The 243,368-nt window shown below is 40.9% G+C and overlaps 1 protein-coding gene across 13 annotated transcripts; it reads left to right on the top strand.

The window, feature by feature from the left end:
* The first annotated feature begins 25,856 nt into the window (after positions 1-25,856).
* MPPED2 (metallophosphoesterase domain containing 2) lies at positions 25,857-198,965 on the top strand. 13 transcript variants are annotated; one of them, XM_082476731.1, is made up of 7 exons: positions 25,868-26,557; positions 32,002-32,251; positions 44,709-44,731; positions 113,730-113,955; positions 191,378-191,493; positions 194,831-194,944; positions 197,559-198,965. In XM_082476731.1, the coding sequence occupies exons 2-7, from the start codon at positions 32,124-32,126 to the stop codon at positions 197,675-197,677; spliced, it is 726 nt and encodes a 241-aa protein (XP_082332857.1). In that variant the 5' UTR covers positions 25,868-26,557; positions 32,002-32,123; the 3' UTR covers positions 197,678-198,965. The 13 variants fall into 13 exon arrangements, with proteins under 13 accessions (XP_082332860.1, XP_082332861.1, XP_082332857.1 ...); XM_082476724.1 differs by lacking the exon at positions 44,709-44,731 and adding an exon at positions 74,201-74,382 and having other exon boundaries at positions 25,876-26,557; XM_082476736.1 differs by lacking the exons at positions 32,002-32,251; positions 44,709-44,731 and adding exons at positions 74,201-74,382; positions 105,016-105,113 and having other exon boundaries at positions 25,881-26,557.
* The last annotated feature ends 44,403 nt before the right edge of the window (positions 198,966-243,368 follow it).

Raw genomic sequence — 243,368 nt, 5'->3', positions numbered from 1 at the left:
GAACATCTACCACCTCTGCTAGAGAGACAAGTGAGGGGGCTCAGAAACTGAGCCCAGGAGCTGAAGTCTCCTTGGAAGTTGGATCCGTGAAGGGTTATCCTGTGGGAGCTGGAACCACCAGGGAGATGCAGCTGCTTCTGGAGGTGCCACCCGGACAGAGAGGGAGGGGGAGAAACTCCCAAGCTTTGCCCCTCCTCCCACCACCCATCTCCACCCAGTGGCTCCCATGAGCCAAAGCCAGCTGACAAGGGAACCTGGGAAACTCAGGCTGCAGGGGATCTAAGAATCCTAAGATCTAAGAATGGGATTACCCCCAGAATGAAGTAGATAATAAAGGGAAAAAAATAAAACCATGCTTTGGCGCAAAGCCCGTGCTTCAGCCTCTATCAACTTACTGAACTGGTCTTCAGTTTCATGCTTGATATTGTAGTAAGCACAGATGTTTAATGTCTAAATGATTGCTTATAGAGCTTCCCATCTTCCTCACTCCAATCAGAGGAGGATTTACAATGGAGCTAATGATTCTTAAACCTCAGGGCCCTACCCTTGCTCCAACCTCTTCTAGAGCTCTGAGAAAGATCTTAACTATTTTTTAAAATTTATGATTGTATATGCTTTCTGAAAACAGAGGATCCAAAAGGTTAAAGCATCTTGTCCCTTGTATAAAATCTGCCTCTTTCCTACCTCCTCTCTCCCCCTCCCCTTAATATCTAAGTTAGCTTCCTTTCTCAAATTTTCATCTTTAACTCTTAGTTCAACAAATGAAACCAGGACCTTGGATCAGGTGAGCTGGAGAAATTCTAATTCCACTCAACAAGGTAAAAAAAAATTATTCTGCTTATGGAAACTTTCTTTACAATACGAATCACAAACTCAAATTCTTCCAGGGATCCAAGCAAATGACAAATGAATGAAAAAGGATCAGTGAGGGCTAGAATGGCTCATGCCCAGGTTGAAATGAGCAACTGTTACCCAGCTCCATCCAACGGTTGCATGAAATTGAGCTCACTGGATCCAGACAGTCTTCTCTTTTCTTTTAAAGAGAAACCGAAAATATAATTTCTTTTTTCCGAGTCAAACTGTGAACTCTTTTGAGTTTTAAATGTACACTGAAAAAACTTTAATACAGTGCCGAGCAAAACAAATCACATTCAAGTGCTATATTGAACCCCTGGGCTGCCAGTTTACAACATTTGTTTTTTAGGAGATATGCATAACTTGAGAAACTTAGAACCAATCTTTGCAAGAAATCTGATTCTTTCTTTTCCCAAAGTCAAAATCAAGAGAAAGAAAAGGATAAAGCTACCCCAAGAAGTCTGTCTGAGCTCTAGAACAGGTTGATTATTATTTACTGTAGTAAAAAAATAGATTCAACAAAATCATTTTAGTGTCAAGCATATTGCTGATGCTGGTATATATAAGTGAGAGAGATGGGGCCAAAAAATCGGGAGGCCAACAGATGTACAGCTAAATAGAATACTTATGATAAAATAACTAGAGATATTGAGGACTTACTATGTGCCAGCCACTGTGCTCAGTGTTTTGTCAATCAGACTGTCAGTCAACAAACATATGTTCAACCAGGCACTGTTCTATGTGCTGGGATAAAGCAATGACGAGACAGAGGAGCCTGCCTTCCAGAACCTTAGAGTCCAGAAGAGGAAGAGAGTAAATAAATGTGTAAACAAAGAGATATGTGCAAGATGATTGCAAGTGTTCTGTGATATAATAAAGAAAATGGGGTAATGGTATAGAGATTGACTGCAGTAGGGGAGATAAGAGTTTTCAAAACTGGTCCAGGAAAGCCTTTCCGAGGGGCTGACTTTGGATAAAGACATGACTTAGGAGAAGAAGGCAGTCATAAAGCAAAATTTATGAAGTTTGTTCCAAGTAGAAAGAAGAGCAAATGCTAAAGATCCTGCAGTGGCTGCAAGTTTGGCATAATTGAGGGATGGAAATCAAGCCAGTGTGAGTAGAGCAGATGAGCTCAGAGGGTGGGCAGGACCATGTCGCACTGTAGACCATGATCAGGAGGTTGGATATTCATCTATGATGTGCAAGGAAGCCACTGAGACTTTTCAGCAGTGCCCTAGTATGGTTTGTTTGTTTATTTATTTATTTATTGGTGGCGCGGCATGTGGCATCTTAGTACCCAAACCAGGGACCACGCCCCCTGCATTGATAGCGCAGAGTCTTAACCACTAGACTGCCAGGGAAGTCCGCCCTAGTACGTTTTCATTTAAGCATTAAGGTCACTCTGACTGGTCCATGGAGGTGATGTATTGATGTGAAAGCTGAGGTGATGGAGGGCTAGAATGGATTGTAGCAGCGCCGAGAGTGAAATAGTGGTAGATTTTAAAATCTATTTACTTATTTTTAATGGACTGGATGTGTGGTCTGAAGGCAAGACCTAAAACAAGAATGATGTCTTGGTTTGGAGCTGACAGGAGCTGCACAGGCCACCACCGCTGGCATCACCTCCACCACCTTCACCCCCTAGCAGTCACCATCGACCACCTACCTTCCTGCCAGCATTGCTCCTAAGCCCCATTACTCTCTGTCACAGCTGACCCTGCACTAGATCGTTAGCGCTTTATAGAATCAGTAGATTATTCCTCTTTACAGGCGGTATGGAAGTATTTTAATATTCTAAAAACGGATACAGCCATGCCAGGTGATACCAGCTGAATATCAATCTGAGACTAAAAAGTCTGAAGTTTATCCTGTTGGATGTAGAACATCAGTGGCAGTTTTGGCCAGGGGAATGACATGATCAAAGTAGAGTTTCCAGAAGGTTGAACTGGCAGCTGTGTGCAGTGGAGGGGGAAGCTGGAGGCAAAGATCAGTTAGCAGGTTATTGCAGAAGACGCACAAGATCAGGAGAGGAGAATACATCAACTCCCCGAATGATTGTGCTGTGAAAGTTAGACCTTGCCTTGATAGGAGGAAGGTAATATACTCCCTTCTCCCCTTTAAATTGATTTGTTGGAGCTTTGTTTTGTTGCTGAAGGTACCAAGTGAATATATCTTTGTCATCTACATGCCTTGTGGGTAAATGATAGAATTACCATCCCAGCTTCCTCTTTCCTGAAGGAATGAACTTTAGAACTCTATGGTATGAAGTGGGCTGGATTAGGAGCGAATTCCTGAAGTAACTTGGTACTTTCCAGAGACAGAATCTCTCTATGAATCTTTAACACATTGGTTAAACTGGGGAAAGGGAGAGATTCACATCTCACATGAAGAACGTTAAAAAAATCCTTGAAAATAACCCTAAAATATATCTTTGCTTATTTATGACTGTCAGAATAGATAGAAAAATTGAGGGAGAGAGAAAAAAAGAGAGAGGGAGAGAGAACAAAATCATAACATTTGAGCAATTGGTGAACCTAGGTGAGTATATGGCGAATCACTGTATTGTTTTGCAAATTTTCTGTAGGTTTAACATATTTCAAAATAAACAATGGGGGAAAATATTTCGCTAGTTTGCTACTTGTTCTTTCTGGGAATTAGCTGACCTTTGATTTTTAGTAATGATGATTTTAATGACTCACTTTATTTTCACTCTTGGAGAGGTCTCTCTATATGTCTAAGTCAAGGGATTAAGGTCTTAAATATTTCCTAATGTACAGTGGTCTTTTTCTTCTTGTTTTAATTTCCCTAATCATTACTATGATATAAGCAAGGGACCCTTAACAGATTTTCCTAGGAGGAAAAGCTGTCTGTGTTTCTCTTTGCCATTTAATTGCTATTCAGGTTGACACAGAAAGCACTCAACCCAATAACTAGATGTTGTGCCTTATCTATTTATAATGTTTGTTTGAGTCTCTGATAATTTTGAAAGTGTCTGCTGTGTTGAAAAAATCTGATATAGTATTTAAGAATGTGAGAGGACACTAAATTTTACAGTTAGACCTCTGTATCTGCAGGTTCCAAATCTGCAGATATGTAGGGCCAATTGTACTCTGCCATCTAATGTAAAGGACTTGAATATCCATGGATTTTGGTGTCCACAGGGGTCCTGGAAACAATCCACCATGGATACCAAGGGACGACTGTATTTATTTTTCAGTCCATCACATCAAAAATACAATCATGAAGTAAAAATGTTCAAATCTCCATAGCTTCTGTAAAGTGGAACAAATTCCAGTGTAACTCCAGCTATTGTTGGAATCCAAAAAATAATATCTTTGCCTGTGGTTTATTCACATCTTAAAATATTAGGTTGTACCATATAAAATTGACATTTCATAGATCAAAAACAGTCAAATACTGGCAATTTCATATGGTTAATCCTATTAAAATCAACACATTTTCTGTAATGGTGACATCAGGTAAAAATATGATTCATATTGCCTATTATATATTATTTCCTCCCTGATGAAAGCTCACAGCTTAACAGAAACATGGAGACTTACAGTTCATAGAACCTCAGAACATGTGCCCAACGCAAGCGCTAGAATAAATATAAATTCACACATAAACTTACAAACGGTAGAGTTCCGTGTCATCCAACTTATTGTGTTCCAGCATCTCTAGGCTGGCAGCAATGGAAGAAAGAAATTTTTGATTAAGGTTAGCTGGGTTTTTTGCATATTTTGCACATATTCTGTACAAATTCTAAAAGTTATTTGAATGCCTTTGGATTCCCAAGATTGTCATCATCAAAATGTGTCACTTTTTTGGCTATCGAACCCCACTACGGAGGTTGAAATTTCACTAAGTAGTATTAATCTATTGCACAACCTACATCTTTTCCTTTCATTTTTTTCCCCCTGAATTGCAGCTTCCGGTAACCTCTGACAGGTGAAAAACCACTCATAAAATTCTCTTACTCTTTCTTTTTAACAAGTGGATATTTTCAATTAAGCATGTATCATTCTTAAATACCAAATCCTGAACGTACCACAATGATGTAATAGAGCATAGATTATCCTAACTGCTCTGGTAAGTGCTATACAAAAATAGTCTGTGAAAAATTCTCATAATTTGGCTCACAACACAGGAATATCTTTTCTTTGACATAGAAAATGTATTTTTCCCCTCAAATGATGAGGGTTTCCCTTGGATATTCCTCATTAATATCCTTTAATACTGTAGTCCTGAGAACTGCAGTTTTTCTACAAGCAGAAAGTTACATAGACTTTTTTAACCAAACTCTCTTAACAGAAAATAAAATATCAGAGCTTCTGTACAACATAGCTTCTCTTTCAATTACCACTTGAAAATTATACTAGCAAAATGAAGAAAGAACTGAGATTTGGGCTTCTTTACTTAATGAATTCACGTAACAGTTTTCTATTCCAGTTGCTTCAAAAGTTCACTATTCCAGTCAATAGAGGTTTTTTTTTTTTTTCTTTTTTGGCAGAAAACCCACATACTTCCTAATGCTACATAAAGTATCCCGATAATAAAATAAGCAGAGGAAAAAAGGAATTGGAGTCTAGAAGGACAAAAAGTCAACTGGAGAAAGAGAGGCATGAAGAAGAAAAGTATTATGGAAGGAGGTAGCAAAAAGACTCATGTTATGATAAGAAAGCTGCTAGAGAAATCCTTGTGTCCAGAACTGACCGATGCTCAGGCCTCACAGCAGTACTACCAGCCTGAATGCAGGTGTCACATTATCTGGGTCTAACTCCTAGTTGAATTTGGGTGATCTTAGATAAATTGTTTGCCCTCTGTGCCCCAGTTTACTTGTCAACGAAATGGATGTAAGAATGGCTTATATAGGATTGGATTAAAAGGATTGAGTGTGATATTCCAAGTAAAGCACTTAGATCCTTAGATTTTGATTCTGATTAATTGCCAACAAACATTAAGTATGAAAGCTGTAGCTATAGCTTAGTAATTTCTTTTCTAGCTTTCACAGCAGAACCCTTCAAAGCATAAAACAAAATCATAATCCTTGGCAACAGTTTTGGGAAAGGAGTCTGAATAATTATATAGATTCAGCTGAAACCAAACTGTAAGGTAATGGGATCATATAATGATTGGGCAGCTATTAAAACTTCATTAGATGTGCCTTCAGAAATGCATTGTGCTATAGTGGAAAGACAGCAAGCTTTAGAACCAGGTAGGGGTGGATTCTACTTTTAGGTGTGTGACCTTGGACAACTCATTTGACCTTCCCAAGGCTCAGTTTCCTGACCTTTACAATAGGAATAACAGCATCTCCGCTGTAAGGTTGTTGTGAAATAAGCAATAATAACTAGGCAGGTGCTAGGCATGCCATATGCTCTTCATAAATGGCAACTCTTGTTATTCTCAAGGGAGGGAGGCTATTTGATACAATCAGACCAGAATATCAGAAACTTAAACATATGACAGACTCAATTCAGCAAACGTTCACACTTGCTTTGAGATCCAACTTAGAATGCTTTTGTCATGAAGTAATATTTTTTAATGTACTCACAGTTTCTTTTGGTCACCCTGCAATTTTTTATTGTCTTAAACATTTCAACTTTCACAGCTCCAAGAAATTTGAAACTGAGGTCAAGAAAGATTAAAGAAATCCACCCCAGCAACAAAAAATCTCTCCTATTCTCCTAGTTATTGAGCCCTTACTATACATCCTATACTTGGGTCTGGTGGCAGACCAGAACTGGATACATTTGTACTCAGAGGATCTTAGACACCATTACATTAAAATTCAAAAGCAACTACTGAGTTTCAGAGACTTGAAACAAATTACTAAAGCTAGTTAAATATATTTCTAATATTATTAAGCTCTTTTTCTGTACCAGTACTAAACTAAGTACTTTATGTGCATTATCTCATTTAATTCTCAAACTACGCTCTGAGGCAGATAGTATCATGATCCTTATTTTACAGATGAGAAAACTGAGCCTTGGAGCTGCACAGACTAAGTCACCACTAGCTACATATAGCTATTCAAATTAAATTAATTTAAACAAAATTTAAAATTCTGTTCCCCAGATGTTCCTCGGGCCAAATTTCAAATGCTCAATAGTGGCTACTGTACCCTTCACCTCAGATTATACAGACATAGAAAATCATCACTGAAATTTCTATTAGACAGGGTTGCCTTAAAGTCTAAGTAATCATCTAAGTTAATACAGCTAATACATGGTAGAACCAGGACTCAAATCTATGTGACCTGACTTCTGAACTTGTCCTTTTAAGCCCTCATTGCCAAAGTCAGAACCAGGATTTCCCAATATCCACACGAACTTTCTTCCTATTGTCCACTATTTCTTGTTAAGAATATCATTACCTCAGTGAATTATATGGTGACATAGCACTGATGATGACATAGCACTTCATGGTGACATAGCACTGATATTCATAAAACCAGAGTTTTCCAAACCTCAGGCATTCATGTATCACTTCATGATTTTTGGTACATGTACACACAGACTGTACTAGTATTACTTACTTTTTAAAATTTACTCACATTTTTATTTAAAGCTATTTATTTAAAGAATTTATATTACTATAGTAAATGATTTACTTCTATTACTTGCCTATATTTATGTTTATAAAAATAAATACAAAGAAAGCAAAATATTTTGTTATGTTCTGTCCAGATACTAAGAGATTTTCATTTCTATGTAAGAAGGAGTGTGTGTTATATAGGTATTAAATGTAGACTAGTACAAAACAGATACTGTTACTTGTCCTAATCCCAATTATTGAAAAAGAGTCAAAGAAGGAATACATTTCTCACAATGTGATATGATGCTATTCATGGCTACATCTGTAAAACCACCTAAAACCTCCTGTATGCCCACCAGGAGTTTGTGTCGCACATTTTAGGAACTCTGCACCAAACATTTAGGGAAACAGCAAAGCGGTATATAATAAAGAACAACTACAACCATGTGCAAAAACTATCACACGGACAATGGGAAATTCAGAAAGGAAGTGACTTTCAAGGAATAGCTTCATGGAAGGATGTGGAAATGGGCTTTAAAAGTGGAATAAAATGAGTAAGACTATTTTGGCCAGATGTCCACTAGAGTGGGGAGGCAAGAGAAGTTTTGGGGACAGTAAGACTATCAGCATGACTAGCACTACAGGAACACTTCGAAGAACTTTAGGAAATAATAGTTAAGTAAGTTTGAAGAGGCTCAATTTGGAGAGTTCTGACGCTAGATTAATACAAACTGAGAGGAAATCAGTTCAGAGTAGTGGCTTCAACTTGTGCACAGAAGGCTCAGGATGGGAGTGGCTGTGTTAATATCATCATGGAAATGAAGAGCAACGATGAGCTGGATAACTTCATAGAACCAGAATATTCTAGCCTTTATCAGCTGTGAGTCGAAATTCAGTCCCCTTTGCATGGATATCCCAGCATCCCTCCATAAGCCAAATCCCCTTCACTTGACTTAACAAAGTCCAGGCTTCTAAAGAAACTCATTCTCCCATATAGTTCTAATCCTCAGAGGTCTTATATGTCAACTTCTACCCCACTAGCCCCAAGTCTGGATGCCTGGCTCTGGGTTAGTTGTGAGAGCGATTCACAGCCACTGCTAACTGAAGGCTGGATGTGTGGATCCAGCCACAGCCTTTCCATTTTCATAATCGGTGCCCAGTGCAGTGGAGAAGAGAATGCGCCTCCCACTGTGGTACACCCTGACACAGGCGTGGTTTTCAGAACCAAGTTAGCTGAGAGGGCTCTGGAGCCACGCTGCTTGAGTTCAAATCCCAGTGTAACCATTCAATTGTATTCCTTTCTCTTGTTTAAAATAGATGAATAATAATACATATCTCATAATTGCTGTTAATATTAACCAAAAGTATTCATAAAGCTCCTGATTGAATTCATACCAGATGTCTCCCTATTATTAACCCCAGATTATTATAGCTCTAAGTCACTCATACAGGCAAGTAAGCAAGTGCATACACACACACAGTCATAGACCCCAGAAGGCTCACATCCCAGCGGGGTGACTGTTTTGGCATGTTTCCCAGTATTAGCCATATTAGTTACCCAAATATATCTTCAACCATCACCACCGTCTGATACCTGAGCCTTGGTGCCATCTTGCTGAGGCAGATTGCTTCACCTAATTGCCTTCTCACTCCCAGACACACACCCTACATAGACTATCCTTTGCCACCAGTGTGCCAAGCTCTTTCTTATCTCAGGACCTTTGTACCTGCTAAAACTTCTTTCTTCAGTGGTACCCTCCCTTCTCTGCCTAATTTTTAGTCAACTTGCAGGTCGCTGAGAAGCCTTCCCCAAACTTCCATCTAAATGGACCACTTATTTATCCATTTATATGTATGTATGTATATCCTTCCTTTGTGAAGTACAACTTAAGAAATTCATAGACATTTGTATACACAAAGTTTTGCCCTGGAACAAAGCCAAGTTAATTCTGTTTACCAACGACTTAAGACAGACGTGGTCATGTACAGTCATTTTAATCTTAGTCATCTTGTTTTCGTTTTTTCTTGGTTCTCTAGAGCTTGCTATGTTTGTGTGTCATTTTGAGGTATTTTATGAGCATTATTAATCTCATTATGCCCAATGAATGTACAAGCAGTGAGAATGATGAAAACTACTAATTAGTGGCATAAGATTATGATGAAAAGAAAATGAAACCTAACATTAATTGATATGCATATTTTCATCACTTTTATGGCATCATTTTGGACTTAGGAACAAATAGACTTATGAATAGTCTTTGGAAATTGAACTCATTTGTACCCAGAGGAGGTTGTATGTTTGGTTTTCTGGTTATATTTTTATCTCTCTCTGCCTCTCTCTACTCTAAACTCCATGAGGCTAGGAATCAACGTTTTGCTCACCATGGTATTGCAGAGTGCCTCAGGGTGACTGTAATGACGTCAACTACCTAGAGTTAAGCCAAACTTCACAGATTAAGGGCAGAGTCCTCCACAAGACTGCCCTCACTTCAGACACCAGTCACAGGAGTCCCCAGGCCATACTCACTTCTGACCAGCTGGCTGCAAGTTCAAAATTTCCCACTACCCTCTCAGATTTGATAATTCATTAGAATAACTCCAGGAACTCAGGAAGGCACTATACTTAATCATTATAGTTTAATTATAGCAAAAGGATACAAATCAGAACCAGCCAAAAGGAGAGGCACATAAGATGATGTCTAAGAAGGTCCCAAATGTGAAGCTTCCTTGTCCTCAGGGTGCACGTTACCTCTGGGTACACCAATGTGTGCCAGTACACAGAGTGTTTGCCAACCAAGGAGGCTCACCTGAACTTCAGTTTCCAGAGTTTTTATCAGGGTTTCATTACACAGGCAGGGTTGTTTGAATCATTGCCCATGTGACTCAATCTCCAGCCCCATCCCTCTCCTCAGAAGTCAGGCTTACATTACTTTTGGAGCTCAAAGCCCCAAAGTCTAATTGTGTGGTTGGTCTTTCTAGCATGGCCAGCTCCTCTCCTGACTCATCTCATTAATATAAACTATCTAGGAGTCCACCATGAGTCTCCTCATTAGCATAAACTTTCAAATGTGGCCTGAGGGGTGCATAATGAATAACAAAGATACACCTGTCACTTGGGAAATTCCAACTGTTTAGAGGTTACTTCCAGGAACCCGAGAGAAAGGCCAGTAAAATTGTTTATTACACAGTAATACATAGTAGATGTAATAAATACTTGGTAAATAAATGACACACCTGAGAGTTAGGTCAGATGAAACTGGATAATGTGATGACTATATCAAGAAGAAAGATAAGAGAAAATGATAGAATCTAGCAGTGAGGTGATTGTATTCAAAGCAGTTTCAGATGTTAATTGATTAAAGAATAAATGGAAGTTGAAGTTTTATAGATTACTCTATTAAGATGTTCGCTGGTGACTAGAAGGTGGAAGATATAGGCTATACAGACATGAACATGTAGAAGATGATGTGAAGGAGCCAGTGGACTAAAAGAGATTAAGGAGAGAAGAACTGATAGGGCAAGTTTGAGGTGGCCTTATGGGTAACTGACTTACCAAACACTGCTGGTGGCCAAATACAGGTCTTAGGGATGAAGTAGAGATCATTTACTCAAGCAGATGGCTTCCAATGTCCCTTCTCAACCTAAAAGCCCATGATTCAGCTCTGTGGAAATACCATTGTTCAAAGATGTTTATTCCTTTAGACAAGTGGTTCTTAATCAGGGGTGATTTTGCCCCTCAGGGGACATTCAGCAATGTCTGGAGATATTTGATCCAGCAATTCTACTTCTGTCTATGTATTCAAAAGAACTGAAAGTAGAAACTAGAGCAAATATTTGTATACCCATGTTCACAGCAATATTATTCATAATAGCCAGAAGGTGAAACCAACCCAAGTTCCATTCAGAGCTGAACGAATAAACAAAATGTGGTATATCCATACAGTAGAATATTATTCAACCTGAAAAAGGAAGGAAATGCTGACATGCTACAACATGGATAAACCTTGAAGACATTACAATAGTGAAATAAGCTAGTCACAAAAGACAAATATTGTGTGACTCCACTTATATGAGGTACCTTGAGAAGTCAAATCCACGGAGAAAGAAAGTAGAATGGAGGTTAGCAGGGGTTGTGGGGAGGTGGGAAAGGCAAGCTGTTGTTCAATAGGTATGAAGTTTCAGTCTGGGAAGATGAAAAAGTTCTGGAGATGGATGCTGGCAATAGTTGCACAGCAAGGGGAATGTACGTAATGCCGCTGAACTGCACACTTAAAAATGATTGGTAAATTTTATGCACATATATTTTACCACAACTTAAAAAAAGACTGAAGTGCTACAAGCATCAGGTGGGTAGAAGCCAGGCATGCTGCTAAACATCCTAAAATGTACAGGTCAGCTACTTCAACAAAGAACTTTCCAACCTGAATGTTGATAGTGCTGAGGTTGAGATATCTCACTTCCACAAATAAGTGAAAGAACAGCAGTAAGAGACTGTACAGTGATACTGGTCTTTTCACTTTTACACTGCTTTTCCACACTCAAGCCACTTTCCTTATTTCGCTAGATTTCACTGCCCAAATCAAGCTAAAAAAAAAAGCAGAAGTATTAAAAAAAAAAGGAGAAAAACAATCACTTAAACCTCAAAACAGAATTTTGGAATTCTCAATTTCTGAGATACATATTTCTCTCTCTCTCTCTCTCAAATAATTTCACCAATAAAGTTTGAAACTATGTAAAAGACTCCCAAGCTTGGCTTGAACTCTTCATATTTTGTTGTATTCCCAAGTCTATTCTATGCATGGTCAAGAAAAAGACAATAAACTATTTTAGCAATGATGTATACTTTCAGTATATATTGTGTGTAAATATATGTAATCTGATTTCAATTCTTATGAAAAATCATGAGTCTTCTACAGATGTCTTTTCTACAGCAAAGAAGGCATCCTGGTTTAAAGGATGTCTTTATTTCTCATGTTTAAAGGCTTAGAGAAATCTCAGTGACAAAGGATCATTTTTTCTCACTGCGTGTATTATCATTTAAAAGGGAACAATGTCTCCTGTTAAATAACTAGAACAAATTAAAACTTGAATGAACCATGACAGTAAGGGAAAATTATCCTTTACATTTTCTATCATGGGGCCACTGGATCAATGGCCTTTCAATTCAGTCAAATAAACCACTGATCCAGTCGAACAATCAGTGAGTCTTACTATTTTCAAGAAATTGAGCAGCTTATTTGATTGAAAATGATTGAGGCAATTGTGTGTGTGTGTGTGAGTGCATGTGTCATGCATGCATATGTTGAGCCCCACATTTGACACAGATGAAATACAAGTGGAAAAGGACCATAGTTTGAGAAACAATGGTGTTCAAAATTTTTTTAGTATTTTATTAATTTAGTATTTGTTTATTTCTCCATTTTGTTCCAAAAAAGTTTTAGGGTAGCTCTGAGTGTTTTTATATATAATCTGCAGGCTCTTGTCTTATGTTTGTGACTATTTTGTAGACTGAGTGCTAAATACTAAATTATTAAAGATTATGAAAGAAAGAAAGAGAGAGAGAAAGGGAGCAAGGAAGGGAGGGAGGGAGGGTGGGAGGAAGGAAGTAAGGAAGGAGGAAAGAAAGAAAGGAAGAATGGAAGGAGGGAGGGAAGGAAGGAAGCTAATATATAACACCCAATGAACTACTTTATCTTGAAGACTATTTCAATGACTTCAGTCAATAAAACCACTAGCAGACAAGACATTCTTGCTATTAATTTGTATTCAAGGATACTATAACTATAGAAAGTTGTTTATTTAAGTAGAATGAAATGTGACCTGAGTGTACTCATTGTCTTTTTACTTTCTGTCTCCAATTACCCTTCTGAAAGACATCCAAATTCTTTTTGGAGAATTTCTTTCCCCTCGAGCCATAGTCTTGGTGGGGATGATGAATCCAGGTGCCTGCCTTCCTACTATGGAGTCACACCAGCTGCTGGGGACTCTTTGTGTCAAATCTTTCCTGAATCACTCAGATATAGGCAGGAGGTGGACTTAACAGTTTCAGCTTGGTCCATGGATGTACTCCCTAGGACTTTGACTCTTGAACAAGTGATGCAGGATTGAAGAGACATTTGGAGTTGAGTCATTCTGGTGGCAGTACCGCAACCACACTATTCATGCTACAGTATATTTCTCTAGTTCCTCATTCCCAGCCCTTTCCATATTCTCTTCTTGATTCCTGCTTCCTGATCAAGTGTTACAATCCATCCCTAATTTAGTGGTTTAAAACAACAAAAACAATAACGTCATTTTGCTCAAGACTCTGCATTCTGGGCAGAACTCAGCAGGGACAGCTTATTTCTCCTCTACTCATTTTTATTTGGTAGGATTTTAAAGGTAGGACTTGAAGGCGTGCTCACATATCCGGTACCTGCTCAGAGAAGGCTGAAACAGATGGGGACCAGAATAATTGGGTCTCCTTGCGCATGTTTTGAAACCTTTATATGGTCTTTCCATATACGATGACTTTAGGGTGGCCAGACTTCTTACGTAGCAGCTCAAGGAACAAAGATGCACGGAGAAGCCCTATCTCTTGTGCTGACCTAGCCTCCAAAGTCACGCCGTAGCACTTCTGCTGCACTCTTGATTGAAGCAATGTGAAAGTCCACCCACATTCAAGGGGAAAGAACTTAAACCCTCTCACCTCTCAACAGAGTACCGTCAACATCACATTGGAAGAAGAACACGTGGGATAGAATATATACTAGTGAAATCATTTTCAGAAAATTTAATCCACCACCCTGAGCCTTCGGATTGATGTAATCCTGTTAACGTTTCAATAAACTCCCTGTTGCTGATCTTAGCCAGGGTCAGATTCTATTACTTATAACTAAAGAATCCCAATCTAATAGAGTAAGGATCTGTTTATTAATCCCTTGGCAATTAAATGCCACCTTAAGGTTGGATATTTAATTAATATCACCATCCAAAGGTTGGTACTTATTCATTAATTAATTAATAGACACACCTGCGTGACTCAGAAGCCAGCTTTGCTTCACTGATGAACGATTCCAACTATTTTATCAAGCTTCACTCCATCGCTGCAAAACAGACAAGGTTATAAGAAAATAGCTGAGGCAGAGAAAGGTTATTTGGTTTATCACAGATGGCAATGGGGAGTGCAGTGCTTCCAGAAACAGACCCAGAAGTTTTCATTCCCTTGGCCAGGCTGGAACTATTAAATCACATAGAAATACCAGGAAAAGATAAGCTGCATGAACCAGTGATTGTTGGCACTAAACACTCCAGTGAGTTCAAAGAGCCCTTAGGGCCTGCTGTTTATTTGGAAAACCAGGAAAAAAAAAAAAAGTGGCAAGAGAATGGCAGGATAGAAGCCTAGCTACATATTAGCTTATGATTTTATCTTAAACAGGCTTGTTTGAAGAATTTACATATTAGGGGTGCATGAGTTTATATATATATGGGTTTAGAGCACTTTAATCCTTTTTTTAAAAAAGCTTCGGGGCATGCATACACATATTAAATAAAAATGTATGTTCCATTAAATATTATCAGTCGGTCATCAAAATATCACCCTGAAAAGAATTTTAACATAAGAGCACATAAATGTCAAAAAACAAGTTAGAAAAATAGCTAATGATATAATTAATATATAGACTATGGTGCTGCTTTACTAAAGGTGAAGATGTTAAAATAAAAAATGAAGTAAGAGAATAAGTATGTTGTTTCTAGGAATATTCCATCCCTCCTTCTGGAACTTATTAGTCAATTTCCCTAAGATGCCAGAAGGTTCTAGAAGATTTTTTAAATGTAATTGTGTGATTAACCACCTATACTTACTCTTTTATTAATGAAGTCCTTGGAGATAGAAGAGAAAAATATATGCCTGTGGTTTCAGCCACTGATGTTTTTCAGGGTTCAAATATTATATTTTAGTGTTCAAATATTATAGTGTTCAAATATTATATTTTCATCTTCTCTTTCTCTCTCTCTCTCTCACACACACACACACACACACACACACACACACACACTCCATTTCCACCTCTTTTCCTCTTTGGTTCTCTTCCAGAGGCTGCTCTTTCAGTGACAGACATCTCCATGGGCTGTTCTTTGTGACCACCGGCTGCGCTGTGAGAACTGTTTTGGTCTGGCTTTTCTTCATGCCTGTCAAAGGCCACAGAGTGTTGGAGTCTGAAAACACAGCCCGAATCAGCATGGTCCCCAGAGACTCCCAATACATCTCAATAAAACTTTCAATGATCTCCATTTTACACATAGCATTTCTGTTGTGGATGACACACCTCATCTGAACAAATTATATTGAATAGTACCGTAAGTGAAAAGGTTCGTTCGAATAGGGATGATACAGAGAATTACCTCTAATACCTTGTTTTTTTAATTTCCCATTATGAATAAAACCACTACTAAAACCCAAGAAAAATCATATACATTCTTTTCAAAAGCACAAAGGTCCTAAAACCTTTGATTTGAAGACCCCTTGTGGCCCCAGCATTTTAAGCCATCTTGCAGAATGTTTTATGTGTAAATACACTTGTTAGGACTATTTTTCCAAAGAAATGATTATTAAGGTCCATTACTGAAACACCTTTCTATTGATGAATTTTGGAGGTATTGCTTTACTTTTTATTTGTTGTGTCTGTTTATCTAGTTTTATTAGCAACTTGTTGCTGGATTCTTATGTATTAATTCAGTGCGACAGTAAGGATTTTTTTGTGTTACGTTAGTATGAGGCTACTTTTAAAATTTTATATTTTTACCTCTGTGTAAGTACAGTACTGAGGAACTAAAGGACATACATAACTCTCAATCTATCATCTGCATTCCCTTTGCATTAAGTGTAGCACTGGCATGAAAATCAGAGCCCCAGCTGCAATTTTTCCAGCTGTCTCTGTCACCCTGTGATTTTTCGGTACAAATTTTCTAGCCTGTTTGAAAAGGCAGGCTTCTACCCCCTTCTTTGATTGTGCTTAGGCATTTGTCCAGCCTGAGACACGGATTAATATGAACAGAATCACAGACTCTTCTGAACATAAGTCATTTACGTGTGTTTAGTGGCAAATACCGAGCAAGAAAAAGGCAGACCGCAGTTGCCTTTGTACAGAGTCTGGGTAGGTTTTGATTTCACTCAGAGTCAAGAACAAAGCAACCTCTGACTTTTCCTCAAACTCAGCCCGTATGGAATGACTTCTAATGACTTCACGAACTGCTAGCCTTCAGATGACTGCAGCGTTTTCCGCTTTTTAAGTTTTCCTCCTTCTATGACATTTTATGATTATACCTTATGGTGCAGCTCTATTTTTGTTCTTCGTGATTTTCTGAGTGCTTAAAGTTTAGACGGAATTTTTAAAAATCATTTGGCCACCATCAAACGTGCTCTTCAGTTTGGGGATGACGTGGAGTGAGACTTTAAGTACCGTGCCAACACCAAACATGGCATTCCCTATTGAATGAGCCAAATCCATCCCCTGAGTCTGAATAATTTAGAGGAGACGTGATGTCATTGTCTACTTAGAGATAAATGGAAAGGAGTCTGGGTGTAGACTTTTGGAGTGGCCTTTGTAATAACAGTAATTAAAAAGAGCATTACCTCATATATTTAAACTTTTTGTACATACCATGTGCTTTTCTCATTTTTACCCAATATTACTCAAAAAGGGCTAGTAGTCCTGTTTCATTATTTTTGAAGCACTGTTCGATGACACTGGTTTTAACAGTTTCTCACAGTTCACTGCTTCAGTTTTCATCAAATTATATTTCTAGTTACACTAGACACTTTCATCGTCAATTTCCACATGCCTCAAAGATATGCGAGGACCAGTTAGCTAACTGTGAATTCGGATACCAGATAATAGCTGCTGTAGAACATGTTTTTCTCTTAGTACAACCTTTTCTAAAATGAAAACCTTAGACTCCACTAGGCAAACTCCTTGACACCCAAACACATCCATATTTCTTTAACTAAATTAGCTTGTGCGTATGGGGAAGGTTGAAGATCACCACAGACTATTTAATTTTGATGTGCAAATCTTGTAATAAGATAAACACTAGCCATATACACTTCCATATACTTCATATCCCAGCTGGTGGAAACGCAGCACTCATACAATTTGCCAAAGAACTGCCAAGTTCCAAAGAATTCTTAAATCCTCCCTCCCTTAAGTTCTACAACTTTCCCGTGTTATTGCCATCACGTTTTGAACCTCCTGTTGTCATATGAACACTACAGATTAGGGCCCATTATATATTCCAGACAAGTCTGAAGTATGCAAATAAGTGTTATATCAACAATTGGTAGTAAAGTTTAAATATCAATGAGTCATCATTCTCAACAAACTATCAGCTTATTTGTTTTGCTTATGAATTTAAACAACATAACCAAAAACTGACTGCAGCTAGCAAAACATAAAATCCCTAATTTGCTGTTTAGAATATTGCTTTTGCCTCAAAAGTTGTTTTTTATTAATAATATGACAATAAGACCATATCTCTCGGTCTTTCAAAGATCAATTCAATCATTCCCATAAAGGTGAATATCAGAGAGATTTTCTTAATATGTTTTAGGACTATCGAATCCTTAAGGGAGCATCTTTTAAAGTAATCTCTATGGTTATAATATGTGTGCAGTGTCCTGAAATGGAATATGGACTGTTAGGTATTCTAAACTTATAACATGCATAGCACTTCTTTTCATGAAAGTTCTATAGAGCCATAGAAGGATGTTTAATGACATGGAAAGATGTTCACAGTATCTATTCAGTTGAAAGAACAGGTTATATAGGTAATGGGATATGAGGAAGAAAGAGGGGAACTTTTACTTCCTAATGTACTTCAGTATTTAATTTATTTACAATGGCAGTATATTAATTTTGTATTAAAAAGATTTAGAAATGGATTACAAAACTGTATAATAATTACTTGATATGTATCATGTATTATTCTAAGGTCTTAAAAAATACTAACTCATTTAATCCTTGTAACAACTCTACAAAGTAGGTACTTTTAATATCTCCTTTTTACAAACGAGGAAACCAAGGCACAGAGGGTTTAAGTGATTTACCCAAGGTCACGCAGGTAGTAAGAGGCAGAGGTGGGATTCCAATCCTGCTTTGCTCTCAACTACTACAATATACACTTAACTGTGTTCCCAATTTTCTTCCATTTTTGTAAAATTCATTTGACTGAAAAACTATATAACCAAGTGTTAACAGTAGATATTTCTGAATGATGAAATTCCAGCTATTTTAAATTTTTTTCTTTTTGCTTATTTGTATTTTCCAATTTACACAAAACAATGAATAGAAAAAGAAATAATATTGAAAAGGAAAAAAAATTAATCTTTTTACAGTTCCTTCTGTACTGAGCATGAAATAGGGATTTTGATATATCACTGTAATTTTTTTAAAACTACCCTCCTGTAAACCTTCCTTTTATTTTAGAATCTAGTAAAACCATGTCCCATAGACCTTGGTTATTCATCTCTTTTCTTGTGTGCAGATTTTGCTTTGTTTATAGATGGTCACCATGGGGAATCATGAGGACAGAAGAAGAAACTGATGGAACTTTCAAAACATAGAAATTCCAAGAAAGGGGTAAATTTCGAAAACATGGTTGCCATTATAAATGTCCTTAAAAGTTTATATATATTTCCATTGCATCTTTTCTTGGCAGCCTGACTTGCTAAGAGGGGCCATAGTGACTTAGTTTCCACCAATCAGGAACCCAATAATCAGAACGCCTTCACAGTGGGTTTGTGGGTTTGTGATTGGGTCCACATGGAATAATCCTGCACCAAAAGAACAATATTCTTACTTGTAATCAGTGTCTATGTATTTCCTCTGAGAGCATATCTGTTTCTTTGAATGCTTCACTTAAAAAACAACCATTTTTTAAGAATCACTTAGAATATTGTTTGGAATATTAAATAGAAGTGAACCAGCTCCAATAAAGACAGAATGTGGAATTGACGTAGCATCTAAAAACTTTAAAGGAAAACAGAAATACACTTACTTCTTGCATTTATATTTCATACAAAATAAGACAAGTCCATATGTGGACCAAAAATAGGTGTGGGACATTGAACGAGGGATAACTTTCTAGAATCTGTATGTTTGAAAAAAGTTAATGACATTTTATGCCATTACTGTATTTCATACTGCAGTTCTTCATGACAAGATGGGATTCCAAAAGGTGTGTATAGAATAGAATGAAGTTGGCTTGGAGACATGGGAAGGGTGTTCTATGAGTAGAATGAGGGGTTTATAAAAGGAAGTCGTTGGGTAAGTATAGCTCTCAGCCTCTCTGGCTGGGTACTACCACACCTTCAGACAGTATTTCAAGACTCTGGTAATCTTAGTTTTTATTATGTAAAATGTATTCAAATCTCTTAAATCCATTCACATCTCTCCATGTCTCATCTCCTCCAAACTGTTCTGATGGAGGCTACCATCACCTCCAACCCAAAGACTGCAATAGCTTCCGAATGGCCTCCCAAAGTTCACTCTAGCCCCAAAATCCATTCTCCACGCTGGGGCAAGAGTGACCTTTGCAAAACATAAATCTAATCATGTCAGCCTTTCTACTTAAGATCCTTAAACAGCTTCCGGTTGCCCTCAGAATAAAGTCAACATCTTCAACAAGACCTCAGTTGTGACCTTCAAATGTTTTTAACTTGGCCCTTCAGTTCTGGCCTCTGCCTACAGATCCGGATCCAGACCCCTTTGGTACTCAGCAACCCGCCACACTGCTTTTCTTTTTCCTATAACATCCTTGTATCCCTTTCCTCCATCAGGGAGTCTTCACTCAGAGGAGGAAAAGTACCCCTATTTTACGTTTTCTTTGTACCAGTTGCCGCTCCTTTTCTTAGATACAATTTTTATTTATTTATGTGATTATTTAAAGTCAGTCTCTCCCCAGGCTCATTAGATTGCCTACTTCATATGTGGGAGAAAACTCTTGCTTTTTGCTTCATTAGACCATCAGCATGGTTTGAGTACTCTGCCTGTCACAGAGCAGAGCTTAAAAAATATTTTTTGAATAACTGAACATTATTAATACTGAGAGAAATGGGGTTTAGACTCTGTTGGTCTCTCAAAGTCAATTTTTAAAAAAATGTATTCATTCATTTATTTATTTTTGCTGAGAGGGAAAATTACATTATACATTGCTTAATCAAAATATTGATATATCTTATACTAGCTTGTCAAACTGAATTATTAAACTTGAAAAACCCCACATATGTTTTCTTTAATCTGGTTATTATGGGTTTTCCACACTGCCCATCTTTCAAAAGAGATTACTTTGGCTTTTACTTCAGTGGGATTGCTCATCTTCCACCACGACAAGCCTATCCCAAGTACCACTAAATTCTATCCCACTTTTCCAGAATTGGGACCATGATATGATACAGGGAAGGACTCAGCAAACACTAATTGATAACAGAGATCATGCAAGTCTGTTAGGCTAGAAAGCACACTAGCACATGCTCAGTATCTTGTTAAGATTTTTTTTGAAACTGATTATTAAAATTATTACATAAATAATACTCGTCTCTTTTGTTGATACATGCTAAACGTTAGCTAGTAAGTATGGTAAGAATTAGTGAGTGTTTCGTAAAATTTTAAGATTTCCACTCTCTCCATGTTTATTATTTAAGCTGCTGGCAAAGCTGGATCAAATTTAGTCTTTCTAAGATAATGCCTATAAAATTTATTTTATGAAATAAAATTTCATGTGTTCTAGTGTTTCTTGAATCTTTCTTAGTCATACACATTTTTATTGGTTAACCAAAAGGAAATTTTAAATAAGAAGGGCAAAAACCATAATTTATATATTTATTTTGAGCACTTCAAAAAGGATCTATCAAAGAATCACGTTAATCACATAATTTTCTTTTGAGACTATATTTTGATATATTATATCTGTAAATTTTAAGATACAAATTCTTTTTTTTTCTTCTGCATCCTGCTGTGTTTAAAAAGAAGGCTGCCTTTAAATGGATGGGATACATAAAAATCTTCAGCTTCTCTATGAGAAAATCAACTTATGAAGCAGTCTTATGTACTATTTCATGCTTTTGAAGACAGTAACAAACCCCTTTAATTGTACTATTTGAACTCCGTAGGAAATCCTTAGCTCTTATCCTCCACGCTGGTCTCATGATATCACTTCCGTTCCTGCATATCTGGTATGGATTTTCCTTCATTGTGTAGTAGCCTCAATCACTCATGCATTCTCTTACTCTTTTTCTCATTTATTGACTCATAAGATTGTTGAACAAATATTTCCAAGTTTCTACCAAGTGCATACATAGCACATAAGAATGAAAACCACAAAGGAATAGAGGGCATAGTTCTTCAGCTTGAGGGGGTTACAATGAAAACATTTAAAACAAACTAAAAAAAAAGTAAAAACTGTAGGAATTTAGAATAAAGTAAAGGTATTGGTTGGCTCAGATATTTTCCTAATTGTGTCATAATAGTTCTATTAACAGGCTCTGATTTCTGATAATATATATCTTAAGTTTTGCTGGAAGATGATTAAAATGCAACCAATTTAAAGAAAAAAAGAGGTAAAATAGTTGAATTTTTTTCTGAAGAAGAGCTGCAGGGTCGAACCAAGCTTTTAGTTATACACAAGTATCCCTGAAGTATTGGGAAACTATTCTCATAGGGAGAATGAAAGCCAACTCCAAATAAAGTACTGAGCTTTCAAGGGAAGTAGCATTCACTTCCCAAGCTTCCACCTAAGGTTCTCCCACGCTCCTATCTCTCATTTTCTTCCCTAAATGCATTCTGAAATGATATTTTAAAAGATATTGCAGCAGGATATCAGGAAGTATATTTGCCAGTTCCTTCGATGAAATCACTGGAGAAAGGGTCCAGGTTTACATTCCATTAAAGGAAAAAATTTGTAATATTTGCATAGAGGCAAGCATAAACTTGGCATTGGATTTTTATCCTTCTTTTGTTTTCCATTAGAAGCAATAAAAATTGAATTTAACAACAAGAAAAGAAATGGAGCTTACAGGCTCACTTATCTTAAAAAAAAAAAACACCACCAAAACTCCCAGAATATAACATTTAAAATTTGGTATAATGAGGCTTGATGTTTCAAAGCTAATGTCAGGGGACAGACATGGTTCACATCCAATCATTTTAAAACAAGCTTTTAGTGTAGGTAGCTATGCTTGTAGAGAATATGATTTGACAAAATGCAATATGTTCAAAACCATGGGATGAGAATTATTTGAAAAGTGAGTTCCTTTTTTTCCTAATTTAATATTTAAATTCACTTATACTTCTCCAGCTTCTTTATTTTGGTAGTCAAATGGAAATAAAAATTCATAACCCTAATACAGGTTGGTCACTAACTCTCAGTGGATAACTGATTAGCAGGGACACAGTAGAGGTTGGCTTCTTCCTACACTACAAGTTACGATTTTAACCTTTTTTTGCCTCAATTTTTCCCCACTCAATAAAATGATAAACAATTTTTCATCAACTTTGTAAAGGATCACTCACTTGATTTTTTTTATAGCATTAAGTATCCTATAAAATGTGCCACTAAAGTAGAACAGGTTATTATTTGTTTTTTGTGTGCACATTATTTAGATCCAGGATCATGCACAAACTAGTTTTGCTTTTTTGATTGACTATCAGGTTGTTTTTTTTTTCTAAAGGAAGAAAACCACAGAAATAATTTGGCTGGTGCAGATATATTCTTGACTGATTAAATCAGTCAAAATCAGTCGAAAAATTTTAACCATTTAGATAAGAGGTGTACTGCTAACTCATAGAAGAAAGAAAACAAAACCAAGCATTTCTTCAAAAACATGATTCCAGTCAGTGTTTGCTGCTGGGCTGGAAATCAGAAACAAAATATAAAGGAGCCCCTCCCCATCTTTGGCATTCTTTAACACCAATGCTACTTGCTGTGGTTTATGCTGGGCAAGGAAAGTGACTGTCCTCTTGCTCCCAGCATATTTGACAAGTACGGACACTCTGGACATACTGTACAACAAAATAAATACATTAGCAAGCCCTTCATTTCTACTCAGGCATAAGACATACCTTACTTCAAATTCAAGTGCCAGCAAAAATAAACTCAAAATGGATTAAAGACCTAAATGTAAGGCCAGACACTATAAAACTCTTAGAGGAAAACATAGGCAGAACACTGTGTGACATAAATCACAGCAAGATCCTTTTTGACCCACCTCCTAAAGAAATGGAAATAAAAACAAAAATAAACAAATGGGACCTGATGAAATTTAAAAGCTTTTGCACAGCAGAGGAAACCCACGAAAAGACAACCCTGAGAATGGGAGAAAATGTTTGCAAACGAAGCAACTGACAAAGGATTAATCTGCAAAATTTACAATCAGCTCATGCAGCTCACTATCAAAAAAACAAACAACCCAATCCAAAAATGGGCAGAAGACCTAAAGAGACATTTTTCCAAAGTAGATATACAGATTGCCAACAAACACATGAAAGGATGCTCGACATCACTAATCATTAGAGAAATGCAAATCAAAACTACAACGAGGTATCACCTCACACCGTTCAGAATGGCCATCATCAAAAAATCTACACACAATAAATGCTGGAGAGGGTGTGGAGAAAAGGGAACTCTCTTGCACTGTTGGTGGGAATGTAAATTGATACAGCCACTATGGAGAACAGTATGGAGGTTCCTTAAAAAACTAAAAATAGAACTACCATACGACCCAGCAATCCCACTACTGGGCATCTACCTTGAGAAAACCGTAATTCAAAAAGAGTCATGTACCACAATGTTCATTGCAGCTCTGTTTTCAATAGCCAGGACATGGAAGCAACCTAAGTGTCCATTGACAGATGAATGGATAACGAAGATGTGGCACATATATACAATGGAATATTACTCAGCCATAAAAAGAAACAAAATTGAGTTATTTGTGATGAGGTGGATGGACCTAGGGTCTGTCACACAGAGTGAAGTAAGTCAGAAAGAGAAAAACAAATACTGTATGCTAACACACACATATATATATATATATATATATATATATATATATATATATATATATATATATATATATATAGAATCTCAAAAAAAATGGTTCTGAAGAACCTAGGGGCAGGACAGGAATAAAGATGCAGACGTAGAGAATGGACTTGAGGACACAGGGAGAGGGAAGGGTAAGCTGGGACGAAGTGAGAGAGTAGCATGGACATATATACACTACCAAATGTAAAATAGATAGCTAGTGGGAAGCAGCCGCATAGCACAGGGAGATCAGCTGGGTGCTTTGTGACCACCTAGAGGGGTGGGATAGGGAGGGTGGGAGGGAGACGCAAGAGGGAGGAGATATGGGGTTATATGTATATGTATAGCTGAGGGTGGGAGGGAGACGCAAGAGGGAGGGAATATGGGGATACATGTATATGTATAGCTGATTCACTTTGTTATACAGTAGAAACTAACACACCATTGTAAAGCAATTATACTCCAATAAAGATGTTAAAAAAAAAAATTCAAGTGCCAGGAAAGCCCATTGTAAAAGGGACATATTTTCAAGTGAATTCTGTTTGATCTTTTTTTATAGGGGCTCCAACCAGCCTCTCTCCCTTCCTCCCCAGACCCTGGAAACCAATTAGTCTCAGCACAGAGGCCACAGACCAGGCTGAAACGGTTCCTTTTTATTTTTAGGGGATATAATTTCAGCTAGGATGTCTAGTCAGTTGTCACATAGTACACCTAGCACACTTCTCCCTCTCACACACATCCATTGGATTTCCCTTTGGAGAATGCCTAGATTTTTGAGTCTGCCTCCTGGAAAGGAATTAGAGCTGGTTGGCGTCCAAATCCTTCAGCTCTGACAATGGCATAACATCACAGGGCCACCTCATCTTTCACAGTCAACACCACCAACCAAGTTTTCTAAAAGCCTTCTCTTCCTTGTCCTCTGTCTTCTAGCATTTCAGCGGCTTTTCTTTTCCTTACGTGTTTGCCTACAATTCCGAAAACCTTTTCTTCCATAATCCAAAGTAGCAGAGAAAAAAGGACAAACTTTGATTTTTACGTTTTTGAATTGCTTATCCTTTGGGAGAAATGTGCCCCAAACACAAAAATGGAAACAATTAGTCTTTGCCTCTCCTTGCCTCCATATGCTGAACCTGCCTTAATTCATGGAGGTGAAAGAAATTATCAGCTGGATTGGCCTAGGAACAACATCGCAGAAAGAAAGGTGTGTGTGTGTGTGCCTGGCGAGTTGAAAGGCTTGAGAAAAGGGAGCATAGCTCTCCCCCAGTAAAGTCTAAGCTCAGCAGACGGGGAGGGGGACCCAGGGTCGCCTTCCCTGGTTTCAGCGCAGGGCCCGAGCCGCTCCCCTTGCCCCCGAGGCAAGCTCTGCGCCCTGGAGCTGTGCCAGGACTGCAGACAGCGCCCGGCAGGTCGGTGGGTGGGGGGCCTGGGGCCTGGGTGTTCCCTTTGCAGAAGACGCCCATTTGGAGGGAAAACTCCCTTTATTTTCCTGGGGCTCCGTAGCCCCCCTCCCCGGTCCCCCTATCATTTTTACGCTGATCGCACTCCTGATGATGAACTTGCAGCTCAGCTTCCTGCCGCCTGGTTGACCCGGGAGCACCAGCAGGCTGCCGGCCTCGCCCTCAGCTCCCTCCTCCTCTTGCAACCCCGGGGCCTCAGGGCGCCAGTGGGGGTTCGAGCGGGCCGGGGCTGCAGGAGGGGCGCGCGGGGGCGCGGGGTCCCGCCGGGGAGCGCGCACGGAGCGGCGCCTCGGCCGCCCTGCTTCCTGGAGCTGTGCTCCTTTGACCCCAGTGGCAGTCCCTGTCACTGCACCGCTCTCGCTCCCTCCGGCTCGCCGCGCCCTCGCTCCCTCTCCTCGCCCCCTCGCTCGCTCTCTCCCCAGATCGAGGCTGCTCCCGTCCTTTCTCCCCCGCGCCTCCCTCTCGCGCCGCGCCCCCCGGCCCCCAGCCCCAGCCCGCGGCGGGACCTCTGGGGTCGAAGGTTCTGGCCCGCCCGCGCCCCTCGCCGCCCCCGCGCGCCTCCCGCCGGCTCCTGCTGCTCCGCGATGGATCGCCTGCTCGCCGGGCGCTGAAGGCATCCCCGGGACCCGGAGCGCAGCCCGGGAAAGGTAATCCGCCCCGGGAAGGGAGGCGGAGGGCGGGGGAGGGGGAGGAGGCGGCCGGGCGCCCGGTGCCGCGCGCGAGAGGAAGGGAAAAAAATGCACACACAAAGCGGAGCCCGGGTGCGAGGTGCCTTGTCAGAGGCGCGTGCGAGGGGCTCGGAGGCTGCGGACCGCGGCTGCCCCGGTGCCCCTGACATTCTCACAAGCCGGCGCTTCCCGGGCAATTCGGAACCCGAGGAGGGCTTATTTTCAACCCCCGAGCGAAAGCGAATTCTTTTTTAGGAGCTGTCTCCCTCCCACTCCCCATCTTGCCCCTCTGCCCTTCTCCCCTCCCCCCCACCCCAGTCCTCGGCCCCCGACCTCCCGGGGTCCTCACCTCGCGGCTCCCTCCTCCGCCGGGATTTCTTAGGAGGGAAGGAGGGGGTGTCGGCGAGGGGCGGCGGCGAAAGCCCGGCAGCGGGGATGGGGGTGGGGACGAGGGCACGGCGAGCTGTTTACTAGAAAGTCCCGAGGTTATGTGTTCGAGCCGCCCCGGCCTAGGCCCGGGTGCATTGTGTTGGCCCGAGCCCCGGGCGCCCGCGGCGGCCCGAGCGAGGTGCGGTGGCCGGGAAGGCGCCGCGCAGCTTTGTGCTCGGGCTGCGCTCCGCGGCCGCCCCCGGGCCGCCCGCGTGCGCGCCGCTCTCGCGCGGGGCTGTTTCTCACTCTCTCCCGGCGCCCCAACCTCGCTCTCCCCCGCCGCCTCCGGTCTCCACGATTGCAGCCTGCCGAGCGAGCAGGCGACCCGGGCTGGGCGGCGGGGGACGAGCGGCGAGAAAAAGTAACCGTTGCCGCCCGATTTCTTCCCTCGAGAGGCAGGAGTTTCTTTGCTATTTACATGTAACAGGGTTATCTTTGTAAAGCCTTTGAATTCCGAGGTTTGCGGCCTAGGAGGTAGAGGGGGCATTTTCCTGGAGATTGGGGAGGGAATTAGAATCCAGCAGCAAGGAAAGAAATTAAGGATGCTCCAGTGGGGTAGATTTATTACCACATCCCCCCCCCCCAAATTAAGTGCAAATGCGGGTCATGAAAAATGTGTAATTGATTTGAGATGCTGCAAACAAACACAAACAGGTCATGGTGGAAAAAACAAACAAAACTTTCAGTGCAAGAAAAGATTTCCAAAGAGGGGGGGAAATCCGTGGCCTCCACACCCCCTTCCAACGCTCGCTGGCTCCCTCCCTTTCTTTCTCCGCCGCTCCAGGGAAGCAGCCCGCAGCTCCGGGGCAGAGAGCAGGGAGGCGGTGGCGGCTCCGGGCGCGGGCTCCGCTCTGAGGGTTCGGGGATGCCAACGCGCCCTGGAGGCTGACGTCGGGGGCGTGGGGCTGTGATGCTCGAGCGAGGATGGCGCGGTGTCAGAGCCATTGGCCGCCGGTGGTCATCAATCAATTCGGGGCTGGGGGAAAGGTAGAGAAAGAAAGACAGGCGCCCAGCGGAGCCTGGGGCCGCGAGCGCCAGCGCCAACAGTGCCAGCAGCGGCGGCCTCAGCGGAGGCGACGGCGGTGGCAACGGGGGACTGAGCGAGTAAGGCGAGCTGGTGCTCCAGGAAGGAAGGGGGAGCTGTAGTCCGGACGAGCCGGCCGTGAGCCGGGAGGGCAGGGCGCGCGCGAGTGTGTGTGTGTGTGTGTGTGTGTGTGTGTGTAGTTGCTGACCACCCCCAACTGCCCACCCTAGATTTAAAACAAACACACCAATCCAAAGTAGAGAATTCCGCGCCCCCCGCCCCACCATATATAGACTCCACGCGTTGCCAGAGGCACGGGAGAAAAGTCCTGCCCTTTCTTTCCGAAAGAATGTGCCAGCCGGGTGTCCGCAGTGCTGGAGACAAGTTCAGGTGTAAGTGCGTCGGGAGGGAGGGCGCTCTGTGGACAGAGGCACGTGGAACTTTGTGCATCCGTCTAAAAACCTTGCTGGAGAAGCCGCCCGGAAGGCTTCTGGGCATCGCTCCGGAATACAGGGATGAGTAACTGGAGATGGGCATGAAAGAGTAAGGGCGTGAGTTGAGAAAGCACTCGATCAGTGCTGCAGAGGGAGGAGAAAGCGAAATTTGGCGGAGTCGGAGCAGGCGAGTCCCAAAGTCCGGCCAGGCGGTCGGGCGGTCTTCTTAGGGCTAGTGAATAAAATGAGCATCCTTGTTTAAACGAGGAAATCACGGGCTCCTTTCTCATAGGCTGTGCCGTGCGGTGCTCGGGCAGAGAGGTCATGAGTTGTTGCTTTGAAAACTTTTGGTAAATTGGACTTCTGGTGTCTAGGAGGTGGAGACAGTTATTTAATTCCTCAGCTTTTAATCCTTTCATTGCCAGCAGAGTTTAAAAGCGTTTCCCACTAGATTCCTGAAAAAGAACATTCCAAGTTGCACAGCTTAAGGCACAGGATAAGTGATTGCTGTCTAGGAAATGCAAAATGTGCTCACATGATTTTTTTTTTTAAAGAGAAAATCAAAGTAGCACCAGCATGAATGTTTGGCAGTGTCAATCCCTTTTACATTTTTCTTTAGGATTCCTGGCATTTAGTACTGGGTTCCTTTGTTTTGTAGAGCAAATGTATTGAAGTATAAAAATGGAAATTTTAAAAAAGAATACTGGTCTCTTTAAATATTATACATAAAGTAATGTAAATGTGATGAGGATGAGATGCTCCAAAATCTGATTATTTGGAAGGTTTTACTGACTAAATATGTGAAGCAAGGTGACGCAGGTTCTTGGTAGTTTTAGGTGGTGTATCATTCTGTTTTGTTTCAAGCTTTTTCTAGATTTCTCAGGTTAGAGGAGGGAGTTTACCAAAAAACAAATAAAAAAGCCTTTCCCATGTATTGGTGTTTCCTATTCTTGGGATATGATCATCTTGTGATGTGAGTGGGGGTGAACATAGCATTTTTAAAAAATAAGCTTTTTCTTGATTTGTCTGTAAAGGTTCCTGTGAAAGTTTTGAAGCTCTCTGCCTCAGTCTGACATTTTCTTCAAAGGACTCCAGATTAAAGAAGATAGACACTGCAGGTGCACTGTTTCGATAAAACATTTGAAAGAGAACATGGTAAAGATGAATTCAAATGAGGTGCCAGCCACCCATTTAGCCTTTCCGAGTTACAGGGGCCTGTGCTTGCTGAAGAGGCACAGATCTCACTTGATAGAAAAGGCAAAATCCCATGTTGACTTTAGGGTACAGTGGACCATATAGGAATGCAAACTGATCACCTTCTAAGTTCCATCTTTTCTGGGCTTCAAACGGGAGGGTCTGATGCTAGCTACTGTAAGTCATTGCCTAGATATTTACATAATAGGAATGTATCTTTCATTTGTAGGCCATTTTGCTTAGTTTAATTAGCGAGTTTACTCCAGAAACATTTAAAGTGTTTCTGGCACCGGGTGCAGAGATTGTTACTGAGAGGTCACAATGGTCTAGACATGAATTTTGCTTCCCTTGCTTCTTGATGTTCTGTATTTCACACAATAGACATTGATGGCAGGAACATAAGAATTGCCATGTAATTTTTACACCACTCTCTAATTTATGCAAACACTAAGTTCTTGCAGTCTGAAAATGTGTATTTTTTTCCCCTCTGTGCTTTGATGGCTAACATTCTTTTTAATGACAGTCATTTCTATAACAGGAAGATGTTTTCATTTGTTTTTACTTTTCAGCGTGGTGCAATTATGCAGTTTTGCGCTTCAGTCGTGTCTCTCGGTACTTTGTGTCTCAAAAGAGAATTACAGTACTTAGAACAGGACTGCAATTTGAAGCAGGTGTTGTGTTTTACTGTTATGCAAAATAACAGTAAAATATAATTGTGGGGGAAATTAAGGAAACAGCTGCAAACTTGGTATGAGAACTGCTACATTATGATTTGTAAGCAGTTCTTATAGATATCTTACATCAGAGGAGTGGGGGAAGATTTTAATTTGTTAATCCTACTGGCCTGGTTGTCTGTCAACTGGTGCTTAGAGGACTTATACCTCCCATGAAGTCAGGAAGAAGAAAGAGAACCCAAAGTGACACTTTGTTTAAAATGCCAGAGCACGAGGGATTCATTTCTTGGCGGTGCTGTTGTGCATTAGGAATGCAGGCAAGGTGGGTGTTATTTAGCTTGCTTTGCTAATATGAAGAAGACAATGATTTGAGTAGAACGCTGCGGAATTTCTTAGCCCAGCTAGCATATGGAGGACTACACAAGCCCTGGGTTGTAAAATAATAAAATAAATGGCCTATGGCAGGCCATCTGCCTTTTTGCTTGGTATTTGAGGTGTTTCATGCCAAATTTAAATCTAATCCTATTATTCTAAATATTTTTATTTGAGATAGCAGCTAAGATTCCCAGAGCTTAATGGTGCACATGGTGAAAGTATTCTAATGGGGAGCACTTAAAGTAAGAATGTGGGTTACCTAAGGGTTTGTCCAGGGAGTGTGCTGCCCGCTTCTTTAAAACTTCACTGATCAATTGCAACAGCAGCGAAGCAGGGATGTGCTCTGCTCGGTCTTTGCACACTTGGTATAAAAATAAGCATCCTCATTTCCGAACCCAGGGCAGCAAATAATATATTGACATTTATACAAAGAATCAAAAAGAACAGAAACATTTTTTAAAGTATGAAACCAGCTACTGAGAATTATGCAGCACCAAGCAGGAGTGAAGTGGTAGATCCAATGGCCACCCTCCTTTACCTCTCCTTCTGGGCTCCAAGAGGGGCGGTCATGAGTGCATCCAAAATGGTGGTCCAAGCCTGGATGTATTTGACTTTCCCCTGAGTAACTGGAGGGTTTAAAGAAATTATATTACATTTAGCAAGAAGGATTTGCCTTCCATAAAGTTCTTGGCCAGAGTGGAATCCATATACACACCAAGCTTTGAGTACCTACGTGTGCTGGGAGCCACTGTGAAAGAAAAAATTATATGTGATGTGTGCATATATTATGCGTGTATTATAGTTACACACAGGTATCTGTTATGAGCACAGCATTTAAAATTTACACTTGGCATTGTGTTTTATGGCTGTGCTAAGCACCGAGATTTCAAATTATTCTGTGATACCAACTTTGTACAGACCAGACATTCCAATTAGCAGGGAAGGTTTAGAAGATTCTCCACTTCGAGCACAAACCATTTATAGTTAGACACCATGGCAACTGTGGATGTACCCCTTCCGTAATTCACGTTAAGTGCCATAATTATAATTAAAGAGGAAATCTTAGTTTGAACACCATTGAAATGATTTGCTAGCAGCCAGCCGTATCATTTGGAGTGTCATGTCCATTCTGAAGTACATGCTGGGTGGAGAGTTGGGAAAGGTTTTATCCATGAGGCAACCACACAGATTAAGATTTTTCCTGGACCAATTTCATGTCTAGGTGTCCCATCTGACATCGCTTAGAACATCCTCTTTTTCTTTGTTCTCATTTTTTTCATTTGTTTTTTTCAGAAACACACAGCAGTATTGATGAGTAGACCCTTGGGTTCAGAGATTGGGCTGAAACGCACCATGCCTGCTTCCATCCTTTGCTCCGGAAAGTTGTGAATTGCTCATGCCTATAGGGAGGAAGGATGGCACATGGGATTCCTTCTCAAGGCAAGGTTACCATAACGGTGGATGAGTACAGCTCCAACCCCACCCAGGCATTCACGCACTACAACATCAACCAGAGCAGATTCCAGCCGCCACATGTACATATGTAAGTATCACTCATGACCTTAAAAAAATTAGCCATCAGGAAACTAGAAATAAAATACGAAATTCACTAATGACTTCTGCCCGGGAGAATAAAAGGTGTATGATTCCCCAAACAGATGGGTATCTATGGTTCCACGTACAACTCAGAGGAATCCTCCACGTCGGTGTAACGCTGAACAATTCCAGAGTATGTCCTTTCAACTACAATTTGGCATTAGATCTTCAGAGCCTCTGAGGGTTGCCCGCATTTTGTGTATAACAACAGAGAGGTTAAGGTATTTGCCTAATGTCGCACAGTGAATTTTGGCAGAGTCTCCTGACCCCTAATTCAGTTTGCTTTATGTTATACTGCTTGCCTCCATGATGAAATATCTTTAAAATTTCTGTAGTTTCCCCCCCAAACACACCTCACCCTGCCACCCCTTTACATTCAGCTGGGAAACAGGCCTAATTGGGACTAATTGTCCAGCCACTGCTAAATCCATCGTCTTGCCTGTTGCTCGTAGAACGTGTGCTGCATGCTGCGGGACTCAAACAATATGGGGAACAAAGGATTAAGGGACAGTGGAACAGTTGGTTCCAGGAATTGTACTTTCCCCTCACTCCCTAATACTATTTAAGTCATGTCTCAGTTTAAACTGTTTCAGGAGCAAAGTGTGGGAGAAATCCAGAGGCAAAGATTTTGCAGCACCTGGATGCACACCAGCTTTTTTTCTGTTCCTTTGCTGCAGGATGTGCCGGGCTTTCAGCAGAAGGGGCAAAAGGTCACCATCTCCCTTGTTTATTCAAGGCCTGGTGCTCGTTCTCTATTAGACTCTTCCAATGTCTAACATGAGTCTTTCATAGTAGGACTAAACCCCTTTGCAAACCATTATATAGTCAAGAGAGAAAAGAGGTTAGGGCTCTGTTGACTGTTTTTGCCATTGCTGGCAAAACTGAACTCGGGGCATGTCCAAGTCACAAGCTCTTTTTTAAGTAATTGTTTTATTTGGGCATTTAAAAAAAAACAGTAGGTCTCCCCCCCCAACCAACACGCACACACATACACACACACGCACACATACACACACACACACACTCTCAACCTCCCCCACCAAATTTAGAAACACTAACCAAACAAAAAGATCCTTCTCTTGACTGCCTGGGTAGTATAGTAAATACTGGGATGTTACTTCGCAAGTATGCATATTCTGTAGAGCTACTCAATTATCTATGATGGGAATTCTGCAAAAAAAGGAGAAGAAGAAAAAGAGAAAGAAATCCTTGCAAATGGTTAATGCTAAACTATTTCTAAGATTTTTCTACTTTCTTTAAATCAGAATATATTCATGATAATGAAGGATTCCTAACATGGTTTTAAGGAGAGGTTTTTAAGGGGAATAAGATTTTTCTTTGTTAAAATGGCTTTTCTGAACAATAATTGTGTTCATTTCAAATATTCCTTTTATTCTTCTGCTTCTGATAATTTCTTTTTCTTCAAATATGTTATAGAATGTGTGCAAGCTGGACTTAGGATTCCTTTAGCTCTGCTTTGCTGGTGTGACGTTTTGTATTAAGGAATCACAAAGCACTTTATGGATTCTGTTTCCTCCCAGGCAAAAGAAATATGTTTTGCCCCAGATTCCTTGGAAAATGACTGATAGGGAATCTCAGCTTATTCTTCGCTTGTTTGTAGCCCTAAGATTCCACTGGTGAACTGTGAATGCACAGAGATATTTGAAAAATCATGTAACTTTAGGACTGATGTGCTTAGATCTAGCCATGAAAAATTCGAAGGATCAAATTATACCTTTTATGAAAACAAGGCTTGAAAAATGGAGTTTGCAGAGGCAGCCTAGACAGCTGTGTAGCCCTTTTACCAGACTTCCTTCCTAGAAGTAGAGGATTCTTCCACGGTCAACTCCAGCTGGACTTTTCACCTTCATCACCCACTAAGGGCTTCCCACCTGAACCCTTTGTTCCAGCCACGCATGTTGGCTCTGCCACCTGAGCACCCCGTGAGCCTTTCCATCTCGATGCTTTTACTGTTTCTCACAGCTGAGACACTCACATTTACGCTCTGCTGAGAGCCAGTTCAGGCCCCTCTGTGTCTAGGAAACCTCTTCTATCTCACCCAATCCAAAATGACTGTGCCTATCTACCCCCCCTACCAACACGATGTCCCTCGTTATTTGGTGTTTACTTCAAACCAGACCACCTCCATTATAATTTCCCTCTCTATCTCTCCCCTCTCCCACCTGCCCTCTCTCTCAACGATATCATTCATTTCTTAAAGGCAGGGATTGAGCAGGTAACAGGTGCTTAGAAATACTAATTGATTGATTGCTTGATTGATCCATTGATTTGATTGTGCATTGAGATGAGAAATTGTGATTGAGATTTGGAAATTTTCATTGGGATCCTTCTGTCCTGTCTTAATATTTTGAGTGTTTGTATGAACATGTGTGCATATGGCCGACCTTTTCCTTGGCCTTTCTTTTCCGTGCTTGGTGCCCTGGCACAGTGACTGGCCCATGCTGGGCATTCAGCTATCTTGGTTAAATGGGATCATGTTATATTTTAAAAGATTGCCCTGAGTCTAAATAGAAACTTAAATTGGCTGGAAAATACCTATAAAATGTTTAGTCTAAAATGTCTTAAGTTTTTCTAAAATTTTTAACATGTTATGGTAGAGCTTTACTCCTCTCCACAAAGATATTGTCCTTTCCACTTGAATAGTTGCTCATTTATTTTGCGTGGGTTTCTTAAAATATTTGCTTTCCTTTGGCACTTAACAACTGAGGTCTATGAAGACCCATGACAGATCACCTGGATTGGAGTTACAATGCTGGGCCCTTAAATGATCTGTTATTTTCTTTCATGAAACTAGTTGAGGTTTTCTTACCTTAGTTAAGGAATAGCTCACTTCCCATTTAATTTAGTTTGTCTCACCCTCAGCTTTGTGACCCATCTTGGGCAATTTACTTCTTTTTCTCCCGGCCTCAGTAAATGTAAACATTTGTACCAAATGATAGTTATGGATCTTTTTAGCTCTGACATATTAAGATTAAGATTGCAATTAAGACGTTTATTTGCAAGGTGTTGCTGTGGAGGGAACACAGATGCATAAGACCCGGTTCCCAACTTTAGAAGCTCATCCCTGATTTCAGAGTTGTTGTTTCCACCGGCTTTAAGGGTTTACTCCATGGTCTTGGTTTGGTTTCACCTGTGAGTTCTGACCAGGTTGCCACCAAGCTTTCTAAGAGTTACTAGCCTATATACATCTCTGCCCGTGACGTAGGGAGGATTTTTTTTTTAAAAGAAAGCAATCCGATATGACCTTGGAAAAGAAAATTAAAGCGCAGTTGGAGTTGACAGGGCAGACTTGAACCCAGAATTCATGAGCCCCTCTTATCCAGACTCTTGAACATACTGATAGATGTGATAGTTGAAAACCAACAATTAACAGGGCTTCATTTTTCTACAACCCTGTCATCTTCCCCAGCAGAATGTTATTTAGTATTTTTAATGATGAAAATTATTTAGTATTTTTAATGATAGTGGGAGGAGGTGCTCAAGGAGCCAGTGTAGGTCTGAAAACACCATCAAGATTTGGTATGTTTTAGATTATCTGAGGCCTAATGAAATGCTGTAAAACATCTTTAGTAGGGTACCCAACCATCTCCGTTTTTGCATGGCAAGTCCCACATTCCGGGAGACCCCTCAGTCCCCTGCAAACCAGGATGGTTGGCTACCCTACTGAGGTTAATTCCTCACCTTTTTCTTTAAGGTTTGGTTGCTAGGAAGCTCAAATCAAATTTTATTTTCAGTTTTAGCTACGTCCTTGTCTACGGCTTTAGTTGTCAACACCCCTGGAACCTTACGTAGCTCTTGTTCTTTTATACTTATTTTGAGGAGGCAGTGTACTGTCGTGGTCGGAGTCTCCAGTGGAATCAGGTTGTTGGATTTAAAACCTGGTTGCACCACTTACTAGCTGTGTAACCAACCGTGGACAAAGGTATTAACTTCTCCGGGTTTTTTTTCCCCCATCTCTAAAGTGTGGATGATAAAAGTAGTGCCTATCTCCAAAGGTTGCTGTGAAGGTTAAAAACATTATGACTTGTAAAGTTTTTAGAGGAGTGCTTAGTACATACTCTGTACTCAGTAAATGTTAGCTCTTCGCATTAATGACTGTTTTATTGATTCTGCACCTTTTTATTCTAAGCTGTCTCAGTCCATTTTGAAAATCACTGGAGTATAAATAAATGAATAAATAAGAAAATCACTAGTAAGTTTGTCCTGTCTTCCTCCAGGACTCATTACTAACAAACTTGGCTGGGTGGGAGTTTTGGCTGTCAGGGTTGGAAGGTGCCCTGACTTCTTTTTTTAAAATTTTTTGTTTTTAAATTTTTTATTGAAGTATAGTTGACTTACAAAATTGTATTAGTTTCAGGTGTACAAAATAGTAATTCTGTATTTTTATAGGTATACTCCATATACAGTGATTATAAAATATTGGCTATATTCCCAGTGTTGTACATGACATTCTTGTAGCTTATCTATTTTATACCTAGTAGTTCGTACCTCTTAATCACCCTCACTTATTTTGCCCCCGCTCCGCCTCTTACCAATCTAGAACCACCAGTCTGTTCTCTGTGCCTGTGAGTCTGTTTCTGTTTTGTTATATTTTTTCATTTGTTTTATTTTTTAGATGCCACATATAAGTGAACACATACAGTATTTGTCTTTCTCTGTCTGTGCCTTGACTTCTAATTGCCTGTCAAGGAGTGTCTCACCTGCCTTCAGTTACTCCATGGGATTGACAGTCCCAAGGGGGCAAGGAATCCCCAGAGCTGAGTGTCACCTGCTTGTTCTCTGCAGAATCACAGTGGCCTTCATTCGCTTGTGCTCGTTTCAGGCCCTTGTACCCCCATCAGTGTCTTAGGCTCTCTACCTATGGCTGTGGTTACAACAGAAGCATCAAGAGTAAACCATAATTAACTAGGACTGAGTACAAAGGGCACAGCTTGAGCTGGGGAATGAGGACGTTATTCACATGGCAGCTGAGAACGTGGTCTGAAATCAGAGATCTGTATACACATGCTGATCCCACCAGTTACTGGCTTGGCTAGGTGATGATGGACAGGATTACTGAACTTCAGTCTTCTCATCTGTAAAATGGGTTTGATGAGTCTCTAAGACGGTTGTAAACAATATATGAGATGATGTATATGACATAGTGCCCAGAAGATAGCACTTGATAAATAGATGCTGTGATAATATTTATGGTCTTGTGCATTAGCTGGTGAGCATGAAATAAGTGTTAACATCTTTTTGTTTGAACTGCTTGCATAAAACTTGACAGTCCAACTTGTTCTTGTTGCTTTGTTGTGTTTTACAGCATCTGTCAATGTTTGCTTGGGCATTGCTTATCTGAAATGATCTGAAGCTTTTAGGGTATCTGGGTGATCATTCCATGCCAAATTCTTATAGGATTTTGTTTGTCTGATCTGAAGTTTCATTCTTACATGGTAGGAAGTAAATGTTTATTTCAGGTCTGAATTAGGTATCCTTAGATGCAGGAAGAAAGTTACAGAAGAGTGTTACAGAATGATGCCATTTGGTTAAACAAAAATCTCAAAATGTGTAGAAAGATAAATACCAACATTACTGGTGATCATGTAGGGAATAAATTTGCAAACAAATCTGGGGGAGGGAGTGATGGGTAAAGATCTTACACTTTTTATTTTATATACTTTTGTATAATTTAAATTATTTTTATAAGAACTATGTAATACTTTTATGATAATAAAAACATTTTTTTAAAGAATGATAAAAATGTGATTTGTCTACAATCTCTTCTGCTTTGTTAGCAAGATTTGCATTAAAGGCTCACTCTAATGTAAATCTTCTACTTTCTTTGAGCACCGCTTCCTTGGGAGGTACCTTCTTCTGTTTCATGTTATAATCATGGTATAGACCAAAGGCTGTTCATTGGTTCAGTATAATTCAGCTTGGTCATGTGTGGGAAGATGTGAGGCCAAGGATGCTGACTACTTCTTAGTCCTATAACTGGAGGGAAATTTCTTTAAGAAGTACCTTCCAATTCATTTTTGAAAGCCAGCAGAGTATATAGTATCAGTAAACAGCTTGCTATAGTGGATGACTTGACAGTGTTTCAGGGAACCTGGATTCTGGTCCTGTCTTGGTCACTAATTAGGTTTGTGATCCCGAGCAAGTTGAGCCTCTTTGAATTTCAAGTTCCTCACCAGCCATTGGACTCGATGCCCTTTAGCATCGTTCCTTCCTACTCTGGCAGTCTAGGGTTTCTCCTTTTCTTCTCTTTTCTTTAGTCCGTTTGAAATTAAGAACACAAATCCCTCATCATTAGTGATATTCTGTAGGGAAAGACTATAATAGTGAGATATCATGGGGACGCTTTGGAGGGGGGAAGACCAATGACCTCTTCCTCACACAGAGGAAGAGTATCAATGAATGAGCGAACGTCTGGGGCTCTGTAAAATTGCACATTACTAACAAGGTAGAAATTCATCCTTTGTTGCAGAGCTGGGCTGCATTCGCTGTGCAAAAAAAAAAAAAAAAAATTTCTAAACATTTTTCTCTTGGTAAGCTGCTTTCTCCTTCTCATTACAAATTTATCAGCGGCCTGAACATTAGCATGGCCATAATTTCTGTTAATGTTTTCAATCTGAAATTTGTCTTGGAGATGGCTGAATGGCCCTTTTGGTTTGTGCTCATATATAAACATGGGGTATTTTTCTTTTCCTCTCTCATTTCTTTTTAAAAATAAGTTCTTTTTCCTATATGCTCCCTGAGGGCACTGGTCTTGTGGTCCGTGGCAGTTAGACTTCATTTTAGAACTGACTTATTTCCTATTCCGTCGATTTCTTTGTTTGAATTCTGGCTTTAAAAAGGCAACCTAAAATTAAATAATTTTTTTTGTCCATATGGATTTGTTCTTAGAAACTTAGCTGTATGTTGCAAAACTGGGTAGTTTTGTTTGTTAGTTTGTTTTTGGTTACTTGACTCTCTGGGAGGGTAAAGAACTTTGACAAATAAAGTGGATTCTTTCTACTGTGGTATGCCTGGATTTCAAATCCTGAAGCAGTTATCTACATTTACAGAGAGAAAGATTCGTACGGAAAGTGTGGCCAGTTCCTATCCTGAAACTAGGAACTCGCTGCTCACCTCTCCTTATGGATTAAATTTATCTCCTGCTCTAAGTACAGTTTTTTAAAAAATTTCTTTTAGGGAGACATTTTGATAAAAATAGACAAAATGACAAGACTAGCTAAACAGGAAGTATTATAATAGGGAGTCTGTATTTGAAACATGCTTAATTTTAATTCTGAGATTTAGAGCCAATGAAGATGTAGATTTTAAGACATAAAAACAAAGCTAATGCCACTAAATCTGCCACATTTTGTATAACAAACTCTAGGTAGTTCTGAACTATTTCCAAAAAGGAGAAAAAGCTCACCGAGTCTGGGAAGATCTATCCACCATCAGCTTGTTTTTCTTCTTTTTCAGTATTTCCTTAGCTCTCTCCTTCCCATGTCTCTTCCCCTTTTAGACTTTCCTAGCATCCTGGAAACAGGATGTTTCAGTAGCTATCCTGGCATGATTAGGCTATTATTTCAATATTAGTACAGACAAAACTACCACACTTTTCCAGACCGCCGTGTTAGTCTGCCTCTTTTTTTTAATGTAAAGAGTACACTTAGAGGCTTTGTCTGTGTAGAAACACTAACTCTGCAAAGAGGAAACTCTGTTGAATTTATTGGCCTTTGCAGTATTTGGGTCTGCATATTTTTCTTCTATTTTGCTTTGAAGATATTTTTTCTTCAGTTTCTGTCCCTTTAGAAGGATAAAATATATGCAAATAAGAAAATGCGTTGTTGCAGGCTTTTCATTTTTTTTCCTTTACCACAAATCAAGAATATAAGCCCCTCTAGTTGGTTTAAATTTTTGTATGGTTTTATATTAAATAGCAAAGCTCTTGACACTAGTTGAGAAAAAAAACAGGAAAAGAAACACTAGTACCATTTAATAAAGCAAACAAGTAAATTTTCAGTACTTGATACTATTGCGCCTTAAAATTCCAGATGAGAATTAAACCCTTCTTGAAGTTCATTTGTTGGTAGTGGCTTCGTTAAAAGATTACAGGGCACTACACCATAACATGAACTCTACTCAAATCCATTTATTTCTTTGGATAGACAGTCTCTGAAACCTTCCAGCTCAAAGATTTGACAATGCTTGGATTGGAAAAATATCTTTTCCCATCTTTTGGTGGGCTATTTTGGCATTGCTGCTGATTGGCTAAGAAAAGTGGCTTACTTGTAGTATTTAGTTTTAGGTATTTGGGCCACAGACCAAGTTTCAAACCGTTTACATATTGTACACTTAGTTTAAAATGTGTTTTGCACAGAGACTTAAAACTGAAATCAAGAAAAAAAAGTGAAATCTCCCATCAGCTAAGCAACCTCAGCATGTTTCTCTAATTTCCTGAGTTAGCCTTTTGCTATGACATAGACATTCTACCAGCTCTATTTTGGTCCTGAGTTTTGGAAAATTTTTCCCCCTTTTGTTTCATTTTGCTTTGCCTTAAGACTTCAGAGATAACCACAGAAGCCTGTCAGACTGCATTAGGCATTTTTAAAAAAAATCACAAGTATCATACCCATTGCTCTTGGTTTTGCCTTATATTTAATATATTCCATTTTTCTTAAAAGTACCAACTTTTGCATGTTGGTCCTGCTTGGGTGGGCAGCAAATATAATGTGGAGATACATGTTCTATGGAGAAGAGGGAAGATAGTGGTATATGTGAAGGAGAGAGAAAAGAGGAGAGGGAGGGCCTAGCAGATATATTCTGTTAGTTCATAACTCTTTCTTGCAATTATGATGTCCCTGGCCTTGGGCTTGACTTTAACACCAGGAGTGTGTCAGCATCCCTAAACATCCGTCAGCAGGAAGATAGGACAGATTTCACCTTGGCTTTGTGGGGTATGCATGCCAACTCTACATACCAATGAATCCAGCATTTGAAAGGATCAGAATAACAATTTTTGATCCCTGAGAAGGAGCAATTTGGTAGGCCTTTTTAGGTAACTCAGAAGTTGAGGTTTGCATTTCAATATATAAAAAAAAAAAAAAAATCCATTTGAGAAATAGTGAACTATGAACTGGCTTTTGAGAAATGTAAAAGTATCTGAAACTTCAATTGCCCAAGGTCTGCCATCTGTTAGTATCTAGGAGACTTACCATGTGTTGTGCTCAAATTCTGACTTTTACAGGTTAACTTGTTTTCACTTTGTTCCTGACCTTCACATTTTGGGCACAGCTGGATGCACTGAAACCTATTTTGACTCCACCAACTTAGAGAAAGGAAGAATGAGGAGGGGGGAGTCTTTGGGAAGAATAGACAGACTAGGAAGGAGGTATTAACTCCTAAAGGATATTAATTCTGAATTCTGCCATAATGCAGTTCAAAGAAGGATCTGTTTTCCCCCATGTGAAATATAAAGGCATTGGTAGGTGTTCTTTTCCTTACAGAAGAGTGAGTCCACTACCACCCCCTTGCCCACTGACACTCTTGAGAATTCAGAAGGGAAATAATAACCCCGCGGGAGGTGGTTGGCCCCATGTCGTGCCCCTTGGTGGCGGATGGCTGGCCTGTTTTGCATCTCTCCATCTCGACCCCTCCACCACGTTAACGGCAGCCGGCACGCTCCACTGTTTATCTTGGAATTGGATACCATCATCTTGGCAACCAAACTGGGACCTTTCCTGCTCAGATTGTTTGTCATTTGTTGTTAATTATCTGTTACCATAAATTCTGCACTTTGAGAAAAAAGGGAATGTTTTGAAATATTTCCTCCAACATGTAAGTGGAGCTTCATTTTCTGTGGACAGAAGAGGGGAAAAAAAGATCAGCCCTTTTGGGAATGGGTTTCAGGGAAATCAAATGCTCTGGTTTTTCAGACCGGATGGGTTAGATCCTGCTAATGCAGCCAGGATTTGCAGCAGAAGAACCTTTGCAATTCAGGAATGGTCTATATTTGTGAGAGGTACCCCCTTTTGAGGGGAAAAAAAAAAATTTACCTTTACATAAGGAGTTGTGCTTTTATCGCAGTCTCTTTGTGCCATAATTGTGTGTTGTGTGTGTATGCTCGAGAGGCTGTTCCCTGCAGTCAGTTTCTCACTTTCAAAGGTTATTAAGACAAAGCAGTCCAAAGTGAAAAGTAGCTTCTGCTTACCTGCCTTTATGAGGCGTTTATTTTGTCAAGTGTAGAATTAAAATGAGCTTTCTGGCCATTAGTGGATTTTAGTCATGCCCCCGCGCTCTGCAGGGAAGGTTGCGTCACCTTATAAACAAACAGCACTGTTTTGTGAGGTGCTGTATCCTGAGCCGAGGGAGCCACCGCTGGACTTACTGTCTTAACAAAGCGGTCAACAGAAGAACAGGAGACAGGAAGAATGCATGCATTTTGGAGGGGCGAGTTTGGGAGCGAAGTGGTTATTGCTAAGCAGAAATCTAGGCACATTTAAAGACATAAAAACTGAAATCGTTTGAAAAGTTCCAAAAGAAAGTATATCCAGAATCCAGGCTGTCTCTCCACCCCGGGACCCCTTACATGTGTTCGCTTACAGTCTCTGTGGCTAGTATCTCATCTTTACCATGGGGATCATAACAGTATATGCTTCCATAGGTAATGGTGAAGGTTATATTAGATGATGCTTAGCACTGAGTAAAGCACTTAGCACAGTATCCCAACGCTCAATGCATGGTGGCTACTGTTACTAATATTATATTGTTTACCCACAACATCAATGCTTGAACTTCAGCAGAGTTTTAATGGCGGCACATGGACCACCATCGCCATAACTTTTTTTGGTTGTCATTCAGTTTGGTGTGTCTGTTTTCTTCTCGTTGAGGAGCTTTTGTTTTTGTTTTCCTCTCACTGTTAAAGTTTTTAGGGTTGTGCTGTCTCCCAAGGGATTCCCCACACTGGGAGGGAGGGATTGAGTCTCTGTTAACCTGCTGATAGTCAGGGCACAGACTTAATAAACACCGATCGCAGCCCCTGCCTGCTGCTTGGGACAGTGTAGCTCTCAGAGATGTGCCTTTTCCTGGAGTTGAGGAATTTGCTTGGGTCTGCTGCCTTTGGTTTCTGCAGAGCCAGAAAATGTTCTTCCCAGGCTTAGAAGGAAGGAATCCTGACAATGGTGTTGCCCCTGAAATAAAACATCCTTTCTACGTATTCCACTTCCGTTATCCTTTTATTTCCTCTCTCAGTGTTTTTTAAAGGGAGTACGGTAGGTGTATGTGCATTATTTTAGAGCACAGATGACAATCAGATTTTAGGATTAAGAAACGAGTGTTAACCTAGTGTCTCAGATTTAGGAACAGTTTGCGTATGAGAACGAGAGACTGGATGGAGGAGAATGGAGGTTGAAAAACGCACCCTCAGACTGCTCTGGGGGAGGCTGGGAGAAGGATTTAACACTTTGGATTCTTTAGAGGCCATTAAAACTCTGATGGGATCGGATTACCTGACTGCACATCTGAAACATGAAACTCTTGCCCAAACCGTGCAATCGAGTTAAGCTCAAAATTCAAGGCCTTCCCCTAAGACTGGCCTCTGGGTAAGCCTCACTGCGGATGGCAAAATGATTTCCTTTGAGAGAAGCAAGACTGCAGTGCGGTTTTTATGGCCAATTGAGCCTGTATTTTGGTGCCAGCCAGACAGTTGGCAGCACTTAGTGCCAAGTTCGGTGATCTGTCCACCAGTTTTTCCCAAGGTCTTCAATTCCGTCTGGATTCAGGGCTGACATTGAAGAGAAGTACATTGTAAATCCAACTTCCTAGGCATGCCTCCTGAATTTTTTATTTTTCCAAGTGGAGAGGTACTGAGAGGTGCCGGGAAAGCAAGAGGCTGCTCCCCTGCCGTCAACTTTGAGGCTTGGAATGATGTCCTCCTCCCTAAATACACTTCCTTTCCTCTCTCCACCTGCATCACTGCTTCAGGGGAGCCCCTACCCCTTTCTCTGGATTACGTGAACCCTTTGTGTGTTTGGACTCAGAGCACCTACAAGGAATGCTTTCCCTTGGTCGCACTTTTTATAAATGTGTTTTCTGAGTGTTTGTGAAATGTCTGTCTTCCACTAGGCTTTAAGCTCTCTGAAGGCAGCAACTCTTTTTATTTTGTGTTGCCCATCTGTATCCACAGCACGTATCACAGCGCTATCACATTCTAGATACTCTCCAAATACTTGTTGAATGAATGAATGACAGTTGAGTTTTCAGGGATTCCATGTTCTCTTACTACGTGCTTCCCCACGAAGTGTGTGCTCCCTTGGAATCATTCATTCAATTTGAGAGCATGTATTTAGACTTGATGGTATACTTGGCTTTAAAAAGGGTAACTTATGAGTCTCCCGTGTTTTTTTCAGGATGGAGCTGGACGAAGCTCAGAGTGAGTATTTCTGATACTCCTACACTAATGCTATAACCTATCCTGCCTTCGGTTGACTCTTACTTTGACAGTAGTAGACTCTCATTTCTAACACAGGAAAAATATCAAAGTTTCACTTTCATCTTGACCCTAAAGATTTGGGTTTCCTATCTTGTTCTCTACCTTAAAAACTGAGGTATTAGAAAGTATGTTGTCTTAACTCCTTGTAAAGTGCTTATTTATTTATCCTATTTGGCATCAACTATTATTGGCTAGAAGCTTGAAATTAATTAGGATATATTTCAGCCCGAGTACCAGGAGCCTGTCAGCTGTCCCTAATATGTGGAGTTTACCTGAAATGAAGACCATGCAAACGGGTCATCTCTTATCATGGGAATCACACATTTTGCATAAAGTGAACCAATTTTATTCTGTATCCTTATGTTTTTAACAACTTTACTTTTTTTTTTCGTAGTAAACTCTTCTAGTTCTTATCATACGACTATTTTCACAGAAACTTGTGATTTGGGTTTACTACAGATAACACCATTATAACAGCATTGGTGTTATATAGTGATTGAAAGCCTTCTGAAATTTTTGTTTTAAAGGTGAAACAAATGAAATTTAAAGGAAGTATGTAATGGATTTCTAATTACTGGTGACTAAGCTATAAACTTCTTGAAAAGTAAATGACAAAAAAATGCTGCTGAAGAGTGCCAAGCTTAAGGAAGAATTTTACAAGGGGCAGAGCATAAAAGAGGGGAGAGAATAAGAGAGATTTGCATGGCAAACACTTTGGGGCAGGAAGTTGTTAATTTCGGTGATGGGCTTGAGGTTTTCTCCCTGACTGTCCCCTTACTGTGTCTACTAAGAAAGGTGTTGTATAATTAGGCTTTCTGGAGATCCCCTTTGGCTGAGGACCTAATTGAGTTTCAGGACTAGAGAGCTGAGCTGGATGGAGTTGGGGGAGCTTTTGGCCTTGCTGGTCGAAACCCTTTGATGGACCTGCCTCTTTGATAAGTACCTGTAGTGACTGGCAGTGACATTGTTTGGGGAAAGTATGGTTTAGTAATTGAGTAGTCAGTGCTCCTTAGTATATGAAAATCTCTCTTTAACATAGGGAAGACACCACAATCCACATGTGCAATTTAAATGAGCTTGTATTCTGCATTATAAATATGCACCGGATGCCAAGTAGAAAACCGGAACACTCTCTCAGGATGCTGTTAGGGCCAAGCGGAATCTCATTAGGGACGGCTTCAAAGATCAGTTCCTCGTGTCCATAAAAACAAGTGTAAATTATCTGGTGCGCGCCTGCTGTTAGCAGTTGCGGTGTTGCATTATGCATGATGCCAGACTGCACAGAGGAGCCGCAAACCGCTCGGAGCTCCGAAATAGATGTGGGGATTCCTCCACCCATACGTAGATATTTTTTTTGGTGCTGAGTCCTACATTTTGGAAATTTATTGGTGTGTTTCAGTTAATGGAGGGTGCCACATACAACCTGCTCGTACATTTTTGATGAATTGGAGTCAGTTCGGAGAGGCGTGATAAGGCTCTGAATTGTTTATATGAACGACCAATCTACTCAGATTTATGTATTTTGTCCACATCTGGAGTCAGATGAGGGGCATAGCACAGTGCCTGGTACAATAAATAGTTAGTGATGAAGAAGTGAATAAATGGATGTCTTCTTCTTGGGTCTAGCATTCAGAATAATGTAGAAATGCAAACCACCCAGCCCTTGTCTAGTAGGGATGTTTTGCTTATTTAGGGAGACAGTCAAATGTGGCTGAATTAAATACCACTTGATAAAATAACCGTGTGTGCATTGTTAGTAATAGAAGGATCAAGGTGTATTTTTGCATACCTGTGTGCTGTGCTCACTGTGAGGGAAACATGTAAAGACTTTTACATATGGACAGTTGGCACCCCAGAGAGTTTAAATGACCAGAGCAAGGTCACACAGGATGCCTGACTTACAGTACATTGTGTATCTCTTTATGACCCTTAGTGGGCAGAAGGGGCTTAAGCAACTTACAGTTTGGGGCAGACAATAAATCCTAACCGATGTCTGCTGAAAAAAAATGCATAACGTGAACGTTGTGAGTTAAGTTTTATTTGGGGCAAATGAGGACCATAGCCTGGGAGACAGCTTCTCAGATAGCTCTGAGGAAATGCTCCAAAGAGGTAGCGGGGAAGGTCAGTATATTATATATACCTGATTTTAGTGAAGCACCAGTTCTGGCAGAGGCTGGCTGCTAGACTCGAGGAGCAAATGTCTCCGTTAATGATTTTAGTACTTTTCTAGATATGAGGAGATGCGAGAATTTGCGCTCATAAAAAATCTTCTCCTGAAAATATCTAACTATCTGAAGTCCCGTTCTGTCAGTTTTCCCCAGATCACAGAGGTGCCTCATTCCTGGTCTCCATCCTGAACTCCTTTCAGGGAGTGTTGAAGGTCAGTGGCTGTGGTGGATAGTGACTTAATCCTTGTAGAGGCAGATGGCAAGTGCCAGTTTTTAGTTGGCAGTGAGTAGGAGAAGCGGGGGAGAATTTCTTTAAGAACACATCTGAAATAAGCCTTTTACGAGTAATCTGACTTCATTCTATTAAATTGCTTTCCAATTTTATTTCCTGATTTTCCACTGTAGACATAACCCAGGTTAGTCAAAGGGTCTTCATGTCTAATTCTTTTCCCAAACATGAAAGAAGGAAAGCTCCCTGTAGGAGTCACCCCGTTATGGAAAACTGTTTAAATAAAACAGAAGCAGCTATTTTCTGCCATGGAGGATCACACTTTGCTTTCATTTCATAATATCTCCTCCTTTTCTTACCACCCATGTGTCCCTTGGTTCCTCTAAAACCTGGCAGCGTTTTTCTGTACCTCAGAGTCCAGAAACCACGGACATTTCCTACTCGGAGACGACGCATATTGGACGGCACTTGCATCTTTGCTGGGATGTGGGAACTGAGAAGTGTGGCGCCATATGCCGTGGACTTGGACGGTCGCTCACATTCCAGACAAGTGAAATGGTTTCTGGCCCACTGCTTGTGCTGTGTGGGAATGAGCAAACCTATACGCTTCTAGGTCTTTTGGAGACATGAAGATGGAAGGTTAGATGCTTCAACACAGTACATTTTACGAAGTTCAATTTGAGTACAGTTTTGAGACCTGACCGTGGTTGTATATCAAGGGTTACTTCAAAGTCACCTGCATTTTTGAGAATTTCTCAAAGGTTGCTATTTGGAAATAATCTCTCTGACCAAAAAAAAATGGTGTTACCGCATAGAAAATTGCTTCCGCGAGCCGTAATCGGTGTTGGCATCACTTGGGAGACCATCGAAGTGTGTCTTCTTCACTAAGATTGAGAAACACCATAGCCACGAGTCACTCTGCAAGGAGCATTTCCAGCCACGTGCAGTTTTCCTCTTGGAAAAAAGCTCTGTGGTAGGTGTGAGGTATCCTATTAAACTTCTTTATGTTAAAACTGCAGCTGGGCCCAAGTTGGCTTTGGCAATGGTCCTCTCTGCCTAGGGTGCTGCAGATCTAGCTATCAGCCAGACTCTCACCAAATGCCTCGGATGCTGGTGCAGTGGCCTGCAGCTGGGCCTTGGCTCAGTTGCTGGTGGTGAGCCAGAAGTACCTGTTAGATCTTTAAAAACAGAGCAGCACAGACAAGTAGAAGAATTCTTCCAGCTCTGTTGCTTTTCTGGGAAGTTCAGAGAGGGCATTTGGCAGCAACTTTTGCATTCAGTTCTAACTATTGAACTTCGTAATAGGAAAATTATCTAATAAAAGCTCTAGTTTTGGGTGGTGATTAAAATGAGTAGTTCTGGAATGCTCAAGACCTCCACTTAACTGCACAGAGAAGCTCATAAAATATGCATGGTGAGGAGTGCAGCTAGTGAATATATTAGTTGTAGCAGTCTATACCTCCCTGTAGAAATTATACATCTCCATTGTTTATATACAAATGTGTGTGTATGTATCTGCACACGTACCCACAGATAAATGAAGGTTTAAAATTAAACATAGATGAAAGTGTTTTCTGAACACTGCTTATGGCTATCTAAAAAACAAATAAAACCTTGGACATTGTTTGCATGTGGGCTGAACACCTCAGCTAACGATTACTAACACGGTTGACCTTGTTTTCTATTGAGGGCACCGAGAAGCTACATTATTAAGCATATTGGGTCAACCCGGAGTTCACAGTTAACATCATTTTTCTTTCTGTGGAGATGAAAAGGTCTTCAGCCAGATTGTTTTCTTTTGGTTCCACACCAGGTGGGGGGTAGCATGAGTTTTGCATGACTATGGCTCTGCTCTATAAATAAGCAGATTCAGTCTTTTGTTTTAAATGTAATCAGCAAGATTGCATTTGCATTGCTTGTAAGTGAATCGCATAAGTGAAATTACATTGCCTGCATCTCATTTGGTATCATAAAATGTTACGGGATGCAGGCTGTTTTTCTCCAACTAAAGTGTCTTCAGTTGGTATTAGGGTGCTTGCTTTCATTTTCCTTTGTGATCAAATTTGTTGCATTCTACAGAGCTAGGGCTCATATTTTCACTTAGGTTAGTTGCTGGAGAAATACTCACTCATGTTCCCTAGAATGAGCTAAGATATTGGTTCAGTAGCGGGTAAATGGGAGTTTTAAGACTATCTCATGTCGTGTAGTAAGCGATTGGTAATCACTTTCTGTAGTTTGAGACAAAATTCTGCTTACTAAGAGTAAATAAATGCCAGTCACTGTTGGTTGGAAGTATAATGCAACCTAAAGCTTTTCAGGCAGTTATGTAAACCACAAAATGGTTTACATAAAACAAAAACCAAAAACTTCAGTTAGTCACTTTTTTTTAATGACCAGTATAAAATACATATCTTAATTGGCTCTTAGGATATTCTTAAGGCGGATGACTTAAAAGTCATTTTGAGATTCCCCCGCTTATTTCCTTGAAAATAAATAATTTAACACAACAGTAATAATCACTGACTTCAAAAGTCAGTAATTTCAGTGACAAATGAGAATGCCCTATTTCATAGATCCCTCCCCCTTCCATTGAGGTTTTCTTAATTCATGAATTTTTCAGCTGGAAGTTGAGGGAAGGGTATGAGTTCTTAGATAACCTAGAACATGGTGTGGTTATCCACAAAACCGCTGTTTGTTAACTACATTACTGATAAAACCCCACAAGGCAGCGGGCAGCTGTAGTGCTGATTAGGCCCTTTGGTAAATGTGAAAACTGCTTTCAAAAAGAAAAAGTTGCCAGTTATACTGATATACCAACAAAATCGAAGTGCTGAATAACGAATGATGATCTTTAGTTATTTGGATAGTTATTAGTAGAAAAAAAATGGGAAGAATTAAATGTGATGAATAGGAAATGTAAATATCAGAGGGTGCGTTTTTTGCCTATCAAAAGAGAAGACTTGAGAGTACTAAATCCAAAAGCAAAACTAACATTCTAAAATAGCTTACAGGTTTTTTTCAGTAAGACCTTGAAGGAGAAGTGCAGTTTTGTATTCTCATTATCTTAAAAAAAAAAAAAAATGTGTCTAGAAAAACGTTTCATATGGAAGGAGAGGATTGAGTATAACTTCTTTTTAATTAGTAAATTTTTAATTGAAGCATGAGACATAGAAGTGTGCAAATTAACTGTATTTGACTAAATGAATTCTCACAAAGGGAACATGCTTATGTGATCAGTATCGGATGTAGTTTTAAGGATCATTTGTTTTAGTCTGCAAAACAATATTCTAAAGTCATAAGATTGTGAATATCATAGTCTCTGATAAACTTGTATTAATAAAAATTGTAGAGACCTTTGTTACTAGCACTGTGTGATTTACAAAGGAGATAATTGTACATGTTGGGATCCCAGGGGTCTCCCTAGGATTCCTCTGTAGTTGGAAGTTGCAGGGCTGAGCATATATGTGACTACTGTGACTTTTATTTAAACTGGTCTCTAAGGCATACTTTCCATTTGTAGTCACTTAAGATTTCCTGAAGGCTCCTCTCTGTGATTTGATAATTCTCTGGATAATATTTCCAAACTGATGACCTTCTTGAGTTAAAATAATTTTTTTTAGTCTAGCTTTAAAGACATCTTTATTTTCTATTCCATTCATCACCATTTTCTCATTGAAAAAATTAACCATGCCTATCCCACTTCAAATGAGCAGCTGCACTTTGAAACTAGATCCTTCTTTTGGCTGTAATTGTCCAAATGAGGAGGACTAGTTTGGCTAACTATTTTGAAAGGAATTGGTTGTGACTGTAAAGCATTTTTATGCTTTCAGTTTTTTTCTGTTCAAATTTTGGTGTGTTCCCAGCTAGAAAAAAAAAAAAAAAAAAAAAGGGAAGAAGAAAGTTAACAAGGATGGAGGGAGGGAAGAAAGAAGGACAGAAACAAAAGAAAGAGGAAAAGGAGGGGAGGCAGTTCACAAAATACTTATAAGCAAGACAGCTCTTACATGAGAATAGCTTAACTCCAGCTTTGGAAGAAAGGGAAAGAATGACTCCAAAATCTAGTCTGAGAAAGACTTCGGGGCTTGAAGTATGACTGTAAACTACTGACACAGAGTTTTCTTTTCTTTTTCATAAATTCCCCCGAATAAATAAAATAGTAATAAAATACATACATACATACATACATATGTGTGTGTGTGTGTGTGTGTGTGTGTGTGTGTGTGTTTATTCTGTTTGGTGTCATTTTCATCTATTCCTGCTATACCTACCTTGCTCAGTATGATTCTGAAACTATTTCGTTAGCGGTTGTCTTTGGAGCCAATTCATGGATATATAAGGAAAGAGTTCTGTTTTCCAGTTACAGATATCATCTTCATACATATTCATTCATACCTTCCTGGTGAAGTCCTTAAGGTGCCCAAGGAATAAAATTCATCAGTGAGTTTTTAATTTTGACTTTCTCACTCTGGCCACAGGGCACTTTAGAGTTACCAGGCTAAATGTCTTTGGTTGCCCCAAAGAGTTTTTATATAAATAATACTACGGCAACCTTATACTTGTCTACAGAGGTACTAGACTGTCTACTGGAAAGCTGATCCAAATGATCCTATGTAAATGGGAAATATGGTCTATCAGCTTACAGACTGAAATAATTGCACATTCTGTTTAGGTGACCAAGATGGCTGATTAGAGATGTTTACTGATTGGTTACTTAACAAGTAGCCATTTTTTTCAAAGGAAACTAACAATCGTAATAGATTAGCTGGCTATGTATGTATGTTAAATCTCATAATAACTAGGGAAGAACACTTCCAAATGAACATGAATTATAGCTCTGTTTATTATACAATTGTGAAAGCTAATAATTTGTCTTGACATAATAGCTGCCTTGAGCTATCAAGAGTCACGAATAAGTGAAAATACATATAAAATTCCAAAAATATATTTGAATTCTTATATTTTGATTATACAAAATTATACATTGTCTCCAACAAAAAGTTCATACTGATACCTCTAGTCAAGACAGAAATATTCTAAAACTCACTTAACCTTATAAAGAGAATGGCGAATACAACAGTCTCAGAGTTTTAATATGTACTTGCTTATTTGGCATGGTCATTCTTTTATTCATTCACTAATTCAAGTATTTATTGAATTCATGCTATGTCCCAGGCAAGCAAACTGCTTGAGTCTGGGACTGTTTAACAAATTGAAATGATAATCTCATAAATTTATTATGGGGGAAAATAATTCAATGTAATGCACACTAATGATCTGTATCGGCCTTGAATCAAAATTTGTCATAGCCTAGAGTATAAAACTAACCCTCATTATTTTGATTATCTTCCATTTGATGGCTTTTTCTTCATTTTGTTGTCTTATTTTGCTTGGTTAAACACTCTTTTTAGGGAACCCTTTTCCCCTCTCCTTCAGGGCATCTTAGATCTTCTGGGCTTCAGGGAAGACAGTCTACGTTAGACCAAGGAAACCAGTCAAAATGAGCAAACCAGACAGAACAAGACAAAATCCACAGAGATTATAATAATAATAATAAAAAATAATGGCTACCTTCTTTTGAGTGCGTATTGTCTACCCAGTAAGTGCTAACTGCCTTAATACATTATTTTATTTAATTCTTACCATAACCCTTGGAAGTAGGTGGTGTTATTCTCATTTTGCAGATAAGAAAACCAAGGCTAAAAGAAGCCGCCCAGGGCGACCAGGGTTTCACAGTTGGTCAGTGAAACATGTTTACCTGAGTCTATGCATCATGCTGGTCTGTCAAGGAGGCAGCGATAGACCCACAGATTAAAGACTTGGATTTTGACTGTTTTCTTCTTCATGAAGAAGCATGAAATAAATACAGTCAAGATCCACAAACATATTTTTGGAATAGTTCCACTGATTGAGGCTCTGTAGAGAAGCATGACCTAGGATGACTTTTTCTCTCAGATAGAAACACAAGTATGGAGGAATTCATTATTAGGAGGCTGGGGGAATCCGTGGAGAAAATCATATTGGATTGAGACTCAAGTGGTGTAGGCTTCAGTGCCCTCATCTGTAAAATGGAACTAATACTGGTTAGAGCAGATGGTCTTCAAGGATCCTTGCATCTCAAGCGTTCTAAGATTTTAGTCTGAAGTTAACTCAGAATTCCTTGTATTCCTGGACTTTCCACTCAAATGCTATGTGGATTGGAAGATAATACAAAGAGAGGTACAAATGGAAACATTACAGTCACAAGTCATGTAATTCCAGAAGGAATGCTCAAGACTATTAACCCATTCAGCTAAACACCCAAAACTGAGTATAAGCATTTAAGAAGAAAAAGATTTTCTCTACCTCTAAGTACATTTGGGGGCCTTTTGAAGACAGAGATTTCCTCAAAGAACACATTGATATGGAAGTATGAAATAAAGATGTGGAGACTGGGCCTTTTACTGACTGAAATGAAGAATTTGAGATTCCAGAGAAGTGTGTCAAGGATTTATTTCTTTCACTGGTTCTTAGACACACTCATCTAAGAATATATCAGTGGCCTGAGCAAGCCACTAGTTTCAGAATGGCTGCTGACTCACGCTTTGATATTGGACAAGTCTCTCCAGCCTTGTTTTCTTATCTGTAAGATGTAGTATAGGTCCCCCAAACTGCCAAAACATCTGTAAATCAAGTATATCTTTAGATGTCACACAAGCCAGAGAGTGACAATATCGAGATGGTGTTTGGAGTGATGGGGCTCCCAAGTGACTTGAGTTATGGCCGAATGACCAAGTCAGAGGACCTGGACTCAATGTCACTCCTACGGAGAGGAATAAGAAAATTCCAAAGTGAAAAAAAGAAATATGCAGTTCAGTGAGAATGGTCTGTCCTCTGGAATGAGTTAAATAGGTGATGATAATTCTGCTGTCGTACACAATGGCATCGAGGAGGATGGTGGAGGAGGCCAGATCGTTCAGTCCAGCATTGCTGTGGAGTCCTGGAGACTCTGTGTTGGGGTTGGTGTGAGCTGCAGGTCTAGAAGGGACGAGAGGGCCTGTGGCTGTGAGGAGCGTATACTAGTGCACTAATGTAAGGGAGACCAGGCTTAAGGGAAGGCAGAAGTGGGGGATCTTCCCGCCCAAAGGTGTGGCAGCAGGTGGCAAATCTCTAGTGGGTATTCTTGAGTTTGGGAGAAGAAATTTTAAAATAGGAACCCAGCCTTAAAGGAACAGAGTGAGGGCAAATGGATTGCATTCCCTGGAATTGTAGGTTATAAAGGCTTATGGCAGGAAGGAGGAGAAGCCCATTTCCTAGAACTGAAGTGGAAAGCAAAGCAGAGGGAGATGCCAAAGTGGCTTGTCCCTGAGTTGCTTGAGGAATGGATTAGGATTTTCTGGATGCCATCTATGGTCAGGGTTGGTCAGGGTCAGCCCAGAAGCCTGGCCTGGGACTGAGCTGAGTGGTGGGCATGCAGCTGCCATAGCTCTGGGGAGAGAACTGGCCTGGGGACAGGGAACCTTGCTGTGCATTTGTTGGGAAATTCACAAAATGCCTGGAGGACCCTATGTTAGTTAAGGTGCCCCAAGACAAGCCAAGAAGTTTGAGAAGGGTGTGCTTTTTCTCTCTAGTTCTTAGTTTGCCTCATAAGGTTAAAAAAAAGGAGCAGTAGTCCTCAATTTCTTAATCTCTAGGTCTTTGGCTTATGTTTCTGATTATTTATGGTCATAAAATGGTCAGTGTAATCTACCTGACAGCTTCCTCCTTGCTGTATAGGCTTTTCTTGTCAGTAATACTGAAATCCTTACAATGTAAGACAGACCTGTGCCAGAGATGGTCCTTGGAGTTGTAGATACCATATTTAACACTCAAAGAACCCTTTAAAGTGGCTACGGATCCTTCCTTCATGAGGCTTGAATCAGGATTGAAACCCAGCTCTTCTTATTACAAAGCCCATTCTTTTTCACGAGACCACCCTGACTCTCAACTTGAAGTACTTTCTTTCCTGTGTCTCGATCTTGTTTTTAACAGGAACAATGAAGATTTTCAAAATTCCAGCTGCAGTGCCTAGAAATCTACAGAAAGAAATGCTGTCTTCTCTTTGCTTAACCTTTAAATGCTTCAGACAAAAATATGTGTTGGTTTGTTTTTTAACTGTAGGAAATGCAAATGTAACTCACAAGTTGTCTCTTGAGACCACTCCATCCTTCCCAAATTTGAAAGGCACGGCACTGAATTTTGGATCTTAAGATGATGGTCGTGGGCGAGCATGGAGGTAGTGAGTGAGCCCTGATGTTTGTGTTTTCTGACTTCAGTGTTACATTATGTGACTCTAAGCAAGATCTACATTGTTTTTTTACTACATAAGCCTTGGCTTTCTGCGTCTCTCTTTTTTTTTTTTTCTGAAAGACAGTATAAGGAACGTGGTAGTTTACTTTATAAAGTAGGTTTGATGGTGCAGTTGGTGGCAAATGGTGTTGAGTGGTGATGGAACAGTGATTTTTGGAAATAAACTGTGTAGGGGAAGAAGAGGAAAGGAGATGCATATGTGCCCTGTGTTTGCATTGGAGCAGGCAACGCACAGGTGGGCGGTGTTTGTGCTTGTCCCTGGGCTCGCCGTGGGTGGCCAGGACTGTCCAGAACATGATTTTATGTATCTTAGAGGAGTTGCTGTCATTTTTTTCCCGGAACTATTGGCATTTGGGGTTCACACATCACTGAACTCCTGGTCTGTTGGCATTTGAAGAGTAGGACTCATGGTGTTTCTCACTTATGGCGAGAAGTTATATAGCTAGTGCCCCAAATGGCCCAGTTCATGAGCACAGGCAGCCCCAGTGTTAGGGCTGTGTGTCTAGAAATCTTGTCTGGGCTTGACAGCTTAAAAGCCTTTAGGGGGAGTTCAGCAACGGGAAACGGCTAAGAAAATTATGACAAAACTAACCCATGAAATATCCTGCAGCCAGTGAAAACGTTTATAAAGAGTCTGCAGTAACACTGAAAATGCTGATGTTATAATGATTTAAGTGGAACCCAGAAATCCCCGAATATAACATCTTGAATGCAGAATGATCCCAATTATGTTTTAAAAATGCATAGTAAAAAGATGAAATGGAAAGAGGCCAAAATGTTACCAGTAGCAATTCTTAGGTAGATGAAGCTGGGTTCATCTTTCTTTGCTTTGTATACACATATTCTTAATTTTGTTGATGTTAGTTATTTGTGACTTTAGTAAGCATATATTTTCCAGTTAGGAGGATAAAGGCTTTTATAACAGCAGAATAATAATTTCTCATATTTGGGGGAAACTTGCCTTTCTGGATCAGGGAAATTTGCTTGTCCTTTGTGATTCTGGTTTCTCAGGTGACTCTTATTTGACTGAATTAACACATCACTTTGTGTAAAATAACACCTATTTGACACAAGTATTGAGATGACCTAGAAGACTTGGCAATTTTAATAGTATTAGGTGAATAATAATTTTAAGAGATAGGGTTGAATTATGAGTCACAAAATGGTGTGTTCTTTCGCAGTTAGGGTGCAGGCTGCTTTATTATCCATATAGAAGAGAAAGTTGGAATAATTCATTAAGCAGACTATTGGGTTTTGTCATCCTAGTGAAATTAGGGCTATCCTGAGAAATTTCTGTAGAGACAGAAATAATGACAAAACAATACTAATTATGATCATTATTGGTCCTTCACACCGTACTCAGTGCGTTCTCATTATTTCCTCACAACAGCTCTATGAGGTATTTTTACCCCTAATGTAAATGTGGGAAAACTGAAGTATGAGATTCAATAACTTGCCCACGTTCCAGAGATTGTCCGTTTTTATATTTGGGATTTGGATCCATGCTGTTTGTCTCGAGAACTTATTATACTCATAAAGTATTATGAGGGATTCTAGTAAATTTCATGCAGGAATTTATATTCAACTACCTGTTTTTCTTTTTAAATGAACTAAGAGATGGATGTGAATGATATTACAGAACAGAACACCTGATGACAGACAGCACTTTATGGTTTTCAGGGTATTTTCTGTTGGACAATACCAAGTGGACAAAACTCGAATTTCAGAAGCTTATTAGGTGTTGAAAAGTTATACCTAATATTTGAAATCTTCAGATCTAGAGAAAACTTGTATTTCTTCAATTTAACATTGGATTTGTATAGAAAAAAAGTACTGGACTGGGAGGCAGTGTAATAGTGAATAAGCCAGGAGTTGGACAGACACCTCTTGTAATTGAGGCTTCACCATTTATGGCATCTCTGACCTTGGGGAGGTCATTTAACCTCTTTAACCCAGTATTTCTTATTTGTAAAATGGGATTAATAATACCCACCTTATAGGGTTCTTGCAAGGAATAGAGGAAGTAATATTCATAAAATTCAGGCCCAGTGCCCAGTGCCTGGCACTCACTGATGGGAACCATTTATTTTGTTACTGGGAGTTGGGAAGCATGGAACCTGGAGCCAGTTCTGCTGCTAACGTTGGTCGTGAGCAAGTCACTCAACCCGTCTGGATCTTAGGCCCCAGTGGCAATAATAACACTGTCTGTTTTACCTACAAGGTGAGGATGAAATCAGATTATACATGAAGCAGCTTTTTGAAAAAGTGTGAAGGGTTGTACCAACATACAAGTTAAAGATGAAGGGAACAGTAAGCAGATCAGAAGGGGCAAAGTAGTTGACTTGAGTTTAGGTTGCAACTGGAACTTCCCACAGGAGTTCAGTTTGCAGAGAACGAGTGAGTTATACTCAGTCTCCTGTGAAAAAAAGCTTTAATCCAGAAACCCAGCAGCATTATTCACAGATTCGCCTGCCTTGTGACCTCTTATCAAGAAAAAGCCAGCCCCGAACTGGACATTGTGCGAAGCCTTATTGCATATTTTCCCCAGTGAGGGTTGTGCCTTTGGTTATTAGGGAACTCCCTGACAGACCTGGCCAAGGTTTACTCTTTCACTTGAGAGTGAGAAAAAGAACAAAACAGCCCATTTCTTCACCCTGGCAAGCTGTGGAAGCATCCAGTGTAGATATGTGCAAGCTGGTCCATACCCCCTCAGACCAATTTATAAAAATTATCTGTGTGCTAAATTGCCAGCCACACTCAGAGAAGTTTTGCTTTGGCAAACTCACATCAAAATTCCTGGCTATTCTCAAATCCCTGCCCGGCCGCAGGTCCTGTAGCAAACATTTTAATTACTCTTTGTTTGTCCTGACTCTTAAATGTTGGCTACAGGACAAAGAGAAATTATATTTCCTGTCCCGCTGCCCTTATTGAGATGGGTTCATGATTCTTACCGTGTTTCCCAGTATGGTGACATGCTACAACATGGGTGGGAAAGACACAGTAATTTCTTTGGAATCAGAAACTGCTTTGTAGTTGGGGGTTATAAATGCTCTCAGTGACTTTCTCAGGCTACCACTCACCCTAGATTCCAACAGGAATCACGTCTGTACAGAACAGTGCCAGCTCCAACCTTAATCAAGTTTAATCTGTCAGCCAAGACTGCTTTCCTACAACGGGCATTTGGAGGCATTGCCTATTAAAATATCAAGTCTTTAGCACTGCCTGGAAAGCAAATCTGAAGGCTTGATTGCGACTACCATCTTTTAATTATTATTATTGTTATTGTTGTTATTTTCAAGAGCAATTGATATGGGAGTGAGAAGGGGACTGGTTGGAACTTAGCATGCCCCCTTGGCCACCCCTCCCTAAAAGATGATTTAAAAACAGGCAGTGAGCCAGAGAATTTGCAAGGCTAACTTTCTCACGTGGAAGAGAAAAATTATTGCAATGCCCTTTAGCTAAGTACACTCACTTCAGCCTTTATGGACGGCAGTGATCACATGGTAACCTCTTCATGAGGAAGAGAGCTTGAAACAATCACACAGCAGAACCTCCAGAGATTGGGGGTGGGATGGTATCTCATAGGGCACAGGCAGTACCTGTAAGGTTTTTTTTTCCTTCTTTTTTTTAAAAGCCGAAGGCTTTTTGAGGAAGTTATCTTCTTTCCAGAAAACTAAAGTGGCCTAACTTCCTTTTCATCTTATCCATCATTGCTGTAGCAGAAAGAGATAGCTGACATGCCTGAGTCTTAGCAGACCGGTAGGGCACTACAATAGGCAGTTTTGCGGAATGCACACCTCAGATAACCGCCCTCTACAGCTTAGCATTTGAATGGGTATATGCAGGCGTGAAAAGGAGCAGACAGTATTACGCAAACAAGGTGAAGGAAGACTTTCTCGTAAACTTTTGCAAATGTTGACACAGACCTGAGAATTAGCTGAAGTTTATTCCCTATCCAAAGTATCCAGGAAAGTCAGTGATTTGAAATAGAACAGGGTAATTTTATATGTGAACTATCATGAGACCAATAAAAGAATGTAGAAATGACATATAACCAGGCACTGGAAGAAATTGGATCTGGCCAGGATAAGGACTAGGGTGTAATTGGATTTGTGTGTTATCTCCTTGGGTGTTTAGGAGATCTTTGTGTGTGTGTGTGTGTGTGTTTGCACTGAATGTAAGCTAACTGTTAAAAGTACATTGTATAAAGTTTGGCCTCTATAAAATGTGGCCTGTACTTTGGGCTCAGTCAGTCTTGGCTAGTACCTTTTGTTGTTTTTATAAAGTTTGGAATAAAATAATTACTTGTTCCCGATGGGTACCTGGACTGGGGGAGTAGTCATAACTGTAGTCATGATGATGCGTTGTCCAGATTTTGTGAAAATTGGAAACTGGATAATGCATTCCGACTTGACTTAGCAATCCTTACACCACTGTGAAGTAGAGAGGTACAAGCTTTAACAATTTTAGGAAAGTTGAGGTCACCTTAGAAATGCAGTGTCTACCGGGGAATTACCTTCCTGTAAATTCGGCCCTCTGACTCACTTCCTCACCTTCTTACCTCTCTCTCTCTCTTTTTTAATATAGTGTTCCTTTTATGTTGAATGACATTACCGTAGCTCTCTGCTTGGTGAGCTCCTACTGCCCCTTCAAGACGCAGATAAAATATACCCACTTCGTGAAGCCCTCCCCATCCCCAAATAGAACTAATTCCTTCCATCAATCCTTTTCTTGGAACACTCTCAATAATGATGGCTAACGCTTAATGAGCACTTAATATGCACCAGTCCCTTTATAAGCAACTGTCATTTAATCTTCGTGTCAACTTTATGAGGCAACTACTGTTATTATCCCCAGCTTACAGATGAGACACCTGAGGCTTTGAGAAATTTAGTAACTTGTCCAGGGTCTCAAAGCTAGGCAGAGACAGAGCCATGGCCTAAACCCATGCCTTGTTGATTCTCTAAGTGACATAAATGACTCCCGGACCTACATAGATATATGTGCTTTATGGTCACATCAATTACAGTTTGGTATGTATGCCCTCCCAAGCAAAAATGTGAGGTTCAAGATGGTAAAAATGACAACCCTTGTAAAAGAATAATTCTTAAAAATTCTGACTCTCACACAGATATAAAATGAATACTTGTTAAAAAATTTATATACCTCATTAATAAACAAGGGAACCAAGAAATTTGTTATAACAGATTTATAGGAGGACCACAAATTTATATGGAATAAAAGAATGTTGAAACAAATTCACAAATGGATGCAAAACTGGAGAGGGAGTCAATTGAACCTCCACTGGACAGAATTTATTTGCATCTGTAGATAAGAATTATTTGCATTGCCTTCACTTATCTACAAGTTACAAAGTTGTATAATAGCCCACAGACTAAGGCCTATATCCCTGTGGGATCATATAATGCCTAGAGACTTTATCATTCCATGAAAAGGATGCTCACTCCAGTCTTAAATTTTTCCCTATACCTTTGAGAAACAGTATTACATAGCAAAGGGCAGAAGCTCATGGTTTAGATAAGCTCTGAATCCAAAGTACCAAGCTTACTTGTGTGACCTTGAATAAAATTTGGAAGGAATACAAAAAAGTTCACATGCTTGGCAGGTGTGTGCATGCACACACACATGCATCGTGCAGAGAAAGATCTCGAGGGGATTAAATGTAACAATACAGGAAAAGCCCCTGGCACATAGTAGATACTACTAAATTTCAGGTATTATTATTAGTAATAAAGTGTCATGTAGTTGTTGCTTAATAAATGTTGAGTGACAAAATCAGGAGTGGACAGACTTTCCTGTTAAGGTCCAGATAGTAAATATTTTAGGCTTTGCAGGCCATATGGCATCTGTCACAACTGTGAAACTCTGCTGTTGTAGCTCAAAAGCAGCCATAATAATATTTAAACAAATAATATAATTGTGTTCCAGTAAAACTTTCTTTCTAAAAACATGCACTGGGCTGGATTTTGCCTTTGGGCTACAGCTTGCTGACCCTGGACTAAATGATTAAAATGGCTAATTCAGAAGCTTGGGGTGAAGGACTAATTGCTAGTCATACCTATTGGTAGACCTTGCCAATGTCACTCAACAGGGAAACCTGGGCAGAGGTTGGCCAGTGCTAATCTGAAGTTGTAACATGGGAGAGGGCATTTCCCTTTGTTATTATTCAAAGTAAATCGACTACTGGATATGCAGTCAGACCTAGATTTTAATGTTTTCTCTACCACGTACTAGCTGGGTGATCATGGGCAAGTTACCCACCAGGTCTGTACCTTGGATACACCAACCCTGAGATAACCATGGGGAAATGTTAACTGTGAAATACTCTACCAAGGTAGTAAGTACTCACTGCCAGAGAGGGAAGTAGTCCTCTATTGATTCTACCATTGTGTGGGAACTATGTAATTTCTATGGTTGAATAGTAGACTAGCTATTTCAGCAGAAGATAAAGATGTAAGGTAAAAACATTCTCTCATTGTCACGAATCAGTCTCCAGAGTAACATATATTGAGTCTGAAAATGATTGTATTGGATTAGTTTTGAAAGGTCTTTAGATGTTGGCATCATGTTAAGTTGCCTTACAAATAAGCAGTTGTCTTGAAATAGACTTACATGATGTCCCATATGTAGCTAAAAATGGTCTTTCTGCCTTAGGGACAACTGATATTTTGAAAGTAAGTCAATAAACTCAACCCAAAGTTGGAAAAAACATTAAGGACCATTAAAACCCAACATCTGGCTACACACTTTAAAGAAGGCCCATTAGCCATGCAAATATGAAGTTACCTGCACTTCTGATAAGTGCAATTAACTAAATAATGAATTCCATTAACAGCTACTTGTGAGACATTAAGACTTGGAAAACTTGGCTTTGATGAGGTGGAAAGTAGAAGAAGACAATAGAATTTGGTTTCCTTTGGCAGAGTTTTAATACAAGAAAAACCCCCTTTTTATCAGTTAGATCCAACATCTTCTCATGAATATCCCCCCAACATTTAAAAAGTGAATGGTTGTGTTTTTTTATGTCTCTTAACATTCTTTCTACTGGACTGAGCCAGTTGAAGACATGTTTTCAGGTGGATCCAGTGTTCAAAAATGACCCATATTTTGTTCTTGAGGTTGTAATTGTAATGATTAATTATTAATTAAAAAAACTGTGTGCCCCATTTTAGGACAGAACCTGCTCTTTTATCTCTGTGTGTTGTGTTGTGTAAGAGGAGGTTGTAAAGCTGGCGGATGACAGAGCAGACACTGAGCCGTCAGCTTGGGGCAGAGCCACCTGCTGGCCTTGTGCCTTTGCTTAATCTGAGTCTCAGGTTCCTCGTTTGTAAAATGGGAGAAAGACAGGGCCTACCTGCTGTAGGGATTAAATGAACACTGTCCAGATGAAGGGCATCATCACATAGTACCTGGCTTTGAAGTGAAAACTGTAGCTGTTGCTCCTCATCATTACCATCGTTATTTTCAGCCAAAAAATTCTGTGTCAGTATCCAGATGTCTTAGTCAGCTGGTATCACAAATACTATAGACTGGGTGGCTTAAACAACAAACATTTATTTCTTATGATTCCAGAGGCTGGGAAGCCCACGATCAAGGTGCCAGCCAATTTAGTTCCTGGTGAGAGCCCCCTTCCTGGCTTGTAGATGGCTGCCTTCTTGCTCTGTCAAGGTCATCTTTCTTGTGTCTCTTTTTATAAGGCCACTAATTCCATTCATGAGGGTTCCACCCTCTTGACCTAGTTACCTCCCAAAGGCTCCACCTCCAAATACTATTGTATTAGGGCTTCAACATATGAACTTTAGGGCAGGACACAGACACTCAGTCTGTAGCATCAGATTAGTGATAAAAAATGGAGACAGGATGAAGCTACAGGAGCTGTAATCATGTAGGATGTTGTAGTTCATTTTTGACTACTTCTCCAGTCCTCGTTTACAGTATACTCATGGTAGTTTCTGTTTGTAATATCATCAGGTTTCTATTGCCTTTCCTTCATATCCTCTCCTTTCTGTTTTCACTGGGCTTGGCTTTATCATCATATGCGTAGATTTTTACAGTTAATTTCAATTCAGCCTCCTTTCCTTTAATGCCCCCCTCCACCCCCATCCCCATCACCCTCACATCCTGCAGGGGCCACATCAGTTTTCCTAAAGCCAGCTTTCTTTGTGGCCCCTTGCACCTTTCAATGAGTGAAGGAGGAGGAAGTTTTCCACAGCCTCCAGGACTGGTTCAGGTCCCACAGTCTGGCTCTCTGTGGTGTGATCCCCAATGCCACCAGCCTTTCAAACCTCCCACTGCTCATTGACACAGCGACTCTGCTCTGGCCATGCCTCTTTACTCACAGGTCCCTGAGTAAGCTCAGTGTTTCCACGCAGTGCCCACTGTTCCTTGGACAGCCCTTCTTTTCTGCCTGACTTTCCAAGTCCTGTGCTTGTTTAAATCCCAATTCAAATTCCAGTTTTAGGCCACTCTCATGCCTCTTCTTTCTGAGCCTAAGGTCCTTTGTCCCAGGCATTTGAAATTGACACTCTACCTTGTATTCCATGCCCACTGTAATGTCCCCTGTCCTTCCTAGCCCTCAAGCAATGCCAGGCATTTTCTCCTTTACCCCGCAGTACCATGCACATCCTTGATTATAGTACTTTGCAAATTGTTTCATAAATCACCTGTTTACATATCGCAGAGACCATCTGGGACTTGGCTTTAGCTGTCTCCCCAGCACTTAGCACAATCTGTGGTTCAGAGAAGGCGCTTAACAAATGCCTGTGAAATAACTAAATGACTGAGCAGGAATCAGGCAGGCCAATAAACATTTGTTGAAGACAGGCATACCTACCTAGTTTTATTGTGCTTCACTTCATTGCGCTTTGCAGATACTGTGTTTTTTACAAATTGGTGGTTTGTGGCAACCCTGCGTTGAGCAAGTCTATCGGCACCAATTTTCCAGCAGCATTTGGTGACTTTGTGTCTCTGTGTCAGATTTTGGTAATTCTTACAATGTTTCAAACTTTTTCATTATTATTATACTTGTCGTGGTGATCTGTGATCAGCGATCTTTGTTGTAACTATTGTAATTGTTATGGCGCGCCACAAACCATGCCCCGTATAAGACGAGGAACTTAATCGATAAATGTTTTGTGTATCCTGACTGCTCCACCAACCAGCCATTCCCCCTTTCTCTCCTCCTCTGGTCTCCTTATTCCCTGAGACACAACAGTATTGAAATTACAACACTTAGTAACCCTGCAATGGCCTCTGAGTGTTCAAGTGAAAGGAAGAGTCGCACGTCTCTCACTTCAAATAAAAAGCTAGGAGTGATTAAGTTTAGTGAGGAAGGCATGTCGAAAATCAAGATAGGCTGAAAGCTAGGCCTCTTGCACCAAACACTTAGCCAAGTTGTGAATGCAAAGGAAAAGTTCTTGAAAGAATTTAAAAGTGCTATTCCACTGAATACATGAATGATAAGAAAGTGTAACAGCCTTATTGCTGAGTGGTCTGGATAGAAGATCCAACCAGCCACAACATTCCTTTAAGCGAAAGCCTAATCCAGAACAAGGCCCTAACCCTCTTTAATTCTGTGATGGCTGAGAGAGGTAAGGAAGTCACAGAAGAAAAGTTTGGAGCTAGCAGAGGTTGGTTCGTGAAGCCTAAGGAAAGATGTCTCTATAACACAAAGGTGCAAGGTGAAGCAGCAAGTGCTGATGCGAAACTGCCACAAGTTATCCAGAAGATCTAGCTGAGATAATTAATGAAGGTGGCTGCACTAAACAACAGAGTTTCAATGTAGGTGAAACAGCCTTATATTGGAAGAAACGCCATCTAGGGTTTCCATAGCTAGAGAGGAGAAGTCAATGCCTGACTTCAACCTTCAGAGGACAGGCTGACTCTCTTGGTGGGGGCTAATGCAAGTGGTGACTTTGAGTTGTAGCCAGTGTTCCTTTAGCATTCCCAAAATCCTAGGGCCCTTAAGAATTATACTAAATCTACTCTCCCTGTGCTCTATAAATAGAACAACAAAGCTTGGATGACAGCACCTATGTTTATAACATGGTTTACTGAATATTTTAAGCCCAGTGTTGAGCCCTACTGCTCAGAAACAAAACAAAACAAAACATTCTTTTCAGAATATGACTGCTCATTGACAATGCACCTGGTCAGCCAAGAGCTCTGATGGAAATGCCCGACGAGATTCATGTTGTTTTCATGCCTGCTAACACAGCATCCATTCAAGTTTGTGGATCAAGGAGTCATTGTAAGAAATACATTTTGTATGGCTGTAGCTGCCACAGATAGTGATTCCTGTCATGGATTTGGGCAAAGTAAATTGAAAACCTTCTGGAAAGGATTCACTGTTCTAGATGCCATTAAGAACACTTGTGTTTCACGAGAAGAGGTAAAAATATTAACAGTAACAAGAGTTTAGAAGAAGTTGATTCCAGCCTTCATGGATGACTTTGAGAGGTTCAAGACTTCAGTGGAGGAAGTAACTGCATATGAGGAAATACCAAGAGAACTAGAATTAGAAGTGGATCCTGAAGATGTGACTGAATTGCTGCAATTTCATGATATAACTTTAATGGATGAAGAGTTGCTTCTTATGGATGAGCAAAGAAAATGGTTTATTGAGATGGAATCTACTCGTGGTGAACATGCTGTAAAGGCTGTTGAAATGACAACAGAGGATTTAGAATATTATATAAACTTAGCTGATGAAAACAGTGGCAGTGTTTGAGAGGACTGACTCCAGTTTTGAAAGAAGTTTTACTGTGGATAAAATGCTATCAAACAGCATTGCATACTACAGAGAAATTATTTGTGAAAGGAAGAATCAGTAGATGCGACAAACTTCATTGTTGTCTTATTTTAAGAAATTGCCACAGCCACCCCAGCCTTCAGCAGCCACTCTCCTGATCAGTCAACAGCCATCAGCATCAAGGCAAGACCCTCCACCAAGCAAAAAGATTACAACTCACTGAAGCTCAGATGATAGCATTTTTTAGCAATACAAATTTTTTTAAATTAAAGCATGTACATTGTTGGGTTTTTTAAAATAGATATAATGCTATTGCACACTTTATAGACTAAAGTATAGTGTAAACATAACTTGTATATGCACGGGGAAACCAAAAAAATTCTTGTGATATTCGCTTTATTGTGGTGGTCTGGAATCGAACCCACAATCTCTCTGAGGTGTGCCTGTCATGAACTGACAGATCAACTGCAGAATCCTTAAAGGAAACACCCTTGTTGCTTCTTTGTCTTCCTAGAACTTGCCATGGCACCTGGCACGTAGGTAGATGCTTAAGAAATCGTTCCTGACTGACTACCTTACTGACTGACTGTGTAGAGTGACAGACCTTCAGTACAGTGTCACGTGCCTTTTCTTTTTCAAATGCAAAGCCAGTATCCAGAAGTGTAAGCTGATTAACCTGGTTGTTAGGTTAAAAGAATAGGAAACATTTAACCCCAGACAACACATTTCCAGTGGGATACTTATGACCCAACCATATGCCATCTGAGAGACTTCAGTGGCTCCTACAGTAGCTGGCCTGACGGGCACCAAAAGCCCTCCAGTGGGACCAACAGAAGGACCAGGAATTCCTATCGCGTGCAGTGCGCGAAGAATTAAATTGTTACCACTTAATATTCATTGAATGTCAGCGCTGTACTTTTGTACTAGGAAAAAATAGACGAGACACGAGACACACTCCGTGCAGTGGGCTTTGTTAGCTCTAATTAGTTGGTAGCAGAACAGTGCTGATACAGCAGTTCAGCAGTTAAAGGAAAGCAGTGCCCTCGGCACGAATGTGAGTATATTTATGCATCTGGTTCTGTTATGCTTCCTTACTGTGTTTCAGCACCGTTACTGTTCTGGGGCATGATGGCTAAACTGGGAGAGTTTTACCAGCTCAGAGTTGTAGAAAAACAAGAACAGCCCCATTTCTGAAGGAACTATTTAAATCCCACATCCTTTAATTTTTGTTTTATTGTGGTAACTGGGATTCTGGCTTCTCTGTTCTCTTTTACACTGGAAATACTTGGGAGCTCCATCTATGGTCCTAAATTGCAGTTTCACTTCTCTTTATATGTAAAGTCTGGCTAATACTGATTATATTTGGATGGGTCCCGACTGCGTTCACCTTTGCATTGTCTGGAGACCAGAAAGTAAAATTGCAAAGAGAAAGAACATGTTTTAAGCTGCTTGCAAGACTGACTTGTTTCTGAGGTCTTGCACAGGTTCCTAGTGGTGTAGGAACGAAGCAGCTAGTCATCTGGACATCATTTGGTCCTGCCCCTCTTTTCATACTTGAAGAACAGAGGCTATAGGAGGGAAAGTGACTTGCCCAGGGTCACATAGCTAATTGACGACCAATGTAGTTGGGGTGCAGGAAGGCCCTGGACACCACAACCAGAGCTCTTTTTAATGAGGCTTGTCTCTCGACTAAAGTAGCCCCTCTAACGACACCTGTATTTGGAAACATTCACAATCAGTCTGACCTGACATCTCTGAGCATGAGGAACACTCTTTATCTTTACCAATATTCTAAAAATCAAATTTTATATTGCTTATTTTCCCTATGAACCCTAACGTGCAGTTTTTGAAGTTTTAAGAGACTCCATTCAACTGGATAATGTACGTAAAAATTGAGGGTGTCAGTGTATGGAGCCCTAAAACTTGGATAGTTTCGACAATGAATTCAAATACTTTTGAGCAGTCTCTCTAGATATTAATGGCTACAAGAGTTTAGGTGGTTGATTTGCTGTCATTTTATAATTTTTATCATCTTTTTCTCCAAGTGCAGATACATTTTTCGGTTCCAAAATTAAGTTGGTAGAAAGAGAAGTGAATTGGAAGTTAGAAAACTTGAGTTCTAGTTCTTTAGAGTGGACAAACCTGAAAAAATGTTAATACTTACGTATTTCTTTTAATGTGTCATTGAAAAATACAACGTGTATCCACGTCATGACTTCATAGATGATACTGTTTAGGGCAAAACTAAAAAAAAATTGTGTAAAAGCTGTTAGACGCTTAACAAAAATTAAGTAATAGTATACACAGAAAGGCAAAAACTGTGAAGAGGATATTCAAAGAAGAGAAACACAGGATTAGATCATCTCTGAAGCCCTTCCAAACTAAAAATTCTGTCACTGTACTAACTTAAGCCTGGTATTTATTTATTCATTGTTTTGCTGGCAGGTTTTGCATATCTTTATCAAACAGTCAAGTGGAGAAGGGACTGAATTCTTATGTCTAGGGCGGATGGTGTAACATCACAAACCTAATTTTAACTCTCACACCATCTGAACTTTCAGGGTGAAAATGAAAGCTTTAATGTCACATTCGAAACCTTTTTAAAGTCAGTGGAATGCATAAGCACAACATTGGGGTTTTCAAGTGGAATGGGGGATGATAAATGCATAGAAATCCTGTTAAAATATTTTGTAAGGGTTATGGTCTATCCGGACGCTGAATTATAAGCTAATTGTGTACATAAGGCTTTTACTGCACTCTTGGCCTAAAGAAGAAATCCATGTCATAACCAACCACATGATTACAGCTTTTCTGAAGATCTGTCAATAGGACTTGCAACACTGTGTACATTTGTTATTGGAAAAAATATCAAATATGGCCAGAAGAGGATTCCATAGTGGAAGCAATAATATTATCATATTAGTTTTTTGTGGGTAAAAAACTCTAATGGGTCAAGATGGAATAAATGAGAATGTTTTATTTGTTTGAATAGGCCATGGGATATATAAACATTTGACAATCAAGCTTTAAGAACAAGATTTGAGGCTTGGCACAAAACCTGGAGACTTAATTGGAAAACCATTTAAGATGTTAACTCAGGCCTCCCCTAGGAAAGTCCTTCAGGGCGTCCAGCTCTGTTGGTTCTCCATCGCCTGTACTAGCATTTGTCTCGGATAAACAGCTCACTGGCCCAGGAATCCACGTGGCCCATGAATTCTGACACTATAGATGGAGGGGTTCTGACCAATCGGATTGTATTCAGGAGATCACTAGGATTCTGGGGGTGCTTGACATCCTATCACGCAAGGAAAACTTGAAGAAAATGTGGCCGCTCAACTAGGTTAGGGAAGATTTCAGGGGATTGTAATACATGTCCTTAAATATTTGAAGAACTGTCAAACGGAAAAGGGACTGAATTCTTCTTTGCTATTTCAGAGTGCAGAACTAGGATTAAGAAGGAAGTGACAGGAAGGAAATGAATGTTTTTATTGACTGTGGATTATGTGCCCAGTGCTGTGCTGGCTGTTGTTTGTGTGATCGCCTTTAATTTCACCAAGTTGTGTGGTAGCTGTTATTATCTCCTTGTAACAGAAGGAGAGATGGAGGTCAGAGAAACTAACTACTACTACTAATAGTAGTAAAAATATTACCACTGAATTAAAAAAAACAAAACAAAAACCCTAGCATTTATTGTCTGCTGTGTGTCAGGCACTAAGTACATTATTCTTGAGTACACTATTTGTACATTATTCTTTTTCATCCTCATGGCAGTCCTATGAGTACCTCATGGCAGGTACTATTTGTATACTCATTTTATTGGTAAGGAAACCAAGGCACAGGAATTAAGCACATTGCTTGGTATCACACTGTTAATGAATGTGGAGTGGGATTCTGAGCCAGATTGTCTGGCTTTATAGCCAAACATGCCCCACCCTTACGTCATTCTGCATCTTTACTTTCAGAGCATGTGCTGTGTGCCAATCTAGTGCCTGACAATTTATATCCTTATAGTAATATAATAGACTAGGCGTTATTATTCCCATTTTACAGATGAGGAGAAAATTGAGGCTAAAAGAATGAAATAACTTGCCTGAAACAAATAACTCGGCCAAATTGTTACTCAGTCTTCAGGCTCCAGGCCAAGTCACTTTGGACCATGCTCAGCTTTCTCAGAGTTTCTGGATCGGAAACTTTCTAGCAAGTAGAGCTATCAGTAACCAGAATGGGCTGCCCTGGGGGAGGAGAGGGGACTCAGGAGCTCCCCTTCTCAGGAAACGCTGGAGAGAAAATTTATGTCAGCTAGGCAGGGAAGGGATAGAGGAGATTCAAGCTTCATATGCAGAATTGAACCCGATGCTCCCTAAGGTTTTGTCCAGCTCTGGGATTTTATGATGCTGTGTTTTCTTCTCATCTTCCCATGTCATCTTGTTTTCCCCTGGGTGTACTCAGATGTACGTGCAAATCTCAGTCTGCTATTTGAATCTAGCTCTGGGGGTTAGATTGCCTTGGTAAGAGACTCACTTGCTAGGATATTTGACATGATTCCCTAGGGGAAATGTTAGGTCATGTGAGAAGTCAGCAGCATAAGCAGTACGCGGTGAGGTTGTTAACTAAGAAGGAAAATGCAGCGGAGGGTCTTACCACAATGTGAACAGGTAGAGATCTTCCCATAGCAGTCAGGGTCTCCCTTAAACTTGCTTTCACAGGAAAATGTTAGGCTGTCTTGCCTTTTTCAAGGCATTTACCTAATGCCCAATTTGGAAATAGTCGTTTCCCTAGGGTTGTCTCAACTTTCATTATATCCATGGCAACTTGCCTACTCTACTAGATATCTTATTTTCAGCTCCGAATGTCTTTGGGTGGAAATGCCTTCCTTCCTATGACCCCCCGGGTGATATTTGTCATGTTATTCAGTGTGGCTCTGACAGGCTGCACCATCTTGTCTTCCTGGACTTAGTCCTGTGCGTAACAAAGAACATCAGTGTCTCTGGGTCAGGGGATGTCTGTAAATTCTGCATTTGCATCTTTATATCCCCCAGTTCCCCAATCTTGTACCTTGAGTCAACCGTCCATATCTCTCCCCGACATCTACTAATTGTTTCTCTTTGATGACATCAGGTTGGTGGTGTTTATGCGTGGGCCCTCTCAGCCCTCCTGTGTCCCTCTGACTCATTGTTTTATTTCAGCTGAAAGCTGACAAGACACATTTTTCTTCCTTCTTCCTCTCCCCTCTTTTTTTTTTTTTTTTAATCCCTTGGCCTTTATTTCACTGTTAATGATGTTGGACATTTGAGTGTTTCTCTGGAGGAGGCAGGAAGGTGGGGAAGGATGTTGAAGCCACTCAAAAATTGACTGGTGTTTCAGTAGTCATAGAAAGTGATCGCCCAGCAGAGAGCTAAAAAACATATCATGTACCACATGATGATTCACTTCTCTAAACTGAAGAGGTTCATAGCATATATCTGTGCTCCTTTCTGCTTTATAAATTCAAAATGATGACTCTGATGTCCCTCTGATAAATTCAGATGGACTCCTAAAGGATTTTTATGCAGTCGTTGTGCCCATAGCTTAGCTGAGTTGTGGAAGGAAAGAAACAGGGTTGTCTATACTTTACCATCAGGATGAGAACTGAACTGGAAAATAAAGATATATAAATATTGAATTTATTCATATAAAGTCCAGTGGTTGATGAATTTTCATTCAGATGTTGGTAGTTTCAGTATAAATGTGCACAGTCCCATTCTAGCGAGTATCTTAACTTTAGGTATAAGAATAGACTATTACGTATCACTTTCAGAGGGTGACACAGTCTGCTGTGGCAGGGAACAGTCCTTCATTCTCTGGGAAAACTACTTTTAGAAGATAGGCAACATCAACTGATACAATTAGCATCACAGAGACCGAGTATAATAGAGTCTCAGTAATGGAAAGGCAGACAAACATTTTTATACATATTTTATTTTTAATATTTATTTAGTTTTATTTATTTATTTGGCTGTGCCGGGTCTTAGTTGCGGTACGCGGGATCTTCATTGCCGCATGTGGGATCTTTAGTTGAGGCATGCGGGTCTTTTAGTTGTGGCATGTGAACTCTTAGTTGCGGCACGTGGGATCTAGTTCCCTGACCAGGGTTCGAACCTGGGCCCCCTGCATTGGGAGTGTGGACTCTTAGCCACTGGACCACCAGGGAAGTCCTTATATATATTTTAAAAAATCAACATTGGATATAATCAGGAGGGTTTCCAGGTTACTCATGAGATCTCAGTGGATTAGTGAATTTTCTCCATGATAACAGCATTGTTAATTTCTAACCTTTACAGGAAAAATCCTTTTTTTTTTTTTTTTTTTTGCAGAAGTTAAACTTTCTTTTTGGGTTCCCAGTGAGACTCACTGCATTCACCGGTTCACAGTCCTCCGTCCTTTCTGTCTTCTTCCAGCTCTCCTTTCTTCTTCCTTACTTTCCTTCTTCTCTGACAAAGATAAAATAAAATTAAAAGGTTAACCATTAAAGAAATGCAGGACTATCCAGGTTGCATACTGATGTCTTTATTTCCTTCACAAAAATTGCCATTGTTAAAACAGATTGTTTCTTTTTTAAAAAGTGGAAAAAGGAACAAAAAATTAAACAAAGCCTTTAGAGGCAACATGTACAGGGAGTCTTGTGTTGAGCTTTCCCTGTGTTCTCTGCTGCATTTTAATGACCCAGGGTGGGGCGGTGATATGAAATATTGTTCCTTATTTAACGTTTTACACTCTCATCTCCACATTGTGTATTTGCTTCTCTTGTGACCTTTTCGTTGCATTGGTAACTACTTCTTTTCACCCATAATCCAAAGTAAGTGTACCTTCCTGCAGAGAAATTACAGGAAGCTGTCAGTGTAGAGTTAATATAGTTAAAGCACCCTTAACTCTGCTATAAACCCCTTAAATAATTAAAACTGTATGCTTGAAGAGTCAGATTTGCATTTCTTTACCAAGTTTATTTAGCACACTTTGTTACACTCAATTAAATGAGAATGTTCTGTTTCACTTTCTTTGCTTCGGGTGGATCATTTTGCCTTTTGATTCTTGTGCCCTAGTGGTAATTTCACAGTGCTTAGGTCTCTAAAACTGTACATGTATTAATGCATATGTAGATCTATACACACCCATTAAAAGGTTTGCTATTTGTACTGAATAGAATCTTTGCCCAAGGCATTTGAGCATTCCAAGTAACCTAAGGTGTAACTGGGACCGCAGATAATTCATGGTGGTAAAGAAGGAGCTAGACAGAGTTGTTGGAACATCCAGTGTTTTATTTAAAAAGCCCTGTTACTTCGGCATCACCTTCCGTCCCCACAATTTGATTTGTGAATCTCCCTGCGAAAACAAGAAGATAAAAGGGGTTGAATGGTTCTAGAAAGGAAATTAAATATAAGTACTATGTCTCTTCACATCTCAGTTGGCAAAGCATGTGCAGAATGTTCTTCATAAATTAGTTCATTGCTTAAGTTATGCATGTTTAAGGAAGAATAAATTAGTTATCCATTTCCTAATGAGTAGTGGGATCAATTGGAGCATGATGAGAGAGAAAGGAGCGTCATTTTACTTCCCCAGTTGGGTTCAATATCCCTAAACTTCACCATTAATCACTCTCTCAGTTTCCTGAGTTATTTCTGACTCTACATGTAAGATAGTCTGGCCTTTTAATTTTCCTACCAGGTAAGTAAGACTTTTTGAATTTGCCCAGTGGGTTTGTAGACGGGAGATGCTGTCTCCTTTGCACCCAGAAGTGTTCCTTGTTACAATGGGCCCTTCTGTCTTTGCATCGGTTTGTCTGGGTGTGTTCACGGATAACAGTCAATATGTATGTGCGATGACAATTACGAGGGTTCTAATATGTTTAACTGTTATGGGATCTGTTATGTCTACTTTAGGGTCGACCCCATCCCATATGACACTCCAAAACCAGCGGGCCACACGCGGTTTGTCTGCATCTCAGACACACACTCCAGAACAGATGGTATCCAGATGCCTTATGGGGACATCCTTCTCCACACAGGCGATTTCACCGAGCTGGGACTGCCCTCAGAGGTTAAGAAGTTTAATGACTGGTTAGGTAAGGAATGATTGCGTTCTGGCGCCCCCAATTAACCTTTCCCGTCCGAGTGTCACTCACTGCGTCCTAATTGAATTAGAGCACTTGGAAGCCAGCTCAGCCATTTCTCGTATGAAATGCGGTGGTGTCTAGCTTTAATCCAATTCTGTTAATTAAAGATGAATTTTTAGATATTTAATTTTACTGTGCATCCTTTCAGTGCCTGGCCTTGGTGGCTCTGGGGCAAAGGGATGGAAAGCTTTGAAACCAATCTCATCTCACTCATTCTGCTTTAATGAGGGCATTCACTGGCACACATGAGACGCAGAATCATATTTTTAACTCATTGGCTCTGCAATCTTTCCCAGATATTATGAGTGAAGACCTACTAGTAAGAGACCATTTCTAAGGAATGAAGGAGGATGTAAAAGCCCTTATATAAAGGGAGGGTCCTAGCACAGGGCTGCTTGGGGGCAGCTTTCCCAAGTGAACCAGAAGGGTGTCCTAAGACCCCTGAAAAGATAAGATGTCCTGCTGTAAAGCTCCAAAAATTTGGAATACGAAACCACCCTCCACTCTGTGGAAAGGGTAATAGCAACTTTGTGGTTTCTGTAGAGGCACCCATGGGTCGGGGTTATGGGAAAAATGTTGACTCCTGGGTCAGGCAGTTGCCAAATATTAGCATTACAAGGCAGTCATGGGGTTATTCATAGCGAGATTAGATGACAGATTTTTTAGGAATCCTCTTAGACGAGGGAAAGGAGTGTAAGGGTTCTGAGATTTTAGAATCTCCGAAGACAGTGAAGAATTACAGACTAAAGAGTAAAAATCACTCCTCAAGAATAATGTCATGAATGATGTGTCAGCCAACAAAAATTACTCGGGAGATTTAAGCAGAAACTTGAAAATTCATTTTTCCATAAAACTAAAGCAGGGTTTGAGACATTTTTAAATAATTAAGTGATAAAATATATGTTAATGGAAAACAATATTCATTAAAAACAGTTAAAATATTTTAAAAACAATGAGCCTAACTATAACATAACTATTTTGAGTTTTCCTGTGACCTTGCACATCTATCCACCTTTTATAAAGTTGACATCAGAGTACATATCTGCTCTTTTACTTTTGTCTGTTTTCATTTGATAGTATTGGTAAGATTTTAATTGATTTTGCATAACTTCCATATTTATCCTTTTTGATAGCAGTATGACATTTCTATTGTTCTGTATTTTTATTTAATAAGACATCCCTCTAAAAAATGAACATTTAAATTGATAACAATTTTTCCTCCGAAGCTAGCACTGAAATGTGCGTTTTCATTTGTATACGTCTTTTTTGCTTCTATTGACTTATTTCTTAGGGTCAAATACTGTATGAGTTAAATTACTAAGTCAAAGGATATGAAATTGTTTATGATTCTTGCTGTACATTGGCATCTTGCTTTCCAAGGGGATTGTAGCTGTGTACTGAATACACCAATTTTACCACGATCTTGGCAACATTGGATATTGGAGATTTATATTTTGTGCTGTTTCAGTAGGTATTCAGTCATCTCACTTAAAACAGCAAGATATCTTAAATATCATTCGGCATAATCTCATTTTTACAAATGACTCAGATACAGAGAAATTAAATGACTTTCTCAGAGTCTCCTTGTGGTAGAGCTGGGCCTATAATCTAGATCTTCTCACTCCTCTTTTGCATCTGTCAAATTTGCTTTCAAGTACTATTATCTCTTCATTTTAGCAACTTGTATTTATGAACTATTAGCAGACAAAATTATTTGGGGTTGAATTTTGACAGTTTTAAACTGTTCTGTGACAACTGAATCTCAACGCAGAAATGATCTCGCTGCACTGACAATGTTGATTTGTAAAGGAGTAACCCTGTGGGAAGCGTTTACAGAAATAAAAGACAGGATAGATCCTGGTTATAATCTTGTTTAGCCACTGACCTTGGGCGACTGAGTTAACCTCGCTTTTCCCCTTGGTTTCCCTCTGTAGAGCGAAGGATTAATACCACCTGTCTTTCTGGTTTGTTGTGCAGATTAATCAGTAAATGATTGCAGCTAGGAAGTTTTTGTGGGCCATTAATAACTGAATGGGGAATGTGGAGAACGAAGCATCAACAGGTATTTAAAGGGTAAAAACAAGAGGAGGTCGGAGGAACTATGTAGTAGAATGGAAGTAAACACAGGGAGATTTTATAAGGGAATGTACTCCATAGATGGAAAAGTGCCATAACTAAGGAAATAAAAAGGTAAAGAAATAAAATGCTGAGGTCCAATTGCAAGGTCAGTTCCTTCTCGTCCCATTTCCCCTCTGATCTCCTGAGGCAGGAGGAAGAGCTCTCTGCAAGGGAGGCAGAATGTGAGGCTGAAGGGAGCCCACAGCGGGGTAAGGATAGAGAAGTTTGGAATCCCATAGGGAAAGCCCAGAGTAGCTCAGTTACCCCAGCAACCTCAGCGTGCTCCAAGGGTGAGAGATGGTGTGTGATGACACTCTACCACCTGGCTCAGTTGGGAACCTCTCAACTGAAAAGAGTGCTTCCAGCAACAGCTGCCAGGTGGCCTAGGAGAGTGGAGTCAGGGGTCAGATCAGTCTAGGGCTTTTGCCATAACAGGGCATTCAACTCTCACCAGAATGGTTCCTCACAGATTTGGCAGGCACTGAGATCCAGTGAACCTCTAACTGATTTCCATCTCTCCCGTCTAGGCCACCCTGATTCTTGGTAACAGCTCGACCATCCCGCAGGCTCCCTTACTTTCCCAAAAGGCTAATCTATTTCGGCTATAGGCTAGGCACTCCTTCTATCCCTAGAATATCCTTTGAAGATTGCTAATGTTGTTATCCGCATTTTACAGATGAGGAACCTGGAGCTCAGCTGGGCTATCTTACCTGAGATCATTTAGCAGAAAAGAAACTCAGAGAGGCTAAGAAATCCATCCAGATTCACTCAGTGAGTAAACTTGGGGTTGTCTGACCCCCAAGTTATTAGCCCTTTCCCATTCCGTAGTGTTATGAGTGGGTTTATGGCAGCTAGGAAGCTTGCAGATTTTAGGCTTGAATTAAATGTGGTAGCTTCCAGCAGCTTCATGTGGAAGTTGAGTAGCTATTTGACCACGTGCTGTTATTTTAAAGATGTAGTTAAGCTCTGCCCATCTTGACTCTCACGCTGACCTACCAGCTGCAGGGGCTGAGAATCCCATCACGAGTTCTGTGTTGGTTCAGACATGATGAGTCCCTGGTTAATTTGTACATACACCACCTGGCAGGAGGAACACACGAAGTTATTAATACAAAGTAGTTTATGAGATAAGCAGGCGGCACAGGGTCATAAGATGATAGGACCCAAACTAGGTACAGCCAAAGGTTGGAAAGGTAATACAGCCTGTAATGATTACGAGCATCTGGGAAGAGGCTGTGTTGAATTCCCTGCCTTTGATAAGTTGCTTAAACTCCTGAGCCTTGATTTTCTCATTTGTAAAATGGGCGTAATAATAATAATATACCCCATGGTTGCTGTGGGAATATACTCTGTGATAAAGCTTGTACCATTCTTAACACACCCCTTGGCCTCTGGACTTTCAACAGATAGTGTAGAGGGAGACAACAGAGCCAGCGGCATAGAATGCAAAAGGCAGAGACTAGAAAGGACTGGCGCCATAGATTTAAGAGGAATTTAGAGTGTAAGAGGGAGCCCAAAGAGGCATAAGAGTAGAGGCTGAAGACAGGTCTCCCTCTTAACAATTAACACTAGTGGGACAGAACATTGGGACTGTAAGAAGACTTGGAGGTCCCACCTCCTCATTTGATGGAAGGGGAAACTGAGGCCAGAGAGATTATATGAATTACTCAAGGTCACTCAGGTAATTAATGGTCTTGTTGGGACTGAGACTTGTATTATCTGTGGGTGGCAGGGGCTAGACGCCGTACCTCTTCCCCCACCCCTCCGTTACATGTATCATTTAATGCAGTCCTCAAAATAACTTGTGAAGTAGCTTCTATGACTTATGAGTAAGCTATTAGCTTCTTGATTACTTAGGAGGAAAACTGAGCCTTGGTGAAGTGAACTTACCTAAGATCACATGACTAGGAGGTGACCTGAGGATTTGATCTTAGGTCTATCAGACTCTACTTCCCACGTGTGTTCTCCTATCTTTCTCTATTCCCAGTCTGGGGCTTGGGATCCCTGCTGGAGGGACTATATCCTGAGTAAAATGGTGGTTTTTTAATAACTACCTTTCTAAACATGCACACTAACACATATATAGGCTCAGAGCCTAAGGTGGGTCTATGTCATTTCTCATATGTCAGAGTTGTGGGAAAGAGATACAGATAGGTCTTTGCTAAAGAAATACTTTTTTAAAAATAATTAATTTATTTATTTATTTTTGGCTGTGTTGGGTCTTTGTTTCTGTGCGAGGGCTTTCTCTAGTTGTGGCAAGCGGGGGCCACTCTTCATCGCGGTGCGCGGGCCTCTCACTGTCGCGGCCTCTCTTGTTGCGGAGCACAGGCTCCAGACGCGCAGGCTCAGTAGTTGTGGCTCACGGGCCTAGTTGCTCCGCAGCATGTGGGATCCTCCCAGACCAGGGCTCGAACCCGTGTCCCCTGCATTGGCAGGCAGATTCTCAACCACTGCACCACCAGGGAAACCCAAGAAATACTTTTTAAGGTGATAGTTAAATGCTATAGTCCCATTCATGTGTTAGTTCAGATATGCTCCAGGGGTGTCATGAATGAATAGGCTTTGGTGAGATGAACTGGGATCCTAGGTACTCAACCATTATGGCATTTTCTTTTTTATCTTGGCAAAAAAGTATCTCAGTCACAGACTAGGCTTAAAAATAAACTTGCCAACTATAGATTAATTGCCAGTTAAAATGTAATTGTTTTTATTGCTAGTAAATTCTAAACCACTGAAATGCCTGAAGGCACCTTTTGTGAGGCAGTGGGTCGTGTGTGGTCTTCCTTCGCTTTGCCCCTATGGTCTTCCTGTGTCTCTTTGATGTTCTTTACTGATCACTTGATTTCATGGCTCCTGTCCTCTCATCTTTAGAATATTTGTGGTAACCTTCTTCTTGAATATGCATATATGCCCATGAATGCTGCACAAATGGAGATCTTATCATCTGATTGCACACCCACCTTCATATTTCCAACTTTCAGTTACACTCACACCAACTTTCTTCCCATCCCCCGAATGCACATGCCCTTCCACACCGCTTTCCTGTTGCAAACCCTGTTCCCACTTCCTGGAATGACCTTCTCCTCCAGGAGAACTCCTTCATCCTTTATGACTGGTTCTTTTTCCCTTAACACATTGGTCAGGCATCTGTGCAGCCCTTCCCGTGGTTGTTATGCCATTGTTTCCTTGTCTGTCCCCTGCCTAACGAGTGCTCCTCGTACACCCAAGTTCTGAGTAGGGCCTGGAACATAGTCAGTGCACACAAAGGATTGTTCAATCACTGAGTGAATGAATGAACATAAAGGATACGACTTTTCTTCTGCCTGCACTTTTGGCCATAACTTTAAAATTATGTTGTACTGCATATAAAATGTCTTGCCCTGCCCTTCCTTTTCCTTTTTGTCCTCAAAGTATGTATCCAGTTAGCTATTGTTAGTGATTCCTATATACTGTGCAGAAATGCTTGAAAAGGGTTTGTGGTGGTTGTTTTGTTTCCTGTATTATAATTAGAAAGACAGCTTTCTTGGGTGGCCTGTTCTTTTAGCCGAAAGTTGATGTTCAACAATCTCGTCACTCAAAATCCCTTTTAACACAGCACCAATGCCATGAAATTAAAATTATGGCTTTTCTTGGGTCTCAGTTGTCATTTAATAGCTCTGAGTTTCAGTTTCTCCAGGTCTAAAAGAAAGAATGAAAACGCTTCCTTGGAAAATCTCAAGAAAAGGGTTCTTTGTATTTGTAGGAGCACTGTATTAGGCACAGTTATAACAGAGTGTGACTGTAGCAAACATCCCAGATCATAGACACACAAACTGATTTTGCCCCTTTCAGAATAATCATACCGGGAGAATGTGTTCCTCTTCCAGTGATCTTGCTATTGGCCCAAAGCTTTGGAGCTGGTCTTTGGGAAAAGCTGTCACAGCCTGGGCTATTTATTTTATTCTTATAATGCATGTAATGTTCGTTCCTGATAACTTAGAAAATAGAGATAAGTGAAAGAAGGTAACAAAAGTACCCATGGTCAGAGATACCACTGTTAACATTTTTAAAGAATGCTTTCTGTTGAATAGAATAGGGTGATTCTATACAGAATGTTTTCTATTGATACACACGTACACATACATATACGTGAGTGCTTTTTACCAAAATAGAGATCTTACAGTAATACTGTTTTGTAGTCTGTTTTTCATCTTAACAATATATCAAGAACAACTTTCCACATCAATAAATATGGCTAAAATACTTTTTCCCATAAAAGCACACTTTCGATATAAATAGGATACACGTTATAGAAATTCAAGTTTTTGACATGTGCAAAGTAGAAAATATACATTCCTCTGTATAATCCTGTCTCCAGAGTAATTACTATTCGATGTGTAGCATTTGAGAAATAGTTCTACTTTCTATTTTGAATATCCTCAATAACAGCAAGTCTTTACCCTTTAAGTGTTTTTGTTTAAGGAATTTTTTTTTTCCTTTTCACAATTTGTTGATTTTATTTTGACCATCCTCATCCATGTTCTCTGCTGCTATAATAGTCAGTCTCTACACAGATGACCATTTCTCAGCAGCCCATTTCTCAAGGTACACAGCAGATGGTTCTGAGGACTCTGGCCCTTGCTCTGTAGTTACTGGCTACACTGGTAATTACTTGAAGTGGTGAAGTTTTCTAGGGTTCGTGGTCCTGGGAGGACTGTTTTCATTCAGTTTCTTATTCATCCTGTGAGAATGGCTGAGCACTATTGTCCTTCTTGTTCCTTTAGGGTTTCATGAAACGATGGTAGTTATTGGAGAGGCTTTTTTTCCCCCTGAACTCCCTTGAAGGACCCTGTTCCATTTCATGTTGTCTTAGCCTAGAAGGGCAACAGAGTGAAACCAGAAAGACATTGTTTTAGGGGAAGAGGTTAGGGACAGGACGGAAACGCAGGCTTTGCAAGAAGGAGTACAAGATGAGAATGGTGTTTGTACCACCAAGGGCAAGCAGGAACCTTGGAGGGAAGGGAACCCACGGGGAAGAAGAAGAGAAGCATGGGTAGGGTCATTTGGCCTTGCCACCATCTCTGTTTAAGGAGTATTTTTACAAGTTAATAGAGCTATGCATATTGTCCTGTAACTTTAAAAAAAAAAAAAATTACAGCGCAGCATTCTGCTGAATGGGTGCACGCTGGCTTATTTAGCCAGATCTTTACTACTGGACGCCTATGGTGTTTTCATTTTTCTCTATTATTATCTGCACTGGTGTGATGAGCATCCTTCTTGCTCTCTCTCTGCAAACATCCTTAATTTATAGGATATCTTCCTATAGGTAGAATTGTTGCTTCAAATGATATGTACTTTTAAAAAAGGGTTTAATATGTATTGTCAAATTTCCCTATATAAAGATTGTAATTTCTTTCTAATACTCTCAGTAGTATTTGGGAGTTGGTGTCACATATGTTTGAATATCCTCAGTGGCAGAAAATCTTCACCCTTTAAGGGCTTTTTATTTTTTATTTATTTATGTTTTTACCCCAATAGAGAAGGTTACCTTCCTCCATTAAGGGCTTTTTAAAAATGACTACAGACTCTTTTTTTAATTGTGAAAGCTTACGTACTCATTGTGAAAAAATGCAAATAACTGTACAGAAAAAAACCAAGATAACTACTCTTCACAGCGGGAGTGTATCCTGTCGTGTGGTGTATGAATGCATGTGTGTGTGTATTGATGTATGAAAAGACAGTATGGTGTCAGGTTAAGAGCGTGAGTACCAGATTTAGTCTGCGTGTGTTTAAATCCTGGCTTCAACATTGTTAATTTTGTGATCTTCAATTTATTCGTCTGTAAAAGGAAAGTTATTAATGCTTAGTGTATCTAACCTACAAGGATTGTGGTGAGGTTAAATATGATAATGGGTACCCAATGTGTACAAGTAGTGAATGGTCATTAAATATTACCTACTACCCAAGCTGCCATGACTCCCCCTTTCTGTCCTTCTGGTGAATTTCTCTTATTCCCCAGGATGCCAGAACTTCAGGGAAGGTAGCCCTACATTCTCTTGTGCCACAGTGACCTCTGGCCGGTGGCCCACTCTGCCTGTGGAGCATAGAAAAGGATGAGCACCGTGGCCTGCCTGGCCCCCAGAAACCTGGCCCTGTCTCCTTTCCCACACACAACACACAAAGACGTCTCCTTGGATTCTAATTAACCTGTGAACCACACCCCTGAGGAGGCCAGGCTTCAGTCTCCCGTCATCTCCCTTGTCTCCCTCCTTGAATCTGGCCCACTGACTCGCCACCCCTACACATGCACACAGTGTCACCGTCTCTCCTGAAAACCATTCCTGCCCAGTAGTTCCTGTCTTACAAACTCCAGCACACCAGGCTTTAGCCAGGTTATCGATGGCAGATTTCAATTTATTTTTTAAACTCTTAACGCATAATGCTTTCTAGGTGTGGTTTGCACATTTAAGGTTGGAGCTTGCGAAGTGGGCAAGTTGAGATATACCATTTTGAATAAAAAACAATGATGTGACATAATGGCAACAAAATAAATAAGTCATGGGTCTGTAAAGTACAGCACGGTGACTATAGTTAATAATACTATATGCTATAGTATAGTGTAGTAGTATATACTATAGTATAGTTATACACATAAGTATTGCATATTTGAAAGTTGCTAAAAGAGCAGATCTTAAAAGTTCTCATCACCTGAAAAAAATTTGGTAACTATGTGTAGTTACAGATATTAACTAGATTTACTGAGGTGATCATTTTGCAATATATGCAAATATTGAATCATTATGTTGTACACCTGAAACTGATATATTATGCCAATTATGCCTCGATAAAAATAAGTAAAAACAGAACAAAACAATAATGTGACATAATGACAACTGCTTTCTAGTAAAGTGCCTAGCAGTTCCCAAAGAAAAGTTTCAGAAATGATTTGAGCAGGGGAGCCTCATTGGAATGTTTACAGCGATATAACTTTATGACCACTTAATAGTCATATCTAATAACGAGGTAAAGGTAAGAGGCTTTAAGAAGGGCAAAGAAGATGACTTTTCCCATGATTTATAGAGGAGAATGTGTGAGACAGTTTCTCAGAGCCTAGAATTCCCTGGTTCTTATTGTTTACAGTTTTAATATCAAAGAAGTTTCTTAATCTTCAGTTTGCTCACAAAAACAGTATCTGACATGCTGTACTCTTCAGCTTTTGACTCATAATGTGTTTTTCTCAGTTATCACCCTAGAGTTATAGTTTATTTAATGGCTTCTCTTTCTGTTTAAATTTATTTATAGCTTCTCTTTCTAAGCAATTTCCCTAGGTTTATTTTTTCCTTAGTATGACATTCTAGAATAAAATTGTCTATGAGCTGTCTATATATTCTATCAGGTGGATGCAGAGATCCTGTTTTCCTGTCTGTAACAATATAGGATGAGTATCTGTGTAATCCAAATAACAGTTGATTCATGCTACTATTTACTTGTCCTTCTTTATACTGAAGAATCTTTTATCCTAAAGTGAATTACTTCATGAGTCAATTCATATATAAATACATTTTCCCAATAAGGATAATATTAACTTTAAAGTATAGGTCATTTTATTAAGTACAGTACTTAAAAAAAAAAACCCAAACACAGAATAGTTGAATATGCTCAAATAAGTAAGATTGGGTTTTGTTCCAATGGAAAGGATCATCAGTGACCTGAGGACACAAAGGCTAGGTTGTTTCGTGACCCATGTGAACCTAATCCTCTCTGTTATGGCCAGCCATTTTCTTAAATTACATTAATTATACTGCTTCTAATTTATATGACATCTTTCCTCCAAAGGACTCAAAGTACCTTTGAGTATATTAGATCATTAATGCTTATAATGGTCCAGGGAAGTTGATATGGGCAGACAGTATTACACCTGTCTTGCTGATCAATGGCTGGAGATCCAGAAAGGTAGAAGGACAGACTGGGGTCATACCGTGAGCCAATCCAGGAGCTGAGACGAGAGCTTTGAACCACTCTTTGAACCTTCACTTCTAAAGCTTCCTGCTTCCTCCTTTGCTGAAATATCCCCATCTCCTAAAGAGAAATAGACATGGCCAAGACACATATAACCATTACTTCATCAGCTTCACAGAAAAAAACCACATAAACACTGTCCTGAAATGGGTGAATCTTTCCTCACTTTACTGTTTGAAAATTGTATCACTATTAAAAATAAATAAATAAAATTGAAAAAGGAGCTCTTTGGAAATAAAAAAGTCCCCAACTTTTCCAAACCGTCTGGCTAAGAGGCAATATTGAAGCCCCAAACTGTATAATCCTAAATCTGGACCAGGATCCTTGTATCCCAGAAAGTGAAGGGACTTCATCCTCAAAGGATTATTTGCATGTGATCTCCTCTGGACCAGGTCCTGCTTTGTGGGAGGCGCTGAGAATGGAGAAGGGAACAAGAGAGCAGTGTCACTGCCTTTAGCCCAGCCCCTGACGGTCAGTATTATTTCCCTGATTTTATAAATTAGGCAGCTAGAACTCAGGGAGTTTAAACATCTTACCCAATTTTGCACAGGACTAGGGGCTTTATCTTCTGCCTGGGTGTGATGCCATTTCTCATCCTGCACTGTATCTACATATCAAAACCTGGGAGATTATTTTCATTCTTTGAGGTTTTATTTGTGGCATGGAGTCCTGATTTTATCTTAATCTGTTTCTCTTTCCAGATACTTGCATTTAACTGGAGACTAGATATTTTGCCACAGATGGTAGAAGGTACACAGATACCTCAAAGACGATGTATCTCAAACCGAATTAGTATCTCCTCCAAATACTGCTCATTCTCCTGAATTCCCATTTCTGATTCACATGACCATTAACCCAGGCTCCTAAACCTCCTGTATCTAAATATGACTATGTTTTGTCAATTTTCCTTCTTGAGTGTCTGTTGTACCTAAAGAAACTGCCAAGGCTCAGCCTAACATTCATTTTCCTGGAACTGTTTGATAACTAATGCTTACTGAGTACTCACCATTGCCTGACCCTTTACAAGAATTAACTCATTTAATCTTCGCAACATTCAGGTGGGTTGATACTGTTATCACCATTTTTACAGATGCAGTAGAGGCACAGGACCCTTTTCCCATAGATTATGCCGTCAGACTCATGTTTTCTGGAATGCATTTTAGGAACCATTTACTGATGGAATAAAGTCTGTTATGCCATTCAAGGCTCTTCATGAGCTGGTCCAATCTATCTGCCCAGCTTCCCTCCCCAACATACTTCTGTCCACCCTCTCTTTAGCTCTTTGGGCTTATGTCATATCTTTCCTCTCTTGCTAGTCCTCCGGCCACAGACACATGCTGGTCCAAAGTCGTTCCCACCTTATCCATTTCCTGGGTCTGTTGGTCTCTGCTCAAACCTCCTTGGTGAGATCTTATTTTTCCTACTTCTGTGTCTTCTTATTTATTATCAGTCCTCCTCCACTGGATGCAAGCTCTGTGAGGGTCTGGACTTGTCCCATTTACCACTGTCATATCCTCTATACCTACAAGAGTATACCTCTGTGCAGGAGCTGCTCAACACATGTGCGCTGATTGGTTGGGTAGAGGAAGGAAAGCAAGCTCTGTGAGAGCAGGGGTGTGTCTCTCTGCTCCTTGTCATTGATGAGGTCGCCAGCATGGTGCCATGTGCATGGTAAGTGCTCAACAGATTTTTGCTGAATAACTGAATATTTACTCCTGTGGGTCCCACTGCCTGCCCGCCAACCTTGTTCCCTTTCTTCTGTGAATTTTGTTCATTCTTTAAGACCCAATTCAAAGCTTACCTCCGTTACGAAACTGGCCCTGCCTTCCCAATTGGTCGTCATCTTTTCCTCCCCTCCGTATGCTGTTTAGACCGTTAGCACACATTACTCAAGGGCTTCTCATCTCCTCTTTTGATGATGAGTCTCCTAAGAGCGTTTTTCCAGCGGAGTCTTTAGCAAATAAAGACTCTTTGATAAATGTTTGGTTTCTTCGCTTCCTAGTTGTATTTCCATGAACAAAATGCATTGCTTCCCTGATAGTCAGCCACCTCTTTTCTCCAACAAGGAGAAATAGAGTTGTGAGGGTAACGTTGAAGGACATCCTCAGAAGATGTCAAGTGCCATGTAAATGTTAGAGATGATCATTTTATTTTAACATCACATCATGTTCTTACATCAGAAACCTTCGAATGGATTTCCAGACCCCACCACAGGTTTCTGGATAAAGACAGTCATCCTTGTACCCAAGTGACCCCGGGTTTGGCTTTGAACTTGCTGATACTGCGTAGGTCATTTCCATTTCAGCTCTCCCACCTCCTCCCAGCCCGCCTGCATATTGTCTCCTGTAATCTTTTTTTTCCAGCTGTCCCCTGGGTTTTTAACCGTCATTTTCCTGGCCCTGAAGCTGCATGGAGAGTCAGTTCTGCTTTTAGTCTATCACTCGACTCGCTAATTCTTGACGTCCTCCCTCTCCCCCTTTGACTGATAAATTTTTATTATTGGTTTTGCGTGCGAGTCTTCAGGGTTTCACTCTGCCTGACCCCTGTGGTCACTTAGTGATTACATGCACCAGCTGAGGTAATTTATTCACTTTGTTTTGGTGTGAACACGTCCCATGGGTCTTGTAACTGCTGTAATCACTTGACCCTACTGACTGTTAAATGCCTTAAACACAGTTATTTTAAATTTATAATTGTTTTCATTAAAAATCCCTTATAGTAACTTAGCTGACCTTGCTGTCAACTTGGCATAAAGTGCAAGGGGGGGGAGAAAGGAAAATATTATGATGCAAATAATATAGTACTCATCAGAGATAACACGGCAAATCATTAGCTCACCCCACGCATGCTCACTTGGAGTCATGCAAGGAAGATGAATGAGAAGAGGACATAATTGTAGCACTGTCCACGTAATTCAGTTCAGCCATTCCTGCACACGGGGCAGGCCACTGGCCTAGGGAGTGGAAAGTGGAGTGGAGTCCAAGGTAAAGTACCAGAAGGGCCATTAAGGTGTAGACAGCACTTCTCACACCAGTGGGTGGCCCCAGTTGATTAATCAATTTTCAATGAACATTTTTATACTTCTTATTTTGAATCTAATTTCAACTTTCAGAAAAGTTGCAAGAATAATACAATGAATTCCAATATACCCTACACCCAGATTCCCCAACTGTTAGTTTTGCCTCATTTGCTTTATCATTCTTTCTTTCTCCATCTCCCTTCCTCCCTCCCTCCCTCCCTTCCTCCCTTCCTTCCTTCCTTTCTTTCTTTTCTTCTGAAGCATTTGAGTGTGTGCTACAGATATCGGGCCCTTTACTCTAAATTTTTCAATGACTCTTTCTTGAGAACGTGGCTATTCATTTATATTAACCCACTACAGTTTTCAAAATCAAACATAAATTGATACAATTCTATTATTTAATCTCAGACTTTTTTTTTCAGATTTTGCCAATTGTCCTAGTAATGTCCTTTATAGCATTTTTTTTTTCTATTCTAGGATCCAATCCAGAATCATGCCTTGCAATTAGTTTTAAAAACCAAACCAAATCAGACTAAATCAAAATACTGTTCCTCACTTTCTTACCCTTAAAGAGTGAGGAGGTTATAAAGGAAACTTGACCCTATAAAATTAGCCTATTTATACCTACATTTCTAAGTAATATTTTAAGAAGAGTTGTATATTAACTGACAAGATGCCACGCTATGTGGGTGTTTTGTAAACACGTTTGTTATCTCATTCAGTCCTCCGAGCAAACATACAAAGAAGTTATTCTTGATCTGAAGCTACAGATGCTACATCTACCATAACATAGATCCCCAAATTCTAAAAGGCAGCATCTGTGTTGAGTCCTGCCTTCTTCCACGCATTCGGGGAGGGTGGGCCTCCAGGATCCTAGAAATTCATGGCAGTGGGGACTCTAGTCATGTTATCTTTCTTTCATTTCTAGTTTTTACACTATACTGTCAAAGACCAGAAAATATGTTTACCGTAGAGAGTTATCTAACATGTTTTTTTGCTCCGAGATATACTGCCTGGTATCTCAATTAATTTTAAAAATTGGTGAAATTCTTAATGAATGTCAAATAAATTAGGTTTGTTTGATGGAAGGCTCTTAGACTGCTGGCCAGAATGTGCCAGAGTGAGATCATAAGAGCTTGGATAGCCTGGCTGATGGTACTGGAAACTTGCACACTCAGATTTTCTGTGTGTTTCTGACGTGACTCAGTTAGTCCTGGTGGAAACTTGAAGGCACAATCCAGAGCTATCGATGGAAGGGTTCCTACAAAGACAGCTGGTTAGTAGCATTCATAATTTAGCCTAAAAGGGGGGGAATTCATTTTGAAACTCAGATCCTTACACTTGGTTTTGTTTTTGTTTATTCTTGTTGTTTTTCTATTTTATTACTTGGGGAAGGAAATGGGAGTAGTTTTGCATTTTCACTTAAATTTTTTTCCAGTCTTTCCTATATGTTGTTCCTGATCAGGACTGCTGCTTGTCCATAAAGTGCTTTCGTACGAAGTGTGAAGCGGTATCTTCTGAACCTGGTGGGTACATGCTTGTTGAAAAGCACACAGCTCCCACTCCCCCGCTTGGCTGTTGCTCTTTTGCAGTCAACAGCCTTTGCAACCGTATACAGCAACCTTCAATTAGTCTTCTATTTTGATTTGCCCCCCCAAATGAACGTTCTCTTTGTTTGCTTTTTTTCACTTTTTATTACCTATCTTTGGATAATGTTTTTAGACTCACATTTACTTGTTTGTCACCTTGTAACCTTTTGATAATGTAATATATGCCATTTTTATGTACTGTATTTTGAAATGGGGGATTTAAGGCATTTGATTTTAGCATTTGTAATAGTCCATAAAACATACATAATTGTAAAAAATATATATAAAGTTCTTAATCAAAATATCTCTTTCTAATTTTGAAAACTAGAGGAGACTTTTATGATCTTCCAGATAAGAATTACATTGGGGAAAAACTTTTCTTTTTGATTACACTACCTGTACTTCCTAGTTCTTTTCACATTTGGAGTTTGTTTTAAAACCTATTTGGTTACATTCAAAATGAATAATTAAGCAGCTAACTATAACATGCATTATTGATCTATCAGATTTAGATGTTATCACAGAAGGTTTTGTGTGCATTATGAAACTGAAATAAACCTTTTTTCCTGGTATTTCTTAAATTTTCCTGGTGCTTCCTGAAATTTCAGGAGCAGGAAAGAAAGAGCACATTTTTTTCTTCTAATTTCAGGGTAAAGTTGTACATTAAACTGTGTTGTCTCCCTTCTTTCTGCCAGTGATATGAATCTCACTTATTCTCTACTTTGTATTTTTCTCCTTTGTGTGAAAATAAGGTTGGGAGGTAAACTTTCCTATTTTGAGGAGACTAGACATGCCTGTGAGGACAGACATCTGATATAAAACATACAACTTCCAAGCTTTGAGTTCTCTGTAAAATACTGAGAATGAGATTGTTAGTTCTTTACCTATAGACTCTGAATTATTTCACATTACACAGTCTTTTGTGATTCAGTGCCTGCCGTATATCAAAGACCTATGCATTTATTTCCCTTTATCACCTGCATTTGGAATTGATAGTCAAACAAAAGCCTGTAGTAATAGTCTTAGTGGTGGTAGTCCTAGTGATCGGACTAGTGTTACTAGTAGGAACGCTGGATGGGTTAGCTGTACTTTGTGAGGTCCTTGGGGGTTTAAGAAACAAAACTGATAGTTGCATAGTTTTATATTCTTCATTTTATGAATCCTTCCTTCACAGAAAGCCTGGATTTAGAAAGCAGTGTAACACAAAGCCTAAAAATGACTTATATCGAGTTGACAAATGAATCTCTAAACTTGAATATGTAGCATTGTGGAAGTGAGGAAACTTACCATTCTTCTATAAAAATAGGTAGAAACCAAAAATACATGTATGTGTTTTGTAGTGCAGATATAGGTTTTGAGTCTGGATGTTTTGTTCTTTGAAAAGGCCGCGTGAGGGTTAGGGGTGGGGAAGGGTGTGATTTCCACCTTCACAGCTGTTTGCGTGTGCAATTCCTACTCCAGCTAAAGCCCTCTTGTCCAGCGTGACGGGGACTGGAAAGTGTGCAATTAATCAAAAAGTCAGCTAAAGCGGGAAACTATAACTGTGATAAGCATGTAGCTAAATATTTTTATTTTAACTTGAAATATACAGATGTTCATGTTTTGGCCAGTCTTCTGATCTATAGCTGCCGTGTCTGAAGGCTTTTCTTTGAATATAGGCATTGTGATTCGGAATCTGCACTATCATTCTTAGGTAAATCGCACATATAGTTTATCACCTTTATCTAAAACGTATCATATTTATCACATTTCCACTTTATTTATTGGCGAGTAAGAACGAAAACTTGCTTGCAAAACAATCTGAGTGCAGAATAGTTCTAGATTATTATGATTCTTTTCCCCTCACTTTTTAAAGTGGTGTCATATACCCTCATGCAACAGTGAATTTATACAGTCTTTTAATGTTCATATCTAGTCATTTTAAGTCTCCTGGAAGTATTTTATACATGGTTTTAATAAGGTCAGTTTGGAAACTCGTTTCTCATGACAGGAAGAAGAAGGAAAGAAACTTGTTAAGGTGGTTCCTGCCATCCTCTTAGATGATTAGATGATTAGATGATTAGATGATTATGGTAAAAAAGTACAGCCGGCATAAACTAGTTTGGGGATAAAGGCACGTAACTCTGGGGTGCCGTATGTTGGAGCAGAAGTGCACAGGGGTCACCAGGGATAATTGTGACTGTTCTTAGTGCACTGAGGGCAGCAGCCAGTGTGTGTCTCGGAGGCACTAGAGAGTGTCAGTTAAAAGAGTCTAGGATTTCTGGAAAGATCTAAAACAGAAACTATGTGCGGTTTCTGTTAGTTGTTTTGTAGCTCATGACTTGCCATATGCTCTTTCAGTAGTCCTCAGATGTAAGTGTTTATTCTTATGGATGGTCTCTTTGCCTGCCTTACAAATGTTAAAAAAAAAAAAGGTCATTGGGAATTCCCTGGTTGTCCAGTGGTTAGGACTCCACGCTCTCACTGCCGAGGGCTTGGGTTCAATCCCTGGTCGGGGAACTAAGATCCCGCAAGGCACGTGGCACGGCCAAACAAAAAAGGTCATAGATACAGCTTAGTGATACAGAGCATGCATGTGTTCACAAGTCAGTGTATCTGGGTGTGTCTTTCATTTTTATTATACATAAGCCAAAATGCATTACAGAGTAAGATTCCATAGTCTGAGGTGTCTGGAAAGAACTCGAGTTTTAAGAAGGGTCCAGTCTCCTGGAAGTATTTTATACGTGGTTTTTATTTTTATTTATTTATTTATTTATTTTATTAATTTATTTTTGGCTGCGTTGGGTCTTCGTTGCTGTGCGTGGGCTTTCTTTTTAGTTGCGGTGAGCGGGGGCTACTCTTCATTGCCGCGCGCGAGCCTCTCGTTGTGGTGGCCTCTCTCGTCTTGGAGCACCGGCTCTAGGTGCGCGGGCTCTAGAGCGCAGGCTCAGTAGTTGTGGCGCACGGGCCTAGCTGCTCTGCAGCATGTGGGATCTTCCTGAACCAGGGCTCGAACCCGTGTCCCCTGCATTAGCAGGCGGATTCCTAACCACTGCGCCACCAGGGAAGCCCCTATACATGGTTTTAATAAGGTCAGTTTGGAAACTCGTCTCTTATGACAGGAAGAAGAAGGGTCAAGAAACTTGTTAAAGTGATTCCTGCCATCCTCTCTTAGTTTTCTCTGTCGGGATTAGAGCAGGTGAAGTCTGAAGTTGGCCATGCTTATAGAACACGCACTTTCCCCTTGCATTGGCACCCTGCTCCGTCACCTCAAGAGTGAGAGAAACACACCGAATGAGCAAGAACTCCGCCCACACAGGTGGACTCATCCTTCAGAAGAGTTTGTACTACTTCTGGACTGGGATAGTTCAGAGCTTCTGAAGTGTGCTTGCTTCATCAGATATGCAGTATGCAGGATTCTGCACATCCTTTTTAAAAATTTAACAAAGCTCCAATAGTGTCGGTTTTAAAAATCTCTCCTACCATATGTGTATGTTTGAATCCATCCTTTTTTAAAATGTGTGCTTGTGGTATTAAGAAAATAGGCCCGGTGTTCATAATACTGTGTGTGTATATTCTGGTGTCAAATATAGATGCCCATCAACTAGCAATAGCTGTAAAAATGAAATCTTGCACAAGCTGTGCCCTGCCTTCGCAGTCAGCAGGAGCAATGCTTTTGGGGTTGAAGAGAGGCTTTATCACCCAGGATGTGTGTGTAGGAGTCTGTTAGCTCAAGAAGTGGGGAGGGGGAGGTGCTACAAATTTTAGTATAATGCATAACGTAGAAAGAAATTTTATCCCATCATAAAGATTAGCAGGCTGTGTAATTCAATTTAAAATTGGTCGGCGTGTCCTGACCATTATAATAGCCTTTCTTTTTTTTTTGTTTTATCGCCATTCCATTATTTTAGGTCGTACACCAATGTAGAATGGAGCATACAGCTGAACCATAGAAAGTCTCCTTCTGTGGTTCTACCCATTGGAGAAATTGTTGGTGAATGCAAGAGATTATCTTAAAATGAGTTAAGAAAATGCTTGCTCAATTGAATGCCTCCTTGTTTTCTTTCTTACTTTTTTTTTTTTAACATAAAATGAATTTCTTCTGGGCAAGCAACCATTGAGAGTGAAATTCTTTTAAAAGCATTTGCTGGACACAGGGCTTGGTTCTCAAAACTCCAGCGTTAGCACTTATCTGCAGTATCATAGGCATTACTGTGCCATTGAAAACCAAGATGCAGTAGCTTATGTTAATGCAAGGCTGACAGACCCACATCTGATGGCAATTACCCATACTGGGGGGTTAATAAATGTTCTTAGAATTACTGTCTTTATTTTCTTTATTACAAGAAAAATGGGCAGCTTCCTAAGCCGTACCTCCTGCTTCTTGCTCCAGTCTTGGTGACTTGCTAATTAACTGTTTTGGTTCTAGTGCTTCATGGGCTCTGCTGAGTTTAATATTCATGTTAGGGAAATGCTAAATCCTTTGGCCAAAGTAGTAGGAAAAAACTAAATTACATTCAGCAAACATTTATCCAAGTGCTCTTTATGAACAAGAAACAAGGAGCCATAATAATAATGAGACTTGGATGCACCAGAAGAGTGTAAGGGAGATGAATGCATAATATTTTCACATCTTTTTTTTCTTCTAGTTGTAAAAGATCTTAATTTTTATCCATGTTCTTAGGGAATTTCAGCCCTGAAGCACTTTGTTAAGAAGGATCTTCAAGCCACATCCAGACTCAATGGGAAAGACATTGTGATTAGTTAGCGATGTTTGCCATGCTGTAGGATGGGGAGATGGTTACACACATACCATGTGTTTACAGGTCCTGGTTTAGTGTCATTCATCTCTTATCAAACTCATGCTCTCTGACCGTGATAGACAGAAAATTGCCATAGTGAAAATGTATACCTGCTTTATTTTAACTCTCTGGCCAATCCAGACTTTCAAGTATCTCTACTAGAAAGTTCCTGAAATGACTGTGACCTTGGCTTGGTGGGATTTTTAACTTTCTTTCACATTGTAGGCAGTTTCATGTCTGTTGCTAGAGGTTCTTGGTGTATCGTGGGGCAAGTTGGGGCCATTATGTGAATCAGGCAGTCAAGAAGACAAGAAAACACAAAACTGTTTGTGTTCTATGGGATTTAGGAAGCAGATTAATTTTGGTTTATGATCCTAATCTATAAAGAATCAAGGTTATCTAATCACTCTGATAGGAGTTAACTTTTGAGCTTTTTGCATACTTACTTAAAAGGGAGTTAATAGACCAACTCAGTTTATTATGTCCCCCAAATCTTGGGCAGCTCACTTTTCTCCAGTTCCCTATCTCCTAAAACTGACTGCTTATCCCAGGTAGGTGGTTAAAAATTCAGATTCTTGGAATCTAGCTCAGACATACTGAATCAGATTCTCTACTGGTGAGTCTGAATAATTGGAGTTGTAATGAACTCCTCTGTGGCTTTCCTGCCAGTCCAGTGCCACCATTCTCACTTATGACAGTGTCCCATGGTCAAGTTCAGGGATACGTTCTGCAAACTCTCATCACCCTTAACAATAGGCCATTCTTTTCCATTGTGATCTCTGTTTAATTCAGTTACCTCATCTGTAAAAGGGGATAATAGTTCTCACTCCATAAGGTTGTTCTAAGGATTAAGTAGGTTAATGTATAAAGTTTTTTAGGGCAGAGCCCAACAGAGGGTGAGTGTTTTGTGTGTTAGTTCTAAGCCTCATAATGGTCATCATCATTTGATTTTGTTTACAGTTATCAGGATCCCTTACTAGGCTGTTGTAAGGAGGAATAGAAGGTATACAAACAGTATTGTTTGGGAGGAAGATTATTAATTAAACATGTGGACATATAAACATAGTGAGTTGCATCGGTTAGGAGGCTTTTGGCTGCAAGAAACAAAATAGCTTAAACAACAAGGGGCTTGTTATCTCATACAACAAGAAGGTTGGGAGTAAAGCATTTTTCGGGATCTGGTAGTTCAGGGATTCTTTCAGTCTTCCTTTCTCCGCTTCTCATATGCTATTAGTCTTGCTACTAAGGTTGGAAAGTAACTGTTGAAGTTCCAGGCATAGAATGAAGGCATGACAATGTTCAGAGGAAGAAGAGGGCCATTTCCTCTTTGTATTGTCTCTTTGTACAGGTGGTGACCCTTTCTCAGAAGCCCGTCAGCCGATTGGCCTTCATGTCTCATTGGCTAGGACTGGGTGACATGCACCTTTTTAAACCAATCACTGGCAAGGGAAATAGAACTGCTGATTAATCAAGATCCACTTGCCTGGGTCTTCTAAGAATAGGCCCTTCTTTCTTGAGCACATGGCTTTGGGGGGTGGGAGGGGGGCAAGAGGGATGAATATATGAACAAAATTGGAGGCTCTGCTATCTTGGAAAGCTGGGGTGAGAATTTGAATAGACCATCAACATTGTCTGCTTCATGAGTCAAATAATGAAGGATCTTTGGATGGCACCTTGGAGAGAGTCACCTACTATTTTCCTAGAATAGAGTTCATTTAGTATGACTTACTGTAATTCAGGAGACAGCTGTTGTGGCATGGCAAGCTGGTGACTGAGACAGCCTTGTGTAACACTTAAAATGTCATGCTTATCACCTGTTTCCTATTTTCATCTTGAAATTTTTTACTTTTCTCTTTTCCTTTTCCTTTGATTATTCTTCTCTTTTCTTTCTTCTGTTTCATCTCTTGCCCTTTGCATGGAACAACTACCAGGTCCCATATATTAAACAGGATGATTGGCTTCTAGTCACCTATGTCTCTTTCCAGTAGAAATGATGTCCAGAGAGAAAATTCCTGTTATGCAGTCAGATTCCAAAACTTTGAGAGGCTCAACCCATAATCGTGTATTATGTTTGATGGCTGGCTGTTCAGAGTAGTTTAATCTTCTTTCTTTCTTACCCATCTAAACTTGACATGTCAAGATTCTTAACGATAGCACAGGGAGTATCCTTTTAATAATCCAGATGAATTAGTTGTCACCATCAGTTGGTCATCAAGAGATGGAAAGACCCTTGGTTGGAATCTGAACCCACTGATATAGGGTAGCAAGGATGCCTGTTAAACCCTCAGTAAAAGAGACATGCATAGCAGTCAAAGCCTGGCAAAAGCAAAAGTAAAAGTAAGAACAAACAGAAATGAATGATATCATTGTTCAGTTCTAGTGGTTTTGAGCTCATTTTCCTTTATAGGTGAATTAGCCTGAACCATGGATTGACTGAGGACTCCCTCTGCCTCTGGACAAGAACGAAAGTAGGACAAGAGGCCTCCAATACCCCTCTTGCTAGGGTCATGTTGGCCACTGAGATCTTACCTAATTGCTAGAAGATGCAAAGAAAAAGTGGAAGTGAGAAAAGAGAATATTTTTCCTTAAGATCATGGCCCACTCAGACCTAGAGAATCAGAGTCTCCCAGGAGGGAGCCTGGAATCTGATTTTTTTTTTTAACTCCCTACCTAATTCAGGACATCAGACAGGTTTGGAAACCACTGGCCTAGAGTAACTATCTCAGACCTTATACTGATTAAATGGTTTGCACAATCTGACTTCTAGGGCAGTGATTTTTCAGCCGTGCTGCAAGGGGCTAGCAATGGGGGCCAAGGGGGCAGAACTTTACCTCTCGCCCCTCACCTTCAGGCTCTCTTCAACCACAGCAGACGCATTTTGAGTCTTGTTCTTTAATTCAAGCTTCTTTATAAACTTTTCTTTGAACAAAGTTTTCCCTTCGCTCCACTTGCTCCACCACACAACAAACAAAAACGATCTGCTTCTGGACCAAGACACAGGCTGGTACGACTTCCTGTAAAGCCTTGTCCACGGCATCTTTGGAGAGCTGAGAGAAATCCTATTAAGGCCTTGAAGGTCTGAGGTTGCATGAATAGAACATGGAAAGTCAGTGGTGGCCAAGTAGCATGACCATGGCGGGGGTGGAGCAGAGCCCCTGTCAGGAGTCAGCCCTAGTCATCCCCTCCCCCAGGTCTCCTGCGGCTCAACGCCACTCAGCACAGTCTTCGCGAGACAGTCTTACCTCCTGTTTGACATCCCTTCAGTTAAGCCATCATGCTATAGTAAACCTCAACTACCCAGAGCCCAGTTCCCTATAATAATGAGGATTTTTAAGATGACAAAGGTAAAGCCTAAGAAAATAAGCAAATACATCAGCTTTGTTGAACTGCTCCCAACCACCCCCAGACCGCAGCAATAACTAACTTGCAGGACATGCGCACATCTAGCCCAATCTTGTACCTTTTTACCTCCTGCATGGCTGCTTCACCATCAGGTCCTGAGTATGCTTGTCTTCCTGGGGCAGGAAGTTGAATAAACACGTTTTAGAAATATTTTCGATCACAAGAGTAAGTTTAAAAAAATATTCTCAAGTTAATTTTCCGCTAATTGACAATAGAAGATGGGTGTTCTCATGAAAATTGAGATCTTAAAGGAACCATGTGGTTGATATACTCTTCTAAACATTGCGTGCACGCGCGCGCGTGCGTGTGTGCATGTAAGCATGCATGAATGTGCTTCCTGCCTCCTTACATTATGTTACACATGATCAGGGAAGTCTATTTCTTATGTATCTTAACTTATTATTGATAAAGGGCTGGGCAGACTGAAAATGTCCACTGATCTCCCTCAAAGACACCATCCTTGATTGCCATATCTCAGTAGATTTCCTCTGTTTTTCTCTGTCATAGCACCTGCTAATTCCCTTCCTAGCACTTACCATAATCTGAGTTACGTTAGTGGATATTTACGGCTTTATTGTCTCTTACTCCCAGCTGAGTTTAAGCTCCATAACAGCGGAGACCTTTTCTGTTTTGTGCATCATTACGTCAAGCACACTGCCTGTCATACACTAGGACCCCAGGGAATAGTTGTTGACTGTTGTAGGGAGACTGATCATTCCATGGGCATTCGGGACCCTATTTCATTATCAGATCTCATCCTAACTTTGAGAGGGTCAGGGATCTAATGAGATTTAATGGGATCTAATAGGACTTCTTTCCCCCAGGGCTGCTGGATTAGGAAATCAGGTTGTGACCCGACTTTGCAAGAGCTTTGAAATGAGCCCAAAGGGAAAGGAAACCACAAAGTGGGTGAATCTAAGAATGTGGCATTTAAAGTGAAATGCCACACTACAGAGTTAAAAAGTGAGAAGAGACGAACCCAAATAATTGAAATCTGGCCAGACCTTCCTAGTAAGGAATCAACTTTACAGTCTTTGGATGGGTTTGAATAGCAATAGTTGTAGTTCTCTGTTGTGGGGAATTGTTAGACCCTGCAAAAATATCTTCTTTTCCTACTACTGTATCTAATCTCCAGTTTCTGGCCAAAACACTCCAAAAGAATTCATTTTAAGAAAGTAGTCTTTTTCAAAAAAATTTGACTGCCATTTTCAGCATTTAAGAATCAATGATACTGCTTTTACCTCCCACTCTGAAGAGAATAATCCTAGTGAAAAATGGTAGTATTTCAGAGACAGGCAGACATGAAATACCATGGTTGAGATGAGCCTATGTGTTATAAAAATATCAATCTAGAAAATCTTTTGCTCAGAGCCTTGAGAAATCATCTTGGTATTTTATATGAAAAAGGGGTGCTGAATTGGCTGAGAGTCAACAAATATAGCTCCTTAGCTACTGAAGGAAAAAAATAAGTAAAAATGGCGATGTTGCTCTCATGGAAGATCTTTACTGTTGGGTTTCATTAAAGATGCTTCAGCAATAGTGTCCGAAACAGAAGAAAAGTTTAGAAGGATAGCAGCTGGATTCAGAGCAGTCATTTCTTTTCTTTTTCTTTTTTTGTTTAAGATTTTTTGATGTGGACCATTTTTAAAGTCTTTATTGAATTTGTTACAATGTTGCTTCTGTTTGATGTTTTGGTTTTTTGACCCTGAAGCATGTAGGATCTTAGCTCCCCAACCAGGGATCGAACCCACACCCCCTGCATTGGAAGGCGAAGTCTTAACCACTGGACCGCCAGGGAAGTCCCAGAGCAGTCATTTCTATTAAGTTACTCTCTGATTTAAGCTCACAGTTAAGGTGGCTAAACAGATGCCCTTATGGATCAAATGAAAGAAAATAATCTTAAACTATAAGAGTAGAAATTTAAAAAAGAACAGGAAAGAGTATCCCAACAATAAACTCTGTGCAGTCCTGAGTGTCCATGAGATACGAAGAAATTAGTGGCCATATGCCTGGGGGTTATTGGTTGGTCCTTGCAGGTAGTGGCAGATTGATTTTAGTCAGGATTCATGATTGTAGGCACCGTCTTCAGAAAACTCTCTTGGTTTTTCAGAACCTGAGTTCCCTAATCTTTAAAGCAGATCATTTAAATGATCTCCAACTCAAAAACTCTGACCCTGCCATTGTATGATGTGGTAGAAGAGGAGAGGATTGGTCTGCGAAATAAGGAGTTTCACCTTGCACAAACTCACTGGGTGACCTGAGTCATTTAACCTTGCTGGTTCTTAGTTTCTTGTTCCATGGAAGGAATGATTCTGATCTCAGAGGACTTGCCTAGGTTGGAATCTCAGCGAGCCTGGAATTAGAGGATAAGAGGTCAGGAGCACCCTGCTGCCTCTTGATCTTCTGTTGGAAGCAAAAGGAAAAAGCTGGCCCTACAAGTATGTTAGCCTGGATTCTTTCATCTGACCCAGTGACTTGGGGGCCTGAGAAGATGCACACACATGTCCTGTTTGGCTTGGTCAGTAGACTCATTCGTGAAGAGTGGCCTCTGCAAAGCCAGCTGTCAAAACATCAGTGATTTGCCTGAGAGGCCTAGGAGTGAAAACGTTCAGATGAAGGGATACAATGAAGAAGAAATACAGGCACCTTCCTCAAGTAATGAATGGCTGTTGCATTAACTTCACTATTGATTATCTCCTCTGAGCTCCCAATACAATGAAGAAGAAATACAGGCACCTTCCTCAAATAATGAATGGCTGTTGCATTAACTCCACTATTGATTATCTCCTCTGAGCTCCCTAATCCTGGGAACAAAGGCTGGAAAAATCTTTAAACGAATAGTATTAATCACGCAACAATAGTAATTCCCTTCTCTTTTGAAATTGAAGCATTATTTGCCTGATGTGTATAGCTTATTCATTCATTTATTTGTCCATTTATTTGTTCACCCATTCAACAAATTTGACTCCTTACTATGTGCAGACCAGTCTCTTTGCTTCCATCTGCCTTCCCCAACAAAAAGTCCCCTTATAACTGATTTTTAAAATCAGATTTGGTTTCTCAATGACAAATGAATAGAATATCTTGTGATGGATATAACTGGTGCCATCTTAGGATAAAATAAAAATAGGATTTGTCACACTTTAAGGCCATCTGGAATCCAAAACTGAGATACTAGCTACTCATATTCACATTATCCTTAACCAGGATAAAATTATTTCTTCATTCATTCATTTGATAAATAATTATTGAAGCCTGCTGGGAATGCAAAGAGGAATAGAATAGAGTCTGACCCTCCTGAAGTCTGTAGTCAAGTGGGAAAGAGAGCCCTGTAGACAGATTCTTCGTTCTATGAACTGCAAGCACTTGGCAAGCTCAGAGCCCAAAATACGAGTGGAGGGGTGACTAATGGGGGCCAGGTCACAAAGAGTTGTACACATCACACAAGGAGTTTGGCTTTTTGTCTATAGGCAATAATAGGGAGTCTAGGAGGATTTTAACGTGCGTGATTGTGTAAGTGAACGGAGGAATATATGCGATCAGTTTTCTATTCTGATAAGATCACCTTAGCATTAGTGAGTAGGATGGATTAAGCCTTATAAGAAGGTATATTAGTTTGCTAGGGCTGTCAACAAGATACCACCGACTGGGTGGCTAAACAACAGAAATTTATTTTCTCACGGTCTGGAGGCTAGAAGTTTGAGATCAAGGTGTCTGTAGGTTTACATTCCCCTGAAACCTCTCTCCTTGGCTTTCAGATGGCTGCCTTCTTGCTGTGTCCTGACATGGTTCTCCTCTGTGCGTACACATTCCTGGTGTCTCTCTGTGTGCCCGTATTTTTTTTTTTTTTTTTCTTATAAGGACATCAGTCAGATTGGATTAGGGCCCATCCTATGGCCTCGTTTTAACTTAATTACCTCTTTAAAGACCCTATCTTCAAATACAGTCACATACTTGAAGTACTGGGGGAGAGGGCTTCAACATAAGAATTTTAGGGGGACACAATTCAGCCCATAAAAGGAGCAAACCAAAAGGTAGGGAAATCCACACCTTGTCAGAAGGCATGGATGTGTGCGATAAGGGACAGAAATGGACATGTATTTTAATGACCACTTTAAGGCTAAAGCACTATGTATTCACTTGACTTCAAATGTTCAAGAATAGGGACCCTCATAGAACAAGACCACCTGTGCTCTTTTTTTTTTTTTTTTCATTTTACTGTCTTGTTGCAAACAGTGTTCCACAGACATGGTATGTTCTCCAGCTGTGGCCTGATTATCTGGATTCCTTAAAATATTTAATTGAATCATTTAAATGAGAGCTTTAAAAAACACCTTATGCTTTAAGCATACTACTTATGAGAAAACAGATTTAAGAAGACACAATGCAAATTTGTCTCTTGAACTGTAGCTTTAAGATGCTGGGGGCTAGATCTCAAGAAACTAGTAAACTGTAATGTCTCAGTCCATTCAGGCTGCTATAACAAAATACCACAGACTGGGTGGCTTATACGCAACAGAAATTTATTTCTCACAGTTCAGGAGGCTGGGAAGTACAGAATCAAACATGGTTGAGTTCTGGTGAGGGCCCTCTTTGTGGTTCATATATGGTGTCCTCTTTCTGTGTCTTCACATGGTGGAAGGAGCAAGGGAGTTCTGTGGCTTCTCTTTTATGAGGGCGCTAATCCCATTCATGGGGCGTCCACCCCCACCCACATGACCTAATCACTTCCCAAAGGCTGCACCTCCAAATACCATCACATTGGGAATTTCAATATATGAATTTTGGGGGGACACAAATCTTCAGACCGTAACATGTGGGTAAAGAAGAAAAATATAGAAAGTGAAATAGACCTCCAACTCTACTTCCTGGAACCTTGGGCCCCAAGGGCCATGATGGACTTTCCAGAAATCCTTTCTTCCTGAGAAATTATACTACGTATTTTGTACTGCTTCATCCCAAAGGGGAGGCTTGGGGCATTAGGCCACAAAGCTCTTCCCAAGAGAAGAGGTCAGAGACTGTTGGAACTAGTGTTTCAATGAAACCAAAACCTTATCAGCAGGAGACTTCATGATTTCATACTACCCAGCAAGTCTTCTTTGTAGCTTCCGATTATCTGGAGTTCTTAGTAGAAAATTTTGCCAGCTGAGGGGTGGGGGAGAAGCAAAAATGGAAGAGGAAATGAATGCGATCTCCGTTCTCTCCATCTCATCACTGTCACTATTGATCAAAATAACCTTCCCTGAGAGATTTCTTTTAAATTTTTACCCTTGGAAGGCTTCATTAAAATTTTGAAATATAAAATGGGAAAAGTCGATTTTATTGGATCCTAAATTTTGCTCTATGTGGCTTCCTGTCCAGAGTGCAAATTATTAAAATTGACATAGGATGTGTGTGCAAGGTAATATCATTTTTTGTAGACTCTTTTCTAAATTTCAAGATATCCATAGAGTGGATTAGATTATATAGCGAGTGGGTACTCTGAAAAGAAAATAGAATTGTGTATTGATGCCTTCAGAAATATTATTTGATGGCAATAAAATATTCTCTGAGATTCCCTTCAGAGGGGAGAAAATGGAGTTTGTTTGCAGTAATTGCATTTTCTAGCATTTGCTCTCACACTTTCCAATATAAGCCGATTGGAGCCTGTGATTTGGTTTTGCTTATTGGCAAAAGTACCATGTAAATTCATCTGTGATGCATTTAAAGAAGATGCTTTTGAAAGTTTGGAAATTGAGATGGCTTTTTCTTATTAGATTTCAAAAGTATTAGGGTTCATTTCTATATTTTAGTCTAATGTAATATCAGCCAAATATGTTCTTTTTCAATTTAGTTTTAATCAAGTTCTAGAAGACCATTTTCATCTAGCCCCAGTGGCGCTGTTAAGGCAGAGATTTTATTTCCATTGTCAACCCTCTGTTCTGGCTTCTGTGGACCAGCCCCTTGGAATCACTGCACACTGAAATCCTGCATTCATCTGCCCAAACATTGTTTCAGCATGCAAAAATCATAGTAGTTATTACAAAAAGATTTTTTTTATTATTACTTGTGGGGGTAAAGTGGGGAGGGAATCTAAAAAGCCTCTAAAATTGTTATTATTTTTTAAAGCAGATGGCCTTTATGCCAGAGTTATTTTTATTTGATTTTTTTACCATACTTAATGGTTTAAAATGCACACACATAGGATTTGTATTTGTTCCTCTAATTATTCAGTAGAGTAATTGCCACTTGTTTTGTAATTATTGCTGGAAGGAACACCTTTTTCTTAGTTGCTTTTTTAAAGGCTTTGTGGGGAAAAAAATCCCAACATATTGTTTTTCAGCTCACCATAGACTTTGTCAGTCAACACTACTAGTTTGTTAAAGATACTCATTGAACACTCTTTTAAGATGGTAAGAAGTAGGAGATGAACCCCTTATCTCGAATGAAGTTACAATGCAGAACAAAGACAGGATAAAAATAATGATAATAATAATCGTCCTTTATGTGTCAGTTTTATATGAAGTTCTTTATCAATCTCACTCAGTCTGCATGGCCACTCTGTAATATGGGTTGTGCAATTATCCTTATTTTTTCTGATGAGTAATATGAAGGTTAAATAGCATGTTTTGAGTTTCAGTTTCTCAGGTAGTAAGTGACAGAATCAGAAACTTGGTCCCGAATCTGTCTGACTCCAAAGCCCATGATCTCTCCATTATGCTATTATTTCTACATTCTGTTATGCTCCAGTGATATAAACATGTACATGGCTGGTTGAGATGAGACTTGACAATGTTGTTACCAATTCTTCCTGTGACTATCCAGTGAAATCCTGATTTGGATCCAGTTTTCTGAAACTTGAGGAAATCGACTGAAGGGTCTTTAGGAGATAGTCTGATTGTTTCAGATCAGATTTGTTGTATGGCGTATCAATCTTTCTCAACAAGCCAAGGCTCTCATTTGTAAGGAAGAGGTTGGACAAAATAAACAGTGAAGAGACTACCCATGGTTCCAGTTACATAGGCAGATGGTAATACTCAAGTATAATTGGAGCCATGCTTCCTTGGACAGTTACCATCACGGCTTTACATATAGAACATGCCATGTTGGTCTGGGTAGCAACTTAGAGGTACTCAGTTGGGAAACAAGGAGGAGATTGTCATTCATCTTTAATACCTTGTGGTAGTAAAGTGTATGAATGTGTGTGTGTGTTTGTGTGCGTGTGTGTGTTTAAGTCACAGAAAGCTGTGTTGGAATAAGGTTATGGTTGAGACGAGAATGCATGCAAACAAGTTGCTGCTGAGCAGCAATCAAATCTCTGAGATGTTTTCAGGTCCATAATAATTATGGGTACTAATGGCCTTGTGGTTTACACTTCTTAGTCACGTTACCTGTCATCAGTGCCATATACTGGTGACTACTCGGGTCCAGAGGGAGGTCTGCTTTCCTGGGTGAGGGATGGACTTTTGTCTCCTTTGTGGATTAAGGCTTATAACATCTCCTGATGCCTTGTGATTCTTTTTATGGCGGAGGCTGAAGAGGAGGAGGGAGCATTTCAGCTGTGGCTTCTTAACACTAGCCCTAATTCCTGCAGCAGACCACTGGGCGTTCACTCAGCATTCCTTACTTGCTCCTGGGTTTCCGGCTCAGCCTTGACATTATTGTAATATAGTTTTCTGTGTTTAATATTTCTTAGACTTGGTTTCCCATTGCAAGCATGGAAGAAACCCTAATGCATGAGTTTCAGAGGAGAAGGTAGCAGTCTGAACCTGCTGTGTGGCTCCATCAGCAAGTGTGAGTATTAACGTTAGAGCTGTCAGGACTTGTGAAAATTAATGGAGCCTGACGGGGGACAGACTGAGGTCAGAGACGGAGCTTGCCCTGATTGAATGTTTCTGGTGGCTTTGCAGCCGAGGCAAGTGAGTGCAAACCGTGGAGCCGAGAGGGAGTGCAGGAGGTCCATTCATTCATTTAACATGTAGGCGGTGGGCACCAAATATGTGTCAAGCACTTTTCTAGGTGCTGGGAGCACAGCAGGGAAAGGTGGGCTCTACCTGCTTCTAGCTTCAGAGCCCTCTCCCTGCCTCCAGGCTGGACTCAGCCTTTCTCTGCTATTGACCCCCAGCAGTCATCAAGGAAGGAATTTATTAATTTATTTTAATTTTTATTGCAGTATAGTTGATTTACAATGTTGTGTTAATTTCTGCTGTACAGAAAAGTGATTCAGTTATACGTATATATATTCTTTTTCATATTCTGTTCCATTATGGTTCATCACAGGATATTGAATGTAATTCCCTGTGCTATAGAGTAGGACGACCTTGTTGTTTTATCCATCCTGTATATAATAGTTTGTATCTGCTAATCCCAAATCCCAATCAAGGAAGGAATTTAACTGACACGTCTCCTTAGTCCATCCCAGAGCCTCATAGTTCTTCCATCCTCATAGCCATTGGTTTTTTTTTTTTTCCTTCCATCCTCCTGCAAAATTTTCTGCTTGGCCAATTTTCAAGCCCAAGTTATTCTTATTTAGTCCTCAGTGGAATAGAGAACCTTCAAGAGTTTAAACATTTCCCTCTCTGCTGGAGTCATGATATTAAAATATAATAATAATTTTAAACAGAAAAAAATGCCTTCTATTATCCACCTTGGGGCTATAACAAGGTCCCTTTATAACATTGGCATTAGGGAACATCTACAGTGCCCCACACAGACCAAAGATTTCAGAAATGTGATTGAATTGCAATATATCTCTTTTGTGTATAACAGTCCATGATAATAGGTCTGAGTATATATCTGTTTTATTCTTTTTAATCTCAGAAAGTTCATTTTTTCTAGCACATTGGCAAGGGAAGGTGAGCCTGAAGGTTGTGCCCTGTGAGTTGTATTTTCCTGGGCATCTGGGAGCCATTGCAGGTTCTTCTGACTTGTTATCTCTGTGTTGTTTTCTTCTTGCTACATAGTGAGCTTTATTTTATGTGAGTGATATGCCAGAAACATTTTTGGTTTCCTCATATATTTTCAAAGTCTGGAATTTAGTAGTATGGAGGGGAGTGTGCATAGAGATTGGAGATATTTAAATCAATTTGTCACCTTCGTATAAGTAGGTTTTCCTTTACCCAGGAAACCCAGCAAGCCATGTTAGCTTTGGGATGATCTCCTTCACAAAGAACTACTATTGTACTCTGGGTTTTTTCCCCCTGGGTTTATAGCAGAAATAAATAGGAGATAGCAGTCAGTTAACCTTGCCTGTCAGATCCCTGATAAAAATTGGGCATGGTGAAGGTGGTATTTGTCATAAGTCACAACCTGATGGCCATTTTGGTTGCCCCTATTTCCCATACTCCCCGTTCATGACGAATAAAGAATATGGGGCAGGAGCCAACTCCTGGTAGGTGGCAGGCAGATTCCCAGGAAAAGAAAGTATTCTGGAATGACCTTGGATTCTGATCTGACATGAACTTGAGTTTTCGAGAGGAATACATTCTATAATGATTTTAAAAAATAGGTTGCAGTTGTGTGATAATTTTGAGGAACATTAACTTTTATTGGTGGGTGTGGGGCAAGCTAGCAAGGAATCGTGTTTGGCCAGAGGAGTGCTTATATATGTTTATTGTAAAATGCTGATACACACATGCCCCGGTCCTCACCACTCTCTCTTACTTCTACCTAGCTCAGTTCACATTTTTGTCTTATTTCTCTGGTCCCTGTAGACATTTTAGTTTATTACCTTGGACTTCTATTCTACCGTCAAAGCCTCATCTTATTTCTCATAATACAGTCAACAAGTTTTTAAATTCTGGGACTCTGCATGACAATGGACAAAGGAGCTTTTTTTCCTTCTTCTCAAGTCTATGACCTTCCCTTCCTTGGGTAGGCTCCCAAATTCTTCTGGGAGCTAGTGGGTAAGAAATTACACCCACAGCTGCAGTAACATTTGGGGAATGCCTAAATTGAGCCAGCATGTGTGGTATGAGGAGGACTCACGTAAGAGATAGGTCTTAAGCCAAAGTCCATGAGGCTGTTACAAATTTGGGCTCACCTCCACTTAGAGGGGTGGGATAGGGAGGGTGGGAGGGAGACGCAAGAGGGAGGAGACATGGGGATATATGTATATGTATAGCTGATTCACTTTGTTATACAGCAGAAATTAACACACCATTGTAAAGCACTTATACTCCAATAAAGATGTTAAAAATAAATAAATAAATAAATCATGTGTCAAAAAAAAAGATTTGGGCTCACCTGACAGAATACTAGCAGGGGAGGCAAAGAGCTTTTCTTGTCCCACTTTTGCCACCAGCTTGACTTGTGACTTTGCTTAGCAAGTGACAGCACCTCTCTGGCACTCACTCTCTTCATTAGTAAAATTGAATTGGATACATCACTGATTTTTCTTTTTAATATTTTTAAGCCAGGGCTAACTTTCTTCGAATCAAATCTTTCCCCAAGTCGTAAAATAAAGGAAAGCAGTGCTGCCATGGTGAACATGGGAGCAGGGCCCTCCCCTCCGCCCTTGTCTCTTTCCTCACATCGCCCTGCTCCAGCCCCGGGGAGGGTTACAGAGCACAGCTTTCAAATCGCTCAGGGTGTGAAACATGGGAGCCGCTTTAAGTGACACATTAAATGTCCGGAGTTTGGGAAGGAAGGGAGGCTGACCTTGACACAATCTGCTGTGTGTCTGCTTTAAAGTTGTCACGGCTTTATCAGACATGTGCATAGCCGAAGATCTTAGTTTTTCTTTTTCTGTTCCTCTCTGTATACTCATCGAAGAGTACCTTCATCTGATTCTATGAAGATATTAGGGGTATTCCAAATGAGTAGTCACTCTTGAGAGAAATAGAATCTGGGTGTTACTTATCACAGGTTATACTATTCGTTTGTGAATGAGGGACTGATCCTGGCCCATTTTTTGGCAATCAGTAAATGTTAGAAGAGATGGGTAACTGGATGTTAGAAGGAGGAAAGAAGTGATGTGTTGAGGGCACACACTTTCAAGGTTAGAAGCATCTCGACAGAGGCAGCTAGGTTTGCACTGTGTATAGGTTGAAGACCTCATAGGTCCACTCACCATCACCTCAGATCCAGATATCTTAATGACCCTAGTAACGTTTTTGTTAATTTGAAGGATACATTGGACCATGCCAGTTTCTGCCTTTGGAAAATCGAAGTTTTCTTTTTCATCTCCAGATGCTTTTCTTTGAAGGCAATGACATTGTGCAATGTGACCAGGGAGTGATCCAATTTGTGGATAAACTAATATTTTCTTGGTTGGCAACTGGGAAGGGCAATCATTATAATAATTATTATAACACAGCTAATATATACTGAGTGATGATAAAGTGTGAGAAACTGTGCAAATCTTTACATGCAGTATATTGTTTAATGTGCATCAAACTTTAGGGGTAGTATTATTATTTCCCCCCCATTTATATTTGAAGAAACTGCAGTTTAAAAACAGTGTATTGGAGAATATTTGGCTAGACTGGGTTGGAGATGCTTCCTCATTTCACTACTGAAGTTCTGGAAAGAGAATTCCAGAAGCTTGCAGCTGGTAGGCCAAATTAGATGTATTAGAATTGGCTCCCAACTGTGTTTGTTTGTTTTTAATTGAACTAGCAATTCAGGAGGGCTTAAACTTGGAGGACAACCCAGTACTGGTTTAAACCTTGTCATATAGCTCAAGATGACAAGCCCATTCCTGGAATTCTTTGTAGGAAGTTCCTGATAAGTCTTGCAGAGGTTCATTCATTCCTTCAACAGATACTTATTGTGTGCCTGCCATTTGGGGAGGTATTGAACTGGGTACTTTGGGTCAAACAAGGAACCACAAGCCACAATCCATGCCTTCAAGGACCTCACAGTCTAGGAGGAGACAAGTCACATGCAAAGGGTAAAACTAAAAAAATGGAGTAAAATAATAAAGTGCACTGATTATTTACTCCATACCACACATGTGCTTTAGAAGCTTTATGTCATTTTATCTTGAACACAACCTATGAGGTGGATGCAGTTATTATTGGAGTGTTGCTAACGCACCATAGAGAACATAAGGGCTCTGTCCAAGGTCATACAGCTAACATGTCGTGAAGCCTGCAGAGGCCCCACTCTTACCCTCTTGCTGCCTCCACAGTTTAATTTGTAATAAAATTTAAAAATTTGAAAATTAAATCGCAGAGAATAGAAGTGTGACACATGCAGTAAGAAAATATTAAATAATATTCATAGAAGTAAAGATGAAGAGGGAGAGTGTCATGGGTCAGCTGAGAATGAGGTGGGACGCAAAGGGAGTTGAGGAAGAAGAGAGGAAAGGAAATACCGCAGAGGGAGGGGGAGAAGGCAGAGTCCAGCATCACTAATCCAGGAAGAGATACTTTGTCACACAGGGATGTCACTGCGGAGATATCCATGGAGATGAGGATGGAGAAAAAGCCTTGGCTTTGGTTTTTAGGAGGTTTTTATTGACATTCAGGGAAGCTTTTGGAAGAGTACAGAAACAGAGGCAGATTGCATTGGGTAAATTCTGAGTAGCCATTTATGTCTAAGTTGCTAATTCTAATAGTAGGGTGCCCCATCAGGCAACACAATCGTGATTAAGTGGGCCAAGGTGTGAGAAGGAACAGGGAATGAGGAGGTCTGCAGCAGACTGAGGTCAGTATTGCCTGATTTTTTATCTTCCAAAAGAAGCCAGAAACCCTGAATTTTTCGAGTGATATTTCCTGATTTCTAAATGTTAGTTCAACTAAGAAAATAAAATAAAACACAGTTGAGGGCCCACTATAATACATCTGTGGGCTGAATTTGGCATACCAGCTGCAAGCTTCTAGAATCCTCCTTCCAGATGTTTAGAAGTAAAATGAGGAAGCATCTCAAAGAAGAAGTAAGGTTAGGGATGGTTTAGGATTGCATTTGAGGAGTGTGTGTGTGTGTGTGTGTGTGTGTGTGTGTGTGTGTGTGTGTGTATGTGAGTGAGTGAAGAGCTGCTTGTTTTTATTTTCTTGGGGTGGGTAAACATAAACTCACTAAGAAGGAGAAATAAAGAGACCCAGAATATTATAGAGAGATGTCTGAAAAATTAAAGTGCCAGTGGCAGGAAATGGATTAAAAGGCCAATTATTAGAAAGATGAGAAGATGTAAACAGTGATTGGAAAGTGAAGAGAAGGAAATGAAGAGAGTCTATCTTGAGGTGAGGACGTATTGTATGCTAAGTGCAGAGTCAAAAGGAGCCTGGAACCTAAAGAGGAACTTGGAAAAGTTTTGTGATAGCGGCTTAAGGAATAGGCAGTGGCAAGAGTATAGGATGATTAGAATTGTAGAATAACAGTGAGGACCCAGCTGACTTCCATTATCCATTAGTTTTAAGTGAGCATCTATTTATGTGATACAGTGAGGTGATACAGATACAATAGGAAATACAGATTTGAATAAGACTTAATTGCTGCCTCCAAGAGCTTATCGTCTTACTTATGATCAGTAGCTCTAAACTGAACTGATTGATGGGCTAGTTTCCCAAATTTCATTCATTCACTTGCTAGCCATCACTTTGCCATATCTGTGAATTATCTGTATTATTATTTGCGCAATAGTTTTCTTTGAATCATCTCTTAATTTATATACAAAAATAGAAAAATGTAAATAGAAATGAAAAATGAAGCCATATATCATTACTTGCATTGTTGTGTTTTTCCAAATATGCATTTTTAGAACATACAAAACTACTTGCCATTTTGTCAGAAATTCATCTCTATTCCACCTAAAATAATCTTGTATCTTACCAATAGAACATATACCGTGTCTTAGGAAAGATAGAACTGGTTAGTTGGTAGAATTCTTTAGGTCATTCAAAGCAAGAATTTTTCCACATTAGAATAACTGCACTATGGCCTTGGTTTTTCATTCAGGCAGGTCAGCTTCGATGGCCTGATCTGAATAAAATGGATAAAGGCAGGCACCTCTTTGTCTGACAATTTTAAAATAATGCTATTTGAATAACAAGAAGTTAGAGCTTGACTGCAGAGCCTTCCAAATTAATCTAGTCTGGAAAAAAACAAAAATGCCATCAAGTAACAGGAGATTTGTCAGCTGCCCTGCTTACAATTTTCATATAAAACACAAAGGTTGGCAGATTATAGATGAAAGGTCATTTCAGCAAAAAAAATATGTCAGACAATCTCATAACATAGGTAACAGAGGATGGAAGTTGGAAACTACTATTGGATTCTCAGAAAGAGATGAGTTTGTTGGCAAAGCGTAAATATCATCACGATTTTCTGTGACTGTTCATTTTGGTGGCTACTTCTTTATGCTGAGTCTCCAAAATTTGATTTAAAAGACACTGAAGAGGCTGTCTTCCTGAGAAAGATTTACTTTGCAGCAGTTTTACTTTTTTTTTTTTTTTCTTAACTGATCTGAAGGGGAGAAATGTACTTCCTTCACCTTGTTTCCCAGTCTCACCCATTCCATCCCTGAACCAAAGCTCTGAAATGGAAAAAACAAGAAGCCAAGGCCTCTTGCAAGAGCAGTGGTACATAAAGACAGGGTTGACAGCGAGTCCATCATCATGAATGATTAAAGGAGGACCAGCAGCTAAAGCATGACTTGTACAAATAGAGTTGCTCAAAGGTTCACGCAGGTAGGACCTGCCTTGGAGCAGATTACTGTCCAGGAAAGCATTTCAGCCCGTTCCAGCCTTGGGAGCACAGGTGAGTCTGGGGATGCAGTATCAGGCCAGTGTGTTCACAGAGCCATGATGTTGAAATTTTGGGGCATCTCAAAAATTTCCAGCGTGTGCAGTGCTGGGAATTTGCAGGCTTCTTAATACATCTTTCATCCGTATTTTAAGTGCAGGGAATTGTGCAAAATATCATCATTCTATCCAAGTAGCTTGCAACATACATCACAGTCTTATTGCCTTATGCTAGTGCAGATTATAAGCTCTGCATGCATTTAAGAGAGGCTTCCTATTTTCTATGAGCTCTTCACTGTAGCCTTGCAAATAACTGAGGCCAAAGGCATTTCACACAGCATTGTGGGCTAATAATCAAGGATATCTATTGATGCTTGGTCACAATGTTTTCGGTTTCGTCTTTCTGCAGTGTTATTTTCTGACTGCTTTCACCTCTCTCCTAAGTCTCGCCCTTAACCCACATGCTATATATACAGTTTTAATACTATTTACAATTTGCATTGCTGAAATCCAAGTGGGCCAATGACAAAACTTGCCTTCCCTTCCAAACAATATAATTCTCTCCCCCACTATAAGCTTCATTAATTGAATCATTGATTCTGGCTTGCTGGTAAGGACCAATTCTTACAACAAATGTATCCAATTTCCTGCTAGTGGTAACTTTCATTCTTCCTGGAATAGCAGGAAACATTAATTTTGCATTGGACCTAGGAGTCTCAGGAAGCTGGAATTATAGGCACCGTCGTCCCGCCCTTTTCCTCCTCAAAATAAAATGAAATAAAATAAAACGAGCAGCTGCCCAGTGGTGAGGCTTGAGGGATGGATAATGACAAAGAAGAGAAAAAGGCATTAATTTCAGGATGGGGGCAGCTGCCCGGCACCATCTCCCTTTGGATTTTGGTTCTTATAGCATCACGGTGAGTTATTAATATGTATGGTCCGTACTTTATTCAAACATTATAAATCTATGCAGAAGTCTGGTGTTTGGGTTTTCCTTTATAGCTTTCATTCTTCTTCCCAGAATTATCTCATTTTGATCGGGAAACTTCTGCATAAAAAACACACATGGAGAACTCACATTTCCATACCATAAATATTAAAAGGGGGTTAAGCTTTACAGTTTCTTCTCCGATCCCAACGGGAGGAAATTTAGCCTTCTGATCAGGGGGCCATTCTTAATGTTCTTTTTATTCGCAAGCCAAAAGGTAAACTTTAACTTGCCATATGAAATTGTACTGTGTAGTTCCTTTCATTTATGTAAATTATGAAATGCTTGGCTATGCCATGTCTTTTGTATGAAGCTTATACTAAAACATCTAGCAGTTATCTGAGTTAAGAATAGTTGGTCGGCTTATTTTTTAAGGGTCAAAACCAAGTCCAGACCTTTTTAAGGCTCGTGATTAAAGTACTTTTAGCTGGATAATTATAAAGTGTGGATTCATCACAGTGAATCTGTAGCAGACACAAAAGGGAAATGGAACTAGCAAACTTAATGTCTCCTTAGTAGCTTTTTAGCCTCTGAGCAGCTTCCTATCTCCCGTTTATTGTCATTTTTGTTAGCATAAAAAAGTAGTCATAAATTTTGGTTCCCATGGAAATATAAAGGAATGCGTGAGCTATTTCATTTGGGGATACTGTCTGCTAATCACACAGCCTCTGCTGTTGTACTTCGTGATGGGAAATGAACGTGCTAATTGGTGCTTTTTTTTTTTTCTTATTTCAGGAAACCTGCCATATGAATATAAAATAGTGATTGCTGGGAATCATGAACTGACATTTGATAAGGAATTCATGGCAGACCTTGTTAAGCAGGACTACTACCGTTTCCCCTCTGTGTCCAAATTGAAACCAGAGGACTTTGACAACGTTCAGTCCCTCCTGACAAACAGTATTTACTTACAAGACTCGGAGGTTACAGTGAAGGGATTCAGGATATACGGTGCACCTTGGTAAGTGTTCATTCCAACAGTCTTCCCCTCTGTTTTTTTAGCTCACCACTCAGAAAGCATGGTTCCGGCTTAGGTGCCTTAAACCAAAAGGATAAAGATGAAGAGAAACCTTTTGGCTGTATTTAGAACATAACACATATTTTGGCACTGCTGCAAAATACGATGCTTGTTGTTTTCATTGTGATGCAGATTTCTTTAGGCAAGATCAATGGGAGCATGGCTTTGGTAGATATGTATCTGTTTGTGTGACCGGGGCTGCATGTGTATCTGTGGGACACAGAAGGATTTGGTGGAAGGTCACCGTGTTACCCTTCACGCAGATTCAGCCACTCTGAACATCCCATCAGCCTACGTGACTCGTTTCCTTCTCGTTTTACATTGGAAGCACTCATAAAATATCTTGCTTAGATTAGAGTTTCTCAAATCTTGCTACACATCAGAATCACCTGACCAACTCTGAAGAAATACAGATTTTGAAGCCATATCCCCCTGAGACTCTGATTTTCCTTCCTGAGGTGGAGCCCAGTGACCTGTATTTTTAAAGCTCCCCAGACAAGACTGAAGCACAGACAGTTTGGAAGTTACTCAGAGAGCTCAGTTCTAGAATTCTCAGTACTGAAATTCTCAGCTCTAGAAAACTTGAAGCAGGCGTGTATTCCTTGGGACCAGACAAGAAAACATTTTGACCTTGGTTCTATCAGTTGCCAGTTGTCTGGTTTTGAAGAAGTTAATTCATAGAGAAGGAACCTCAGTTTCTCTACGACAGTGAAAGTAATACCTACTTTTAGAGGGTTATTATGCGGATTAAATTAGGTGATGTTTGCAGTGGATTGAGAAGAGCGCCTGGTGATTTGCTTAGAATAACAATTACCATTTTTCAGGCCTTAGCTCTGCCACGAGATATTTATGTGAACTTGAGCAAGTCACTTAGCCTCTAGAGCCAGCTTTTTCATCTCTAAAATGGGAGTGTTTGTTAGATCAGAAGATCAGTAGCAGAGGAGTCTTGGATTTTTATTTATTTGCTTTCTTACTTTTTGAGAGCTCTATGTGTATACAGAGCAGAAAAACTAACCTTTACTCACTTAACCTGGAAAAGTATCCCAGTCCTGCCTTAGAAGTTGCGGATAAGGCTGGAAAAGGACAGAGGGAATTCAGATTGGCCACCCCACTCAACAGTTTGGATTGTCTTCTGTAAAATAGAAAGTTGAGATATTTCCTGTAATTTGGTTTTCTAGCTTTACTAGTTGGTATCCAGAAGGACTGATGAGTGGATACAGGAAGTATATTTCCGTTTATTATCAACCTGACCGTGATTCTGAACTCTTAATTGAGTACTTACCAAATGTCAGGCGCTAAAAGTCCTTTATACCTATTATCTCATTTTCTTCAAACTACCTTTAAAGAGACAGGCACTATTGTGATTCTCATTTGGCAGATGAGAAAACTCGGGCGCAGAAAGGTTAAGTAACTGCTCAAGAATCACACGGATTCTAAGTGGTAGCATCCTAATTTGAGTCTGGCTGCAGGGTACATGGTATGCCTGAGGTGGTGGTGGTAGTGCTGTGGTAATTGGTGGTTATAATCTGCAGTGTTTATATCCAGCTTTATGAATGCACGTCAATTAGTTCTTTTTATATGTGACAAGGTGGTAAAGGGCAAGAGAACAAACAGCAGAAATTAGTCCTATCAAACAATAAGCTGAAAGCTGATCTTGGGGTAATGTAGGATGCCGATATCAGCATTTCTGGGTAAAGGGCAGGAGAGAGAGAGCTTTTTCAGCTTCACAGCTCACTTCTTTTTTTTCTTTTTTTTTTTTTAAGTATTTGTTTTTTTTTTTTTTTTAATTTTTGGCTGTGTAGGGTCTTCGTTTCTGTGCAAGGGCTTTCTCTAGTTGCGGCAAGCGGGGGCTACTCTTCATTGCGGTGCGCGGGCCTCTCACTATCGCGGCCTCTCTTGTTGCGGAGCGCAGGCTCAGTAATTGTGGCTCATGGGCCCAGGTGCTCCACAGCATGTGGGATCTTCCCAGACCAGGGTTCGAACCCGTGTCCCCTGCATTGGCAGGCAGATTCTCAACCACTGCACCACCAGGGAAGCCCCACAGCTCACTTCTTAATGATTATGCAGTAGTTGAGGAATGACCTCTAATTGGCAGAGAAGCTCTACATGGAGTTGAGATGATTTTTTCAATAATTTAAGATGATTTTTGAAAAATCTTCAGAGCCCAGAGCATTTAAGCCCATTCCTGAACAAACAGGATTTTCAGAGATTCCCTGGATTGATGGTTGTTGGTGTGATGACAGCAAGCTTCCTCCATTATCTGAGCAGGTCCAGATCTGTTTAGGATAGGGTTTAGCTCAACCAGATTATGGCCGTGTGATGCATGAGGGAGTGATTTTGGATTCTGAGGCAGATCGTGTAGCATCTCAAGAAATAACAAAACATAGTAGTTCAAATATGTGAAGTGATGGGGCATAATTTGGTTTTGGTGGTGGTACAAACTTTGGACAAAGTTTATGTCTGAACTGGATTGATCTCATTCAAAATTGTTTATTTTAATATTGGAGAAACTGGTTAAGTCAAGAAAACACGCAGCATTAGTCTTCTAAAATGTTACCCTGAAGTTGTTTTTACACACAGTTTATTGGGATTTCTAGAAAGTTTGAACTATTTCCTTTCTTTTTACAATGAGGGAGATCTTTAAATGGAATTTGTCTCACCCATAGGAATTGTTGATACTTTGTCTTTTGACCAAGAATACAGGGGTTGATGAAAAGGAAATTGCAATTTCATCATATTTTTATGATGAAAATTAGTATTGATATTAAAAAAATAATAATTAAAATAGTTAAAAAATTAATATTCCCAGAACTGCTGTAATCTGAACATTGATTTAGGAATGCCTATGTTAGCATTTCTATGCAAGGAGGACAGATTTTCCCATTTCTACTACTTATTTATTCAGCCTTGGGACCTTGGGCATTTTTCTGAATGTTTCCATGCCTCCGTTTTCTCATCTCTAAAGTGAGAAATAGCAATATTACTTCTCTCTCATGGTTGTTACAAGTGAGTTAATGCATCCACAGCATGCAGAAGACTTCCTGGCATGGAGTAAGTACTGGATAAGTGTTAGCTTTACTGATGTAGTAGGGTTGGTGTTTCCAATGTACTTTATACCTTTGTCTACCTTCACATGGAGACAATTGCACTAGAGTCAGATGGGCTGGCTTCTAGCCTTAGTTCAGTCTCTGCTGACTGTACAGCAAATCCCTTCTCTATTTTGTAAAACAGGGGTAGTGAGGTCTGCCCCACTTTCTCTCTGATGTCACTCACTTCAATAGTCACCAAAATTAGAATCTTTAAAGAGCATACATATTTGCAGGCATGCTTGATTATTGTAATATCTTGTACAATTTTTAGCTTCTTTCACTATTAAGAATTTGACTGGAAGCAAATCTGGGTGTGGTGGGTGATTTATACTAGAGCTGCTACTCTTCTCCTATGAGAAATAAGGATTTTCCATCCTAAGATTCACACATAGGTGGACATCTGCTTAGTAACCCATTAGATCCTCCAACTCCAATATAATGTGAACGGTTTTAACTTTGATTTCCATGCTTTTCCTATAACTTTTCTGGAGGGAATATTTAGTTCTGATTTACTGATATTGCTAGTGGTTTTCATTTAAAAACAGAAATCAAAATAAGAACCTTGATACTAAGGATTTCCATCCTGTCACAGGTTTCTCAAAAGTAATTGCCATCTCTGTGATAAACCATAGTGGAAAAGAATATAAAAGAATAACGTCTATATGTGTATCACTGAGTCACCTTGCTGTACAGCAGAGATTGCCACAACTTTGTAAATCAACTAGACTTCAATCAAAAAAAAATTTTTTTAAAGTAATTGCCGTCTGACCAGGGAGAGAGCTTATTAACTCATGTATTTACAAAATGTGGATTGTGACTCAGTTTCACTCTAAACAAGGTATATTAGCTCATATTCATTACATGTTTGTAACTTGTAGCACCGCTGAAAGCTTCCTAAAGACCAGAGAGAATTAACGCAGTGTCTCCTAACTTACAATTTAGGAGGAACTTGTATGTGGAAAATAACTTACAATAATCCTGAGCCACTCATGTGTGTTTGCAGTTGGAGCATACTGTCGTGCTTATTAGATCTGCAAAGAAGAGGGTTTGGATGTGGTTTGATGGGTCTGGGAAAATCCAACGGCCTACACTGAAGAAGTTGTGCATGGGGTGCCTTGTCCTGGAAGAAAGGTGCTCCCTTGGAAGGAAGGCAAGAGCTGACCAGTTCTCAAGGGGCAGCCCGGCCTCAGGAGGCCTTCCGCCAGGTTCTGTGGCTTCTGTATGTATTCCTTCGCCACCTCATTCTTCCAAGAATCGTGAAGAAAGGAGTCAGGCGTGATGTATTGTCATGGGACTAACAGTTCAGTCACAGCTTTTCTTAACTTCTCCTATTACATTTTTCTCTCCCACTCTGGGGGACAGAAGAGGGTCTTGTGTGGCCTAGCAGTTAGATCTGCCCAGGACTTGGCTCTCATAACAGCACAGCTCGTGGATTTCTTGTATCCCTTGTGTTGATTTTTTGCCACCGAGGTGGTTCCTGATCTCCTTTTGTGATCACTTTCAGCTTTTGATCCCAAAAATGTCTTTTCCAAAGGTTGATTGTGGTCAGAAAGAGGAGACAAAATTATAATCTGTCAAATATCAGCCACTGATATTTGTGCTAATTCACTGCTTGTCTGGTCAGGGTGGAGGGGAGGTGGCATTTTGAAATCATCTTTGTATTTTTGGTTACTGGATCTGTAGCCAGCGTTTTAGTGCAAGTAGATTTCCATAAACTCACTCGTGGGACTGGGCATTTAAAAATCGACTAGCCCCTTCTTTTTTCTGATTTCAGTTGCTCTTTGGCTACTAAGATGCTTATGTAGAAAAAACAATCCAGGTGCAAACGGATCAGTAGCCAAGCCACAAAAAGTAAAAAGTCCGTCTTGCTCTGACCTGAGTGTGGCAGTTGTATTGTTCAGCAATGCACCTTGTTCCCCTCCTGAACAGAAACGCAGAGCTAGTCTCCTGTGGCTTTTAATGAATATGAGCAGGGCTTTCCAATGTCCAGGAATTTGATCTCTACTCTGACCAAGGGGTCAGGAACGAAGAGCACACTTTCTCATGTTAGAGTAGACCCAGGTGTAATTTGTCAGATTTAGTAATTGTAGAGGAAGTGCCTTAACTTCTGCAGCAGGAAAATTAGATCGAGCCTAGGCAGCGTAATTCTAAAATGGCTGAAATAGCAAGAGAAAGTCCATTGAGCTGCATTTTCAAAGGAAGTGTGTGCAGGATAATTTTTTTTTTCCTTCCTCTCTCCCCCTCATTTTGGATCATCAACATGTTGAGTTTGTCTGTTCGTTCAGATGTAATTTTCTCAGCGTTTTTCAAAGTGGGAGTTAAGCGTTGTTTCCACTCTCTGCAGCCTTTATCATTGTGTTTGCATCCAAACAGCTACAAGGTTGCTCACGTTTTCTTGTTCTGATCAGCACAATGGTACTGTAAGTTTACCCTGTCAGAAAGCTTCAGATGTTTTTATTTCCAATTATAAGGTTTGTAATGCATCATGTATTTCGCTGACAGTCTTCAAGTTCTTGCAGCAGCGAAAAAATTAACAGCAGATATTGAGTGAGAGGATGAGAAAACCAATTGACCACTCATGATAGAATTCAGATCTGGGGATGGGTGGAATGGGCTCATTTATTTTATTTTCAAGTCATACTTTGTAATTAACTTGGGCCAAAAAAAAAAAAAAGGGAAGAAGAAGAAAAGAAAGAAACATCTCCACGTTCAGCAGGAGAGTCCTTTCACACTAAAGAACAGGACTGTACGAACAAGACTGATATTGTGCCACGATTTCAGGGATTCCAGCTTTTATTCAGGAGGGCTCAGGAAGGTATTGGCACAGAAACAGGTCTGTGTGTGTGTGTTAAACAAATACGCACTCTCCTTCTACATGATTCTGTTCCAGGGCCCAGGCTAACGTTTCATTTTTCTTGGCGTGAGGCCCACGGACTCTCCCATTCTGAAACCTGTGGCGGGTCTGTCCTGCTCTAGAATTACAGGCTCTGTTTACATTTTCGCCTGCTTCAGAATGCAGCTGACTGCTCTGAAAGCTGCACGGGATCAGCTTCATTTCTGGTTTAACAACCGCGCTGTTTATTTGGAAAAGGAGAAAGCAAACCCTGTCCACTTGCTTCCTACCTCACATTGCTAGCCATACCAGTACATACCTTGGCAAAAGCTGGTTTATGTGGAGTTTAGGACGTTGGATGCAACTCATACCTTTCCGCCTGCTTGTCGTGTGCCTTTAGCTGATGTGTTGTTGGTGGTGGTCGTATAGATGAATGTGGAGGGGGGTATAGAAGTGTTCCTGGGCATTCAGTTATGCTTAATATCAGCCATTGGCATAATTTAAATTTTTGCCTGCACATTCTGAGAGACCAACTCAATTAGCAAACGAAGATAATAAACTTCTATTTGGATGATATATTTCACTTAGAGAACTTTCACATGTGTTATCTCCTTTGGGCTTCACAACAGTTCTAAATAGTTAAAATTTAAAACCAATTCTAAACAATTAAAAGGCAAAGGGCACGTATTCATAATAATTATTAATAATAGCCAGCATTTACAAGTGCTTGTATGTCGTGACAGTGCTGCCCGGTGTTGCCTCCTATTGACAGAGGAAACCAAGATCGAGCTTTTGGCGGAAAAGGCGACTTGCCCAAAGTTAGTTTGGGGAGAAATAGGACTAGAATCCAGCCTTCCTTTGCTGAGCTCTTGAGGCTGAGCCGGGATATCCTAGTAACCGCACATGTCACTCTACTCCTTGACCTGAGGCAACTCAGGAAGTGGCCACTTAGAAGCCTTGGCTGTTCCCATCTAGTTGCAAAAAGAACACACAGAAATCCAGGCCAGTCCTCTCAGGAGCTCTCAGGCTTCAATGATGGGGTGCTTGAAGGCGGGGAGGACAATGGGAATGTTGGGGGGACAGAACAAAAGAATCATCCTGATCTTCTGCATGGTGTGCCCCAGAGCCTAGGGTTCAAAAAATGAGGATCTATACCTGTGCGTTATAAGGCACGGATCAGCTGCTCTGGTGTTTCTGCTCCATGGCGACAACTTCCGTTTCCTTTGCACACACGTCAGAGGGGCAAGTATCGGGTGCACGTGGCTATTTCCCTCTGAAGCACCAAGGAGCAGCTGAGAGAGACGGCAGCCCCGGGCACACACACCGAGAAGGAAGTGCTGACCGTGTTTCCCCACGGAAGTCGGGCTGGTGTGGGACCCACACACCGTGCTCCAGGCACACCTGGACTTCACGATGAGACCCTGCTGGCTCGCTGCTGGGGGTTCTTTCATTTTCTCATGTTACACTGACAGGTTCTTTTTTTTTTTTTTTTTTTTTAATTATTTATTTATTTTTGGCTGTGTTGGGTCTTCGTTTCTGTGCGAGGACTTTCTCCAGTTGTGGCAAGCGGGGGCCACTCTTCATCGCGGTGCGCGGGCCTCTCACTATCTCGGCCTCTCTTGCTGCGGAGCACAGGCTCCAGACGCGCAGGCTCAGTAATTGTGGCTCACAGGCCTAGTTGCTCCGTGGCATGTGGGATCTTCCCAGACCAGGGCTCGAACCGGTGTCCCCTGCATTGGCAGGCAGATTCTCAACCACTGCACCACCAGGGAAGCCCCAGGTTCCTTTTTAACCCAGAGTTGCTGCTGGTGGAGGGAAGGAGATGATACAGTGGCTCTAAGCTCCACAAGGGCGGGGACCCTGCCAGCTTTGTTCTCCGTGCATACCCTAGGCCAGCCCAGGGCCTGGCACACAGGGGGTGTTCGGTCCGTTTCTGCTGAATGAATGAATGAATGAATGAGGGTGGTAGTGGTAAAGATGTGTCTATGGCTGCCTGACTGAAGGTCCACACCTATGAGACACCCAGTTGCAAAAGAAAAAATATTTCCAAGACAAGATCGAGCACAGCCATGAATCTGCAAGGACAGCTAGAGATGGTAGAACAAAGTGGAACCAAACAAAGCACTAACCTATGTCCATGAGTGCTTCATGAACATGTCTAGATCCTTCCCGAACATTCGGAAAGACAGAGTGCACGGCATCTCTCCAGGTGAGCATGGTCTAGTAAAGGTGAGGAGAGGGGGCAGTGGGACAGACCTACCTAGAAGGCAGTGAGAATTTTCAAAGAAAGGCTCCAACAGTATTTTTAGACTCTTCATTGTCATTTCTGTACCTCATTTGCCTTATCCCCATGCTCTGAGTAGCTACAGAAATTTCTATTAGATTTGGAGACTACGTCTTCCAGCTACAGTAAAAGCAGCCAGTGTAAAGTGTGAGTTTGGTTGGAAGCTAAACCAAGTGGGCCCTCAGAATGTCCTTTGGACGTTAGAAACCAGTTATTAAACATGTAGTATTCTCTTTTCTCAATGGTTGAGTTCTCAATGGTTGAATTCTTTGAGTTGAATTACAGCCATACAGATTCTGTACCATTTATTTTCAAGCTATTTGGCAAACACGTATTTCTTATTTAATCCTTTGATTGTAAGTGTAATGTGAATTTCTGCGGACATTACCAGGTGGTGAGCCCACTGGCATCCCTTTGACAATTGTGACCCGTATTTGCCGGGTTCCAGGCACTGCTGCTGCTCTGCCTTCCTGCATACATTTACCCTATAGCTCAGGTGTGCTCACAAGGAAGTCCAGGTAACTACACAGGTAGCTTCCTTCAGTCCCCCTGATGATCCGTAGGGAGGGTGAATGGGCTTCGGAGCCCACAGCTTGGAGGTTGCCACTTCTACCTAGCGCTCCGTTTTTGCCGGGCACCTCACCTGCATGGCCTCGGGTCACCCCTTTACCCCTTTGGGTGAGTCTGCCTGCTGCCAGAGTTGTTTCACAACAGAGTCACGGTGATCAAAGCCATGCTGTGTTCTGCGCTCGACAGGGGAGAGGCCCTGTGCCCTTCTAGGCTGCTCTGTAAGAGGACCATCAAAGGATGTCACTCAGCCTCCCAGAGAGTCACCTGTATGCCCGTGGGAGGCTTGTTGGGAGACAGGACAAAACATGCTGTGCTCAGGGACATCCCTCTGACAGTGAAGGGTTTGTTGAAACTGGCTGAGCTCTTCTTGCTGATTCCCTCTTTCCTTAAAACATCAGTTCCTCAGGTTAACAAACTTCTGGCTGGACCTCCCCAGCAGGGAGACACCCCCTGAAAGGTCTTATCCCCAGGCTGGACGTAACTTAAACAGCTGCAGCCCTGTTCTACCCACTGTCGGGGGAAGCAGTGTGTGTATAGAGGCCGCAGGCTTTAGCCTTTAGAAGCAGCTGTCCCCAGCGAGCTTGTGTCTCAGTTTTATCATTTAGAACTCACTTACCTTCTTAAGCAAGTTGTTTCATCTCTAAGCCACAGTTTCATCTGTGAAATGGGTATGCAAAGAACAACAACTACGATTCCTTGAGCATCACCCACGTACAGGTATTTTACGTAAAATAGTTTTTAAGCCTCACAGCCACCCTGTAAAGAAAGTAATATTTCCCCCACTTGGGAGATGATAAAATTGAAGTTTTATGATGAAAATAGAGAAGTTAAATAACTACACAAGGACACTCATTTCCTAAGTAGCAGAACTGGAAGTCTAACCTCAAAGCCTTAATTTTTTCACTGCTCTGTGTATTTTTCGTGGGATTAAAATGCGATCGTGTATATTAAGTTCCTGGCACTCAGTAAATGTTCAATAAATATTATTTTCTTCCCTGGCAAGTAATAGTTGTGTAGCTTTGTGATGGCTATTTTTGTTTGTTTGTCTGTCTGTGTTCTTGTCTTTTTTTATGATGGTATATCAGGGTGGAAGGGGAGAAGCAAAAAGGGACAGAAAGGAGGTGAATAAAAAACTTAGTCTAGGAAAATAGTTACCCCTATGTGTGTGTGTATGTGAGGGAGGTGGGGAGAGAAAAGAATTTTTAAAAGCAAACATTGTATGGTTTCATTGCACGGCAAGTTGCTAATGATCTGGATAAGTGGAAACCATTTAGGAAAGGAACCCCATATATCGGCAGCTTGTGGTCAAAGGACGTGGAAGAGTGAATAGATGTCTGTTAAATGAAGACATATGGGACATTTTAAGGTCACTTACATGGAGCATCATTTTAAATGTATGAGTAACGCTCGGTACTGCGTTTTCACCCAGGAAAAAAATAAAGGTAATCTTGGATGGGAACTATAAATTGAAAGTGGAATGTTCCGTGAGGGCTGCTCAAACAGGAAGTTAGTGGCAAATCGGAAAGCTTTTGGATTAGCAGAATGTGTCTGCATTCTGTAAAGAGCAGAAAAAATGAGTTTGAAAATCTGCTTTAATTCAGGAGAGGATATAGGAAGATTGTTTTGCACAAATATTAGAAAAGATCAGCTAGGTTAAAGTGTAAATACAATTACTGTGACTAATAATGTCCAAGTACGAAATTTGCAGCAAAAAATGAAAAATAAATGAAGAGAAGCACCTGGTATATAAAACCTAATGTCTGGCATGGTGGGTTTAGGATGGATCACATTTTTTTTAAAAAGCAGTGCTAACAGATCAGCTCGGTGCTTTGTGACCACCTAGAGGGGTGGGATAGGGAGGGTGGGAGGGAGACACAAGAGGGAGGGGATATGGAGATATATGTATATGTACAGCTGATTCACTTTGTTGTACAGCAGAAACTAACACACCATTATAAAGCAATTATACTCCAATAAAGATGTTTCAAAAAAATAAAAATTTAATTTAATTTAATTTAATTAAAAAATAAACAGTGCTAAAATTTCATAGAACCTACAGTAAATCAACATTGAAGACTAAGTAAAACCAATGCTATGTGTGTAAAGGAAAAAAAAGAGGTCAGAGCTGACACACTGATTTTCCATCTTCTCCTAAAATTTGTTACGAACTTCTTTTACATACGATGTACAAAATAATGGCACATAAAACTAAGTGCCTCTGATGCCTGCCTGGCTTTTTAACTGGAGATGACTGTTTCTCTCACTACATTTCAAGCTACTTTATGCATTGAAATGATGGGACATATCAATTTTAATTCTAAATCCAGTAAGGTATGCTGACTTTCCGTGCCACACAAGGCTCCATAAACAATGGGAAGTAGCTTAAAGCATCATAATTCCAGAAATAGGATTATCAAAAACAGAAACTAGGGGAAAAAAAAGTTTTTATTGTCTTATTGATTTAAAAGTCCAACCCCTCAAATCACTAGGCCATAATTGGGGCCTCTATTTTCATTTTGAATCAAGAATTAATAGAAAAAACCTTCTTGCTTTGATCTTTTCAGAACAAAATAAAAGCTGCTAGACTAAAACCTAATCAGAAATGGTTGATGGAAAAACTAGTTGGAAATAGGCTGTTGGGCTATTATTAGCCACCTCCCCGCTTTTTTTTTTTTCTTTCCTTGGGTGTTATGACTTAAGGGGAGAAATTGTGGAAAGGACATTTGTTTAAGAAATTCAACTCAAATTCGTGAGTTTTGCTTTTATATTTAAATATATTAATACATAGGAAGCACTTGAGAATGAGGGGTTTAGGCTGTGTTTATGATGCCTTTGTTACTAAACATTTTTTAATGCTTCCCGATTTTTCAGATGAAACAGCAAAGACTACTTATTTTTCTTACCCAAATTCAGCTTCTCCCTTAAAAACATGTAGTAATTCTGTACAGGGAAGTACTTACCTGTAGGTCCCGCAGAATGAATATGAAAAACGGGAGACCAAAGTGTGTGCATATAATGCTGGCCCTGACCTTTGTGCTTTTAAATAGCTCTTACCAGAGGTGAATTCTGTGTGGTTCGCTGGCTTACAGAGCAGCTTCAGAGGCAGGCCCAGGAGAGGTGAGGGAATTTTCAGGGTATTGAAGTGCCTGCCTACATTCAAACACACCATATATGCCATTCAGTACTACTCTTAAAGGGAAAATCTGATATTAAGGACGGTATTGGTTTTTAAGGTTATTTGTTATAGAAATTGCCTCTGTAGAGTTTGAACTCTGTTCTGAAAAGCCTGAGAGAAACAGGATCACTTCTTTGGAAATTTTGAAGTTTGGCTGGCCTGTAAACCACAGGCTTAACCATACGCTAAAGTCAGTTCTGAGGTTTTGTAACTGTTGATACTTATGATTTTCATTATAAATGTGTTTTTACTTTGTTGATTGTTGCAATAAACAGAATCATTGGATTACTGATAGAGCAGAATACAAATATGCCAGAGAAAATCCATTTTCTTTGTGCATTGACTCAAATAACTCTTCTTGTGAATGAGACCAAAAAAACTTGTCTTTCTGGGTTTTCTACAAGTAAGAACAGAACAAAAAAAAAAAGGTGAAAGGAAAATAGCTATTACAGAATATCAAGGGTAGAAATCATGCAAAAAGTAGACATCTCAATTCCTAAAGGTTATGTTTTCCAAGCTGTGTAAATCCTCTTCAGTTAATCGGACACTCACATGAATAAAAGCTTTACAATTCCAGTGAATATTCATCCATTCACCTGGTTTTGGTCATTCAAGAATTAGCATCAGACATCAGAGAGCAATGGTATGTTTTTCTTCTTACATTTAGCAGTAAGCTTTTCACAAGCTATATTCCCACCAAAAATATACAGAGGTATCAATAGCATCACAAAAAAATGTATATACATATATAGAGAAAATGAAAACCGAAAGGTAATACACCACAAGTATAACAACAGTTTTCTCTTATGAATTGTTCTTTCTTTCTTTCATTCTACTTGTCTGGGACTTTTATGTGTTCTTGCAGTGGGTAAGTTTTATTTTTACAGTCAGAAGAAAAGGCCACATTCTCTAGCTGTAAGATGTATGCTAGGGGTAATTTGGACGTTGACTCTCTCATTTTTTCTAACTTTGTGCCGTCGTTGTGTATCTAGTTCTTGCAGAGTTGTGGGCCTGGACATATGCACACACTTCAGGGATTACCTGTGTCACAGGCCATTGCCAAAGATTTGGGGGGTGGGGGTGGACGTCTGTCCTCATCAACAAGTTCTGTGTGTGCCCTGCTGAAATGGAAAGATTCCCGGAAAGCACCAGAGCTGTGCTTCATTCTGCTGAAAATTTTTGTTTCCTCTTTTAAATCAGTCTCTCCCAAAAAAGGTGGAACCCAGATGGCTCATTTGGTGATGGGGTGACTGATGGAACCCAGCCCTCTTTGGTGCTGCATTTTTGATTCACCCCCCTGTGTGACTTGGGTCTGTAGGTCTGGCTTTACAGGATGCGACTTCAGTCAAGGAAAGCCTGGTGCCTACCTTTGCTTATTTGTATTCCAGTGCTGTACCCTCCCCTCCTCTCGTGTGTCTTTGTTCTATTAATCTGCAAAACAGGGCTCGACTTGTGATTAGTCCTTGGAGCTTGTTTCTATTAATCAGCCCGCAAAACAGGTCGACTTGGATGCTTTTGTTCCAGAGCTTAATGTGTTCTCCTTGTCAGGCTGTGGTTCAGGCTGCTCAGTTTGCCTTAAATGGGACCAGAGAGTGAAATTTGATTTTTATATGCTGATTGCATTGTAAAGAGAGAAAATACCATTTGAAAAGACAACAGGAAAATGCTAATGTAGGATTGTAGAGATGTGTTTTAGGAAGAGGAAAAGTTTACAGAAAATGTAACTTGTGTAGCCTTGTTGTGCTGTAGGATACACTGCACAGTGCAGTTGACTGGAACAGAAAATAAAGCATCATTTATATTCTATAGTCGAGAAGTATGGTGTGCAGCAAAGGCTGCCTATTAATAATAATATTATGTGTGTTTATATGTAATTTTCTTTTGATAACTTAAAGTGGGAACAGCATCCTGTTAGCCCCAATATTGAGGAATTATAAGAAGACCCAATACGATTTTGTGAGTTTCCTTGCTCTTTTCTTCCCACCCTCCCTTGTGCTGAAGGACCTTGGCACAGTTTAAAATTATTCTACCTGTTAGGTAGGGGGAAACTCTGTATCTCAATTTTGTTATCTTCATTATCAAGGGACAAGCATTGACCTAACTGTGTGAGATAGAGTGTGGGTGAGCTGAGTGATGATTATAAATTGCTTTGTAAAATGCTCGTTATCACCATTTTAAAAATTCTGCGAACTCTAATGTGCAAAGGATAAGATTGCTGGAAAAGAATTTTAATGTATAACTTTTCCCAGTGACAGCGATGCTATTGGAGAAAAACAGTTTTCTATTGGAAGTCATCTTTTACATCTCTAAAAATTTCTAGTGAATTTCAGCCTTCATTACTTGTGAAATAATGCCCCCTCTAAAAAAAACAATAATAAAAAAATCTGTTGAAGTATATGCAAGGAGCAAACTGTCAGAGTCCCAAATTAAATTTGTCATCAGTGATAAATTTAGTGCTGTAAGATACTTTAATAAGTGCTTCAGCTTGATTTATTGGTTTTGTGAGTTACCAAGAGTATATTATGTCTTGTACAGAACTTAGCAGAAGCAATTTCTGACTAGACCTTCCTTGATTAAAAAAAATGAAGTCTCATTTTAGTCGCAGTGGTAATTATTTTAGTGCCAAATTGGAAGGTAAGCACACTGCAGTTCTGTCATTAATATAAAAAAAGAAAGAAAAGAAAAAGAAAAAAATGTCAAAATGCAAAAGGGAAAACATTTGAAAGGTTCTGGTTCTTTATTTTTGCACATACTTTATTTCCTTCGTGTATACTGGGTGTCTAGGCTGTTTTACTGGTTGGGACTTAAGTTGCAGCCATCACACATATAATCACTAATGAGTGTCAGGATTCAGCTGCTAATTTGAAAGGCTTTGTGGCTCTTTCACCCCAGACACTAGCAGCTTCATTAGGCTCTGCTTTGTCCAGCCTGACCTTTGCTGGCCTCTAGATCACAGCTAAATACCAACATTACACCAACACTCTCCCATTGAAACAGTCCAGACCTGATTCCTTTGGTGCATATCTTATCAGAATCTGCTCCTGACAGAAACTTGGGTGCCTCATGCCGCATAATTAGGATTACATTCCCCCAAAGAGGCCCTACTTCCTCACACCCATGGGAGTGTTCAGTTTGATTGGAGATTTGAATTTTAGAGCAATTAGCAAATTTCTGTCTTTTTTTTTTAATGTTCTTTTAAAAGGCATAACTTTTTTAATGTGTTTTTATGTGAAAAGCAACAAAAAAATTTTTTTCCCTTGGGGAAGGAAAACCCATACAATTTAGTATTAATGGCATCAAATAAGAAAAAAGAAAAGGAAATCTAACGGTGTTTTAATTTTTCTTTAGAGGTTTGTCTTTGGGAGTGCACTCTCCTTAAAAATCAAACCAGTTAGCAAGCAGGTGGAGGAGAGCTTTCTATCTGTTGTGCTCTTTTAAACATCCTGAGAAATAAAACGTGGGCATGATTTGTCAAGCTTTAGGGTGTCGGGAAGGAAAGCCTTTATTTCTCAGTGACGTAGTTTGTAGATTCTCCGCCTGCTGTTCCCAATTCCCAGAGAAATTATTCTGCATTAGTTTAAAACTTTACCCTATATTTGCTATAAAGCAGTAGTCAGGTGGTGGTGTCTTTTGGCATGGTCTGTGACTATCAACTAGGAAAATAAATCCTTATAAACTTCTTTCTCATCAGATCCAGTCTTCCAAGCCAGGTCTCCAGTGATCTTATTTTGAAGTGGTTTGAATTCTCCTTCCTTTTTACGGAGAGTCATAAAATTAGAGATGGGCAGGAGCTCTCTGATTGCATCACTTTTTCCACCCCTTTGGCCAGTGGCTCCCCTCCCTCCAGCATATTCCCTGGTGTTCCATTCAGCCTCGGTTAGGATACTAAGACCAGAGAGGCTTCTTGTTCAGTCCCCTCTGGGAAAATGTCCCACGGTCCTTGACATGTGGGTGTGCTTTCAGGCATGCGAGCTGAGGTTTTCTCTGCTTTAAGAATCCTCTTCATTCTTACCTTCAGTCTCTCTTCTTATTCCTCGACCCTCAGGAACTTTTCCTGTCTCGGTCAAACAGCCTGTATGTATTGTGAACAAAGAAACAATCCACACATGCATGGTTTTGTCTTTTTATCCTCCTCATTCAAAATGACAGCATTATTTAGGGGATTTTCTCATTATTAACCATGTGTCTAAGATGTGCCTAAATTTGAATAGTCCATAAATTTTACCTATAAATGAATCTCATAAATCCTAAGCCATTTCATAGACCCTGTGACCAGAGCTTCTCAGAGTCTTGTTGGTATTGAGACTTTTCAGGAATCTAGGATCAAGATGAGGACTCTGTAAAGTTTGTTTTTAGATGGACAAAATTAAATTTATCCAAGTCCTTGGTCACTGTTATCATGGGCCTGTGCATATCCCTTATTATTATCGTGTTATTTATCCATTTATGAATAATGTAGTGAACATCCATTGACCCACACTACACAGCCAGAGAACTAGACTACTGACAATAATTTGTGTTTGTGTTTGTGCTTTCCCCTCTCTTACTGTTACGCCTTCCTTCTCCAGGTATACATTAATTTGAAGTTTGTCTTTTCAAATAGATACAGGAAAAGCATTTGACTAATTTCAACACTCATTCATAAAAACTCTCAGCAACTAGGAGTAGAAAGGAACTTCATCATCTGATACAGGGTCACAACCTACTGTTAGCATCAGAGTTCATGGTAAATATTGAATGCTTTCAAACTAAGATCAGGAAAATGTAAGGGTTCTTGGACTCACACTTCTAGTCACCAATTTTTGGAGGCCCTAAACAGTATAATAAAGCACAAAAAAGAAATAAAAGGAATGAAGATTGTAAAGGAAAAAGTAAAATTGTCTCTTTTTTGCATGTGACACGGTTGTTAATTAAGAAAATTCTAAGGAATCTCCAAAACAACAGAATTCTAAGGAATTTCTAAGAATCAAGAAGTAATAAGTAAATTTAGCAAGGTTACAGGATAAAGGGCTAGTATATAAATAAGCAACTGCTTATTTATATACTAGCAACATAAAATTGAAAATGAATTTTTTTTCAATGTTAATTACAATAGTACCAAAACCATAAAATGGCAAGGGTAAATATAACAGAAGATCTGGAGTATCTTTTCACTGAAAATTAAGCAATATTGCTGAAAGGATTAAAGAAGACTTAAACAAGTGAAGATGTACTGTGTTTGTAGACTGTTCAGTCCTCCCCCAATTAATCTATAGGTGCAACTTAGTCTACCGGCTGAGTCAAAATCTCAGCAGACTTTTGATTTTTGGAAATAAACAAGTTGATTCTAATATTTTTTTGAAAATGAAAAAAGAAGATCTAGAATAGCCAAAAGTAATTAAAAAATAAAAGTTGGTGGACTTATATTATCTGATATCCAGACTTACTATAAATCTTTTAATAATCAAAACACTGTGATAATGGTGAAAGATAGACATATAGATCAATGGAAGAGAAAAAGGAGTCCGGAAACAGACTCACACATATATGGTCAAACGAATTTTGACACAGTGCCAAGGCAATTTAAAGGGGAAACAGTAGTCTTCAATCAACTTGGACAAATAAATGTCATATGGAAAACCTGGACTCATACGTCACACCATATACAAAAATAAATACAAAATAGATATTATACTGAAATAGAAAAAGTAACTCTATAAAACTTCTAGAAGAAAACTTAAAAGAAAATATTGGGATAGGCAAAGATTTCTTGGGCATATAAAAAGCATGAATCTTAAAGAAAAAAAATGACAAATTGAACTTTATCAAAATTAAAAACTTTTCCTGTTCAGAAAACACCATTACAAAAATAAAAAGGCAGTCCACAATCTGGGAGAACTTATTCTTAATACATAAAGCTCACAATTATGTAAATCTCTATCCAGAATATCTGAAGCACTCCTACAACTCAATAATAAGAAGACAAATAACCCAATAAATGGTCAAAAGTTTTAATTGTCTCTTCATAAAGAGATATATACAAATGGTCATTAAGCATACAGGAAGATATTCACCATGATTAATCATGGTGGACATGCAAACTAAAACCACAGTGAGATACCACAATGCACTGTGTAGAGTGACTAAAATTTCTAACAATACCAAGAGTTACAAGTATGGAGCAACAAATAGAACTCTTACACACAGCAGGTGTGAACATAAAATGGTACAACATCTTTGGAAAACTTTTGGCTGTTACTTAAAAAGTTAACCCACACCTACCATACAACCTGGCCATTCTGTTCCTAGATGTTTACCAAAACAAATGAAAATATATGTCCAAGTAAAGATTTGTACACAAGCATTCATAGAAACTTTATCCATAATAACGAAACCCAGGAAATAGCCCATATGTCCATCAACAGGTGAATGGATAAACAAGTATGATATAACCATACATTGGAATACTACTCAGCTGTGAAAAAGGAGTGAACTACTGAATCATGCAATAATATGGATGAAGCTCAAAATGTTATACTGAATGAAAGAAGCCAGACACAAAATAGTATGTAAAGTATGATTCCATTTGTGTGAAATTCTAGAAAACACAAACTAATCTAATTTGACAAAAAGATCATCAGTGGTTGCTTACAACCACTGTTGGGTGTAGAGGGAAGGGCATACTGCAAAGGGTACAAGGAATATTGGGGGCGGGTGATGGAGATGTTTGGTGTCTTGATTGTGGTCATGTTTCATCATCACAGATGTGTATACATATCAAAAATTCCATCAAATTGTATACTTTAAATGGATACAGCTCATTGTATGTAAATTTTATCCAAATAAAGTTGATTTTAAAAAGGATATTAGGCTGCATGTAGTCTTCTGGGGCTTTCTTATTTCATTCAACACTTATTGGTATGTTTAATCAAATATTTGAGGAAAGGAGGGAGGAAGGAAGGAAGGAGCTAATGAGATATATTTATGCCAGTTATTTCTTTCATAGGAGAAAACATAGGAGAAAGATGGGAAGAAGTTCATCTTCTTAAACAAAACAACCCAAATTCTAGATTCCATTATCTGTGCGTCTTAGATATAAGAGAATGGCCTTTCTAGAACCAAGTTTACCATAACTTATAGCCCAAGGCTATTGCTGTTTTAATAATCAGGAAAAGTTCAATTTGTATCAGCAACATTCTTTGTCAAGTTACACAGCTTTGTGTGTGTGTGTGTGTGTGTGTGTGTGTGTGTGTGTGTGTGTGTTGGAGCAGCAAAGCAGGATGAGGGTATTCGTTAAAACTCTTGGTTACAAGTAACAAATCTATTCAAAATAACTCAAGCAAAAATGCGAAATTATTGTCTCATGTAACTTACAAGTCTATGGAGATAATGGCATCAGGCATGGCTTGACCCAGATACCCAGGCATTATTATAGGAATCCAGCTCTATTTCTTGGCTAGGTCTTTAGGTGTTGACTTCATCTGTAGACAGACTCTCCCTTGTGATGGCTGCTGACACGTTCAGCTTTATATTCAATCAAGAGAGTCTAACCATCTCAGCTTGACTTACATGTCCTTCCTAAAACCAGTCAGTGTGGGAAGAAAGATGGAACGCTCTGATTGGCTAGACCTAGTCATGCGCTCCTTCCTCAGGCAGGCAGGGGTGAGGTGGGCCCCACCTGTACCACTTGAATTAACAATGGAATAGAGTTGAGTTTTCCAAGGAAAATTGATGTGCCGTTACCAGAAGAAGGCGGACTGAATGTTCCACAGACAAAAATAATAGTCTGATCATCCAAACGCACACACAAAAGATACCTGATGTGGGTAAGAAGAGGAATATCTTGCCAGTGGTAAAGTTTTTAAAGTTTCTGGTCCCACTTTTCTTGCAGCCTATTTTTTCATGAACCATGGTCATTTTTTCATCCCAGTATCTTTGCTTCTGGCACTGGAAGCTAGAAACACTCTCAACAGTGGGTGGTGGCGATGATGAATTGAAAATTCTGGAGTGGCACATGCCTTTATTTATAATGGGCCCAGCAATCTGAGATTCTGACGTAGCTGTACTGGTTACCTATAGCTATGTTAAAAAAAAAAAAAAAAAAAAAAATCACAACATTTAGTTGCTTAAATAACAGACATTTTTTATCTTACAGTTTCTATAGGTGAGGATCAAGGCAGAGCTTAGCTGGGTCCTCTGGCTAAGGGTTTATAGACCATATAGTCAAGGTGTTGTCCAGAGCTATAGTCTCATTTCAAGGCTAGACTTGGGTAGAATTCACTTCGAAGATCACTTCAGTGGTTGTTGATAGGATTCAGTTCCTTTCAAGTTGTTGGACTGAGAGCCTCAGTTTCTTGCAGTTTCTTGTTGACTTGTGGCCAGCGACCTTCCTCAGTTCTTTGCCATGTGGGCCTTGCCATAGGGTAGCACACAACTTGGCAATTGGTTTGAATGAGAGAGAGAGCAAAAGAGGACCAGCAAGATGGAAGCCAGGGTCTTTTGGTAATCTAATCTCAGAAGTAACATCCTATCATCCTACCATATGATTTTCATTAGAAGTACATCACTAGGCCCAGCCTGTACCCTTAGCCGAGGTGGAAAGGATTACACATGGGCATGAATAGCAGGAAGTAGGATCATTGGGAGCATCTTAGAAGCTGCACATGACAGTGACAGTGGCAATGGCGGTAGAGGAAGGAATTTGCCCATCTCCCTTGCCGTTGAAAAGTTTTCTTTTGGGAACTTCGAATGGTGGCCTGGGTGCATGAAGTGGACTAAGGAAATTCCCTCAGTAGGATGAGGGCTTTGGCAGGAGGGGGTTTTATGTTTATGGTTAGAAGTTGGATTGTGGGGTACAGAAAATTATTACAGAAACAAACTGAAGAAATAATTGCATAACAGGAGGTGAAATAGAGATGCATACAAAGAGTTATGTTTAAAAATGTAAACTTTTTTTTTTGACATTTGATTTTTTAATTTCCACATGCAATGTAATGTTTAGGCACGCTGCTTGGGATGCTATTTCTAAAAAAATCGTTGACCATTTTTCAGAATATGCTTTTGGTTTTAAATACTGGTCAGGAAAAACAAATGATGTAAAAATATGTGAATAATTTTCTATTACAGAAATGAAAAACTGATTTGCACCTAAAAGTGCAGGAGGTGAAGTAGTTTAACCCTTTCACCAGACAGTATGGCAATATACAATATATTGCTTCAGCTGTTTGAGAAGGCTGTGATGTATTTTTATACTGACATAGAAAATTATAAATTACATTGAATTAGTATCCATAATCACTGTATATGTACACAAACCAGTTCTAAAAAACAATACACTGGTTTAGAATTTACAAGTGGAAACCTCACAAGGTATAGTAAAACAATTAACATGCTTAGGTGCCAGATTTTGATTTCTAGTTTAAAAATACTAGCCTGTAAAATGAACGCACTCTAATTCCATTAGCAGCACGAGCATTTTTCCACTGACTTGCCTGATATGATTTACGTATGTTAAATATGCAGATTTCTCTGAAACTTTCATTGGTGTTGCTTGTCAAGAAGGTAAATTTTGGTGAATGAGTTAAAAGGCAGATGCACAACCAAAACAAAACCAAAAACAAAAAAAACCCAAACAACAAGCCACGTACACTCCAAATATTCTAGTGTTTCACCTGTAGGGATAATCAGTTCTAGCAAACAAGACTTTAACAGAACATATGGCTTTACAGTGACATCAATTTATCGACTAAGTTGTAGCAATAAACACTTAATCTCTACCAATAGACTTACATTTTTTGATCCCCTTTAAACAGTACAGAAAACAGTTACCAATCAAAAACTGGTTATAAAAAGAACACCAAGTATTTCTTATTCAAAATCACTTTTGTAAGTTAGAACAACCAAAATAACACTTAGAATTAGCAAAAAAAAAAAAAAAAAGAAAAAGAAGAAGGGAGTGAGGGAAGGAGGGAGGGAGGGAGGAAGGAAGGAAATAAATGAATTGAATGTCTAAAAGCAAGAGACTGATTTAAAAATTGCAGTATATTTATGTGATAGAATGTCATGTAGTGATTAAAAATAATTTTTGGAACAGTGGTTTTAAACTTTTTTGACCACAACTCGCAATAAAAAATCTGTTTTACATCAAAAATAAATATACACAAACTTTTACTTGAAATTAAAATTTCATCTTATCCTTTGTATATAAGATGTACTTTTATATTCTTTATTCTATTTCATATTTTAAATTGTGGTAAAATATACATAACATACAATTTACCATTTTAACCATTTTTAATTGTACAGTTCAGCGGCATTAAGTACATTCATATTGTTGTACAGTCATCACTACTATTCATCTTTGGAACATTTTCATCTTCCCCAAATGAAACTCTGTACCTAAGAAACATTAACTCCCATTTCCCCTTCTCCCAGCTCTGGCAACCACCATTCTACATTCTGTCTCTATGAATTTGACCATTCTAGGTACCTTGTACAAGTGGGATAATAAATATAAGTGAAATATACCTATATATTTACATGCAATACTTATCCTTTTGTGACTGGCTTCTTTCTATTTATGTATTTATTTATTTATTTTGGCTGCGTCGGGTCTTCGTTGCTGCACATGGGCTTTCTGTAGTTGCAGCGAGTGGGGCTACTCTTCGTTGCAGTGTGCGGGCTTCTCATTGCAGTGGCTTCTCTTGTTGTAGAGCACGGGCTCTAGGCGCGCAGGCTTCAGTAGTTGTGGCTCGTGGGCTCAGAGCTGTGGCCTGCGGGCTCTGGAGCGCAGGCTCAGTAGCTGTGGCGCACGGGCCTAGTTGCTCTGCAGCATGTGGGATCTTCCGGGACCAGGGCTCGAACCTGTGTCCCCTGCATTGGCAGGCGGATTCTTAACCATTGTGCCACCAGGGAAGCCCTGGCTTATTTCAGTTAGCATAATGCCTTCAAAGTTTATCTATGTTGTAGCATGTATCAAAATTTTCTTTCTTTTTAAGGCTGAATAATATTCCATTGTACGTATATTCATCCGTCAAAGGACATTTGGGTTGATTTCACCTTTTGGTTATTCTGAATAATGCTGTTATGAACATGGGTGTATAAATACCTCTTCAAGTCCCTGCTATCATTTCTTTGGGGGTATATAGCCAGAAATGGAATTGCTGGATTATGCTATATTTAATTTTTTGAGGAATTGCCTTACCACTTCCACGGTGGCTACACCATTTTACATTCCCATCAGCCATGCACAAGGATTCCAGTTTCTCCATATTCTTGCCAACACTTGTTTTTTTTGATGATAGCCATCCAAATGGGTGTGAAGTAGTATCTCATTACGTATTTCATTTTTTAAATGCGGGTCCCTAAAATCTTTTCACGACCTGCTAATGGGACATAATCCTCAGTTGGAAAAAAAATTCTTCTCTGAGATTGTTGGATGAAAAAAGTCAAATTATGGTCCCAACTTAGTGGCGGGGCCAAAAAGCTTTGTGCAGAATATGAAGACTGCCTCCAGCTAGTGGTGGTGTCAGTGATTTTTAAATTTTCTTTGTGCTCTTCCAAAATCTTTGGAAGTGAAAATATGTTTATTTTCTTTAAAAAAAAAAAAAAAAAAAAGAGGTTGTTTGTGTCTATGTGTGATGGGTTTTTGTAAAGGGACTGTAAGAATTAGAAAACTTAGAATAATGTACAGGAACATGTATATTCCCAAAGAAATGAGCCCCAGTGGGTCAGTGAACAAGTATTTAGTGCGTCAAACTCTGAGACTGTAGTAATGAGTAAGAGTGTGTGGTCCTTCCTCTCTGGAGCTTACATTCTAAGGCACAAAAAAAGATGCATTCAAAGCAGATTGAATATGATTTGCATAGGCTGTTAGATACTGGGAAGGGTGTCCTTGGTGTGCTGAGAAGGAGATTCGGAGGCTCTCTGTGAATGTACTTGGAGCAAATGTCTGAAGCCTCCCCATGAGTATCAGGTTGAAAATCGCTGTTGTCTCACAGTATCCTGAACTGCACCCAGGGTTCTTTCCTCCCTTGGCTTTCATGCTTCACCTGAGGAGCGTAAACATAGTCTGTATAAGTACCCAGAAACAGTCCACAAATGGTGGGCATTGTATATAGGATTAACAAGAATCACACCTGACCTTACCAACCCTGAAAAGAAAAATGCTTTTTGTCAATTGATTGCATGAGGTTTATAGAGATTATTCTGGATCTGTGTTTTAAACTGATTCATTGTCCTTCAGAGATTCTTGGATTCTGGGTCCATGAGAAAAATGAAGCAAATTAGGGAAGATGGACATTCTCAGGGGATCCTTCTAGAGCCCCTTCTCAGTGGTAAAACTTATTTTTATCCTATCTTGGATTTCATTTGTTCATTAGTTTAGTGAACATTTGTTGAGTTGCCTGCTCAGTGCACAGTGCTAGATGCTGGCAATATGAGAATGAACAAAACAAAATACTGACCCTGGAAGACCTCATAGGTCTCTTACTAAAGAGAGGACAAGTCGCTCATTTAACAGATTGTCACAAATGCTACAGCTAATTTTGTAAGATTCCTTTGGAGACAGACATGATGAGTACCCGATTCAACTTTGGGTGGGTAAGGAAATCCTTCAGGAAGACTGAGAAGAATCTGTAAGAGGATATTTCAGGCGGAAAGAGCCACACATACAATGAAAAGAAGCAATTCAGAATTTAGGATCTGCAAGTAATTCCATTTTCCTAAAATGCTGGGTATGGTAGGGTAAGAAGGCCATAAAGGGCCTGATGAGCCAGGTGAAAGAATTTGGACTTTATCTTCCGGTTCTGGTGAGGCCATGGAAAGGTCTGAAGTGGGAGAATTATTTGGCTCTATTTATCTTTTGGAAAGAACTCTAGCAGACGAAAATGAAGGGAGCGAGAAGGAATTGAGACTGGGAACAATAATCACAAATGTTGTAATTGTTCAGGAACAATTTGATGTTGAGGATCCGCCTTAAAACATTCTCAGGAGGGATGAAAAGGACAGCAAGACTCCAGGAATGTTGAGAAGATAGAATTGAAAGAGTTAGGACCAATGGGCTGAGGGTAAGAGAAAAATTTAGATTTCTGGCTTGCCAACGAATTAAATAATTCCAGTAACCTGATAATGGACATTAACATTAACGGAGTCTTTTTCCAAGGAGTCCTATTTTGAGAGATGTTTGATTATTTGTCTTGGATATAGCTGGGCACCTTCCTATGTGGCACATCCTACAAACTTCCTTCTTTCATTGTCCTGGGAGGCATATTCATGTAGAGTCTTAGAGGTCGGAAGCCTACTTGATGACTACAGGATGACTTGAGGTGGATGAGGTGGGGGAAGAAGCAAAGAGAGAAGCCTCCATTGAAACCAGACACTGGGTGCCAAGTGTTGGGCCAAAGTAGTAGCAAGGTGAGTGTGCAAGGAATAAGCTCCCAGGTCCTCAGCTGGGAGGGGTGGGAGAGTTTTGGAACTTAGATACAAGTAGCTCAGAGCACGGATGATTTAAATAAGACTGTGAATGATACGAAGATGTTGGCACTCTACTTTTAATTGGTGCCTGCTGCCGATCATGTGGGGTTGTTGGCTTGAATGTCTATGCTGGATGGATAGGGTAGGAGATAAATGAAGGGAGAATGTTTTCTAAAACTTCTTGTGTTTGAATCAGGAACTCTTGTGTTTAAATCACTAACTGTCTATCCACTGACCACTCCATGATGGACCATCCTACTTACATCCAAAAAGGAAAACGTTAAATGAAATTAAATAATAAAGTTACATAAAGAAACATGCTAAAATAAAAGTGAATAGAGTGATTCAAATGGATAGCTGAAAGAATTCAATCACCAAGCACAAGTATAACCACTCATAGGCAAGAGAGGCTCTTTGAGTTGAAGTGACTGCCAACCATACTTTGAATGCTGCTGGTTAAGGGATGTGGTTCTAGTTGGGCTCAAGGCACTCCCCGTGGAGTTCTCTGGGTACCTTCCAGGACATCATGACAACGAGCCTGAGCTCATTTCCTTGGAGAGATCCTAGGGGTTAGGCCATGTTCCTTGCGTTTAAATTTACTTGTTTAATATCATTAGATTCAGAGAGAGAGAGAGAGAGAGAGAGAAAGCATTAACTTCCTGATCAGTGGAGGATATGGAAGAAGGAATGATGGTGATGAGGACAAGGATACATTGCTTTTGAGGCTTACTCTGTGGCCAGCACTCTCTGAAGGACTTTACACACCTCTCCTTCAGTCCTCATAGCAACCTGCATCTTAGATAGCTCTCACTACAGAGGAGGCTGGGAAGAAGCGATGTTAGGGAACTCTCATGCTAATGTACTTATTTGGAGAAGCAGGGCTAGACTTGGATCTCTCTGCTATGCTATTGCTACATCTCTCATTCAGAGTTTCCTCATCTATAAAAAGGGAATAAGAGTAACCATGCATCCCTATTAGGTTATTTGTTGTGCCCATTGGATGAGTTGGTACATGTAAACTTCCTAGAACCATGCCTGTCATCTAGTAAGTGCTCAATAAATATTAGCCATTATTTTATATTATTATCATTATTATTCTACATGACTTTTTAATATTTAAAAAAAGAGGGGCCATATTTTAAGAAAAAAGTACATGGTAAGGGAACAGAAATGTACACACATACAGCCAGTGAAAACTGCACTCCTTTTCTGCTTCCATCAAAGGCTATTAAAATTGTAGGGCCTGCTATTGTATATTTATTCAGACATCAGTCTTAATCAGCCCCTTTGCTACTTTGGCAGTAAGGGCATTGTAATTCTATTTTTATCGGTTCCTTCCTGTGCACCAGACATTCAAAATAGCATGAGTAAGGATCAAAAATATCTTAATGGATTTGGTTCCCAGAGATATCAGTGACCAGAGGAAGAGTTTTGCAGAAATTTCTTCCTGAGCTGATAAGGAAGGTAAGCAGGGAAGGGTGGAGGGAGGGCTGGCCGAGCAGCTAGCTGTGAGTCTCTGTGGACGGAAGAGGCCAAGATCAAGTGGCAGCGGGAGCGACAAGGGAAGAATCTGGAGGATTAGCGTATAAATGCATCCTATTTCCAGGTTTGTGCTTGGGACCAGCATTGTATAATTGTTCAGGATAACACTGCCCCTTCATGAGGTAACGTGTTTTTGATAAACAGACTTCCTGGAGTGATCGCGTTGTTTACGCACACATACACAAATATAGAGGTTCCTAGGCTATTCATATTTTTGTTTGGATCTCTTGCCTGGGCATCTTTTCTTTCTCTTTCTTCTCCTTTTTTCTTTCTGCTTCTCTCCTCTTCCTCCTCTTTCTGTTCTCCTCTCCTCCTCCTCCTCCTTTCTTTTTCTCTCTCTGTGTACCATTTTATAGTCAGACCATTCATCATCAGGAAGTTGTCAAAGTCTGGAAACTGGGATCGAAGGGTAGAGAAAATGCGATCAGAATATCCAGAACAACTGTATTTCTTACAGAAATGCGTGTGATGCAGTTTCCCAAACAGTGCTAAGTTATGCCGCTTAATGAAGCATGACATAATCTCAGGCAGTGCACAGATGAACATTTGTCCTTTAGTAATTTTGTATTTATGGCATGCGTATTGAAAAGTGAGAGTGTATGTGTGTGTACATGTAGCACACCAAACTTGTGATTTCATGGATATTATTGTTTAGGGTGAGGATACATTTATTTAAGTAAGTACTAAAAATGAGGCCATGTGTAGAGAAATATTTAGTAAATATTAATACAGGTGGTACACAGATGTGGCAAGTGAATCATGACTCTGGTACACGAGGACTGAAGCTTGGAAAACACTGTTGTAAGATACGTCATCTTTTGCTTGTACCCGGGGCCTCTGGGGAGCTCTGGTGCCTTCTCTGTAGAGATTGTGGGATTGGCCATCCCTAAGTTACTCTAAGAGACACCCCTGCCATCTTACCGTGGTTCTGTCATACCATCAGCAAGTCTATCTCTGAGGTCAGGATTCTGAATATAACCAGCCCATTCCCACTCCCAGCGATTCCACAGCTGCATCTACTGACGAAAGCCCAAGACATGAGCGGTAACTCTGTGCCAGCAACTTCAGTTTTTAAGGTGTGAATGTTATTCCACTAGGATACACAGATGCAAGAAATTTCACATCGACTTATTTGTTTGTTTGCTTTTAGAGTTGAAATAAATTTAAATCTGAGTCCTTACCCCGTAGCGCAGGAAGAAATTAGATCTCGCTCATGACTGAGGCTCCCAACCCCGGGCCTTGGAGAGAAGAACCTGGACATTTGGAGAGGGCCCTCTGGACTTGGGTCCACTGCCAAAGGGCCCTTTGGTGGCGTTTCAAGGCCCTTTAGTCCCTTGAAAGCAGGTGATGTCTCTGTTTTCCCTGGGTCAGGCTGGGGAATCTCTGCCCAAGCTGGGGGTGAGGGCATGATTTGGCCTCCTGAGGGACATCACACAGCTGTTCCTGCTGAGGGCTTGTCACTCCCCCGCCCCCCCTGCCCCCTTGCCAGGAATTCCAGCTGAGTCCTCACGACTCCAGACAGACCTCCCATCTCACTGTTGAGGAGCTTCCACTCCTGCTTATCCTGGCTCTGTTGGTCATCCTTCACCCCGACCCCTGTCCCCAAGGGCACTCACCTGGCTCACCTCCCAGGGTGCTGACCTAGCTTCATGCCCTCAGTGAGAACAAAAGCCAGGAAGGGTGGGGGTAGGGAGTGTCTCTGGCAACTTCCACTTAAACCATGATCTACAAACACCCCTGAGGCAAAGGGACACAAAGGCCTTCTTGGAATAAGGGAGAGAAAAACAGAGGAAAACCAAACAGAGATTAATATTTCTGTTAACTATTCTGTCATGTGTGAAGGTAAAAATTTGAAATATGTGTATATGCTGAAAGTATTTGTTATAATATTACACACACAAACTCTCTCTCTCTGTCTTTCACCTTAGAGACTCAGAAGTGTGTTCAAATATGTACAGTACTGAACATGGTTTCCCATTCTTACTAAATAGAGTTGGCCCAAAAGTAGAGTCAGAAAGACATGGTCACATAGGCCTTAACAGTTCAATAATAGGCCTCTTTCAAATGCATTTTATCCAAAAATTCAGTAGGTTCTGGGGGCCAATAAGTACTATTTCAGTTGAATTTGCAAAAACCTTTAAAGTGGGGGAAGATAACAGAGAACCAGCTCAGTCCCTGGCATATGATTAGATCCAAGCACGTCATTGCCCCTTTGGTATTAATGTTTTAAAACTCACAGGCCACGCTGATCCTTTGTTCTTTGCATTCAGATCCATTCTCTGCCCTTGCCCTGCTCCTGTCTACATCACAGAGCAGACTGACTGCTGCCAGCTAGGATTCCAGGCTCCTTTGCCAGCTGGCCTCCAGTGGGGCTCTGGAGTCCAGCTTCCCCCGGAGAGCCCTGTCCTCAGGGGTCACAGCTTCTGCTGGGTGGGCCGTTGTGGCCCCGGTTGTCGGGTGGTCCAGGCCGCCAGCAACGGCATCTTCTCTCTGTCATTCCAGCCCCATGGGAGGGCAGTGGCATCCTACAGTTGCTAAATCCAAGTTCCTCTTCAACACCTTTGAAACTAACTCTTCATATTAACATGAATCCTTTTATTAAATTACCTGTTTACCATACATGGATGTCCTAGCTGGGTCCTCATTCAAAGCGGAAGATAAATCTGTTAAATTTCAGAAACTGAAATTCCTAATCTGAAAGTAATGATACTGTGTAGAAACCCACAAGACCAAATCATAATAACTTTCCTTTAGTCATTCAACAATTACTTGTGGAACACCTTCTTTTGCCGGGCTTAGGAGCAAGGTCTGTGCTCTCGTGGAATTTTCATTCTAGCCAGAGATCAGCAGACCCAAAATAAAAATAATATAAAAGAAGAATGTCGAAGACCGATAAGTGTGGTGCACAGGAATAAAATAGACTGATGTGTTAGCAAGTGGCTACTTTAGGGAAGGCATTATAATTACTACAAATTTGGGTGTAGCTTTCTAAGATATTCCATTCACTGAAACATTCTCCTTTCCACTATCTTTTTCAGATTCTACCTGCCAAAGACCCTAAACTAGGAATTAGGGCTACATTTGGACCCCAAACGTGTTGTTTTCCATGTATGGTATTTTGTTTAAGCGAATAAATAGATAAGTTTAAGGTCTTCTGAGGTCCACGGACCCCATCACTTTTTCCAATTGCTTTCATATTCTAGCTTCACCTACTTACCATACCTACATGAACTCTAAACGCAATCCCAGCCCGAAACACTTGAGATCCTTTTAATTTGCTTAGTATTGCTCTTTCTGTTTGATTGAGAACTTACCATGTGCCAGAGACGGTGCTGAACATTTTATTTCATCTTCACAACCTAGTGGGAAAGACATATTACTCGTCCCTGTGCCGACCCCAGAGCCAAGACTCGCAGGTGACTTGCCTAAAATCGTAGAGTTACTGAGTAGCAGAAATAGTAATCACTCAGTCTGCTTAATAGCAAAGCTGAGTGCTTAGCTGAGTGGGATGGTCCCAGAGAGCTTGCGAGGTACCCAGATGTTCCTGCTGGCTTCCTGACCAGATAACTTCCTTGAGCACTTAACCTAAATCCTTGCACCCTCACGATAGAAACTCAAACATAAAATAAATTATAAGATTGTAATTTTATAAAATTATAAATCATAAGAGTAAACTGATTGAAGATGAGCAATAGGAAACAACTTTGAATATTCATGCGTTTTTCTCTGAACTTGATCAGAGACTCTCCTGATAGGCAAAATCGTCTCAAATTAACAGGTTTCTGCCCAGTGCAACAGAAGAGACTCATGAAATGCTGTGTATTTCATTATCTGCTGGATACAGACAGTTGAGAAAGAGCCAGTCTGAATTAGTGAAAAGGCTAAGTTTCAAAATGGTTTATTATAGTTATGTATATCGAGGAACTGAAGTAAACTTTCATGGTGTTATTATGACAGTGAGAAAGACAAACAGTGTGTGTGTGTGTCATGTTTCATTGTATGGAATCAACTTTTCTTGGGAAGGGGTATTCTTTATTCTGAAATTATGTTAATCCTACATTTGGGGCTTTAATTTTATTTTTTAGTGAAACGTAGTAGATGATAGTCAAGTGTGGTGTGTTTGTGAGTGCATGTGTGCATGCTTGTGTTTTAGTATCCTTTCATGCTAGAATAAAAATTAACAATTTATTATTAGTACCTTAAACATTCCTTGAAATTTTACAAGTCCGTGAGATCCAAAAGTTTGGTTACCTCTGGCTTCTTATGATAAAGATCAAATCAAAGAGGCTGATATGTGTTTATTTCCTTTCACTTACTTGTAATGAGTATTTGCATAGTTGTTAAGATAGCCTAAAAATGATCACTATAACTAATCAAATTTTTATTGAATGCTTACTATATACCAGCTTATAGTCTACTAGTTTAAATGTTCTCTTTTAATCTTGTCTCTTTAGACACTGCATGGGTAAATTTCAACTTAGCCTTTCCCTGACTTAATTTTTTAAAAATTCACTAATATGGGTTCCATATGATTGATGTTTTAATATATTAAAATATGTATTGTAACAGTTTAGGCATAGCTCTATATCAGTGAGGATTTTTATGCTGCAAGTGACAGAAAACCCAAACTGGCTTGAACAAATGTACTGGCACACGTATTTTGAAAGGTATATATGGCTTTAGAGGAGGTTTTAACGTGGCCTTAGCCATGTGACTGTGGCACTGTCTCTCTTTCCATTTCTTAGGTTGGCTCTATTCTCAGGCATACCGTCTCCTCATGCTTTCAAAACAGCTGCCTGTGGCTTTGGGGAACTGAGGGGAAAAGAGACAGCATATAGGGGGAAGATAAACTCAGTAAAATCCTGAAGCTAATCCTGCTGGCTGACTTGGGTCATAAGCCCAATCGCCAGGGCCAGAGTGATGGAAACTGACAGCCTTAGCCTAAGCTGCAAGCTCTGTCTTGCTGGGCCTGAAGTGCAGTCAGCTTACCATGGATGCTCAGTGGATTCTGGGGCAGTGGGGAAGAGAAATGGAGGAATGAACATGGGAAAGGAACCAACAAATGTCCACTCTGAGCTGTTTACTGGGGGCGGGAAGCGGACCGCTCCCCCTTTGAAGCTCCTTTCCTTTACATAATTACAATTATTTGGTGTTTATTTCTTTCAATAGTTCTCAGTGGTTTATTGGAACTGATATTTCAAAATCGGCCTGAATAGATAGCAAAGAAACCTTTCTTAGTGACATAAATCTGTACAAAGAAAAGATGTTCGGGATTTTTTTTTTACCTCTTCTCTCTCTTTTAAAAGTGTACCATTTGAATAAAAATGGACAAATTAAATTCCAAAGTCACTCAACTATTCTTAACTACTGTATTTCCTTTTTTTTCTAAACCACAGATTCTTGAGGAAATTCCTTCTTTCTTTCCTCCAACAGTTAAAACTCTTTTCTCCAACCAGTTCCCTTCTGTAGGATTCTTTTCTTTCCAGATTTAAAATCTCTTCATATATGCCTTTTTAGATTTCTTATTAAACTTCCCATCCATCAAAGAAATACCAGATGATAGGAACTGTGCCCTTTTCCATACTTTTTGCCATGTGGGTAATAAATACATCTATTTATTTCAGTTTCCATCAGTTAAACACACTACAGTGGCTTTTTATTTAATCAGTTATATGGACGTTAGAGTGGATGGGAATGGGATATTACTGGATTCCCTGTTTGCAAGTACTTGGACGTTAGTAAACTTCTCTTGGAGATCCAGTCCAAGAAAATAGATTGAGGGCCAGAAATAGAAATAGGATTTTTTTTCCCCTTAAATGAAGGAAGTCATTGTTTAAAATATACTTAAAAGAAACTAACTTACCCCCCACTTCCTTTTTAAAAAAGTTTCTGAACATACTTTTAAAAGATTCTTGGTATCTTTACATTATTTTAAATAATTTGGATTATTTATGCAGCAATTTTTATGCAGAGCATACACTGAAGTCTTGTTATTCCTTCATGCCCAAGTTGAATCTGTAGGCTGAGTGATTTTTTCTCTCTTTCCAGATGGGTCAAAGAATAATATAAGTGAGTTCATGCTGGTGGTTGGTACTTATAGTTGGTTTTGTTTGCATTCTGCTTTTTGCTGTCTTTGGTTTCTTGTTAAGTTAACGGAATGTTTATATCTTTGATTATTCCCTGGTACAGGGGTATCTTTACCCTGGAAAGGGAGGTAATGAAGAACAGGTGTTGCCTGTGAACTTTGAGTTTTAGGTCCTCAAAATGTGCCCAGAACCAGGGCGGAGCTTTCCAAGTTCTTTAGTGTGGATCACTGTGTTGGTACCTGCAGTATTTCCCGCAGCATCCCCCAACGCCCCACTTCCCAGCCCTCTGGGTCTGGCAACACCTGAAGGGGGCATACACACTTGTTGAATTACAGTTGATAAGTTCACCAGATGAGCTTACGCATGACAGTGAGTGCCCGGCAACTCTGCCTGAATGTTTACACAGGACCATCTCCTGAAACATAGCAGAGTTTCCATTTGTTATAGGAAATGTCTGATGCTTACCTTCAGAATCTGAAATAAGAGTGGGAAAAAAATTCTAGAGATTAAGATGTCAAGGTGATTTTTCACTTATATATGTGAGGGCCAGAAGAACGTTTGCTCCTCATAAAGATGTAGCCATTGTAGTCAGCTTTCAAGGACTATTCTCTCGTTTTTAAGGTCTTTTTTATCACACGCCTGCCTCATGGTGCCAGACTTTGTGCTGTCGGGTCATGTGTAGCCATTTCTTTATCCCGTAGCAGCCCTGACAGCCTTTGGGGTTTCTTCACGTGATACCGATGTTGGAGTGTGACTTACAGAAGGTAGAGCCTCCTTTCCCCTCCAGCAGGGGTAGACAGGTTGGCGCTGGACTTTGCTGTGGCTCAAATGAAGCGCTAACCGAGTCCCATTCAGTGGTATCTGTGGTGCAACATCTCCTTTTTCCTATCAGAGTGTTTTACGTTTTTTTATTATGTTAACATACATAACATAAAATTTACCATTTTAACCATTTTTAATGTACAGTTCAGTGGCATTAAGTACATTCATATTGTTGTGTAACTATCACCACCACCATCTCCAGAACATTTTTATTATTCCAAACGGAAACTGTATACCCATTAAATAATAACTCCCATTTCTCCCTCCCCCCCAACCCCTGGCAACCATTCTACTTTCTGTCTCCATCAACTTGACTACTGTAGGTACCACATGTAAGTGGAATCATAGAGTATGTGCCCTTTGGTGTCTGCCTTATTTGACTTAGCATACTGTGTTCAGGGTTCATCCATGTTGTAACCTGTGTCAGAATTTCCTTCCTTGTTAAGGATGAATAATATTTCATTGTAGGTATATACTTCATTTTGTTTATTCATCCACTGCTGGACACTTGGGTTGCTTCTGCCTATTGACTATTGTGAATAATGCTGCTATGAGCGTGGGTGTACCGATTTCTGTTTGAGTCCCTGCTTTCACTCCTTTGGGGTATACGGCCAGAAGTGGAATTTCTGGACTCTGTGGTAATTTTATGTTTAATTTTTTGAGGGGAAAAAAAAATCATTTCCATGGTGGCTGCACTATTTTACATTCTGACCAGCAATTTATCAGGTTCTTTTTGGCACACCCAATTCCCAACCACCCTACACCCCAAAATATGGTACTTGGAGATGACTAATTCTCATCAGTAAAGGTTTTCTCCACTTGAGGGGAGAGGTGGGTGAGAGTGAGAATTGGACTCCACATTTATATTATGACCAAGGGAAGCAGAAATGTATAAAAAAAAGAGGAAAACAATAAAATGTTAAAACTATGGCGTAATAAATGCAGAGAAGCAAAGCGAGCTTTCACAAAGAATACAGGATCCTCTAGATTTAGACAGAAAATGCTGTAAACAGGGTGTGAAACTCTCAGCTGTCCAGCACGCTTTCATTTCAGGGCGCACCTGGTCTTTTGTGTGCCAAGTACAGGACGCCCTACGTGCCTCCGTGTGACCGAGCCCGCGGTGTTTTCTCTTCTACACCAGTGTCCGTGTGGACTGCAAAGTGGAACAGATGCCGGTCTGACTCCCTTGCTGCCATTTGCCTCCAGATAGTTCAAACCGTGTCCTCTCCTTTCTGGAAGAAGACAATGTCTGTTTGGCTTTCTGAAAACAGTTGCCACCCTTGGGCAAAACTAATTGTCACAATACACATGTTCTGCTCAGGATTTCCAGAAAGAAAGACATGTTTGATGCCGGTATAGACAACCCAACCTAAGCAACCACACGTCTGGCAGGTTTTGGGTTGGGGACGGGGGCTGAGGCAACGGGCAGGAGAACATTGCTTCCAGTTTCATGTAACTCTGTTAGCTTGAAATACCTCTTGGAATAATATGACCCAGAGAAAGAGCTTCTATGTGAAACTTTGTGGATTTGAAAACTGCTCTACTGAATATTTTATGATCTTCTTGTCAAGGCCTCGCCTTATAACAGTGACCTACAGGTGCTACAATGGCTTCTTTCTTATGAAGACTTGAACATTTCCAATTGCAGAAAAGCCTCAAGAGATGCAGCATTTCAAAAGCCATAGTTGAGGTTCTATTTTCTCTGCTGGGATGTTTGTGGATTTTCTTATTATAAAATTAGAGTTGTCATAGTGACTTTGTCTGTTTCAAACCAGATAGTCCATGGTCCCATAAAAGCCCCACTTTAGGAAATTGGGTTTATTTATGAATACGCTGACGTTGGGCACAGAAAGTAACACTTCCCTGATAAACAGGCATCTTTGATAGATCGACTGGTTGGATAAATTTAAATTTCTGAGGATTAAACAAACAACTCTTTTATTTCAATGCCTTTTGGAAATTGCCCTAGGGATTTTAAGTCAGGGTCATCTGGGGTCTCCAGGTGACCATAATTAACAAAATTTTATTGGTCCCACTCATCTAGGTTCAGAACACGTGGTTCGTGAATACAGGTCTCAGCCTTGACCTCCGTTCTTGTTAATCCAGTGGCTGGGCCTTGCCTAGACTTGAATCAGAACCTTTGACGGTGGGACGGAAATCTGCACTTTAGCACCCAGGGTGATTTTTATGCCCCCTAAAATGTGAGAACAACTGGCTTTGAAGTTACAGTTGTTTGAGTTGGCAGTGTATTTATTCCTCGAATTTCTCCTTGTAAACTAACTCCTGATTGGGATATATTTTTGCCTCTTTCCTGTAAAGTGGAGGGCAAAATAATTTAAAATCCAGTTAATTCAGGACTCTGGGTTTATTGAGGTATGGATAATTGTGACTTTTATTGATTTTTAAAATATTTTCCCCTTAGTTATATGTTTCATTTCAAGCTCGTTCTGCTCTGTGTTACAGCAGAAGGGTTGCTGCTACAACTCAGGGAACCCAGTTATACACATGGTTCACTTTGTAGTCGTGTAATTTTGGGTGTCACCTTGTCCCTTTAGCCCTCACTCTCTTCATGTATAAAATGAAAATATTGATTGATTTCTAACTGACCTCCGAGTTTCTTTCCCTCACTAACATTTCATGGTTCCTTATTTTATTTTTTCACTTTTTCTCTCCCAACCGCATAACATTTTCTCATGCATGGAACAGGAAAGGACCTTTGAGATCATCTAATCTTAATCGCTCATTTAGCACAAGAGAAAACAGACTGAGAAGCAGATGGGACGTGCTGCTTTGGAGGAGCAAGAACGAGAGCCCAGGGCTCCTTCCACTGTGACATAAATTGTGTGTTACAGGAAGGGCTCCATTTCTTACGTTCCAGGAACACCCCATGTGCATTAGGTGCTGTAGCATCAGAGGTTGCCCTGGACATTTGGATATTAGGAATTGAATGCAGATTGGTTCATTAGTGTCATTTTTTAAATTGAGGTATATTTGATGTATAATATTATATAAATTACAGGTGTACAACACAGTGATTCACAATTTTTAAAGGTTATACTCTATCTGGAGTTATTATAAAATATTGGCTATATTCCCTGTGTTGTACAATATATCCTTGTAGCTTATTTATTCTATACATAATAGTTTGTATCTCTTAATCCCCTACCCCTATCGTGCCCTTCACTCCACCTCTCTCCCCACTGGTAAGCACTTGTTTGTCCTCTATATCTGTGAGTCTGTTTCTTATTTATGTTTACTAGTTTGTTTTATTTTTTAGATTGCACATGTAAGTGATATCATACAGTATTTGTCTTTCTCTGGCTTATCTCATTTAGCATAATACCATCCATGGTGTTGCAAATGGCAAAATTTCATTCTTTTTATGGCTAGGTAGTATTACCGTGTGTGTGTGTATGTGTGTGTGTACATCACATCTCCGTTATTCATTCATCTATTGATGGACACTTAGGTTGCTTCCATATCTTAGCAATTGTAAACAATGCTGCTATGAGCTATGAACATTGGGGTGCATGTATCATCAAACCATATCTTCACTCTGAGAACCTAGATTCTGGGGAGACCCAAATGTGAATGAAGACCCAAATTAGGAATATGGCAGTCCACAAGTAAACCCCAGATGACGCTTGTTACTAGGTCTAGAATGCCAAAACAGCGTAGACTGCAAACTTTATTGGAGCCTCTGGTGCATTGGAAAGAACATGGCTTTTGGACTGAGAACTGTGTCTGAACCCTGGTTCAGTTACTTACTAACTGTGAGATCCTGAGCAAGTTACTTTACCTCTCTGAGCCTCACCAGCATAAAGGTTGTGAAATAGCTGATTTGCAGATTAAATGCAACCACCTATGTAAAGATTCCTGGAATTTAATGGGCACTGAATAAATGTTGGCTTTCTTCCATGGACTTTTATTTACTTTTTGGTATCATTAGGGTCTGAAACTTTACAAATTTGGGGCACACATCAGCAATTTGAAAATGACAAGGGGTCATTTTAAGCTTCTCAGGTGACTTAAGGAAGATATCAGTTTCCAGCCTTTGGAAAAGAAAGGACCATTTTGAAAACTTAGAAGGTTGAAATGCCAAATCAGTATATGAGTGAGAAACTTCTTTTGAGCTGTCTTATTATGGGTTTATGTCATCATTAAGCATCCAGCCCCTGAAAGAACCCTGTCCCAGACCAGGGCAGAAAACCTTGCTCTCCTTCCGTCCCCACCTTTTCTGGTTCTCAGCATCCCTTTAGAACGTGCTCAGGGAGCAGAGCTGGGTGAGCCTTCTCAGAGCCTGGTGGTTTACTCCATAGATGCTGATGAGCCTTTTTCACAGAAAGACTAAAACCTTCTGAGCGAACTCCCTCGTCTCAAAGGATGGAGAGTAAAATGTATCAAACAAAGACTAAGAAGACTGATCCCCACCAGGAATTTTTTTCTACAACTGATTCCTCTTGCAGAGGTATTAATTTTTAACAGGGGTATGGCTCACTAGTTTTCCAGGTGTGAATTAATTCCTACTGCCATGTATTTATCGGTCTAAACGGTTTTTGTTCATACTGCTAGCTGTGTGGTTGAATGAATAATTAGTGCTCACATAGTGTTTTAAGAGCCTAACCTTCCTGGAAAGACAGTGCTGGTGTAAAAGGTCTTAAATATGAGGCTGTTACAACACTGTTTAAGAAATTGGAAAGGCCCCAAATAAATATACTTGGTCCTATGAAAAAAATGTGAGTTGAAGAAATAGGAGGCTAGGCCATTTCTTTTCATTCCTGTTTTCATTTGATTTTTAGGATGACAGAATCTCTGGATTGCAACATTCCTTAAAGCTTAGGTAGCCATCCATTGCCTCTACAACAGTCCTTAACACAGGAGAGAAAGAGAGAGAGAGAGAGAGGTATTAAGAATGAGAGAGAATGAGAATGAATGAATTCATCCACTCTCAGCTTAATCACCTGAGTAGTATAAAGGATGTGGCCAGGCCACCTGTTACCACGTGTATGGTCAGGATTGATTTTGCTGGTTGGGTGCTGGTTCTCCTTCCACTTGCACTGCAACGCTTTTGTTTCTCTCAGCTAAGGGCCATTCATCAGGCAAGGCTGTATGTTCTCCTTTGATTGAACCTATATCCAGCTATGCCTCAGTCCACATGTCAGACAGCTTCTCAGATATTCAAAGAGAATTGGGTGTTTTCCTTAGCTGTTGTCTCGTTTCCAGGTGAATTTTCCCCCAGATTCTTTATTTGCACCTCATTATTGGGGATGACAAGCAAAACTAAAGGAACTGCCACAAGGTTTCCTCTGTTACTCATCCTAGTGCAGGTTTTCTATAGAGAAACAATATTTATTAAGAACAACTCAAGTCATGCCTCGAGAGAGTTTTCAATTTTTTAGAAATTATGCTCTACTTCAAAAGTAAGAGGCTTTGAAAAAGTAGAGGCTTTGAATTCAGGATGAAACATTATCCAGGCCAGTGTCCTGTCTATGTTAGATTGGGGAAACTGAGGCACGGAACCTCGTGGTTAGAGCATCAGTGTGTCAGTCTCGAAGCGCAGAATGGATGGCAGATTAATGAATTCTGGATATGCCCAAAGGCTGTTCTGATCTGGGCAGGACTGTCCAGGTGAGGGATCTTTACCTTTGTGAGTGGGAAGCTCCCATATCTCATCATGTTAAGCCAGGCTGATCTGCAAAGGGATGGCTTCCTGTGGGGAATAGCGATGCTTAATTGCTTTACACTGTTGATGAAGCACACAGCCATGCCTTCTGATCACCTCCCATCCCATATGGAGAGGAAGGCGTAGGTTGTAGAAGCTGCCTTTTGGTATTAAAAAGAAGAAAAAGACCAGACACTCGAGTAACCTAAGGATATACACTTAGCTTTTTAATTTTTTTAACACTATGAAAACTAGTTTTATGGAAAACTGGTTTTCTGTTTTAAATGTATATTCTAATAATAAAATTAGAGTTATTGCCAAAACTCACTCCAAAGGGCAGCCTTTTATTTTTAAAGCATGAAGAGGGAGAGAGAGATCATGTCCTTTATTTTCAGTAATAATTGTCCACAGTCTCTCCTAATTAGCCTTTTGAGAGGGTCACTGGCAAAGCTTTGGAGCCCCTTTGGCAGAGCTGCTTGGTGGGACAGAACATTCCCAGCGCCTCCGAGGGGAGTGGGGCGGAGGATCTTAGGCTGGTTCCCAGGCCTGTTTGCTCTGAGCACCAGCCAAGCCAGGTTTGGCTTTTGCTCACCTGTCATTCCAGCAATACGTAGTGACATTTCAAACTGCTAGAGTGGAAACGAGGTAAAAACTTCTTGGGGCATCTGGGAAATTTCATTTAGACAGAATGTCAGACCTTAGTCTCCAGTGTAAATACTAGAGGCTTTGCTCTGTCCAGTTATGCAATAGCATTTGGTGTGAAATTAAATCAGAGGCCAGTGAAAATCCGGGTAGGATCTAAATGTGATGAGTGCATTTGAGTTTCTCCCCTAAGTTAGGAAACCTTATGCTTCTTCACCCTTTGGCCCCCGCAAGTACCTGGAAGAGGCCTCCACAGTCTTGAATATGAATCCAGTGGTCAAATGCTCTATCACAGAGGAAAAATACAGAGTTTATAGACCTTCTGATTTTTAAAAAAATAGTGCTTTAGAATCTGGCCTGCTACTGGTTGTTTTAACTTGCCCAGCAACCTAACCCGTATTCTCAGGTAAGCAAGTGAGACTTCAGCTTCTAGAAGGGTGAGCTATGTATATTCACAAGCCATTCTGTTCATTTTTCAGATATAGGATTTTTGAAAAAGAAGAACAGGGTCATTTTTCAGTCTATTGCCAACCCTTTTTATCTTTCAGAGATCAGATTTCAGGAAAACTTTTTTTAAACTATCATGAATTTCAAAGGTCATCTTTACTCTCCTCAGCAGAAACATTAAACTTGTAAAAAAAAAAAAAAATTATAAATTTCCCTCTAGTAAATTTTTCTTCTCTTCTTTACCCCCCTACACATACCAAAAAACGCTTGGGGAAAATGTTTGCCTTCACTTCCTGCTATTCAGCACTGTGCATTGTTAAACTGGCTGTGTTTATACACATCATGGTTATGGCTGGAGCCCGGCTATTGTTGAAGGATGTTAGACAGCCATTTATCACAGTGCGCCAGTAAACCCATTGTAAAAAATGTCCTACTAGTTAAATGAGGCTTAGATTTAATGAGGCTGTAAGAATGGACCAGGTTTTTGTCATACTGTAAATAAGGTTCCTATAGCAATGTCATCAGGATGAAGGTGCAGATTCCTTTTGTTTTCAGGCGACAATAGTCTCCTTGCCAAGGTAAAAAGAAGCCCCTTCCTTTTTAAAGGAATCTTTTGAAGAAATTGTTGCTTGCTCAAAGGAATTCATGAAACAAAGGTGTGTGGCACGGAGACAAGATCTGGGATGACCTCTTTGGGAAAGGAATGACTCTTCCCTGACCTCTTTTGTGTCCTGCAGCAGCCGGGAGAGCACCGGAAGTTGCCTTGTTGATGCCAGTTCCATGCAAATGCCATTCAGATGCTGTCCTGGTCCCTCCTCAAGGAGGGCAAAGCCAGCCCCACAGAGAGCAAGTCTGAGACTCCTGCCAACCTTTTAAGGGAGTAATCAAGTTAGACATAGCAGGAGGGCATGTGCCCTTTTTTGAGCCAAGTGGGGGAAGCGCAGGAGAGAAGAAGCAGTCTCCTTTGCTCGGTTTAATCAGTGCACAAGGAAATCTGCCATTTCAAAATCACAGTGCACACTGTAGAAAATGACCAGAAATTTTGGTGCACTCAGCTTTCCCCATGGGAAGGGAAAATCAGTTATTTTCCTAATATCGGAGGAAACAAATTCAGTGAGAATGTCACCACGCAGCCAGAAGCAGGTGTGCAGGGTGTGGTATTACTGGTGGGCTGCAGTACGCTATTTACAAAAATAGCCAGTCTTGAAATTGCCCTATTGAGGAGAAATTTGATTGTCTCAGAAATAAAATAAAGCGGTCTCCATCTTCATTTTGTCATGGCCCCTGCAAAGCCTCAGTTCAAAGAGATGGGTTTTCAAGACAGCTAAATGAAAGGATGCCGGAGGGCCAATGGATAATAGAGGCAGCTCTTCCACCTCTGCAGGTCCCCACATCTTTCTGGACCTGCAATGCCTTCGAGGTGTGGAGCTTCTTAGACTGAGCCTGCAGCTCGGCGGGACAGTGTACCCCTTTAGTCTTGGACCCTAAATTCTCCTTTCAGTGAAGAGGTCATCCTAGGGAATCCATTGCTTCTACTTTGGTGGTCACGAGAGGCTACATTTTAGCTGCTCATAGTTTAGCTTTTTATATTTATTTTGCCTTTATTTTATATTTATATGAAATATAAATATATACCAACATAAATATATATTTAAATTAATTTAAATTTTTTTATATTGATTTGTTTCTGGGTAGAAGAAAAAAGTTCAGAGGGGTGTGTTTCCTCTCAGTGCCCACAGCAGAGAACTGGATTGATCGTGCAACCTTGCAGGGAACGCCTGCTGACTCCACCACGGAGTCACACGTGGACGAGGAGGGCAGTCCGTTCCGGGCATTCTCAGCCAGCAGGGTCTCTTCTGCAAGGTTTCCATCTGCAGCAGCTTTCCCTGCCCAAAGCCCTTCTTTCCCAGATTCCACTTTTGTTGTAAGTTCCCACCATCCTTTTTGCAGAGCAACGTAGAACAGTGTTGGCAAAGAAACATGGCAATTCTCTCTGAGCTCTTTCGTCCCAACAGTGGTTTTTATAGCCCCACTGCTAGACAAAATGTGTTTCTAGAGGCATCTTAAGGCAAAACATCTTCATGCCAAACCCTCAGGACAAAAACTCCACTTGCCTATGTCCTAAGGGCATAAGTGATTTATTTACTCACAAATGTTTATTGAGTGCCTGCTAGGTGCCACGTATACTGTGCTAAGCCCTGGAGATACACAGGGGATCAGGCATAATGCCCACCTCCCAAGAGCTCACGCACAAGCCCGGTGATTCTTAAACTTCAGCGTGGCCAAGACATACCTGCCTCCAGAGGTGTGAATTCATTGAGTTTGAGTGGGACCCAGGAGTCTTCATTTCTAAGGAGCATCACAGGTAATTCTGATGCAAGGATCACAAAAGAAACACTGATATAGTGAGGGGTGAGAACATTGAAACATCATTAATTACAATACTGCAGAAACTGCCTAAATGAAGGTCCTCACAGAGGGCTGTAGGAACAGAGGAGAAAGAAGGTGGTCGCGCTAAAGATGGGCCGGCGCACGTTTATGGACCCAAAGACAGGGTCATGTTCAAGCCAGATCTTGAAAGATGACCCAGCCATGGCCACTTGGCAGTGCTAGAGAGGGAAGGCCTTCGGAACAGGAAATAGCAGAGTCAAGGAGACTGAGGCGAAAGAGTAAAGGGCACAGAGAGGCCAAAGGAGTGGATGTAGGTGAGGATTCTGTGTGGGGAGCTCACAGATTTGGGGTTTATTCTTAGATAATGAAAAGCCTGTAAAGAATTTTAAGCAGAGAACTGAAACAACCTGATTTCTGCTTTTATTCTGCAGTGACCAAGTGCGGTGGTTTTAGGCAGCATTAAATGAACAGAAAGGGCAAAACGAGAAGAGGCAGGAAATGGGAACTGTCTCATGGCTCCATTCTACTTTCCCGTTCCTTTGAGGCAGGCTTAATTGGTGTGATTCCATTCTCAATTTAAGAAATCAAGGTTAAATGACTCGCCCATGATTGCACTGAGTTACAGGGAGAGCGGGAACTAGGGCACAGGCCTCCAAATCTCCAACTGGCTCTCTCCCTGCGGGCTGTCAGTCAGGGAGATGATAGAAAAAAAATCCCTCCCCAACCCCTTTAAATTCTGTGATAATGAGGCCCACTGCGCAAAGCAATTGTATTCTTTTCAAAGTTCCTCTAACATTATAGGAACACACGTGAAAATGGTAAAAGTTAAATGGACATTTGTGGTAATAGGCTTCTTTTAACATTAAAATAACATCTCCCGTGGAGTATTAGGGAGGTTCCTGATAAGATTCTAAATAGACAAAATTTCTGGCCCTAAAGTAAAGATTCCTCAGGAGCAAAGTCCCTGAATCAGTCCAGTTTAAATATGAGACATGGGGTGTTAGGAATCCCCATTATCCATCATAACAAATGCTGCCTGATGACGAAGACCACCGCCTCCCTCTGAACTGCTACTTCACCCTGCACGAGGGGCAGTTGTGTTTCGGAGACCTGACAGCCAAGGTCCTTAGTCCTGAGGAGCCAACCTTTGTCACATCCAATTCCCAAATGTTATAAAAGTATCTAAAAGATGAAGAAAGGAAGCCAAAAAGGAGAAAGAAACAAGGGGTGAGATATAGCTTCCCATTGTGTCAGTGCTGGAAAGTAACTTATAGATTCATTTTCGTCGTGGTCCCCATCCCCATCTTTGCCGGGAAGAAGCAGAGCCCAGAGAGAGTAAGTGACTCACTCAGACCCCGCAGCTAGTCAGTGGTGAGGCTGGGACAAAGAAGCCAGGTGGCTCTTGCACCACAGTAAGCTGCTTCTCTCCTGTCTCCTGATCCTGTGCCACCCACAGATTGTCTTCCAAAGATCCACTAGGATAGTTTCTGAATCCTTGAAATGCAAAAACTAAAATGATACTGGGAACCAGAGAACCTCTTCACTACTGCTTACCAGCTGTGTGACCCCAAACCAGGCCTTCCCTGAGACTGTTACCTCTTCTGAAAAAAGAGGCTAATATTCTCTTTTCTCTCCCTACAGAGTTTCTCTGAGGGTGAAATGTGTCGTTTTATGTGGACGTTCTTTGCAAACTGAAAAACTCCATTAAGACATATGACATTAAACTCTTGGCTGTAAAACCTGGGTGCAGAACAGGATGCAAGGAAGTTCACATATGTAGCTAATATTTTTCTGGGTCTGTTTCCTGGATGTTTTAGAAGCACCTGCGCGTGACCCTATTGCTCATCCTAGGAATCCAGGCTTCAGAGTCAGACCCAGCTGATGTCAAACCCCAGCTCCCCCATTTGCCCCCTGCTGGCCATTGCCAGCTTACTTCACCCCTTCAGAGCTCAGATCTTCATCTGTAAAACGGGACCAATAACAGCATTTCATTTATAAGATAGTTACGAGCATCCATGAGATATGTGCAAATTACTTTGCGTAACCTGAATTATAAGAACAATTTAACACCTATGATTACTAATATAGTTTCAGTCGTTATATTTATTATTTATTCTGATCTAGACAAGGAGTGAGACTGTAGAGCTTCTTAAAGGCAGTGTCAAGGCTCTTTTGGTAACTGAATCCCTAGGTTCTAACAAGGGCTGGCAATATTATTAGATGCCCAATGCATATTTTGAAGTGAAGTAATGAATTCATATTCAAACACAGATTCATGGTATTCTGATGAATTGTATTTTCAGCTGAACTTAGGGATGTACACTCATTCATTCATTCTGCAAACATTTATTGAGCACCTACTACGTGCCAGGCTCTGTGCTTGGCAATGGATATATATTAGGCATAAAATAGACCACAGATCCTGCTGTGGTGACCTTAAACTCTAGTAGGGGAGACTAAAGAACAAGCAAGTAAACAGGTGAGTAAAACAGATACATCCAGTTTTGAATTAGAATAAGTGATAAGAAAGAAACATAGAAAGGGGGGGTTAAAAAATCAGGGGAATACATTCAAAAAGCAAAAGACTTAACCCTTTGCATTTCTCCCTTGTTGATGAAAGTTGTCTAAAATGGTTTGGTCCATGTCCTAGTCACAGATCAGCTTGGACACATAGCAGTAGCCTCCGTAAAGGCTGTTATAAGAATCAATGTGATAAAGCTGTAAACCTTTTGGGCACATCGTGATCCTCTATGGAGCCCAGGAAACCATCAGAAGCCTGGTCCCCTTCCCAGAGGTCGAGAATGGGGCTGCCCTGTGGGGGCCTGGCATCTGTGCCAGGTTTATGGAACTCCTCAGGGGCAACTGCTGTGCCCTCAAGTCTCAGAGCCCTGCTCGTTCCCGGAGCTGTCGATTGCTTTGCTGACTGACGCCTCTGGACACTGTGGCTGCTTCCTCAGCAACAGAGATGTTGCTGCAGAAAGAATAAGATGGGGTTCAATGTGAGTGACGTGAAGACATTGTCTAGTTTTCTGATGGAGATCCTGTTATGAAAATGGTGCCCTTGTGGTGTGTCTCCTTCTCGCCCCCAGATGATGCTCATTCACCTCTGAAAATATACCCCCTCTGTAGTAGGTGGTGACAGCAGACAGGGAACTCTTAAGCCAGAACTCCCCTCTGAAAATGCCCCTGAATGGGCTTCAAGTCTGTAAAAGCCCTGAAATTGTATGTTAATTCGGTGTCTTTGGTGTAAATGTGAATCTTCTCTTTTGAAGGTCTGTAGCTTTCATCACATTCTTAAGGGAGGCTGCTCTCCAAAATAAGCCCAGCAAGTAGGGGTGACCTCTCATGCACCTTGGCATCACAGCACCCAGCCCAGGACTAGTGCAGACCAGCCTGTGGAGAAACACTGGCTGAATGAAGTAAAGTTTCATTTCAAGTATATGTACAATGGAAGATAACTCAGCCCTAAAAAAGAATGAAATTCTGCCATTTGCAGCAATGTGGATGGACCTAGAGAATATTATGCTTAGTGAAATTCATCAAAGACAAATACTGTGTGATATCACTTATATGTGGAATCTAAAAATACAAATGAATACATACGCAAAACAGAAACAGGCTCACAGGTATAGAAACAAACTTGTGGTTACCGAAGGTGAGAGGGAAGGGAGGAGGGACAAATTGGGGGTATGGGATTAAGAGATGCAAGCTACTATGTATAAAATAGATAAGCAACAAGAATACATTGTATAGCACAGGGAATTGTAGGCATTATCTTGCAATAATTTATAGTAAAGTATAATCTGCAAAAATACTGAATCACTATGCTGTACACCTGAAACTAATATAATACTGTCAATCAACTATACTTCAATTAAAAAAAAAAAAAGACTCATTTTCAAGCAAACCCTTTCAGCTATCAGCACAGGACAGAATCTGCACTCTGCCTTTTCTCCCTGGCCCCTGCCTCACTGCACACCCCTCTTGGCTGTGCCACCCTCTTTGATATGCCCCTCTGAGCCAGGCTTCCTATTTATCAGCTATCAATATCCGCCAAGTGCTGGCTCTTGTCAGTCTAATTTCGAGTTGCTTCTGCCGCTTGACACCCCGCACTTTATCAACCACACACTGCTTGGCTCCTGTAACCACTGATCTCAGCATTGCGAATAAACAGCAACACCAAGGCCATATTTTCTGGTCCCTGTCAGGCCTCCGCTTTCCTGGGTGAAATACAGGTCCTATTAGCTCCTCCTCATTGCCTCTGACAGTTTGATTAATTAGGCCTCCTCTTTGGATGACCTCTGTACTAACACAACAAGGAGGTGAATATAAAATGAATAGTTTGCCCACGTAATGGGCTACTGTGGGTTTGGGATTTTTATCAGATCAGTCAGAAGTTCCGAACTTGTTTGAGATTCCATGGCGAGCAGCAGCTCAGGAGGATGGCTTCTGGTCCACTGGGCTCTGTCACTTAGAGATGGGACTTGATGCCAGTTGCTCCAGGGCAGGGAGAACCCTACCTGACAAACAGCACCCTGTCTGCCGAGAATGACCCTTTGTTTACACAGCCCGGGTCACAGAGTACAAATCTAATGTTCTTTAAATGCTATCAAATAAAATGACCTTTTGTTTTCAACAGCTTTTCTCTACCTCGGTCTCTCCCTCCCAGCTGGAAAACACAATATGTTAAGTTTGTTGCTGCTTTGCCTCACAGAATGCTAATGCGGGACCATTACGAAAGAGCACTTGAGTTAAACATCCACCGTTTCATCATCACTCGCTGTTTTCAGGGAAATCAGTAACTTGGACAGGAAAAGTCGTTTTAGACTGAAACTTAGCATGGTGGGGGGGTGGGGCTCCAGCAGTCTTGGCAAATAAGCTGGCCTGCTTGTTTTCCATTACGGGAGGGCGGAGGGGTTTGGAGGTGAGGGATGCTTCTCGCTGCCTGTGCTGGGAAGCACTTCCTGAGCCAGGGAATGGCTTGCGAAGCCACTGACCAGATTGAAATGTAAGCGGGGCTCTCTAACTGCTTTGCTGAGCAGGCTCTGTAGATGTTTTAAATCCTGCCTGCAAGGAAGAGTGGAACAGCCAGGGAAGAGTATGGAGGCTACAGGAGGGAAGCAAACAGGGACAAAGGTACCAGGAGGTAGAAAGGTGTCTGTTTCTTCTGCATACTTACACTGTTTTTTTCTTTCCTTTGCAGTGAGTTAATTTATTCTTTTTAAAGTCACAACTTGTAACAGCTAGCACTTTTAAAAATATGCTGTTCCATTACAATGTCTTCCAAAGAAAAATAGTTTAGTGATGCTGAGATCCAGCCGGTGAATACCTAGCACAGAGCTCAGTGCTTGCTAGGTGCTCAATAAATGGTTGTCGGGTTGAACTGAATTGAATCTTTGCACAGGATGAATTTCTAGAGGGTGAGTTGCTAGGAGCAGGGAGTAGGAGAGGGAACTTGCCAGTATTCTCTAGCATATTCCCTTTTCTGTACACAGTTGGAATTCCCAGGGCCAGGGAGGAACTTGCCACCTTTAACCTTGACGTCAAAGCTATTCATTTTGTGGCAATCCAAATTTGGGCTGGGTTAACAACAGCTCTTTGCAACCAGCTTAGTGAAATACTGGGTGGTCCCTGGAGAAATTATTGTACTAGTAGCAAATGGGGTACTCAAGAAGGTGCATATCCTTCTACCATCATTTCAGAGATGATAACATTGACACTAGGGAAGGGAGAAATTGCTGGATTAAAGGTTACATTAATTCAAGCAGATATTTGTACATCCATGTTCAGAGCAGCATTATTCACAATAACCAAAGGGGGAGGCACCCCAAGTGTCCATCAACAGATGAATGGGTAAACAAAATGTATGTACCTTAATGGAATATTATTCAGCCTTAAAAAGGAAGGGCATTCTGACACCTGCTACAACATAGATAAAACTTGAAAATATTATGCTAAGTGAAATAAGCCAGACACAAAAGGATAAAGATTCTATGATTCTGTTTAGATGAAGTACTTAGAGTAATCAAATTCATAGAAACAGAAAGTAGAATGGTGGTTGCCAGGGGTGGGGGGAGGGGGGATGGGGAGTTACTATTTGATGGGTACAGACTTCCAGCTGGGGAAGATAAAAATGTTTGTAAGATGGAAGGTGGTGAAGGTTGTACAACAATATGAATGTACTTAATGCCACCAAACTCTACTCTGACGACTGGTTAAAATGGTACATTTTATGTTAGGTATATTTTACCATAATAAAAAAAAGGTTACATTAACTAGTGACAGATTGACTGGAACTCAGGTCCCAGGTCCCCTGATTCCTAGTCCGGTAGTGGAAAGGAAAGATCTTTGCCCAGGAGTCAGAAAGTGTGGATGCTAGGTCCATGTATTAGTCAGAGGTCTTCTGACAAATCACGTCAGCCCTTTGAGACTTATTTCCTATCTGTGATGTGCAAGGGTTGGACAGTATTCCCATTATGCCAGCCTTACACATCCAGGGTACTTCCTCATCTGCTGGTTCTCCTGTGGATATTTTAATGAGGCCAGCCTGGTTTTTGCTCTCTGTATTTTCTCTTTGTCACAGGTCATTCAGGCAATGACTGAACACCTAGAGTAGGTGTTGTCAAGGGAAAAGAGTGGAAGAAAAAACAAAAGCTTTAAAGGGATTGTTCATCTCCCCCAAACTTAATTTCACAGTTCCCAAAGAGAAAAAAAAAATTAATGCAGTTGCTGTCAAGAAATTGCTGTGTGTCCTGTTCTTTCATCCCAATGTGGGTGATCACTGACTCCCAGAAATCCTGACAAATACAGTCAGAGGACATGGTGGAATTTATTTAATTAAGGTGGTACAGGGGCTGGTTCCATGTCATACACAGTTATAGGGATTTAAGAACTTAATGTTGTCATGAGTGCATCTGAGATTGTTTAATGTTTTGGTGCATTACTGAATAATTTAAGCATTTTTAAACTAGAATCAATTAAACAAGTGGGAAAAATCAAAATAAAACCAAAAGGAAAAGTGGAATGGAGCAAGATTACAATAAACGTCTTTTTTAAACTGAGTTAATTTGTTTATTCTTGTTAAATCTTAACGTGTAACATTACTTGGCATCACAGTAAATGTGCATTTTATTTCTTATGTCAGCCCTGAGGTGAGTTTATCTGGAATGCTTATTTTAAACAGATTTAGCCATCATGGAAGTTAGGTCATCTTGGAAAAATGTGTTCCGTCTTAAAAAAAAAAAAAGGATGACATTTTGTCTGTTTGAGAGTAATTCAGAAACCACTATTAATTTCCAGTCTTGTTATGGACTACTTCTTCAAAACAGCAAGTGCATTTGATATGTTTGAAGCACTTTGTGAGACAAGCAAAACAATTTGGAGCAATTGAAAGTGACAGCCCTGCCCCAGCACATGGCTTTATTTTCATTAGGTTAGAATGCAGGTGGAATGCAAATCATGCCTCTCATCAGTTGCCTCTCTCAATTTCATATGTTCTACCTTCCTGTGCTTTAAGGGCAAAGTTTTCACCTAACATTAGGATTCCATCCTGTTTGGTTTCTTTTTGACTTTCCCAGCCATTTGGTTTTGTTACTTGCTTTTGAACTCATTACCAAAAGCTTTAATCAATTTCCATTCCAAGTAATTGCTTTTGCTTTAACTCTCACAAGATGGCAAGAAGACAAACACGTTTATTTGGCTTTGAAAGGAGTGCTTCTTCCAGAAAATTTTGTGTCCCTTAGCAACTTGCATTCATCCATATATCAAATGTGGACTGAGAGCTGTACACGGTTCCGAGCACCTGGGCGGAAGAGAGAAACATAAGGTGGGCTCATCCCTGCTTAAGACGAGTTTTTTATTTAGTTAGGCAGTCTGCCTTCTGGTGAGAAATGTCACTGATTCGTAGTGTTTTCAAGCAGACAGAATTCCATCCAACTAGTTACTGGTCATTCTCTTGAGACAAAAGATCCCTGAGGAGGGGTCTACTATTGATTAACCCCAACTGCATGCAAAGCGTGCCGTTCCACTCTCCCTTGCCACCTCTGGGAAACACTTGGCCTCTCTCTCGCCTGTCTCCTTTCACTCTGTCTCTCCTCCACCTTCTCTCTTTCCCTCCCACCTCCTGCCTCTTCTCCCTCCAAGCACTCCCCTCCCACAACGTGAAAGGAGCTCACTGAGACAAGACACCAACCCTGAAGTCAAGCAGACCAGAGCTTGACTACCACCCATGCTGCATGACCTTGGACAGGTTATTTAACTTTGCTCAACCTCAGATGCCTCAGGTGAAGGCAGAGACGGTACAGATACTGAGAAGTCGTTATCATAAGCTCCAGCATGTAAAGCACTCTGCCTAGTGCCGGACACAGAGGAAGCTCTCGCTAGTGTTAACTATTTTTACTGTCTTCTCATCGTAAATGCCGTTTCTGTTTTATGACTTTTTAAACTATATTATTTCCTGCTAGATCCCCAGCAGAGTGGATGGGGAAGCAGGTGTGGAGGACTGGCTTCAGGAGTCTGTGTGTCTGTGAGCAAAGGGATGTATTAATACTGCATCTGAGGAATTTCTCATGTGGTGGATTCAAAGCAGATTAGAATCAAAGATTAATAATAATAGCTATTTTTTTTTTAAAAAGAGCCCCATTGGATAGTCTGCTGAATTATCACCTTGCATGTGATGTTCTGGGACTCTCCCAGTGGAGGTGGTCATTTCAGTCTCTACACAGAGTGTAGAGTAACTTTTGCTGTGTGACTGAATGAGTGAAGTAATGAATGAATGCCAACACTTTTCACATTGTTTTTAAATATTTTCATATCTGTTTCCCTTATCAGACCATGAAATTGGTCATATTCAGAGCAGTGTCTGTCTCTTCCCCTTTCCCTGCTGCCCCGACATAGTATGCAATCAGCCAGTGTTTCTTTGTTGCTTTTGGAGACTCTTCCTATCAGAGACAATTCTCCAAACACTCACAACTTCATTCGACTAAGTTCGCACATCATACGTCTTAATTAGTTGGGCTCTGTTTCTTTTTTCTCTAAAACACCCCTGAAGTATTTCTCAAGGCTACTCTTTCTAGTTTTCTCCCCTTCCAGAGTCTCAGAATTTTCTTCTTAAGCTGCCGTGCTTGAGGGGTCTTCTCTGTGCTTCTTCAGATTCTTCCCACTTCCTTCCACAGCTTCCCAACAATTCTTATATTTCTACTGAAACCAGGTTACCTTGACCATGTATGAACTGCTCCCTTCTCGCCATCTTGAAACAACTTATTCCACAGAGCCAGAGATCAACAAACGGAAATACTTGTTTAACGTCTACTAGGTGCCAGGCACTGGACTAGGCTGTGAAGACACAGTAGTAAACAGGATCTGCCTCGTGGGACTTAGTCTCTAGTAATGGAGCAATTCAAGAGTGATTGAATTGCACTCTGAATGTTGCAGAGTGCTAAGTTGGCGATAGGAGGGCAGCCTAGCCTAGCCCGAGGGAGGGTCTCTGAAGACTGCCATGTTCCCATTGGGTCTCAGGAATGGAGAAACATGCAAAAAAAGAAAGGGAACAAAGAAAATACAGGCCATGGTGCTGGAAAAGCATGTGGGGACCAAAGCTTTAGAAATGTTTCCCACTTTCATAGTTGGGATTGAATTAAAAGACAAAGTGGGAGAGCAACATGAGACTGAACCACAGAATCACAGATGTGTTGCCAGGCTCCTGGAAGGAGGGGGCGTTTTTTTTGGAGGCCTAATTAAGCTATTACCGCAAGATTAGAGTCGACTGTAAGTACTTCATACATTACAGATGTTTCTAAAAGTGATTGGTTTCATAGAGAGGGTGGTGGCAGATGTTTTACAAAACTATGATCTCTCACTTGTTCCACTTCTGATTCCCACATGGAACAGATGGTCTTGATTGTCTCATGGTCAACCCAGAAGTATGAAAGTCTAGGAAGATTAGAAGGAGCATAAACTGCTACTTAAATCTTTTCTCAGCAGCGTTGGAAAGCATGTGTTTCTAGTAATAACTCCTGGGAACTATTTGGTCAGTGAATGCTTCAGCTGTCATTAAAAGGGCATTTCCTTGGTTTTCATTTCTTTTAATTAATTAAAAAATATGTCATCTTGTTATGGGGAGGTAGAGTCCCTTCCTAGAAACAGGGAAACAGTATCTCTGAGGCCAAAAAAAGCAGTATTTCCCAAAGAGTGTTCCGAAAAGCAGCAGTCCTGCTGGGTAACTCACGGGATGAGGAGGGAGAGGAGGGATTGACTTGGGAAGTGCTTCTCACTGTGTCCTCCTGGAGTGTATCAGTGCCAGTGTGTGCTGATACACTGAAGGCTCCAAGTCCTGCAGCAAAGAAACTTCTTTAGTTTCACTCAACTTTTCACAAATAGGCTTGACTACAGCACGCTGTTTTTAACCCAAGACCTATTATCATTCCACAGAACACACTTTGGAAAACGGGGCTGTAGTGGGGTCTCTTAACATCCTCTGGATGCATCCTTGTGATGAGCCCCAGCTGGCAGGACTCACAAGCGTGTGTCCTTCATACAGAAGTCAACGGCGAGGCTCAGCCCTGATGTGCTGGCAGCACCGACTCAGCCCTGCTTGTTTAGCGAGTGAAATGAACATGTCAGTAGAATGTAGTAGGAAAGCATTTGGGCTTGGAGGCAGACAGTCAGGGCCTCGTCTTGGCCTGGCACTTACTAGCTTTGCTACCCTAAGTCAGGAACATAACCCTATTGAGTTTTTCTTCTTTTATCTGTAAAATGCTGTAACAGTACCTGGTCTTCTGCCCTCTTAACCATCATTCACTCAGTGCTCTAGAGTCTAGAACAGGGGTAGGGAAACTTTTTCTGTTAAGGGCCATATAGTAAAATATCTTCGACTTTGTGGACCATATGGGCTCTGCTGTGACTCCTCAACTCTGTCACTGCAACGTGGAAGGCACCACAGACAATATGCAGAGGAATATGTATGGCTGTGTCCCAGTGAAACTCTATTTACAAAAACAGTCACCACGTGAGATTTAGCAATAGACCATAGTTTGCTGACCCCTAATCTAGGGTCTGTTGAGGGCTTTACATATATTGCCTGTAATTAACCCTGTGGGGTAATACAGTTAATACCTTGATTTATACCTGAGGACATGGAGGCATAGAGATGCTAAGTAACTTGCTTAAGGCAGTTAAGTAGTTGCTAAATAGGATTAAGAGTTATGCTCTTAACCTTCCATACTAAACTCCCCTCCTTATGACATCACAAAAACAGGTTCTAAATTACAAAGGTATATCCAAATAGGATGTAGTACTATCTGAGGAAATTCCCTTTTACTTGGCTGTAGGAAGCAGTTCAGGAGGGAAAGCATGTATTATATAACAAGCTTACCATTTCCTCTTTTCCTCTCTACTCCTACTTCTATACTATGTCCTAGGGCCCCACCTACTCACTTCTCCTTTGGCAGTGACTGGGATTTCTAGGGCACCATGGTTGAAAGAGATCGCCTTTTTCTGGAAGTTACCAAAATCCACCAGCAGTCTATTGAATGTAACAGTGACACTGCAAATGTGCCCGAAACGTCAAACATCAAAGTATTGGGATGCTGTAGACTTGGATTTACAATAGGAGCCTAGAGTTCCAGCAAATGCAGACTATTTCTTAATAAAAAATAACCCCGTGTACGTTCATTTATATTTTTCTTCCTAAGTGGAGTAAAACTAGCCCTAGGGTCAAGTTTGAAATTATTTTCATAATTTTGGGTAATTAAGACACTTCCCAGATCTCATTAGCAAAAGCCCAAAATAGAATAATTGCCATATAATTAGTGATTGGCAAACCTTTAGAGGTTTAGAGAGTTTGTTCTTCTCTGAATCTGGAAGTACAAGGGCCTAACCTGAGTTTATCTGTGCCTGGGATATCGCAGAACCAGACAATATTCCTTTCTGAATTTATTTGTTTTAGTCCCCTTGTTCTACCAAACCCCTTATCCTTCTATGATTCCTTGGACACATTTTGTCATTTTTTACTGAAATCTTTCTCTCTTGCTGGAGTTCTGCTCCTTAACAACTGGTTAGTGTGTTCCTTCTTGGTGTCTAACAGGGGTCAGAATGCTACAGGATTACAAGAAGGGGGAGATGTTGTCCCTGCCCTCAGGGAGCTTCCAGTCTGGGTAAGGAGGCAGGACTGCATAGTAACAGCTCGAGAAAGGCAGGATGACAGCTCATCCCACCAAGGCTGCTGTGCTCTGAGGTTTAGAGTTGGAGCATCCTACTTTTCTCTAGCGTTCTAGATGCTTCTCAGGGCTGCCCTGGTTATTGCTGTTGATCTCACACTAACTCTTAACTGGCAGCGCAGGTAGGACACAGATGAGCATTGTTTTACACCTGGAGAAGCTGAAGCACAAGGGAAAATGGTAATTGCTCCAAAGTCACACAGTCATCTATGGGTTGAGAAAAAAACTAAACAAAACTAGTCTCCTGCCCTCTGGCCGCACCTGTTTCTTCTGGGATGCAGGGCACATGGCACATGGTTTCCTAGCGTCTCACCCCTTTATCTTGTCAGGAGGAAGAGCGTGACCTTTGAAGTCGGGCAGGTCTGCATCCAAATCCCAGCTCAGCCACTTGGTTGTGGCTAGTCAGTCAGTGACTTAAACTTTCTTCGTAGATATCTTGAGACTATAATTCCTACCTTGCAGAACTCTTAGGATTAAAGAGAGGACAAATGTAGAAAGCACCTAATAGATGCTTAATAAAAGGAAGCTGCTATATTTATCCTCCAACTAGAGTTCATCACTCCACACGTACTTGCACCACTTACTTCTTCCGAAGCCTGTCTCCTTTACCAGACCATGAATTCCTTAAGAATAAGAGCCATTTCTTGGCCATCTGTGACACATAGCAGGGCTCAATACATCTTATTCATTTAACAAACACCTAACACTTAATGTGTGTTGGGCACCATTCTGTTTTACGTATTTGAACTAAGCTTCCTAATAATCCCTAATAATAGGTAGAAAAGCTATTATTTCGATTTTACAGATGAAGAAACTGAGGCACGAGGAGGTGTGCCAGGGTTCACCCAGCTAACAAGTGCTGGAACAAAGATTCACACCCGGTTGTGTGGCTCCAGAGTCCATGCTCTCCCCCGTCGTGTGCTGCTGTCAGAGGGACCGGGTGGCCGGGCCTGTCAGCTCTGCCACATTCCTGCTCCTTGGCCCCAGAGGCCCATTTTGTTAACAAGTCAGAGGTTCTCCCATGAGGTCAAGATTCCCTCAAACTGCCTCCCTCTTCCTGCCCTTGATCACTTGATTTTGATCTCTTGATCCTGAAGTCGCAAGTAAAGAGGACAGCTGAACCGCAGGCCCGAATTTCAGTGCAACATCTGGAGGTGTTTTGAATAGAGGGAGGTTCTCATAGGCCAGCTGGGTCGAGGAAGGCTGGAGACTGGACTGGGTCTAGAATTCAAGTGAGTGTTGATCGGGAAGAGCCCCAGATCACGTAGCCCAGATAACAAGGCAGGTTCTCCTTCTTCTGCAAGGAAAGGACTTACTTAGAAACAGAGAGCAGTCCCCTCCAAGCACCCTCGGAAGGGACTGCTCCATTCTAGGGTTGGAATGTGACGGAGAAGAGAGAATTTTTCAGATCTCACTTAAGAGAAAGTGGCAAAAAACGATTCCATCTCTTGGTTCCCAATGGAGCTTCCGTCTCAGGTAAGGTGTGCAATCATTTGCAAAGCTTTGTGATCAGTTTAACAGAATCACAGAAAAGCTTGAATGAACAGGGAGAGGAACATATTAAAGCAAACATAAAGTAGTAAAGACAAGATTCATCATGAGTTGCGGATAGGTAATTCAGTGTTTAGGCCTGGTTTTTTATTGCATCCCAACGTTGTGAGCCCAGCAACTCTGAAGTAGGCCTGGTGATGACAGTATCCATTAAAGTTAATTTCCTGACAGAGGCCCCTTAAATCTGATTGTTGTTTTAATTTCCTCCAGCTTAAATAGAGGAAGTTCTCTGCACCTCCTACAGCCAGCCCAGGCGGTCTCAGAAAGGTGATATCCATCATGGCCTTGACCGTCCAGAGATGACCGTCATGGCCACTGTCTCTAGGCAGAAGTTGACCTCTTTATTTATCGCTGGAACCTAGATGTTGCCTGGCTTGGGAAATATAGGTACTCAGCTTAAAAGGCTAAAGGTACATTGACTTCTTAAGTGAGAAATCTCTTTCTGTTACTCAGCATAGGTCCCAATCCATATAGATCTTAACGGGGAAAAGCTGGTCCCTAGTAGCGTGCAGAATAACTATTGAAGTAAGAACCAAGATTTCCGAATTATATATCCTCGTTTTGTTGTCGGCAGAACAAATATAAATACGGACTAAAACATCAAAGCAGGAGAGAAAAATCTCCCGATAATACTAGCAAACACAAGGTTTTTGAAATACCAGGCCCTGTTGGAAGTATTTTACCTACAGTCTTGTGAGGTCGGTTCTTGTTGGTATCTGCATTTTCACAAGTGAGGAAGCTGAAGTTCAGAGCGGTGAAAGAAGCTGACAGCCAGGATTGGGATGAAGGAGGCCTGCCGCAGGAGCCAGCGCTTTCCCACAACACCAGGAGGTCTCAGGACCCACAGAACAAGCAGCAGCCCCTGGGACCTTGTTGGAAAATGCACGTTCTCAGGCCCCACCCTAGACCCCTGCTAAACTTTGAAATGGGCCTTTCAGGCGATTCTGCTGCACCCTAAAGTTTGAAAACCACTGCACTACACCATGCTCCCTCTCCAGACTTTTTTCTTGCGTTCCATAAATAATTCTCAAGCATCTAATAAGGGGCAGGCGCTGTTGGAAATACAGCAAAGACAGAAATGCCTCCCCTCATAGAGCTGACAGCTTAAGAGAGTGAGACAGACACGAAAGAAAATTAAGTAATTGATATACCAAGCTCTGTGCTCTCAGGTTGGCAGACTACATTGTCAGACGGTGAAAGAAATATGCCGAACCTCAGCCCTCTACCCACTGATGGGCAGATGAAGGGACGGCTGCATACCAGGGTTTAGCAGCTGACCTCAGGGGACACAACTGTTTGTCATTCAGAGGCAGGTTTAAAACCCAGGTCTCTTGGTCCCTGCCTGGAGTGTTTTGCTACAGTGCTATGCTGGACATGCTTTCATGAGCTCCCCTGTCCTGTTATCTTGTCAGGAGAAAAACATGAAGTTTATAGACAGGCTGACTTGAGACCAGATCCCTTCTCTGCCATCTACAGATTGATCTCACGTGGATTAACATGGGGACTTTGACAGTTGTTGGTAAAGACAAAGCTGGAAATTCAAACCCCCAGTTACTTCTAGCTCACAAAGCCCAGAGAAACTCCAGTCTAGGGAAGAGAAAGGAATGATGTGCAGGCAGGCTGTGCTGGCCAGCTGGGCGTCGCTGCTCCTGGGCTTGCAAACTTCCTGTCCTTCACCGTTGTGGTGGTTTGGGGGAAATACGTTTTCCCCTCTTTCTCCCTGTGGTGTGCTCAGCCAGCATCCTCAAAAGCAACCCAAATGTGTGTATACTAGGTATTCTTCCAAATGTAGAGCCACTGTGATTGACTGTCACTGCCACGACGGGCTCAAAGCTTTTTGTTTTAGGGAAAGCGAGCAAAACTCTAATGCTTGGAAATTTCCACTTGCTGAAAAAGTCAGACGATGCCACTTTTGACACTGTTCATTAAAAGGCTTTGAGAAGAAGGGATTCGACTAGCTAGAGGCTGGGGCCATTTCTCACAGGAGATGGTGTGTCACTGGAGAGGAAAGGTGACCTGGGAAGAGTGGGGGGATACCAGTTCTGGTTCCCTCATCCTCTTAAGACACTGGAACCAACAGGGAAGTACACAGAAGTGTATTCTCTGCAGAATTACTAACTCAGAAAACCTACAAACAAGAGCCCCTTAGGAACTCACATGGAGGCTCTGCTAATTCTGATTTAACTCGTGGTTGTGACATGCTCTGCTGGCCTCAGAGGAAACGGAGCAGCAGATTTGAAGGAGAGATGGAAATGCTGAAACTGTGGGCTCTGGAGGGAGAGTTGGGATCCTGACTTTGCCAGTCAGATGTGCGACCCTATGGAGTGATTTAGATACTGTAGACCTCGCCTCATCTGATCCTCTGTAAAACAGAAAAAAGTATCAGTTGTATCTCATAGGGTTGCTGTGAGGCTACAAAGAGGCAGTGTATTGAAAGCACCTGGCAGGTGACTGTGTTATTGTTTTGGTACTGGAGTAACAACAACGAAATCGAATTGTAACGCTTTTTTAAAAATAAATTTATTTATTTATTTATTTTATTATTACTATTATTTTTAGCTGCGTTGGGTCTTTGTTGCTGCGTGCGGGCTTTTTCTAGTTGCGGCGAGCGGGGGCTACTCTTCGTTGCGGTGCGTGGGCTTCTCACTGCAGTGGCTTCTCTTGTTGCAGAGCACAGGCTCTAGGTGCTCGGGCTTCAGTAGTTGTGGCACGCGGGCTCAGTAGTTGTGGCGCATGGGCTTAGTTGCTCCGCGGCACGTGGGATCTTCCTGGACCAGGGCTCGAACCCGTGTCTCCTGCATTGGCAGGCGGATCCTTAACCACTGCTCCACCAGAGCTTCCTGTGTGCCAGGCACTGATCCAAGCACTGAATCGGTATTTATTTAAACATCCCTAGTACCGCTGAGGTAGATGGTATTATCTCATACACTCTGACAACCAGCAAGATTTTTAAAGTGTTGTATTTAAGCAGAACCAAAAATATGCCTGTGCTTGTCATATTCTGAAAAAAAGTGATTTCAATTTTGAAAATCGCAACATCTTTAAGGATGATCTATGGATTCAGGTGTTCCCAGCATAGAACCCCGCCCCCTGGGGATAAACCCGCACCTGTTTGGGAAGTGCAGCACTGCCTTCCTTTTTCATCTCTTCTCTGCTATTCAGGGGCCATCATAGCTGAGCTGGTGATGGTGAAGGGGGCAGGTGAGGAAGGGAGAAGCCCCATTACCTTGTCTCTTCCCCCTTCCCCTGTAGCAGGAGCTCGGGGCCCCAAAGGAATCTCCATCTCCTCCCTCCCACTGCCTGCCAATTCCAGGTCCCCATTTTCCTCTTCAGCTCCCCAGCAGTGCTGTGCCAGTATGGTAGGCAGACGTATGGTAGGCAGACTAAGGGCCCCCCAAAGATGTCCACATCCTAATCCCCAAAACTTGTGAATGTCACCATACAATAGCAAAATTGATTTTGTCGATGTGATTATATCAAGGACAGTGAGCTGGGGAGATTATCCTGGATTATCTTGGTGGGCTCAGTATTATCACAAGGGTCTTTACCAGAGAGAAGCAGGAAGGTCAGACTGGGAGACGACATGACTGCAAAAGCAGAGGTTGGAGTGATACAGGGCCAGGAACCAAAGAATGCAGGTGGCCTCTAGAACCGAGAAGACGCCAAGAAATGGATTTTCCTCTAGAGCGTCCAGAAGAAGCCAGCCATGCCAGTACCTTGGTTTTAGTCAGATGAGAATGATTTTGGACTTCTGACTTCCAGAACTGTGAGATAATAAATGTGTGTTGTTATAAGTTTGCAGTAATCTGTCATAGCAGCAGTAGGAAGCTAATACACCAGGATAGAGTAAACCTGATTTTCTCTGAAGCATGAATCTCTTTTGTGAATAAAAACCCATTGTTAGACTTTGTCTCTGTTGCAAGAGAGGGAAACTTGTAACCCTTAGAAAATTTCCAAATCCAGCTTTTTAAAGACTCATGGGCTGGGACTAATGTGAGTGAGGGACTAATATAAGAAAGGAAAGGGGTGACGGGCCACCTGAGGCAGCCTGGACCTGTCCCTTGGACAGTGTTTCGAAAAAGGACTTTCAAGGAGATTGGTTTCCAGGGTTGATTTGGCATGTGCATTAAGCACGGGTCTCTGTGTGACTTTGGGAATCTGTCACCTCTCTTTGCCTCAGTTTCCACATCCATAAAACAAGTTTAATCTTAGCCTCCACCTCAAAGGGTTGGATGTGTGGACATTAAGTGAGTTCATGCATGTGAAGTGCTTAGAACAGTACCTTCTTCTCACATCGTAAGCTTTAAGTAAATGTTAGCTATTATTAATAGGCATCATAGAAAAAAGTGGGACAGGATTCATAGGGGCCTGATATGTTTGGAACATGTTCGGTTATATAAAGTTAAACATTTCTCTTCTGCTTGGTTTCTCGGAGCTACTATGGCAACGTTCATATTACAGCCCCAAAGTGGAGGGGGAAAGCAGTAGCATTTCTCAAACTTACTTAACCCTGAACCCTTTGTGATCCAGAACACTCTCAGCAAATCAGCTGTATTGGACATAGTATGGGAAATACTGCCCTGGAAAGTTACACCAGGAAACCTCAGTTCACTTCTGTCTAACTCATAGTCTCTGCCCCTGGCCCCAGAGCCACCACTGAACTGGGGACTGGGGAGCCCCCATCCCACCAGGGCAAGGACAAATGAATCCCTAGCATCCAGAGCTGAAAAGTGGGCTTTTTTCCGAGTTTACGTTGTTCTAAGCGGTGATGGAGCTCTTTGCATTGTCTGTGTCATTGTCTGTTAGTCATGAATTTGCTTGGCTCCCGGGGTCTCGCCTGGGAACGTGGCGTTGTTTCCACAGCACGACACTTAAGTTCCAACCAGGCTACCTAGAAACAGTTTAGAACACAGTCCGTTCACAATTTGGGGACCAATGGGTTCAGCTTCAAAGTAATGCTGTCAAGATGTGAGCAGATAACCTAGAATTTATATATCGAAATCGTTATTGTACTCTTCAAAGTGAGCAATTTTCAAAGAGGACTTGTGTGAGTACTGTATAGGATGGAAGTATAACATTCAGTTGTATTCATTCCAGGGCAGGTGTTTAAAACAAAGCAAAACACTATTGTGTCTGAAAATAAAAACCACTTTGGTGTCATTACTTTACATAGGCACACCTTGTATAAACATAGGAAATCTAATTTCTGAGGAATTTCATTTCAAGAAATCAGGCCTGGCTCACATAAAGATGCCTTTCAAAATAGAAATATAACACATTTAGTTAAGCCCAAGCTTTTGTGTTTTGTTTTATTTTGTTCTGAAAGCTATAAAGAAGTAAACTGTAACCCTCTTTATTTTTAGCAGACACCTCTAGAAAACCTTGAACAATGTTCTATTTATAAAACAAAGTCTGTTTTTAGGCAAACTTGCTTCGTCCCTTATATTAGAGAAAGAGCAGGACGGAGTATCAGAAAAATGAAATGTTTCTTTTTCTAGATTTCTTGACTTCATCAGCAACTCTTTAAGAAACAACAAAACAATTGACCTAGTTTTGTTTTTGACTAATAGAAGGTCACCTGGAGATTGATAAATTGTGTTTAATATTCTAAGTAGATTGGAACTGAATGAATAACATGCTGGAGGGAAAAAAGTGCAATTTGAGTGAGAGTACAGCCTGGCTTTTGATAAGAGTTATGCTGCTGAGTGAGAGAGAGCAGATCTAAATGATTCTCTGGTTAAATTATTTCACATTATATAGAACATTTATAATCTCATCATCCTTCAAGGCATGAAAAACGAAGAAGAAACCTTGGCTGAGTAAATTCAATGGCTGTAAAAGATTCTAGAAACTGAAAAGAAGTGACCCAGTACAACCAGAATGCAGTGTTGGGAGCACACAGGTTCCACCCTTCTGCTTTGCCATCCTCCTCAACTATGTCGTGTTCTTCCTCTAATCTTTACAATAATAATAATAGAGTCAGCATTTATTTAGTGCTTATTGTGTACAAGACACCCTGTGAAGAACTTTACATGGATTATTTTATTTATTTCTCAGCCACGTATCGATGAGGTGGATACTATAATTATTTCCATTCTACAGATGGGCAAACTAAGACTCAGAGAGGTGCGGCGGGAGGTGTTAGCACCGCTTCAGACACAGATCTGACTCCAGAGCAAAGCTGTTGAGTACTACCAGGGTTCCTCTTTGAGCCAAGAGTATAGACATGTTCAGGACCAGAGGCTCACCAGAGATGCTGGTCTCCATTCTGCTTTTTTATAGTAAAAATCCAAGAAAGCTTGGGAACCCGAGGAAAAATCCATACCATTCTGACCAAAAGAATAGCTTTCTTGTTTTTCTTCACATTTTTCCCAGTCACTGCTCAACCCAGGAAAGCTTAGGTATGACCTGCTTCAGAAGGCCACCTCACCTGTTATACATTTCCATATACGATTGTTTTTCTTAACCATTCTTATTTTTATACAGAGTTTTGGATATGCTTGCTTCCAATATTTTGCTCTTATAAGTAACAGTGAGGGGAACAACTTTGTATGTAGCATTTATACTTACTTTTAGATTATTTCATTAGGATATAATCCCTAAATAGGGATTTACCGAATCATAGTACAAACATTTGTATGGCCTGTGCTTGCATTGTGCAGTACAAATATAGCATGAACCATATATGTAATTTTAAATTTTCTGGTAGCTTCATTAGATAGCGAAAAAAAATTCATTTTAATAATATATTTTCTTTAGCCCAGTATATCCAAATGTTATCATTTAAACATGTAACCGATATAAAAATTAGGATAATTCTCCATTCTCTTTTGTGTGAAGTATCCAAAATACAGTGAAGTATCGCACTGATGGTACATGTCAATTCACACTAGCCACATTTCCAGTGTTCAGTAGCCACATGGTAGCTGGCGTATTTGGCAACACAGGTCTGTGAGATTTATAACCCAGTATTTTTTTTTTTAATATTTATTTATTTAGGCTGCTCCAGGTCTTAGTTGTGGCATGAGAGATCTTCGTTGCGGCATGAGGGATCTTTAGTTATGGCTTGCAGACTCTTAGCTGCGGGATACACGCAGGATCTAGTTCCCAGACCAGGGATAGAACCTGGGCCCCCTGCATTTGGGAGTGTGGAGTCCTACCCACTAGACCACCAGGAAAGTCCCAATCCAGTATTTTTAAATGGCCTTTGTTTTTTAAAAACCCAAACCTTGATCTATCTTGTCCTACTCTAACCTCCAGACACACTTATTATCTGGATCACTCCCTTGGGCACTTATTCTAAACTCTTCTTGCTTTTTTCATTATTATGAATATTTTCTTGACATCTGTCACGTACCAGGCACGGTGCTAGATCTCAGGGTCCCCAATATAAATAGGACACGGCTTACAATCCACTGGGGAACGTAGGCATATTCGTGGCACGACTTTGACTCACAGGCTTGTTGGAATGAGGTAGGAAATAAGTTCAACACACACACGTACACACACAAGCCAGGAATAACGCATAGTATGAGAAATTCCACAAATGATGATCAAAGAAAGTGCTGAGGGGATCAGGGAAAGCTTCTTAGGGAAAATAACGAGCCTTAAGGGCTCAGTAGAATTTTAATGGGCCGAGATGGGGAGAACAGTTTTGCCGGTGACTATCTCGTTATCCCTACCAGATGGCAGGTGGGGATGGTCTTGCATTGTATTTAGATCCCTGGAGGCCTTGCCAGAGCCTTGCAGTGGAAGGTGCTCGATAACGTTTGCTGAGCCCAATTAATAATACATGGTTGGCTGGCACACAGCGACAGAGACACCGGGGTCTGTCTGCTCGCTTTAACCTCTGAATTGAAGGGGCAGCTTAAACTTCTCACTCATTCCTCTGATTGTGTGTCCTGCCAGGTTGCACCCACAGTTTCCTCACTTTACTAAATCGGTCTGGACTGAAACTAGTCGTTTAGAGCCAAAATGGTAGATAAATGGAGGCCAGCACTTTAACGTACATCTGACCTACTTGTCACTTATTCCGGCTCCTCTGAGATTTTCAAACAGCACAAGCAGGCAACACAGACAGCCAGTGATATGGGAATTCGAAGGCACTTCATCAGAAGGCACTTTCTGTATAGTTGCAAACTCGTTTATGTAGGCATTTGTGTGACAAGCTTGCAAGTTTCATCGAAATCGTTATCCCCCTTGCACAGTTAAAGAAACAGGAGATCGGAGACGTTACTTGCTCAAGGTTTTGTAGCAAGTAAGTTGGAAGAGCCTAGACTAGCACCCAGGTCTTCTAAACGCCAAGTCAGTGCCTTCCCGTTCCTTATCCAAGGCTGGTCCACCTGTATCCAGATGCCGTCACTCATTGCTTTGAGATAGATCCGCTCAGTTCTTTGGTATCTACATTCTAAATCTGAGAAATGGAGAGAGAAGGTACACTTTGTGAGGGTACGAAGAAGATAAATTAGGGGACAAACACCTAAGGGTTGGTGATATTAATATTTATAATGATATTAACATTCATAATGATGAAACAAGAGCTAACATTGAATTCTTTTTTTTAAAAATAAATTTATTTATTTATTTTTGGCTGCGCTGGGTCTTCGTTGCTGCGCGCGGGCTTTCTCTAGTTGCGGCGAGCGGGGGCTACTCTTCGTTGCAGTGCACGGGCTTCTCATTGCAGTGGCTTGTCTTGTTGTGGAGCACGGGCTCTAGGTGCACGGGCTTCAGTAGTTGTGGCTTGCAGGCTCTAGAGCACAGGCTCAGTAGTCACGGGCTTAGTTGCTCCATGGCATGTGGGATCTTCCCGGACCAGGGATCAAACCCGTGTCCCCTGCATTGGCAGGTGGATTCTTAACCACTGTGCAACCAGGGAAGTCCCACATTGAATTCTTAATGTAGGGCAAACACTCTGGGAAATGCATTACATACATGATCACAGTCAGTCCTCACAACAAACCTGTGTGGGTGGTCCTATTATCTCCACTGTATAGATGAGAAAACTGAGATCAGACGGATGAACTTGCCCAAGGTCACGTTGCTGAGTGGAAAACAGTCAGAATTTGAACCTAGACCTGTCTAACTTTTAACCGTTCATTTGAAATCATTGGACTACAGAATTATGTCCATGCCACCTCAGCAGTAGGTGACCTTGTGCAAGTTACTAAAATTCCTATTTCTGTATACTGTTTTCTCTATAATTAATACCTTGCCCACCACTTGGGGGTAATTGTGAACTAATAAATGTGAAAATGATTTGTAATGAGTAAAGTACTATGCAGTTATATAATGTTATCTACAGTGAAACTGAAATCCCTCAGTAAGATGAACCACCCCCAGCAGACTGGTGCCTGGCATGTAGCAGATGCTCAGTAAATGTGTATTGAATTACTTGAATGAATAAAGACTCTGCTGCTCAGGACGCCTTTCTGTCCCCACAAATGGTAATGGGGAGGGGAGAGAAAGAAGGCAAGCCGTACGTCAGCTTCCTGAGCTCAAGTCCCCCAAATCCACCAGTTTCTTCACCCGCTGGAAGAAACTGCTTTGCAGTCTAAGTAGATAACGAATCCTCCAGATTTCTCCATCCATGCTCAAGCTGCACTTGACTGCATGGAGATTTTTACACTGGATAAATTCTTTCCAAATTATAGGTGGTCAGTATAGAAAAAGTAGAGAATAATAGACAAATAGAAAGAAGGGAGAAAAATCACTCCTGGTTCTCCTCCCACCCCTGAGATAACCATTCAGCATCTTGATCGCTTTCTTTTTTCTAAGCATTTTTTACATCCTTGTGTTCATACTGGTCTGCAAATTGGCTTTGCCACTAACCATCACAGAATGCAGATTTTCTCATGAAGTTACAAACTCTTCATGAACACTCACTCTTAGTCAGTTCAACTGACAAATACTTAAGCATCTGCTCTGTGCCAAGTGCTAGGGACACGGTGGTGAACCAGGCCAGAGTCATTGAACTTCCAGTCTTCCTTGTTACGTTTAATGACTGGCTGCCTAGTATTTTATGGTCCACTTAGCACTTATTCTCTTTGGGTCTATTTTTTCAGGAGCAGGCTTTCTTACCATTGCAGTCCTCCCCCTGGTCCCCCCAAATATGAAATTGTATAAAAAGAAACCAGCATTAGCAAAATAAATGTGTGACAACACACGCTCAACACAGGCACATTCTAAACTAAACTAAACATAATAAAATATTGTATTATCCCCTATTTCGGGGCAGAGATTTTATCAGTCCATCCCCGCTGTTAACATCAATTCTTAAGAGTTCACTGTGTAACAAGATCAAATCCAGCTAACCCTGAACCCACCTTTCCTCTTTTTCTTACTCTTTTGGGAAATCTAAGTTAGAAAAATACTGTCTTCTGGCTAGGTTTCTGTGACATGTCTACAGGGTAGGGGTGGGGGGCAGGTGCTCTCTGCTGAGTTTGCTGAGTACCTGGCAATCTTCTTGCCTCCTGCCCTGTCCTGTTTGTCCCACACTTTAGAGCCAGCCAGGCATGTGACGCACGCTGCCCTCGCAGGCTTATTCTCTAGCAGGATGTGGTTCTGTGTTTCATGGTCCTGGTGTTGGCTGAAGAGCTTTCTCAAGGAGTGTGCAGGAGGACGTGGAAGGAGACCTCCCCCCCCCAGAGTCCTGCCAGCTGTGCCCCAGGTCACCTCCTATCCAGTCTGCACTTGGAATTGCTGGATTCATTCTCAGATCATTTTGATGTTCCCCAAGCTCTTTGGAAATTAGGTTATTTTGGAATGAAGGCCAGCATTTAAAGACTTCTGTCCAGGGCAACTTTACCTATGAAATGGTGAGCTGTGGGTTTATCCTTTAAACTGTATTCAATTTTTGTATTCCTAGCAACGACCTTGCTAGAACCCGGCCCATAACAGGCATCCAGGTCATGTCTGTGGAATGATTAAATGCCCCAGAAGGACCATACTGATCCCATCCTCTGAGCTTTCAACCCAGTACCTGTGAACCTCCTGAAGGAAGGGACTCAGACTCATCTTCCATGACGCCTTATGGCCAAGCTTAGTGCCTGGCACATCCTAGACTTACAGAAACCTTAGATGAAAAAAACGTGAATGTTGTACACCCGTACAGTGGAATACAGTGGCATATTTTTCAGCCACAAAAAGGAATGAATTTCTGATACATGCTACAGCATAGATGAATCTTGAGCATATTATGCTAAGCAAAATAAGCCAGACCCAAAAGAACAAATCTGGTAAGATTCCACTTACATGGGGTACCTGGAGTGGTCATATTTATGGAGACAGAAAATAGAGGGCTTCCCTGGTGGCGCAGTGGTTGAGAATCTGCCTGCTAATGCAGGACACACGGGTTCGAGCCCTGGTCTGGGAAGATCCCACGTGCCGCGGAGCAACTGGGCCCGTGAGCCACAACTACTGAGCCTGCGCGTCTGGAGCCTGTGCTCCGCAACAAGAGAGGCCACGATAGTGAAAGACCCACGCACCGCGATGAAGAGTGGCCCCCGCTTGCCGCAACTAGAGAAAGCCCTCGCACAGAAACACAGCCAAAAATAAATAAATTAATTAATTAATTAATTTAAAAAAAAAAAAAAGAATGGTGGTTGCCAGGGGCTGAGGGGAGGGAGAGATGGGGAGCTATTGTCAATGGATACAGAGTTTCTATCAGGGATGTGAAAATGTTCAGGAGATGGATAGTGGTGATGGTTGTACAACATTGTGAATGTACTTAATGCCACTGAGTTATACACTTAAAATGGTTAGAATATTAAATTTTGTTATATATATTTTACCACAATAAATGTTAGTGGAAAAAAAGATGAATACTGCTTTTCTTTTTTCTACTCCTCTCTACCCATTGAGCCTCCTTTTCCTTTCAAACTTGGCCGTGATGTCCCTCTTTGAGGAATTCTCCCTGCTGGGGATTAGATATCAATCAATGCAGGTCCCATTGAGGGCTGCTCAGATCAAGGCCCATCCTGGTCAGGGTACCCTGGTACCTGGTCCTCTGATTTCCTCAGCCACAAAACAAAGAGCCATTTCTGGAAGCACCAGGGCATAACCCCAAGTCCACTTCACCTGCCCACCAAGACGGAAGTCCTGCCATGGTCCTTCCTCTCCCCTGTCAGGCTCTTTGCATGATGGATGGGAATAGTCTCCCTCACAACCCTATGGGAAGGAAACCTATTGGAAATCTTTCTCTTCGTGCTGTGAACTTGTTTATAAGATTAAAGGCAGGTATGCTTGGGAGGACCAGGCAAATGCTGTAACATTATTTTTAATAATTCAGGGCACACCAAGTTCAAAAACAGGTCAGGGTGGTTTTTTTTTTGTTCTTGGCTCCTAAAGCAAACTCTGCCTACACCATCTCCTTTCCAGCAAGAGAGGAAAATGGGTAACAGAGGCTTAATTCTGACACTTGCATGGGGACACTGTCGGCATGTTTGTCAAGACAGCGGTGTGTGCTGCCTTGGTTTATGAAACCCCTATTTGTAGCTCATGGGCCTCAGGTGACTACCTTGGGTATGATTTGTTCCTATCCTGTCTATGGCAGCAGACCATATTATTCAACCAGGCCTTCCCTTTATCGAAACAGGATCTCTTTTCATCCCAAGGACCTTATAACGAAAGACCAAGCTACAAAGCCATAGTGAAGTGATGGGACTAGACAGCTGGTGTGAGAGAAGCCGGCACTGCCCTTTGGAGGCAGCTGAGTCCTGGTTTGGGTGAGGCAGGCTTCCCAGGCAGCTGCCCAGAGGTGTCAATCTTGCCCTGAAGTTAAGCTTTGCATCTCTCTCCTAGTGATGTCAATTACCATGTGCGTCTCTTTGCTGCACAAGATGTGACGTTCTTCCGTGGGCTAATGCAAGACAGCCTTTTAATTGCATGGAAGAGTAACTTCCAGGCTTCCAAGTGGAGGGACTTGGGGAGGGAGAAGGCTGGCTTCTTAAACAATCTCCAGAGCTGTGGAGAGAAAGGGAAGCAAGGAGGGGAGCGGGGCAGGTGTCTGCCTTTCATCTGGATATTCAGGATGACACATCTGGTGCCAGGGAAACTGCTATTTCTAACTGACGGGAAGCTTTGCAGTCAAGGGAGGGCTGAGCTGTCAGGTGAGCCAGAGATCAAGAATTATCATGACAGCTTCATGGCATGTGAAAGGCACTGTGAAGTGCGGTGTGATTTTAACCAGCGGTGGTTAAATTAGCTTCCCTTGGACCTGGTGTGATGTGTAGTCGGAGAGGGGCCGATGGCGGCTGGGAGTGCCGGGTGTGGAAGAGGTTGCAATTCTGAAGCACCACCATTTAGAAAAGAAAGGGATTGTGGAAACTGGCTCCTGGTTTCTGAATTTTGCTTCACAGAGGTGCCAGGCGGTGGTGATGGCTTTAATTAGTAGTGTGTCGATTCCTCCAGTGAACCTCTCTGAGCCCCCTATTATAAATATTCCAAGGGCCCAAAGCAAACCCCTTCCTTGAACCTCCCCAATTTAAAATCCTGTCAAAACCTAGCCACCTGTACTTGCCGGCTAAGCAGCCTTGACTAGCCGTTTTACCCTGTGCTCTCACATTCCACAGGATTGTCTATGCAAGACTGAGCCGGCCGGCAGGCGAGGCAGTGAGTGCCTTTCTGAAAAACTTCCACTCAAAAGTGAGCTGAGGAAGTGCCTTTTAATAAGTAATCAGCCGGAGGAAATCAGGCTCTATCTAGCCATCTAGTAATGCTTGCCTGTGCGCTGGGGACTTTTCCAGAGTCCGGAGCAGCCATTTGCTGCTTTGAGCCATAGCTTGAGAAATTCTAGAGAGAAAAAAATATAACATGAGCAGTTTTGTGTGTGTGTGTGTGTGTGTGTGTGTATATACACACACACACAGACACACACACTACCAATGTATATCATATATAAATTAGAAGCTGCACATTAATACTCTATGGCAGTTCTCTGCCAAAAGTTTTACATAAATTATCTCATTATCTCACTTTATCCACGTGGGTGGATATTCTGCTTCTTTTTGAAAGATGAGGAGACTGAGGGTCAGAGAAGCCAGTAAGTAGCAGACCTACTGAACATGGGTCTGTTTGACTCCATGATACATACTCGTACCCACTGCCTCCAAAACAAGAATGGCTAACTTTTACAAAACCCCCAGGCTCTCGTAGTTTGAAGTGGCGCAGCCAACGCGCCAGCCCTTTGATTAAGTCTGGGGGTTCGTGAGCTTGCACTTTGCCCCTTCACAGCTTTCATGCAGAATCCCAAGCCCTAATCCCTGCAGCGGGCACCCAGGAGACTGTATTCAGAGGAATCCCAAGTCTTTGTGATGCAGTCCGCCCAGGACCCAGGGTCCATGGGGAACTTGTCGGCGCTGACCAACACCAGGGCAGTGAACCTGGGTAGCCCATCTGAGCTGAACAAGTACCAATTGCTCATTTCCAAATCCTGCTTTCCTGGGGTGCGCCCAGCCCCCACCGAAGTTGGTCGGGGAGTGAATGGCCATTCACCTGTCCAAACCTGGGATTTATGCTCCGGCAGCTCCCTTCCGCCCACACCACAGCATTGTGTACGGCAAACACAGATGACCTTTGCAGTGATTTAATCTCAACGTGCTTCCAGAGAGCAAACCTGTTTTGTATTGACATTGTTTGGAACAAGTTCTGCCTATGTGAACTCCCGCAGCACCTGCCCCTGGACTCTCAGCCCCGAGAGGCCAAGTGCCTCTAATTCTGAGAATAAGGGGGAGGGCGCCTTGAAAGCATCCCCAGCTTCCATCCATCTGAGTCTTCGGTCCACTGGCTTCAGGCAGCTGAAGTACTCCCCTTCCATCCAGGATTTTCTAATCCCTATCTAGGAGGGGCGGTCGTGGGCTCGGATTGGCCCACTGGCAATAGGGTGCTTTGTGGGACATTTTCTTACAAGTCGGTTCCCATGTGGCATTTGTTAGTCACAGCTAATTATTAAGTCCTTGGCCAAGGCAGTAGACATTGTTCCCTTGGATTCCTCCCTCCTCCTCCTTTCCCCCCTCGCCTCCCCACTGCTACAGAACAAAACTCATTGTGGGGCTGGGAGGTTGGCTGTGCACACGTTTTCCAGTGAACTCCTGGGGGGCTCACTGCTGGGGTTTCGTGTTTCAGGTTGAAACTCAACTGGATAAAGCATTATTCATTGATGCTGACACAGTCGGTCTCTGCTCTGTGCAGCTATTTCTCCCACAGTGGACTTGGTCCTTTACAGGCAATTTAGGTAATTCATTGAGAGCAATTCGCAGCATTTACTCAGAACATTGATAGCCTGCACAGAATGACAGAATTTGGGGATTTCTAGATCACAGAAAGATTATCAAGTGTCAGGTGTTGCCAGCTATGCTCAGAGGCGTAGGTCAGAAAGGAGGAGGGGGCTGAGTGAGTGAACATGTTCCGAGCCCCTTCCTCCCCATCCCCTGGCAAGAAACACCCCTGCACATACCTGCTTTGGGTCTGGGGCTTCTGCATAAGATTTCTGAAGCCTAAAAGCAATCCTGAACTCCCATAATCACATCCGCCCATTCATTCTTTGGTCAGATGAGGAAACTGGCCCACTGAGGACCTTCTCTTATCCAAGGGTCTTGTGCATTAGCGAATTGATGCCAGAATGCAAATTAGCACATGGGTCTCCCATTTCTGTATGCCTCATTTATTACACCATGCTGGGATAATTCTGGAGCCCCTCACTGGGCTGCTTTTCCCATTTCCTGGTCACTGTATTATGGAAAAGGCCTGATCTAGGGGATCTAGAGGAACAGAAAGCATCCCAGAGAAGCCGTACCAGCATTGTTGAATTCACACTGCATTTTCACTAAGAGCCACCTCCATCACACAATGCCATGGAGCCCTCTGGAGTTGCACAGTGCACAGCCTCAGAGACCGTATGGATCAGCCCTGTTTACTTTATGTATGTGAGAGCCACAACCAAAACTGGGCTGGAAGGTTTTAGTTCAGCATTGTGCAAAGAAAGAACACTGGCTTTGCAGCCAGCAGATCTGGGTTCAGATCTCGGTTCCGCCACTTACTAATCCTAGGAAAGTGAACAAATTACTTGATATCACTGATCTTCAGGCTTTTTATCTAAAAACAGAGCTGATAATACCTAGCCCAAGTATTGTTATGAGGAGTTAAATGTAATAGCCTATGTAAAACCAAACCCCTACGTAAAAACGTATCAGGGACTTCATAAATGTTCGTTTTCGTATAACTTAACCTCTCTCTCATGCACATACAGGTTTGAGTCAAAAGAAAAGCCCAACATTTTCAAAGTTTATCCTTAACTTGGAAATGTCTGGGCTCTGTCACAGGCTTAACATTAACCAAAGAAAATTTAAGGGACCTCTAGACCATGGACCTGCCTTAATCTTTTACAGACCACTTGTAAAACTGAGCATTTCCTGGGGGAATAGGGCTGTGGGTTTCCAAGAGAAAATTCTATGAGGGAAAACTGGAAAGAGTGAAAAAAATAAGTCCCATTCTTTGACTCTGGAAGCCCCTGGGATATCCTCGGGGTTCAGGGGCTGACCGCCTTCAGACAGGCGCTGGCAGTGAAATCAGAGCCCCTCATTGTACCAACTACTTGGGTGTGCTTGGGACTCTTTCAAACCCTTCTTTATTCACCATTCAGACAGGAACCATAGGCCCAGAAGCTTGTTTGCAAAATCTAGGAAAACAGATGTTTTTGCTTATTTTTCTCTCTCTCGTGCCAGAATGCTCACTGAGTCTTCATTGGGTTCTGAACTTGCCTTTTTTTTTTTTTCTTTTTACTTTTAAAACAAATCTTGGAAGAGGGTTATTATTGTAAAGTAAAGGGGAAAGATGGGTATCCCAAACTGGGAAAACTCTATTTTAGAGTCTAATGAAAAGGTTTAAGATCCTGCAGGCAGGGAGTCCTAGAAGGCAAGAGAGAGCAGGGTTGACTCATTAAGCTCTGAAAGGGTCTACGAGGCATCACCCCCATACCCACGATGCCTGGTGCATCCCTGACAGACTGGGATAAGAAAGTGAGCACTGCCTTTTCCTCAGAGGAAACCAAAAGCATTGCACCTAGCTGAACAAGACAGTGTGGCTGTGGAAGGGCTGTGTTGATTGAACACATGCTGTGTACCAGGTGAGACTCAGGCCACTCACGATCCCTGGATTTTATAACCAGCTCAGACAGTTTAGATACCGAATTAGTTTTCTATTGCTGCTGTAACAAATCACCACAAATTTAGTGGCATAAAACAACATATATTTATTTTTTAATGTATTTTTTTCATTGAAGTTTAGTTGCTGTACAATATTATATATACAGGCATACAATATAGTGGTTCACAATTTTTGAAGGTTATATTCCATTTATAGTTATTATAAAATATTGGCTATATTCCCCATGTTGTACAATATATCCTTGTAGCTTATTTTAGACCTAATAGTTTGTACCTCTTACTCCCCTACCCCTATATTGCCCTTCCTTCCTTCCCTCTCTCCACTGGTAACCACTAGCTTGTTCTCTATATCTGGTGAGTCTGCTTATTTTTTGTTATATTCACTAGTTTGTTGTATTTTTTAGATTCCACATAAAAGTGATATCACACAGTATTTGCCTTTCTCTGTCTGACTTATTTCACTTAGCATTAGACCCTCCGAGTCCATCCATGTTGCTGCAAATGGCAAAATTTTATTCTTTTTTATGGCTGAGTAGTATTCCATTGTGTATATATACCACATCTTCTTTATCCATTCATCTAAAACAACACATTTATTACTTCACAATCTGTTGGTCAGAAACCTGACATGGGTCTCACTGGGCTGAAATCTGGGTGTCGACAGGGCTGTGTTCCTTTCTGGAGGCTCTGTGGGAGCATTTGTTTTCTCTCCTTACCTTTTCCAGCTTCTTGACACTGCCCACATTCCTTGGCTTTATGCTCCTCTTCCTTCCTCTTCAAAGCCATCAACAGCAGGCTGAGTCCTTCTTACATTGCACCTCTTTAATTTCCTCTTCTACCTCCCTTCTCCACTTTTAGGGACCTTGTGGTTTCACTGGGTCCTCCTAGGTAATCCAGGATAATCTCCCTAATTTAAAGTCAGCTGATTAGCTCCCAAACAAACTTTTAATCCACCTTTGCCATGTAAGGTAATATATTTATAGGTTCCGGGAATTAGGACGTGGACATCTTGGGGGGTGGGTAATCATTGCCAATAGGTACATAGGTCGTTTCTACACTAAATACAGTAACTGTATATATTAGGACTCTTTCGGTTGCAAGAAACAGGATCTAACTCAAGCTAATAAGAAGAAAAGGATTTTGCTGGCTTATACACTTGGAAGAAAAATGTGATTGGCTTCAGGCACAGCTGGTTCCCTGTGTCCAACAAGGTCATCAAGGCACTCTGCTTCTTGGCTTGGCATTCTTTGTGGTGATTTGCTTCTCAAGCACAAGCTATCCGCATGGTGGCTGAGATAGCTCCCAGGCAGTAGCAGGCTTACGTAGTTCTCAAGATAGGAAAGAGAGAAAACTATGACTTCTCTTTAGGTAGCACCAACAAAATCCTGAGGATTACGCTCATTGGCCCAACTTGGGTCATATACACATCCCTAGACCAATCGCTGCTCACGGAGAGGCCATACGTGCTTCATTCTGAGCAGGGATGAGTCAGCCTTACCAGAGCACATGTACTGAGTCGGGGAGGGAAAGGTACTCCATAAGAAATTCAAATGTTGTTACCAAAAGAAGGCGGAAAGAGCTGGCTAGGCAAAAACCATTGGTGTGCACTTCAGCACCTTATGGCTGTATTATTCTAGTTCAGTGCTCATTTGGCTTCAAGCAATAAGACACTCAAACTTGAAAGAGTACAGAGGGGGCTCACTCAGGGCAAGTAGTGAGTTAATTCAGGTAGTATATAGGAAGGGGAATTGCATGGAGGTTAAGAGTCTGGGTTTTGGAACCAAACTGCTTGGGTTTATGTCCAATTTATTGGCTGCATTTACTTGACCTCTCTGTACCTCATTTTCCTCATCTGTAAAATGTGGTTAATAATAGCACCCACCTCATGAGCTGGTTGTGAGGTTTCAGTGTGTCAATACAAATAAAGTACTTAGAGTAGTACCTTGACATAGAGCAAACACTCGATAAATAATAACTTTAATAACGATTATTGTTGTTATATAGCTATTGTTATTACAAGTAAGCTTCCTGAGGATGGCTTAGGCACTTGGAAAGTGGTTAGGGACCAAGTCAGATACTTCCTTGGTTTCTCTTTTTCTAGCTGAGGCCACACAGTCTCTTATCTCTGGCACTTACTCTCTCAGGCACCTCAGTGGGAACTGCGGTTCTTACCTGTAAGGTGGATTTTCACATGGCTTTCAGGGGCCATCCTTTCACCTCTGGCCTTGACTATGCATGCCCACCACCAAATGAATGATGGTTACTGTTTCTGAGTGCAGAGTCTTGAAAGACACTGGTTAGTCTGGGCCATGATTGGCTTTAAATAATAATGCCCCCTGTTTGATTAGCTGTGACAGACCAGGTGCCCTTGTACACAGGGTTACCTCTCTCAGTAGGCGTGGAAGGGGCAGCTTAAGCTGAAGGGAAAAGTTGGGCTTAGCCAGAATATTGACCAACTTGTCTTTGACGTGTACGCCCTAGCAAATTGGAATTTTCCTCCAGGACAAAGAGAGTCGGTTTCAAAACATAATGGTTACATCTAGCTGTTTGGGAATAGGACAGCACTGGGCACTGTTTTGTTCTGATGTGATGTAGCCTGTAGTATCTGTAGAGAAAAGTGGATCAGTCTCCCGTTATTATAAATGGTAGAGACGTTTTCAGCTCCAGTTAGAAACGCTCACTGGATGGACAAAGACGCCATTCGTTTCTACGTAGAGCATCAATCTCAGAAACTTATTCCTGGAGCAGAAATTCCCGAGAGGGTGGAATGCTCACATTCACTGTCAGGAGATTGGATTCCAGAGTGAACAGGGGTGTCCCCAGAAATCTTCCCTTTGGTGACCGGAGGAAAGTTCCACTTTGGCTTTTTGTTCAGTGCCCCTTCTCACCTTTCTAACCAACCCCCCCACCGCGCCCAATATTTTTTCAGCATTCTCAGTCCGGGATGTTCAGAACATCCCTATGTGTGGAGGTTTCTGCCTTCAGAGCACTTGTCCTTTTCCCCAAGGATTTCAGTAAGAATCTTTCTAGTGAAGCCGTTCCACAGTGATGGGGAGGAAGAAGGAGGGCTGATGGAATTTCTTAGCCCTGAGGCACTACAGGAAGGATGGACATGCTTCGGATCTGGGCTGGGCATCTTTAGGAAGCACTGAGATTTGGGGGAAGACAAAGCATTGTTAAGATTTTGATAGAGGTCTGCTGGGAAAGTCTCCACTGTAAAGGCTCTTGTGCCTCTTTCTAGTTGAACAATTTGTAGGCTCCACACTTGCTTTCAAATGAATTGGTTTTGAAGCAGTCAACAAAAAAGCATCCTGCTGCCAGGGCCAACCATCAAAAAGAGAAAAGAGAGCAATGCAAACCGTGGGGGAATGTGCGAGAGAGAAACAGTGTAGAGCGGAAACGTGGCTCTGCTGGCCTGATACCATGTGCATTATCTCCCCCAAAGGACCCCGTGGTTTAATGGTTGGGGCTTTAACCTGCCCAGAGGTCAGTCTCTGCTGGACAAGTGGAACCTTATCCCCGAGGGCATCGACATACTCATGACACACGGACCTCCTCTCGGTAAGTGAAGCAAAGGTGTGCTTTCGTCATACGTGATGCCTTTTTTTTTCCCAAGCATAATGAATAATGCTTCAGGGTCATAATCATTTTTCTCCAAAAAAAAAAAAAGTGAATACAAAAAGAAAAGTCAGTGTCTTTAAAGAAACCCAGTATGATCATTGAACTCAGCAGTTCTTCTGGGCTTACAGGTGTTCTTGAAATTAAATTTTTTGATTTAGTCAGGTCAGGGGAAATCAAATGAGTATAGAGCACCACAGTCTTTTGAGCTTGATAATTTATTTTAAGAACTATATTCGCTTTGGAGTGAGGGAGGGGGATGGGGAATGGAAGGAAGACACAGACCTCCCAATCACAGGGCTTTTGAATGGTAATGAAATGATGGAAACTTTCATTCAGAGTAGTTCATTTTCCTTTTCCATGTAATAGTGGAACCTAGGAGATCTTTAAGTATAACATCGAGCTAATTATACAAGAAAAGAATCCTTTTTTTTTCTTTTTTTAGCTAAGGTGTTAAGTAAGGACTTACATTGAATATTACTTAAAGATACTCATCTTATAGATACAGTGAACCTGCATCCAGGTTTAGATTGCCAATATGCTTCAAAGCTACCTTCAGTCACCCAGATTATAGGTCAGAAGATGATTGTTTGATTTATATAATAATCTTCTAATTATTCATGAGCTTGTTAGTGGTTTGGTTTAGCCACAGAACATTTTTCAAACAGGACTACCACCTTGATCTTCCCATCTACTGGGTGTCTATTACACCAGCAGCCTCCCTTGTCAAACTAAGGTATGCTCAGGCAATCCAGATGTCTCCCTTTTAGTAGGAGAGTTTCCTCTTTTAAAAAATTATATTAAAAACCACATAACATGAAATCTATCCTCTTAACAAACTGTTAAATGTACAGGGCTAGAAAAGTTTTCGTGATCATCTTGCTTTGGAGAGAGGAGGAAAACAATACAAAAATAAATGATGTTCATCATTTTTTCCCTGTGGTTTGGGGTTACTATCCATGTCACTTCCCTCCTCTGTCGGCCTGAAAAATAAAAAATCTAACACGCATCCCCTAATGTGAATTTAATCTTTGTAGATATTTTCCCCTTCACGCCGCTTAGTGCTGCCTTCCTGCCCTTACAAGGGAAGTGCTCTGTGTTTCACAAAGAAACAGCGGAAGGGAGGACCACGGCGTGAGCCACAGTGGCACATTTTCATGATGGGGGGTGGGAGGGAAGCAAGAGAAGGGAAGGCAGTTCTGTTACAGACAGGGAAATTGTACAGATTTGCACAAGATCAGCACTTCCTGACTTTTTTCAAAGCTTCAGAATCACCATCCCCATGCTCTTTCCCTACCCCATCCTACCCACTCCATACTTTACAAGATTATACTTATCAATAACCTTTATCAAGTCATGATTAATTAATTTCCCTATTTTGCAATCATTAGAGACTAACAAATCATTAAATTGCTGGCTAAATATTCTGCTCAGCGTGAGTTACACAGTGAGACCCTACAGAGACCACATCCCAGCCAACTTGATCCTTCCCCTGAGCAGCCTAGTTGGGTGCAGGCTTCATCCCCCTTAGGCTGTTTACTGTGAGGGACTTGGGCATCCTCAGCATAGAAACATTTACATACCTGAAGTATTATTTGGAATATAACTTTGAACAGAACAGTTCATTCACAGACTTCATCAAGTCATTAATTTTGGTACAAAAGCAAGTGGCAGTAACAGTAAGTCTGAATTCTAGCCCCCAGAGAATTCAGACATTCCAGGAACTCTTAATAGAGAGGCTACCATCCCTCTCTTTGTAGTAAAGATGGAGTAATCCAGAGAGTGGCTGTGCATATAGCAGAGTAAGATCTACATCACGGAGTTCCAAAATAAAATGTCAGGCAAAGTTTTCATAAGGTAATGTTGAACCTTAATCAGTGTAGTTATTGGGATTCTTGTGAACATTCTGGACTAGGAGGTAGGGGGTGGGTGTGGGGATTGGCCTTGAATTCTCTCCTGCTAAGGGAGCCATGGCACATGGGACTTCACTACTGTGGTACGAGCAAGACACTTTCTTAGGTGATTGCACGTGAAATGAGATGTTTTCCCTCTTCAAGAAAAACACATCCATGAGGGAATATGCCAATCACTGTGGATTAGAGATTTTCCCCTCTAATTAACAAAGTTTTGAAATCCCTGGTTAGATTTTTATAGGGCCCCTACTTGTATCTGATGTATTTCCCATATTTTCTGGCCACTCACCAGCCAACATGTCTTTACAGAGATGCTAAACCTTCATTTCTACTGTTTGCCAAACAAAGTGGAATAAGCTGGCCTGTCCCTTTCTGCCTGATCATTTCTGAATAGTAGAAATCAACTAGTGGAGCTATGGAATGGGTTCCCACTGATTGTGATTTAGCCTTTTGTCCTATCTATCTGCTTTCTTTATACCCCATCCCAATGAGGTGATTGGATTCCATTCCGGGCCATAATCATTCAGATAGCTGACTTTTGCTATAACTGATGTCAGTTTCTATGGACTTTTTGCATTAGACTTAGAACTAAGTGGCTTTTGCATAAAGGTAGTCAATCAGCCCCAGCTTACTGCATGCCACTACGGGGTCACCGTGGTTGCACTATTGTTAAAGAGGAGACTGGAGGAGGAACTTGGCACTCCCAAGCTTGGGTCATCAGGAACCAAGGCTTAAGAGTTGATGTGTCTAAAGAGAATAAGGTGGGACTTCCCTGGCGGTACAGCAGTTAAGACTCCACGCTTCCACTGCAGGGGGTGCGGCTTCGAGTCCTGGTCGGGGAACTAAGATCCCACATGCCGCATGGCTCAGCCAAAAATTTTAAAAAGAAAAAGAAAATAAAGAGAGCAAGGTATCTTGTGGCCAGTTTACAGGAAGCCCTTCCTAGCCCTTCTTCTTTGAACCATCTTGAAGTAGACTGCTATAAGAGAGATACAATAAAAAAAAAAAAAAAAAGAGAAAGTAACTGAATTGAGAGAAAAAGAGAGCTTATGGGACTGTAGGGAATAAATGTCACTGGGCCCATGAAGAGTTGAAACCCAGGGCTGAATAAATCAAATCCCTTACAGAAAAAAAATGTTAATTAACAGGAAGAAAAAAAAAATGGGAAACCAAAAAAAAATTCAAGAACCTAAAGAAGACAAAGTGACGAGTGAAAAGTTCCTTAAAAGCCATTGTGAGCATTAATGGAGAGGCTAGGATTACAGATCATGTAATAAACCTTCTGTGAGTTATGGCTTCCTGAAAGTCTAAATGAAACCTTACCTGGAGACAGAAAATTAAGAGTATTGATTGCATTTTACTCTTAGGTTTTCGAGACTGGGTTCCAAAGGAGCTTCAGAGAGTGGGCTGCGTGGAGCTTTTAAACACAGTCCAGAGGCGAGTCCGGCCCAAACTCCACGTGTTTGGCGGAATCCATGAAGGTAAGACCGGGAGAAAGGAGTTCACGACATGTTGGGTCATTATCCGTGATCTCATTCACAGCGGGGACCTTAGTTACACCAGGAGTAATTGGCGTGGTGGTTTCCAAACTCTTTTTCCCAGTGGAACCCTTTCATGAGATGAAATCTTAGGAGAAACACATATATAAAGCTGAGAAGTGTTTTGTGTGGAGCTGCTCTCTTTTAAGCAGAGTGGAGAGTAAGAAACCACCTTTTGGAAAACCCAGCACTAACCCCAGACAATTTCTGGAATCTCAGGGCTCCAATGAAGAATGTTTGATAACCACTGCTTGTAGAGAAGCCCTGAGGGAACAAAGGACAGATTTTCTCTTTAAGAGCATCAGAAGAAATGGCCTGGATTTTAGACTAAATAACTTCCATGTCCTCTTCTACCTAAATATTGTGTTTCATGTGGAATGCACACAAAGACCCAGGAAGACAAGACTTTGTCTAAAAAATAACTTCAGATGTGCAATGAAAGATACAGAACCGAAGTGACAGAACCCACACATTTGCAGGCAGACATTTCCTTACTAATCTCAGAAAACCATTTCAGACTTCTCAGAAATCATCAGTGCTATAAGCTCGGGCTGAGGTTAAACAGCATAATTAAATCTCCCCTAGGTGGGAACTGGTCCAGTTGCTGTTTTCTGCTTTCCCAGGTAATCTAGAATCAAGGTCACAGAACCGGAAAGCTTCACGGGAACCTTCAGGACTCTAGTTTGGTCTCTCCGGACTTTTTCAAACCAGGGGTAACTGGGCCTTGGGACAGACCCGAGGCCTCTTTCAGCAGGCCTTAGGTTTTCTGGCCGTACCGGCCTCTCCTGGTTACAGACATTTGTGTGCAGTGGGTGCGTGTATGTAGGCAGCCTCCGTATTCACTCGAGCCCCTGCTTACGGCTGTTCTCTGGAGTTATTTATGAACCTGCAACAGGTGAGGAGTTTAGGCCTGACACAGCAAAAAGTGAAGTTTGCTTTCAAAGCCCTCAATCCAGTGGCTTCCTGGCTAGGCAGGTAATAAACAGCATATTGAAAATAATCCTACAGAAGCCAGAGAAAGTCCATCTTGCTCCAAGTCAGGCATGAGCTGAGTGGATGGAAAGCAGTGGCAGCGGGGGGGCGGCTCCCCAAGAGTGGATGTCATCCTGCCCTGGCTTTAAGCCATACTCCCTGAAAAGGAGGGCACTAAGGCATGATACGGGCTGGAGGGAGGGAATAGGATGGGAGATGGTGTCTAAACAGCATTTCTGGGGAGCAGTTATCAGGTTTGAATTCCTGCATCGTGCCTATAAGTTTGCATTTCATCTTTTTTTTTTTTTAAATCATTAATTAGCTTTAAACTAGCCAGACAATTGGGGAATTCCACTGAAGTCCCAAAATAATAAACTTGCTTAAAAGAGAGGAGATCATATTCAAATAAACTTTGTCTTGCTTTTATTCGCTTAAGACAGCTGAAGAGGGCAGAGAGAGGGCAAATACCAACCTCTTGATGGAGAGAGATAACAAGACTTTATGACCCCAGAACTAAACAGTGCACATTTGAAATGCTTCTTTTCCTTTCTTAAGAAATTTTTCCGTTGACCCTCATTAAGCTCTCCACAGGCTTACTTGGAGAAATTTTAGCAAATGGAAGAAAAAAATCTTACCAGTTATTTCTATAAGTCCTGATAATTTTCTTTTTTCACAGACGTATTTTTCTGTGCCATAAAAGCCCGATACCAACATAGAATTACAAACTTAATTGCAGAGGCTGTAAGACAAAATAAGGTATCCAGGGAAATGTGCAAATTTGCAAACCTGCTAGAAATTTCAACATGTTAAAACTTATAAAAGGAATATACGTACCAAAGACCCAGAGAAACTTTCTTAGCTTTCTTCCAATAGGTCACAAGAGGTTTATACTGCTTATGGGAAGTGTTTTTGCTTGATCCAGTGTCCAGGTAAGCGTAGGAAGCAGTGTCCTATGGTGTCCAGATCACTTGGACATTTGATTACCTGATTCTTTTGAATGAAATGGAACTCAGCATTAAAGCCACACAATTCAAGTAAGATAAGGTCACTTATTGTTAACTTTCATTGAGGCAGTTTAGAGCTTATTTTATAGGTAAGGAAGCTAAGCATTCACCTCTCCCAACTCCCAATGCAATACTCTTTCCCTTCTCACCTGTCCTGAAGCCCATTTGAGGTTTGGATGATGGATGTGTTTGCCCCTGAGGGGTTTTGTATGTTACTCATTCTCTTCCCTGGAACTCAATAGTTAATACAAGGGCTTTGAAATGAAAATCATATTTTAAAAAGAGGAAAAAATGTTTTTTCTTTATTTTCACTAGAAAAGAAATCACAGCCTCTCCCCCAACAAATCTAGTGTTGAAATAAAGAAAAAAGAATCACTTTTCTTTGAAGTAGAGGATTCTCCCTTAAAAGAAAATAAAATCGGGAGGCAGCTTCTGAAAGCTGTAATACCTGGGGGATGCTCTACTGAATTTCATCTCACTGCCCACTGGCAAAGACTTTTTGTTTTCCTTGTCTGATGGCCCTGCACTGAGTCACTATCATTTGTATATTTTACAGTAAGTGTGACACTCTATCTCCACAGGTTACGGCATTATGACCGACGGTTACACAACGTACATCAATGCCTCAACGTGTACAGTCAGCTTTCAACCGACCAACCCTCCAATTATATTTGACCTTCCAAACCCACAGGGTTCCTGAACCTCCAAATGCCCAATTGGAATGTGAGGGAAGGTCTAAAAACTGCCATTTTTCTAATTATAAACTTAGTTCTCTTCCTTGTTTATTTCCAGATCATGTGAGTTCTTTTTGTAAACTGCTGGAACACAAATGATGCTAGAGGTTGTGCTTCTTCTTTATTTTTTTTTTTTTAAATGGGGCATCCATTTGGAATCAAAGGACCGTTGTGAATTTGTAAAATGACTTCTGTTTTCTCAAAGGCCACACCATTGTAAATTGTTAGTGTTCGCCAAAGGACAGCCAAGCTTTCTTTTGAAAAGGTGACAAAAGTCTTATTTTAATATGCTTTAAGCTGGAAAAAGAAAAAAGAAAAAAAAAAAGAAAAAACAGGTAGGCAGTGTTTTAAAAACCACCCAGATTTGCACAACTGTTTAAGAGTATTGTCTGAAGTATTTTATTTTTTGATGTTTTGTTGTTGTTGTTGTTTTTCTTGGGAATGCTTCTTTTTTGCAGACGTGGCCCGGATTTAGAACAATCTTTTCAACAAAAGTAGGCGTGGAAAAGACTTCTCTTCAACACTGTCACTATAAAGAAAGCTGTGTCGAGGGAAGAAAACGGCCCTCTTTTAGAGGATGGCTTAGCTAGTGAGATCCATATTGTGGTTATACAAGGATTCATTGTATGTTTGTTTCTTTTAAATTATTTTAGCTTTAAAAATATGGAAATGGAATCTGTCAAGAGCCGGTATTTCATGCAGTAAAAAAAAAAGAAAAAAGAGCGTGCAGACTCCTTTTCAATATGGGTTTATATATATAAATATTTTTTGTGTATTATGACTAAGTTTAGGAGTTTAATATTGCCAAGGACAGTACAACTGTAAAGAGGTGCTTGAAGCAGGGCATCAAAAGTCCGAAGGAGCTGACACATTTTCTCAGAACTCAAGGTCTTAAAGAGCTTGAGTTACTTCTAGGTACAGTCGCAGGCGTGTACAGATTTAAATGGATGCAATAGAAGCTGACTAAAATAAGGCTTAGTTGTCCTTTATATTTAAATACCCTGAATCGTCTCCTTACTTCCTTCTCCCTACCCCACCCCCCATTTTGCACTGTGTGTCGATGCAATCTGCGCTAGCACAAAATATTGTCGCTAATAGTCATTTCTGTTTTCCCATTGTAAATGCTGTTGAGCTTTATTCTATTTTATGTTCTCTTGTTAATGAAATTTAGGAAAGCAGTTGTTTCTTTAAATTTATTGTGATATTCTATATCTAGCGGCCTTTATATGCAAATAAAATTGCAAGATTTTTAAATCCGTGCTGTTTGGAGGGTTGGCTGGCTGGGAGGATGACGGTTTAGTGCTGGGGAAGGAGGGATTTATTCATATGCAACATCAATACTCCCTTTCAGTGGAATCAGAATAAGTGACCTTTTTTTTCTAATTTTCAATAAATTTTTATTACCCGCCATTCACGGGCTGGCAGGTAGATCGATAAGACACTCAGTGTACTCTTTCCTTCCATCACGCTGTCATCTATCTGGCTGTAGATTTCAGAGAGTGAAGATTTCATCTTTGGCCATAGTAATTTCTACAGGAACAGAGGGACCGTGCAGTGGAGGCTGAAGATGCTATTGTGGACGTGTGTGTGGTAGTGAGAGGGTAAACCAGTGGGTCACGGAGTAACCCCTGCACGTGCCCTTTTGTCCCTAGGAGCAGACACCATCTCCCCGTCGCTGTTTTTTTAATGATGTCCCCGGCTAGAATGCTGTGGCAGCCAGGAGGCGGCAGAGGGCGGGGTGGAAAAAACCCTGTTATGTCTTCTTTATTTTCCCTGGAAGAGCCATTGAAGAAAAGCAGCATGATCTTGAATCTGCAGTCTATCCCCCCGGAAGTCTGCATTCCAGTGTCTGTTCGATTGCATTCTGACACATCTTCCTTCCTTCCTACCCATGGTGCATCCTTTGGTGTAATTCCTGCAAAGAATTCTTGATTTCAGTACCAGTAGAGTACAGAGAATGTTCTAGGACAGAATTCCAGCTCAGTCTCATACTTTTAATACTCATTAAAAGTGTCTTGGGTGGCCACCCAGAGCTGGAGGTGGTCCATGACCGTAGTAGCTGAGATGTGCCGTGGGAGATGAACCGTGCTCCCTTGACCTGACACATCAGCAGAAGTGGGTCGTGACTTCAGGCTCATTTGCAGGGAGCTGGACTGAGAGTTGACTGAATGGAAATTTCATCTGGTTACTGTACAGGGAGTTAGGCTCAGACTTCTGGAAAAACAGGCTTTCCAGAGACAGGTGGGTGATCATGATGACATGTGTGCGTGCACAGCCCTTGAGAGCACGTCTGGACACAAACTAATTAAGCTAAGCACTTACTAAGATTGCTTTCCATTGTGTGGGATCAGGAAGCAACCCAGTCTGCTAAATCTACGGGGTGGACTGGCTCAGACAGAGCTTCCTTTGGCCGGTCCCGGCTCACCAGTCCATGTGTGTGAACTGCCTCCATGGGGGCTGGGATGGCTGTCCCAAGGGAATATCGGAAATAGCTCTTAGACACCAGGCACTCTCTATCCTTCTGTCACCAGTGACTCTAATGAGGGGGTCTCATACTTTGTTTCTAATCCTCACAAAATCCTCGGAAAGGTCACACAAGCCCCACTTTTTAGATCGGAAACCGAGGCTCCAAAAGTTAAATAACTTGCCCTAGGAAAATGGAAGGTTCAAAATCATTCCCTAGGAAAATGGAAGGTCTGTCTGACTCCATAGCCCATGTTCTTTTCATCACCCTGCCTCTGGGGCAGAAAAGTTGACGCCCTCCAAGAGCTGATAGAAGACTGATGCAGGCCTGGGGGTACTTCCTATCCCTCACCTAGGGGCCTGCTGGAGCGCACTGCCTGGGGCTTTATGACTGCATCAAGTTGAAGCCCATTCTCTCTGCTTGAAGCACAGCATAGCGTGGTGCAGGAGGGCACAGAGCCTAGAGCCAGCGTGCCTGTCCAGGTCCTGGCTCCATCTCGAACTGGCACTGATGCCTTTGGCTGGGTACTTACCCTTCCTGTAAAATGGGGGTGATGATGATGATGACGTTGTTGTAAGTTGAAGCTGTAAGTCACTTGTTGAAGTTGTTGTACGTCTCACTCTCAAGAGCATTATTTCCGAGAAAGTGTGTTTACATTCCTTGGAGACAAAATCTCTCTTTATAAGAATATGAAGGACGCCAAGGGCATCTGTGAGAGGCAGATAAGGGAGACTGACTTTTCAGTTTGGGTATCATAGTTTGCAAAATCCCATCTAATCTCAGAAGAGGAAGGGGTCTGTACTCTTTCAAGTCTCATTAAACGGTAACCATGGATCTCAGCCTCGCTTGCCCTTTGGCTCTTTCCATTTCATCTCACCATCTTTTTCAAGCTCAATTAGTGAATTTTTTTCCTCTACATATTCTCCCCAGGCCCTTTTGTCTTATAAAGATGTTGAGGGGTTGCCGAAATCCCCTTAAGAGGCAGGTCACTGTTATTCTGACAGGTGGCCAGCATTAAGCCTGCCTTCATCTCCATCACTTAAGTAAATAAATACTGTGACCCAGGTCTTAAGTAGGGAGAAACAGAAGCTGGGAGGATGGAGGATTTGTCAATTGCAGATGAAACACTTGCTGGGCCCTGAATAATGTCCCCCTCCCCCAACCCTCATCCAGCAAGGACGTGCTGCTTCCACAGAGCTAACATCCACATATTATTTTGGTTTTCCAGTGTCTTCTCATGCCCTAGTCCCACTTTCCTAAAAGTTTTAAGGTACTTTTTGTTTAATTATTAAACCAACGCAATTTAAGAGATTAAGTGAATTTTGAGAATTCGGCTACTAGCTGAGGCATTTGGAAACACTGCTGGGCATGAGGCAGGAGGTCACGGGATGTGGGGACGGTTCCTGGACTGGATAGTCTTAGTGGGTGGTTTCACAGAAAGCTTTAGGTCCACTTCTGGATGTCAGCTCCTTAATACAAATTTTTTTTTTTTTTTAAAGAGGTAATTCTTTTTTTTTTTTTTTTTTTTTAACTTTGGGTTTATTTATTTACTTATGGCTGCGTTGGGTCTTCGTTTCTGCGCGAGGGCCTTCTCCAGTTGCGGCAAGTGGGGGCCACTCTTCATCGCGGTGCGCGGGCCTCTCACTGTCGCGGCCTCTCCCGTTGCGGAGCACAGGCTCCAGACGCGCAGGCTCAGTAATTGTGGCTCATGGGCCTAGTTGCTCCGCGGCATGTGGGATCTTCCCAGACCAGGGCTCGAACCCATGTCTCCTGCATTGGCAGGAAGACTCTCAACCACTGCGCCACCAGGGAAGCCCTACAAAATGTTTTTTCTCCTATTTTGTAGTGAAGTAGCAGTATTGCTGCATGTCTGTCCACTCTAGTATGACTCTTCCAGAAGTTTAAAGCTACTTTCCCTTCCTTTTCAAAATGTCACCTCTACCTTTCTGCTCCTATCCTGCCTTTCCATGGAAGAGAAAACCACACTGATTCAAAAGCCTCTCTGAGAAGCTTCCCTCCTCCCTGGTGCCCATGGTGTCAGTCTCTGCAGCTTATGAGAGGTTCAGAGGGTCAATGGCACCACCATGGTTACATAGCAATTCAAAGAGATAGCCCCACATTGGCATTTGGACTCTCAATTTTGAACATGAACTGCTTTTTCAGCTTGACATTCAGGAATAATAGAAGATGGGGCGATCAGTTTGCCAGACATGATATGATTTTGTAGCAGAGAACAAGCTGCCTATATGGGGCTTATTAAACCAGATTAGTTGAAAAAAAAACTCAGACTCTGACCTCCAAGGGTTCCCATGAAGGTTCACTTTCTTTCACTTCAAGCAGTCCACCTCCTCTGATGGGCAGCTAGTTCCTCCTCCTGCAAAAGAGATGGGTACATGCTTGCTGCCTTTGCTACCTCTGAACTTTGACAGCTCTTTGTCATGCATTTTGACATGCATGTCTAGTCTGGAAGACATTGGGCGCTGGTAAGAGCCCCCAACTTTGGCATCAGTCATGCTTGTTTTCAAACCCCAGCTATGCCATTTAGCATCTGGGTAGCCTTGGATGTGCTGCTTTACTTCTCTCAGCCTCATGTTCCACGCCTGTGGAATGGGGATACTTCCTACCTGACAATGGATTTGTCAGAGTTGATATAACATCAGTAGGGTCCTGGGCCCGGTGAGCTATTATTAAAAAATGGAAGATTTTATTATGCTGCCCATCATACTTTTGTAAAAAGAAAGGCAGAAAGAAACATTTAGCTTATTTTTCTCTGTTAGTCAGAGCCCTTCCCAAGAGAAAGTGAATTCCTTGTACTGAACTGAGTCAGGGTAAAGGAGCTGCAGGCCCAAGCCGTCCATAAATCAAGCTCTTTAAATTCCTGTCTCTCTCTGTCTCTGAGCTACCCGACAAAACATTTGTGGTAGGTTCTTCTCGACTCCTTCTCGTTTCCTTCCTGAGTTAGGGATGTCTTACAAGACAAAAATCTTGAGGTAAAAGGCCTTTTATATCTGAGAGCATCTATATCTGGGTAATGGTGAGAGAGAAAAATGCATTTCCATTAGGAAGCATGGCCACAGTGGTACTAAAAGCATGGGTAGACTAAACACACGAAGCGGAGAGCCTGCGCCCATTAATCAGCTTTGATTTTTATGAAGCCACAGTTACCATGAGGTGCATCCGAATGCTCTCAGAGCCCGCTTACCAAGGAAAAAGGGCCTGTGGTTTCATAGCCCGTTTCTGCCCCCACCTTAGCGGCTGACCTTGGGCATAGGTTGAGCTTTTCGGTAGGAGCTCCTGAAATAGCAAATGACTTGGAACCCAAATGCGCCATGCTTGGGTTCACCAACATGCCCTCGCACGTATCGGCAATGATGCTTCGGTAACAACTTAATTCTTAAAGGGACTCATATTTCCTAGAAGCCTTCCCTGAGCTCCCTTATCCTTACCCAGAACACCCCCCACCCTTGAGGCCGTCACAGGTCCTCACCCGCCCCCCCCTCCCCCGCCACGCACACACATACTTCTACTTGAGCCACGTTCTGATTACTGCTTGTCTGCCTGTGAGCTTCCTGAGGTCAGTGACCAGGTCTTCTGTCTCTGCATTCCCAGCATTTAGGTCCAGAGAAATGCTTTCTTAATAAATTAATCAGTGTTTGGCAGAAAATAGCCAGGTCTATGAGAAAGATAGGAGAAATTAATCACAGATGAAATCAACAAATATTTACTGAACACTGTAAGCCCAGTGATGTACTAGAAAGCTTCATTTGTAAGACCCAGTTCTTGCCATGAAAAGTCCTTATAATTTGCTCCAAAAAGCAAGATATTGACACATAAAGTTAAATAGCAATAAGAGATTTAATTAATAGTTCAAGACAGCAATACAAGAAAATCAGGGTCTGTGATACACAGGTTTCTCCAGTTATGTGAGTGACCATCGTTATGGGGAAGTGCTCAGTGGGGGTATAAGTCTCAGACAAGCACAGGCAGCTACCCTAGGAAAGGGAGCCTGAGTGATAATGATAATGTCAATCCCATGCAGCTTCATTCCTGGAGGAGAAAAAAAGGTCTGGCCAGTGGCAATTCCGAGTGGGTCGCGTAGCTGGTTTGTTTTCTTAATTTACTCTATGAAATGGTTTTCTCTAATGGCATGCCATTGACAAAATGCACCCTAATGTCTTCATCCATCACCTCCAAATGCTTTTGCATGCATCAGTTGTTGACTTGTTTTCTCCTGTTCAGCACATAAATGAAAGGAATGATTTATCCAAGGCCACCAGTTACTCTTATGTGGAATCTGAAATAGCTCCCTGGAGAAATACTGCCCTAGCAGGTGTTTCTTTATGCTGCTCTGAACTTGTATGGAAGAGTGACTTTGGCCTGGGCTGCACTGATATCTCCTGACCAGTGTTTCCTGGAGAGCTGGTCCAGGGGTCCATTGCGGTTTGTAACTCTCGGATATAAGAGCTTGTATTCCTGTGGGTGTGACCATTAGGGTTGGGTTATGGGGGGTGGAAACTAGGGCTTGGCAATTGATGCTATGTGTAGGCATTTGAACAAGTAATGAGATTCCCCTATGAGCTCTCTTGAACTCATATTCACCAGGAAGAGAAAGGGTATTACATGCATGAATGCACTTCCCTTCCTTCTTTTAATTTGTCCTACTTCCTTGAACTTTGCTCCCCAGGCTGGAGACATCTGGCCCTTAAACCTTCAGAGTTTTGCACATCATTGGAGCAGAAATGGAAGATAAACAGGAACATCAAGATAATTCTTATCAGACCTGAACAGACATTTCTCCAAAGAAGACATACAAATTACCAACAGACACGTGAAAAGATGTTCAACATCACTAATCATCAGGGAAATGCAAATCAAAACCGCAATGAGATATCACCTCACCCCTGTCAGAATGGCCATCATCAAAAACACAACAAAAAATAAGTGGAGAAAAGGGAACGCTTGTACACTGTTGGTGGGAATGTAAATGAGTTTGGTCACTACATAAAACAGTAGGGAGGTTCCTCAAAAAATTAAAAATCGAAGTACAAGCTAGCAATTCTACCTCTGGGTATTTACCAGAAAAAAAAAATTACTAATCTGAAAATATATCTGCACCTCCATGTTCATAGCAGCATTATTTACAGTAGCCAAGATATGGAAGTAACCTAAATGTCCACTGATAGATGAATGGATAAAAAGATGTCTCATATATATATATATGTGTATATTCCATTATATATATAATAAAATATTACTCAACCATAAAAAAGAATAAACTATTGCCATTTGTGACAATATGGATGGGCCTAGAGGGTATTAGATTAAGTGAAATAAGTCCGAGAAAGTCAAATGCTATGAGATTTCACTTACATGGGGAATCTAAAAAACAAAGCAAATGAACAAACGTAACAGAAACAGACTTACAGAGAGCAAACTGGCAGTTGCCGGAAGGGATGGGAGTGGAGGGTTAGGTGAAATAAGTGAAGGGGATTAAGGATGGCAAACTTTTAGTTATAAGTCACGGGGATATAATACGCAGGGTAAGGAATATAGTTAATAATACTATGATAATTTTGTATGGTGACAGATGGTTACTAAACTTATCACAGTGATCATTTCATAATGTATTTAAATGTGGAATCACTATGTTGTACACCTGAAACTAACCTAATAATGTATGTCAACTATACTTCAATTAATTAATGAATGAATTTTTTACAAAAGATCATTTTTATCTGCCGAAGTTTCCTTGAGAGAAGGCAGAGAATGGCATTCTCTAAACAAGATCTAGTACTGACCCAAACACCACAAAGTTTCTGTCTCATTGAATGATGGTGAGCGTAAAGATTAAAAGTTTGAAGCATCAAATAGTACAGAGATCCTGGAACGTTAAACGCAGCACTCCTATCTGCAGCATTAACAAATTGGGGCAAGATTTGAAATAGCAGGTTTACCTTCTTAGTTCTTATCTCAAAATGTTGAAAAATGTAACTTGGAGGGTTTCTTTCACCTGAGAAAATTCTTATTTCCAATTTTATGGAAATAAGAAAAATAGTGATACTCATCACAATTTGTTTCTGCCTTACAGGAGAAAGAGAAAGAGACTATAATACCTCAACAATACTATGTCCTGTATATAACAAATTAACCCTTTTCCTTGACTGGCTATATTTCTGGGTAAAAATGGAATTGAAATAAGGTGTACAGGAGGATAAGAATTTTCCTTACATTGTTTTCTAAAGGTCTGAAAAACCAAAATAAAAAATCTGGGGCTAAGCATAAGACCATTGGGAGTAGTGGGAAAAATCTGTTGCTTTCACATCTTATAAACAGAAGCTGTGTGTTCTGAGAAAAGTCAGAAACTGTGGTAGATTGGCATTGTATTTCTCTTGCATTTGTATTGAATAGATCATCTTCCCAGCGAAAGATGAGGTCTATGGGTACAGCATCCAGGGATAGCAATAAAATATACTTGAGTTCAGAGATTATACAGAGAAATGTACTCAATAAAGATAAAGTGGGGGTGAGGGAATGAGAGGAGAGAAAGCAAGAGGTCTAAGTCCAAAACTAAATGAACTTTTGGATTTCCCAGGCCAATAGGTGTGACTTGTATATGTCTTTTGATCACTTTCTTTCTCTAAACTATGAATTGATGGATTTATCTTCTCTAATGTTAGGACACCTGGTTGTTTCATTCATATGAGGTCTGCTGGTTTTATAGGGGACCGGGAGAGCTGGACCCCTCATCACAGCCTATATGTGATGGGTTTTTCCAACACAGTCAACACAATGGCACATGGGAGACTGTTTTGTGCGGATATTACTTTTAAAGAAGACTTTTCCCAAGAAATAAATTATATACCTCCAGTGAAGTGACAAGATGCAGGCTCTTCCAGCTCTACTTGTGGATTCAGCAGTCTCCCACTTATTGATATGAATATTTATATCCATGCCAGTCGTGCTGTGGTTGTTTAGTAGTATTTGCAGTGAATAGCTTGGCTGGGATGCTGAGGACATCACCTACTGTTTTTAAAGCTCAGCATTCTTAAAGCTATTTAAAGAAGCCCTTCATCACCACCACTTTCAACCAATGTTAAAAGCAATTCAATAGAAGCATTCTCCTTTCATAGCCCACCAAGTAATTGTTGCTGACCTAGAGGCATTCTGGATGGAGATGTATGTTGGCCATTTTTTTCTCTTATGTAGTTCCCTTTCATCTGAAAGTTTTGTAAAATTATAACTGTCATTCTTTAGTTGAATGTATGCACAGTTCTTTTAGTTTGTTAGAAAATGTCTCTACTATTCACCTAAAGTCAAAGAGGTTTTGTTTTAGTCCTCATTCTAGGAATGAGGTTTGGAAGTGGCACACCCAGTACATAACTTTTCAGGTGTTAGTGGCCAATAACATGGACCTGGGAGATGTTAGATGGAGGGCAGAAATGCTTATCTGTACCTCTCTCGCCATGTACCAGGTAACTAATATTTCTCACGTGGCCACTCTGCATCAGGCACTCTGCTTAGCATAATATTCAGTCCAGAGTCAGGCCAAAGAGAGGCTCCAACTGAAGCCTTAACCACAGTGGTCTAACCTGCATCAGAGCAAATCAGCCTGTTTTCCTCCAAGTGACCTGCATTGAAATCATTGGCGCTACTCCCTTTTCTCTACCTGCTATCCTGTAACACAGAGTCTCCATTTTCTGTAGTGATTTTTGCAGACCATGACTTGTATTTCATAACTTTTATTTTGTAGCCATGATGTATATAAAGGGCAAAAGGTGCCAGTAAATTCATTTATTAATGTTTGATGACAAACATGTTTTATTGGAAAAAAAGAAATGAATACGAAGTAATTGACCTTCGGACCATGTGGTTAGGAGTGCATGTGTATAAGCTGGAGAGGTCTGGCTAATGTTAAATCTCGGAAATTAAAGTTTTAGGCCTTTTAAACTTTCATTGTTTGGATGATACAGCTTAAAACAGGCTAATGAGTACACTCTCTATTCTTCAACGATTTAGAACTTCTCTGGCTAATATTAACATTGACATCTGCAAAGTGATGTTGAAATGGACACCCAAATAATAAGGAATGGAATATCTCTACCATGGGCCAGGGCCTTGACTGCTTGAAAGTTTTGGGGCATTCCTGAATGTTCCTGTAGTTTTAGGGTGTCTCCCTTTTATTCCAAGTAAGTCAGTCAAAAGACTTCTCTCCACAACTATGTTTCTCTAATTACAGTTAAAGAATTAACTACAAACTCAAGACTTCAAATATTTCTCCAGTACAGTGCTGAGTTCCATGACTCTATTTGTCAGGCTGATATATCATAGATAGAAAGATATAGATATATACCATATATATATATATATCAACTGATATATATATGGTATGTATATAAAGTATTTATATATATAACCAGATAGCTGTATCTCTGTTTAAAAATATATACCTTTTAATATATATTCATTTTTTTCAGAAATGTTGTCTTTTCTGTTCAAAAGCAGTATCTAAAGGTTAGAGATTATGGCCATAATTTGATATCCACAATTTATAATCTTTAGCTGGTAGTTCAACCATTTTTTGTTTGAGATTCCATGGAGGTCTTCACTGAAAATGAAGCCTCTAATCTTCACCCATTGTCCTTTACACATGAGTAAATATGTTAAACTGCTCATAAAATGATAAAATAATTCTGAAGATAAATGTAAAATGACTTTTACAAAGACACGAAACAGTACCTTACATTCTACTCTGGGTAGTGCTTGCAACATTCCAGAGGTCAGAGATTTGATAGAATACCAATTTAAAGGATTGGAAGAAATGATTCCTTGAGTGAAGAATTTTAGTTCCCCAGGATGGGAGTCTCAGTCTGGAGGAAAGGCGAAACATATAATTTTTTCTTACCTTTGAAATTCTTAAGCTAATAAATTAGAGCAAGTGGTTAGTCTAAGACATGGAGAAAATTGGATACAGCATGAAAAATTAACAATAGTGTTAATGAGAAAATGGTCGACTTATAAGTTCTGTGCTTGAATTTAGTATGCTGGGGGATTAGGTCTTCATAAGGTTGTTTATTAAAAAAAAGAGTATTTGATCTTCTTTTAATGTTTCCAGATCCTGCCAAGGTCAAAGAAGACAATCTTTGCTTTGTCACATTATGTTCTGGTGTAAGGGTTGATGGTTTAATGAAACTGTTATAGAAGAGCCAGCAGCCAGTGTACATCAGACTTGTGAGTGTCACTGGGAGAGCATCTTTCACAAACAATTAGCTCTTTATAAGACATATGATAGTCCTCACATTTATCACATATGTTCCATGCCTCCTGAATAAAAACACCATTTACAACCCACCAAAATTAATCTGGGCCCCACTGAAGAGAAGGAAGTCAACCCTTTAGTTCCTTGTGGGCAAGTTAACTCTTTAAGTCTGATACATACCATTTTATGCTCTTTAGCTGATGGACTTTTACCCATTTATACTTCCAAAGAGTTCTTTCTGATATTAAAGAAAGTTTAAAAATCTCTCTTGTCTGGGTGATGTTTGATTGCAAGGAACCAAAACTCACTCAAATTCACTCAAAAAAAAGGGTTTATTATAGGATACAGACATAATAAATAGCAAGAAACAAGTAAGCCTAAGGAGGGAATGAACCAAGAATCTCCAGGCACCTCAGTAGCAGTTGTTCATGGATCTGCTATCTGATGCTTAGTAAAAAATCTTCTGATCAGCTTCTTCCTGGCCAGTGTGTCTACTCCAGGTCATGTGTCTGTCCTGATCAGTAGCCAAGGTTATGCAGGACCTAGAGCTACCCACTTTGAAGAATGAGTGGAATAGATTGAGTTTAGGTCAGAGCAGTGTGTTCATGAAGACAAGTATTTATTATTCTCGTTCAAGGCCCCAAACAATTTCACCCCTACCACCTTTACTAGTAACTCATCAGCCTGACCATGGAGATGGCTTGAAAGTACGTAAGTGAACTGAGGCAAATCTATCTCTGCTACTGAAGGGGGGAGAAAGCTGCAATAATTCATAGCCCTTGATGTACTGATAGGAACCAGTAGTACCATGTTTACCTACAAATTGGAGAAATGAATTGGCCAACCAAGATAAGCTATGAAGCATCTCTTGCAAGATGTTAGGCCCTGTCCACATTAAAGACTCATAATAGACTGATTTAGTTACACGGTTAAGCAACCTCACAAGTGTATGGTTGAAGAGATGAATCTGAGATGGTAATGGTGGTGAGTAGCTCACATTTTTGGTATCATGTTTGGAACATGGGATTTGGAGTCAGGTCTGGTTCAGGACAGGATTCCACCACTCACTTCCTGTGAGATTTTGATCAAATGACTTGATCTCTTTGAGCCTCAGTTCCTTCATCATTAAAATGAGAGTGATAACAGTACTGATCTCACAGGGTTGTTGAGAGCAGTGAAAAGAAGGATGCAGAGACCTTAGCGTGGTACCTGGTACGTGTGCGCTACCGTTATCAGATCGTTTAAGTAGACCTTTCATACATGTTAATTCCTGTTTTATGACTTATCTCCCTTGTACTATTTTATACTCTCTAAATATAATTTTAAAAGTAAACAAAGAACCTTCAACTAATGATCGAGATGGAGATAATTCTATTCTGGACCCTCAAATCAAAACGTTAACAAAGAAAGAGTGGAAGCAGATCAGACGTTAAGAAGGTATGACTCTGAGCTTGTGAGTAAACCTGGGATTTCCTTCAATAAAGGTGGTTTCCACCTCGGTCTCCTTGTCTTGTTGAGATGAAATATGGAATTAGAAGGCACATATTGCAGGCCAGCTCTGGGAAGCAAACCACCAGCTGCTTGCAAGACTTAAATTTATAGCACCTATAAAATGTATCCTTATGTACCTGCATAAGGAATAAGGAGTCTAGAAGATAAGGAATTTAATAAAAATTGCAGATACACACAGCCAGCTGCTAAAGGTTGGAATGGGAGTATTTTCAGCAATGGATGTGCACTGTCATTGAATGCTTAAATCAGTGCAGATGGGGCATTCAAAAAGCTTCTGTGGGGTCAGGTTGCTCCAGGTACTTTGCAAGATTATGTTGTCCGTGAGTGAATGATTTTGTACAGGGGAGTCAGAGGACAGAGTACTCTCTTAGTCCCCAAGGATTCTCATCTGTTGTGACTAGCAAAAACCCAAAGTAGGAAAGATGGGTCACAGATCTGAAATCCAGAGCCTTGCTGGAATGTCTTGATCCTTAGAAGTAAGTGACTCAGTATGATAAATACGAACTCCTCAACCCCGTTAGGGAATGGAAATTTAAGAACCAGTTAGGTCAAAGATCAGGAAATTTATGACGATTATCTGCGGTTACAGTGTAGAGTGTTTGAGAATGGTTTAAGCCAAAGAATCCAGTGCCTGTAAATCTTGAGAGTGATATTAATACCTCTGTGAGCATGTGTGTACAACGTTTCTGAAAAGATTAATTGCAAAGGCCAGTTCCCAGGAAAGACAAGCAGGTAATTGGCATTTAATTAATGAGAATAAGTTATATTAAATTAAAGACTTATAATCCTTGATTATTTATCTTCCTGTAGCCAGTGTGACAATCTACTCTTAGATTATTAACTGGGCACTGTTTTACAAGAGGCCAAACTAAACCTTCTGTTCAGACTGTATAAATAAGAATATGTTTGCATCTCAACCATGAGAACAAAATAACTCTTAGGAAACCATGGAGGGTTTTTTTTTTAACATAAATGATATCTTAAAAATTAAATCCAGCAGAGCATCCAAGGTATTCTCAGGCATATTCCATACCTACAGAATCGAGAAGAGTTGAACTATTATGTAGTAGAAGGGGAATGAGCTTGAGGGTCGGTCTGACCTGGGTTAAGCCCTAGCTCAAGTCCTAGCTCTGCCTCATATTAACTCTGTAGCCTTGGGCATGTTATTAAAATTCTCTGAGGTTCAGTTCTCTTATCTTCATAAATGGGGAAAAAAAATACCTACCTGGAATACATTGTTTTAAAAATTAAATACTTTAAATTTCCATGGTCCACTGCCTATGACATGGGCAGTGCTCAGTAAAAGTTTTTTTTCTTTATCTTCTCCTTCTTTTGTAGCACAGGATGACAGAGGTTAGAAAATTATTCCAAAACAAAGTTGAAAGACTCATTCTATTTGATTTTGACAATTACTATAAAGATATGTTTATCAAGACAGGGTGGTTTGGGGAAGGGATAGATATATACTTCAAAGGAATAGAATAGAAAATCCAAAATAAACCCATATGAGTATGACCAGTTCATTTTTTCTAACTTTTTATTTAATATTGGAGTATAGTTGATTAACAATGTTGTGTTAGTTTCAGGTGTACAGCAAAGTGGTTCAGTTATACATATACATGCATCTATTCTTTTTCAAATTCTTTTCCCATTTACGTTGTTAAATAATATTGAGCAGAGTTCCCTGTACTATACAGTAGGTCCCTGTTGGTTATTCATTTTAAATATAGCAGTGTGTACATGTCAATCCCAAATTCCCTAAGTATCCTTCCTCCCCACCCCTCCCGGCTGGTAACCATAAGTTAAAACAAACAAAACAGACAAAAAAATGTGAAAAATGAAAACCTGATAACACCAGTGTTAATGAGGTTGCAGAGCAACTAGAACTCTTATGCATTACTGATAGGATTACAAAATAGTACAGCTATCTGGAAAACAGTTTGGTAAGTTTCTTATGAAATTAAACGTACATTTACCTTATGACCTAACAATCCCACTCCTGGGTATTTACCCTAGTGCAATGACAACTCAGGTTAACACAAAAACCTGTACACAAATGTTGATTGCATCTCTTTTCATAAGCACCAGAACTTGGAAACAACTCAAGTGTCCTTCAGTGGGTGAATGGATAAACAAACTGTGGTACATTCATACCGCTTAGCAATACTCCTCGGAATACTACTTGGCAATAAATCAGGCAATAGAAAGGAACAAACCGTTAAAACACACGACAACATGGATGAATCTCAAGGGCATTATGCTGAGTGAAAGAAGACAGTCTCAAAAGGTTACAGTCTATGATTCCATTTATGTGATATTCTCAGAAAGACAAAACTATAGTAATCAATGGTTGCCAGGGGTTATTAGGGCAAGAGGACTATGTGACTCCAAAGGGGCAGTATGGGGGATTTTTTGGGAATGATGTAATTGTTTTGTTCCCTGACTATGGTGGTGGTGGTTATACAAATGGATACATGTGTTAAAACTCAGAACTACATGCCAAAGATGTCAAATTGACTGTATTTTTAAATGCAATAAAATAAAAAGAAAAAATGATTCCATCAAGAAGTCAATCTGGGGACTTCCATGGTGGCGCAGTTGTTAAGAATCCGCCTGCCAATGCAGGGGACACGGGTTCGAGCCCTGGTCCGGGAAGATCCCACATGCCGCGGAGCAACTAAGCCCATGAGCCACAACGACCGAGCCTGCGCTCTAGAGCCCATGAGCCACAACTACTGCAGCCCGCGTGCCTAGAGCCTGTGCTCCGCAACAAAGAGAAGCCACCTCAGTGAGAAGCCCGCACACAGCAACGAAGACCCAACGCAGCCAAAAATTAAATTAAAAAAATAAATAAATTAATTAAAAAAAAAAAAAAGAAGTCAATCTGACTTATGATAAATAAGACATAATATCCAGGAACTCTAAGACTCTTTTTGTGAGTATAGTTTATTCATTTATTGGAAAAGTGTTTTTCGAGCACTTCTTATGTGTCCACAGCGTTCTAGGTGCAGGAGATGAAGTACTAAACATAACGAACACTCACGGGAGCTTGAATCACCATAAGTAATAACTATATGGTATGTCAGATGGTATAAATACTATGATAAGTGAAATAGGAAACTGGGGGAGGTAGTGTTGCCATTTTATATGGGGTGGTTGTGGAGAACAATTCAATCACAGACACAAAGGAAGAGAAGGAGCAAGCTATGCAAGTATTTTGGGATGAGTGTTGCAGACAGAAAGAGCAATCTTAGATGGAGCTCCAGTCCAGTACACAGGACTGGTCAGGGGAGAACCACTCTCCTTAAAACCAGGTGGGAGGTTCCCAGAGAATCCTTTGCAGAACCCTAGGGTTTGGATGAGGAACGCGATGTGACAACCACCAAGCCAACCCATCCCTGTACAGAGCTTATTTGGTTTGAGGTCAAGAAGAAATCTATCTTGGGTAAAAAAAAAATCTCTTACCCAAGGCCAAAGATGGAACTCCTGTCAGTTGGAGGTATGCTTTAGGCCTAGCTGATAAAGCCAAAGTCACCTAAAGACCACAGAGACTATGTCCAGCGTGTGGTGAGAGCAGAAATCCATTTGTCCATTAGCAAAGACACAGAGGAGAGGAGACTGACCACTAGTATCTTTCAGTGATGCTGTGGGTACTCAACAGGTGTGGTGGAGTGTCAAGACTGCAGCCCAGATGGTTCATAATTAACCTGAGAAAGAGAAACGACTGTAGATGGGAGGTGGTCCCCAGATTGACTGCAGGTTGAAGGTTCCCAAACTCAAGGCGTGGATGTTCAGAGAAGGGGAGCCTGGGAAGAACCCTAGGGTTGACAGAGGTCAGCAGGAGGGACAGAGGGCAGACTATGGCTAAGTCAATAAAGCCAGAAACCCAGTATAGATGGCAAGATAGTGGATAATGTGACTGGAAAGAAGCTAGTGAACATATTGAAGCCTGTTTGCCTTAAGCCCAGAGCAAAGCTGAAAATATCCCTTAGTATTGCTTCTTCTCTTTTCCAAGGCTCAGTGGCTGCTTTGAAGATGAGCAAACCTTAAGTGGGGAGCATGAAAGTTCCCTCCCATCAGCCATTGCTATCCCACACTCTTGCTGGGCTGCAGCTCAGGAAAATCCAAGGGAACCCGTCCCCTTTAAGAACCAATGGCTTACAGGGACTGGCTTCCTGCCAGCGTGGAAAAGTAGAGCGGGAGACATTTAAAGCCCTGTTTGAAAACTGTCATTTTTCCATCGGCCTCAGATGGGGTGATTAATCAAGAAGCAATTCCGGAGAGAAGCCATCTTCTTTACCTACTTAAATCTCCCAGGTTAAGTTGTATTTTAAGCCCTGGTTTATTTTTAGACAAGTTTGTTGCTGTTGCCTAACCCTATGTTAAAGCAATTATTGTCTGCGAGGGTCATGCAGAGTTCAGTAGAACTGCAAAACTCACAGCCTTTAGTATTAACTCAAGCCTTTAGCTGCTTGTTCAGGGTCTTTTCCTTAAAGGGACAGAACAGTGAGAAGAGTCAGCAAGGACAGAAACACACTTGACGTTTGAAGAGACGGGAGGCTTCTTCTTTTTGTGGCTTCTGGCAAAGGCCCCAAAGTCAAATAAACAAAAAAATGGTTAAAGTCCCATCCTCTACAGACCAGTGCCCCCAAAATATTGTTGAATTTGTTATTTGAACTCAAGTGAGAAATTAGAAATTCAAAAAGTGGAAGGAAGAGAACTAATGTATTTCGAATGCCTACTATATTGCCAGTTGCTTCACATAAGTTTACCTTAATTCTCACATCTACTCCTTTGATGTAATTGTGTATGATGTAATTGTATATGCTATTATTACATGTACTTTGCAGATGAGGAAACTGAGAGAGTTAGGTATTTTGCTCAAGATTACACGGTAACTGGCAGAGCCAAGATGAGAACCCAGATTGGTTTGACTAAGTACCTGGACACTTTCTCACTACCTGCTGGTCCACATTAAAGCACAGCAACAGGGCTTTAAATGTCAGGGTAACTGGGCAGGTTGAATTTTTCTTTGTTATTTTAGGTTCTACAAATGTATATTAAGATACTCATTTCAGACAACTCTTTTTCTTTTGAATTCTGTGTCTTTGGAAAATAATGAGGACTAATATTTAGGACAACGCATGCCAGATATTGAAGCCAAATGCCACGATCTCATTAAATCTACACACAACACACATACATACATAATTAAAAATAAAAGAAGATTTAATAATCATCCCACTTTACAGAGAAGGAAGCTGAGGCTTAGAGAGTTTACGTCTCTTGTTCATGTAGCACAGCCAGTATGTGGAACAGCCAGGTTTCAAACCCAGGCATTTTGATTTGAGAATCTACTCCTACCTGCTGTTTCATTCAGGCAATATGTTTTCCTTTTCCCTTACCCTGACTGATAGAGTTAAGCACCCATCCCAGATCTCTCGTGAGGAATCTAGGGGCTGATTGGCAACCTCACTGCAGAGTGTATGAGCCCTGCGAGAGAAAGGGCAAAATGACCACATGTGAAACCGGTGCCTCTTTAGCCTTTGTGTCTCAAGCTGCTTGGCCAAAATGCTGCAAAGCTACCCTCCACGGGGAAGCCGCTCTATAAAGGGAGCGGGGCCCAAAAGCCACAAGGCCTGTGGGTCAGACCCAATGCCCCAGCTTCTTTGAAGGCTCTAGACATTCCCTTCTCCCTCGCTTCTGGGACCTGCAATCCTTCTGTGGCATCACTGTGGTATGCTGTTTAATGACTGCGAATTCCTTCCATTCCAGTGTTCAGGCCCCTTTGCACTATAATTCCACACGCTTCCCCATCCTTGAGGAGAGTCTATTTCTCCACCCCCTTCAACCTGGGCGGTGTTATGACTTGCTCTAACCCGTCTGCTTCCACCCTCTTTGAGTGCTGTCCTGAGGCCACCATACAACGAAGCTGATCTAGACGACTGGATAATGAGAGGCCAAGTGGGAGAGAAGTGAGGCACCCCAGCCCACAGCCAGCACCCACGACCACACAGGCCAGGGGTGCCCGCCATCCTGACCTTGAGCCCCGCTGACCCTCCAGCTGAAGGCAGCTGCTTGAGTGAACCCTGGCAAAACGGGCAGGGCAACCTTGGAGCCAATTCAAAGAATCATGAAAAAATAATCATTGTTTTAAGCCACTTTTGGGGGTGGTTTGTCACACAGCAAAGACTGACTGAAACAGTGCTCCTTTGAAGTTCAGAGCACTGGAAGGGTGTATCCTTGGTTAACACTCTTCTCTGGAACACTTCAGAGGCTGCCACTGTGTAATCAATGAAAACGATGCTCTCCAGGAGCCTGCCTCCGCTACCATAAATTCCTCCAGAGAACACGGGATGGTTTCAGGCCTCTCTTATCCTTTGAGCAGCACAGGCAGGGCACCCGGATTACTAGACTGATGATATTTGAGATCTGGAAAAAATACTGTACCAATATTTTAAAAGAAAGCTAAAAATCAAAATTAATATTTCATTGAATGCAAATGTAATAATCTGCCAAGTTAGTTGCCTACATTTCAACGCTTACATACAAAATACACTTAATGTGGACCATTATGCTTGAATCAATGATACAGGATGTTTCTTCCAAAAGGTATATGATCTGGGGTCCCTGATGATCTTGAGTATCTTGGGCATTTTGCGTGCTGATGGACCTGAGAACTCTGTATTTGGTCTTTAAGTTCTACCCTGATGCCCCAAACTCTGGCTGAGTTATACTATCTTGTCCTTGGGGAGAAGATTTTTTTTTTTTTTTTTTAGCTGCGTTGGGTCTTCCTTGCTAAACGCGGGCTTTCTCTAGTTGCGGCGAGCAGGGGCTACTCTTCCTTGCGGTGCACTGACTTCTCATTGTGGTGGCTTCTCTTGTTGCGGAGCACGGGCTCTAGGCGTGTGGGCTTCAGTAGTTGTGGCGCACGGGCTTAATTGCTCCATGGCCTGTGGGATCTTCCCAGACCAGGGCTCGAACCCGTGTCCCTTGCATTGGCAGACGGATTTTTAACCACTGCGCCACCAGGGAAGCCCTGGGAGAAGATTAATTGAGGAGTTCCTAAAACTAAGGGCGCCTTATCTACCCAAGTTAGTTACCAAACAGGCAATCACCTGGCTCAGCCAATCAGAGGCTTCTTGAGGCAGGTCAAGGCAACCAAATTCAGCAGAAAGGCCATAGAAAAGCAACAGAGTGTTTTCTAGAGAAGCAGGATTGTGGGGACACAGTGCATGATGGGGTACAAAGATGAAGCCAGTAAGGACAATTTAATTCTTCATTAGCTAATTGAGAATTATTTTAAGCCTAAATCCCTCCTGAGGAAAGGAAGCAGCGAGCTCCTGAATTTCTGACTGTCAGAATCATAACCACAGCCACACATTTTATGAAAACATAGAAGCAAAACAGGCATAGCAGCTTAGCAGGGGGACCACAAAGAGCTCTTTCTGCCACATTAACCCACAGAGACTCGGCGATGCCCCAGATGCCATTTTCAAAAATGAGGATTAGCCACTTCTGCCTGAGTGGAGCTCAGCTCTCAGTTTGGTTCTGCAAGTGACCACACACCATGTTTTTTCTCACACTCTCTCTCGTATTTGGGAATATACCCAACCTTAATCAAGGGTCTCCAAATCCAGTCCATGTAGCCTAAAGGCTATGTTGGAGGAAGGGGTCAGCCTTACTGGAGGCCATTAGGATCATAAACTAAACTCATGAATCACTCCCGCAAGGCAACTGCTTGGTGGAAAGGCCCTGCTAAAAGCCAAGATTGCTCTTAATTTAATCTAGCGCAGCCAGTCCCCTGGAGAAGTGCCAAGGTGTTGTTTATGGGAATGGGGAAGTAATCAATACACCATCAGAGAGGGAGCCAAATAATTTAGGTCATGTTCATCTGAGGGAGGGCAGACCTTGTAGAAAGGGCATCTATAACCGTGGTTGAGAGAGGGAGAGGAAGAGAGGAGGGGAGGAAGGAAGAAACAAAAAAGAATATGTTACCAAGGAGAATTTGAACACTTTTGTCCTAATCAGGACAATGAGGAAAAACTGACAGTTTTCTTTAAAGATGTTCCCTGCCAGATTTATTATTCGTCAGACAGAGGTTCATTTAATGCCCCCTTGATTTCTTCTCACCCACAGTTGTACATTCTGGAGGAGGCATTGAATTCCTGTATTGCATCCTCTAAACTTCTCATCCATAGCTTTTCAGCTCATTGATGGCAGCTGACAAATTCCTGTTCCAGCCCACAAGTGTGGAGGGAACTCACATGGTACATTTCCTTTATCTGTTGCAAACACCTTTGGGCAGACACATCCCATTGTTCTAGATCATGTTTGGGCAACGAATAAGAGAAGTAAGACCAACCTGAGCATGAACTTCTTGCTTATTCCTGCATTCAACAAATACCTTTCTACATGTGCAAGTGTATTTGTCTCTACCTTTTTAAAAGGTAATATTCATGCATGCTAAAAATTTCAGTTTTACAAAGGAGTTTAAAGTGTGAAATCAGTCTCCTTTCCACCCACCATAACCCTTTTCCAAGTACTCTGCCCAGAGGCAGCTCTTATACCACCATTATTACTTTTAACATAAGATAACATTCTTGGCACTGGTACCTTTCATTCTTTTCTCTTAACAATACGCTTTGGACTTCATTCTTTGTATGTGTAGATCTGCCTCAGTATTTTCAGTGGCCACATAAGATTCCATTTTATGTGCATTTAGGTTGCTTCTAGTCTTCTTTTTTCTTTTTTGTTAAATCTTTTGAGCTTCTTCAAGATCCGAGCATCTTCAGGGGATCTTGTCCCTGCCCTTGAAGACTCCCAATCTAGTGGAGGAGACAGGCATAGAAGTAACTAATTGATGATTTGATTAATTAATGTTTGGGCTACACTCCTGACATGAATCCAGGACTCCAGAGGCACACAGAAGACACATAAATCTCCTTGGTGGGGGCACAGAAGGCATCACAGAGGAGGGCTCAGGGATGCTCACCAGGTGGGCATGCAGGTAAGGGGGCAGGAGGAAACAGCCTGTGCCAAGGAGGGCTTAGGCAGCTGCAGGAACGAGTGGCAGGAGGAAGGGAGCGACTGCCCAGCCGCTGAGCACTGAGGTCTGCAGATAGAGCTGGTCTCTCCTCTAAGCCCCAGCATCCCCAGCAGACAAATGCCCCCTCCTGCTCCTTCTCTCCCAAGTCCCCCAAACAGCTTAACGCACAAGCCTCAGAGAGAAATTCTCAGGCCTAAGCCGGGCCTCCTGGGCACGGCATTTGGAGTCCTCCATGGGAGCAGCGCCGGCCCCCTTGGCCGTCCCCCTTCCCTGCGGGAGCCGATGCGACGCTGTGCACCTGCCTCTGAATTGTGCTCGGCAGTTGCCTGCCGGGAGCTGAGTGACACAGCAGGTGCCTCCAGCCTGCAGACAATTCCATATTTCAATGGAGCGTCGCCACCAAAGCTTATTATCTAGGGCAATAAAGTTTGGGATTAGGGGGATTCGGAATGATTGTGTGATTCTCCACAAAGCTTATCTTCTAATAGACCAGCTGCTTTATTAGGCCGCCCCCAGCCGCGCGGGGCCCTTCCCAAAGCATCCCGAGTCCCAGGCAGCCGAGGGGGGCCCTTGAAGGCGGCAGTGGCAGACAGCTGGGGGTATCATATCACCCTCAGTCTCCATCTGCGAGTGTTAAATTACGGGCGGCTTCCAGCTGGGCACACCCAGGCTCCCACCTTCCTCCCACAAAGCCCTTCCCCCACGTCCATGTCTGGCATCTGCCAAGGACACGACATGACCGCCCCTCCCCCGCTGGTCCCCACTTCTGAACTCTGAAAGGGCCAAGCTTGGGCATTTGCCTGCTATTAGGGCATCACTGTCACGGGGTGACCGTGGAGTGCAATGGCGTGGAGGGCTGTGGAGAAGGGGGTTACCGTGAAAATTTCTGTTGCACGCGGGGCTCTGCTGGAAAGCGGATGGGATAGTGCACCTCGGAATCCCAAAGAAGCTGGCATGCTTAGCAAGCTTCTGAGTATTTCCCCCTAAACAGGAAATTAATTCACCTTTTGTTGTGACGTGGGTCATTCCCACACCCTCCTCCAACCCACAGCTCAGTTCCTTTTCTGGCTGGAGCCGAGCATGGGGACAGTGTCTCTTCAGCCCCTTGTGGTCAGCAGCCCTGGGACTACTCTCATTCCCTATCCCTCCCCGAGAGCCTCTTTTGTCCTGGGTCCCTGGCAGAATATCTGCTCAGAGGAGGAGTTTATTAATAAGCATTGATAAGCATGCTGAGAGGAATAAGGGAGTCTGCAAATAAGTTTGAGACATAAGGAATGTGTGCCCTGGTTTTCCTATTCTGCAAAACACGAATTCTATCACTTTCTTTGCAGAACTGTTTTGAGGGTCAGAACTAAATGTGAGACAAGTGTAGTGTCCAACATTTGGCATGTGCTCAGTAAGTGTCACTGTGATGATGATGATGATGATGATGTGGTATTATTATTGCATTTGTTGTCATTATGTATGACCTGTAAACACATTTATTACCATGGCTTCTCTAATGATCCTACTGGTATGAATGTGGGCAAGAAATATTGACTGTGCATCTAGCACACTCAGTCAGAAGGGCCTGACTGCTGTGAATGAGCTTGAGAGCAAGACTAAGTACTTAAGCAGTGATGAGAGTTACTAAAGTTTATCTAATCTGTGCTCTGTTCATTCACTTATTCATTCATTTGACAACCAAATTCTAAGCCCCTACTATGTGTTAGGCACTGTTCTAAGCTTTGGGAAAACAGCAGTAAATGAGAATTTAAAAGTCCTTGCCTCTATGGAACTCATATTTCTTTGGGGAAGAAAGAAAATAAAATGTACATTTGAAAAAGAATTTCAAATTGTGAAAAGCCCTATGAAGAAAATAACCAAGTAATGGACTACAAGTGGATTGGCAGGGTGTGGTGAGGTGGGTGAGTGACCTGGAGGACGGTAGCCATAGACAAGTCTCTGATGAGAAGACAGTTGAGTGAAGACCTAAGTGATGAGAATGAAGCAGCCTCATGAAGATCTGGGAGAAAAGTGCTCAGGCAGAGGGAACAGCAAGTGCAGAGCTTCTAGTAAGAGAGATGCAAAAAAAAAGGCCAGTGTGGCCAGAGCAGGTGGGTGGGGAGCAAGGGAGGGGAAGTGACAAGTGCCGAATGATCAAAGTCCTTGGAGGCCCCGCAGGGGTTAGGATTTCATTCTTTTTTTTTTTTTTTCCAGCTTTACTGAAGTATAATTGACAAATTAAATTGTAAGACATCTAAAGTGTCTATATTGTGATTTGAGATATTTACATTATGAAAGGATTCCTCCCAACTTGTTAATTAACACATCTATATATATATAATATATTATATATATATATATAGGTGAGAACATTTAAGTTCTACTCTCTTACTAAATTTCAATGTAGGATTTCATTCTAATTGCCATAGGAAGACAGTGGAAGGTTTTCAGTAGTCGAATTACATGATTTAATTTGTATGTTGGGGAGGTCCTTCTGGCTACTGTGTTCAGCGTCAGCGCACTTGCATGAAGAGCCCTCACAGCGCCAGTCAACACAGATGCCACAGCCTATCATCACAAAAATTCAGAAAGCCAGGACAAGAGGAGGCCTGAGCCGCCAGAGACCCGGATCTAGAAACTCACATCAACAAGAAGCCCGAGAAAAGCTTGTACTGAGGACAAGTTCATATGAAGTTAAACTATATTGACATCGCATTTCCTACAGGTCTGGGACTTGTGCTCCACTTAAATTCATACCCAGGGCAACTGTAAAAGCTTAAGATTTCGAGAACAGCAAACGATAACATCTGATTATCTTTTGAATTGACTACCATGTCTGTGGCTGTTTTTCCTAAGTCCCTGTCCCTTACACACATATTGCAAAACTTTCCTCAACTCTTTGTTCTTCTATGATTTGATATGAGGAGACTCACATAGGACAGCTGCTTCATAGGGAAGAAGGTAAGTGGCTCTTGTCCCTCATTTTGGAAAGCTCTGGGAATATTACACAGAGATGCATACAAGGTTTACTTGTATGCTTTGTCATTCTGTTACAATTTCTTGTGAGTCTGTGGTCTGGTGGGAAATATATAGAATTAGCAGTCAAGAAAGGTAAAGTTTGGTTCTGACTCTGCTTCTAACTAGCAACGCAAACTTAAACAAGATATTTGTTCTTTCGGGCCTCAGTTTCATTTCTATCGTATGGGTCTAGATTAATACTTCCTCTACAAAACAAACAAACAAACAAACAAAACTTAGGTCTCCTAAACATAATTGAGAATCAGAGGTAATTAAAAAAATCCTCCATAAACATCGGACTAGATATCACTTAACCTACATACAAAATCTCCTGACAGTCCAAATAGGAGACTCCTTTCTATACCTGCTTTCTCATACTTCACATACATTGCTAACACACTTGGTTACTGATTCCTAAACTCACTACATAGCATTACAGAGCAGAAGTGGATTCAAAATGAGAAGGATTTCTGTGTACTGTCATCAAGGACATATGATGCCATGATCACTGTGTACTGGGACTGTGTCACTGTATTTTGTAATCATTATTACATCTTGCATATACCAGGCACTCAATACAGACGTTTGCTGAAATAAAATGGATGCTATCAATTGTAGCTATTTTTTTTTTGGTCAGAAAACTCAAGAATTCAAACAGAATTAAATAAATGCCTAGGTGAGTTAGGGTAGAGGCAGAGAGCCTGATACATCTTGAGCCTTAAAATCAGAGTGGTAAAATATACAACAAAGTAATAGTCAACCATACAATGATGATCTTGTACTCCCAAGAAATAGCTAGATTATGGACAATACGCCCTCTTTATAAAGGCAAGAAAGCCTTTTATACATTTCAGCAAAAAATTCATTTAGATTTTTAAAAATCCAAACTGTCAGTTATCCAGAAGATAGAGATATTTAGAATAAATTATTTATTTATTTTTACACATACATTTATTGACAACTTAAAATCTACCAGAGAGAATCAGGCATGACATAGACAGACAGGGTCTCTTGCCCTCATGAAATCTGCATTCAACTGAGAGAGCCAGAAAATAAGCAAGTAAACACAGAGAAATACATAAGGAATTTACCTTAGGAATCTTAGTGACTCAGGGTCTCCTCTAATAAAACCTCGTAGGTCCATCTAAGGAGCAATTAAGAAATTATATGTGAATGTGCTGTAAAAGTTAAACACACTCTCAAAAATGTAAGTTTTATTAGTAATAAGTGGTATAAAGAAAACTATCAGTTATTAATGACCATCTTATTACTATGTATTCAGATTTGAAAAAAGGAAGTAAAAAAAATCAAATCGCAGTAGTATATGAATAGTGTGATTTGACTTATGATTGTGCATGGGAAAGAAATTCTCTTCGAGGGCTTTCACTTTTTAAAAACACTTCTATAATGTTTGATTTTATTTTACAAGGGACTTGTACGGCTGTTGTAATTTAAGTGTTTTTAATGCAAAAATAGTCAATGGGATGTTCACGGGCCCCTATAAATAAGCACGTGTGCATTCAAAAGAATCAGAATGTGTGTAAGATGGTCGCCATTAAACATGAAAAGTCTCTGCTGTATCTAGCTTGGGTAATGAGGTAGAGAGAAAAATTCACCAAGATGAACTTGGAGATACTTCCTTTAGCACAGAAGGCAGAAACATTAATTGATGGATGTGATGCCCACGGAGGATAACACATTTAGCTCCCGAACATGACAGCTTTAGTTGGTCAACGTAAAAATAAAACGAAATGAAATGAAAGCCTCTTGAATTGGGGTGATGAGGGAGAAGAGGAGAGATCATTCTACTGGGCACCAAATATTTATTTTCCATTGACACAAGGACTTTGGTCTCAGGGCAAAAATCAGGATAGGACCTTTCTTCCTTTCTTTCCTTTTCCTTTCTTACTTCGTATCTTTTTTTTTTTTTTTTTTCATTAAATAACTTTACTCAAGATGAAGTATAGAAAGGAGGAAAAATGTTTTACATTTCAAGAGAAACGATTTCCACTGGAAGACACAACACAAATCTATCTCTGGGTTTTCTTAGGTGGGTGGCTGGAGAAACATGGTCGTGATTTTAAAGATCATAGTCAAGGTGAACAAACATTACACTGAACTCATCCCGAGGCTCACATTACTACAGAAGAAAACAAAGTTTCCTGATCCTGACAAATCCAAACTGAAGACTGCCTGCCTAGACAAATCCCAGTTTATCAATCAGGCTGCTCCAAGGAAGCTAATCCCTAGCGCCCCAGCCTGCCTGGGATTCACTGCTCACTCTTTTGCTCGATTTTCTCTCCTCTGAGTACACAGATTATTCAAATGGTGTGGCCACCCAAACAATTGGAAAGCAAACAGGCCAAGGTGAGAAAGATGCCTAGAGTGTTTCTGAGCAAGATTTAAGATTCTCCTGCTCCCAGGAGCAACAATTTGCATTTACCCGGAGCATCAAAAACAACCCTAAAGTAAAGGAGGGAGGCAGAGGCTTGCTGTTCAGCAGAACTGGGTTCAACTTCAGGTTCGGGTGTACACTAGCTTTGCAACCTTGGGCAAGTGCCTTAAATTCCCGAAGCCTCAGTTTTCTCTCCTATATCCTGGAGATAATGATACCTACACCTCAGGGGCTTAGGTGAGGATTAGGTGAGAGCATGCAAGTCAAGTGTTTGGCATATAGCCTGTCACACTGGAAGTACTCAATGTTCGAAAGCAGTATTATTACCTAGAGAGAAGCAGTTAAGTTCTGAATTGAGGCTTTGAAGGAAATTGGTGTAATTGGCCAAGCAAAATCCTTGAACATGGAACAGTACCAGGATGGCATGCGTAGGAAAGCAAAAATGGGTAGTTTCATCTGGGATGCTAAATCACACAGTTCCACAAAATGTTCTGAAAGCTTTGGGTCAATTATGTAATTTCTTTGAGGTCCAATATCCTTATCTATCCATGAGTAATATTTATACCCTAATCCTTAATGAACTCAGAGATCATGTAGTTCTAGCTCAGAGTAATGTCACATATACTAAGCACTGATTTCAACAGCCCAAAAGTAGTTGAAAAGATATTCTGGTTTTTGCTGGGCTCCTTCAAAGGACATGATAGAGGATTTAAATACTTGGTTTACAACAATGTTTATTCAATATTTATACTCTCCCACCCACTTAATTTACTCTCTGCAGCTGTTCCAAGCCTCTCTCCTCAAATACTCCTGAAAAACTAAACCTCACTGCCTCCCATCACCATCAACAGGCATTTTCCCACCCTTCTCTCTTCTCTCTCTATCAGCATCTTATTAACTAGATCCGTGTTTAGCCCCTCTACCAGCAAGAAAGACTCCTACCACTGTGAGAGGGAGGAATGGGGGGAAATTGAGATGAAGATCACAGGTGTCTTTCTGTTTAGGCTAGAAGTCTATGAACATTAAAAATGTTTTTTTAATTTAATTTGCCTCATAAGGTTGTTGTGAGAATTAAATGAGATAATGTACTTAAAATCTAAGCAGAGAGAGACCTTCAAGATGGTGGAGGAGTAAGACGTGGAGATCACCTTCCTCCCCACAAATACATCAGAAATACATCTATATGTGGAACAACTCCTGCAGAACACCTACTGAACACTGGCAGAAGACCTCAGACTTCCCAAAAGACAAGAAACTCCCCACGTACCTGGGTAGGGCAAAAGAAAAAAGAAAAAACAGAGGCAAAAGAATAGGGATGGGACCTGTACCTCGGGAAGGGAGCTGTGAAGGAGGAAAGGTTTCCACACACTAGGAAGCCCCTTTGCGGGCGGAGACTGCGGGTGGCAGAGGAGGGGAGCTTCGGAGCCACGGAGGAGCGCGCAGCCACAGGGGTGCAGAGGGCAAAGCGGAGAGATTCCCACACGGAGGCTCGGCGCCGAGCAGCACTCACCAGCCCGAGAGGCTTGTCTGCTCACCCGCTGGGGCAGGCGGGACTGGGAGCTGAGGCTCGGGCTTCAGTCGGATCGCAGGGAGAGGACGGGGGTTGGCGGCGTGAATACAGCCTGAAGGGGCTAGTGCGCCACAGCTAGCCGGGAGGGAGCCCGGGAAAAAGTCTGGAGCTGCCGAAGAGGCAAGAGACTTTTTCTTCCCTCTTTCTTTCGGGGTGCACGAGGAGAGGGGATTCAGAGCACACCCTAAACGAGCTCCAGAGACGGGCACGAGCCGCGGCTATCAGTGCGGTCCCCAGAGACGGGCATGAGACGCTAAGGCTGCTGCTGCCGCCACCAAGAAGCCTGTGTGCAAGCACAGGTCACTATCCACACCTCCCCTCCTGGGAGCCTGTGCAGCCCACCAATGCCAGGGTCCCGTGATCCAGGGACAACTTCCCCGGGAGAACACACGGCGCGCCTCAGGCTGTGGCAACGTCATGCCGGCCTCTGCCGCCGCAGGCTCGCCCCGCATCCGTACCCCTCCCTCCCCCCAGCCTGAGTGAGCCAGAGCCCCCGAATCAACCGCGGCTTCAACCCCGTCCTGTCTGGGTGGAAACAGACGCCCTCAGGTGACCTACATGCACAGGCAGGTCCAAATCAAAAGCTGAACCCCGGGAGCTGTGCAAACAAAGAGAAAGGGAAATCTCTCCCAGCAGCCTCAGGAGCAGTGGATTAAATGTCTACAATCAACTTGATGAGCCCTGCATCTCTGGAATAACTGAATGGACAAGGAATCATCCCAAAATTGAGGTGGTGGACTTTGGGAGCAACTGTAGACTTGGGGTTTGCTTTCTGCATCTAATTTGTTTCTGGTTTTATGTTTATCTTAGTTTAGTAATTAGAGTTTATTGGATAATGATTTGGTTGCTCTCTTCCTTTTTTAAAAATATATATAAATATATATATTTTTTCCTTTTTCTCTTTTTGTCAGTGTTTGCTTCTTTGTGTGATTTTGTCTGTATAGCTTTGCTTTTACCATTTGTCCTAAGGTTCTGTCTGTCTTTTTTTTTTTTTTTTTTAGTATAGTTTCTAGTGCCTATTATCATTGGTGGATTTGCTTTTTGGTTTGGTTGCTCTTTTCTTTTTTTTTTTTTTCTTTTTTAACTACTTTTTAATTTTTTTATTTTTAAGAATTTTTTAATTTTTTATTTTAATAACTTTATTTTATTATTTTTTTCTTTCTTTTTTTCTCCCTTTTCTTCAGAGCCGTGTGGCTGACAGGGTCTTCATGCTCCAGCTGGGTGTCAGGCATGTGCCTCTGAGGTGGGAGAGCCAAGTTCAGGACATCGGTCCACCAGAGACCTCCCGGCTCCACGTAACACCAAACAGCGAAGATCTCCATCTCAACACTAAGACCCAGCTCCACCCAACAGCCAGCAAGCTACAGTGCTGGACACCCTATGCCAAACAACTAGCAAGACAGGAACACAACACCACCCATTAGCAGAGAGGCTGCCTAAAATCATAATAAGTTCACAGACACCCAAAAAAACACCACCAGACGTGATCCTGCCCACCAGAAAGACAAGATCCAGCCTCATGCCCCAGAACACAGACACCAGTCCCTGCCACTGGGAAGCCTACACAACCCACTGAACCAACATTAGCGACTGGGGGAAGACACCAAAAACAACGGGAACTACGAACCCGCAGTCTGTGAAAAGGAGACCCCAAACACACTAAGTTAAGCAAAATGAGAAGACAGAGAAACACACAGCAGATGAAGGAGCAAGGTAAAAAAACACACCAGACCAAACAAATGAAGAGGAAATAGGCAGTCTACCTGAAAAAGAATTCAGAGTAATGATAGTAAAGATGATCCAAAATCTTGGAAATAGAATGGAGAAAATACAAGAAATGTTTAACAAGGACCTAGAAGAACTAAAGAGCAAACAGACAATGATGAACAACACAATAAATGAAATTAAAAATTCTCTAGAAGGAATCAATAGCAGAATAACTGAGGCAGAAGAACGGATAAGTGACCTGGAAGATAAAATAGTGGAAATAACTACCACAGAGCAGAATTTAAAAAAAAAAAAAAAAAACAATGAAAAGAATTGAGGACAGTCTCAGAGACCTCTGGGACAACATTAAATACACCAAAATTCAAATTATAGGGGTCCCAGAAGAAGAAGAGAAAAAGAAAGGGACGGAAAAAATATTTGAAGAGATTATATTTGAAAACTTCCCTAACATGGGAAAGGAAATAGTCAATCAAGTCCAGGAAGTGCAGAGAGTCCCATACAGGATAAATCCAAGGAGAAATGCGCCAAGACACATATTAATCAAACTATCAAAAATTAAATACCAAGAAAAAATATTAAAAGCAGCAAGGGAAAAACAACAAATAACATACAAGAGAATCCCCATAAGGTTAACAGCTGATCTTTTAGCAGAAACTCTGCAAGCCAGAAGGGAGTGGCAGGACATACTTAAAGTGATGAAGGGGAAAAACCTACAACCAAGATTACTCTAACCAGCAAGGAACTTCTTATTCAGATTCGATGGAGAAATTAAAACCATTACAGACAAGCAAAAGCTAAGAGAATTCAGCAGCACCAAACCAGCTTTACAACAAATGCTAAAGGAACTTCTTCAGGCAGGAAACACAAGAGAAGGAAAAGACCTACAATAACAAATGCAAAACAATTAAGAAAACGGTTATAGGAACATACATATTGATAACTACCTTAAATGTAAATGGATTAAATGCTCCCACCAAAAGACATAGACTGGCTGAATGGATACAAAAACAAGACCAGTATATATGCTATCTACAAGAGACCCACTTCAGACCTAGGGACACGTACAGACTGAAAGTGAGGGGATGGAAAAAGATATTCCATGTAAATGGAAATCAAAAGAAAGCTGGAGTACCAATTCTCATATCAGACAAAATGGACTTTAAAACAAAGACTATTACAAGAGACAAAGAAGGACACTACATAATGATCAAGGGATCAATCCAAAAAGAAGATATAACAATTGTAAACATTTATGCACCCAACATAGGAGCACCTCAATACATAAGGCAAATGCTAGCAGCCAGAAAAGGGGAACTTGACAGTAACACAATCATAGTAGGGGACTTTAACATCCCACTTTCACCAATGGACAGATCATCCAAAATGAAAATAAATAAGGAAACACAAGCTTTAAACGATACATTAAACAAGATGGACTTAATTGATATTTATAGGACATTCCATCCAAAAACAACAGAATACACTTTCTTCTCGAGTGCTCAAGGAACATCTTCCAGGATAGACCATATCTTGGGTCACAAATCAAGCCTTGGTCAATTTAAGAAAATTGAAATCGCATCAAGTATCTTTTCCGAACACAACGCTATGAGACTAGATATTAATTACAATAAATAATCTGTAAAAAATACAAACACATGGAGGCTAAACAATACACTACTAAATAACCAAGAGATCACTGAAGAAATCAAAGAGGAAATCAAAAAATACCTAGAAACAAATAACAATGAAAACTCGATGACCCAAAACCTATGGGATGCAGCAAAAGCAGTTCTAAGAGGGAAGTTTATAGCAATACAATCCTACCTCAAGAAACAAGAAACATCTCAAATAAACAACTTAACCTTACACCTAAAGCAATTAGAGAAAGAAGAACAAAAAAACCCCTCAAAGTTAGCAGAAGAAAAGAAATCATAAAGATCAGATCAGAAATAAATGAAAAAGAAAGGAAGGAAACAATAGCAAAGATCAATAGAACCAAAAGCTGGTTCTTTGAGAAGATAAACAAAATTGATAAACCATTAGCCAGACTCATCAAGAAAAAAAGGGAGAAGACGCAAATCAATAGAATTAGAAATGAAAAAGAAGTAACAACTGACATTGCAGAAATACAAAGGATCATGAGAGATTACTACAAGCAACTCTATGCCAATAAAATGGACAACCTGGAAGAAATGGAGAAAATCTCAGAAAAGTACAACTTTCCGAGACTGAACCATGAAGAAATAGAAAATATAAACAGACCAATCACAAACATTGAAATTGAAACTGTGATGAAAAATCTCCCAACAAACAAAAGCCCAGGACTAGATGGCTTCACAGGCGAATTCTAGCAAACATTTAGAGAAGAGCTAACACCTGTCCTTCTCAAACCCTTCCAAAATATAGCAAAGGGAGGAACTCTCCCAAACTCATTCTATGAGGTCACCACCACCCTGATACCAAAACCAGACAAAGATGTCACAAAAAAAGAAAACTACAGGCCAATATCACTGATGAACACAGATGCAAAAATCCTCAACAAAGTACTAGCAAACAGAATCCAATAGCACATTAAAAGGATCATACACCATGATCAAATGGGGTTTATCCCAGGAATGCAAGGATTCTTCAATATATGCAAATCAATCAATGTGATAAACCATATTAACAAACTGAAGGAGAAAATCCATATGATCATCTCAATAGATGCAGGAAAAGCTTTTGACAAAATTCAACACCAACTTATGATAAAAACCCTCCAGAAAGTAGGCATAGAGGGAAGTTACCTCAACATAATAAAGGCCATATATGACAAACCCACAGCCAACATCATTCTCAATGGTGAAAAACTGAAACCATTTCGATTAAGATCAGGAACAAGACAAGGTTGCCCACTCTCACCACTATTATTCAACATCGTTTTGGAAGCTTTAGCCACAGCCATCTGAGAAGAAAAAGAACTAAAAGGATTCCAAATGGAAAATAAGAAGTAAAGCTATCACTGTTTGCAGATGACATGATTCTATACATGGAGAATCCTAAAGATGCTACCAGAAAACTACTAGAGCTAATCAATGAATTTGGCAAAGTTTCAGGATACAAAATTAATGCACAGAAATCTCTTGCATTCCTATACACTAATGATGAAAAATCTGAAAGAGAAATTAAGGAAACACTCCCAGTTACATTGCAACAAAAAGAATAAAATACCTAGGAATAAACCTACCTAAGGAGACAGAAGATCTCTATGCAGAAAACTATAAGACACAGATGAAAGAAATTAAAGATGATACAAACAGATGGAGAGATGTACCATGTTCTTGGATTGGAAGAATCAACATTGTGAAAATGGCTACACTACCCAAAGCAATCTACAGATTCAATGCAATCCCTATCAAACTACCAATGGCAGTTTTCACAGAACTAGAACAAAAAAGTTCACAATTTGTATGGAGACACAAAAGACCCCAAATAACAAAAGCAATCTTGAGAAAGAAAAACGGAGCTGCAGGAATCAGGCTCCTGGACTTCAGACTATACTACAAAGCTACAGCAATCAGGACAGTATGGTACTGGCAGAAAAACAGAAATATAGATCAATGGAACAGGATAGAAAGCCCAGAGATAAACCCTCGCACATATCAAACCCTCCTTTGATAAAGGAGGCAAGAATATACAATGGAGAAAAAGCAGCCTCTTCAGTTAGTGGTGCTGGGAAAACTGGACAGCTACATGTAAAAGAATGAAATTAGAACACTCCCTAACACCATACACAAAAATAAACTCAAAATGTATAAAAGACCTAAATGTGAGGCCAAACACTATAAAACTCTTAGAGGAAAATATAGGCAGAACACACTATGACATAAATGATAGCAAGATCCTTTTTGCCCCATGTCCTCGAGAAATGGAAATAAAAACAAAAATAATCAAATGGGACCTAATGAAACTTAAAAGCTTTTGCACAGCAAAGGAAACCATAAATAAGACGAAAAGACAACCTTCAGAATGGGAGAAAATATTTGCAAATGAAGCACCTGACAAAGGATTAATCTCCAAAATATACAAGCAGCTCATGCAGCTCAATATCAAAAAATCAAACAACCCAATCCAAAAATGGGCAGAAGACCTAAATAGACATTTCTCCAAAGAAGATATACAGATTGCCAACAAACACATGCAAGAACGCTCAACATCACTAATCATTAGAGAAATGCAAATCAAAACTACAATGAGGTATCACCTCACACCAGTCAGAATGGCCATCATCAAAAAATCTACAAACAATAAATGCTGGAGAGGGTGTGGAGAAAGGGAACCCTCTTGCACTGTTGGTGGAACTGTAAATTGATACAGCCACTATGGAGAACAGTATGGAGGTTCCTTAAAAAACTAAAAATAGAACTATCATACGACCCAGCAATGCCGCTACTGGGCATATACCCTGAGAAAACCATAATTCAAAAAGAGTCATGTACCACAATGTTCATTGCAGCTCTGTTTACAATAGCCAGGACATGGAAGCAACCTAAGTGTCCATCGACAGGTGAATGGATAAAGAAGATGTGGCACATATACACAATGGAATATTACTCAGACATAAAAAGAAACCCAACTGAGTTATTTGTAGTGAGGTGGGTGTACCTAGAGTCTGTCATACAGAGTGAAGTAAGTCAGAAAGAGAAAAACAAATACCGTATACTAACACATATATATGGAATCTAAAAAAAAAAAAAAAAATTGTTCTGAAGAACCTAAGGGCAGGACAGGAATAAAGATGCAGACATAGAGAATGGACTTGAGGACACAGGGAGGGGCAAGGGTAAGCTGGGATGAAGTGAGAGAGTGTCATGGACATATATACACTACCAAATGTAAAATAGATAGCTAGTGGGAAGCAGCTGTGTAGCACAGGGAGATCAGCTTGGTGCTTTGTGACCACCTAGAGGGGTGGTATAGGGAGGATGGGAGGGAGACGCAAGAGGGAGGAGATATGGGGATATATGTATATGTATAGCTGATTCACTTTGTTATAAAGCAGAAACTAACACACCATTGTAAAGCAATTATACTCCAATAAAGATGTTAAGAAAATAAAATAAAATCTAAGCAAAGTATTTGAACATAATAAGTGCTCAGTAAATTGTATTATTGTTATTACTATTACCTTTGGGCTAAGTATGTTCCATGTTCACCAAAGAGTATAAATCGGTATAAGAAACATACAGCAATGTTAGAATGAGCAGATCAGAGTTCAACCTTGCTCACAGATATAGATCTTGTGACCCTTATAGTTGACATCTTGCCTATTTAGACCTATTGTACCTACTGCCCCTTCCTAGCTGACCTCCTTGGAAATGACCCTTTGCTTTCCTAGGGGGTCTCTCAGATGTTTAATTTCCCTGGTTCCCCCTGCCAGAACTATCTAATTGTGACTGTCTCCTGGAATTCCACAGTGTTCTATATTACATCATCATAGGTTCAGCAAAGATCTCTAGTCATGAGAATATTCACATTGCATGATAGTCACTGGATTATCCCGTCTTAAGAATAAAGAATATTTCCTACCACATCTCTTGGCTAGACTTCTGTTGATGCAGACTTCTATTTTCTACTTTTAACAAAGTGAGTAAGTAATGCAGAAAGATCCAGGCTACTGCAGTCTGAAATGGCATCCCCAAGGAGGGAGCTGCCTACATGCAAACAAACCTCAGAATAAACCAGTAGAATGTTTACCTATCTGCCGTGTTAGCATTTTCTGATAATAGTCTTGGGAACTTCTTGTTCCACAGTAAAAGATCGAGTTGATTAGGGAGCCTCCTTCCCCCTGCCTACACACAGACTTTTAAAAATCAAGCTTTAATTTTTGCAGAGGCTTATTGATATCGTCCAGCTCTGACAACCCTAGTTCCACTCCCAGACCTGTTAGGAGGTGACATGGACTTACCAATGCCTTCGACTTTCATTACTCAGCCAGATTGTGGAGTCTATCAATTATCCTAGCATTGACAGTCAGTGAATTAATTGGTGCCTTTGACGAGGACAGTTTTACCCTATGTTGTTCTGACAGCTGGTTTTGATATCGGGAATTTGTCAACCTCCCCTTCAAGGGAGCGGTGGGAGGGACGGCTGAGTGAATCAGGAGAGGACATTTCGGAATTTTCTCCCTACTCTCAGCAGCTGCAGGCTGTCCTCCTCCTAGATAGAACTGCTGACATTCTGAACCTGAGCGTCCCAACACATGTCAGACTTGCACAGAGCAATCTACACTGAATAGGGCTGACAAAATGAGAAAAAGACCCAGAAAAGTTCACGAAGTTATTAACACTGACCTGCGAACCCTTTAGCAATGATTTCAAGTGCCCTTCAGAGGCCAGTTGTACCCTCTGTGCTCCCCTCTCCTGGGTTCATCTATCTGACAGGAGTGGAGTTCTCATCCCGATCAGGAGATAAAGTAGCTTCAGGGGGACGTCATACATGCAGAAGGTTCTAGTCATCTTTATTTGAGAAGATGTTCAAGGTGTAGAGATGCAAATACTAAATAACTTTTAAGGTCCCTTTCAACTTTAAGAGTCTATGATTCTAAAGCTTTTTGTAGCTTCCACAACAACTTTTTGGAAATCTCTTAACCAAGTGACTTGTGCTAGTACGAAAAAAAAGCAAAAACAAAAACGGAGCAACCTCCTGACTTTCTGTGTGACTGGGAAGAACTCACATCTTTCTCTGGAATTCTATAACCTGCCTGTAAGAAGGGAGAAGTGGCCATCCTGCAGCTTTCAAATATAATTTTCCAAGATAAGGCAGCTAGGAAGGCTGGAGTAGTAATCTGAACTCTCTGGAAGATAAGGACAGTTAACCCAAGTCATTATGCATACATTCCCCCTGGGTTTTTGCTGGGTGGAAAAGAAGAACCAAAGTGCTGATTTCACTGGGCCTCACTAAGGCCAGGTGTTAATTGTTCTCTGCTACAGTCATTTGGTAGAACGACTCTCAGACAGTAATGCTGACTGTGTGAGTTAACAACTCAGTAGGTCTGCGATTGTCCAGGATTGAGTAAGAAGTGCTGAGCAGTAAATGTAATCCACAATCCATAACATTAAGCCTGGTGGAGAAATGCAGTTCAAGGACATTTAAAACAGTTAAGCAAGACGAAAAGCAAAACTGACGCTCAGTTACATTTTCTGGGTGGCGTGTTGGGTGCATGGTGTGGAAGTGACCCCTTGAAAAGGTTAATGGCAAAGCAACTGCCTCCACCTTTAGTGAGAAGCTGGGCTTTTCCTTTAGGACGTGATTAGGTCTTTGGGAAGCTTGTAGAAGGTGTTTCTAGAAACTGTCTGCAGTGGATTCCCTCTTGACGGCTGAACATGCCAGACCATTAATCTCACTTCTGAGCCCTCAGTTCCTCTTCATAAAAAGATTTTCATGTTCCTTGTTTTCTGTCCTCATTACTTGGACAGAAAGTAAGAGTCTACTGTGAAAGCAGTGTGAGGGCATAAGAAGGGGGCCATGGGTACAACAGAAAGGAAGAAGCAGAAACTCTAGGCATCAAAGTATATCTGAAAATTCATTATGCCCAAATGGGCTTCCAAGCTTGGGCCCACACGACAATAGCCATGTCAAGTGATGGTGAAGCTTTTACTTAAATATCTCCACTCTCATGGAACTCACTACTCCTCATGATTTCCCTCTTCATCTTTGGAAGGCTCTGAATATTAAAATATTCTTCTTAAATTGACCTGAAATCTGTTCTCCTGCTACTCCCACCATCAATTAAATTTCTGACCCTCTGGTACCCTATGAAACAAATCATCTTTGCATAACAACACTTTGAAGATAACTAAGCCAGCCGGGATAAATCCAAGTCTTGTAAGACCTGAAGCTTATACAATTTCAGAGGCCCTCTTTCATAAAAGTGATACAAAATTATTAATACAAAGTTAGGTACAAAAGTAAATATTTATTTTGAATAAGAAAATAAATCTCAAGAAATTACACATTTTAAAAAGCTGATAATAATCCAAACATCACAAAGCCAGAAAAAGAGCATAATAATTGTATTAATTAATTGCCCAACACACCTCTGTGACATTGTGATTTATAGTAAGAAATATATATTTGGTCTACATCCCCATTCCTGGCACAGAGCCCCTAAAAGCCTCAGAATCTCCTAAGTGATGAGAAAGGTAAAGGTGTGTTTTATTATATTATGAGATGACTTTTGGAATGCACCTAAGGATGGGGGCTGGTTGGCAGGAGAACCAACCACATGATTAGAGGGTTGGAACTTTCAGTCCCACCCCCCTGCCTCTGGGGAGGGGAGAGGGGAGGGAGTGGAAGTTGAATCAATTGCCAATGGCCCATGATTTAATCAATAATGCCTATGTAATGAAGCCTACATAAAAACTCAAAAAGACAGGGTTCAAAGAGCTTCCAGGTTGGTGAACGTGTAGAGATTTGGGGAGAATGGTGCACCCTTGAGAGGGCATGGAAGCTCTGTGCCCCTTCGCCATGCCTTGCCTGTGTATCTCTTCCATCTGGCTGTTTTGGAGTTCCATCTGTTCATGATAAACCAGTAATCTAGAAAGTAAAGTCTTTCTCTGAGTTCTGTGAGCTGCTCTAGCAGATTAATCAAACCCAAGAATGAGGTTGTGGGAATCTCCAGTCTACAGCCAGTGGGTCAGAAGCCCAGGTGACCACTTGGACTTGTGACTGGCATCTGAAGTGGGAGGCAGTCTTGTGGAGCTGAGCCCTTAACCTGTGGGATCTGATGCTATCTCCAGGTAGATAGTGTCAGAATTGAGTTGACTTGTAGGACACCCTGGTGGTATCTGAGAATTACTTGGAAAAACCCTGCGACACACTGGAATTGGGGTGCTCAGAACCTTTACCTCTCTAATACTTCTTTGTTCCTTGCATTTTGGGGGATCAATATTCTGAATAACTCTTTATTTGACAACAATTTTGTAATATCACTTTCTAGGGGAAAGAAGAGAAAGATAATTCAATCTTTCCTCACATCAAAATTTGTCTTTCATTTTTGATAGACTAGGAAAGGTTTCTTTCAGCTACACCAGTTGTGATGGGTAACATCAGTACATTTTTAGGATTGTTGTCAAATTTGGGAAAGCCTCTACAAGTTTCTTTTGTATATGAGCTCTAAGATTTGGAAGAATTTTTCATGGACCAACTCCTGGCTCTTTCACACCTTGTTTCTCTACTTTACCTATAAACGTCTGATGCCGGGCACCGTATGTATGACATTTTGAGAGTGCCATACAGCCGCTGGCCTGTATCTTCATGACGCACTTGATGATAGGTGAGCAGTATAATCAGTGAAAGGCAGATTCCGAGAAGCCATTGTTATCCCAGTACACCTAGCCATACTTAACTGTATATAGAAGTGAGTGATCATTTTACAACATACACATATGTAGAATCATTATGTTATATACCTGAAAGTAATGTAATGTTATATATCTATTACATCCCAATTTTAAAATTTTATATAAATAAATATGTAAATAATAAATAAATAAAGGAAAAGAAACACACAAAAAGAAATGAGTGCAAACCGCAAAGGTATATCCCACTACACCCAAACTAAATGTATCCCTATCTCAAACTCTCCTTAGCTGGAGCTAAAACTACAGTCACTACTCCAACACCCTCCTGACAAAGGGGCCTGGGAGGGAGGGGAAGCCCACATGAAGACAGTGGCCTTAACCAATTATAATTACAATATCTTACTTTTGCGGATGTTATTAAAACTTGTGACCATGGGAACATATGATTGGCCCCCTCCCTGGATCTTAGGAGGAACCTGTGCAAATGAGGGGGTCTGAATCTTAAGCTTCTTTAGCAAACACAGAAACCTGCCCCTGCCTGTGAGTCCTGAAAAAGAAATAACTTCCCTGGGATAAAAAGACAGCAGTTCCCCTTAAGACTCGTCCTAGGGCCAGCGAGGAGTGAGAATGGCAGAAAAACAGTGGCATCAGACAGGATCAGGAAGTGGGCCACGCATCCACGCTGTGGTGGCTGTGGCTTTGGGACATGGCACAAAACGTGATGCATTTACTGACAACTCGATTGATCCTTGCTTTGGGGGCTGTGGTATTTTCTTCCAGTAAAAATCCAGGTGACCCCAAGGCATCAGCTCTGGAAAGAGAAAACTGGCAGTAAGTTGTGTCTCATAAAGCCAGGATAAACCTCAGAATCAGCTTTACTTAGGAGGGAAAAGTGTGTGTGCCTGTGATATGAAGTTTTCATTGAGCATATAACCAATTAGTTTCCCATCTCTTGACTGCAGCGTGAGAAGAGAAAGGCTATCTGGAAACTCGGCCCTGCATTTCAATGAAGAGATGACACTGCCCCTCTCCTTTTGTACTTAATGTATGTATACTGGACTGTGTTGCTTGTTCTTTTGCTCGTTTGTTTTAAATAAATGTATGTTATCTTCCCATCTATGAGTTTCTCAAGGATAGGGTTGTGTCTTACACTTAAAAAACTACTTTTGTATCCTCAGCATTTTTTAACATATGTTATATATAGAAGACATCGAATAATATTTCTCACTGAGAAACTTTTACATGTATTTAGATTACTCAGCAGCGTTTAACAATTGAAATGAAAATTACTTTGCATCTTTTTTATTCTCTATACTTTTTCTTCTCTTTTTTTTTGCCTTCTCTATCTTTTTTCCTTAATCTATCCTTCTGTCCTTTGTCCTCTTATTTCCATTAAATTTAGGGCTTCAGGATCAGACAGAAACCGTTTGAATCCTGGCTTTGCCATTTACTGGCTGTGTGAGTCTGGGCAAAAGACTTAACCACTCTGATCTCCAATGCCTCCATCTACAAAATGGGGCTAACAGGATATCCTCTTAAAATCATTGTGAGGAGCTGATGAAATGATACAGTGAGTCTCAACCCTCTTAGAACAAATGTTGCAATTTTATTGCAAATATTTTGTAATGCCTCCTTTACTATCCTGAAATAAAATTCATAAATAACGTAACTTATATACATACATAAAAAATCAATAAATTCCCATATGTGATATAAAGAAGATACAAAAGGAAAGTAATTTATAATAAAATAATTTGTAAATGCTCAGGTACAATTATACTAGATAATACAACAAAATGGTCCAATGTTTGCAACTACATTTTTCACCATAATATGTGACAGTCAAATGCAGACCAATACAGGTGTGTTGTACTAGCAACTCAAGTACCACATAGCACAAAATAAAGTGCAGTCTTCCCTCAGTTTACTTAACTTTACAGTTGTATTTCTGAAAAGTTATAGATATATTTTAAAAACCTAGGCAAAATGTACTTTTTAAATAAGATAAAGCCAGGTTCTAGACTCAGATAATTATAAGCAGGTTTTCACCAGTGAGCCCTTTGAATGTCATGTGAGATGCAGGACAATTCTTCCTTCTGCAGAACTATTCCAGGCATTGCAGGATGCCTAACATGATGCATGTTTGTGCCCCATCTGAGTTGTTTTTTTCCATCTCCAACAACAAATTCTCCAACACCAACTGGGTATCCAAAATTTCAGTTCAATTCTGATGCTATCCAGAGTTAGTGCAGATCCCACAGGTTAAGGGCTCAGACCCACAAGACTGTCCCCACTTCAGACGGTAGCCACAAATGGAGTGTCCAAGCTACCCACCCTTCTGCCCCACTGACTAAAGACTTGGAAGTCACCACTAGCTCCCTACTCCAGGTTCAATAACTGGCTCACGGAACTCAGGAAAATGCTATACTTACTATTACAGATTTATTATAAAGGATGCAACTTAGGAACAGCCAAATGGAAGAGATATGGCCAGGTATGGAGTTGCAGGAGCTGCCAAGCTTCCATGCCCTTCCTGCGCACGCCCCCCTTCTAGCATGGATATGTGATCACCAACTCAGAAGCTCTCCAAACCCCATTATTTAGGGAGTTTTGTGGAGGTTTTATTGCGTAGACATCAATTAATTTAATCATTGGCCATTGGTGATTGACCTCAATCTCCAGCCCCCTCTTCCCTGCACAGAAGTGGGAGTGGGGCTGAAAGTTCCAACCCTCTAATCATGGTTGGTCTTTCTGGCAACCACACCCTATCCTGAAGCTATCTAAGTCCCCCATACCTTTCCCCAAACTCCCTGACTAAGAATCATCTCACTAGAATACAAAGGACACTCATCACTTAGGCGATTCCAAGGGCTTTAGTGGCTCTGTGCCAGGAAACATGAACAAAGAACAAATATTTATTTTTTATGATACCACACCACCCCATAAATATCAGTAGTACTCTTCAATTATTATGACAACAAAAAGTGGCTCCACAAATTTTCAAATGCCACTTGGGAGTGGTACCCTCTTGACTAAGAACCAATGAAGTAATATATCTCTAAGTAGCTAGGATAGTGCCCCAATTATAGTAGAGGTGCAATCAAAGTTATTTGCCTTTCACTTGTCACTTCCACTCTTTTTTCCCTCCATCAGTTGCATGGACCCTGAGGCACTGAGGAATTGTAAAAGGGTGGAAGGACAACTATGTCCAAATCACCCTCTTGGGAATAAAGTCATGAGAAAAACAAACATCAGTTAACTAGATAAAAATCCATTCCCATCCATGGATCCCTTAGACTTTTTTTATCTTTTGTCCTGCTAGACATCTGTACTCTATAAAGACACATATCCACCTAATTAACTTATTCGTAGATGGGAACTTCATCATGTTCAAATAATTTGGGTGTAGCTGCCAAAGGATTAGGGGACTCATCTTGGTTGTGTTTGCTTTGAATGGTATTGAAAACAAGAGTGACATCAGACTTCCTTATGGGCATCTGTTTCATTTCATAGGGACACTGAAAAGGAATTGCTTGTTGAGGGAAAAGCACATTTGGCAAGGGGAATTCCAATGAGTACCTTCATGGTACTGACAAGAACCAGTGTCAGCTGAAGGTTCCTGGTTCTACAGAATACGTGTCCTTCGGGAATGACCACAAAACTTTGAACTTGGGGCTGGGGGCAGGAAAGGGCTTTGGAGAGATAAGGTGATAATAAATTGGGTTCATTAGAATCCTTTCTGGAACTCATTTTGATGCTCTTATCTGCCAGCTCAGTGCACCTTATGGATGTTAACTCCTTCATTCTCATAATGTTTCTCTGGATTCATTTAGAATGGAGACATGATAGTATTTCAGAAGATAAAGTACTTCAGAAAGCCAAGAGAAGAACAATTTTGATGAATGTACAGGTGAATCCGTTAAAATCTCTCAGGTTCTTTGCTCTTATAGAAGTGGTGGAGTCTTGATGAGATAACATGGAGAATAAAATGTCAAGTACATCTCTTGAGATTTTATTAAATTATCATTTAGAATTAGATGTATTATGTATATAATAATAAAAAATGTCTCCAAGCATTGAAACAAGCCTTTCAAATCCTCACAACAGCACACAGTAGGTTTTACCACCCCATTTTACAGATGAGAAAAACTAGGCTCCAAGAGGTTTTATACTTTGCCAAAAGTCTCACAGCTAAAAGGATGAAAGTGAACTAGGTGGGAACAGAATCTCCCTGACTATAGGACCCTTGAGGTTTCTACTTTCTTACTCTCGGGTTTAAAATATCCTAGAGTAAGTTCTTACTTTTCTTTGCACTGAGGTAGTATCTCAGTCTTTCAGGTATAGCATAGGCAACACATTTAAAAATATATAATAAAGTTTAGAGGTTAAATGAAAGGTTTGATAAGTTTTATAAAATTAAATAAAAATTTTGCAGGGCAAGAAACACCTATTAAAAAGCTCAAAAGAACCCCAAAACAAAACAAAAACTAACAAACTGGGAGGAAATATTTGCAACATATACCACAAAGGGCAAATCGACTTACTACATAAAGAACTCTTAAAAATTAAGTGATAAAGGACCAAAAGCATGATAGAAAAATGAAAAAAAGATATAAACAGACAATTCACAAAAAAGCCATAAAATGGCCCTTAAACTTACAAAAAATATGTTCAAACCCACCAACCTTTATTAGAGAAATGAAAATTAAACCAACACTCAACTTACATACTTTTTCCTATCTATTAGATTGGGGAAAATTAAACAGCAGACAACACATTCTGTTGGCAAGACTATGGAGTAACAAGCATTCTCATACACTTGCTGACGGAAATGCAAACTGGTATGATCATTCTTGAGGGTAATTTGGCAATGCCTAACAAAACTACATATGCACTTATTTTTGACCCAGCAATTTTACTTGGAATCTATCATGAAGATATATGTCCAACAATATATAAAGACACATGCACAAGGTTATTCATTTCAGCATTGGTTGTAACTGCAAAATATTAGTGAGAACTTAGATACTGATACATAGGGGAGTGGTTGAATAAACAATGCAGAGTACTCTGTACTCTGTACCATACAGTACTCAACAGAGTACTATGTAACTGGTTTTTAAAAAGCTGGAGTGATTTCTAAGATATGCTGTTAAATAAAAAAAGACAAGTATATAGTGTATTTATAGCATGTTACCCTTCATGTAAGAAAGGAGACAGAGGAAAATATATAGGTATCTGCTCATCTGTGCAAAAGAAATACAGAAAAGATAAACTAGAAACTAATAGAATTCGTTACTGAGAGGTGGTGGTTGGGAGCAGGATGGAAAGAATGA

The sequence above is a fragment of the Balaenoptera physalus genome (assembly GCF_965194825.1).
Source record: "Balaenoptera physalus genome assembly, chromosome: 10".
Taxonomy (NCBI): Eukaryota; Metazoa; Chordata; class Mammalia; order Artiodactyla; family Balaenopteridae; genus Balaenoptera; species Balaenoptera physalus.
This window is presented reverse-complemented; position numbering and strand designations above follow the sequence as displayed.

What these genes read in the sequence shown, in the direction of transcription:
- MPPED2 (XM_082476724.1), top strand. Translation starts at nt 32,124, where the DNA reads ATGGCACATGGGATTCCTTCTCAAGGCAAGGTTACCATAACGGTGGAT. An exon ending in GAAGTTTAATGACTGGTTAG is followed by an intron (nt 74,383 to 113,729) that starts GTAAGGAATGAT and finishes TTCTTATTTCAG; the next exon opens with GAAACCTGCCATATGAATAT. An exon ending in GACACACGGACCTCCTCTCG is followed by an intron (nt 191,494 to 194,830) that starts GTAAGTGAAGCA and finishes TTTTACTCTTAG; the next exon opens with GTTTTCGAGACTGGGTTCCA.